The 288,358-nt window shown below is 44.1% G+C and overlaps 1 protein-coding gene and 1 long non-coding RNA gene across 3 annotated transcripts; one reads left to right on the top strand and one right to left on the bottom strand.

Annotated features, from left to right (window-relative positions):
• Nucleotides 1–32,287: 32,287 nt before the first annotated feature.
• On the bottom strand, nucleotides 32,288–171,394 carry RBCK1 (RANBP2-type and C3HC4-type zinc finger containing 1). Of its 2 annotated transcripts, none has more exons than XM_069243322.1 (13): nucleotides 171,268–171,394; nucleotides 170,545–170,603; nucleotides 166,131–166,275; nucleotides 156,989–157,082; nucleotides 156,005–156,203; nucleotides 116,669–116,796; nucleotides 116,197–116,370; nucleotides 64,542–64,702; nucleotides 61,224–61,335; nucleotides 59,156–59,335; nucleotides 56,930–57,028; nucleotides 32,970–33,113; nucleotides 32,288–32,562 (listed from the first exon to the last, which is right to left on the bottom strand). In XM_069243322.1, exons 2-13 carry the CDS (start codon nucleotides 170,564–170,566, stop codon nucleotides 32,482–32,484), a joined length of 1,539 nt encoding a protein of 512 aa, XP_069099423.1. In that variant the 5' UTR covers nucleotides 170,567–170,603; nucleotides 171,268–171,394; the 3' UTR covers nucleotides 32,288–32,481. The 2 variants fall into 2 exon arrangements, with proteins under 2 accessions (XP_069099423.1, XP_069099424.1); XM_069243323.1 differs by lacking the exon at nucleotides 171,268–171,394 and adding an exon at nucleotides 171,130–171,261.
• A 98-nt stretch (nucleotides 171,395–171,492) lies between these two features.
• Nucleotides 171,493–188,557, top strand: LOC138247214 (uncharacterized). Its single transcript, XR_011194367.1, has 4 exons — nucleotides 171,493–171,598; nucleotides 174,989–175,033; nucleotides 187,627–187,745; nucleotides 188,209–188,557. It is a non-coding gene; the product is annotated as an uncharacterized lncRNA (long non-coding RNA).
• The last annotated feature ends 99,801 nt before the right edge of the window (nucleotides 188,558–288,358 follow it).

A 288,358-nucleotide genomic window follows, 5' to 3' on the forward strand; every position in this document is an offset into this window, starting at 1 on the left:
TGACTGTCCCATTGTCTTTGTATGCTGTGATTGTTGAGGTGTGCTCCCCACCCAATCATGGAGGCGTCTTGTGATGGCGTGAGGTACTGGGTCTTGAAAAGGCTGACCTTTGTTTAAATTTACAGGGTTCCACCATTGAAGCGAAGAGTGTGTTTGGCGGTCTATCAACACTAGATCTTGGAGTTGACCCTGTGCCTCCGTCCATTGTTTTGCTAGGCACTGTTGTAAGGGCAGCATGTGTAGCCTTGCGTTTGGGACAATAGCTATGCATGAGGACATCCTGCCTAGTAGTTTCATCACAAACCTGACTGCATTGTTGGTTTGGCTGCATGCTTGATCTTATATTTTGAAACAACTGAACTCTTTGTGGACTTGGCGTGGCAATTGCTCTTTGTGTGTTGAGTGTTGCTCCCAAGTATTGCTGTATTTGGGACGGTTGTAAATGTGATTTTTGGTAATTTATAGAAAACCCTAGTTTGTGTAGAGTATCTATTACATATTGCGTGTGAATTTGACATTGTTGTTGAGTGTTGGCTTTTATTAGCCAATCGTCTAGATACGGGAATACGTGCATGTGATGCCTCCTTATATGAGCTGCTACTACAGCTAGGCATTTTATCAATACCCTGGGGGCCGTTGTTATTCCGAATGGCAACACTTTGAATTGGTTATTTTTGCCTTATATTACAAACCTGAGGTATTTCCTGTGAGATGGATGGATGGGTATGTGAAAATACGCATCTTTTAGATCCAGTGTTGCCATGTATTTCCCTTGTTTTAGTAAGGGGACTACGTCGTGTAGTGTTACCATGTGAAAATGATCTGATTTGATGAAGAGATTCAGTGTTCTGAGATCTAAAATAGGCCTTAACGTTTTGTCTTTCTTTGGGATAAGGATATACAGGGAGTAAATCTGTTCCTTTCTGGTGATAAGGTACTAGTTCTATGGCTTCTTTTGCTAGTAGTGCTTGGACCTCTGTTTGTAATAGGTCCAAGTGTTGTATTGACATTTTGTGAGTTCTTGGGGGAACATCTGGAGGGAATCTTGTGAACTCTATGCAGTAACCATGTTGGATAATTGATAAAACCCATGTGTCCGTGGTAATGTGTGTCCAATTGTGGTGGTATTTTGTTAATTGTCCCCCCCACCTCCCTCCGGTGATGTGTATTGGAAGTGACATTGAAGTCACTGCTTGCTACCAGGGGTTTGCTTGGCAGGCTGGAATTTCCCTCCTCCTCTTGGGAACTGTCCTCTGTAGGAACCACGAAACCCCCCTCTCTGGTACTGAGACTGGTAAGTGGGCTTTGTTACGGAAGTGGATGGTTCTGAGGGTTGCTGTCTAAACCTTCCCCTAAACTGTGGTTTCCTAAATGTTCCCCTGTATTGAGAGGAGTAGAGCGCGCCCATGGCTTTGGCTGTGTCCGTGTCCTTTTTCATTTTTTCTATTGCGGTGTCCATTTCTGGCCCGAATAGCTGCTGCTGAATAAACGGCATATTCAATACCACCTGCTGTATCTCTGGTTTAAACCCAGAACTTCGCAGCCATGCATGCCTTCTAATTGTTACTGCTGTATTTACAGTCTGTGCCGCTGTATCAGCAGAGTCTACTGCAGAGCGGATCTGGTTGTTTGATATGGCCTGTCCTTCAACCACTTGTTGGGCACGTTTTTGATGCTCTTTGGGTAGGTGCTGGATGATGTCTTGCATCTCGTCCCAATGTTCTCTGTCATAGCCGGCAAGGAGGGCTTGTGAGTTGGCAATTCGCCACTGATTGGCTGCTTGTGATGCCACTCTTTTCCCAGCCGCGTCAAATTTACGACTTTCCTTATCAGGGGGTGGCGCATCCCCTGATGACTGCGAATTTGCCCGTTTTCTTGCAGCCCCCACAACCACTGAGTCCGGAGGGAGCTGTTGTGTAATAAACACAGGGTCTGACGGGCGGTTTATATTTTTTCTCGACCCTTGGCATGATGGCTCTCCCTTTTACTGGTTCTTGGAAAACCTGTTGTGCATGTTTAAGAAGGCCTGGTAACATTGGCAGGCTTTGGTACGATGCAGAGTGTTAAACAGGAAGTCATCCTCCACTGGTTCTGAGTGCATTGCTACATTGTGAAATGTAGGACGTTCTGTCCTCTGGCGGTGAAGGTTTTGTTGGATAACACTCTGGACTGTTGTCCGAAACTGGTGGGTCATATAGATCCCAGGGGTCCGCATCGTCTTGCGTCATCCCAGTATGTGTGGGTGACTGCCATTGGTGTACCCACTGGTGACAACTGCGGTGATTGAAGTGGGGACGTTTGTGGTGAGAAATGTGGGGGGTGGTGACTTTTCTTTAACCACTTTTGGCTTTTGGTTGCATATCAGTCTCATGAAAAGCCAGTTTTCTTTTGAACTTGAGCGGAGGGATGGTTTGTATTTTCCTTGTCTTTCTGGATTTGTAGCCTTTGCTGAGTTTGGTCATGCTCTTCCAAATCCAGTTCCTGCTAGAATATGTGCCTTTCTTTGAGCTGTAGAGAGAGCCCCTGCACTTCCGTGTAGGGAGTCTTTTTCGGCTCCGAAGCCGTTTTTTTCAGTACCGAAACCCCAATGTAAATTGTCTGTCTCGGTTCCGATAGGCTTTTTCGTGGTTTGCTCGACTAGATCACTCAATGCCGACTTTTCGGTGCCAGTTTCTCGACCCGAGTCAGAAGTCTTCGGCAATATTTTGGCCTTTTTCGGTGCGGATGTTACTTGGTCACCGTCTTTTCTGTGGGTCGAGCCATGGCCTTCTGGCAGTGGCATCCCCGAGGCCTTTTGTTTTTTGATCTGACCTTGGGTGTGGGACGGGGCAGGTGTACTCACTTTTTGCGCCGCCATCGATGGTCGATCCCCGTCGGATTCATCAGAGTCCGAACCCTGGATGGATATCCGCATTTCTTCTTCGACGTCTATGTTGTGCCGGCTTCGACGCCTTCTGTAACCGTCTTGCGCGTCGATCTCTTAAGGTCCTCTTGGATCGAACCGCTCTACAGGCCTCACAAGTATCCTCTCTGTGTTTGGGCGATAAACACAGGTTACAGACCCGATGCTGGTCTGTATAAGGATACTTGACGTGACACTTCGGACAGAAACTGAAGGGGGTCCGGTCCATGAGTCTTCAGGTGTGGTCGGGCCAGGCCTTGGTTAAGTGCAGAAGCCCCGATGGGCCGCCAAATCGGTCTTGTTGTCGGTGCCGATGTGATACTAAACCGGTCCCGAACGCAAACAATACAGACTAATTTTGATGATTTTTTTAAGTTTTCCCGATTCGAATTACGGAGCGAAGAGGAACACGTCCAAACCTGATGGTGGAAAGAAAACAATCTAAGATGGAGTCGACGCCAATGCGCAATAGAGCCGAAAGGGAGGAGTCACTCGGTCCTGTGACTCGAAAAGACTTCTTCAAAGAAAAACAATTTGTAACACTCCAAGCCCAACACTAGATGGCAGGAACAGTGCACAGCATGTGTATCTGCAGCTACACATGCCATTGAACATTTATATTTATATGATTAAGTACTACAACGACTACAGGCTCCCGGGGAGGAGAGAGGGAGCATGTGAATCTGCAGCACTACATGCCACGAACAGATGAACACTGGGTAAGTGACATTTTCTGTTCGATGGCCTGTGTAGCTGCAGAGACACATGCTGTGCATAGACTGAAAAGCAGTTCTCCCAAGTAAGCGGTGGTTAGCCCGTTGGAGTAGAAGTAGTTTGAAATAGTGTTTTTAGCACTGTTTGACCAACATTCGCTTGTTGCCGAGAACACATCCACACAGTAGTGTTTAGTGAATGTGTGTGATGTAGACCATGTGGCTGCTTTCCATATGTACGTCATTGGTATATTTCCTATGAATGCCATTGAGGCATCCTTTTTTTTTCTAGTGGAATGTGCTTTTGGAGTTACTAATAAATGCCTTCACCTTGAGATAGCAGATTTGAATACATTTTACAATCAAGCTAGCTAATCCTTGTTTTGAAATAGGATTACCTTTGTAAGGTTGTTGGAAAGCAACAAAAAGTTGTTTTGTTTTTCTAAAGTCTTCCGTTCTATCTACGTAATACATTAGAGCTCTTTTTAGATCAGGAGTATGGAGAGCTCTTTCAGCAGCAGAATCTGGCTGTAGAAAGAAGACTGGCAATTTGACTGACTAATTAATATGAAAGGGTGAATCCACTTTAGGTTTAAAAAAAAAATGGATTTGTCTTAAGTACTAGTTTGTGTTGGTTTACTTGGAGGAGGGGTTCTTCTAAAGTAAATGCTTGAATTTCACATACTCTTCTTAAGGAAGTAATTGCTACTAAGAAAGCAACCTTCGATGAGAGAAACTGAATAGTGCATGGGTTCAAATGGTGGACCCATAAGTCTTGTGAGCACAATATTGAGATTCCATACAGGAGCTGGTGGTAGTCTAGGTGGAATAACTTGTTTATGCCATTCCATAAATGCTTTTACGACAGGAATTTTAAACAGAGAGGTATGTTGTCTGTTTTGGAGGTAGGCTTATATTGCTGTTAAATGAATGTTAATAGACGTATAGGCAATATTTGCCTTTTGTAAATAAAGCAAATAACACACAATATCCTGTACTGATGCTCTAATTCATGGGTACTCACAAACATTTTCCCAGGGGCCACAAGGTTTGGTTTGTGATGTGACCGGGGGCCGCATTGATGGTAGGCGGAAAGCGGAGGGTGCAGTATGGTGGGTGAACTGCATAATGTGAAACCAGAAAACCTGGTATGAATCCTGGCTTCCCCACTTTAGCAAAATGGGTGATCCTAGACAATTATTTTATTTCACTTCTGCCCTTTTTCTTCATTAGTGCATATAAGAGAACCTCAAAATACTTGACTTCAGGATGTGCCCTGTGCAAAACCTTCTCCTGTGTTTAATTTAATAAACTATACTGTTCATGTGTAATAAGAACCCAGGCCACCCAAAGAGTGCCCATAACAACTGACGTGCCTATTAGTTCACTATTGGCATAGTTTTCAGGGTGGGGGGGTTGAATGCTTCCGGATTTATGTTTGAAAACCATCACTTAAAAAGCAAATACTTCTCAATGCACTGATATAATCTGATGTACTAAGTTGAAACGACTCTGTTAATGAAATGCAGTTTTGATTTTTGAAGAGACCTTATTATATTTATACAATTTTGCTGCAGTAGGTCTTTAAAAATGAAAGCTTTCCTAAAGGTGCAGGGCAACCTAGTTACTTCCTTTTTTTGCCTCCAATTAACATTTAAATAAGGTGTTTCCTTTAATTTAACATATTTTTAATCATTGTGCAGAGTTGAGTAAACAGCAGCCCAGTCCTGCTGTTAAGCAGAGGGCCGCATGCGGCCCCCGGGCCGTACTTTGAGTATCACTGCTCTAATTGGATCAATAGTTCTAGGTTTGCAGTAATCTATGAAACATTTCCATTTATTTGCGTAGCATTGCCTGGTTGTCAGTTTACGTGCTTGTTTTAGAATGCCCATACATTCTAATTGAAGCTGTAGGTATCCAAATTCTATGATCTCAGGAGCCAAATCGCCAAGTTGAGCACACTGGGATTGGGATGCCTGATTTGACCCCTGTTCTGAGTTAACAGGTCTGGCCTGTTTGGAAGCTTGTGATGTGATACAACCGACAGATCGAGTAGTGTTGTGTACCAGTGTTGATGTGCCCACGTGGGAGCTATGGGTATCATAGTGAGGGAGTGTGACGCATCTTGACTAGAAATGGAATTAACAGGAGAGGGGGGGGGGAAAGCGTAAGCAAATATACCTGACCAGTTGATCCATAGAGCATTGCCCTTGGATTGAGGGTGTGGGTATCTGGATGCGAAGTTTTGGCATTTTGTGTTTTCGCTTTTTGAGATGATCTGTTTGGTTTTCCTGATATCAGAAAGTAATATTGAATTACTTGGGGGTGAATCTCCCATTCGTGTATTTGTTGCTGCATCCTGCTGAGAAGGTCCATTAGCTGGTTGTGTATCCCTGGGATGTTTCTGATAGGTGAATGTGATTGTGAATTGCCCATTTCCATATTTTGTGCTAGAAGGGACAATTGGGATGTCCCCCCGCCCCCAACCTGTTTTTTTTCCAGATAATACACTGTTGTCATGTCTGTCCTTAATAAGACTATTTTGTGTATGATCTGTGGTTGGAGCACTTTGATGGCTAAGAACACTGCTAGTAATTCCAAGTGGTTTATGTGGTAAATTTGCTGGATTGAGTCCCATTCCCCTTGTATTGTCAGATTGTTGAGATGGGCTCCCCAACCCGTCATTGACTCCTCAGTTGTGATTATGGTCTGTGGCACAGGATCCTGAAATGGCTGCCCTTTTACTAAGTTGTTGTGATTCCACCTTTGCAGAGATTTGTAAGTTTGGCGGTCTAACAACACTAGATCCTTTAGTTGACCCTGTGCCTGAGACCATTGTCGTGAGACACACTGTTGCAGTGGTCTTATGTTTAGACGTGTATTTGGCACTGTTGCTATGCATGATGCCATCATTCCTAATAGTTTCATGATAAATCTTACTGTGCAAGTTTGATTGGCCTGTAAATGGGATATGAGGGAGTGAAACGCTTGTATCCGTTGTGGATTTGGGTAGGCTAATGCTGACTGAGTATTCAGAATTGCTCCTAGATAAGGTTGAATTTGTGCTGGCTGAATGTGAGATTTCTGGTAATTGTGAACCCTAATTTGTGTAGGGTATCTGTTGTGTATGGTGTGTGTTGGCAGTTTGGAATAGTGCTGGATTTTATTAACCAGCCTTCTAGATAAGGGAAGAAATGTATGTGTTGCCTTCTGAGGTACGCCTCGACTACAGCTAGACATTTTGTCAACACTCTTGGTGCTGTTACCCAAAAGGGTAGTACCTTGAATTGATAGCGCTTGCCTGCTGTTACGAACCTTAGATACTTGCGGTGAGCTGGGTGTATAGGAATGTGGAAGTAAGCGTCCTTTAGGTCCAATGCTGTCATGTAGTCTTGTTTTTGTAGCTAAGGAATGAAACCCTGTCGATTTAGAGGCCTGAGATCGGGTCTGAGTACCATCCTTTTTTTTGGTATAAGGAAGTATAGGGAATATACTCCTGTTCCTTGCTGTGAGGTGGGAACTATTTCTATTGCCTCCTTGAGCAGTAGAGATTGTACCTCTTTTTTAAGTAGAATAGTGTGTTCTGGATAGTCTGTGAGAACGAGGTGGAATGTGTTATGGAGTAGAGATGAGATCTAGGCAATAACCATTGCGGATAATTGAGAGTACCCATTGATCTGTAGTAATTTTTTGCCAGAGAATGGAATTGTTGTAGTCTTCCTCCCACAGAAGATGTATGGTGCTGTGGAATGTTTGGGAAGTTATTGTTTTGTTGATGTTGAAGCACCCTTTGAGGCTGGGAATTTATCCCTGGATCTGAAATGTTGTCTTCTATAAGAGCTTCTGTGACCCCCTTGCATAATACTACTGGCCTTGCTTTGAATGGGAGGTGGAAGCCTCTGTAGTTTGGGTTTTGAATCCGCCCCTAAATTGTGGTTTTCGAAAGCAAAATGGTGTGATATAAAAGCTCCAATGGCTTTTGCTGTGTCAATCTTTTTTGAGTTTTTCTATGGTTGTGTCCTCCTCTGGTCCAAAAAGCTGTTTATTAAATAGCAATTAAAGGCCCCCCTGCTGTATCTCTGGTTTGAAACAGGAGGACCCCAACCATGCATCTCGCCAAATAGTAATGCTGGTATTAATTCCTCTAGCTGCAATGTCTGCCTCATCTAGGGCAGTCCTAATTTGATTATTTGTGATGGCCTGACCTTCCTATACAATTTGCTGTGCCCTTTTTTGGTGTTCTTTGGGGAGATATTGCAAGAATTCATGCATCTCATCCCAATGTGCCCTGTCGTATCTTGCTTACAGGCCCTGGGAATTGGCAATATGGCATTTGTTGGCTGCCTGTGTTGCCACCCGTTTCCCTGCTGCATCAAATGTACGGCTTTCCTTGTCAGGGGCGAGGGGAGGGGGGTGGCTGCATCCCCAGAACACTGACTATTGGCACACTCCCTGGCTGCACTGACCACCATCGAATCTGGTAGTAATTGCTGTGAGATGTAAGTTGGGTCTGTTGGTGCAGGCTTATATTTTATTGTCAATTCTTGGTGTTAAAATCCTAGCTTTACCTGGTTCTTTGAAACGTTTGTCTGCATGTTTGAGCATACCAGGAAGCATTGGTAGACACTGGTATTGCTTATGAGTTGAGGATAGGGTATTGAAAAGAAAGTCCTCCTTTAAAGGTTCTGCATGGATTTGTACTCAAAGGTTTGCAGCTGCTCTGGAGATAACTTGGTTGTATGCTGGACTATCCTCAGGTGAAGATGGCCTGTTGGGATACAAATCCGGATCTGTTAGATGGGATGGGATAGGATCTGAATCATACATATCCCACGGATCTATGGTGTAACTAGAATCACCCCTTTCTTCTTGTGAGGAAGTGTGAGAGTGTGATGGTGGCAGAGTCCAAGGTTGTGGAGAAAAGGAAATTTGCGGTGAATGTGGTGGAGAAAGCTCAACAGGTTTTGGCTTTTCTTTTTGTTCGTAGATTTTTTGCTGGTGGTGGGGCAGTATCCAGAGTTTCCTGGAATGCTAACTTCATTTTAGTCTGTGTAGGCGGAGAAGTAAGGTTTCCAGTCTCTTTCTGGATATGAATTCTCCTTTGTTAGCTGTCCAAAATGTGTTGAATGTCTGATTCCTCCATTTCATGTTCTGAAGCATGTTTTGTGCTTTTAGGGAAATGTTCGTTAAATGTCTTGGGCACATGCTTCATTCGAGTCAAAAGCTCTTTCTGCTGTGTAATGTAATTTTTTTTCGGCTCCGAAGTTGGACTGAGATGTTTCGGGTCCGAAGCTGGTAGCGGAGGTTTCAGCTCCAAAGCAGAGTGTACTTTGTTCAGATCCAATGGTGTTGGATGGTGACTTGGTTCAGAGGTGGGGGCTTGCATTTTTCGACTCAACACTGAAACAGGCGTGGTAACCAGTTGAGGGAGTGCCCTGGCCTTTTTTGGCATCGAACCCAAGAGTCGGTCGACGATTATTTTTTTTCTGGGTGGAACCATGGCTTAAAAGCAGTGATGCACAAGGCGTTGCCTTTTTTTATTTTTTTATTGGAGTTGGGGCAAGTGTAATCACATACTGCGCCACTAACATTGTCTGGCTGTTGTCCTCTGAATCCTGCTCAGAGTTTGGGATCGAAACTTCCATTTGTGCTTGTTCTTTGCCAAGGATGTCGATGGTGGGCTCTGAGTTTCGACACCATCACCAATCTTCTTGCCCTTCGATTGCGTAACCTTTTCTTCAGTCGAAAAGACCAACATGCCTCACAGCTTTCTTCTCGATGTTCTGGAGAAAGGCAGAGATTACACAGCAAGTGCTGGTTGGTGTATGGAAACTTGGCATGGCACCAAGGACCGAATCGGAATGGAGTCTGACCAATAAGCCTATGTTGCAGTAGGCCAGAAAAGGTCCTAAAAGAGCACGGGCATCAGAAAGGGCGTTTACCTGATCCCGACGGTACTATCGGATTGAGTGCAGAAGGAAACTGCTTTCAAAACAATACTGACGGTATGAGAAGTTTGCAAGAGTATAGAATTTCCGAACCGGAAATCCCAGAGCGAGAGGGAACATGTCCGAACCAGACAGCGGAAAGAAAACAATCTAACAAAGGAGTCGGTCAATATGCACTATCACCGAGAGGAGTCACTCAATCTTGTGACTCGAAAAAAGACTTTGTCGAAGAAAAACAACTTGTAACACTCTGAGCCCTATACTAGATGGCTATATATATATATATATATATATATATATATATATATATATATATATATATATATATATGGAAAATGTCACTTACCCAGTGTACATCTGTTCGTGGCATGAGACGCTGCAGATTCACATGCTGTGCATTATCCTGCCATCTAGTGTTGGGCTCAGAGTGTTATAAGTTATTTTTCTTCAAAGAAGTCTTTTCGAGTCACGAGATCGAGGGACTCCTCCCCTTTCGGCTCCATTGCGCATGGTGGTCGACTCCATCTTAGATTGTTTTCCCCGCAGAGGGTGAGGTAGGAGTTGTGTATATAGTAATAGTGCCCATACAATGGAGTAAGTATGTATGTACATAATGTGTTTAATAGTGATATATATTTACAAACGTACAAGTTTATTTTGATCAACTTATAACTACAGGCTCCCGGGGAGGTGGGAGGGCGCATGTGAATCTGCAGCGTCTCATGCCACGAACAGATGTACACTGCGTAAGTAACATTTTCCGTTCGATGACATGTGTAGCTGCAGATACACATGCTGTGCACAGACTAGTAAGCAGTTATCTCCCCAAAAGCGATGGTTTAGCCTGTAGGAGTTGAAGTTGTTTGAAATAATGTCCGTAATACTGCCTGTCCTACTGTGGCCTGTTGTGTTAACACCTCTACACAGTAATGTTTGGTGAATGTATGAGGTGTAGACCATGTGGCTGCCTTCCAGATTTCTGTCATGGGTATATTTCCTTGAAAGGCCGTTGTGGCGCCTTTCTTTCTAGTGGAGTGTGCCTTTGGTGTAATAGGCAGGTCTCTCTTAGCTTTAACATAGCAGGTTTGAATACACTTAACTATCCATCTGGCAATGCCTTGTTTGGATATTGGATTTCCTGCATGAGGTTTTTGAAAAGCTACAAACAATTGTTTTGTTTTGCGAAATTGTTTGGTTCTATCAATGTAATACATTAGTGCCCTTTTGATGTCTAATGTATGTAATGCTCTTTCAGCTACAGTCTGGTTGTGGAAAAAATACTGGGAGTTCCACAGTTTGATTTAAGTGGAACGGTGATATAACTTTGGGAAAAATTTGGGATTTGTGCGTAGACCCACTTTATGTTTGTGTATTTGTATAAAGGGTTCCTGTATGGTAAATGCTTGTATTTCACTTTCTCTTCTAAGAGATGTGATAGCTATTAGGAAGGCTACTTTCCATGTTAAGTATTGCATTTCACAAGAGTGCATGGGTTCAAATGGTGGACTCATGAGTCATGTTAATACAATATTGAGATTCCATGAAGGAACTGGTGGTGGTCTTGGGGGAATGATTCTTTTTAGCCCCTCCATAAATGCTTTTATGACTGGGACTCTAAAGAGTGATTTTGAATGTGTAATTTGCAGATAGGAAGAAATTGCTGTGAGATGTATTTTAATGGATGAAAAAGCTAGCTTAGATTTTTGTAAGTGTAATAAGTAGCTTACAATGTTTTTTGTTGACGCATGCAGTGGTTGAATTTGATTATTATGACAGTAATAAACACATCTTTTCCATTTATTTGCGTAGCAATGTCTTGTAGTAGGTTTCCTAGCTTGTTTAATGACCTCCATACATTCTTGTGTAAGGTCTAGATGTCCAAATTCTAAGACTTCAGGAGCCAGATTGCTAGATTGAGCGATGCTGGATTCGGGTGTCTGATCTGTTGTCTGTGTTGAGTTAACAGATCTGGTATGTTTGGTAGCTTGATATGAGGTACTACTGACAGGTCTAGTAGTGTTGTGTACCATGGTTGGTGAGCCCAAGTTGGTGCTACTAGTATTAGTTTGAGTTTGTTTTGACTCAATTTGTTTACTAGATACGGAAGGAGTGGGAGAGGGGGAAAAGCGTAAGCAAATATCCCTGACCAACTCATCCATAACGCATTGCCCTTGGAGTGAGGGTGTGGGTACCTGGATGCGAAGTTTTGGCATTTTGCGTTTTCTTTTGTTGCGAATAGGTCTATTTGCGGTGTTCCCCAGTTTTGAAAGTAGGTTTGCAGTATCTGGGGATGAAGTTCCCATTCGTGTATCTGTTGGTGATCTCGACTGAGATTGTCGGCTAACTGGTCTTGAATTCCTGGGATGTATTGTGCTATTAGGCGAATGTGATTGTGCATCACCCAATGCCAAATCTTCTGTGCTAAGAGACACAGCTGTGATGAGTGTGTCCCTCCCTGTTTGTTTAGGTAATACATTGTTGTCATGTTGTCTATTTTGACAACAATGTGTTTGTGGGCTATTAACGGTTGAAATGCTTTCAATGCTAGAAACACTGCTAGTAGTTCTAGTTGATTTATATGAAGTTGTCTTTGTTGAGTGTCCCATTGTCCCTGGATGCTGTGTTGGTTGAGGTGTGCTCCCCACCCTACCATGGAAGCATCTGTTGTGATCACGTATTGAGGCACTGGAACCTGGAAAGGCTGCCCTTGGTTTAAATTTATAGGATTCCACCATTGCAGCGAGGAGTGTGTTTGGCGGTCTATCAACACTAGATCTTGAAGTTGACCCTGTGCTTGTGTCCATTGTGTCGCTAGACACTGTTGCAAGGGCCGCATGTGTAACCTTGCATTTGGGACAATGGCTATGCATGAAGACATCATGCCTAGCAGCTTCATCACAAACCTTACTTAATACTGTTGATTTGGGTGCATGCTTTGTACTACGTTTTGGAATGCTTGTACCCTTTGTGGACTTGGAGTGGCAATCCCTTTTTCTGTGTTGATTGTTGCTCCTAAGTATTGTTGTATTTGACACGGTTGTAAGTGTGATATTAGGTAGTTTATTGAGAACCCTAGCTTGTGAAGGGTTTCTATAACGTATTTTATATGTTGAAGACACTGTTTCTGAGTGCTGGTTTTTATTAACCAATCGTCTAGGTACGGGAATACGTGTATGTGCTGTCTTCTGATATGTGCAGCTACTAATGCAAGGCATTTTGTAAATACCCTTGGTGCTGTTGTTATCCGGAATGGTAACACTTTGAATTGGTAGTGTACTCCTTGGATTACAAACCTTAAGTATTTCCTGTGGGAAGGATGTATGGGTATATGGAAGTAAGCATCCTTGAGGTCTAATGTTGACATGTAGTCTTGTTTGAGCAAGGGAATCACATCTTGAAGTGTCACCATGTGAAAGTGATCTGATTTGATGTAAAGGTTTAGTGTTCTGAGATCTAAGATGGGTCTCAGTGTTTTGTCCTTTTTTGGAATTAGAAAATACAGGGAATAAACACCTGTTCCTTTCTGATGGTTGGGCACTAGTTCTATTGCCTCTTTTTGTAATAACGCTTGGACTTCTAGTTGTAATAGATCCAAGTGCTGTTTGGACATGTTGCGTGGTTTTGGAGGCACATTTGGTGGTAATTGTGGAAATTCTATGCAATAACCATGTTGGATAATGGCTAGGACCCACGAGTCCGTAGTTATGTCTTCCCAATGTTTGTAATAATTTGAGAGTCTCCCCCCCACTGGTGTTGTGTTGGGGATTTGTGACATTGGAGTCACTGTTTAGTTTGTGGGGTTTTTGGGCTTTGAAATTTCCCTCTTGTTTTCAGAAACTGTCCACCCCTATATTGCCCCCGAAAACCTCCTCTTTGGTATTGGCCCTGGTATGTGGGGCTGGTCTGTGAGGTTGAAGGTTCTGTGCTTTGGGCTCAAAACCCCCCTCTAAAGTGTGGCTTCCTAAAGGTGCCTCTGCTCTGTGGGGAATAAAGCGCGCCCATGGCTTTGGCCGTGTCTGTGTCTTTCTTTAGCTTTTCTATAGCTGTAGCCACCTCCAGCCCAAACAACTGTTGTCCATTAAAAGGCATATTAAGCACAGCCTGCTGGAGCTCTGGCTTAAATCCGGAGGTGTGTAGCCAAGCGTGTCTCCGAATAGTGATCGCCGTGTTCACTGTTCTGGCGGCTGTGTCCGCTGCGTCCATTGCCGATTGTATCTGGTTGTTGGGGATACTTTGGCCCTCTTCCACCACTTGTTGTGCACGCTTTTGAAACTCTTTGGGAAGATGTTCAATGAAATGCTGCATTTCATCCCAATGAGCCATGTCATATCTTGCCAATAGAGCTTGGGAATTGGCAATACACCATTGATCGGCTGCTTGTGCTGCAACCCTTTTTCCTGCTGCATCAAACTTTTGACTTTCTTTGTCGGGTGGTGGTGCATCCCCAGAAGTTTGTGAGTTTGCCCTTTTCCGGGCTGCCCCTACTACTGAGTCATGTGTTAGTTGTTGCGTGATGTACACAGGGTCCGTAGGGGGAGGTTTGTATTTCTTCTCCACCCTAGGTGTGATGGCTCTGCCTTTGATGGGTTCTTGAAACACCTGTTTCGCGTGTTTTAACATGCCTGGTAACATAGGCAGACTCTGGTATTGGCTATGTGTTGATGACAGGGTATTGAATAAAAAGTTATCCTCTATAGGTTCTGCATGCAGTGCTACATTGTGAAAAGTAGCTGCTCTGGACACCACCTGCATATAAGCAGTACTGTCTTCAGGTTGTGATGTTCTTGCTGGGTAGCAATCCAGACTATTTTCAGATACTGGTGCATCATATAGATCCCATGCATCTGGGTCATCCTGGCTCATCCCTGTGTGCGTTGGTGATTGCATCATTGGGGGTGTTGCAATTGGTGACAGTTGTGGTGATTGCTGTGGTGAAAAACGTGGTGGAGTTTTTTCTTTAGCCACTTTTGCTTTTGGCTGTTTTTCTGTTTCTTGGAAAGCGAGTTTCCGTTTCATTGTAAATGGGGGAAGAGTTCTTATTTTCCCTGTGTCCTTCTGAATATGGAGCCTTTGTGTATAGTCTGGCTCTCCCATCTCTAATTCTTGTCCAAATTTATGGCCTTGTAGTTGTGATGAAAGGCCTGGTTCTTCTGAGTAGGAGCTCTGTTTCAGCTCCGAGGCTGGATGCTTCGGCACTGAAACCTTTTCAGCAGTCTTTTTCGGCTCCGAAGCCACCTTTTTCGGTTTTGGGGTGCTGATATCTCGGTGCCGAGTTTGCTCGGAGCCAGTATCTCGATGCCGAGTTTGGTCAGAGCCAGTATCTCAGTGCTGAGTATACTCTGTGCCAGTATCTCGACCGGAGTCGGATGTCTTCGACACGTGTGTGCCCTTCTTTGGTGCCGACGGTTGGTCACCGTGCTTACGGGTTAAGCCATGGCCTGCCGGCGGTGGCGTCCCCTGGGCTTTCATTATATTTGTGTGAGTTTTGGCCGGGGCAGTTTTACTCACGGTTTGTTGCCTCGCCGGCTGCTCACTTTCGGCCTCGTCAGAGTCCAGAATGGAGAAAGTCTCCTCTTCTTCGACGTCGTGTTGTCCTGCCGGCGTCGATGCCATTTGAAGCCTTCGAGCTCTCCGGTCCCGTAGCGTCTTCAACCGAAATGCCAGACAGGCCTCGCAGGTATCCTCTTTGTGTTCGGGGGACAAACACAAATTACAGACCAAATGCTGGTCTGTATAAGGATACTTATTGTGGCATTCGGGGCAGAAGCGGAATGGGGTCCGTTCCATGAGCCTTGAAGATGCACGCGGTCGGGCAGACCAGGCCCCGCCGGGGAGTGGAAGCCCCTGAAGGGCTACCGGAGCTCTTCTTTTCGCCGGTGTCTATCTGCTATTACTAACCTGATACCGAACGCAAACATTACCGTCAAATTTTCCTAGATATAACTAACTTTCCGAACCGAAACGCGGAGCAAAGAGGAACATGTCCGAACCTGATGGCGGAAAGAAAACAATTTAAGATGGAGTCGACGCCCATGCGCAATGGAGCCGAAAGGGGAGGAGTCCCTCGATCTTGTGATTCGAAAAGACTTCTTAGAAGAAAAACAACTTGTAACACTCTGAGCCCCACACTAGATGGCAGGATAATGCACAGCATGTGTATCTGCAGCTACACATGCAATTGAACATATATACACACACAATATGTGTAAATTCTGAATCTTCCATCATCAACCAACCAGACCAACTCTTACTTTCCTTCTCTGGTTCCACCACACCTCTCCCATCCTTCTGAAACAAAGCAACTCTCCTCAGATTCCATGTTTCAACACTTTACAACTTCACCCAATATACACTCACTGCCTTCACTCCATAGGGTCTGTGGAACTTGGACAACCCAGCACTGACCCCACCTAGTTTAATCCTTAACCAAATCTCCCACATTAACCTAGCACTCATTATTGAAAAGTTCCACATTTCCACCTGATGATGTTCTGAAGCATTCCTGCTGCAACAATCAAGGAATCAACTTTGTGCCGAGATGCCTACCTCTCATAATTTCAAACAGTATCTTGCTTGTCACCAAATATACCATTGTGCCATATGCCCACAACATGTCATTCACAGCACCCTGAACGTCCAAACCAGATTTACTTGCCAATTCTGTTAACACTATCATATGGTTTATTTCAAAGTTGTTCTGTGCCATTATCGGTAATCAGTTTTGGGAGAGATTTTCAGGAAGGAATGGATACCATTCAGATTGATATGGTCACCCTTGTGTTTATGCTTCTTATAAAAGCCACCTCAAACCATTTTTATTTTGCATCAACGAAAACTGCAGCAAACCTCTCATGCTGGATCTGATACCCAAATCGCCCTATGAAGTCCAAACATACCTTCTTCCAGACACTCTGCTTCAGACACAGGTTGATTTCCTCCTGTCACCCACAAATCCACTTTCAACCTTCTCACTAAATTCTTGCATACTTTTCCACGCAACTCTTCACTTGACCTTCCATGCTAGACAGCCAATATTTTTCTTTAAGTCTCTTGAAAGTGTGTGTTTGACCCAAATGGCCCTTATGTGTCAAGTGCATGGGTTTGGCCTAGAATGCTGCAGGAGGCACAGATTTTTCATTCCTCATAATGAGTTTGTCCCCAACCAGGGACAATTCTACTAGTATTTTATGAAATGGTTTCACGGCATCAGGAAAAGTACTTTCTTGTTTCACCTCACTCTTGAGCATCTCCACTTCTGCCTCAAGTACAAGGCAATTTTCAATGACACAGCTCCACTTCTCTGTAGTCACACGTTCCTGTAGCCCTTCTATCTAATTTTCCACACTGGCCACCACCTCTTCGGTATGTAAATCACAATCCTCTGCTGCTTTGTCTGGCAATCTTGATAGGCAGTCATCCACTTTGTTTCTCCTCCCTGGAAGATATTCCAGCTCATAGTCAGTCTTTGGTGTTTGACTGCCAACCTTGCCAATTACTTGGCTGAATACTTTTTTTGTGGCATTATACCCCCAACACTTTGAGAAGAGGTTTGTGATATGTTCTGATATTTATTTGAACACCCCATATGAAAGTGCGATAGTAGTTTGTTGCCCACACAGCAGCCAATGTCTCTCCCTCAATGACAGAATAATTTTCTGTAGTAGTCAAAGAGCGAGCAGCGAAAGTTGTCTTATCCTTACCATGCCTTTTTGCGAGAACAGCCTCAATTCTATTGGCAACAACTGTGAGAATTGTCTTTAAGCCAAATTGTAATGGGACCAAAATGCCAGAATTAACAATGTCATTCTTAATTTGGTCAAATGCTGTTTGTTGAATCTTATCCCATGCACATTTCTTTCATTTCCTCAATAGTTCTCTTAAGGTGTCTGATTTAAACCAAGTATTGTAGTGTTTGATCATGCAGACACAATTAAGTGGTGTTTCTTTTTAAGTTTACTGGCGTGAATATCCTATGCTTCGTAAGCCAGACACACATCTCATCCCTACTACATAGTCTACATTCCATAGCTACATCACAGAACGTCCTGATCTGATGTATAGACATATCTAAGAAACTTAAATCCACATTGTTAATCTCTAATCCTATTGTTACAAGTAGGTTTTAACCTGATTAATTTAATCTTGTGTAATAACTTGCTACCAAAAGACCTAGATTATTGTCTCCGGAACTAATGTCCAAGTAGACCATTCTTCTCCATAGACACCCATCTTATTTCCACGTGCGACTTGCTTCGGTTCAAAATCTTTCCTTCTGTCTCCTTAGTTGATGGTTCTGTTTCTCGATCACATATTTGTATCTTTGCGTTTGTATCCACTTGTTGGTCTGGGCACCGACTGCGTACCCTCTGGGACAACCTTGCCTGTTTCGGGCCTACTGCACCATGGAGCACTGAGGAGTATGTTGAGCTGATGGAACATATGCAATTTTGTTTCTGTCCTCTGTGCCACTTGAAATTCCCCCACACCGACCAACGTGGTTTGTAACCTGTGCCTCCCCTCCGTCCATCCAAGACACCTACTCTGATGTACAGTTGGATATTGAAATCCTCGAGGTAACATCAGCACATCCTGTGAGTACCGTGGCCCTTCCTGCCAACCCTAAGATTGTTAAAAATCCCCTTGCAGAGGTCACTGGACCACCATGGTCAGGTCTGAAAAACTGCTTTGGCTGCCCCGCCCTCTGGTTCGGCTCCAAAAATAGCCAAGACCAAAATACTGTCTTTGACGGCGAGCAAATTGCACCAACCAAAAACGTTTGTGACAAAAACCACATAGACAAGATCTTTGGAACGGAAAGACTCTAGCCAGTCTTCAGCTACACCTTCACCTTCACCAGTGGAACCCATTTTGGAGACCATGGATGCTCAACAGCACGGCCTCCATATCCAGGAGGGTACAGGGTGCATTATTGCTGTTCCTTTCAAGATTAAATTATCCTTTCAAGAGGCTTTGGACACTTTCCCACCTCCAAAGGTTACCAACGAAAAGGCTTCCTCCACACCTAACAAGCCCTTCTCCATCTGCTTCTCCTCCACCTCTCATCGTTCACCTCCCTCACCTACTGCAGGGGATTTTACTCCTCATGGATCCCCTCTATACACTGGGATCCATGATAGGGATATTTGCTTATGCTTTTCCACCTCTCATTCCATTTCTGGTTCGGAAGATCAGGCAGACATCTCTCACCATTATCCTGGTAGCCCCCACAGGGGCATGTCAACCACAGTTCACCAAACTTCTGGACCTCTCAGTAGTTCCCCACAAGAAGCTCCCCAACACTCAAAATCAAGGACAGATCAGACATCCGGATCCCAAGTCACTCAACCTTAAGATATGACTCCTGAAGCCATAGTTTGGTTAACTAGAATTGTCTGCAGAATGTATGGACATTATCAGGGAAGCTTGTATACCCACAACCAGAGCATGTTATGCTGCACAATGGAGACATTTAGCCCCATATTTATGTGCCACATTTGTGTCATTTTTTTGTACTCAAAAGTGGCGCAAACGTACAAAATATAATTGTATTTTGTAAGTTTGTGCCGCTTTTGTGTAAAAAAAATGACGCAAATGCAGCACAAAAAAAAGTATAAATATGGGCCTTTGTATGCTACTGCTAACCCAAATGTATTAATCCAATTAAAGCTACTGTCCAAGACATTGTTTATCTGCTGCACTTACAGAAAGCACATTTAGCTTACATGTCCATCTGTTTACATCTTGCAGACATAGCTGCATATCTACAGAACAGACAACCTACTTCCTTGTTCAAAATCTCAGCCATTAAAGCTTCAATGTAAGGTGTTAAAAGGATTATTCCACCTACAGTGCCTCCTGCACCATCTTTGAACCTCAATAGTATGCTCACCAGTCTCGTTGGCCTTCCTTTTGAGCCACTTCATTCATGGCGTCTTCAGTATCTTTCTTTGAAAGTAGCCTTCCTAGTCGCTATCACATCACTCAGATGTGTTAATGAGCTCCAGGTCTTACCCTTTGAAGAACTTTTTTTTCCAGATCCATTGAGACAAGGTGGTCCTTCGCACAAACCTGAAGTTGTTTCCTAAAGTGGTTTCCCAATTCCATATCAACTCATCCATTGAACTACCAATCTTCTTTCCACAGCATGACTCGAGTTACAGAAAAAGCTCTTCACACTTTAGATGTTAAAGGAGCAGTCATGTGTTACATTGACAAAACCAAAGATTTTAGGAAAACTAAATAGGTCTTTGTAGCGTTTTCACTTCCTCACAAAGGCAGTTCAATATCCAAAAAACAGCCTAGCTTGATGGATAGTAAAGTGTATATAAATTTGCTTTGCAAAAGCAAAGAGACGGTTACCTGTTAATCTTAGACCAGATTCTATTAGGAAAAAAGGGGTCACTATTGCTTTCCTTGGAAACATACCTATAGCTGACATTTGTAAGGCTACACCACATACATTTTCAAAGCATTACTACGTGGATGTATTAGCAGGCCAACAAGCCAATGTAGGACAAACTGTGCTACGAATACTTTTCCAGTCAACTGCAACTCTCACAGGCTAGCCACCGCTTTTATGGAAGGACTGCTTTACAGGCTAGGCAGAGCATGTGTATCTACAGCCACACATGCCATTGAATGGAAAGGGTTACTTACCCAGTAAGCATCTGTTTGTGGCATGTAGTGCTGTAGATTCACGTGTGCCTCCCTTGCTCCCTGGACACCTGTGATTGTTTCAGCTATGGTATACTTGTATATTCTTGTACATATGTAGTTACATTTGTGTGGACATCTTTTTCTATACACTTCCTCTGCACTCCTTTTCTCACCTGTGGAAAACGGTTCAACAAAGGAGTTGATGTCCATGTACAGTATCCCTTAGAAGGAGGAGTCACTTGATCCTTTGACTCAAAAATGCTTCTCTGAAAAGAAGAAAAAAAAAAGAAAAAAAACTTGCAACAGTATGAACCCAACACTAGATGGCAGGTGTAGGCAGAGTATGTGAAATCTACAGCACTACGTGCCTCAAACCGATTCTTACTGGATAAGTAACATTTTATTTACAAATGAGTAATTTCTCTTTTAGTCCATTTCTGACTGCAACTCAGGTTTTGTGTCTTGCATTTTGTCTCTCCTGAGGTATACCTGGAGAATGTAATCACTGCTATTTCCTCGAAAGCCATTGCTTCGGTAAATGAAATGCGCACAATTCATCCATAATATTTATTTCTAACTGAGATGTTATGTGAATGGCAGGTGATGTCTGTGGAGCTGAGGGCCATATTTATACTTTTTGACGCACAACTGAGCCAACGCTGTTGTTAGTCAAACATTTTACCGCCGGCTAACGCCATTCCAACGTGCCATCCGGGTGCCTCAAAATTTTTGACGCACATTCAGCGCAAGCAGAGTATAAATATGCCCCTAAATGTCTTCCAACCCTTGGCTGTCTTTGTGAGTTTTTTTTTTTTTGTGTTATTGGGAGGCCTTCTGAAAGTGTACTGTATCAGATCCTACATAAAACATGTTCGGAGTTTTAATTCGTATAATAGCAATTGTGGGTCATGTTAATTTCAAAGGAGGAACTTTTTTCACCTTCCAAATTCAACTTCTACAAAGGTGTCCAAGTTTTTTTTTTTTTGGTTGTTTAAAGTCATAGTCTCTGTTTTTGCTTTCTTACCTGATCTGTTCGGGATTACCTTCAAAAGAACGCTGGCTTGGCTCTGCAGGTTTAAATGGTGCAAAAGCTGCAGTGTGATCCTTCATACTTCCATGGACCAATGTGACTGATGGTGCTTGGGTGTGCAACGTGACTCCGACTCGTGATGTGATTGCTTACTGATACTGCGATCTCCACCATCATAAAAAGCTACAAGTGATGGCATGGGACAGTGCAGGCAAGTACCCTCCCTAACCAGATGCTGCCCTCAGTGTTATGGTCTGATTCTCTCCTTCCCTGAGCTGGTCTGACCACTGCATCAGCAATGTAGCCTTCAGCACACCTGCTTTCCTGGAACACAGACCCGTGACAGATAGCATTGCCATGCAAACCAGGAGAGAGTTGGGGAAATAGGACACCACCTTATGCCATGGAATGCAACCCCATTTTAACCTCCAAGCTTGGGCCTGCTGTCACACAATCATATTTGTCTTAGTGCTCTTCTTTTGCAGCCCGTGATGGCTTGAATTCTATTTGCACTTTAGCTGCGTCCCTCATATATATTCTACTGTGAGATGTGCTTCTTTGGTGATTCTTTATTCACTGTCCAGTGGTCCATGGAAGATATTAATATATGTGTAAATATGGCGTGCATTCTTCTGCAATATTCTCAGTTGTTAACGTTGTTCATGTTCCCATTCACAGACATCAGTTGTGAATTAAAAACACAAATTAGTTAACTCTGGGCTTCTACGCAGGGATTTTTATTTTTTTAATTATTATTTAAAGAAGCAGATACTTCTCAATGGATGGGGGTAGATCAGGTACAAACAGATTTTGTATAGGTAGGAGATTCAAACATTGTTGTGAAGAAAGTTTAACTTTGGGGGTGTGTAGCGAGACCGCTACTGATATGTCCATTCCTGCTTCCTAAAGATGTGGATGTCCATACTGCAAGTTCTTGACTTGAGAACATAAAATCCTGGGTCCATGCATGGTCTCAGCATGCACAGGTCCTGTGTGCTTGCTTGCCTGCCTGAAAGCTTCTTCCCATTCCAAGTGCTCTGCTGTTAAGATAAGGGATTTTGTGTTGAGTGAGTGCACCTCCTTTGACTTATTTTACTTGTGTGTTTTCCCTGGTTAAAGACTGTGCTTAAGGACTCGTTGCACATCTTGGGGCTACTGCTTCTCCTCAGCCCAGTAAGGAGTATCTAGGCACAGGTTTGGGTGTTGAGTGCCTGCAAGGGTCTGCAGTTAACCCTCTGAGAAAATGTCATAAATTCCCAGGTGTAAAATGTGGAAGACCATCTATTGTTTTCTGTGAATACTTTCATTATTATTTGACGCATAAAAAAGGTTGGATAATTTTCTTCCATGACGAAGCATGAGAAGTCAGTCAGTACAGCAAAAGGCAGAATCTAATCACTTTCCATTTTTCAAGCCAACAGCAGTGGAAGGTGCACAGGATGATCGGCATTTATAAGTTGCAATCTTTTCATGAGGAGTGGAATAAGAACTCTATGACAGAAGGAGTTAGTTTCCCCTAATGGTGTTTTAATAAGTTCAAAGACAAAAAAGTGAATAGACGAGAAAAAACACAGAAGTAATATATAGATGCACGAAGATCTCCCTGCTTTGTAATTAGTACCTGCCATACAAAAAGCTAATTTTCCAACGCAGACTTTTACGGGGGCAAACACTGAAGCTGAATCACAATCAAGGCAGTTGGTCACAGCTTCATCTCACTTTATATAGACCTCATGTGCTATCAATTAATGCTTATTTGACAAGATCATCATCGACCTTGTCAACAACCCTCTGCCCTGAACATATCCATTTGGCACCTGCCACACAGGAAGCAGGCCTTAATCCCTTCCTACATCAAAACCAGCTCTTCTAAAGCTGCTACAAACATCCTGAATTTGTTGTCATCTTGCTTGCAAGAAGCACACCCACCTGCTTTTAGGAAACTGGACACACTGGAACCCCCTCCCTTAAACAAAGTGATCACCTGGATTTAGCGATCATGCAGTTCCATCATATGCTGAGCAGCATCACTTACCATTGGACTTCCAGTCCGTTTACTTAAAAGAAGACCTATGCCTGCATGTGCTTCTTAGCTGGCAGCTCGTTGAATTCCGTTGGTCCTCAGTCCTAGCTGCACAGTTCAAAATTGGTTCACTTCTTCTAGTGAGGCAGAACATTCATGCATTCTCTGCCAGGACTCCATCCTCTTGGTTTCTGTTTTTTTTGGTACTGCATGCAGACACCCGGAATGGCTTCAACCAATGATTTTTGATTTGCAGACATTTCACAACTCGAGACGATGTCCTCCCTGCGCTAGTGTTTGCCCTGTGCTGAAGAGTTCGTCTGGTGCTTCTTTTTTTTTTGTCCTTATACCACTTTTTGTTTTCTTTGCTGTGCCGCTCTTCTGAGTTTCTTTGTAAGAGTAGCAGCGGCATTAATGCGACTTATCATCCGCTGCATCTAAATGCTGACTGACTCGGTCGGCCATTTTTTCTCTTTAAATGGCTGCAGGCCCCATGCCTTTTTTTCTTTTCTTTTTCTATATGAACTACAAATAAAAAAAAAATCCTTATGGGGTGCCCCTTTGGATCGTCTGCCCATGCCATTTTAGTGCCTGCATATGCTGCGTTGTATATTTAACGCGTGCATTTCAGGCGGCGATATGTCTGGTGGTGCAGAGAACAAGATACAAAGGCTGTTTCCCATAAATTTCAACTTGACACTTGGAACACCTCAGGGTTCTTGCTAACCTGAAAATATCCAAACATTAGAAAACCAACGACCCATAACACTAGCTGAAAGTTTTGTCAGCTGACATCAATCAGTCAGGAGCATGTCTTTCTCCAATAAAGTTCCTGAATTCCAGTGGATACCAACGCCTCAGTTTCCCAGTTCTAATATTAAATCCTAGCCAAAGCCTCAGATCTCTTCGACTGAGCACCAACTCCATGGGTGTCTACCTTGACTCACATCTTGCCTTCAAAGATCGTGTGAGCAAGAAGTCGCAAACAACATGGTACCAAGTGTAGCTGCCCTTGTAGACTAAGTCCTATCTTCTAGCATCAGACTGATGGGCAAGAAACCATGCCCTGGTGCTGTCCCCTACTGCTTTGGAATATGTTCTCCTCGCTGGACTACATGTTATCACAGTGAAGCAGGTCTTGCATATAGATGCCCGCTTGGTCACAAGACATTTGACCACATCACGTTACAATGGGTAAAACCTCAAGTAAGTATTCAAACCAAAACTTGGGCCATTATTTGTAAAATCAGGCAACTCCAAGAAATGTAATTATCTTGACTAAAAACTAACAATCCTGCACCAGGAAAATCTAGGTTTTAAGGAGACTTAAAAGGTGCCACAAAGAAAGAACCAGGAAGCAAGCCTTCTCTGAGTAGACTCTACTGCCGTCTCCTTAGGACTCGTCAGCTCTTTCTACCAGTTCACTAGTCTAATCTAATCCTTGCTGTATCCTCAGTCGGTGGTTCTTAACCTTTTGAGTTCAGAGGGCCCCGTTGAATTGAATCTGGAAGCCAGTGCCACAATTTAAATCCAAAAAATAATACACAAGTAAGTAGAGACCACATGAACTCAGTACATCTACTTTAATCTTTAGCTAAACGTATAAATGAGAGCAACTAGACATCACTTTAAGGCCCAGGTTGTATTCACAAACCAGTAAATCATCCTGTTAAATCCGAGCTGTCAGAGGAAGAGATGGGGCAGAAGTAGGAACTGAATTGACATTAAATAGACACAGGACAGGGCAGCAATTGATAAAAAGTCGGAGACCATTTATGGTCTTTGTGTAAAAGTTAACAAGACCGTGACTGAATAAAAACTACAAGACCACATTCTCATTACAGCAGAGGAAATGCTGCCTATAGGGAAACAGTACTGTGCCTGTGGAAGTTTGTCCGCTCTGCTGGAAGGCGCAGGAATGTCCCTTTCCAACATAAGCGAAGTAGGGGTTTGTAGCCTGGGGCTATGTGAATGGGACAACCTGCAGCTTGGAAGAGCTTTTTTTTGGCAGTTTACCTGTGTGTATATGCATAGATCACTGCGTGGTGAGAAATCTGACTTTCTACATTGGCAAATGCATACGATGTTCTAGAAAATCATAAGAAATTCTAAAGTATTTTTAGTCAGAAGCTGATTGCAGGCTGGAGAGTGTTTGTATGTAAACAGTGACTGCGCATTTACATATGGTCCATCCTGAACTAGTAAAGCGCTTCTGGCTAAAAGCGTTTCTAAAATGCTTATGATTTTTTTTAAATCCTGTTTGTATTGATTTTATTAATACATACATCAAATACATTGCTGAGGCAATACAGCAGACTTCAAGCAATTATTATTGTTACATATAAACTATTAACCTTGTGGGAGGAACAATCATTCAGGTCAAATCACTTACGATTGAAAGAAATGAAAATGTCACTTACCCAGTGTACATCTGTTCGTGGCATCAGTCGCTGTAGATTCACATGTTTTGCAATAGCTCGCCATCTGGTGTTGGGCAGGAGTGTTACAAGTTGTTTTTCTTCGAAGAAGTCTTTCGAGTCATGGGACCGAGCGACTCCTCCTTTTGTGTCCATTGCGCATGGGCGTCGACTCTATCCTCAATTGTTTTTCCCCGCAGAGGGTGAGGTAGGAGTTGTATTGTAGTAATAGTGCCCATGCAATGGAGTGACTAAGTATGTACCTATATAAGGTTGAAATGATATATATACAAATAGTTGAAGGTAACTTCCGAACTGCTACAGGCTCCCGGGGAGGCGGGTGGGCACATGCGAATCTACAGCGACTGACGCCACGAACAGATGTACACTGGGTAAGTGACATTTTCAGTTCGATGGCATCTGTCGCTGTAGATACGCATGTTTTGCATAGACTAGTAAGCAGTTATCTCCCCAAAAGCGGTGGCTCAGCCTGTAGGAGTGGAAGTAGTCTGAAACAATGTTCTTAATACGGCTTGCCCTACTGTGGCTTGTTGTGTGGATAACACGTCTACACAGTAGTGCTTGGTGAATGTGTGAGGCGTAGACCATGTGGCTGCCTTACATATTTCTTGCATTGGGATGTTTCCTAGAAAGGCCGTGGTAGCACCTTTCTTTCTGGTTGAGTGTGCCCTTGGTGTAATGGGCAGCTGTCGTTTAGCTTTAAGGTAGCAGATTTGGATGCATTTAACTATCCATCTGGCTATACCTTGTTTTGATATTGGGTTTCCTGCATGAGGTTTTTGGAATGCAATAAATAGTTGTTTAGTCTTTCTGATGTTTTTAGTTCTGTCAATGTAATACATTAATGCTCTTTTGACATCTAATGTATGTAGTGCCCTCTCAGCTACGGAATCTGGCTGTGGGAAGAACACTGGAAGTTCCACTGTTTGATTTAGATGGAACGGTGAAATAACCTTTGGTAAAAATTTAGGATTACTCCTCAGGACGACCTTATTCTTGTGTAGTTGTATAAAAGGTTCTTGTATTGTAAACGCCTGAATCTCGCTTACTCTTCTTAGGGAAGTAATGGCGATGAGGAATGCAACCTTCCAGGTTAGGAACTGTATTTCGCAGGAGTGCATGGGTTCGAAAGGTGGACCCATAAGTCTAGTTAGGACAACATTTAGGTTCCATGAAGGAACAGGTGGTGTTCTTGGTGGAATAATTCTTTTAAGGCCCTCCATGAATGCTTTAATGACTGGTATCCTATAAAGGGAAGTTGAATAGGTAGTCTGCAGGTATGCAGATATTGCTGCAAGGTGTATTTTAATGGAAGAGAAAGCTAGGTTAGATTTTTGTAAGTGAAGCAAGTAACCCACTACATCTTTTGGAGTTGCGTGTAATGGTTGGATTTGATTAATATGGCAGTAGCAAACAAACCTCTTCCATTTACTTGCATAGCAGTGCCTGGTGGATGGCCTTCCGGCTTGCTTTATGACTTCCATACACTCTTGTGTAAGTTGTAAGTGTCCGAATTCTAGGATTTCAGGAGCCAGATTGCTAGATTCAGCGATGCTGGATCTGGGTGCCTGATCTGTTGGTTGTGTTTAGTTAACAGATCCGGTCTGTTGGGCAGTTTGATGTGTGGTACTACTGATAGGTCTAGCAGCGTTGTGTACCAGGGTTGCCTTGCCCAAGTTGGTGCTATTAATATGAGTTTGAGTTTGTTTTGACTGAGTTTGTTTACCAGATAAGGAAGGAGAGGGAGAGGAGGAAAAGCGTAGGCAAATATCCCTGACCAGTTCATCCATAGGGCATTGCCCTGGGACTGCCTGTGTGGGTATCTGGATGCGAAGTTTTGGCATTTTGCGTTCTCTTTTGTCGCAAACAAGTCTATCTGAGGTGTTCCCCAGATCTTGAAGTAAGTGTTCAGAGTTTGGGGGTGAATTTCCCATTCGTGGACCTGTTGGTGATCTCGAGAGAGATTGTCTGCGAGTTGATTCTGAATCCCTGGGATAAACTGTGCTATTAGGCGAATTTGGTTGTGAATTGCCCAATGCCATATCTTTTGTGCCAACCGGCTCAACTGTGTTGAGTGTGTCCCCCCTTGCTTGTTTAGATAATACATTGTTGTCATGTTGTCTGTTTTGACGAGAATGTATTTGTGAACTATTATTGGTTGGAAAGCCTTTAGTGCTTGAAAAACTGCTAGCAGTTCTAGGTGATTTATATGTAGTTTTGTTTGATGTACGTTCCATTGTCCTTGTATGCTGTGTTGATCGAGGTGTGCTCCCCACCCTGTCATGGAAGCATCTGTTGTTATTACGTATTGTGGCACTGGGTCTTGGAAAGGCCGCCCTTTGTTTAAATTTATATTGTCCCACCAAAGAAGCGAGAGGTAAGTTTGGCGGTCTATTAACACCAGATCTAGAAGGTGACCCTGTGCTTGTGACCATTGTGATGCTAGGCACTGTTGTAAGGGCCTCATGTGCAGTCTTGCGTTTGGGACAATGGCTATGCATGAAGACATCATGCCTAGGAGTTGTAATATCATCTTTGCTTGTATCTTTTGTGTTGGATACATGCGTTGTATGATGTTGTTGAAGTTTTGAATTCTTTGTGGACTTGGAGTGGCTACTCCTTTTGTTGTGTTTATTATGGCTCCTAGGTACTGTTGTACTTTGCACGGCAGGATGTTGGATTTTGCGAAGTTGACGGTGAACCCCAGTCTGTAGAGGGTTTGTATGATTTGATTTGTGTGGTGTGAGCACTTTGATAACGAATGGGTCTTGATTAGCCAGTCGTCTAGATACGGGAATACATGTATTTGCTGCCTTCTGATGTGTGCAGCGACTACTGCTAGACATTTTGTAAAGACTCTTGGTGCTGTTAAACCGAAAGGCAATACTTTGAATTGGTAATGTATTCCTTTGAATACAAACCTTAGGTATTTCCTGTGCGATGGATGTATTGGTATATGGAAATACGCGTCTTTGAGGTCTAAGGTTGTCATGTAGTCGTGTAGTTTGAGCAATGGTAGCACTTCTTGTAGTGTGACCATGTGAAAGTGGTCTGATTTGATGTATGTGTTTACTATCCTGAGGTCTAGGATTGGTCTTAGCGTTTTGTCCTTCTTTGGTATTAAGAAGTACAGTGAATAAACTCCTGTGTTTATTTGTGTGTTTGGTACTAATTCGATTGCATTCTTTTGCAATAGTGCTTGAACTTCTGTCTCCAGGAGCTCGGAATAATGTTGTGATAAATGTTGTGCTCTTGGTGGTATGTTTGGAGGGAATTGTAGAAATTCTATGCAATAACCATGTTGGATAATTGCTAGAACCCAAGTGTCTGTAGTGATTTCCTGCCATGCTTTGTAATAATGACCTATTCTTCCCCCCACTGGTGTTGTGTGGAGGGGATGAGTGACATGTGAGTCACTGCTTAGTTGCAGGGGTTTTGGGGCTTTGAAATTTTCCCCTATTCCTAGGGAATTGCCCTCCTCTGTATTGGCCCCGAAAGCCTCCCCTGTACTGTCCCTGGTAACTGGATGGTGTTGCCTGTGAGGTGCTGGCTTGTGTGGCCTGACTCCGAAACCCCCCTCTAAAGGGTGTCTTGCGGAAGGTGCCGTAGTTTCCTCTGCTCTGCGGGGAGTAGAGTGCGCCCATTGCTTTAGCAGTGTCCGTGTCCTTTTTAAGTTTTTCTATCGCTGTGTCCACTTCTGGACCGAACAGTTCTTTTTCATTGAAAGGCATATTGAGAACTGCCTGCTGTATCTCTGGTTTAAACCCAGACGTTCGTAGCCATGCATGCCTTCTGATGGTCACGAATGTATTAATTGTCCTTGCAGCTGTGTCTGCTGCGTCCATGGAGGAGCGTATCTGGTTGTTTGAAATGTTTTGACCTTCCTCAACCACTTGCTTTGCCCTTTTTTGTAGGTCTTTGGGTAGATGTTCAATGAGGTGTTGCATCTCATCCCAATGGGCTCTGTCATAGCGCGCAAGTAGTGCTTGAGAGTTGGCGATGCGCCACTGGTTTGCAGCTTGTGCTGCGACTCTCTTTCCAGCTGCATCGAACTTGCGGCTTTCTTTATCCGGGGGTGGTGCATCCCCAGATGTGTGGGAGTTGGCCCTTTTCCTAGCTGCTCCTACAACGACGGAATCTGGTGGCAGCTGTGCAGTGATGAAAACAGGGTCTGTAGGGGGCGCCTTATACTTTTTTTTCCACTCTTGGTGTGATTGCCCTACTTTTGACCGGCTCCTTAAAAATTTATTTTGCGTGCCGGAGCATACCAGGGAGCATAGGCAGGCTTTGGTAGGAGCTGTGGGTGGAGGAGAGGGTGTGTAATAAAAAGTCATCCTCGACCTGTTCTGAGTGGAGACTTACATTGTGAAATTGTGCTGCTCTAGCCACCACTTGAGAATACGCAGTGCTGTCTTCTGGTGGAGATGGCTTTGTAGGGTATGCCTCCGGGCTGTTATCTGACACTGGGGCGTCGTATAAGTCCCATGCGTCCTGATCCTGGTCACCCTGGCTCATGGTGGTGTGAGCTGGGGAATGTGATGGAGTTTGTGCTGGTGAGACGTGAATTACGGGTGGAGGAGAGGGTGGTGGAGTAACCTTTTTCACCACCTTTGTTTGTGGTGTTTGTTCAGTTTGGAACTCCAGTCTTCTCTTTCTTCTAATAGGGGGAAGGGTGCTTATTTTCCCTGTTCCCTCCTGTATGAAGATACGCTTTTGCGTATGGTCTACATCGGTAGATTGCAGCTCTTCCTCGAACCTATGCTTTCGCATTTGGGAGGTTAGTGAATGCTCCTCTGTATAAGAGCCTGAAACTGGGTCGGTTGCAGGTTGTTTTGGCGCCGAAACCCTGTCTGCATCTTTTTTCGGCTCCGAGCTGACTTTTCTTTTTTTCGGGGCCGAAACCTCTCGGCGTCGATCTTCGTCGGTGCCGCTGTCTCAGCGTCGAGCCGTGTCTACACCGCTATCTCGGTGTCGATGCTTGTCTCCAGCACTTTCTCGGTCCTGAGAAGGCTGCGTACCGGTGTCTCGACCGGAGTCGGACTGTCTCAGCACTGTTTGGGCCTTTTTCGGTGCCGACGGTCGGTCACCGAATTTCTGGGTCGAGCCATGGCCTGGTGGCAGTGGCGTCCCCTGGGCCTTGTTAATCTTATGTGTTGTTTTCGACGTCTTACTCACGGTTTGTGGGTCATCGAATTCCTCGGAGTCCGATTCGTGGATCGAGAAGGTACCTTCCTCTTCTTGTTCCTCGAACTCTCGGTGGGCTGTCGGCGCGGACGCCATTTGAAGTCTTCTGGCTCGACGGTCTCTGAGTGTTTTTTGGGACCGGAACGCACGACAGGCCTCGCAGGTGTCTTCACTGTGCTCAGGTGACAGGCACAGGTTACAGACCAAGTGTTGGTCTGTATAGGGGTACTTGTTGTGGCATTTGGGACAGAAACGGAACGGGGTCCGTTCCATCGGCGTTCTTCAGCACGCGGTCAGGCCGACCAGGCCCCGACGGGGGATCGAAAAACTACCCCGAAGGGCACCGGAGCTCTTCGATCTTCCATGCGGTGTTGAATCTAACTACGCCGATCCCGAACGCAACAATACCGACGAAAATCTTCCGAATTTAGCTATCTTTCCGTTCCGAAACTCGGAGCGACAGGAACACGTCCGAACCCGATGGCGGAAAAAAAAGAATCGAGGATAGAGTCGACGCCCATGCGCAATGGACACAAAAGGAGGAGTCACTCGGTCCCGTGGCTCGAAAGACTTCTTCGAAGAAAAACAACTTGTAACACTCCGGCCCAACACCAGATGGCGAGCTATTGCAAAACATGCGTATCTACAGCGACAGATGCCATCGAACCAGTGCTTTCACCTTTATTTGAAAAGTTCTATGTGTAATATCTGTGTACAATGATCAGCACTCTGTTGGTCCTTGCAGGCGAGGGTTGTGTTATAAAAACAATCTCATTAAAAATACATACACATTTCTGGTTGGAGGAATGTCTCCTTTTCAGAGATCAGATTCTTAAACTGCCTTGCCTATGTTTAAGTTGCACAGTGCTGTTGCGTTCTGCACTTGGTTCTATCCACCCGTCTCTCTTTAAAAACAGAAGCATGGTGACCCCACCACTCCTGCACTAGCAGAATTAACAGAACATGCAGAAGTAGGGGAAAAACATCTGCATTCCAGGATTCTGGTGTGGGGCTGAAGACAGCCCTAGTTTCATATGGGTTGGACATACGCAAGCAAACAAGTACATATGCCATGCCCCCATTCTAGCAAATGTATCAATCAGTGCACTTCCTGCTCCTCAGTTAAAAAAGAAACATAAATGTGTTTCTTGCAACTGATGGAGAACTATACCAGAAACTTGCTGCTTCCGCAAAAGGGAGTTTAATGGACTTCCTGTCAATCCAGTGGAAGGACCGGCTTGAAAGAAACCCAGATGCCCCGTGGCAGAGATCGTTGGCCTGTTCGTGCCAATTCAGCAATAAAAGCACTTCCGTGTCCATCAGCTTTTATATGGGGGAACTATTCTGGTAGCTGTTCAGCGTGTGCAGCAAATACATGGTCTGTAGACAAGGGTACGTTTCGATTAATGTATTTATTTAAAAAAAAAAAAACACTTTCTGTAGATGGAATGAATGATTAGTATAGACATAACAACTGATTGTCCATCAACTGTGATAATTAAAGATGTTCCCCATTCTGCAAGGATGTACAACTTCAGTACCAGGCAGTGGATTTTGCAGGTTCTGCCCTGGCCTTGAACCAGTAACTCAGTGGCAGTTCTGACAGTTTGGATGGCAGGGAGCGCCAGTGAGTCTGCACTTGCAGCCCCCCGATGTATCTCCAGAGCCCTAGAAGACAAAGCAGAACACAACATGGCTGACATCAGTCTGCATACGGAAACATCCAGAGTGTGTCATCCGCCCCCTCAGAGTTTTATTCGCTTCCTAACAAGCGTCTTCATATATCACAACTGACCTTCCTTTCTACAGGTCTTCTCTTGGACTAGCACCTTTCCAGTCTAGTTTTCCAGGGTCTGGCCTGTTCTAGCCTGTCTTCCTTGGAGTGGCCTTGCTTACAAGCCTTACTTCACTGCAAAACCTCTCACAGCCCCCTTTTCTCCTACTTGCTCCGAACCCCCCACACCTGCTTTCATTGGCCCTTCTTTTTATGGTCAAAAGGACCTCTCATAGGGTTGGGAATGCTCGCATTAGGTCTGAAAAGCCGTCTTACCCAGCAGCTCTATACTTGCACTCACCTTCGGTCCCCAGCGATGCCCCTTCGTCACCCAGCAGATCTCAGTGTGACAGACCGTGCACTTCAACCAGTCACAGCCATCCTTCTTTTGGATAACGATCTGACACTGGGGGCAAAGCATAGCAATGCGTTCCCGCACCATCGCCTGTAAGGAATCAGCAAAACAGACAATGAGCCATACCCAATATAGCTTAAAACACACACACACACAGGTTTTTAGGGCTACTTCGTCCAAAGGCCTGGAACCAGAAACATGCAGATGCAGTCTTTGCGATCAATGTAAGAGCAAACAAGAGTAGCCAGAGTAGACCAGTTAAAAAAGTGCATTTCCACTCTCTCCCCTTCAGGCAATGTAGCAAAACAAATTGACTTGCTGCGCTGCGTGAAAAGTTAATAAATCTGTCTCCTAGTATCATATCTCACATATATGGCATCCTGGAGGCTAATTTAAGATCAAATCGAGCAAAAGGCATGGACATATCAACATGAGGACTACATTCATATAGGACCTGAGTTTTTATGGAAAGACACATTCAACAAGGGGAACCACAAGACACCTATTTGAACTTGGGTATTGCTGTACTGCAAGATCAAGATAGACCCAGAAGTGCACATCCAAACTTGCTGGCCAAGTCCACCCATTAGAACAAACAGGACAAAGGAATGCATATTCTAATAGAGATAAAAGGCTATTGTTTTGTTTGCTCTTGTCTCTTCCTCTTTCTTAATTTATTGGAAATCCTTACATTACAGGCAGGGCCACTCAGCTTCCCAAGAGATACTCTTTTTCAACATTGTGCAACAGGACTCTATGCAAGTACCATCAACTTGTACAGACCCCACTTGCTACCCTTTCTTAAACAAATGTCCAGTTCAGATTTTTTTTTTTTAATATCACATTTTATTGGGTTGAACACAGACGTATGCATTGACAGCAGAACATACTGTTGCATAAGTACATCCTCACTATAGGCCTCCTTTCTCCCCATGACCCAAAACAGCACAATTATAAATGCAAGTTTTCGTGCAATGCTTCCCCCTAGCTCCCTCCTCCCCCCACTTTCCTATGGTGCATACATGTCCCCAAAAGTCTAAATTTCCTTGTCTAGTGGAGGAGCCCAGGCCTCCTACATTTCCAAAGGAATCCCACTGGACCCGGTCCAGTCGTCCCCAGCTCATGAGTTTTAACCTATTGGCAAGACGCGCAATAGCTTCTTCTGATGCTGCACCATTTTTTAGCTGTGTCGCTTTTTGTTGTCTACTTTTGTGAAAGCATGATTTTTTTTAGTTTGTTTTTTCACACCTCTGCATAAATATTTTTCTCTCTCTTCCAATGCATGTCGATGAAGACCAGCCATAAGCTATGCAGACAGTTCTAAGGTTCTTATCTATGGCTGATCCTTGCAAGGTTCTTTGTTTGGGGGACTTTAATCTTGTGAGTTCCAGTCCTCAGTCAGTGTCACAGCTAAGCCCAGTACTACAGCAGGCCATTGATCAAACAGGCTAGATCCTGTCACATGTAGGTAGAAGGATTCAGAAACAGGCACATTACCTGCTTCAGCACTATTAGTGCAAGGGTGGCTATCCTATGGTGGGGCCCTCAACCAAGCGTCTATTCAGGTGGTAAATTCGCCAAGTGTAGACATCTGTGATTACTCCTTGGTGGGAAGCACCCAGTAGCTAGGCTCAGGTTACCAGATGACCTATTCAAACCACAGCAAGTCTTAAGAGGACCAGGGTGAAGCACTCCTGTCTTAAGCAGGTCCTGTGAGCAAACCCTTCAGTAGTCCCTCCTATGTCCCTTTCACTGGAGGTTCTTTCACTTCTGCCAATAACCCAGTACTCAGGTACCAATGCTAGGCTGGATCCTGTGGAGCTGCACACGTTGGCCTGAAAAAACAACAATCATACGAGAGTCAAGGGAAAAGAGCTACCACAATATCATTAATACAGATAAACCTGGCCAAAGTGATGTGCTATTTTAACCTTCTGAACAGGGACAACATTGAAAGATATGTGCCACCTTACACTGCTGCAAAATTCCTTTCCTAGACCACAACAGTTAAAGAAGCCACTTTCCAACATCTACAGATCAGTAAAGACTTGGCAGGTACCTGAGCCACACCAATGCATGGCTTAGGATGCTCTCTGTTCATGGGGACATTAGGGAGAATGACACAGATTTGGCAATCAATGGCACAACTGTATTTGTACCTTGTTCCAATAAAATCCTACAAAAAGGTAAAACGGGGTGGATACACTACATTCCGGGGAACTGCCAATTTGAAGTCAGGGAGAGGACACTCTCTCACAGAAACAAGCACCTGCGATATCGAGGTTTCTGAGGCTGCTAGACTTCATCCTCTCGTGGATCCATGTGGCTCCTCTTGCTCTTCTAAAAGTGAAAGGCTTGTAACTCAATTTGGGCCTTCACTGAGGCCAAAATCAGAAGCTGCATTATAAGACAATTCTCATCTTAAACAAAGCTTTGAACTCCCTTACATAAGGCCTTAAAGGAAGTAAATATCAAAGCAGTGGTGTAGCAAAGGCGTCCTTGGGCCCTAATGCAAGCAGGGAAAACAGAACCCATTCGACATGCAGCTTGATATTAAACATTAGTCATATGTATCCAAATCTGAGGTGCGGTGGGCTTCTTTCACCGCAGGTCGCCGGTACCGCTGCATCTGCTGCTCCTCTCATTCTACCCATCATTCCTCTCTCTTCTCTGTCCCTCTCTACTTCCCTTTTTCCTCTCTCATTTTTTTCATAGCTTCTTCCACCCCTTCTTTCTCTCAGACTCTCACTAGTCTTTATCTCTTTCCTCCCTTTCTTAGCTCTTTTTTCTTTTTTTTTTTGCTCCATTTAGCCCTCACCTCTTTCTCATACTGTTTACTGTCTTGTCTCCTCTAGCTACATTGTACACTATCACAACGTCCCTTTAATATCACTGTCCTCGCTGACATCTTCCCTTCCTCTCTTCCGCTTTCACATTTATAGCTTGTCATCACTCGTCTTTCTTGATGTTGTCTCCAACCTTAGTTCTTCTACTTCAATTTCTCCTCTGTATCCATTTTGCTAGTTATTATTTTCTTTCGCTCTCATTTCCATTTCCTTGAAACGTATGGGTTGGGTTCTCTCCTCTTTCTCGCTCCTCTCCATTGTCTGTTCTTTCTAGCTTGCTTTCAGAACATTCTAATATGCCTCAAGGTTACAAGACAACATTAAGGAGGATATTTGTGTGATGCCAGTGATGTGTTTCAAAGCATGATGAACCTAAAACACTGGTCAAAAGCAGCATCTCGCTTAAAGATGGCTTTACAGGGAGGCTTGCCCAGTCTTTCTAGGTAGCAGCAAATTTTGCAGTCTAAGGCACAAGGTGCCAGTAACTATTGAGAACTAACATAGGTTTACACCGGAGTCAAAAGATCTGTTTAACATGAGTTTAATCCAGATGTAACTGGGCACATGGAGTCCTCTTGCCTGCTCTCCAGTAACTGTCGCCTCAACCTCCAGCATCCCCTCGAACTCTGGTGGTAAGTGTTGCAACACAACACATAACAAATATTTTGGTAAATTGTATTTTTAAAGCAGACTGTAGTACTAGCATAAGCCATGAATGAGTCTAAAAGACTTTAGACGTCATAAGCAGCACTGGCCGCCACATCTGGAGAAAGTAAATGTTCTATGTCAGGGATGGGTAGGGGATGGATGTTTCTGGGACAAGCACTTCAAGGGTTGAGAATGCATTTTAAGATTATCTGGACAGATGCTAGGAGGTCTGCTCCAGATCCTCCTGGATTAAGGGTACAGTACTTTGAGCAGACAAACCTGGGATGCTGTCGGTCCGTGTCATTAAGTGAGCAATCACTACATGCCTCCTTCAGCAATGCTCACATATTTACCCTAAAGGAATGTCTATTTTATAACCGGTGCAAATGGTGTATGATCAAGCATATTATATTACTGAATAAAGCGTAGATTGTATAATTACTAACGTTTAAAAGGAGGATTTATGTGACCTTACCAGAGATACAAAGCTGACAAAATCTAAAAAGGACTTTAAGAAGTTCTGTATAAAGTTAAACATCGTGGTAGGCAAGGATGTGTGCTTTAGACTAATGCCCGCAGATTGGCAGTCCCTTTTCCACCCTACCACATACTTATAAGAGAGACAACGTCCTCATTTGTTTTATTTTATTTGGTTTAAAAAAAAAAAAAAAAAACGAGAATGTGACACAGAGAACTGGACAATTTATTAATTTGCATACCTCTGCATCAGGAGGTGGCAATTAAACTCCTGGCTTTCCTTTTTAATGACATTGCTTGATCCTTGGAAAACCTCCCTGTGCCTCATAAAGCTATTCCTGTTGCAGGTGCACAAATGTGTCCGGGACTGTTTTAACTACACAAGAATATACACAACCTGGCTGGAAAGAGGTTTGGAGTTTGCACACCTGGGTCTTCAAAGTAATGTTTAAGCTTTGGGAATGTCACGTGTTGCTAACGATTTCAAGTGGTTCATCTCTGGAGTGATCGCATTTATGTTTTCATCTCGCTTTGTTTTCAAATAAAATTGTACAGCATTTTTATTGCAGCATGTTGAGTGTTTAATACAGAATTATTCTCCTAGAAGAAAAGCAAACTTATTTTTCAGAAGGGTTTAAAGCAACTCCTTTGATTTTCCATTAGTGTAGTAATATTTAAGTTTGCAATAAAGTATAAAGGTAAAACTATCTTGACGACACTTTTAGAAGTACAAGTTACTTACCTTCGGTAATGAAATATCTGGTAGCGACATATTCTAGTTGCAGATTCCTTACCCTAGAATTACCCCCAAGCGTCAAACTGGTCCAGAGATTTTTCTCCGAGCAATACCCTTGCGAGTCATAGGTGGCGTCGGTCGACTCCGCGGGGTGTCAGTCACCATGATGACATCGGGAGTAGTATATAGATGCCGCATTCGTGTAGTAATGTCAGTTTCTTTTAACGACCTTCCACGCCAAAGCGCAGAGCCGCTAAGAACACTGAGATTGGTGCGCCAGAGCTAAGGAGGATGGGTGGGCGGTAAGGAATCTGCAACTAGAATATGTCTCTACCACATATTTCATTACCGAAGGTAAGTATTTTGTACATCTGATAGAGACTTCTAGTTGCAGAAGTTAAATGAGCACACAAGCTCTCAGGGGTTGCTTCTTGGCCAAAGCGTAGCACATTTTGATGCAAAGAAGCACCCATCGAGAAATGGTATGGTTTTGCACCGCCTTCACTTTTTTCGCACCCACATACCCGACAAAGAGTTGATTGTCCACCAGGAAATCTTTGGTACGATTAAGATAGAACACCAATTCTCTTTTTGGGTCCAGACGGTGGAGTCTCTCCTCCTCATGAGAAGGATGTGGGGTGCGTAAAAAGTAGGCAGGGTGATGGACTGGCTTACATGAAAAGGTGTAACCACCTTTGGAAGGAAGGAAGCCTTAGTGCGCAACACCACTTTGTCAGGGTGCACAGAAAAGTATGGAGGTTTAGACGAAAAGGCTTGAAGCTCACTCACCCTCCGAGCAGAGCAGAGGTGATAGCAACAAGAAAGACAGTTTTGAAGGTGAGGAGTCGCACTGGACAATTGTGCATCGGCTCAAACAAAGTACACATTAAATAAGTAAGAAGAAGACTGAGATCCCACTGAAGCATGATAAATGGGTTGGGAGGAAGTACATGGGTGAGGCCTTTTAGGAATCTACTCACAATAGGAGATTTAAAAAGTGGGGGATGATTAGGTAACCTAAGGAAGGCCGAAATGGCAGATAAATAACCTTTAAGGGTGCCCAAAGCAGAGCCCTGCTGGGCCTAAGAACGAATTAACAAAAGAAACTCGGATGGAGGGGCAGAGTGGGGATCAACAGATTTGTTGGTGCACCATACCACAAATTTATTCCATCAACAGGCGTATACAGGTATACAGTTTTGGTTGAGGGTCGCCTGGCTGCCAAGATAACATCGCAGACTTAGGGTGGAAGATCAAAAGTCGTCAACTGTCGCTGCTCAATCTCCACACATGAAGACAGAGGTTGGACAGGTTCGGGTGAAGAACCGTCCCCTTTTGCTGCAACAGAAGATCCGCCCGAAGAGGCAGTCTGAGTGGAGGATCGATGGACATGCTCAATAGCTGTGGATAACAGAATCTCCGTGCCCAGTCCAGAGCCACCAAGATGACTCGGGCCTGGTTGTTCATGATCTTGAGAAATCTGGGCAGAAATGGTATAGGCGGAAAGGAGGCCGCAGTTCCACTCAAGACGCAAAATAGCTGACATTGCGCATTCTCTGCAGAGGCGAACAGATCTAACCAAGGCTCTTCCCACTGCTGAAAGAGACCTTGCGCCACCTCCGGATGGAGACTCCATTCGTGATCGGTTGTGCATCGACGGCTGAGTTTGTCCACTCTGGCGTTGAGAGAACCTGCCAGATGTAACCACCAGGGTAACGCCCTAATGTTCCAGCCATGTCCAGAGGCGTAGTGCCTTCTGACAAAGGGTCCAGGACCCTACTCCGCCCTGTTTGTTGCAGTACCACATGGCGGTAGTATTGCCTGTGAAGACCTGCACTACTTTCGCTTTAAGAGAGGGAAGAAATGCTTTTAACGCACTCCTGATTGAGCTCCAGAAGATTGATATGGAGCCCAGACTCTGTCGGAAACCAGAGGCCTCTGATCTCTGCCTCTCCCAGGTGGTCAACCCAACCCAGAAGTGACGCATCTGTCACTATAGCTAGATCTGATTGGTGAAAGGTAGAGGGATCTGCCGTGGACCCAATGGGGATTCGAAAGCCACCACTGCAAGTCTTTCGCAGTCCCCTCCGAGATCTGGACCATGTCGGAGAGATTCCCCTGATGTTGCGCCCACTGGAACTTCAAGTCCCACTGCAGAGCCCGCATATGCCATCTGGCATGTGTTACTAGCAGGATGCAGGAGGCCATGAGGCCCAACAGCCTCAGTTAGTCTCACCGAAACCCAAGACCGAGCCTGAAAGATCGGAATCATACCCTGATTGTCTTGGACTCGCTTTTCGGGAGGATAAGCCCGAAACTGCACTGTGTCCAGGACAGCTCCGATGAAGGGGAGGGTCTGAGAGGGAGTCAGGTGTGATTTCGGCACGTTTATAGTGAACCTCAGTGTGTGCAGGAGGTTTGCCGTAGTCTGAAGGTGGGAGACGACTTTATGGGGCGAGTCCACCTTCCACAGCCAGTCGTTGAGGAAGGAGAAGACTGACACCCCTAACCTGCGCACGCAGATGATGAGCTGCAACCACCGCCATCACTTTTGTGAACACCTGAGGGGCGCTGGTAAGACCGAAGGGGAGCACGGTAAACGGAAAGTGCTTGTGACCTACCACGAATCGTAGGTAACGTCTGTGGGCAGGCAGGATGGGGATATGGAAATATGCGTCCGGCAAATACAACGCTACCATCCAGTCTCCTGGGTCCAAGGCAGACAGAACCTGAGCCAGGGTGGGTATTTTGAATTTCTCCTTCTTGAGGAAGTAGTTCAGGTCCCGAAGGTCTAGGATAGGACATAAGCCCTTGTCCTTTTTTCAGCTCCAGAAAGTAGCAGGTATAACAACCACAACGTACTTTGGGCACAGGGACCTTTTCTATAGCTCCCTTGGCCAAGAGAGCTGCGACTTCCTGGTGGAGAAGTGCCAAATGATCCTCTGGAAGGTGACTGAAGGATGGAGGCATGGCTGATGGAGCAGATTTGAAAGGGAGGGAGTAGCCCTTTTGAACGATCTGCAAAACCCACCTGCCCGTAGTGATGGATTCCCAGTGGGGCAGGTGATGGTGAATCCTGCTGCCAACTGGATGACAGTGAGGGGGGTTTGGAGTCTACAGCGGGGGCAGAGGTGGACTGGGCAGACCTCTGGTTCCCAGTCCCAAGCGGGATTCCACGTCTTCGGCCACACAGAGGCAGGACAGCATGGATGGCATGGTGGCTGGGTGGAGGATGCGATAGGGAGCCCCTTCAGTGGCCACGAAAGGGGCAAAATGCGGACTGTAGAGGGCGAGGGGCAGAGGTAAGACCAAGGCACCGAGCCGCAGCCCGGGAATCCTTGAATCTCTCCAAGGCTGAGTCTGCTTTGTCTCCAAAGAGACAGGAGCCATCAAAGGGCATGTCTATGAGTGACTGTTGGACATCCCCAAGAAAAAACAGAAGTACGCAACCAGGCGTGGCGTCTCAAGGCCACTGTCGTAGCAACCGATCTGCCCAGAGAGTCGGTCGTGTCCAGCCCACAACAGATTGTGAACTTTGCCGCATCTCTCCCATTGTTCACAGCTTGGGAGACAATAGCACGGGTCTCCTCAGGTATCTGTGGCAGGACTTGCGCAACCGTATCCCACAAAGAGTGAGTATAGCGGCCCAAAAGACATGCGGTGTTCACAGACCGCAGTGCGAGACTGGAGGAAGAAAACAACTTCTTACCAAATTGTTCCAGCCTTTTTGATTCCCTGTCCGGGGGTGCGGAAGGGAATGCGCCTGAAGAAGAGGAAGCCTGGATGACAAGACTCTCAGGCGTGGGGTGTTGGGACAGGAATTTAGGGTCGTTCGGAGCGGGCCGATGGCGGTGTGCGATAGTCCTATTCACTGGGGCCCCAGTGTTGGGTTTGGACCAAGTACCCAAAAGGACATAGGTGAGGGCTTCATTGAATGGCAAAAGGGGTTCTGAAGTGGAAGCCCCAGGCTGAAGCACCTCTGTCAGGAGATTAGACCTGACCTCTACAGTAGGAAGCTCAAGGACCTTTAGCTGCCCTACTGACCACCATACCACAAGTTGCTCCCTCTGCCCATAGCCATGGTAGGAGGAGATAGCATGCCAGCGACAGGAGAAGTATCCAGACCACTGGCGTCTCCAAATTACTGAGCCCAGTCCAAAGATGGGTCATCCTTGTATTCATAAGGGTCCAGGGAACCCTCCAATCCCTCCCCCAATTCGTACCCATAGGAAAAAGGGTCTGAATCCGACCTGGGGCGAAGAGGCCCCATTGAAGACAAAGGCCCGTCGGCCGATGCTGCTCCGACTCAGAGTCGTCGTGGATAAGGATCGGGTCAACGTCGATAGTGGGCGCTACTCATGTCGGGAGCGTCGACAATCGACCCAGTGCCGGAGAAGGTCTCAAGGGTGCGACCGGTGCTGGAGGGGACCTCAGTGGCTGGAGCCAAAGCCGCTGGCGCGGAACTCGAAGGCCCCTCAACCGAACCCCTTGGGCCCGAAGGCGCCATATGGGGTCAGTCCACCCAAAGATGATGGTCTCATAGAACTCTTTAAGCTGGGTGGGGGTCACTCTGGCTCCGGGAAACTTGGGGAAGCGTGGAATGGACCCAGACGCAGGCTCCGAGGACAGAGGCCTTGAGTGTCGACCCTCTTCCCGCGTCGTGTCAGCCGAGCGACGGGGCGAAGTCGGAGAGTGATGGGACCTCTTCAACTTCTTCTTCTTACCTGCACCCGAAGATTTAGAAGAAGACGAGTGGTGATGGCTCTGTGAACAGTCTTGAGACCTTCCTCTTGATCGAGACTGGGACTTACACGGAGTCGAGTGCCGGGCCGCCATTAGCTTTAGGGACCGCTCCCTCAAAGCCTTCGTGTGCATGACCCAGCACTCGGAGCACGACTTCAGGACATGGTCACGCTTGAGACACCACAGACAAACCCGATGAGGATCCGTCACCGACATCGTGCGGTGACAGTCCTGGCACGGCTTGCAACCGGCCTTCGGGGACATCCTCTCTGCACCAAAAATTCCAACAAAAACTCGAAAAAACGGTTGAAGTCAGTCAAAAAAAAGATCAGGGTAGCTATTCTCCGGATCAGCACGTGGCGTCGAAAGAAAAGAACTGATGTTACTGCGCGAAGGCAGCGTCTATATACTACTCCCGACGTCATCACGGCGACTACGACGCCTGCGGAGTCGACCGATGCCACCTACCGTTGCGCAAGGGTATTGCTCGAAGAAAAATCTCCAGATCCAGTCTGACGCCTGGTGGAAATTCTAAGGTAAGGAAAGGAATCTGCAACTAGAAGTCTCTATCAGTTAACTCCACTCACTCTTAATGCCAAATTTAAAAAATACCCTAATTGGAAGAGCCTGAGGGATTCTGCATTGAGTGGGTCTGCACAGTGTCTGCCCTAGTCCGATACAGCCTCCAAACCTAGTGTGGGGACGCAGAGATGAGCTAGATAGAAAGAGTGCACCGCGCTGAATGGTTTGGTGGCGGTTCCATTGTCATAGGACCACCATGGGCCAAAATGTTTGGTAAAAGAAATGCTCCGCAAAGCATTAGGGGGCGAGCTTCCCGACTGCAGTGAATATTGTAGTATCAGTTCTCCCACTGTGCCTGGAAAGCTGAGTTGAGGATTTCTTTCTGTTTAAAATGCACCAGTTTGTATATTTCTCTACTGCTAAACTTGTACGTAAGTAAAGTGCTACTCCGATAGAGTTGGCGCTAGATGAAACATCAAAATAAAAGATATATTTAAATAAAAAAAGAACCCCCATCCAGCTTGCAGTCTTTGGGCGCAGACACCAAAAAGAAAACAGAAGCATGCCCAAAAACAAGGAAAAGGAAGAAACAGCATATGGACACGGTGCCCGAAGCAGAGAGGCAAACGGAAAAAAAAAAGAAGTATGTCACATTAAGGTATATGGCCGATCGTGCAATAATCCATGTAACAGGGTCAGTCTCCAAGGTGGTAACAAAGCAGTCTCAAGGCGGGACCAATGTAAAGCATTTACTTACAAAATCAAGGGAATTTTGAAAGGCAGGCCAAGGAACAAATGAAAGTGATGGGCGTGGTGAAGGCACACAGAAGTAGATTACTACATGCTGAAGACAGCGCATGTGCGCTGCTAGGCTAGACCTAAAAAAAAAAAAAAAAAAGTTGTACGCAAGGTGACATCTTGATCTGGCAGGCAGTGCCATGCACTCCTCATCTCAAGAATAACCGATGACTCAGTAATCCTTTAGTTTATAATCCGCAACAGGGAGTTTCCCCAGTTCCTTTTGCGCCTCTATGAAAGAAGGAATTCCCTAAAGAGTGCTGTACAACTGTATAGGTCCACTAATTACTCGATGTCTTTCCACTAAACACCAAATCAAAAGATTTTTCTAAAAAGTGAAACATTGCCAACACCCTGGACATAATATGCACTGCATCTTTCTGGCCGTTGCATATTTGATTTTCCAACCTGGTTTTGCTCTCCCACCACAACTTCTGCTTGGAAGTTCTTAAGGTTTCAGATCTTCTAATTCAAGTGGAAGGAAATGATTATTCATATCTGCCAAACTTTGCTAAGCCTATTACTGAAGTAAAAAAAAAAAGCATAAGCACAGCCTGGCTTGTCAGAAGCTAACATTTTCACTGTATGTGCAACCGATTGGAGCAAATGGCCTTTTTTCTGTCACCAACTGGACGGGCATATAGAGATATTAATAAAAAATTAAATTTGTTTTTCACTGCCTAAAAAAAGCATAAACAAGACTGCACGATATTCTAATGCTGCCATATATAGGTCTCCACAGGTCGCTCACTTTAACCCTCAACAACATGACTTGAGTTCAGCTTTAGCCTTTACTTGGTCCAGGCATCTTCGGTTCAACAGAGGTTACGATGTTTGATTGTGAAGCACGCGGTGCCAAACACTATTGTAGTTCCACCCCATGTTCCAAATATCGCCTGCATTGGCATTATGGGGTGAACGCCCCAAATCCCTAACTATTGCTGCATGTCCAGCCTCTTCTTCTGAACTTCCTAGGCCAGGATTTTGCTGTATACTTATCTAGGAATATGCAAAGTATTTTCCCCTGGCAAAGTTTCACTACATTCCCAATTTTCACTCGTAACTTATCTGGCTAGGCTGTAAGGAAAGGAAGTGGATAGTGAGGACTCGGGTAACAATAAGGGACAGGGCGGGGGTATGGCCATACATGCACACAGGCCTCTATTCCTTACCGTGAGGCCGGTGAATTGGTTCCGCTTTAAAACGAAAGGGCTCTCCGTGTGTTTGAAGGAAAGGACGTCAAGGATTCATAGTTACTATGGAGGGTAACATGTCCTTGATTGCATTTCTGTTCAATGAGTAAGCCTGTAATATTTGATTCAGCTGCAGTGTAGCTCTGCTGGCCTAGGGCTCTGGTGTAAAGTTTGGCAGTTAAGGGGGGGTCTAAATCCAGTGGAATTTCCACCACCATAGAGTAAGCATTTACTACAAAAACCATTAGCAGCCAAACCCTATATCAGGCTGTAAATTGGCAAAATCTGTTTAATCCCAGTAATGACTGCTGGGTAAGATCTAAGTATGTGTGACAATTACTGCTGTAAGCCTCCAGCATCCACACAATTGAAGACAAACTTCAGGGTCTTGCATGAGCCTATAAAAAAAACCTGTGGGAAAGCTCTGCTCTCTATTATCTTAGGATAATGACCCAGTGCCACTAAACTTGCTTTTACTCTCCTCCGGGAAAAACTTCATTTGGTCCCAATGATCATGCCAACAGCACTGTCTCAAACTTTCTTAACAGAGCAAAATCCTGGATGAAAACGTCATGGTTGTGTGTAGTTCAACAGATCATGTCATGAATGTCAGCCGAGCTTCAGACAAATATGAGAAAGAGTCCGAAACAACTGAACAAGGACCTGCCAGAAGCCATAATTGTTCCACAGCACATAATGCACTAAACCACCAGGCTGTACTCACACAACTGCAAGATAGCGCACCACAATGTTCAGAATAAAGTCCTTTCTTATGATCTATAGTCAACACAGCCGATATGTACTTGCATGAGCCAAGATCTTTGAGTTGCATAACCTTCACTTGCAGGTCTACACAGGTGACACCCACCCACCTTTGGTTGCAGTGTGAACCTGGAGCATGAAGACAGTATTTGGAGCTTAACCTACTGAATAAGGAAAGCCACTTCTGCAGCAAAATAGCAGATGAAAAACCAGTGAAACTATGAACACCCTTAGCTTCATCTGGTTCAGACAGCTAGGTGACAGTTCAGTGTCTTGTCTGAGTAAGGGCTCTCCTTTGAACATATGTAAACACGGTGGTTGAGGGAGTAAAGCACAAGTAAACAGTGCTAAGGGAGGTCTTTCACTACTCCAGTCAAACATTGAGTAGTGTCACTGAACATCCCTGATCCTCTGAAGGAGCAGCTACTGCAACACTCTGTATGTCAGACGTCCCAAAATGCTCATGCAGAAACTGCAGATTTAAAATATAATTGGTAATTAAAGTAACACTGGGGCACCCTTCACCACCAAAGCAGAGCACAATCTAACCAAAAGTGCGTGGAGGAGGGGGGGTGGATATGGAGCAAAGGCAACCCTCTATTATTGAAGCCACCTGTAAGGAAATGCCTCCTTGGCATGGTTGCCCCCTGACTTTTTGCCTTTGCTGATGCTATGTTTACAATTGAAAGTGTGCTGAGGCCTGCTAACCAGGCCCCAGCACCAGTGTTCTTTCCCTAACCTGTACTTTTGTATCCACAATTGGCAGACCCTGGCATCCAGATAAGTCCCTTGTAACTGGTACTTCTAGTACCAAGGGCCCTGATGCCAAGGAAGGTCTCTAAGGGCTGCAGCATGTCTTATGCCACCCTGGAGACCTCTCACTCAGCACAGACACACTGCTTGCCAGCTTGTGTGTGCTAGTGAGAACAAAACGAGTAAGTCGACATGGCACTCCCCTCAGGGTGCCATGCCAGCCTCTCACTGCCTATGCAAGTATAGGTCAGTCACCCCTCTAGCAGGCCTTACAGCCCTAAGGCAGGGTGCACTATACCATAGGTGAGGGTACCAGTGCATGAGCATGGTACCCCTACAGTGTCTAAACAAAACCTTAGACATTGTAAGTGCAGGGTAGCCATAAGAGTATATGGTCTGGGAGTTTGTCAAACACGAACTCCACAGCACCATAATGGCTACACTGAAAACTGGGAAGTTTGGTATCAAACTTCTCAGCACAATAAATGCACACTGATGCCAGTGTACATTTTATTGCAAAATACACCCCAGAGGGCACCTTAGAGGTGCCCCCTGAAACTTAACCGACTGTCTGTGTAGGCTGACTAGTTCCAGCAGCCTGCCACACTAGAGACATGTTGCTGGCCCCATGGGGAGAGTGCCTTTGTCACTCTGAGGCCAGTAACAAAGCCTGCACTGGGTGGAGATGCTAACACCTCCCCCAGGCAGGAGCTGTAACACCTGGCGGTGAGCCTCAAAGGCTCACCCCTTTGTCACAGCCCAGCAGGGCACTCCAGCTTAGTGGAGTTGCCCGCCCCCTCCGGCCACGGCCCCCACTTTTGGCGGCAAGGTTGGAGGGAACAAAGAAAGCAACAAGGAGGAGTCACTGGCCAGTCAGGACAGCCCCTAAGGTGTCCTGAGCTGAGGTGACTAACTTTTAGAAATCCTCCATCTTGCAGATGGAGGATTCCCCCAATAGGGTTAGGATTGTGACCCCCTCCCCTTGGGAGGAGGCACAAAGAGGGTGTACCCACCCTCAGGGCTAGTAGCCATTGGCTACTAACCCCCCAGAACTAAACACGCCCTTAAATTTAGTATTTAAGGGCTACCCTGAACCCTAGAAAATTAGATTCCTGCAACAACAAGAAGAAGGACTGCCTAGCTGAAAACCCCTGCAGAGGAAGACCAGAAGACAACAACTGCCTTGGCTCCAGAAACTCACCGGCCTGTCTCCTGCCTTCCAAAGAACTCTGCTCCAGCGACGCCTTCCAAAGGGACCAGCGACCTCTGCATCCTCTGAGGACTGCCCTGCTTCGACGACGACAAGAAACTCCCGAGGACAGCGGACCTGCTCCAAAAAGACTGCAACTTTGTTTCAAGAAGCAGCTTTAAAGAACCCTGCAATCTCCCCGCAAGAAGCGTGAGACTTGCAACACTGCACCCGGCGACCCCGACTCGGCTGGTGGAGAACCAACACCTCAGGGAGGACCCCCGGACTACTCTACGACTGTGAGTACCAAAACCTGTCCCCCCTGAGCCCCCACAGCGCCGCCTGCAGAGGGAATCCCGAGGCTTCCCCTGACCGCGACTCTCTGAAACCTAAGTCCCGACGCCTGGAAAAGACCCTGCACCCGCAGCCCCCAGGACCTGAAGGACCGGACTTTCACTGCAGAAGTGACCCCCAGGAGTCCCTCTCCCTTGCCCAAGTGGAGGTTTCCCCGAGGAAGCCCCCCCCTTGCCTGCCTGCAGCGCTGAAGAGATCCCTTGATCTCTCATTGACTTACATTGCGAACCCGACGCTTGTTCTAACACTGCACCCGGCCGCCCCCGCGCCGCTGAGGGTGAAATTTCTGTGTGGGCTTGTGTCCCCCCCCGGTGCCCTACAAAACCCCCCTGGTCTGCCCTCCGAAGACGCGGGTACTTACCTGCAAGCAGACCGGAACCGGGGCACCCCCTTCTCTCCATTGAAGCCTATGCGTTTTGGGCACCACTTTGAACTCTGCACCTGACCGGCCCTGAGCTGCTGGTGTGGTAACTTTGGGGTTGCTCTGAACCCCCAACGGTTGGCTACCTTGGACCAAGAACTGAACCCTGTAAGTGTCTTACTTACCTGGTAAAACTAACAAAAACTTACCTCCCCCAGGAACTGTGAAAATTGCACTGTGTCCACTTTTTAAATAACTATTTGTGAATAACTTGAAAAGTATACATGCAATTGAAATGATTCAAAGTTCCTAATGTACTTACCTGCAATACCTTTCAAACAAGATATTACATGTTAAATTTGAACCTGTGGTTCTTAAAATAAACTAAGAAAATATATTTTTCTATAACAAAACCTATTGGCTGGATTTGTCTCTGAGTGTGTGTACCTCATTTATTGTCTATGTGTATGTACAACAAATGCTTAACACTACTCCTTGGATAAGCCTACTGCTCGACCACACTACCACAAAATAGAGCATTGGTATTATCTCTTTTTACCACTATTTTACCTCTAAGGGGAACCCTTGGACTCTGTGCATGCTATTCCTTACTTTGAAATAGCACATACAGAGCCAACTTCCTACATTGGTGGATCAGCGGTGGGGTACAAGACTTTGCATTTGCTGGACTACTCAGCCAATACCTGATCACACGACAAATTCCAAAATTGTCATTAGAAATTGATTTTTGCAATTTGAAAAGTTTTCTAAATTCTTAAAAGACCTGCTAGGGCCTTGTGTTAGATCCTGTTTAGCATTTCTTTTAGAGTTTAAAAGTTTGTAAAAGTTTGAATTAGATTCTAGAACCAGTTTTAGATTCTTAAAAAGTATTCCAACTTTTAGAAGCAAAATGTCTAGCACAGGTGTGACTGTGGTGGAACTCGACACCACACCTTACCTCCATCTACAGATGAGAGAGCTAAGGTCACTCTGTAAACTAAAGAAAATAGCAATGGGCCCCAAACCTACCAAAGTACAGCTCCAGGAGCTTTTGGCAAAGTTTGAAAAGGCCAACCCCTCTGAGGATGGCAACACAGAGGATGAAGATAGTGACTTGGAGGGAAATTTCCCCCCCTCCAGTCCTACTTAGGGAGAGCAGGGCTTCTCAAGTCCTGACTCCACAAATAATAGTCAGAGATGCTGGTTCCCTCACAGGAAGGACCAACAACTCTGAAATCACTGAGGATAACTCCAGTGAAGAGGACATCCAGTTAGCCAGGATGGCCAAAAGATTGGCTTTGGAAAGACAGATCCTAGCCATAGAGAGGGAAAGACAAGAGATGGGCCTAGGACCCATCAATGGTGGCAGCAACATAACTAGGGTCAGAGATTCTCCTGACATGTTGAAAATCCCTAAAGGGATTGTAACTAAATATGAAGATGGTGATGACATCACCAAATGGTTCACAGCTTTTGAGAGGGCTTGTGTAACCAGAAAAGTGAACAGATCTCACTGGGGTGCTCTCCTTTGGGAAATGTTCACAGGAAAGTGTAGGGATAGACTCCTCACACTCTCTGGAAAAGATGCAGAATCTTATGACCTCATGAAGGGTACCCTGATTGAGGGCTTTGGATTCTCCACTGAGGAGTATAGGATTAGATTCAGGGGGGCTCAAAAATCCTCGAGCCAGACCTGGGTTGACTTTGTAGACTACTCAGTAAAAACACTAGATGGTTGGATTCAAGGCAGTGGTGTAAGTAATTATAATGGGCTGTACAATTTATTTGTGAAAGAACACCTGTTAAGTAATTGTTTGAATGATAAACTGCATCAGCATCTGGTAGACCTAGGACCAATTTCTCCCCAAGAATTGGGAAAGAAGGCGGACCATTGGGTCAAGACTAGGGTGTGCAAAACTTCCACAGGGGGTGACCAAAAGAAAGGGGTCACAAAACCTCCCCAGGGGAAGGGTGGTGAGACAGCCAAAAATAAAAATAGTAAAGAGTCTTCTACAGGCCCCCAAAAACCTGCACAGGAGGGTGGGCCCAGAGCCTCTTCACAAACCAATCCTGGGTACAAGGGTAAAAACTTTGATCCCAAAAAGGCCTGGTGTCGAAACTGTAGTCAGTCTGGACACCAAACTGGAGACAAGGCCTGTCCCAAGAAAAGTTCCACTCCAAACTCCAATCCAGGTAACACTGGAATGGCTAGTCTCCAAGTGGGATCAACAGTGTGCCCAGAGCAAATCAGGGTCCACACTGAAGCTACTCTAGTCTCTGAGGGTGGGGTGGATTTAGCCACACTAGCTGCCTGGCCGCCTAACATGCAAAAATACAGGCAGCAGCTCTTTATTAATGGGACAAGTGTAGAGGGCCTGAGGGATACAGGTGCCAGTGTCACCATGGTGACAGAGAAACTGGTTTCCCCTGGCCAATACCTGACTGGAAAAACTTATACAGTCACCAACGCTGACAATCAGACTAAAGCACATCCCATGGCAATGGTAACTTTAGAATGGGGAGGGGTCAATGGCCTGAAACAGGTGGTGGTCTCCTCAAACATCCCAGTAGACTGTCTGCTTGGAAATGACCTGGAGTCCTCCGCATGGGCTGAGGTAGAACTAAAAACCCATGCAGCCATGCTGGGTATCCCTGAACTGGTGTGTGTAAAAACAAGAGCACAATGCAAGGCACAGGGTGAAAAAGTAGAGCTGGAGTCTGGAAAAATGGCCCAGCCTACCAAGAGAAAAGGAAAGTCAGTTGGGAAACCAACTGCAACACAGTCAGAAAAAGAGAACCTCTCTTCTCAGGAAGAAGTTCTGCCCTCTGAGGGAACTGAGCCTTTGGAGCTTGAACCTTATCAGGTTGAGCTCTTAGGCCCAGGGGGACCCTCAAGGGAGGAGCTGTGTAAGGGACAAGAAACCTGTCCCTCTCTTGAAGGCCTTAGGCAGCAAGCTGCTGAAGAGTCCAAGGGCAAGAAAAATGGAACACATAGGGTCTATTGGGAAGATGGACTCCTGTACACTGAGGCCAGAGACCCCAAACCTGGTGCCACTAGGAGAGTGGTAGTGCCTCAGTCGTTCAGAGAGTTTATTCTGACCTTAGCCCATGATATTCCCCTTGCTGGGCATTTGGGACAAACCAAGACGTGGGAGAGGTTAGTCAACCACTTCTACTGGCCCAATATGTCCCAGAAGGTTAAGGAGTTTTGCCTCTCCTGCCCCACCTGTCAATCCAGTGGTAAGACAGGTGGGCACCCAAAGGCCCCCCTCATTCCACTTCCAGTGGTGGGGTCCCCTTTGAAAGAGTGGGTGTGGACATAGTTGGTCCACTAGAACCTCCCACAGCCTCAGGAAATATGTATATCCTAGTAGTAGTGGATCATGCTACTAGGTATCCTGAAGCTATTCCCCTTAGGTCGACTACTGCCCCTGCAGTAGCCAAGGCCCTCATTGGTATCTTTACCAGAGTGGGTTTCCCTAAGGAGGTGGTGTCTGACAGAGGTACCAACTTCATGTCAGTATACCTAAAACACATGTGGAATGAGTGTGGGGTGACTTACAAATTCACTACACCATACCATCCACAAACTAATGGCTTAGTTGAGAGATTCAACAAGACATTAAAAGGCATGATCATGGGGCTCCCAGAAAAGCTCAAAAGGAGATGGGATGTCCTCTTGCCATGTCTGCTTTTCGCTTACAGAGAGGTGCCACAGAAGGGAGTAGGATTCTCACCCTTTGAACTTCTGTTTGGCCACCCTGTAAGGGGACCACTTGCTCTTGTTAAAGAAGGCTGGGAGAGACCTCTTCATGAGCCTAAACAGGACATAGTGGACTATGTACTTGGCCTTCGCTCTAGAATGGCAGAGTACATGGAAAAGGCAAGCAAAAACCTTGTGGCTAGCCAACAGCTCCAGAAGTTTTGGTATGACCAAAAGGCTGCAATGGTTGAGTTCCAACCAGGGCAGAAAGTCTGGGTTCTGGAGCCTGTGGCTCCCAGGGCACTTCAGGACAAATGGAGTGGCCCTTACCCAGTGCTAGAAAGGAAGAGTCAGGTCACCTACCTGGTGGACCTGGGCACAAGCAGGAGCCCCAAGAGGGTGATCCATGTGAACCGCCTTAAGCTCTTCCATGACAGGGCTGATGTAAATCTGTTGATGGTAACAGATGAGGATCAGGAGGCAGAGAGTGAACCTCTCCCTGATCTTCTGTCATCAGACCCAAAAGATGGCTCAGTGGATGGAGTGATCTACTCAGACACCCTCTCTGGCCAACAGCAAGCTGATTGTAGGAGAGTCCTACAGCAGTTTCCTGAACTCTTCTCCCTAACCCCTGGTCAGACACACCTGTGTACCCATGATGTGGACACAGGAGACAGCATGCCTGTCAAAAACAAAATTTTTAGACAGTCTGACCATGTTAAGGAAAGCATCAAGGTGGAAGTCCACAAGATGCTGGAATTGGGAGTAATTGAGCGCTCTGACAGCCCCTGGGCTAGCCCAGTGGTCTTAGTCCCCAAACCTCACCCCAAAGATGGAAAGAAAGAGATGAGGTTTTGTGTGGACTACAGGGGGCTCAACTCTGTCACCAAGACAGACGCCCATCCAATTCCTAGAGCTGATGAGCTCATAGACAAATTAGGTGCTGCCAAATTCTTAAGTACCTTTGACTTGACAGCAGGGTACTGGCAAATAAAAATGGCACCTGGAGCAAAAGAGAAAACAGCATTCTCCACACCTGATGGGCATTATCAGTTTACTGTTATGCCCTTTGGTTTAAAGAATGCCCCTGCCACCTTCCAAAGGTTGGTGAATCAAGTCCTTGCTGGTTTGGAGTCCTTTAGCACAGCTTATCTTGATGATATTGCTGTCTTTAGCTCCACCTGGCAGGATCACCTGGTCCACCTGAAGAAGGTTTTGAAGGCTCTGCAATCTGCAGGCCTCTCTATCAAGGCATCCAAATGCCAGATAGGGCAGGGAACTGTGGTTTACTTGGGCCACCTTGTAGGTGGAGGCCAAGTTCAGCCACTCCAACCCAAGATCCAGACTATTCTGGACTGGGTAGCTCCAAAAACCCAGACTCAAGTCAGGGCATTCCTTGGCTTGACTGGGTATTACAGGAGGTTTGTGAAGGGATATGGATCCATTGTGACAGCCCTCACTGAACTCACCTCCAAGAAAATGCCCAAGAAAGTGAACTGGACTGTGGAATGCCAACAGGCCTTTGACACCCTGAAACAAGCAATGTGCTCAGCACCAGTTCTAAAAGCTCCAGATTATTCTAAGCAGTTCATTGTGCAGACAGATGCCTCTGAACATGGGATAGGGGCAGTTTTGTCCCAAACAAATGATGATGGCCTTGACCAGCCTGTTGCTTTCATTAGCAGGAGGTTACTCCCCAGGGAGCAGCGTTGGAGTGCCATTGAGAGGGAGGCCTTTGCTGTGGTTTGGTCCCTGAAGAAGCCGAGACCATACCTCTTTGGGACTCACTTCCTAGTTCAAACTGACCACAGACCTCTCAAATGGCTGATGCAAATGAAAGGTGAAAATCCTAAACTGTTGAGGTGGTCCATCTCCCTACAGGGCATGGACTTTATAGTGGAACACAGACCTGGGACTGCCCATGCCAATGCAGATGGCCTTTCCAGGTTCTTCCACTTAGAAAATGAAGACTCTCTTGGGAAAGGTTAGTCTCATCCTCTTTCGTTTGGAGGGGGGGGTTGTGTAAGGAAAGGCCTCCTTGGCATGGTTGCCCCCTGACTTTTTGCCTTTGCTGATGCTATGTTTACAATTGAAAGTGTGCTGAGGCCTGCTAACCAGGCCCCAGCACCAGTGTTCTTTCCCTAACCTGTACTTTTGTATCCACAATTGGCAGACCCTGGCATCCAGATAAGTCCCTTGTAACTGGTACTTCTAGTACCAAGGGCCCTGATGCCAAGGAAGGTCTCTAAGGGCTGCAGCATGTCTTATGCCACCCTGGAGACCTCTCACTCAGCACAGACACACTGCTTGCCAGCTTGTGTGTGCTAGTGAGAACAAAACGAGTAAGTCGACATGGCACTCCCCTCAGGGTGCCATGCCAGCCTCTCACTGCCTATGCAAGTATAGGTCAGTCACCCCTCTAGCAGGCCTTACAGCCCTAAGGCAGGGTGCACTATACCATAGGTGAGGGTACCAGTGCATGAGCATGGTACCCCTACAGTGTCTAAACAAAACCTTAGACATTGTAAGTGCAGGGTAGGCATAAGAGTATATGGTCTGGGAGTTTGTCAAACACGAACTCCACAGCACCATAATGGCTACACTGAAAACTGGGAAGTTTGGTATCAAACTTCTCAGCACAATAAATGCACACTGATGCCAGTGTACATTTTATTGCAAAATACACCCCAGAGGGCACCTTAGAGGTGCCCCCTGAAACTTAACCGACTGTCTGTGTAGGCTGACTAGTTCCAGCAGCCTGCCACACTAGAGACATGTTGCTGGCCCCATGGGGAGAGTGCCTTTGTCACTCTGAGGCCAGTAACAAAGCCTGCACTGGGTGGAGATGCTAACACCTCCCCCAGGCAGGAGCTGTAACACCTGGCGGTGAGCCTCAAAGGCTCACCCCTTTGTCACAGCCCAGCAGGGCACTCCAGCTTAGTGGAGTTGCCCGCCCCCTCCGGCCACGGCCCCCACTTTTGGCGGCAAGGTTGGAGGGAACAAAGAAAGCAACAAGGAGGAGTCACTGGCCAGTCAGGACAGCCCCTAAGGTGTCCTGAGCTGAGGTGACTCTAACTTTTAGAAATCCTCCATCTTGCAGATGGAGGATTCCCCCAATAGGGTTAGGATTGTGACCCCCTCCCCTTGGGAGGAGGCACAAAGAGGGTGTACCCACCCTCAGGGCTAGTAGCCATTGGCTACTAACCCCCCAGACCTAAACACGCCCTTAAATTTAGTATTTAAGGGCTACCCTGAACCCTAGAAAATTAGATTCCTGCAACAACAAGAAGAAGGACTGCCTAGCTGAAAACCCCTGCAGAGGAAGACCAGAAGACAACAACTGCCTTGGCTCCAGAAACTCACCGGCCTGTCTCCTGCCTTCCAAAGAACTCTGCTCCAGCGACGCCTTCCAAAGGGACCAGCGACCTCTGCATCCTCTGAGGACTGCCCTGCTTCGACGACGACAAGAAACTCCTGAGGACAGCGGACCTGCTCCAAAAAGACTGCAACTTTGTTTCAAGAAGCAGCTTTAAAGAACCCTGCAATCTCCCCGCAAGAAGCGTGAGACTTGCAACACTGCACCCGGCGACCCCGACTCGGCTGGTGGAGAACCAACACCTCAGGGAGGACCCCCGGACTACTCTACGACTGTGAGTACCAAAACCTGTCGCCCCTGAGCCCCCACAGCGCCGCCTGCAGAGGGAATCCCGAGGCTTCCCCTGACCGCGACTCTCTGAAACCTAAGTCCCGACGCCTGGAAAAGACCCTGCACCCGCAGCCCCCAGGACCTGAAGGACCGGACTTTCACTGCAGAAGTGACCCCCAGGAGTCCCTCTCCCTTGCCCAAGTGGAGGTTTCCCCGAGGAAGCCCCCCCTTGCCTGCCTGCAGCGCTGAAGAGATCCCTTGATCTCTCATTGACTTACATTGCGAACCCGACGCTTGTTCTAACACTGCACCCGGCCGCCCCCGCACCGCTGAGGGTGAAATTTCTGTGTGGGCTTGTGTCCCCCCCCCCGGTGCCCTACAAAACCCCCCTGGTCTGCCCTCCGAAGACGCGGGTACTTACCTGCAAGCAGACCGGAACCGGGGCACCCCCTTCTCTCCATTGAAGCCTATGCGTTTTGGGCACCACTTTGAACTCTGCACCTGACCGGCCCTGAGCTGCTGGTGTGGTAACTTTGGGGTTGCTCTGAACCCCCAACGGTGGGCTACCTTGGACCAAGAACTGAACCCTGTAAGTGTCTTACTTACCTGGTAAAACTAACAAAAACTTACCTCCCCCAGGAACTGTGAAAATTGCACTGTGTCCACTTTTTAAATAACTATTTGTGAATAACTTGAAAAGTATACATGCAATTGAAATGATTCAAAGTTCCTAATGTACTTACGTGCAATACCTTTCAAACAAGATATTACATGTTAAATTTGAACCTGTGGTTCTTAAAATAAACTAAGAAAAGATATTTTTCTATAACAAAACCTATTGGCTGGATTTGTCTCTGAGTGTGTGTACCTCATTTATTGTCTATGTGTATGTACAACAAATGCTTAACACTACTCCTTGGATAAGCCTACTGCTCGACCACACTACCACAAAATAGAGCATTGGTATTATCTCTTTTTACCACTATTTTACCTCTAAGGGGAACCCTTGGACTCTGTGCATGCTCTTCCTTACTTTGAAATAGCACATACAGAGCCAACTTCCTACACCACCTCTCACTCATCGAATAAGCAAAATGTTCTTATGACGTTCTCGGTAACATTTTTGCCGGATTGTCTCTGTGACACTGACAGACTGAAGGAAATCAAGGACTTACCGCCAGAGCTTCTGTCGTTTTCTTGGCAGCTTCATCATTCTCCGCCCTAAGCTTCAAATCATCTTGATACTCCTTACAGTTCATGTCTTTATGAATAGCCTATGAAAACGCAAACACTAATTGTTATCATCACCTTCATACTTGGTCCAGCCCTAGACCAGGGAATTGGTGGATAACTTGGGCCTGCTAACTGAATCGGACCATAAGTGTGGAGGGTGGTGCAGAACATGGATTTTGTGGCTGGTGCAGAGCATGGTCCTAGCGACTATTACGCTGGCTGAACCCTAGGAATGGGTACACAGACTCTGGCACTTGTAGCTGGTACCCTGTCTTTGGCACTGGGAACTTTTAAATATATTTTGAATGGTTTTGGTAGGCACACTATGGCTCTGGAGATTGATGGAGGCTTGTGAATCTTCTGGTAGGTGCAGGCCCTCCTGGCTTTAGAAGATGAGATGTAATTATTTGTTCACTTTAGCCAGTCCCATTTGCCAGGTGGGAATATAATGCTGGTGAAATAAGGGCGCTGATGTGGAGTGGCAGAGGTAAGATGAGGAGGCTTTGGTGACCTCGGTGAAGAAGGGCATGGTAGGAGTTGGCGAGGGCTGGTGATTGGCAGCATGAGGTGGCAGTGAGGATGGATTGTTATGGAAGGGGGTATTATAGAAGTGGAGGTAAAGGGACCATGGAGGTTAGTTAGGGAGTAGCGGGGGAGGAAACCTTTGTGAAGAGGAGGAGGCTCCCAGGAAAGGAGAATAGGTGCCAGGAATTAGAGGAAGTTTGGCATCAGCTTGGATAATACTGCCTGGATGATAGTTGAAATTTGTGTTATCAAGAAAATGAATGGTTGTTGTGAGGAGGAACGTGATCAGAGCAGCTGAAAACAAGTGGGGATGCTAAGAGTGTGGTTTCAGGTGGCGCAAAAAGAGCAATGGCAAGGACTGGGGTAGCCATGGAAGCATAGGTCTGACGATGATGAGGGGAAAAGAAGAGAATGAGCACGTGCTAGTGGTTTTAAGGGTTGATGAGACTGGTAGCAGCAGAACATCATGGGTACTTTGTGACAACTGTGGCCGCAATAGGTGAGGAGGGTGTGGAGAATTCCACCTTCGTTTCAACAAAGGGGATACCAGCTACGGGCTGCATGCCATTTTGTACATACTTTGATTTGCTTTAAATTCGTGTGACACATTTTTACTTCCATGTGGTGAGTGAGCAAGAAGGATGCTCAGTGTTTCTGCTGCCTACGGGGCAAATGCCAAGAAGTATTACGATGCTAGCTGAGGCTTCTGTAATGTATCTGCATAATAACCCCTGATCGTCTTCTAACCTGTTCATTGATTTATTTCTAAAAGTCACTCTGTGTGTGACATTTACCTCTTTGTTACTATTTTTTAGCATCGCACCCTTAACTCAACAGAGAGCCCTGCCAGCTGTCTGCCATTATCCACACTATAATCTCATTTCTAAAGGTGGCACTAGTGGGCAGTGCTTCTAATGTCCGTATCCTTCTCCCAGTGTGTGGAAGGAGAGATTTGAGTTGCAGACCAGGACAGTCAGTTGGCATAAAACAACCTGCTATCTGTCCACAATGAAATAGGGCCATTTGGGTATGTTAGCAACCAGGATACTCTAGAAAGTGTTTATTTTATATCACATGAAAAGTACCAGGCAAGATGTATGACCTGTCATAGCCAAGTTCTGCAAAGCACTTTTCTGACGGTCCCCAGCATCAAGTTTATCTTGTCCTTTTCACCATGTACTGGACTTTTTTCAACTATACTGAAAGGAGGGTCACTTAACTTTTCATCACCCTCTAAGGAATTAAGCAAAAAGGGTGAGAGGTTTGGTGGAGAATGATGTCTAGTATTTGCAAGTCGACCTCCTTGGACCTTGTGACGTAGTACGAGCTAGGTGGGCAAGGCATCCATCAAAGAGGCATAATGGGGAATCAACAAGGTGGAAGTGCAAGGTGGTGGAGGAGGAGGAGAGGTGATAGGATGAGGATTGCTGTATCAGTTTAGGGGCCTACAAAGATGGTAAGGTAGTCATCCGTGAGAAGATGTGATAGGAAGATTGGATGATGGGAGAAAATGCAGTGACAGATTGTGCTATGCGAAGAACAATATGGTCATAGCTGTTGGAGAGAAAGGGTGAAGCTGAGGAGTATGGCAATTCTAGCAGCTACGGACCATGGTAATAGTAAGTAGGCTGGCAGTGCCTTACCTTGCAGAGTAGGCAGTTGGTGAGCTCACAGAGAGGACACAAGAACTCATTGACATCATCTTCATAGATGCACCAGCCGCGGCAGTCGGTGGTCTTGCAGTGATAGCTGTTCACACTGCGTATTTCTGCTAAGGATACACCAATATCAAGGAAGCGCTGGTATTCTGCAGGGCTGAGCAGCTGCCATGACAACAAAGTGGTATTAGAATCCCAAAAGCACCAAAGAGATCCGTTGTACCACAAACCAGCAACTGGAGATTAGCACAAAGTGCCCAAGTAGGACAAAGGACAGTGACAAGGTACAACAATCACTGTCAATCAGCCCTAAATACTAGGGCTCAAATGTTTTCAGCATGGCTGCTAAGTACAGAAGGCAGAACTCCAAGCCTACTGAGTGCAATGTTATGACGTGAGTCCCCAAAAATCACCAGAAATACCAAAGTAGCCCCTCAATTACATTACTGAGCCCTCATTATTTAAAGGAGAACCCACACTGAGCCCTCCCCTCAGAAAGGTTGTGGAGAAATCCCAAAACAAAAGACTGAGCTCCTAAAGTATGACACCCTTTGTGTTGTTGTCATTTGTATCAGGCACAATCAACCCTTTAGTATAGATTTTTAACTATCGCCTGCTCAGCGTAATTGCAGAATGGCCCACCAAAGCACATACTCTTAATTAGATATGCACCGTGGAGCACCAAAATGTATGAATAAAAATTAACAAGAACAAGTAGGACAACATTGTAACAGTGCTCTTAAATAAATGACACCAAGGCATTGGATTTGATTCTTCGCCCATACTGATGAGTGCACGCTTTTGACCCTATGACTGCATTTACTGGGTGACTGTCCAACATTAGTACCTGCAAAAGAAGATTTCTACCTTATTGGAACAGATAGATGTCCATCTCCCAGCGAGATCTCTGTACTCCTCTCGGAAATAAACTCGAGTCACGAAGCAGAAGCTTTGCAGAAGGAGCACTCAAACTCGATTGAGTGTCACAAGGGCGTCTCTCTTCTAAAGGAGATTATAGACTGTTAAAAGCTTTCCGGGGCTTGGTGTCCAATCCTTCTAAGTGCGTCTAATCGTTGTTCAGAGGTGCACTCTTGACTGTATATGCTGATCCTATCCCTAATCCAGAGCCAGGCACCTGACTTGTGAAAGGTAAGGAGGCCTTAGAGGGGACGGTAAAATACAGCAACATTAAACTCGAACAGTCATCCACAACAAGCCGTCGTGGATGACACTGCATCCTACTGTGAGGTCTCATGCCAAAAGACACTGGGGCACTGGGAACGGTGATGTGAAATGTGTTTTTTCTGCTAGATCTCTCTGAATGATGTCACGTGTGGGCTTATAGGGTGTTCTGTCTTTGGGTTTTACGAAATAGCTTGTTGGTCATCCTTTGAACATACAGAATCTGGCAGGTATGTTTAACCAGATCCACACGTCGAGGACTAGAGGTCAAGTACTGGTCCTTATTTCGAGTAGTGTCTCAAATTTTAAACCACCTGTTTGGATCCTTGAACCACCCCAGCTCTTTGGGTATTTATCAAGACAAGTAACAGTCACCAACCTCTGCCTGTTGTCATACAAAGAGAAGGCAACTGCTCTGTTTTCAGGTAACTGTTGGATTCCCTGCCTCGTTGTACTTCTCCCCCACTCATCATGGGGCATAAGACTCCCATGTGTTCTTTAATTACTTCACTGCAGTCAGGCCAATGGAAGAGTTAGACAGGCCATACATTAACAAGTTTCAATGTTTTTTTCAAACCAGGGTGGTCTTGTGGCTGGGTATGACCTGGACTACGCTTCCAGCCTCTGACTTTTTCGATGTTTGAAATTCTAGTTTTGATTCAGTTCAGTTAAACCTATTATAACAATCACAGGATTGCACTCCCGATTCCAAACATAGCGTCTTTGTGAAAAGGAGCCAAATGTCACCCTACTGAAAGATATCTGCTGGTATGAGACTAACAATAAACTTTGAATAACAACTTTCGCTAGGGGTGGCAGTCGAAAGCAAAGGATGTCATGATATGCAGTGCTTCCGAGTACAAGACTATACCGCTTTGATCTCGCGATCCAGTAGCTTCCCAGTGCAGGAATAGTTATCGTCCATGTAAGGGCAGGGGACCTCAGGCTCCTGGCTGTTAAGTACAGTCCCTTTCAGGCAGTCCCTGGTGAGAAAGAGAGAAGAAGAAAGGGTAAAAGTTATGGATCCAACGTAGATTCCATGTTCAATTTCTTCAGGACGAGCCGAGAGACCACCACAGCAATACTTGGCTAGCAGAGTGGCTGTGTGTGCGTGGCAGATGCAGAGGAAGGGGAGAAAGAAAAAGAGCCAAGAGAACAAGAGAAGTACCACCAAAATAACAGAAAAGTGGAGGAAGGCCTGCAGACAGTGAATGAATTGGATGCCAAGTAAAAAAGATCAAACCAGCTGACATGCTGCTTAGGTATTACAGTTGACTGTTTCAAAGTAAGCAACAGCATGACAGACCGAAAAGGCCTTTGGAGAACTGTAGAAGGTCAGCAAAGAACAGTTAGAGCTGGCTCCTTGACTATCACACATAACAGCAAGACAATTCATCTGAGAGAGTCAAGCCCACTTCAAACAGAGAACAAGTTCACAAACAAACTGTCCTGCACCTGAGCTCACCTACTCATTTCAGCAGCACTGTCCAGTGTACAAATGTTAATCCAACCTATAACTCATCACAACTGACCGCACAACTACAAAAAACGTCCAGAAACCAGATGAAGCCTTTTGTAAAGTCATACTCCAGACTACCAGAAGGCCCTGTGGTGCCATGATATGGCAGACTGCACTATACACATGCTAATTAAAAACTGAAAATAAGTCTTCTCTTGGGAAGTACAGCATTCTGAATGCTTTGTCTACAACCTCACACCACAATGTCTGAGCTTTCCTCCACCTTGTAATGGAGCAGGAGTCAATTACACACTGTATGCAAAATACTGCACAGGGAAGTTGTAGCTTTTGGGTTGCTGCCATCATGAGTCACTGTGCCCACGCATACTGAAGCAAACGTAATTTGTACTGTGTGCATTTTCAAGTTTGTGAAATAAATTGAGACAAGAAAGTCCAGTACTCCATGATTTTATAAACATTTTCGAATGACGACTGCCACCAATTATTCCATTTACACGCAGAAGGTCCTAATCTGAAGTTAATTGATCTGCAGAAGAGAATAAGTTCTGGTCTCCTCAACTGGTTCTTGCTTCAGCTATTTAAATTACTCCTGAGGCGGTCCTATGCACTAGCATTAGGAGACAAAATAATAAGTATGAAAGGAACCTAGCTTGATTGCCATACTCCTTCAGGAGCGGACCTATGTCCCGCAAAGCTTGTTGCCCAGAGTAACCATGCTGCCGTACTCGCAAAGAGTAGACAGACCTACCTGCCTTTGATAAGGAGTTGGATAGCACCAGCCAATTGCTAAACCAGTACAAGAAAGCCTAGGCTTAGCTGACTGGAGGACCCTGCGTGGGGAGTATAACAAAACAGAGACTTCCCAGGAGCCACAAGGTCGCCCACCAGGTGTCCAGGAATAGCAGGACATTAGGGTAAGGGAGCTGTACTACTGTCTTCACAACCAAGAAGAGTGAGCACACGTCTTCCACAGACCTCCTGGTTCCTCTGGAATGCTTCTGTTTAACTGTTTGGTCAGTCTTTGACGTCTGGAGAAAACTGGACTTCGAACCCTGCCCTGGAGTCCAATCCTATGAGATAGAGGAGGTCGTCCTGAGTCTGAAATAATCGGATAAGCTTTCTAGCTGCTTTGCTTCGGGAGAGTCTAGCAAGTCAATGGCATACAGCATGCCAGTGGGCTACTAAACCTTGGACAGCAGTGACTAGTAACATGATCTCTGCTACACCAAGGAGAACAGTCTGAGTAGTGCTTACAAAATAATGTGAAGGCTGGGCATTTGTTTTGGAAGGTGGATTCAATGGACTTGGTTCTGTGGGCTTTGGTCTGTTTACAATCTATGAATTATGCAACTTGAAATCACTACTACAGACACAGAGGGCTACTAAACATGTTATATACTAGATCGATCACTCTCCCACCTCCAACCCACTGACTGTGTCCCAAGCACAGAATGTGCCTCTGAAGACCCAAGCAGACCGGAACATCCTCCCATACAATAACACTAGCCTTTGGCCTCAATATTAGCTGTAGTTCTAGTGTGTGAGGACTACAGACATATTTGTGGTTGGTATCTGTCCTGGAAGGTATGAAGCACTTCTGGGTTTTGTATGTCAAAGTGTTCTATTTTCTTACTCGATATTGAAGCATTTTAATTTATTTAGATGTGAGTCACTGACCAGACATTTAAATGATTAATCTATTATATATAGGTACAATGCATTCTGAGTTTTTGAGTCCCTCCATCTCCTGGACTAAACCTCCCCGTGCTCAGCGAGGCAGATGCTTAAAGGAAGCACTCAGCCATTTCCTTTGGAGTTAAGAGTGACCACTTCACTTCACGTGATCACATTCACTGTATCGAGTTCTGGGCTTTCATGTGGCAACCTCATGCCTTCCTATGCCTCCTCAAGAATGCCACAGGAGATAGCACAGTTCCATAGAGCGCTAGCTGCACTTGGATCAGATCCCACTGAAACACTAAGGAGCACATTCTCACCATGCATAGATCTTCCACAGCAAAAGGTACTCCTCCCAGAGGATGCCATTCTCCAAAAAGATTGGATAATATAAATTCTCGACCGTGTTAGTGGAACCATTGAATGGTGTGTTCAGAGATGTTTCAGCCTTGCAGCATGTGAAGATCTTTAGTACTTGAAACCTACTTGATGGTGGTGCCAACAAAACCCTTGTATCTGGGAAGGAATACACCTACAGATTCTGAGTGTTGTGGTCTGTCTGATTCCACTGAATTACTTAGACTAACACACCAGATAGTATGATTTGTAGGTTTAAGCCAGGAACTCAATGTCGGTGATGACATTGAGTGAGGTGATATCAACTTAATAAGGTCTCCTGTCCCCAAAATACAAACAAGGTATCTCAAAGCTTTACAGATATGATATGTATGTTGAATAAGTAAGCAATTTCTCTTTCAGTGTTATGAATTCCTTTTGATGTAAAATAAAGACCACTACTCCGCCACAGTTTCCCTCAAACACATTTTCAGCATCTGAATGAAGTATGGACATAAGAACGCCGTTATGCTGTCCGCAGTAATGGAAAACCTAGTCTAGGAAAGTCTCACTAAGGTAATCTGGTGCAGTAATATTCAATGAACCCCCTCAAGTCTGTAATTTCGGCTGCATAGTGAGTATACCTTTTTGGATAGTTAGGGCATGTATTCTGTGGTCCATGTTTCAAGATCTTACTTGCAGAAACAATGGAGGCACTCCCGAAGAGTCACGCCTTCGCCAGGCTCCAGGGTTGTGTAGCAAACTGGACAGTCTATAGCCTCATCAGTTGGCACCAGGCTCTGCCCATCCAGCTGCAGCAGGCGCTCGTAGTTCAGTTTCCGCCGCATCTCTTTTTCCTAGAAGAGAAGAAGTGTACTTAGTCTCACTAAGGAAATGACAGAGTCCTGAATAATATTACATTTTCTACTGGCTTCATGTTGTTTCTATGATACTGAGACAGATTCTGCACCAGTAAAAGAACAGACCACAGTTTTCTGGATTAAGGACAGTTTCTGTGGTGGGTGTATCAGGAGCAGACACTGTAACACAGTGAAATCAGATCTGTAGTAACAAAATAGAAGACTCTGTTGTAACTTAGGTGTGAGAACTGTAGTCACTTTGGAGTGGGTTTGTAGATTGTTCGGGGATCCAACACATAGCAGCTCAGGGGTAACTCCTGTGAGTGGTGAGGAGTAGAAGTACAAAAGGATGATGGACGGAGTGCTGAAACCTTTCAGACACTCAACCCCCAGTCACAGATCTGGGTTAAATCCATTGTTCTTTTGCTCACCATGTCACCCCAGTTTGGACCCAGCCATATGCAAATCAGTCTTGACCATGTTCCCCATGGGAACAGTCCAGCCCTAAGTACCAAGCCAGGTCCTCCCTGGACCGGAAACAAGCATCCTGGGACAAGTTTCAGGGTTTCACCCTTCATCAGCCAGGCTAGCTTGACTCCAGTGGCACAGTGAGCAAAGGACCCACGTCTGGGCATATCCTGGTCACTTAGGGCGAACATAGCAACACATCAAGATGATGGACGCAGTGCTGAAACTTTTGGTCAGGAGTAGATCCATGACAGTTTAGGGGAGGCGTCAGTGGTTGCCCAGGGGTGAATTTAATGATAGCTTACTAGTGGAATCTGCAGCAGCTTAGAGGATGATTTTTTAAATAAAATTTTTGGTATGTGGACATAGACTTCATTGTAAAACCCTTCCTCCAGCAGTATTCTTGGACAGGACTAATTGAATTAACAGTTCTGTTTTACTGGATCAGATTGTCACTCTGTTTTTTATAGAATTTTTAGTTGTTTTAGTACTCATTTTTGACTACTCTTGATGTACAGTATTTTCTCCCTCACATGATCTTCCTTAATATTCATAAACACAATACGTTCACCTATATGCTGCATTATGGAACCATTTTCTTAAAATTAAACATCTTTCCAAAAACCAATTATGACTGTATAAAAAAATAGCCTGCTCTAAAACCCTTTACTTCTTCTTGAAAACGCATACTTTGAAAAGAAAATACAATGCACTGAGGCGACAGTTTCAGTTCACTTTCATACCTCTGTGGTACAGACATCCTTTAACATTAGGCAATAAGTCCTAAACCTATTTTTACACTACAAGAAGTATTTTATTTGCTTCGATCTGTATCCATTGACTGTCTTTATTTTGAAGTCTTAACTTTCTAAAGACATTTTTTTTTTTAAAGTTAACTCAAACATTTTTCTCATATGTTCAAATTGTCATTGTAGCAATTTCTTCACCTCAGTACCTACAAGTCATACCGAAAACATCCTGCTTTCTGCATGTGTTGTTTCTTTCTGACATTCAGAATATGAATGCCTAATTCCTTCAAAAATGCTTCTGGCTCATTCCTTGTTGGACCTCTATGTTGATACACCCGGGGTCATTCAGCCAGCCGCCTTCCTCACATCCTCTTGCTGACGTAAAGAGAAAAGTAAGGTTAAGTCTGTATCCACCCCTGGTGGACACAGACGTTGAGAAGGTCTAGACTTCCTCAAGATTTCCACTGGAGATAACAGTTCCACAAAATTCTGATTGCCCTTGAAAGATACCTTATCCTGGAGCAGATCCCACTGAAACAGTAATCAGCACATCCTCACAATGCATAGGTCTTCTACAGGGAAGAGCATAACCCTGTCAGAGGATGCCATTCTTCAAAAAGATTGGATAATAGCCATTCTCACCAGTGTCAGTGGAACCAAGGCTTTTCTCAGCAAGTGAGATACTTAAGCACTTGTCATTCCATTACTGAATGATTTTTCAGAGATGTTTTGTGGCATCTAAAGATCTTTAGTACTTGAAACCCATCTGATGGTGGTGTCAACTAAACCCTTGTATATAGGAAAGAATACACCTACAGATTAAGAAGTCATGTGAATGGTTTGTAGCCTGTATCTTCATCTTTTCAATGTTTTCTTTTGTGTACACGTCAATGAACTGTAAAGAAAGTAAGGAGTCCCTCCAATACAAATACTTAGACAGTAGTCAGTGCCTCGGACTCACTCTCCTTTTAAACTATGCAATGTCTGTAAAGTTCACTGCCCTGCAATTCCTTGGCTTTTTGTTGTTTTTGGATAACTTCACAGGAGGACTGCTGTTTGCATATTATGAGTTTCCCTAAAGATGGGAGGGCCAAAAGGGGGTTGGTTCCTATGACCGTTAACTTAACCCATGTGCGAGGTCCTTGTGCCCAGGATGAAAGCATGTCTTCCTAAAGGTATGGGCTCCGAAAACAGTTTGGTTCTTTCCACTTTCCAATAAACAATGTCAGTTTTCTGCCCCTGTACTACTGCTGTTCACTACTTTTGAGTATTCTCTGTGACAGTCTCTGAAAAGTAGCGCCAGGTCTTGTGACTAACCTAGATCCGTGGGGTTTCTGTTGTGGTTAGCATGCATGAGTTTGTCCCCACTCCCCCAATAACCGGTGTCCATTTGTCCTGTCATTAGCACGTGGCATGAGGTATGCTTGTTGTAGTTTCCCCCAAAAGGAGGTAATCTGAAGGAGGGATGCTGTATCTTCCTCTATGTCCCTACCTGGGTTAGTTAATTGCCTTTCACTATCCTCTTCCTAGTATGCGTTTTGTTGTATGTTGGCTATGGTGTTCTGAGAGGGCATAGGCTTTGTTCGACTTCCGAACGGGCTGTTACTTCCAAGTCCATCAATTTCAGTGTTTGAGTGGTTGTCAGTGCCTTCTTTACTTAATGTGCAAGTCCCTGTCCACTGTGGCTTTCCTGCTGCTTGTGGGACTTTGTAACGAAAGCGATATCATGTCCTTCATGTGAAACCTTTTGTCTGCAATTTTGACAAGTGTCAATATCTATTTGGTGTTTTATGGATCATGTTAGGGGGATGTTGTCTCTTTGGTCATGTTATTCGCCCTGTCATCGGTAGCTGTGCGTGTACCCTACTGTGGACTCCATGGAGGAGAGGCTAGGAGGAAGGGTGACAGACGGACAACGGGGAGTGGTGGGCGGAAGTTCACGGGGAAGATGGTATGGAAGGGGAAAGAAAGAGAGGTTAGAGGAAGAAGTAACAGATGAAGGGATAGGACACCGAGGGAAAAGGTGGAACAGTCGTTATTGGAAGAAAAGAAGACGGAGACCAGGCAGGAGATCAAGAAAGGGCAGGTCGTTGTGGTCTTGTCACTATTACTGGTGCAATGTGTTGCAAGTGTAAACCAATGTCACACTATGTAGTATGCATATCAAGTCTTCCAAGCCCTGGCTTGTGTCAGTATTTTTCTGTCCTAGTGTGTCTCTGTGACTATGTTGTAGATGTACATTGTTCCATTTGAAGGCAATTGTTTTAGCCACACAACATGTACAAACAGGAACCGCTAAGGTGTATGGGTAGATGTTCATGCCTATCAAAGGCTGTGTTGTTTAATGAGAACAATTTTACAGAATGTGAATACTATCCTCGAAGAAAATGTAAAAGACCACCTGGTATATGCAGGGCTTTTCCCAATGTGCTGGTCTTTTGGTGGGATTAAAGTTCTCTGTGTATCTTTTGTCATTTGTGCTACCTTGCCCCTGTGTGTTTTACAGAAAGACTTATTTTTTTTTACATGAAGCACCCCCCTGGAGATGCTCCATATGAGTTTTGATTTTTTGACAACAGAATTACACCACAGAATAACCTAAAATATCCCACAGTTCTGACTGGGAATGGCTACCACGCCCCCAATGGTGCCTTCAAAGGTGTGCAACTTAAGCCCTTCTGCCTTATCCTTGGAGCTACAGTGGTAGGATTGGGCCGAGACGAGCTTCATTTACTTATGCTTGCACACTGGATTTGGACATCAATTTACCAGAAAGGGTAAAGCATGAAGTTGTACAGTTACGTGAGCAGCCTGAGGCGTTAGCCACGACTCAGAGCATAAGTGAGACCTACGCAAAAGCCTCGACTTCTTGTGTTCAATGACATGCACCTTTACATCCATATCTCTGATTGCCTTTAGATACATGAAGGCGTACTTATAATACGACTTAGTCACTTCCCAAACACAGACACCAAAGGCACCTCATCTGGGACCATGACTGAGATCTTCTTCCTGCAGTTGTGGCACAGTTTGAAACCTGTAATTTTCAGTAGGATCATCATTCCCTAGAACACAGTTCATTTTGATGTTTAAAAATAAAAAACAAAAACGGGAGCGAGGTACGGATCTGCATCAAAAAGATGCAGAAAATAAAGAATTGATGTCAGCGTGCAGAAATGGCACTTATATGTGTCTCTTCTCCGTCACTTCCTGGTGATATATAACCACTGTGAAGCCACATGATGCCACCTCAGGGCACGCAGCAGCACTGCTGTGGAAACGTTTCTTGATTGATTCTGGTGGTCAGGGAATATTCTCAGGTGAGAAATCCATCAGAAGTCATTGGATACATTGCAGATTTAGGTTCTCCTTTAATTCTTCATTGTGTAAAATAATCTAGTTATTATACTATAAGTTCATAAATGATATCAAATGTTAATACATGAGATATAGTTTCTTCTAATCATTCCCTCGTCATTTGTCCAAAGACGTGAATACATTGGATTTGATATTGTACAAATAAAAACTAATGTACAAATTCAGTTTGAACAAACGGTACTGGTAAAAAATGATGTATTAAACGAACTTAAAAAAAAGGGCAATATGTAAAAGAAAATGAAGAAACTGAAGACTGGAAAACTCAATAAGATGTAATCAATTATGCAAGCAACAATGTATCATTTAGCATACACGTATGCACACCAGCAAAAGTCACAGAAAAAACGCAACAACTGATTCACATACAAACCTGAGCGAAACAACAGTTTCTACGTAAAGCAAGGGTGCAAGCTTGAGCAAATAGCATTCAAAGAAAGAAAAGAGCTATTTACATGTGATGTGAACAATATTTCACAATGTAAAATATTAGCAGCAATTGAATCAATGTTAATTCAGCAAGGAGATCCTGGAACACCAACAGAATGTTTATTAAAAATTCTTGAGTTTTTGCTTTATCGGAAATCCCACCGGCTCGATTATGCGTTTTATTTACACAACATTATAAATGCAATAGGCAGTAGCAGAGCGCCAGGACGGAGAAACTTTTGTCTGAATTTAAGAGATTTAAAAAAGAATAGCTACATCTCATTTAATAATTGAATTCACAATCTATTTTGAGGAACCAAAGTCTATCATCATAGACGTTAACACATCCACAAAGTGAGAAAGTGTACACACACATCAGTACATTAATCCTATTGATCCAAACAGTTTTGCCAGCATTTATTAATCACACTAAACTGCTAAACCTGAAAAGGAGAATAACTGCTAAAAAAAGAAATCAAAATGCTAAATATATTATCAACAAGGGGGTGTCTGGTAACATTTTTCAAAAAGTTCATCATATTTCTGTTTCACATCAAGAAGCAATACAGGTCAAAGTATTGCACATAAGGATGAAACATGTCCTACAATATTGGCGAACACTGGCATAAATTATCAAGACTTCAGAAGTAAATAATCCAATTAGTGGATACGTCTGCTCACAATGGTGTTTCCATGTATACGACAGCAGAAGGAACCCAAAAAAGCTTATGAAGTTTAAGATGTTAAAAGTACATAATAATTTATTATTTCAAAAATTTTCTTGTTATGTTGCGAGCAATATAGAGCAGTCAAAAGAAATACGATTCATGGCAACCACAGCAGGAGAGGAGATTATAAGTTTAGGATATACCACATGTACAAAAAGGTACCTATCTACTAAAATGCCTTTGCCAATATATACACTGGGTAGGTATCAAGATATATAAGTGAAACGAAATGATAAGTGTTTTCTTTTAAATTTAACAATAAAATGTTTTTCAAAGTTAAAAAAAAAAAAAAAAAAAAAACTTTGGGTTAGTGGTATCCATGTCATAGCATGGTTTATCCAATCTTCCATCCTTTGGTGTCTAAAGCACAAAGTTGTAGGAGTTTGTGAATGCGTTGTTCTACTGTCAAATGCTTGGGCTCAGCTGTACAATGAGTTGTCCTGCATCCCTATTCCCCAAATCGCGCTATTGATGGGCCCTAAAAAGATTTCCTGTAACCTTCTTGATTCTGGTGCTCGCAGCACAGTGAGTTAACATGTTTTTTTATTTACTTATTGTAGCATTGTGCCATTTCCCTTACTGAGATCGATTTACAATCATTCTTCCATAATATACCTGCTAATTAGGAAATGCGTAGAGCAGCAGCCAAACAATTAATTTGCCCTTTTTGGCTAAAGAATGATTGAAGTTACCTTAGAACTTCATTTGTTGAATAACTTAAGAATTTGAACTCCAGAATGGTGACAAAGGTGGGACAGGTGTAAGAACTTGCTCAGAGTTAGAAATAACAGTAGGATTTGGTGAGTCTGGTTGCAGAGGACCTAGGCTCTTCTGCAAGGTAATAGGTGGAAACCTGACAGGAGAGAACCTTCCCAGATGGTCTTTTTACTACTATTGGTATTACAGAACCAGGACTGTAGTGATCCCACATTTTATCCTCTATACTCTTCTTGGACAAACTGGACATTTGTATTTAAACTTGAAAGCAGTTTTTGCTTTACACAGGATCTGAAACTTTCCTGGGAACTGAATAGTCTTGGGTGAAAACTGTCATTGGGGGGTGTGGGGGTGGGGGTGTGGGGGGGAGGAGGGAACTGTGGCCCTGGCAGAAGTGCCTAGACTCAACTGGTGAACTGCAAAGAATCAAAGTCCACCTGTTTGTGGGATTCAGTGCAGACCTCATCAACCTCCAAAATATCTTCACCTTTAGCATGGTTTGTCCAAGCCTGGCAGTCCTTGCTCAGTGAACCTATAACCATACTAGGTAAGAAAAGGGGTTCCATCAGCAATAGACTGTGAACCGTATGCCAAAGTACTTTCCCATTCCTAGTTGCCTGTGAACGCATGAATAGCCTGTGGCGGTTAGGGGGTCTGGAAGAGGGTGGAAATGATCTACACTCTGGTACCAAAGATGCAAAGTAGTTGAAGCTAAAATCTTTCAAAAGAAGAACCTCTCACTGTACGGAAAAAGGAACATAAATTGAAGCCCTCCTGACAAAAAAAGGGGAGACACAGGCAATGATTTATTTGTAGCATGTTCTGATCCAACCTTTAGGCATAAAATTAGGTAATTGAGGGTGACAAAATAGGGGCCCGCCACACTGAGGAGCGAGAACACATGCTGCCCTTCCTTACAGCATTAACAACTTTTCAGAGCAATCCAACTTGCCGGTGGCTATTCCAAGTTGAGCAAGAGGGAGCAGAGGCCAGAGAAAAGTCGATTCATTTTGATGCCCCTAAAATGTAGGAAGCTTGGCTCTGTATATAATATATCAAAGTGAGATATACTGTGCACAAAGTCCTGGGGTTCCCCAGAGGCTTAACAGAGGCTAAAGTAGAAAATACTAATGCTCTCTTTTGTGGTAGTGTGGTCGAGCAGTTAGGCTTATCAGAGGGTAGTACAAAGCATTTGTTGTGTGTGTATACACACACACACACACACACACACACACACACACACACACACACACACACACACACACACACACACACACACACACACACACACACACACACACACACACACACACACACACACACACACACACACACACACACACACACACACACACACACACACACACACACACACACACACACACACACACAATAGAAGAAGCACACATTCAATGACTTAACTCCAGACCAATGTTTTTTTATATAGCAAAAATATATTTTCTTAATTTATTTTTAAAACCACAAGATTCAAGTTGCAGGCAAGTACTTCAATAGCTTCATATTTCACACATGTAGCAACAGTACTTTGTTTGAAATCGATAAGTTATACAGTTTTTGAAATATTGGCAATAATCTATTTTAAAACTTGACACTGCAAATTTCAGAAACAGTTCCTGGCGGGAGGGTGTGGGGGAGAAAAGTTAGATCGATTTGCAGGTAAGTATTCCACTTACAGTTCCAGTCTCCGGGTTTTAGGAAGTCCACCAGTCGGGGTTCAAATTAACCCCATACACCCACTGGGGCCAGTCGGGTGCAGAGGTCAAAGATGAGCAAACTTAACATGGGCTCCTATGAAGACAGGGGGTACTCTTAAGTACCTGTCGCTCGGAGGGCAGACCAGGGGGGATTAGAGGAGCACTGGGGGGGTCCACAAGTAGGCACCAAACACGCACCCTCAGCGGCACAGGGGCAGCCGGGTGCAAACAGGACGTGGGGCTCCCAATGCTGGTCTATGACCAGGGGGTTACTCAGACGGTGCAGGCGAGGTTCAAGGGGTCAGTTGGGACTGACCACCGGCTGGATGAGGAAGGCCACCTGCCAAACGGAACTGCACTGGAGGGCGGATTCTCCCAGGGGCTGCGGGTGCAGTGGTCCTTTTAGGCATCGGATATCTTCAGCTAGGGCGGTCGCGGTCGGGGGTCCTCAGGATTCCCGCTGCAGGTGTCGTCGTGGAGAGCAAGAGAGGTCAACCCAGGGTGGGCACTTGCTCGTAATCGCCTGGGGACTCTCGCTAGCTGGTTGGGCCACCTGGACACAGGCCGGAGGCGTCGGGTGGTCAGGAATCCCAGATCAGGGGAGGCTCTGGAGTCACCTGTGGGGAAAGTTCTTTGTGGACAGTCCCGATTTCCTCGGGAGTTCTCGGTCGTCGGTGATGCAGGACAGTCCTCTGTAGCTTGGCAGAGATCGCTGGTCCCACTGGATGCGTTGCTTTCTTTGTGCAGGTCCTCTGAAGTAACAGACAGGTCAGTAGGACTGGGGCCAAGTCAGTTTGTGTCGCCCTTCTTCTCTGCTGGGGTTTCAGCTATGCAGTCCTTTTTCTTGTGAGGTCGCCAGTTATCTGGTAAGCTGGGTTCAGGGAAGCCCTTAAATACAGAATTTAGGGGCGTTACAGGAGTCAGAGGGCAGTAGCCAATGGCTAAAGTCCCTAAGGGTGATTATACCCTTCCTGTGCCCACTCTCTTGGGAGAGGGGGTCACATTCCTAACCCTATTGGTCCCTGTCTTCCAAACCAAGATGGAGGATTCTGCAGGGAGGGGGTCACTTCAGCTCTGGACACCTTAGGGTTGGTCCCAGCTGAAGTTGTCACGCATCCTTGTTTTTCCTAAGTTTCCCGCCGAACTTGCCACCAAAAGTGGGGCTTTGTCTGGGGGGGGCGGGCATCTACACTAGCTAGAGTGCCCTGGGGCACTGCAACTTGAGGCTCACTGCCAGGTGTTAAAGTTCCTGCAGGGGGGAGGTGTGAAGCACCTCCAACCAGAGCAGGCTCTGTTTATGGCCTCAGAGAGAGGCCCTCACCCCATGGGGTCAGAAACTTGTCTGCTAGTGGTAGGCAGGCACAGACCAGTCAGTCCTTCACTAGAGGATTGGGTAAAATACAGGGAGCATCTCTTAAGATGCCCTCTGTGTGCTTTTTAGAATACATCCAGCACTGGCATCAGTGTGGGTTTATTGTGCTGAGAAGTTGGATACCAAACTTCCCAGTATTCAGTGAAGCCATTATGGAACTGTGGAGTTCGTAATGACAAATATGGCCACACCACACTGTCTAAGAAGGGACTTAGACAATGCAGGGGAAGAGTGCTCAAGCAGCTATACCCTCACCTGTGGTATAGGGCACCCTGGCTTAGGGCTGTAAGGCCTGCTAGAGGGGCGCCACAGGCAGTGTTTTTGTGGTAATGGCACCCTGAGGGTGATGCCATGTCGACTTTGCCTTTTTCTCCCCACCAACACACACAATCTGCAATGGCAGTGTGCATGTGTTTGATGAGGGGTCCCTTAGGGTGGCACAACATGCTGCAGCCCTTAGGGACCTTCCCTGGCCACAATGCACTCGGTACCACTGGTACCTTTTACAAGGGACTTATCTGCGTACCAGAGGTGTGCCAATTGTGGAAACAATGGTACATTTTTAGGGAAGGAACACTGGGGCTGGGGGCAGTTCAAGTCAGCATCAATATCAGGCAAAACGTGGGGGGTAACTGCAACAAGGGCCAGTTTCCTACACTAACCAACTGTACTTTTGATTCTGAATAGGTTTGGAAGGACCAGGCATCCATTTAGTTCACTAATATAATTATTATTCATCATATCCATTATTTAAAGTGTGATTCTAGAGTGTCTGAAACAAGCCGGGTAACCACACTTCTTATAGAAGCTGGGCACGACTGCACAATAAGCTACCAGCTTGCCAATGTCGCTAAAAGAAAAAGTGTTCAGAACATGGATACAGGCTTTATTACAGACCCAGAGAGCTTGCTGTTGACAGTTTAGCTTTCAACTTGGTTGGTTACGGGTGGATTATGTTACTTACCCTGTAAGCATCTGTTCATGACATGTAGTGCTGTAGATTCACATGCTCTGCATACTGCTGCCATCTAGTGTTGGGTATGGATGTGTACAAGTTTCTTCGAAGAAGTCATGAGAGTCACGAGGTAAGGTGACCCCTTCTCTCAGTGATACTGCGCATGAGTGTCAACTCCATGAGTAGATTGTTTTTCCCGCAGTCGGGTGAGAATGGAGTGTAAATGTAGTGTTAGAAGGAGATATTGATGCATTTGAAGTGTCATAAAATACTGCAACGGGAAGGTGGCAGCCGCACGTGAATCTACAGCACTACATGTCATGAACAGATGCTTAAAAGGTAAGTAACAATCTGATTGATGGCATTTGTGACTGTAGATACGCATGCTCTGCATAGACTGTAAAGCAATGCCCTCCCAAAAGCAGTGGCTAACCTGTGGGTGTTGCAGTGTTCTGCAAAAGAGTACGGAGCACAGCTTGTCCAACATTTGCTTGTTGCCGTGCGAAAACATCCACGCCATAATATTTAGTAAATGTGTGTGGATTTGAACATGTGGCTGCTTTGCAGATGTTACCCAAAAAAGCAATAGATGCACCTATTTTACGAGCTGAGTGTGTTCCAGGAGGCATGGTTAGAATTCTTTTAGGTTTAGCATAGCATGTTGGATATATTTAGTTATTCATCTTGATACACCTGCTTTAGATATAGCCTTCCCTGTTTGTGGCGGTGAGAAAGCAATAAAGAGTTGCTTCGTTTTACAAAAGTCTTTGATCCTATCATTAGAGAACATTAATGCTCTTAACATCCAAGGTATGTAGAGCTCTTTCTGCAACTTTATCGGGTTGAGGAAAGAAGACTGGTAACTCCACCGATTAGTTAAGATGAAATGTAGAAACAAACTTCAGAAAACAAAATTGGGTTGGTACAAAGGACTACCCCATCCTTACGTATTTGGAAGAAGGGTTTTTCTAAGGTTAATGCCTGAAGCTCACTCCCATATTCTTAGTAAAGTGATTGCTACCAAAAATGCTACCTTCCAAGAGAGAAAGTGAAGTGGACACTTGTGTAAGGGTTCAAATGGCGGTCCCATAAGTCTGGTAAGTATAATGTTAAGATTCCATATTGGTGCTGGAGGTACCCTAAGTGAAATTACACTTTTAAGTACTTGCATAAATACTTTAGTAATAGGAATTTTGAACAATGTTAAATGTTGTTTGTTTTATAGATATGCTGCTACTACTGCAAGGTGCAGTCGTATTGAATTGTACGCTAACTCACAAGTTTGTAAATGCAGCAAATAGCAAACAATATTTTGAATAACTGTATTACACTGATCAATTTGTTTGTTTTGACAATAAAATACAAACCTTTTCCATTTAGCGGCATACCATGTTCTGGTTGTGGGTTTACATGCTTCCTTATGAAGGGTCATGTATTCTGGAGGCAACTGTAAGTCCTCAGGAGTCAAATCACAAGGTTGAGTCCTTTGGGTTTTTGGTGTCTGATTTCTCCATGGTTCTGCACGAGAAGCTTCTATTGTGGAACTACTGAAAGTTTGAGTAGTGTTGAGAACCATGGTTGTCATGCTGAAGTGGGAGCCACCAAAATGAGTGCGAGAGAGGTCTGCCTGAGCTTCCTCACCACAAAGGGAAGGAGAGGGAGAGGCGGAAAAGAGTAGGCAAATATCCCTGACCAACTCATCCATACAGCATTGCCCTTGGATCAAGGATGTGGGAGTCTGGAGGCGAAGTTTGGGCATTTTGAGTTGTTTGCTGTTGCAAACAAATCTGTTTGTAGAAATCCCCACTGATGGAAGTATGTTTGTAGGACTTGAGGGTGGAGTTCCCATTTGTGGACTTGTTTCCGCATCCTGCTGAGTAAATAGGCAAGGTTGTTGTCAGTCCCCGTGAGGTGTTCCGCTAGCAATTGAATGTGGTGGTGAATTGCCCAATGCCAGGTTGTCTGAGCTAGTCAAGACACCTGTAGACAGTGTGCCCCCCACTCAGTTTCTGCAAATAAAAAATGGCTGTTGTATTGTGCGTCTGGACTAACACAATCTTGCCTTGCAGGTGAACCAGAAAAGCTTTGAGTGCTAGACGAGTGGCTTGAAGCTCCAAGTAATTAATGTGTAAAGCTTGATTTGAAGCTCCAAGTAATTGATGTGTACAGCTTGGTGTCCCACAGACCTTGTATTGAGAGAATGTGTAGATGGGCACCCCAACCTGTGAGAGATGCATCGGCTGTGAGAGTGATCTGGGGAACAGGGTCTAGAAACTGCTCCCCTTTTGTCAGATTTTGTGTTCCACCACTGCAGAGAAGAGTGCATGCGGCTGTCTACTAACACTAGATTGTGTAACTGACCCTGTGCTTGAGACCATTGAGTCGCCAGACACTCCTGCAGCAGACGCATGTGAAGGTGTGCATATGGCACTATTGCAATACAAGATGCCATTGTAGTGTGGTCAGTTTTATGTATCCTTTGCGCGTTAGCTTCAGGCTTTAGGCCTTTGTGCACTTTGCCCTGGATGTATTTTATTCCTTTGCTTGCAGCTTAGAGCCTCTGTGCACTTTGCTCTAAATGCTTTTTATTCTGCTTCGTACTGTTATTTTTCAAATAACCAGTTCTACGGTCTTGTTTTTTTTTTTATATCACACTGTTTAGCCTACTTCAGCACTGGAGTTCTCAATAACACATTCTTGTTCACTCTGTGCTTCAGTCAAGGATACAGTCTGGCACATTGCCGATAGACGTGGTAGGAGTTTAGTCTTTGGCATTCTTGCGTAGGGACATTTTGTGATCACACTGACATGTTAGTTATAAAAACACTTCCTTGTCCTAATACACGCAAGAGGGAGATTCCGACCAGGGAACCACAACTAGACGCTGACTGCCTCGTTGCAGATGCTGAATCAGATCACAGGCCTTTGCTCAGGTATGAGGGTTTCCGGCTTCCCAGGGAATCTGAAAGGCAAGTTAGAAGCTTAACATGCTATGCTCGTAATAGAACTAGCTGAGAGAGAGTAGAAATTATTAACACCATGATAGTGTTATTCTTATGTTTCACTCTCCTCATGACTATTTCAATCCTACTGTGTTGTATGGTTCTGGTTATTGCGGCTCACGCCTTAATATCTAAAATGCAGTCGTTTTATTAAAACAATCTATAAAACTCAAACTGCCTTTGTCATTTGTATATGAGATCACACTGTAAATGAGAGAGCTGGTTTGGATCTGAGTGACCACGACTTCCCTGAGAAGTTCCAAAGATGTCATGCGCTCGGCTGCCCAATCATCCCTTCCCCTTGGGAGAGATGAGGCACTGCTAGTTAGCCGGAGCAAAACCGGATTTAGGGTGACAGAGGTCCTTCCAAGTGGGTCAGACTCAGTCCCCCACACCGTGAACGATCCTGCTACCTAGAAATCCAGTAGTCTCATTTAGGATAATGAGAGCCCACGCGACATGGCGCCGCCAATGATTGGTCTGGCTCTAATTTTCGGGTCCGGCCGACTCTCTCGGTCTCATATATATATTGACTCCTCGGTTCCGTAAACGGAGACGTCCGTGGCGCTGAGGATTTCCGCCACCACGAGATAGGTACAACCTATTACTTAGTGGTCTGTTGTTCAAGCTTGAACTTTGAAAGGAAAACCCCGATATTGGTGTGCCTTCTCTGACCTAGTGTTGTTTTTATGATGGCAAATCCAAATGTAGTGAATATAGCGCTTAATATGCGCCAACCGCTCACAGGACATCTGACAACACATGGTCTCACGAACCAGGGGGGGTCCGGTCACGTTTGTGGTGGACGCCCATGCAGCTTATAGAACAGAGCTTTTTTATTCTTGGGTCGTATTTCCAGCAGTTGATGGGGGTACAAACACTTTTCATGAATACACTATTGCGAATGTCCCTGGACAATACAGGGCATAGGCATACTTAGAGATTCCTTTATCTTATCAAGAACATCATAATTGGCTTGATGGCGCCCTCCCACACACAGTTCCACAAGTTAGGTTAGGTCCACTGAGTAATGATGGTCCTACCTGGCCTTTATTGGCTACATACACACCATATCCTGCGGTTGCTAACTTGGCAGTGGCTGAAGTTCGTCGTTTATATATAGACTTAGCTACTACATACAGAAGACTGGTTCAATTTGTAATGCAGACTTTAAATACTAATGCAGCGCGTGCTGCTCCGGCGCACCCACATGTGGTGGTTCCGGGTATCAATCCGGCCACTGTACACTCAGTTATGGGTAAAGTATCGGCTAAACGTGAGGAAACTCCATTTGGGCTGGCGCAAAAAATTAATACGCTGGAAGCAGTATTTCCCCATACGGGACCTCAGGATAAACATAGAATATTGACGATGTGTTTGCCGTATGGAATGATTCCTACTGTGGATCATTGTAATACTTGGGGCACGGTGTTTGCCGCGCTCTACACTACAGCACACAACATTGGCTAATCTACCGGAAGTGCTAAAACAAATTCAAGATTAATATGGGGCAGCTCCAGCCTTAGATTTGGGGATGCAGCTGATGGGCAATTTTGCCGCAGTTTCTTCTATTGTTTTGAGTAATCTCAAAGGAGAGGCAGTAGCGCTAGCAGTGCGTATGCGTCTTAGAGACGTCCCGCAAATTAATCAAGAGTGGAAGCTGCCGAGAATAATAGCAGAAACATATTCGAGTATCGGTCGTGATAGCCTAGGGGCTAGACCGCAAAAAAACACAGTTACAGGGTAAGAATAGTAAAGATACTACTAAACAACAGCAACCTGAGGGTACTAAAAAGCGTTGGGAGAAAAAACAACGGACACCTAAAAAGGATAGGGGACAATCTACGCAATCGGAGACCCCGTAGAATAGGTATAATCTCAGGAATAGGGATAATTTGAAGACGCCTGATAGATATCAATATACTGATACACGCCAATCTCGTTCCTTTCAGGACTCATCGGAAAAGAAAAATGAGAGAGGTGGGTGGTCAGAGCGGAGAACAGAGTACGTGAAACCGAGACAGGAATCACAACGCTCAACTGAGGTTTCTGTCAAGAAAGAAGAGAAACCGATCCAACAAAAGCAGCAATTTAAAAAGAAAAAGGTAGCGGCAGTCTCAGTTAGACATGCCACTCAAGAAGAGAGTTCTCTTGAAGAACAAGACATGGGCGTTAGCACTGTTAGACAGCGCGGCAGAGGTCACAATAGTTCGCCGGAATCTTCTAGAACATGTGGAGGTGAAAGCAACTGATGACTTCATACAAGTCGAAACAGCAGATATGCGTGTCTCTGATCCAGATAGAGTTTATACAGTAACTTTGCATTTAGAAGGGGACATTGAGCGCACTATAAACGCCATCTTTTGGGACCGTGTGGTCAAATTGTATGACATTCTGCTGACCGAACAGGATTGGCCCCCTGACTTTGTTCGTGACTGTCCAGTTGGGGAGGAGGTTATTACACCTTCATTCTCACCACTTGTTCCAGGAGAACTAGCAGAGTCCTATAGTAAAACATGGGCTCTAGCACATGCTCCTGTCTTATATAGAAATAATGTGGGGTGGGATAGGGATTCATCTTATCATGTAATTCCTATAAAGGGCGAACCTCAGCCACAACCACAATATCCTATAAAATTTGAAGCGAGGGCATTGGTAAGGAAAATACTAACACAATTGGAGTAACAGGGGGTAATTGAACCCTGTGTCTCGCCGATGAATAATCCCTTATTTCCAGTAGCTAAACCGGACCATTCTTATAGGATAGTGGTGGATTACAGACATTTAAATGGACATACACGCACATATGCAATACAAAATTCACACAGCGCAGCGCTCATGAATAATATTGTGCGTAAGAAATACAAAACAACATTAGATATCTTGAATGGATTCTTCTGCCAAAATATAGCGCCCGAAAGCAGGGACTATACGAGCTTTAGTGCGTTTGGCTCTCAAAAAAAGTTTTGTCGTCTGCCTCAGGGCTATAAGAATAGCCCAGGACTATTTTCGGCTCATGTAACTGAAATTTTGCACGAGTTGGACCCTGAAGCTTTGTCATATGTTGATGATATCTATCTGACAGACGATGAGTTACTGCAACATTTAAGACGGGTAGCGCGCATTGTTGTGGGATTTGCTGAAATTGGCTACAAATTTAATTTAAAAAAAATCAAAGATTGCCTTCCTCAGTGTCATTTTCCTGGGATATGAGTTGTCGGATGAGGGCAAGAGCTTAGCGCCACACTTTTTGGAAAAATGTGCTCAGTTTCAACCTCCTAATACGATTCGGAAACTACAGTCGTTATTGGGGTTTCTAAATTTTGGCAGAACTTACATTCCTGATTACGCTACACGTATAAAACCATTATACAAGTTGATTCGCCCAAATTTTTCAAGTAGATTTTGGACGAATGAGCATACACATATTCTTCGAGATTTGCAAACTGATCTCTTAGCAGTAAAGCATTTACACACTCTGGACAATAAAACGCATCTGGTCATCAGGGTTATACCTGGGGCCGTTGGGTTTACATATGTCACCTTTAATGAGGGTGAGACAGTCCCGATAGCATACAAGTCCCACTTGTATTCGGCTGCAGAACAACGTTTTGCACAGACTGAGAAAATTCTCACTGCTGTACAGATGGCTGTTATTAAAGAACGACCTCTTGCCCAGGGCCAACGCATCATTGTAGTTTCCCCGATTCCGGCCCTAGAGGCTGTTACTAAAGCGAGTGTTCCTAATTCGAAAGCTTTACACCCGCGATGGATACAATGGGCAACGTCTTTGACAGCCACTGATGTAGATTACATATTTGACCCTAAACTGCAGACTCAAGAATTTCTTCAATATGAAATGGAGTACCCAGTTCCCGCTGGTACATCGCCTATTGACCAATATCAGGTGGTCATGTATACCGATGGCTCTGCTCAACCAGCGGTTGGGACTAAACAACAGTATTCTGCTGCATGTGCGGTGGTGAGCGGCTATATGGAGGGGGAAGTGTTCTGCCCCCAACATACTTATACACAGACCTTGGAAGATTGTACGGCACAGTTGGCTGAGCTGAAAGCTCTATTGTAAGCCTTGGAACATGCGGATCCAGCAATATTTACATTGCTGGTTTGTGATTCCTATTACTGTGTTCAGTCTTTCAATTAATATTTACACTACTGGAGGTTGAATGGGTTCAGAGATTCAAAAGGTAACACCATTAAACACAAATTGCTGTGGGGGAAGGTTGCGGATCTGAAGGAAACGCTTCCTAAAGTCCATGTTGTGCATACACGTGGACACCAGCGCGTTGGAATACACGTTGCTGGGAATACATTGGCTGATGAAGCCGCGAAATCGGCAGTGGCAGTTGCCACTGTGGCCGCAGTAACTCGTTCGAGTTCCAAACCAGACACAGAGATTTTGGCTGCCATAAAGGCTACGGCTGATGGCACGCCATTTCCTAAAGGATTCCCTTCTAAATATAGTTACTGCATGGGTGGTATGCTAAACGCTGTAGTTAAAATCCCAGGCGTTGGTGTACGTGAAATGCCCAATAAAATTGAGCGACCTCGATTGATTACTGCAGCACATGAGGGGGCGGCATCTGCACATGCCGGCGTGGCTGCCACCATTTCTCTCTTACAGGCTCGTTCTGGTGGCCTGGTCTCTATAAGGAGACAAAGCAGTATGTCCTTTGTTGTGATATCTGCCAACAAATTAAAGTTTCCACGGCTAGACGCCCGCAGCAGACGCTCCTTCTGATATCAAATAAACCTTTACAGTGTGTGTACTTGGATCATTGTGGTCCGCTGACACCAGATAGTGCATACAAATATATATTGGTTGCTGTAGATTCGTGCTCCAGATTTGTGTGGGTCTGGCCACAGCGCTCGGCTGACGCTCGAACTGTTATTAAAGATTTGCGCATCTTTGTCGATACATATGCAGTTGAGGCTTTTCATTCGGACCAGGGCCCTGCTTTTGCCTCTAAAGCATTCAGGGACACTATGGCTTTGTTGGAGGTCCAGCTCCCGTCTCCATTTCATCCCGAGGGAAATTCTGTTGTGGAGCGCTTAAATCGCGATTTAAAGCAATCCTTAACGGCCAGAGTTATAGGTATGGTTCGTAGTTGGCAAGCCCACCTGTATGGAGTACAGAGAGCACTTAATAACTTGCCTAGAAGGTCCCTGGGGGGGTCGTACTTCATATGAGTGCCTGTTTGGAACACGAATGTATGTTCCTGATCTAGATGGTCCTGGTGTGGAGACGGCAGATACGCCCTTTGACATAAATTATCGTGTCACTGTTTTGCAGGATTTACAACAATTCCGTGAAGATAACTCTTCTGCCAGTGCTGCCTCCACAGCAATTAAGGATGAACCAGTAACGCCTACTGGTTGGATTCCCAGGATTGGGGATCTTGTGCGTGAAAAGGTCACAGTGAAAAAAGAATTTGGTTCTTCCTATCGGGTGCCTGTCCCTGGGCTAGGGATCCACGGCACAAGAACTGTAATTTTGCCACCGTTGCAAGGGGCCAAAGGCAATCGCTTTGTTTCCATTGATAATGTCAAGTTACAACATGTGGCCGATTCTGCACAGCAGACCAAGAGGGACACCCAGTAGTTCCGGAATCCCTCTCACTACTGGGGAAGAAGTTCAGCTGCAGGTGATTTGCACCGACGCTATTTCCTCTACGAGCTTGGGGAGGGTGGAAGATGATCTTGCGATTGTTCCACTGACGGTGAATAATTTGGAATCTTTTGATCAAGTTGCTGTAAGTTCTACTGATATTGCTGAACATGTGGTTTATAGCTTGCCAAGGCGAGAGCCACCATCTGCTTCTTTGTTTACGGTTGCACCTTTTGCGAGAACTGCCTCGGGCTGCTTCAACACCACTGATGATACTGTGTCGGACTCCTCGTCCTCTTCAACACCAGCCCTGGGTCCACGTAAGCTGCTGTGTTGGCTCAAACATACATATTTTGTTGTTCCTTGGAACTATCTGTGGCTTTTTAGGACTGTGGTGACTCTTTTCCCATGGCTGGGGTTTGTAGTTACCTTTTTTCTGGTGATACATAGTCATTTTCTTCCTGAACGATCTGACATTGAGCACGTGGAGACGGTGTTAAAACCACATTTTTCGTCACATATGGTTCGAAGAGACTTGTCCTTTGTGAACATTTCTGCTGTACCAATTCCAGATGGTATTGTGTGGGATAGAGTGATGTTTGATATATATGGTCCCACTGAGATAATTCAGATACCGTATGTTCTCAAATTGTCAATGAATGATATTGTTATACCAGGCATTGTTTCTGATGATTGGGACGTGAAGACAGTTGATTCAATGTTGACAGAATTGCAGTATTATACTGTCTATGAAAATGAAGATGCTTACCAGTTTATAGATAATTATGGTGACATGTTTTGTTACAATTATTATGGACACCACTTTATTCATAAAGCCAGTAGCCCTAAATCAATATTTGAGTATACGCAATGGGAACATTGCCCGACTCCTCCACAGGGGAGTTCTAAAACTTTTTCTGACAAATTTGCGTATTTTTCCGGGCATCATCAACAAAGTGCTAAGTCGTATTATTTTAGAGTTACTCCGCATGCTAATAAGCAAATGTTATTGACTGATACTAAATTACTGTATTCAAATTTGTTTGTATCCAAACTATCTGTTGAGGGGTATGAATACTGGTCTAAAACTGTTGATTTGAAGAGTGTTTGGGGAACAAAGAATTGGCAAATGCGGGGTAGGGATACATTGTTTAGGGCATGTATTATTCCTGTCCAAATGATTTTCTTAAATGACACTGTACAACAGACTAGCTGTTTGGGCTTAGCAACAATTAGGGAATTGAATATGCCTGGCATCCCTGTCCCTTCTAAAATGAAAAATTGGCAGCAATATATTAATGCCACGTTTAGTGAGCTTACAGACTGGGTCCAGAATGGTACGCTTAACACTTGTTATTGTGGCCAATAGACACTAATAGGCGTCATCAACGTTTTGTCACCTCTTCGGGGGGGTTCAGGACTAGTAGGGCAGATCCTCACTACATATCACCAGAACATGCTGATATCATTACTACATACAGCTTGGGGAAACTTTGTCAACAATGGTTGAAGTCATCCACGCTGGATGCAGTTAAGACACATCTCACGTTACTGTCTAATGATATTGACTTGCAAGATTTTTTGTCAGGACCAAGAGTACCATGGAAGAAACGTTTTTTGTATGAAGTATATAACGAGATTTGGAAGCTTTCACAACAAGAGGCAGCGGCCCGGTTGAGGCAAATTGATCAGGAAAATTTGATACAAGCTTTGTCTGTTGTGGATAATGGGATGCATACCCTTTCAGACCGTGTATATACAATTGACAACATTGTTTCCTCTGCTATATTAAATCTGATATGTCTTCTTTATATCATGGGCAGAGTCAAACGCGGTCCATCATGCAGTTGGGTTGGACTCTACAGACATTGAAGGCAGGTCGCGTTTCGTGGCAGCACATTCGTGCCAGGGAGATATTTATTTCCTTTAATTTGACACGTCAACAACAGCTGATGGCTAAGAAGGAAGCAACGTATGTTATGTTAAATATTGAAAAGTTGGAGAAGTTGCCTTTTACTGTGGCTGAGATTCCGTCAGCTGAGTGGTTGATTCACGGGGTTATTAATTTGCCTATCTCCACTCTGCAATTTACTTCTTGTTTAAAGCACATTCCGGTGGGTAGATATGAACAGTTGGGAGACAGTTACATACATGAGGTGTGGGAGCTTCCCTTTCTATACAGATGTCTTAATGGTATGAGGGAGGTTTTTCTTAGCGGTAGCGAATGCGAAACGTCTGTCAGCCATTCGATGGTTTGTAAACAGCTGTCTTTGCACGGGCGTGTAATGCCTCAATTGCTAACTTAGCTTGTTATCTTAAGAGAGTTCCAGTCCTGGTAATTAAAAACACTTTCCGGGTGCTTTCAAATGGCAGTTACGTCCTTCTTAACAGTGAACCCTGTTGTGGCATGCGTGCCAGAATAGTTTACGTAGTCATTGTCACCAAGGCCGTTACGTGCTGCGGGAATGTGTTGTTTCCCCCCCACTCAAATTAGGGAGGTAGCAGACATCTGGCCTCATATTGCTACTTCCAAGGTGAATTTCGACAAGTTGAGTCGACTGAAAGCTCTATTGTTTCAAAAGCATGTGGCCCTTACATCTGCAAGCGAGACCTACGCACTTCAGGTGGCAAGGTCATCAGCGGAAATACAGTCCCTATTAAATACTACTTTCCGAGCCACTTTGGTGAACTCGTGGGACGTATATTTAATGCTGGAATTGCACATTTTTTCAAAGCCGTTGGTGTTGGTTTTGCTCATACCTTCTCTTCCATATTCGGTTTAATACCTTCAGCTATTCATTCTATTTTCGGAAGCATTTTTGGGGGATTTCCGATTACTTTGGCTTGGTTGGCTGGTGTTTTGGTGTTGCTGTTGTTCTTCCACAATGGCTGTCCCACCGCGACGAGATCCCATATTGGCGCTTCCGTCAGCGCAGCTGTGTCGTGAACGCATGATGCAGCATTTTGGGGCAACACTCCTGGGACAGTTGGAGTGTGACTGGTCTCTGTCGTTCCGACCGGTTTTGGATTGTGTGCAACCCGTGTTTCGGTGCCTTGGCTGCTCGTTTGAACATGCACTGGCTCTCTGTCTCTCACTGCAGCGCCCCCCAGTGGTCGATACTGATCTGTTGATGTTCCCGATTAGGGATCATTCCCAGACTTGTGCACTACGGTTGCGTTCGCTTCGTGAGGCAGTTTATGAGATTCCCTTCCTGGAGGAAGATGGTATTGTCTCATTCATAGGCCCTGCACGGTGTGCCGCCCTGGATGGTTCTGGGGCTTTGGAACACACCTGCTCCATGATAGTTTTTGGCGTGGATTTTCCGATATTGACATCTGTCGAAGTGGAGGATCTCCTGCTTTCCGTGGCTTCCGTCTAGGAATTGTATTTTTAAAAAAAATTATTTTATTGACATTGTATCAAATTTGGCTTTAACGTCACATGCTTCCCAATTTAAATTAGTTTTCTGCTTTGCTGTCCTCTGGACTTGTCGAAATATATATTTGGTGTATTTTTTGTATCTGGGGCATATTTTTATATTATTAGAACCACTTGCTACCGACAAGGGGAGGGTGTAGTGTGGTCAGTTTTATGTATCCTTTGCGCGTAAGCTTCAGGCTTTAGGCCTTTGTGCACTTTGCCCTGGATGTATTTTATTCCTTTGCTCGCAGCTTAGAGCCTCTGTGCACTTTGCTCTAAATGCTTTTTATTCTGCTTCGTACTGTTATTTTTCAAATAACCAGTTCTACGGTCTTGTTTTTTTTTTATATCACACTGTTTAGCCTACTTCAGCACTGGAGTTCTCAATAACACATTCTTGTTCACTCTGTGCTTCAGTCAAGGATACAGTCTGGTACATTGCCGATAGACGTGGTAGGAGTTTAGTCTTTGGCATTCTTGCGTAGGGACATTTTGTGATCACACTGACATGTTAGTTATAAAAACACTTCCTTGTCCTAATACACGCAAGAGGGAGATTCTGACCAGGGAACCACAACTAGACGCTGACTGCCTCGTTGCAGATGCTGAACCAGATCACAGGCCTTTGCTCAGGTATGAGGGTTTACGGCTTCCCAGGGAATCTGAAAGGCAAGTTAGAAGCTTAACATGCTGTGCTCGTAATAGAACTAGCTGAGAGAGAGTAGAAATTATTAACACCATGATAGCGTTATTCTTATGTTTCACTCTCTTCGTGACTATTTCAATCCTACTGTGTTGTATGGTTCTGGTTATTGCGGCTCACGCCTTAATATCTAAAATGCAGTCGTTTTATTAAAACAATCTATAAAACTCAAACTGCCTTTGTCATTTGTATATGAGATCACACTGTAAATGAGAGAGCTTGTTTGGATCTGAGTGACCACGACTTCCCTGAGAAGTTCCAAAGATGTAATGCGCTCAGCTGCCCAATCATCCCTTCCCCTTGGGAGAGATGAGGCACTGCTAGTTAGCCGGAGCAAAACCGGATTTAGGGTGACAGAGGTCCTTCCAAGTGGGTCAGACTCAGTCCCCCACACCGTGAACGATCCTGCTACCTAGAAATCCAGTAGTCTCATTTAGGATAATGAGAGCGCATGCGACACCATCATCCGTATAGTTCTCTGAACTGTTCGTACCAGAATCTGCCGGTTGGGGGGTATTTGACTCAAGAGGTGATATATTGTGAATCTTGAGCGCACAGGAGTAGGCTAACCCTAATTGAGTGTTTAGACCAGCTCTTATATAGGGCTGTATTTGAGATGGTTGGAGGTGAGAATTTTGTATGTTGATGGTAAACCCTAAGTGGTGAACGAGATGAATGGTTGTCTGTGCATGGTGAGGACACTGCTGCGGGTGAAATGGACTTGATTAGCCATTCGTCCAGATATGGGAAAACATGAATACTGTGTCTGTGTAGAAGAACTGCAAGGTATTTTGTGAAAACATGAGGGAGTACCTTGAACTGGTAAAGCCTGCCTTGTATGACAAATCTTAGATATTTCCTGTGTGCTGGATGTATTGGGATGTGAAAATAAGTATCCTTTAGATCTAGAGCAGACATGAAGTCTCCTTGTTGTAATAGTGGTATTACATCTTGGAGAGTGACCATATGAAAGTGTGCTGACGGAACGTAATGGTTTAGTGGTATGAGATCCAAAATTGGTCAAAGAGAGCCAAGCTTTTTGTGAATAAGAAAGTATAGGAACTATACCCTTGTTCATTTTTGATGAATGGGAACTAACTCTATTGCTCCTTTACAAAGGAGATTTTGTACTTCTTGATTTTGAGCTTTTTGGGTGATATGTTTGGAGGTGTGTTAATGAGCTCAAGGCAATAACCATATTGGATAATATCTAATACCCACTGGTGTTGTTCTATTTTGCTAGTTGGGAAAAAATTGATGTAGGGGTCTCCGATAGGTGTTGCGTGATCGAGGGAATGAGAAGAGAGTCATTGCTTTGAAGTGGAAGTAGAGGTATGTGTGGAGACAACCTCTTCCTCGACTCTTGAAGTTGTGTCCCTAATACAAGCCTCTATAAAATCCTCTAGAAGGGGATGCAAAGTGTTGTTTCCTGAAAGAGGTAGAGGAGTCTGATGTTGTCTGTTTATTGCTTGGTTTGAGGGAAGATTTGCAAAAGGAGCCTCAATTACCAGGAGTTTGAAGGGCTCCCATATACTTTGCAACATCAGGGTCCTTTTTTTTCATTTTCTCTAAAGCTTGGTCCACCTCTGGACCAAAAAGGTGTTTCTGATTAAAAGGGAAATTAAGAAGCATATGTTGAACATCAGGTTTAAAACCTGATATACGCAACCAGGCGTGTCACTAGTGTTTATACCCCTTGCAGCTGTATCTGCCGCGTCAAGAGCACATCTAATAAGAGTTATTGGATATTAACTTGCCCTCTGGTACAAGCTGGTGCCCTTTCTTTTTAAACTCTTCTGGAGATGTTGAATACGATCTTCCATCTCATCCCAGTGTACTTTCTCGTATCTTGCCAACAGTCCTTGGGTGTTGGTAATTCTCCAGTGGTTGGCTACTTGAACCCCCACCCTTTTGCCTGAGGCATCAATAAGTTTTGACTCTGTCTGGAGGAGGTACATCCCTAGAAGTTTGGGAATGAGCTTGTTTAAGAGCATTTGAAACTACCAAGGAGTCTGGAAGAATGTATCTTCTAATAGAAGCAGAAGCTGACGGGGCTGCCTTGTATTTTTTGATGAATTCTAGTCATGATTATTCGCGCACAGACAGTGTCCTTAAAAAGTTCAGCCGCATGCTGTGTAATACCCTTTAATATGGACCAATATTGAGATGCCCTAGTGGTGGAGGAAAGGGTTTCGAATAAGAAATCATCTTCTATAGGTCCTTGTGTAATGGGACCTGATGATATGCAGCCGCTCTAGCTACCAATTCATTGAAGGATGTGGTGTCATCTGGTAGAGATGGTTTAGCTGGGGATAAATCTGGATCTGTAACCCCTGGTGGGTCAATATCATATGTCCAAAGGGTCTAATGGTGGCTGCTGTGTATCATGATCCACCCTCCCCCCCAAATCTTCTACATAGGATTTGGAGACCCTAGTGGACTTCCCCCCTAATAGATCTTCAGCCGCAGAATGTGAATGATGTGGTGAAGAAGGTGGAGGGGAGGGTGGTAAAGGTGGAGATATTAGACTTGTGGCCATGTCCTTTTTCTTTATCTTCTGAGGAGATGTCTGTACATCAATAGCCTCCTCAAATGAAGTCTGACGTTTCAAATGAGATGGCTTTGCAAGGATCCTACTAATATTTGCTTGAATATGGATTGCCTTTTTTTTTTTCAAGCAAAACCTGCGGAGTTAGTTTACGGGCAGAGGCTTTAGGCTTGGCCTTCAGTGTGGAGCCGGAAGGCGGGCATCCTTGGCAATTGTCCAGTGCCGACCATGGCCCGATGGTGGTGGCCCAGTAGCCTTATGCTCAGTCAAATTCTAATGCTTTTTGGCAGGTGTAATATGGGCTATTGTACTCACTGCGTGCTGCACCGATGGAACATCTTGTGCCTTCACACTGGTTTCATTCTCAGAGTTGGATTCGGAGTCTGGAATCAATAAGGCCTCCTCTTCTGCCGAAGAAACCATGAAATTCTTTCTGCAGTTCGATGTTTTGGAGACTCAAGGTGTCCGGTGTCTCTTTTAGTTCTTTTCGCTGCAATTCTTTCTGACGCACCAGACGATCCTGCAACATTTTCTTCGATCAAAGTGATCGACAGGCCTCACAATTTTCCATGTTGTGATCAGGCGATAAGCAGATGTTGCAAACGGAGTGGAGGTCTGCGTGGGGATATTTGGCGTGACACCTGGAACAAAATCAAAAAGGTTTTGTTCCATCAGCAGCACATTTCTTATGCGTACCGAGCTATGAAATAATGGAGTCCCGACCAGGCAAGGCCCGAAGACCGGGAATGAGTCGTCGACCCGAAGGAATTTGCTTCCTGTGTTCACTGAATGTGAATGGGACGCAAACGAAAATACCAAAGAGTATAGGATTATAAGTTGTTCCGAACGGAGCCCGAAAACTGTCTCAGGCGGGAGCACTGAACACCACGTCCGAACCCAAAGGCGGAAAGAAAACAATCTACCAATGGGGTTGATGCCCAGGCACAGCATTACCAAGAGGAAGGGTCACTTTACCTTGTAATCCTCATGACTACTTCTAATGTGTACAACTTATACACATCCAGACCCAACACTAGATAGCAGAAGTATGCACTGCATGTTTATCTACCACCACACATGCCACTGAACACAGTGTTACTAGAAAGTTTCAGCAACCTTTCCCGAGTCCTAAACTGAGGTGTTTTGGCAACACTTGTTCTCTTTGTTAGGAGGTAGGGCACCTCCAAACAAGAATCTTTGCTGATTAATAGATATCTGGAAAGAAGACTACATGAACAAACTGGCTCTTCTGAATCAGCTGGGGGGAATTCTGTCTGGTATAGAGCTTCAAAATCCACCCAGTTACTGGTCCCATTCAACCTATGTCTAGCCCAGCATTCCAGTTTTCAAGCACTGCATCTTAAACACAATGTTGACTATGAAGTGAGACACTTGCTGGCTCACATGTCCATCCCAGCTCGAATTGGAAAATATTTAAATGAGGTTCCCGGTAAGCTGATCCATTAACATAACCGATTTTCAGCGCTACTTCTGAGGCCATAGAATATTGTGAACAAAACAAGCCAGGTTTCCCAGATGACAAGGGTAAAAAGGGATCTCATGCCATGTCTGACAATAATGAAAGTAATAAGGCAACTCATGTAGTCACTCGATTTCATAGAGAACAAGAATGACAGTGGATTCTTTGGTCACAGTTGAGGGAGTGTTTATCAAATTAATGCAGTGTTGTTCCAAAGTGTGCACTTCTCCTTATATGTCAGCAATGCTGTTCCAAGTCATTCATCAGCTACCTTGAACATGTGCTTTATTATCTACTGTACTGGATCTAGGGAGTGAATGGTTTGGTACAAAGAAGACCTCTCTAACCTTTTGTATGAAGAAAACTGCTTTCGAGAAAGGAATCATTCGGAGCTGTGCATTGATATTGTAACTGTTCCAATATTGACCCCTTGCAATAAAATTCAAAGTTTATTCACTCAAGTAGGATTACTTTGCAATTGAGCTATTCTCCTTTACCTTTTGCAATAATTCTTTCCTACCCTAGTGTTTAATGACACAGTGGGACAGACAGACCAGGGCTTGAAGCATGACCAGTATCTAAGCAACTTCGCTAGCTTGACAGTGCAGATAGGTGGTGATGTTGCAGGCCCTCCTACCGCTCGGATTGTCCGTGTGCGTTGTTCTGTTAGTACTGGACTCCGCCATTAATTTGTCTGAGTGGAACTCCAACGGTCTGAAAATGAGCATTGCTAACTCCTTCAATGTGCCAAAAACCTCAACATGACCTACTGCTCTGGGCTTCACTTCCACAGGCTACTTCCAGGGAGTCTGTGAGCTACCTGTGGCACCCAAACTACTTGCTAGAGAACCCGGGTATAATGTGTTGAAGTTGTTACACTCGTGATTCAGCAAAAGGTGCAACCTAATTCACTTCTAAACATCATTAACCAGGAACCACGATACCGAAAATGCTAATATTTCGAAATCTAGCAAAGAGGCAGAAACTGGGCAATAAAGTAACACACAATTAGTACCCCCATTCTAACCACTGTCAGCTTGACTGGGGTGGTACAGTCGGAAAACAGACACAGATTATGTCAAATACCCGGGGGTATGCTTTCTCTTGAACTTCCACTCTCCCTGAGCCTTGAGCTCACTTATGAAGTTCACTGTGTGAATTCTAAATAACCAGCAATGCAACTCCCACAGGAGTATAATAATTGATCCATTTTGTATAAAATGATAGCCCTGCAAAAAACATAATTAATACTTTCTCAGGCTAACATATGATTCAACATCTTTACAATATCATATTTTTGTTAAATGTGCTAAAGATATTTTTATGGCATATGATGTAAAAGTTTTAGAACAGCTGCTGCCAGGGGTTCAGGTCATGAAAACCTTGTATGTGAAAAGATGCAGCAGTGTTCTGCACTAAGAAAATCCACCAATTTAAGATGGATATTCAATTCAGTGATAAACCAAGCAATCTAGGAAGCAACATGAGTTTGCATGTCAGAGCATTGGTGCACCATGCTCACACCAGTCTTCACTGCAGTACAAGACACCATGGTGGACACACTATTTTGAAGAGGCTTAGAAAATTAAGCAACACCCTGCCCCAGTCCTGTAAAACAAATGCAATAGCTTATCGCTACTGGCACTACTTTGCACAAAACAAGCGGCTTCACACTACAGTCAAGGCTGTTATAACAGAATTGAAACATCTTAGGGCAGCATAAGCACTGTACAATTAGCCGCAAATATGATTTAGCATTCATGTCGCTAGTGTCTGACTCTGACTTTCTCTCTATGCTTCAGAACACACAGTCTAGTTTCAATTGATCGACACCCGCCATCAATCTGCGTAACTTCAGACTGCTGCCTTTTCCCAGGAAATGTAACGAGGAACCAGGTAAGCTTAATCAATACAATCATTACGTATTGTCATGATTTAAGGGATTGCATACATTTCCAAAGCACCGGCCTATTTATAGGTAGTGCAACAGTTTGTTTTTCAACGGTGGTTTGCACGTTGACAAGTGATGTGCTACCTGTTGTGTAAATTCTGGGCTATCCCTTCTTGGGCATCCAATTCTTGAGTTCATCTTTAAGACTTACAAAGGCAGTGATCCTGCAGGAAACAAATATTTAAATATTTCCTTATATTATGGCTTCCCTTTATAAAATAAAGAATAGGTTAAACTGGAGGTCCTCAGATCAGATGCCTCATTGATAATTTAAACAGGGTACACCAAAATCTGAACACTCCCTTGGCCAATAAGTAACAGGTTATTTTCTTCAAAACTATTAGGGTATTGGTTTGGAGGTAGGTATGAAATTAGTCAAGTTGAGAACAGTGCTTGTTTTTATGCTTATGTAATGGCATTTCTATTGTATTTATGTCAAGAGTAATAAAGATTATGTTTTGTGGGTTATCAATAACTGGCAGTTTTTAAAACTGCTGCAAGTTATTTTTTGGAGAACTAGCAAGGTTTCTAAGACTGCTTAATGCAATAGTGAATATGTAGAAAACTTTCCCTAGACCCGCTCCAATTTTGTAGACCTTTCCTGTCCATAGCTACAGTAGAAAGGTAAAGACTCGTGTATTTCGCAGAATTATACATCTAATACTTGTAGGGTGAAAGTGGTTCCGAAATGCATCTGGAATAACCCCCCAAAAAGTATGTTTATTGGTGTACACAAACTTAGGTTTTTAAGTGTGCCCTTCTCACCCCTGTTGAAATCTTTTTTAAGCATCTACGACTACATTTTGCAAATGTGGGTGTGCACTTGTAAATATAAAAAGGCTATTTACATGTGTAAGCTAAATGTACAGGTGCAATGAGCTTTGGAACTAGAGCCCTTCAAATATAATCACGTGGGTGAATTCCACGAATGGATTAAGGTGATCCGTGAATGGATTTACTATCTGTGAAAGGCATGAGGTAATAGCATAGAAACCTCTTGCCTACCAGAGAAGTGTCCACTTTTCACACTGCCAACAGTGCCGGGTTCCCATACTGCCCACTATGGCCCACATCGATCATTGCCCACCAGTGAAAACTTCTTGTGCTGGTGTTGTGTAAGGATTCATCTCTGGAATTACAGAATATATGTATGAATTGCAGAAGCCACCCCTCTTCACCATATCTTTATAAACTCCCAAAATCAGTGGCATTGAAAGATGTTTTGACAGAAGCATTAGTCATCATCTTGCACACTGGTGTTGTGCACATGCTCTACTGGGGAGCGCTGTAAAATGTATTCAGTATCTTCTCACTGCTGGTGGCTATATCAATACAAGAGAGTTGTTGAATTGTCAGTAAGTAATGTAAAAGCTGTCCCATTCTCCATCCTTTTCCCTACTTTTCTGTCAGTCAGAGGCCCATGTAGTGCCCTGGGATTGACTGATCTGAATCTGGTCAGGTTGGGATTTAGTAGTTGTTACTTCCTCTGTTGCAAAGATTGTAGGCTCTATTTCTTGTGTTATTGATTTAAAAGTAACAAATGGAGCAAATCATTTCTCTGCCTCTATTCCTGAGAGGACCATTCTCACAACAGGCAGGAGTGTCTCAAGGTTCATTGATCGACCATCCTCTGTTTAATTTGTACTTGTTCTCACTCCCTGAGCTTATAAACTTTAAGGTTATCTCTTACAACTACACTGATGATAACCAGTTTATTCTTAAACTGAAGAAATCATCAGACCTTGAGACATCAGGCTTTTCGATTGTCTGCAAGCAAAACCTGCAGGCACTGGGAAAATTATGACGCAACCACATCATGGCCAGAGGCACGTTTCCACCCCGCAAAATAAAAATAAAAAATAAATATATCCAAGAACTCTGCTGTGATTACACTACAACTGATATTTCCCTAGCTGAGCTGCCCTCAAATGGCCCAGGCCTCAACCACTCTTGTGTTATTACATCAAGACTTCTCAAATGGAGTTTACATGAGGTTTACAAAGCATTAAACCAACACAATTAAAATTGAAAATGTATCAGTCATGCTATTAGTCACATCATGTGATCTCATGCCCTCAAGGGCCTGAACTGACTTTGTGTTGCAAGACTAATTTGTTTCAAAGGTTTCTGCGGCGCCCACTGGACTATTCATAGGAATGGCTGAATAGTTCTTCAATCTAAATTTAAGTTCTAGATTCAAAGGTGGGTCCTTTGATCAAGATTGGCACTGCTCTTAATAATCCCATCATGTTAGAAGAACCCTCCTGTACTGGTAGAAGGGCCATCGTGGCACAAACATGCAAACTATGGTGCACCTTCTGAAAGAAAATAAGAACAATCAGCAACCAAACACACTGAAAAATTGGATTATTAATAATGGTGGGCGACTGCTTACCTCAAGGGATAATCACAACTCTGGTCACGGTGAGCCTTTAAAATCACTTAATTTACCTGCGGTCAATCACCTAGTCGCTATTGCATAGAGTAGGCAGGCTTAACTGAGGGGAATCTGTAAAGTATTTATGCAGTACCAAAACCGCAACAAAGTCAAAAGCACCAAAGAGAAGAGGTAATTTCAATATACAAAATGGCACCAAAACAACAAATATTAAATAGGTGGAACCGGAGATATGAATTTTTAAAAGTAGGAATAGTGTCAAGAAGTACAAAGTCAAAGGACAAGTTGCTCCTGGTCAGGTTGGCACTCTTGGGAAACAACCTCTTACAGCTTGCGGTGTCTCTGTAGCCACACAGCCAACTGATCCTTTGTGCTGGGTACAAGTGGGAGCAGATCCAGTCCTTCAGGGCTCCCCTCAGGTCACAGACACTAGGTCCAGCCCTCTTGTGTCCTTCCGCAAGTCCAGGAAGTGTTCTGATCAGGTGGCTTGTGGTGCCACATTTATGCCTGACAATAGCTAGTGGGTTGGGTAACTCCTGTGTATTGCCTAATCAACAGGGGGTAAAAATGCTTAACCAAAAGAGGTAAATGTTCCCGGGCAATCCTACCCACTGTTTTAGTAGTTATTGTTTGCCTTACTGCAGACGCAAAATGGCATGTGTTAGGGCATTTTCAAGATGGAGGCATTCTTCACCTCACTAAACCTGGGCTCTGAGGGTTGTGTGTGTGTGTAGGGGAGTGCTCTATGATAGGCACTAGTAGCCTACATCACAACAGTAAAGTCCAGTTTTAAGCTGGTCCTGTAACAGTATTACATGTGGCTCAACAGTCCTGTCAGGCAGGAATTGACACTGTGGTCAACAGATCGCCCATAGCCCTCACTCTGCATATTCAATTGAGTTTAGAGATATCATCTCTGCCCATCCAGGTCAGCTAATTGTGAAGCACGTCCTTCACTCCTTGTACAAGGCTGAATACAGACTGGAAGTTTGGAAATGCTAATTAGCGTTCTGAAAGCTCAGTCTGGTAAAGGGTAACTGTCCAAAAGGTTAATTTCCCTTAATATTAATTAAAAATCAGCTTCACCACTGAATTGGATTCTAAATAACTAGTTATGTAATTGTTTTTACTTTCCTGAGCTAGCTGTATTAATCTTATAATCCACACTCTCATTTTCCTTCATAGAACACCTCGGCCTGCCACACTGAAAATGGCTTATTGAGCTTCGTCAATGTAGGGATGTGTTAATATTCATTTCCTACCTCTCCCATTGTTAAATGCCAGGCATCCTGCCTTGTGGGCTGCAAGACATACATAGTGGTAACTTACTTATATTTAAAAGGGAGTTCTTTACCAGTCAAAAAGGGTTGCTTTGATAGGTCGCACTGCAGGTTTTACGCTCCAGAAAGCAGGCTACACCTGTAGGCATGTAGCCATGCTTGCACTGCCACTGTCGGCAATGGCACAACAGGTGCTGTAGTCCATAGGTGGCATTTACCTTTTCATGCTAGGGGTGTATTTTCGCACCCTATATTATGGCCTTATACAAAAGATAATTGCGCCAATACGGGTTAAGGCTATTCAACATGTTTAAATGTGGAGCACAGGCATGTTACTCCTGTTTAGCAGGGATAATTTGTATTTCAAAAGCCAGCGAATATAACAGTCCTAAAAAAATAAAATCAAAGAATTTGGGGTGACCACTCAGAAAATGCAGATTTCCTACACATACCACTCAGAAAAGCTATAAAAACAGGATTTGTTCTCAAAATATTACTCAATATACTCACCATCCTGTAAGGCAGGGAACAGAATAAAGTTGGTTCTGGCTGGTAAGTGAGTCTCAGCAAATTCCAAATAGACAGATTTCAAATAACACTTCCCAGCACCCTAGAAGTTCATTCTTTTCAGCTATGCATTGCCTTTTTGTGGCAAGTGCATCAAAATACCACAAATGGTTATCAACGTCCAAGCTGCATAATCCTCAATCTGAAATTAATGGAGAGATCTCGTATACTACCTCCCAAAAAAAAAAAAAAAAAAGATCAGTGTAAATCCTGAGTAAGATTCTGGAAACATTCCCTTCAGTGTCTCATTGTTCTGCACCGAAGTCAGTGGTCAGGTTGTGTGTCAGTGTTTCAGTAAACTGGCTACAACTTGGTAACAGTACCAATGCCCATGAGTTTTTCTATTTTCACACTTGCAACATCTTAGGTAAAGAGCACCAATAAGCCTGGCACAGAGAGTTGTGCAGACATGGATTACAAGGCCCGTGGAGTTCTATCCATGGCAACCTTCTAGTGGCACTGAGCAAAATTTAAAAAACTTTTTATTCTTAACAAACCTCAAAAAAGCAGAGAATCTATAAATTCGGTAAATTTGGTCATTCTCAAATGACCTGTTTTAACAAATCCTAAATTCAAAAAGAGCTCTCAACTGTTTCAGTCCCAAAACAATTTGCATCCTCTGTGGTTGTTCAATACACCACTCATGCTTCTGAGCCACATGGCAGTAAAAATAATAATCTGAAGTTGTAAGCAGGTGTGAAGCAATGGGGTGTTGCAAAATGAAACTATCCAGCAATGCCCAAGTTTGATGTCCACAGTTTTAAGATTTATTTAAAATACATGCCCAGCCGCTAGATGTCAGCATTATGTATAGAATGTGAATCTATAATAGTTTAAAGCACCAGACCAAGGAAAGCCTTTCTCAACACCTAGCCCTGTGCAGGACCAATGAGAATCCAAAGAAACAGTTTGGAACTAGCTGCCAAAGAGCAGCTACTAATGCTAAAGGAAGGAGGACGGGAACATTTACTTTGATTAAATTAGAGTTCAAGTTTTTATTGCATTTGTTGATTTAAGTTTTAGGATTTTTCTGTGCATATTACTAGGTGTGTTCTGGAAACGCACAGAAAGCTCATACAATAAACGCTATGAATACATTTTAGGTGTTGTATGTAGGTGTGTGTTATTTGCAGCCAAACTACATTTGCAAAGCACTGAGTTATGTATTTATTTTTTGAAGTGTTTAATGATGTATCTCATGCAAGAACCTGGTGGGAAGGTTCCAGTGCTGCTCCATTTGTGTCATCTGGTCTGTGAGCAAAGGAAACTTGAACTGTTGCTAGTGCTGAATCTGTACTATGTGTGAGGAACAAGTGTACACTACTGCTGGCCGTTCCTATTCACCTATAACAGGGAAACTGGCACTTCTTGATCTTCTTGCTATAACTGATGTGTGCAAGTTAGGTTTTCACCTCTGCTGCTTGTGTTGTGTATACTTGTTAAGTGTGCATGAGAAGAGTCCGCTGCTGTTGCAGGATTTCAATGTGTGTGACAGCAGCATGCATGAATGGAAGCTTGCACAGACTGTGTGTCTTTGTGAGTGATAGTTAAAGCCCCAGAATCACTCACTTGTGTACATGTTCATGACTGAGTAAATCAGTGCGTACATTCCAAGTAAAGGATGATTGTATGCACTGATTCACTCAACCTGTAACCTCATATCTCACCTTGAGGGAACATCAGTATTTGGTTGTTCTGCAGTGACAGAAAATAAAGTTTGGAGAAGTTTGAATCTAGTCCCCTATACCACATTCCTTAGTTGGCACCACAGGTCACAGATGTTGGACTGAAGGCCAGCTGTGTTTCCAGAGACTGCAGAATTTAGATTGCTGGGTTCTACCTCTGGGTTTTGGACATTAGATTCGCAAGATCCGACATGACTTATGTTATTGAGACTTGAAGGTTCAGATGTGAGTTTGCAGAGCGAAGGATCAGGGCTGGAGTTTGCTGTGGCTTCAAATGCAACATGTTCACAGAGCCTTTGGACCCTTATGATAGAATGTGTGACCCAAGTCATTGTTCTGTTCAATAGGAGCTATTTTTATAGTTCCATTCACAAAAGGTTGTTTTTCAGATTCTGAACAATAAAGGTTTTTACCCCACTCAACAGTACTCACTTTATTGAATTTTGTAGAATGAATAACTTTTTGATTATCCACTGAAAAATTATACACCAGTCTCTTCAGCAAAAGCACAATCTACACTCATTCATTTAATGGATTGTTTATCACTACACAAGTCAAGAAGGTTACGTAAACATGAAGTATACATCAAGTAAAAAGTTATGTATTTATTAATGGCAAGTGTTTAAATCACAACCTCTCCTGCATTACAAAACATAAAATTATCATTTTATTCTTAGTGGCAGATAATATTTGTTAATCCTGGTATGTGTCCTTCTTGTGTAGCACCAGATTTTAAAAAACAATGAAGAAACCTCTGCCACCTTATCGGACCATTTTTTAAGTCACATAAGGAGCAGAAACAGGACGTGGAGTCATTCTGAACCATAAAAAATAAAATATTGATTCAAGTTGTTTTTTGGGGAAAGAAAAATACTTCTTCTTGGACCATGCCCTGGGCCCTGGTAGCCAAAACACTACCATCCCCTTTCATGACATCCGTGGCATTTGCAATGCATGCTAAAGTTAAAGGCTGAAGCCAAGGCTGGTATTTCTGGTGCAGTGCTCACTGGTACAGCAGCCAAGAGTGGTGTGTATAACAAGCTATAGTGCAGGAGGTAGACAGCATCTTGAGAAATATTCATCAACACTTGTTGAATGTAGGAAGACTGAAGGCAAGTCATGTTGTAAAGTCTAAATTAGAAGTGCAGCTGCCCACACTGCACAAATCAGTGAGTATAAATTCCCCATATTGCACAACCTCAGAGGTGAAAAACATCATGGTTTGCACTATTCTAGGGGTATGGAACCACAAAGTGTCCAGCTGTAAGGGTGAAGAAACGCGCAGTACAAAACAACAGTGACATAGGCACAAACAGCGGGTGCAGAACACAGCACTTCCATAAAGTACACTGACCCACAGTTTGGAACACCCTGGTGCCACACCACACACATGTAGGTACCCATGGCGACATAACTTGAAAGACACAGGAACACACACTCACAAGGCAATAGGAATCCTAAATGCACATTTGGAGTGTAGAAATGGACAGTGCAGACCCAGAACGCCGTAGAAAGCTAGAGTGTACACCCCAGTGTGTGTAATAAGCATCAGTGTGTGTAATAAACACAACTAGGATGTAGACATTCACAGTACATATCCACAGGGAGGTAGAAAAGTACAATATACAACTCAAAGGTGTGGAACTTCACAGTACACATGTCTAAGAGTCCTCTGCTTGTTAGGTTACAGTTTTCACAGTCATAAATTTGTAATGGGGGTGGGATAATCCTATTGAATGATCCCAAAATGATTAAAAAACCTGGCACAGGCAGTGCTATCAGTCAGGTTGCAGGGAGACAGCCAGTGGAGAACAAGGCACCTGGTGAAGATTAAGTATATGATGCAGATATAGGATGGAGAGGTACACATACAGATATGGCGTACATGCAGCGATTAACTATGGAAAGTGTGTATAATATCCTCCCCAAGAATTACACATACATCCTTAAAAAGTTATATATTCTGGGGTAAGGCATTTCTTTGAATGAGACCCAAAGCATAAGAGAAGTGCACAAGAGGGTACTCAAATAAAAAAATAAGTAGTTCTACAAAAAGAGGCTGCGGCACAAAGCCAGAGGAGATGGAAAACACAAGGATTTATCACATAAGTAAAAAAAGGTGGGTGGGGGAGCAGGTAATAACACCAACCCACCTACAGTCAGCATCAACATTTCAAAACAACAAATATTTACAGCTTCAGAGTCCCCATAGAGGTCCGAGCAATGGAGTAGAATAACTTCTACAGACAATGATTCCAACACCCCTTCTTGTATAGGATATTGAAGCAACTGTCACTAGCTTCACAGACAAATTTAGCAAATGTCAGTGCCAGTACCGGCGTGCAAAGAAACAATAGTTGTGTGCAGCCTAACATGGCAGAGGTCATGTCTTGTATTGTAGGTGTGTCTGGCTGTGCAGAATAATGGAGCAGCAGTCGTGGCCTATATGGACAACAGCGCAGAGTTCACTGTTGTGCAGACTAACAGGGAAGATGCCACTTGCTGTACAGACTAACAGAGCAGGGGTGTCTGCCCAGTGCAGTCTAACTGAGCAGTAGTCACTGCCTTCCAAAAAAAAAGTAGTAAAGCTGAGGTCAATTCAATTCATGTTCAGACTGGTGGGGTGGAGCATAAGGCAGATGATACCACCCCTTCTCAGTCTTACAGACCACAATCTACCCGACTTAACTGAGCAGAGGTTTGCCTCTGTAGACAAGTGGAGCAGCAGCCAAATCCTATGCAGTTGTAAAGACTAACAGAGGAGAGACCACTTGATTAAGTGAGACCACTTGCACAGTCTTAACACCACAGAGGCCACGACCTTTGCAACCCCAAATGTTTCTTCTTGCACAAACTACCAGAGAAGGAGGGCACTTCCTGTCCAGACTTAAGGAGTAGAGATCATTGCTTATTTGCACCGAAGTAGCCTAAAGCAATTCCTTATAAAGCTCAAAAAGCAGAAATCGATGCCTGTACATGGTGTGACTTCTTGTTGAAGGACAAAAGGCGATCCAAAAAAAGAACTCATTTAGGTTAACTGTAACAATTAAATTGTGGATTGTTTGAGATTTGTTTTTGATTACGAAATTAGCATTTTGTAATGGTCGTGCGTGAAAACCTCATCTGGAGCCCTGCTGCAAGGACATACGCTGACTGTACCAATTCTGCAGCTCGATTCGGCCAAGAGTCCATTAACAAGGAAGTAGTTCTCCTGGGCGAGGGCTCAGGGGTGTTTTTGGCAAATGGTTATTCATTGTCCCCATCCTGTGCCAAAGCCTCTGTGGGTGCAGCCTCTCCCAAAACACCAGCCACAGGAGCGTCCGTCTCCAAGAGTGACAGCTCCTGCAATAAAAGGGCCTGGAGCATGTCTTCTGTTCTTTCTCTCGCCTGCTGTTTAAAGAGAAAGAAGAGAAGAAAAGGGGGGTTACTCTTGCGACCCCTGGAGCAATACCCAATATTCCCCCAAAAAGGCACCCTGGAGGGCAGTGTGCTTCAAGAACTGCACTCCTAGGAAACTACAATCCAACAGAACTTCCAAAACCTGGAGAGGCTGGTCCAGTCTCCACATCTTATATCCCTCCACTTCTCCCTCAGAGCGATTTTCAACTCACCACCAGCAACATACTAAGGGGGTTATTCTAACTTTGGAGGAGGTGTTAATCCGTCCCAAAAGTGACGGAAAAGTGACGGAAAAGTGACGGATTTACCACCAGCCGTATTACGAGTCCATTATATCCTATGGAACTCGTAATACGGCTGGTGGTATATCCGTCACTTTACCGTCACTTTTGGGACGGATTAACACTCCTCCAAAGTTAGAATAACCCCCTAAGTGATTAACATTGTTGCCACAATGCAGACTCTTCACATTTCAACATTACAGAAATTCTACTTCATCAGAAGAAGCCAATCTACTATTAGTCAGCACACTCACTACATCAGCCTGTAAAGCGGCATGTGAAATATCTTAAATTTAGCAGAAGCAACCTCACATTATATTCATATCGAAAACAGCCTACTATCAATCCACCCACACTACTGGCACTTCTACTCCAAAAACCATCCCCACCACCTCTAACCAAAGCAGCTCATTCTAGAGGCCATATCATCCCCAAATGTTCAACCACATGCACAAACTCAGACAGGAGGGTCCAAATACCTTTTCAATTGCTCCTCTCCCAGCTCCAGCTCAACCTCCAACAATCAACCACAAAGAATCCCACTCTGGTCTCTCACAACAACCATATTTAATTTACACTACTAACCTCAACTGCCTCTTTCTCCTCATGTATTTAGAGCAAGCAAGGCAGGACATGTGCTGATATGCCTATGCTCTAGCCAGAAGACCTTGATGCTACGACATCGCGCCTTTTGTTCCTCTATTTATGTGACCCAAGGACTTGCACATGAAAGCAACCATTTGAGCCTCACCTACCAAAGCTGAGCTTTGTTCCTACTTCTTTATGTTAGAATGGGCACTTGAACGGAAATTGGTAAATTTCACAGTCATCATGCTTAAATTAAATTCATGGGGAGCAACTAACTAGCTAGCTGAAAACATGATGAATGTCCCTTGCTGAAAGAGTGCTCTTTAGTTCCACTGACCATGTCCAGCTGCTGATCCATGGTGGAGGAGGCTCATAGATTCCTCTCTATCCCCTGGAAACCTATCTAACAACTGGAGGGGAGGTAGGTCACCCCTCTAATTAACAGACTCCAGTGATCTTTCTGATGTTAACAGCTACTGCACCATGACCGGCCTCAACGTCTTTGTAAAAATTAAAGAGAGCCAAGAAAGTTCTGCTGCAATGAAGCTCAACAATCATCGCCAAAAATGATTTGTTATGGAAGTTCTGATTAGACTTCAGCATAGAAACACCCTTATATGGCACTCAATTTCCTTGGGAAAGGAACGGGAATTTTTTAAAAAATATTTCTGTACCTCGAAGGGTTGATATTTTAACAGTTGAAAATCCTCACTCAGCATGCACATAAACTGAAAAGAGGCACAGAGTTAGCCAGCCAGACATAGAAGGACAATATCTGGCTAAAAATTATGGTCATAGTGAAACAAGTTCTCTTCCTTCAGCTAAAGCTTAGGTTGAATCCAGAACTTGATGTCATCACATCTTGAAATCTAGCCTCAGTCAAACGACAGAGTTCCTCCTGCTCTTTTCCTTGCTTTTCAGTGTTTCAATTGTGAATTATTTGTTGGCTCTTAAAGGTCTGGGATTCCCGCCAACCCTAGAAGCCATCATGATATTGAATGGTTGTGCTCTTAGAGTAACCTGTTTGATGAAGGTCACATCTTCAATGGGGAAAACGTGAATGTCTCATAGAAATGGGGAACGTTAATCCCCCCCCCCTCCCCCCCCCCCCCTCCCCCCCCCCCCCCCCAACTATCCACTATGAAGAGTGGCCCCTGCACCTGCTGGCTAAGGATGGTAGTGGCTTATTAACATGCAGCGTGCACATGCATTTCTACTTGTTATCCCTAGGAGAGGGGTTTCAAGATTCTCTCATGGAAAATCCATACAGTTCCACCTATCTTGGGTCCTTCACTTATCTCAGTTAAGTGGTGCTTGTATGTGCTACATATGATGTGAATGGAGTCGGTGTGAAGGATGAACTCCTATGCAGCAAAGAATGCTGTGAGGCCTTTTCTTTGAGAATCAGGGCAATCAGAGGAAACTGGGCAGCACTAGTTAGTGTTGTCCTGGGTTCACAATACTGTTGCACCTAAACTGTATGACCCAGTTATCCCCAGACGATCGAAGGACAACAGGTTCATGCAGTCAGGGATTACTCCAGGTGGTGGGTTGGGTCTAGAAACTGAGAAAAAAAAAATACACTTTGGATAGCACTTAAATGGAATGTTCAAGTGCTTCATTACATCAAAAAAACTATATATCAATTAAGTAAAATATTCTACAAGTCCCAACACTCTCTGAAAACCTGGAGTGCTTAGCACCTTCTTGGCACAGGCTACCTCCACCAGTGATCATGGACTCACTGAAGGCACATAGGATTTGTGAGCGAATTCAGGTGTATTCGCCATCCATTGGTCCTTTACTGTTAGTGAACAGGCAGAAGAATCAGTCAGAAATGTAGAATCGTACAACGTTTGTAAGTGAATGTCTGGACTTCTGGGTAAAATGGAGAAGCTGCAGATAATGGCCCACTGAGGAACGTGTTGAATGTGCTGTCCTTTTTGGAAACACACAGTTGGAAATGGACAGGATCCCACCCGTGCAGAAATCCCTTCACAAGTTGCTTGCAGGTGATCTGCTGGATGGGGTGGGGCAGGTCTGGTCTCAGGTGGAAGGGCATAAGTATGGTTTTCAGAAGTTTGGCTTCTACTGGACTGTAAGGTGCGGACCCTGGCTGATTAGTAGGTCAGTTATTGTTGAATCCCTTTGGTGGTACTTTGAAAGTAGATGGTCAGTAAGTATGGATCCATTGGTCAGGATCAATATTTTCCAGGGTTAGGGTTACTATCAAGGGAACCAGGAAGAATGTTAGCCCATTTGTCACTGGTTACTTGCCAGTGCCATTGACAGTGGCTTCCACTGGTTATATCTCAGAAACTAGAGCAGCTATAACACAGATTTCAATGGCTGTATAATCAGGGCAACCTCCACCAGCAGCCAATATGGGCCATAGGCAGAAGTTGAATATCAGACCCCTTGAAGTGGCAAGGAAGGTAATTACAGACACTCACAGGATGAGGAGAGCTGAACTCTCTGCAGGCCCACCCTTCTCAGCTGTGGAGGTAACAAATCTGCTTCCTCAAACCGATGACAATATGCTTGTTCTGAGGAAGCCGAGATGCTCCTGTGGTTTATGGGCAGTCTCAGTCCATTTAAATGTTCTCTAAGTTGCTTCTTCAAGTCAGCAGGGTGCTGGCTCCCCACTGCAGTTCACATTACACTTCTTGCTATACACTATCCACTACTCTCACAGGCAGGAAGGTCTTCTTGCTCTGCAGTAAGGCGGTTACTTGGGCTTTCCAGACTTACACCCAGTCTGAAGAGAGGATTACACCAAGCTCGGGTTCCGCTTCTGGATTCTCAGTCTCTTCTCCCCTATTTCTAGCCACAGGACCTTGGTGATGGGTAGAATCTTTGAACCCCCTTACAGTCTGCAGGCTCGTGCCCATCTTCCTATGGTGGCCGTGTGTGGCCAACCAGAGGATAGAGCACTTTCCAATCCTTTAGGGAGCACCGTCTCTGCTCTCAGCTACACGGACTCTGTGCCCTACTGTTCTACTTGAGATAGGTTTCGCCTTTTTTATGCAGCTATGCGCCAGCTCTGTCTGGAGAATAATTTCACAGTGAGACATTAATCACATACAGGAAAAGGGCAGAGGAAACTCTTCTACATTAATGGCATGGTCATCTTACATAAGCAGGAAATGCAGGCTGCACATCCACAAAAAACACTGGGAGTTTGGGGGGGGGGGGGGGGGCAATTTGCTTTGCGCAACAGGTAGGTGTATGAATGAGATCATTTCAGTGACACTTTTTCAGTATCTCGTAAGCCATACTAATTTGTAAGACCTCAATGAGAAAAAGCATTAAAAAACCTGAATTAGATAAAAAACATGCTCCCATATTTTAGGGTCTTGTGAACCCCTCACTCCTGCACCTTTTGCACTCATGATAGCCTGCCACTCAGGGCTGCAGCTATCCCCTCTGACTCTTTCACCCCTTTCCCACCAAGCCTGGTCCCATCATTCGGATCTTGAAGCAGACTGTACTTTTCAGAAAAAAACGAGCTCTTGTCTGTTGCTTGCTTCTTTGCAACAAGGTGCTCCAAGCCCTATAGCTATCCACCATGCCTCAATAGTAAAGTAAGACATTCATATCTAAGGTGATGTGGGCCCTTCACACTCCTGTGCCCCACTGCCATCGCCCCACCTCACTAATGAGAGCTAATGCCTTGTGAAGCAGGCGGTCTCTTCTGCTCCTTGTTAAACCATTCTTATCCTCCCTTCCGTCATCTCTCTGAGGCTCAAGGTAAGGTGTCTCCTCTGAGTCATTGTTCTCCTTTATGGTGATCATTAGTTTAATGTCCAAAGCAACACTGGTGCACCAAGGATGCACTGATTCCTAAAACCATCAAGGAATGATGTTAAAACAGCCATGATAGGGGTTCAGTTGAGCTCTCACATCCCTCACATCCCTGGGGCCCAGTGCCACTGAATCTGCAGCAGCAATAATACTTACTCCTCTGCCCGCACTACTGGGACAACACACCCAGGCCTGTGGTCCAAAGCAGGCTATCTGCTCCTTTGTGTAAAAAAAATGGAAAAATGCCCCTTTTGCTCTGGAACTGTACCCTGTCCAGCAAGGGGGACCTGGGCATCAATGCTACTAAGGAAAATGGCTCTCCATCCCCTTTTTACTAGAAACATTTCGATAATTGTGGTGCAGTGGTCCCTCACACCATTGCCAAAGCACTTTCTGCACAAAATAGTCTGCATTTCTCAACACCTACCTTAGGGCATCTCTTTGACACATAGCTACCCCTTTCACTAGGCCACCTCTCTGGCGTTATCCATGGACTGTGCCATGTTCTGCTTTCTCATGGGCATTACTCTGAGGCCCCAAGGGTCAGGGAGATAGAGGCTCTGAATATGATCATTCTGCCCCCTCCCTGACACCACTGCATTTCACCTGAGAGGACCTGTGTATGTAAACAGAAGTTGATGCTGTCCAACTGTATGGGGACCAGGGTGTTTTTAATTTTACAATAATAGTTCTCATACATTTTGTTAAAAACAACCATCCTTGAACTCCTAATGGGGGACCTTGAGTACTTGGAAGGTGCTGAAAGGGAGGGGACTCAAAAGCGCTTTAATACAATGGATTACTGGAAGTATCATGATGAGAAACATTTTTTTTTCTGAGATAATATAAGGATGCTGGGGTTTAGAAATTGTCCTTTTAACAGACATATAAAAATGTCTGCACTAGGTACAGTCTAGTTAGGTATTATGTATATGTGTTCTTGGAAAGCACTTGTTTTGTCATATATTCTCCAAATCATTGTGTAGCAGTCTATCTTATAATGTGTGTGTAATACAATTTTAAAATAATGACTTAAATATTCAGTGCTTTCAGTTACTTGCTGAGACCTTATGGCACTGTAAGCACACAAGTCACAATTCTGCACTGTAGCAAGCAGGATTCAATTCTGCGACTCTCTGGTCTCATAAACAGACATCTGCTGTGACCGCATTAACCAAATAATGTTTCATAATGTAAACAATTGCATTTCCCACCAAATATTTTCATTTTAATTTATTTTTCATTTAAGGTATTTCATATGCAGTTGCTGCGAAAGTAAAAAGAAAAACAAAAAAAAAGATACTTATAGAATATTATTTGCTTTTAGCTATATCTTTGACCACACCATCACAGGGCTCAGGATCACACTTGCTGGCATGATTGGCGTTTTATTGTCTGGTATAAAAATTGGAAGGTCCCCAAAAACAGAATACGTAGGAACAAAACACTTTAAAACGTGCTCTACAGCTGCCCTAGTGACCCTTGACTGATAATTAAACAAAGACAGAAAAGCCATGTTAAGAATGTATACAGACAAGTTCATATAAAGTTCTTCTTAACCAGGTCTGGGTCTTCGCAGAATCTTAAATAAAGCATGAACAGATAGCTGGCATTTTCACCTGTGGAAGGTGGCAACTCCAACTTCAATTGCTTCATGTGACTAAAGATGGCCTGGAAAAAAGGCATTTGCAATGCAATTGGTCTCGCATTTGCTCCAGTTAGAGCTATTGGCGTTGTAAATTCCTGGACTTTCCTTGCCACAAATTGAAAATGAAAAATAAGACATTAGTTGACAAAAGCGAGCCAATTTAAAGCACCATAGCTGCCATGAGCATGAGAGTGCAGGAGACACACAAAGGGAAAAGAAGTTTGCTCACAATCAAACATATCAACAATCGTGGATTTATCCATGTAACAGGGTCAGTCAACAAAACCTCCTCAAGGAGGGATGAACGTAAAGCATTTACCAATGATAACAAAGGAGTTTTGAAAGGCAAGACCATTAACAAGTGAAAGTGATGGGCGTGACGTGGGTGTGGTTAAAAGCCCACAATACCGACAACAGGTCAAAGCATTTGCACGCTCGACCTAAAAATAAACAAAGTTGCGCTTCCAGGCCATCTTCATTTAAAACTGTTTACTGAGGAATTTGTGGCGCGCGGAGAATGTTGCCACGGACCCCCGGAGGGCACTCCCTGTTCCAAGACATCTACACTAAACACACACTGAGGAACATGAAGGCAAAAACCCTCAGTTTGTAAGACTGATGACACATTTTACACTAAGATCCATTTAGGAGTCACCCCTACAGGGGTATAGGTAAAAAGGACATTAGACACTCGTCCTACATGTAAGTGGGATAAAACCAAAAACTGGCTTGAATATGCTAATGCATGTAAACAGGGACGTGCACAAATGCTGTTTCTCACATTAAACCAAACTTATGAGCATTGATGGGGAAAAGAGGTTAAATATATCGTCACACATACCAATGGAAGTACTTCCTCAAAATGTGGCTACGCTGTTGATACAGACCTAAAACAGAGGTGGACTTTGGCTGCCTTGTACCATCACCAACTATCTCAGAGATAGTAAGGTGGGTTGCAGGACTTGGAAGGTTTCATGCAGGAGTATACATTCAGGCCAAGAACTGCACAAGAAGAGCACATGAAAAGCCCCGTTCCACTAGTCAACAACCTGCAGCCAGTAGGATAAACTTCCCTACAAACAGCCGCTTTTGATACAGAGGCCCTGGAAGTTCTGCTGTCAACGTTGACGGCCACAGATTGTGCTATCCCTCAACAGCAGCTGTTTTGAGTCAACTGAAGCCCCTTTAAGTTCCTTGGGTGTCATAAAAAACCAGACATCAAGCAGCTCAACTGCAGTAGATGTCACCAAATACGACAGAGTGACTGTTGCCAGTCAGTGCACTCCCTTTTTGGATTGGGTCTCAGCTAAAGCTTGGTTGGTGAGGTTTGGATTAGTGGTGTTTTGGAACCCTTCTGGAGGGGAGATAAACTACTGGGATTTTGCTGCAACCCCGTTGCCAACCACAGGAACTACCAGAAAGGTAAGATGAATGACAATACATAGAAGGTCGGTGGAATGTTTTCTGGTGCTGCTGGAGTCCAAGAACAACCAAGTTGACTAGAAGGAAAGCACTACGAGCACCAACCAAAAACTACAATTTAACATGGAGTTGATGCCCATGTTTATTGCCAGCTAAGGGAGAAGTCACTCTGCCTTGTGACTCAGAAGACTTCAAAGAAAAACAACTTGCAAACATCCAAGACTAGATGGCAAGAGTATGCAAAACGGGTGTATCTACAGCAAAACATGCTACAAACATAAGACTTACACCTCCCTGATGCTACAATCATAAGATTTACACCTCCCTGATGCTACAATCATAAAACATACACATCCCTGAGATCTGTGAACTGCATTCAAAGCAATCACAGCCTATGACCTTAGCATACCATAATACTACATTATGTTTTATGGGCCTTGTTTGTAATATCTTTGCAACAGACATGTTAGTCTTGAAAATGTGTAATGCACTATGCCCTCTAGGAGCTAAATATATGTTTACACTACATTACTTTCACCTGCTTTTTTCATGGGGTTATGCCCTTCACGGGCTAACAACATGGTTAAATGGCCCCGTTTCTTATAAATTATATTTTTGTTATGGTGGTTTGAGCATTACAGTCTAATGCCACAAGTTCATTTCTGACAAAGGTTTATAGGATTATTGTATGCTTTAATAATTTCTCCCTATTACAATTATGACCATGATTCAGGCCAACTTAACATCCTTATTACACTAAGACTGTTTAAACACTCTTGATATGTTTGGGCTACCATTCTAGTTTATTTGCCCTCTGTGGCTGTCTTGTGTCTTTTTTTGGGGAATTGTGTTAGCCAGCCAGCAACTCTGATGTGGTTGTGAAAGTGGTATTCTATTTGAATTAGCTTGGCAGATTTAAATTAGGATGCTAAAGAGCAACATTTCTATTTTTTGCTGCAGATGGACAAAGAAGGTTAAATGGAAGCGCTTTAGTTATATGCGGAGCCACTGGAATTACATGGCAGGAAAAGACGAAATTATAAGGCTGGGTTGATCAATTTATGTGGCAAGAAAAGTTCTGAATTTACAATGCCAATAGCTGTAACTCAAGAAAATGCAAGACCTATTGCATTTCCAATGCTTCTTTTTTTTTTTATAGCTGCACCACAATGATAGCAAACTCCCTTTCCATTGAGCTTGAGGCTCAACTGGTAGTAATTACCCTCCGGAATGATCAAAGGGTTGGGAACTCTTCGGTGCCAATCCTTTGTCCCCTCTATGTAGCTGATATTCTATTTTTTCTGTATTTATTTCGTTACAACAATAGAGTATTCCAAAGGAAAGCATTACCTACAGGTACCGATATCAACGCTTTAAAGAATACTGCCGGGTGGACTAAATCCTGCTGCATAATTTTGCCGTCTCCTTTCGAATAATTCCAGTGGCCCTGCTGATAACGGATAATTTGGGAAAGGGGGGCATCTAGTGACTATATAAATCTTTAGTCACAAACACAGCAGCACACCCATGACGAATTTGAGAGTAAGGTGAGAGGCGGACGAGGATGCTCTTGATGAGGAGTGGACCAAAGCGAAAATGGCTCCTAGACTGTTAGCTATCGCCACGAGCTTGGCCTCATACAATTTAAGTACTTACATCGGATTTACTACTCCCTGACCCGGTTATTGTGTTTGGGGCCTGCCATGGGACCAGAGTGCCTACGGTGGCACCTCTCCCCAGGCTCATTCTATTATGTGATCTGGGAATGGGCAGAAGGGCAAACTTACTGTAAAGGGATCAACAAAATTGTTGAACTTATGCTAGGGAGATCAACGGCCCGCGACCGAAAAATTACACTGCTATGAATCATGGATACACTAGGGGTGTCCTGTGCTGCACGCTCATTCATCACTACGGCCTTCTTCATGGCCAAGAAAAATAGCAGGACTGGATTAGAGGCATGGATCAGTGTTCAGCAATGGAAAAACTGGTGTACAAAGCCTGCAGGTTGCCAAAAAAAAAACATAAATGGATATGGTTCTCCTGGCCTCAATACAACAGATCCCTGCATTAACAGTGACTTTACTTAAAGAAGAGGGACACAAACTTAAAATACCTGCTCAAATCGTAAGGCGATTGCATCTTGTGTACTGATTGGCACAGAAATGTAAAGCCCATGAGGCCAGAGTTGTGTTTAGTATGGCTCACATTTATATGCAAAACTTATAAAAATGTTTTATAAAAAAAACACTGCATCAATACGCAGTAATAGCTTGCTTCGAGACTCTGAACCAAGTTACCCCTCTATCGCTTGTTGACTGTATCTTTACCTGTTACCCTAAACAGCGCCCCACTGATTTTCAGCTAGGTTCTACTATAAAATTCCATATCTATACAAACAGACTGTGCGCTTGCTGGTGGCTTAGTTACTAATGTATCCCCTCCGAGAAGGGGGGATAGCCACTCTACCATCCCACCCGCCCCATGGCTCTAGTGGCATGGTGTTACTACATCCTACTAGAAAAAGCAGATGTAACGCCCCTAATCTGAAGTTAATGTGTGAAATGAACACTTGCTGAAAAATGTCTGCAGGTAATTCTGTGCTACAGCTACGATAGATATCCAAGTCTGCATTCCCTTCCTAGTTTTCGATCAGATATCGTCACTTATGCCTCTTGTTTTCAGCTGTCGGGCATCGGTCTGGTCTGCACTACATAAAGACTATCAAAATACTTGAAAAAGATGCTATCACTCAATTCAAACTCTATATTCAACCAATCAACAATATCAGATAAAGGAACCTGTCAGATAGCCAACTGAAACATCAGGTTCAAAATGTTAGCTAACTTCTCACCCTAATTCACAGGGCTACTCTGCCCTTGTTTACATACCTGTAGTTTTAGTCAAATGACGTTGGAATCAGGAGATGCTAGGACATGGAACAAGTTTTCTTGTCAGCAACAACATATAGCCATATATTTTCACTGAGCAGCACAAGTATTCAAGAACCTGTCTTATGCAGTCTGCCCCAGGAACAGGATACCAGCAACTCATTTCAACATGTGTGAATTCCTCCACAACTAACCGACTGAGTCCAGAGTTAACTGATGTTCCATTGCCACCTTCTACTATGATGCAGGTACTACTGGTCTAATAAATCACTGATACTCTATGCACATGCACAGAGTTATAGCACATCTATTGTGAATAACACTAGCAAGCACAATTTCTTCTTCAGCTTTTCCACCACACCAAGCACCATCTGAGATACAATGTCAAGGCAAAAGACTGGAAGCAATAATTGACTCCTCCTTGACAACAGACCAAAAGTAGACTTCACTGTCAAATCGGGTATCGGATGCTAGACTTTATAGACCATACACCATTTCTCTACATCAACATACAGTGTCTAAAGCAGGAGAGGCCATAAGTGCGAAATCAGAATGTTACAGCATGCCCCCCCCTTTCCCTAGGCCTGTTCAAATATGTAGTAACATCCTAGCTAAGTATACAACTGCTACACCTTGAACAAACAAACAAACCTGTAAGCCCACACCATGCTACAATAGAGGACAGCACACTAACATTTGATCAGTGTCAATTCACCTTACAGATCCTTGTATATAGATAGGTCTAGAGCACTGCCATCAAGGACAAAAATCACTCTGTGTTCAAACAGCCAGTGATCCACCTTCTGATGTACTCCGAGCATGACCCTCTGTCATACCCATCACCAGGCACTCTTGCTGGCTGAACTGCACTCCAACAGTCATGTGCTGAAAGCAATATCTCCTACTCGCCACTTGAAAACAATTAATCAATGTTCTCTCATCATACACCAGTGGCGTGAGTCCAAACCTTAACGTTCCAAGCATTTGGTTATTCTATTCCAAACTACACCTCCATCAAAATTATACTAAACTGTCAAGTAACAGTACCTACACACTGTATTACACCTTCAAACAGAAAAGTATACTGCTAAACTACACGCAAATGCTGCCCTTCAACATATATGCATTATGCCCTGTGTCCCAAAACAGAATGCGGTGCTGCCCAAACTACATCCCATCAAACTGAAATGATGTACAAACTGTCCTGAGCAGAACAGCACACACTAAAGTTATCTTTAACAGATCTGCATGATTGCCAATACTGCCCTCCAACTGAAACTCACCATCAAAGTACACCCAGCAGAACTTCCCATTGATCTAACTACAGCACAATGATGGAACTGCTCTTCTGTCAGACCTGCATGCTGTCAACACTGCCTGCCAACAGAGGTGAACCTTGTCCATACTACACAACGCAAAACAACCCAACAGAACTCTCTTCCCAATAGTAAAAACACATGGCTAAAATAAGCCCCTAAATAACCACGCACTGTCCAAATCACTGAGTTGTATAGTTCCCAAACAGCCACCAACAGACTCGAAACCCTAATAAAAGTGCCTCACCAAGACTGCATCCTGCCTAAACTGACACCCAGTTGTTAGTATTGACATTTACGTAGTGCAACATCCTGCCAATGCAGTGCCTTCAGAGTCTGGGAAGGACTTTCCTAAAATGTTACTTCTCTCCCAAAAGGGTATCTTATTCAGTTTAAGTCCTTAGGGTGGTTGAGTAATGTGCACCTCTTAGGTGAATGGGTTAGACTTAGCGAGCAGAGGGATTGAAAGGAGAGACCGGAGAGTTGTACCAGGATAGTACCTATTCCTGTGTCTGGTGGAACTAGCCATGACTCAGAAAATAATGTCCACTCTGCTCAAAATGCCCTCAACAGAACCACACGTCACAGAAGATGGACCGCATTAAATATGTATGCTGCCCAAAATACCTCCTACAGAACTGCACCTTCTAGCAGAACACCCCCTCAAACAACTGCACGTCAAAAGACTTCTTGAAGTGACATCCAACTGTGGGAAGGTGCACCTGAGAGAAGTGGTACTTTTGCATCAAGTGCAACGTGGGCATAAAGTTCACACTGAAACCTAGATAAATTAGCATAGTGATATAATGGTGTTATAGGATGATCACAGATGCACAGCGGAAAACAATCATTTCCATAGTGTGACATATTGGTCATGCTTGGCACGTGTGACAATACCCAGCAACTCTCACCTCCCCTCAGCACACAGCACCAGCACTCTGCATATTTTACAGCATACAGCTCCACTCACCTCTTCATAAAGCATCATCGCCAACTCCTCATTCTGTATTCTTTGACGCTCCTCCTCATCAGGCTGGTAGACGTCTGGCACGACATAACCTTCAGGTCGATCGGTGGAGCAGATCATACAGCCCGGGCGCGTGGGCTTGTTAATAAAGGTGCAACTGGGGCATGCCCACCCCTCCTGAACAAGACAGAAAAAAAGAGCTGTCACAAGCAAGAAACAGCAAGAGTTTCTTCTTAGCACATACTCCACTTTGCTAACCTTATTTAATGGGCTCTTGTTTAAATGGCAGCACTCCAGGGTCATACCCTTGTTAGAAGAGGTGCTTGAACACCTGGAAACAAACCATAGCTTGTCCTCTACATGCCAACCCATCCTGGAATTTTGGTTCTTTTGTCTTCTTACAGAACCATGTATCCCTCACCACCTTCCTCAGTCGCTTTCCTTGTTGGTGCCTTCTGTGTCTACATAACCTTACCTCAGGAGGTTTAGGGGGTTCCGGTATCTCTATTCTGGCAGCAGGCTCAATTTCCTCCCATTGGTTAACGTTTGGTTTTATTTCATTATCCACTAGGTCCCCAGTCCCACGTGCTTCCAAGATGACGTCTATAGAGAAGATAAGAAGATCGGGTCAGATCAATGGTCAAGGCACTTTAAAATATTGTGCTTATAACAGATCACTGAGAGAAGTTGAAAGCCAGGGGCGGGGGGTCACAGAGGAAACTACCATCAGAGAGAGAGCTAAAAAGTTACACCATTTATTGCACCTGTCGGGGAATCAAAGGATGAGAGAATGACAGAAGAGGGTGGATTTAACAAGAAGACATTGTGTTTGCAAACAACTATGAGAGGCAGGTGGACTTAAAACAAGTATTAATAAATTAGTCTATCAGAGTACTAAAATGAACATGTTGTGAAAACATACACTCTTGATTTCTGAAAAAACATGCAGTGCTACATGTTTCAAAGACACTATGTTGGCAGCCAGTAATCTGTGATAGCATTCTAAAATTGTGTGCTATACATAATCAGCATTAGGATATAACATAAGAAGCACAAAGGAAAAGTAAAAGAAACTAGCTCAAAATCAAGAATATGGCATATGAATAGTAAATCTTCAAACCCTTCCAAATTTCACGCCATTTTTGCAGCTGTTCTAAGAGATATTTAACTAGAACATTAACTTCATTCCTCTGCTTTTCTATGCGTCTCCAAGGCCCTGCTTTTAGCAGTTAAAAGTGACATGTGTGACTCCACTGGCTACTTGGGAACCCAGCAGGTACCCAGGACTGCCAGCACATATCTTTAGGCAGCCATGGAAGGGCCGGAAGAGGATTAACTTGTGGCTGTTGGCTTTCCCCTTTAAGTATGCTGAGAAATGCATGTTTTTACATCCCGAACATTACTTTTGACAAAGGACCTGATTCTACAAAGTCCTATAAATCAGATGGCATCTTCAGATTGTACTATTCACAGACATCATATGAAGTGTGCGGTACCAAGAAGAGCACTGACCACATTTTCAATAGTGATCTTGTTTGCTACTCCTCCCTCATCACTGGAGTGGCATGGGGGTGGGTAGTCTTTGAATTTATTATTTCAAGCACCAAAACTACTATTATATAGGAGTATGTTGTTTTGTTGCATGAAACTTATAGATCAACGTGTTGTGCACTGATTCAACAGAAATATTTCACCATTTTGGAGGGAATTGTGACACTGGAGTAGTGGTGAACAGGTTTCCTAGTGATCTGTGCAATACTGATGCTTCTCATCTGAGTGTCACACAATAATGCCTAGCAACTAATGTTCCATTTAGTTGTTTGCATGTATATGGAGTTTCCTGGGACACGCTCGCAAACCCTGTTGTGCAAGCACCGTGTACAGATCCAGCTATTTCGTTCTGCTTACATAAAGACATAGGATGCAGAGGACACATAGGAGATGGAGCCACGATTGTTACTCGATCGTCGCGTTGTTTGGCACCGAATGAGGAATGATCTAGAAAAATGCTGAACAGCGACCCACTGCTCATGCTGCTGGTGGAAGTATAGCAGAGTCAAGCCAGGGTCAAGAGGTCAAGCTCGCAGGCCGGTGAGTTGTGGAAAGCCCACCTAAGCAGAAAGCTCATTCCAGCACCCCCACACAGCAGGCCAAGGAGAGCCGTGTGGAGAACAGTGGTCCGGAGTGTAGTTGCGAGAACACGCAAGCTGCTGGTGGCTATTGGTGGTCTTAAGTGCCGGCAGGTGTGTGGTCGAGGTGTGCCTAGGGCTAGGCCGCCAGAACCCCGAAGGGCTATGTTCACCCATTCACATTCTGGAACGTGTAACACATTTTGGTCCTCATCTCGCTCTACAAGACAGGGCTGTATGATGGGACTGTTGTAGCCGGCCCTAAGCTGTTTAGGGTTTTTTCCTGAGACTTTGGGATCGTCATGTAGTGCTGAAACTTGACCAGTTAAGCTTGGATCTAGCTTTTGTTGGACTAACTGCTTCAGCCGGCCGCAGCCTGGACAGGCTATTTACCCAACGAATGGGGCACATCCGACGGCACATTAGGTGGCGTTGGTGATAGTGGGGGTGGGGGGTGGGGTGGTCAGCTAGGTGTGGAGGCGGTTGGCCAAGGAGCCAGTGAAGATTGTGCCACAGTGTTGTTCCCTCTTCTAGCTGGCCAACTGTACAACAACACCTCAATACTCTAACACTCCAACGCTTCACTTTACATTAACGCCTTAACATTCTGACTGACAGACTGTGCCTCCTGACACTGCTAATGAGAGCCAGGAAACCCAGGCCAGCAGTACCCACAGAGGTAACGAAACAAACAAAAAAGAAATAGAGGCCTGGTCAAACTTCCTAAGTCAAACCAAACAACCACAAGGTGACAAGAGCCCTTCAATCTGTGGGAGACGCTGGATGGTGAAGGAGAAGTCTTTATATGTGATCATGGGAGCATGGAGAAAATGAGTTGAATTAATCTATGAGCAAGTCGATTGTTGAATGGAAGAAAAGTACCCATAGGACCATATGGAAGGGAGAATTCTGAGTTTTCTTATCATGGCTGTTTTTAAATTTGTTTTGGACATCTGGTTAATCCGTCTCCTGCTGACTTCAAGCATAAAACACAAGGATCTTGTGGGCAGCAGCCTGGATATAATAGCGATATGATACAGACTTTGCTGTACAAATTAGTCTGAAAAGTGACATAAGTCTTGAAGCACGTATTGGCTGTTCCTATTTTGAAGAAATAAACAACAAATGACTATTTACACTTAAGAAACAGAATATGGATATTGAACTGAGATGATGATATTTTCTTTGTATATTTCACCAATTAGTTGATTTTCTTTATATTGGAGTTACATATGAGGAATGTGTATAATTGCGTTCGAGGATTGCATTATGAATATTCACACTACATTCTTTTTTCTATACTCTCATAATTTTTCTGATTGACAAATTATTCATATGACAAATACATTGTTTAAATTTGGACTCAAAAGCAATTGTATTCTGGGATCTATTATAGAATTTTGTTTTTGGGGTGCTCCTACATTTTTATTTTTTGCTTTTGAATTGCTGACGGTAATGGGCAATTACCACTTGAGATGCACTCTGCGCCCTTTCCTTTCCCCTACCTCCTTTTTGTATAGAATATAGCGGGGTTTTCAGTAGGACAGACTTCAAAGGAATGAAAATAACTGACCGAAGGGAATTGTGCAGTCAGTCTGGTAAATATAATGTAATAATGAGAACCCCAAGCCCATCAAGGACTCCTCATTTATAAGCTGTGTTAATCAATACAATGTTCTGCAGTTCAGAAAAAAAAAATCCAGCCCCGGATTGGCCCCAATACCGAACAACACACACCAACCAGTAAAAACTGTAAAATAGGCCCCCTGATACATTATCTGCATTACTTATGGAAAACCAAAACAATATATCAAGACAATTAGATGACAAACAAAATCTCTTCCTAAATGGCTCAGCTTTAATGACGCTTAAAAAAGGCTCCCTCAAGTCCTAAATGAGTCCTGTAGTGGCGCAATAAGAAACTAGGAAATTACAAAAGATGAAGAAAGCAGTCAAGAGAGCTGGGCAGCTTTATTAGACAATTTACAGGCACTAGTTAAAGCACTGAATTATCACTCAGATAAATTGAATCTATAGGTGAGCTACGAAGACTATGGCAGTCTTCGTCTCAGGAACAGACACCAAACTTGAAAATCTGAACAGTCTAATTGTTAGAGCACAAAGAAACAGTGATGACTGATATACCCTTAGTCACTGCTTCCTTGTAGTTGACAAACTGAGCACACTTCATCCGTTACATAACAACCATGTAGAAGAAATAAAAAGCAGCTAGACACAAATAAACCAAAGAGATAGGGACACCAACAGTGACGTCTCAGTACTCATGCCAACAGCGCCATCACAAGAAAATGTGCGGAAGATCACTAGCACTAAGGTATCCTTTCTGTAAATAATTAAGTTATGACGAAGTGTTATCTAGCAGAGACTGCACCACTCTAAACTCAAAAGTTTCAGATAACTTGAGGAATAATCACTTCCTACTAAGAGCAACAGCAGATGTACAACCAGAATTGTTTTACCATTCGTCCATAAACCAAGGAAACCATCAGAATGGTATGTTTAATATCCACACTTCTCTCTCAGGACACCACAAGAATCAACGAGGATACTTTCCTCTACAAGATATCACTAACGAAACAGCAGACAGCCTCTCAAATGTAAACAGGATATGTAACAGACTTTCATGTACCCAAGGTAATACAGTAAACAAAATCAGAGGATAATGTAAATAGAAAGAACCAGTGTGTCTCAAGACAGAAAGCCAGTAGAGAGCTTAAAAAACTCTATAACAGACGTAAATTATAATTTAGATCTGCTGTCCTGGCAGACAGGGAAGCAAATAAAAGGATATTTCCCATCTTTAATAAAAAAAATTAATCAATTGTGTTGGATGGAAGGGGACCAATAGAATAAATTACCCAGCAAGGCAATATGAAAGTAGAAAAAGAAGAAATTGGGGCCCAAGCCACAGATAACACAAACTTGGACACTGCCAGATCCCCATGCAGAATAACACAGGGACACAACTAAAGTAACAAGAACAGTGGAAACAGTCAAGCATAGTATGGCTGACACTAAATTAACTCAAACCAAGCCTCTGTTTCTTAAGCAAGAGAATAATGAAAAGCAGTATCTGGGTACAAGTAGCAGGTCATAGGTGCTTTTAAGTCCCTTTAAACCAAGGGCACAGCTGAAAAAAACATATAGGGACTCCATCCAAGGTAAATGAGAGGTGCACTATCAAACTATTATTTTTGTCACAGTATCAGTCTAAGTAGCCTCATGACACATTAAATCTTTGGAACCTGATAACACTATTGAAAAGTGATACCAATTGTAAAGACAGATTCATTGGATCTACTTTCTATTGCATTTTTGAAGCCAAGGAGGGCTCAGATGTCAGAACCATCACTGGTCACCTTTGCAACTCTAGAACTGGCCACTTTAGTCTTAAGTGCAAGAACAACATTTCTGGGTGAGGAATAAAGATCATGACTGAGTGAGAAAATCCATAATGATAGTAAACAGAGCTGTAAAAGAAAAGTCTGATATAATGTGCAACAAAGATTTTTCCGATTAGCACCCATCCCTGCTGTATCAACTAATATGGTGGACAAAGTATTTCAGAGAACTCAAAGTACCATTAATCAGAAACTGACTATACATATCCAGCAATCCATTTCAACTAAACAAACATCCTTCTCTATTTTAAGAAACCCCAGTAGGAAAGGAAATCATGTGTCAAAGAAAGCCCAAAAGGAACAAACCAATTAAGGACATTCTGTGCTTGGAAGGCACTCAGAACAACCTGCCCAGATACAAACTAGGAACTCTGGACTGGACTTGGCTTCTCATGACTCTAGCTGGTGGTGAGACATCATGAAGTGAGGACTTTACTCCGAAAGCAATACACATAACCTATTCTAAAGCCAATAAACAAACCTCAGCCATTCTGAATATTTGTTCAATGAATATATCTGGAATCCAGCACAAGATAACAGACATAGAAGTTGTCCAGTGTTTGAGTAAATTTCAAATTATCATTCTTCAAGAGACTTGGTCCAAGCAATTGGTCCCTGTGTTGGGCTACTTGGATTATAACAATGCTTTGAAGTCTAGCCCCATTGGGCTGCTCCAGGGGGCTTGCAATATACACCCTAGCGAACATGAATGTGACGGTTGAAACAAACATTGCAGAGAAATGGATTCACATTATAAAAACAGAAGACTGAGCTCAAGGTAGAAAAAAAATCATTTATATCATTAAACATATACAGTCTGCTTACAGGGAAAAGTGGAGGTAGAAAAAAACTGGAGCCAAATATTATGGACCTTAAAAATGTTTTTAAAAAAACAAAACTAAACCTTTTCTATCATCAAGCTCATTGTAAACAGTCCCCACAGTATAGACACTCAGGAGAGGTAAATTTGGGTTTTTGAGGTAAGTATTTATTAGTAATTTGAAATAAGAATTGATGAAAAGTCAGTACGACGTTTAGCGCCAGTTTCTTCTCTGGAGTGGTGAATATCTTCCTTCTAATCTGTGTCCCTTTTCTTCCTTTTCTCTAGGTGGCGTACCGGATCGTCCTCGTCAGGTCCCGGATGTGACATATAAGAAAAAGGGAACACATACCGCTGGTGAGTGGAACGGACGCCTTATACCACGTCTTCTACTTATATGTTTTGCTGGGAAAAGGTTTAAGGAGGGGGGGGGGTTTTATGTGTGATATAGGTGCCAGTGAGGACTTCAGGGCTTGTGTATATTCCGTACTTTACCCTTTTGTGCTCTCCCGGTGCTCTCTAAAGTGCCCTTCTCTCCTCCCTCCCCTCACCCTGCCTTCCTCCCTTCCCCAGCGTTTCTCCCCTTTTATTGTGCCCCTCGGTTTGTCCAGAAGGACCGTACCTTGTAGAGCCACGACCCTCCAGGGTCGTGGCTGGCTCTGTGGAGGTCCTCTCGTCGGTCTGGGCTGGTCTCCCCTGCTTCCGGTCGGGCGCTGTTCCTCTGGGTTCGGGTTCCGCCGCTTCCAGGCCACTGGGGTCCTCCTCCGATGTCCTTGTCGCCGTCTCTCTCTTCCTCCTTCGGTTCGCCGCTGCCGCCGCCGTTCTCCTTCCTCTCTCCCTTCCCGGCTCTCTCCCTCTCGACCGGAGCTTCCGTCTTTTGGCCGCCTGGTGGCCAATCCGGAGCCTCCTCGTCACCGGAGGTTGCCGAGGCAACGTCAGGACGCTGGCCTCGTTGCGGACGCGTTTCCAGGGGAACCTGGGAACGCGGCCGTAGCGGTTCCGTTTCTGCCGGTTCCCCGCTGTTGCCCGGGGCGGCCCGGTCACACACCCTTCCCCAAGAACTGTCCTGTTCCAGGACAGGCGAAGACAGAGGAAATCGGGACAGATAATCAGCGGGGGCCTGGTGAGATCCAGGGACGTGCCGAACCTGAAAGGAGAATGGTTGCAGTTCAAGGAACCATCGCAGTATCCTGGAGTTAGAATCTTTATGCGCAGCCAGCCATGTAAGAGGAGCGTGATCCGTGAATAGTATAAACGGCCGCCCTAGGAGATAGTACTGCAAACAGTCAATGGCCCACTTGATAGCCAAGCACTCTCTCTCTATAATTGGATAGTTACGTTCCCGGGAAACCAGTTTTCTACTGATGTAGACCACCGGATGGTCAAGCCCCTCGCTATCTGGCTGAGTCAGAACCCCTCCAAGCCCAACATCCGATGCGTCAGTGTAGAGGTGAAACGGCTTCGTAAAATCTGGGCAGTGCAGGATGGGATCGGAGGTTAAGGAACCTCTCAACTGTTCAAAACTCGCGTTTTGCGTCTCCGAAAAAGGCAAAAGTCGATTGGGATATCGTTTAGTGAGTAGGTCCGTAAGAGGTGCTGCTAAGGTGGAGTAATGTGGAATGAAGCGCCGATAATAGCCCACTAATCCTAAAAAGGAGCGTAATTCCTTTTTCGTGTGTGGAAGAGGGGCATGTAAAATGGCATCCACCTTCCCATTTTGAGGTTGTAGTGTACCCTGATTAATCCGATATCCCAAATAGGAGATGTCGGTTTTACCTATCACACATTTCTTGGGATTGGCCGTCAAACCAGCAGTTTGAAGGGCTTGGAATATTCTCTGTAGGTGTATTAAGTGGTCCTCCCATGTTTCACTAAATACGACTACATCATCTAGATACGCAGCGGAGAATGCAGGATAGGGTTTTAGAATCCTATCCATCAACCTCTGAAAGGTTGCAGGGGCTCCATGAAGCCCAAAAGGCAGTACTGTAAATTGATATAACCCGGACTGGGTAGAAAAAGCTGTTTTTTCTCTATCTGGAGGAGCTAAGGGAATCTGCCAATACCCTTTAGTTAGGTCGATAGTAGACATGTATTTCGCTTTCCCTAGTTTTTCGAGAACATCGTCCACCCTAGGGATGGGATAGGTGTCGAATAGGGAGTTTGAGTTCAGTTTGCGGAAATCTATGCAAAACCTGACGCTACCATCAGGCTTCGGTACTAGGACAACCGGTGAACACCAGGGACTAGTGGACGGTTCGATGACCCCTAGGGATAACATTGTTTTGATTTCTTCTTCGATTATGTGTTTTCTAGCTTCTGGAATACGATACGGGCGTTCTCTGGTGATCTGCCCTGAGCTTGTGCGTATATTATGGTGAATTAAAAACGTCTTTCCTGGTTTCTCTGAAAAGAGTGGTTGCCATTGCTTTAAAACCTTAAGGGCTTGTTGCTTTTGCCCTTCAGGTAAAATATCGTCTACTATGGGTAGGGTACTTTCAGTATCGGGGTTGGTAGGGTAGAACTCGATATCTAGGGTCTTGTCGGGACACACAAACTGACCCATTTCTACGGAACGTTCAGGTTGTGCGGGGGTCTCCCATTTTTTTAGCAGGTTTACATGATATATTTGTGTTTTTATTGGACGGGAGGATATTTCGATAAGGTAGGTGACAGGGGAAACTGCTTTGATTACTCGATATGGGCCCTGCCATTTGGCCAGGAGTTTATGGTCGGAGGTGGGTCTCATTATTAGGACCTGGTCCTCGGGTTGTAAAACCCGTAGTTTACTTCCTTTGTCATAATAGGACTTTTGTGTTTGTTGGGCCTGTTCCAGGTTTGCGTGTACGTCGGTCCATAAGCTGTGTAGGTGGTTCCTCAATTTTTCCGCATATTCTAACAAAGGAGTCCCTGCTTCCTCAGCCTCGGCCTCCCAGGATTCTACCGCCATGTCTAAAAGGGACCGAGGTTGGCGTCCGAAGACCAACTCAAAGGGGCTATGCCCCGTGGATGCTTGCTCATGTGTCCGTATGGCGTACAACACTAGGGGTAACTTTTGATCCCAATCCTTCCCTGTCTCATTGATAGTCTTTCTCAGCAGGGTTTTAATGGTTCGATTATATCTTTCGACTAATCCGTCCGTTTGAGGATGGTAAACGGAGGTTCTGATCTGAGCTATCCCCAATGTTTTACACACTTGTTTCATTAAGGTGGACATAAAAGGGGTCCCCTGGTCCGTGAGGATTTCATGTGGAAACCCAAGACGAGAAAATACGTTAATCATAGCTTGGGCCACTGTCTTGGTTGTCATACTAGTCAGGGGAATGGCCTCTGGGTATCGTGTAGCATAATCTACAATGACTAAGATGTAGGTGTGTCCTTTTGACGAAGGAATCAAAGGTCCCACTAGATCCATCCCTATTCTTTTGAACGGGATATCGATGATGGGAAGGGGTAGGAGAGGCGCCTTCCTAGGCCGACTAGGTTCGGTTAACTGACAACGGGGACATTGGGCGCAATACCTACGTATGTGGGCGTACACTCCAGGCCAATAAAACCTTCTGAGTAAATATTCCTCGGTGTTTTCTCTCCCAAAGTGTCCTCCCCCTGGGTGATTATGAGCTAGTGTAAGAACATGTTCCCGATAGTGGGTAGGTACCAGAAGTTGGCGTTTACGTTCTCCCCGTCGGGTGGTAGTAACCCGATATAATAAGTTTTTTTGCACTATAAAGTAGGGACCCACCTCTTCTGTCTCCTCTGTTACTGCCGACCTCCAGGCATTGTTAAGGGAGGGGTCCTCTCTCTGTTGTTGGGAAAAAGTACTAGGAACTTCATGAATTTCTGCCACTATCTCTCCATAGGTGTTGTCACCTTTCGTCTTCCGATAGTCCCCTTTTCCCTGTCGTTTCTCTCTTCGTGACAACTTTCTACGATATAGCGGACACTCAATATCACTCTCTGAAAAAGGTGCCTCTCCCCACCAATCCTTAGTTTGTTTGCTATCTCTGACGTAGTCTAATAGTTCTTGGAAGTGGATGTAGTCTGTCCCAATGATGCATTCCTCGATTAACCGGGGCATTATCCCCACTGGGAGGAAGTCCTGATAGGGTCCCCACCTGATCTGGAGTACCTGTATAGGATACTGGGCCTTGTCCCCGTGTATGCAACATATAGATACCCATTGTTTCTCTTCTATATCATTATTTATCAAGTCTTTCCTAATTACTGACTGGCTGCAGCCGGAGTCAACCAGGGCATATACACTTTTCCCGTCCACTTGTATCATCATTTTAAATTTTAGGGCGCCCTTCCCAGTACATAACACCCTTCGCCTTGTCATCCCTATCTCCATGGGTTCTCCCATTTCTTGTTTCTGGGGACACATACGTGCGATGTGTCCCCATTCACCACAACTATAACATTGGGGTCCCATGGTAGGCGGGCCTTCAGGAATCCTACGTGGTACTAGATAGTTGGGTGGACTTTTTACAAATGTCTTTGGGGACGGTAGAACTGGTTTAATGATACTTCGCGTGGGACAGTTTCTGACATCGGTGGATCGATGAAAAGCACAGGCCAGATCGATGGCCGTCTCAGTATCCACTTTTGGGTGTTGTCTTATCCAGTGTTTTGTGGATGGATGTAGACCATCGAGATATTGTTCCAGTATAATGGTTTTGATGACTTCCTCCCGACTATCTCCAATATGGCCTAACCATTTTAATGCTAGATCCTTCACACGAAAATAAAAGGTTCTAGGGTCTTCGTTGGTGCCCCATTTGGCTTTACGAAATCTCATCCTGTAATATTCTGTGTCGTGACCCACCCTTTCTAGTATACTTGTTTTTATGTCTTGATAGGGGTTGACACCACCTGGGTTAGCGGCTTGATATGCTGATTGTAAGAGACCGGTGAGCAGGGGGGCCACATATTGTCCCCATTTATCTTCTGGCCATAGGGCGGAGGAGGCTACCCGTTCAAAGTTGGTGAAAAAGGATTCCGGATCCTCTCCCTCCTGATACTTCTGTAGTACGGAACTAGGTACATTCGGATGTACCTTACTAGCGGCGATAGTCTCCGTTAGTTTTTTCATCGCACTTTCATGGACTAACTGGTTGTTCGCCAGTATGGTCGCCTGGCTCTTCAGTGCAGATTGTAAGGTTTCTCGGTCTTCTTTGGCCTCTCTCTGTTGGGCCTCCCATACTAGTTGTAAGTGTCTTTGCCCTTCCGCTAGTTGCTTAATCACGGTCTCTAACGATGGACTCTCACTCATTGTGTATACTGTCTGGACTGTTTTATGGAGAGGGATTAGAAACAAGATCCCACTTGTGACACCACTGTAAACAGTCCCCACAGTATAGACACTCAGGAGAGGTAAATTTGGGTTTTTGAGGTAAGTATTTATTAGTAATTTGAAATAAGAATTGATGAAAAGTCAGTACGACGTTTAGCGCCAGTTTCTTCTCTGGAGTGGTGAATATCTTCCTTCTAATCTGTGTCCCTTTTCTTCCTTTTCTCTAGGTGGCGTACCGGATCGTCCTCGTCAGGTCCCGGATGTGACATATAAGAAAAAGGGAACACATACCGCTGGTGAGTGGAACGGACGCCTTATACCACGTCTTCTACTTATATGTTTTGCTGGGAAAAGGTTTAAGGAGGGGGGGGGGTTTTATGTGTGATATAGGTGCCAGTGAGGACTTCAGGGCTTGTGTATATTCCGTACTTTACCCTTTTGTGCTCTCCCGGTGCTCTCTAAAGTGCCCTTCTCTCCTCCCTCCCCTCACCCTGCCTTCCTCCCTTCCCCAGCGTTTCTCCCCTTTTATTGTGCCCCTCGGTTTGTCCAGAAGGACCGTACCTTGTAGAGCCACGACCCTCCAGGGTCGTGGCTGGCTCTGTGGAGGTCCTCTCGTCGGTCTGGGCTGGTCTCCCCTGCTTCCGGTCGGGCGCTGTTCCTCTGGGTTCGGGTTCCGCCGCTTCCAGGCCACTGGGGTCCTCCTCCGATGTCCTTGTCGCCGTCTCTCTCTTCCTCCTTCGGTTCGCCGCTGCCGCCGCCGTTCTCCTTCCTCTCTCCCTTCCCGGCTCTCTCCCTCTCGACCGGAGCTTCCGTCTTTTGGCCGCCTGGTGGCCAATCCGGAGCCTCCTCGTCACCGGAGGTTGCCGAGGCAACGTCAGGACGCTGGCCTCGTTGCGGACGCGTTTCCAGGGGAACCTGGGAACGCGGCCGTAGCGGTTCCGTTTCTGCCGGTTCCCCGCTGTTGCCCGGGGCGGCCCGGTCACACTCATGAAGACAATATTATTTCACAAGATCTAGTATGGAACATACCTGTACAGATACATCCTAAGGTGAGACAAAGGACATAGATTGGCACCCTTTATTGCAACCTCAGGTCGCTTCAAGGGTACTAATCTACCGGCGTGGACTCATTTGACTTTGAAATCCACTACAAGATTAGATTTCTCAATAGCTCCCCTTGCTCTCTTTAACTATACTGCAATTTTCAGAACAGAATATCACAAACCAAACGATCATAGCTCAAACGTTTCGGTATTGAGATCTAATGTGCAATCACACACAACTTCAAGCACCTTCATTTCAGATGCAACCTCAGATACCCTAAAATGTTAAGATGACAAGAACGGATACATGATGAAATATTAAAATGTATGAACCGGTTGAAAGGAAAAACACTCAATTCGCATAGCACTATAACAATGTGGGAATGGTTTGTGAGAGATTGCTCACCACTTATATGAGAAATAACTTTTATACTCAACAAATGACGGAGATTAAGAAACCTCACTGGATGACAAAATATCCCAACACCCACAAGAGGGGCCTAAGCAGAGAATATCAGCAATCAAAAATTAACTATAATCACAAGGAGCAACAGACTAGGGTCAGTGAAATGCAGCAGGTTTACAAGATAGTAGTCTGGAAGGCCAAAAAAGATCACAATGACCAGTACTCAGCAAACATTCTTCACTCCAGTAAACAAAAATACTCAAAACATTTCAGAAGGTGATCAGTGAGATAGCAAGGGTCACATTAAAGTACTTAATGCAAATATAAACAAAGAAACTAGGGCAAACCACTTGCGAAAAACGTCATTTCATCAGACTGCCACCAGAGGAGCACTGTACATTGAACAATACTGACGCGTTCTGTCCCTCGTTCACCAGCCACAATCTGAGGGACAAAAGCATTTGTCAGTAGCTGACACCAATGAAGGTGGCCCCGTGACAAGTTCTGTCACACAAGGTCAAGAAAATAGGCCACGACAAGCAGCATGAGAACAGCAGCACATCAAGACCCTGGCCCTAGACCACAATGGGCTTCTTAAAAGCACTGATGACCAAAAGGAAAATAAACTATGAGTAATAATGCAGAAAACCAGATCTGAAAGGGCACCAGGGCCAAAAGGTCAGCTAAAAGCACTTTTTTTTTTTTTTAAATTAGTCCTGCATTTTGGGCAAAGAAATCTACCGAAGCAGTACAATTCAGTTGGGGCAGTACAAGATGTACCAGATTCATGAACAGGATCAATAATATCTCCCACCTTTAAGGGTGGTCCCTGAAGTTACCCGGCCAGAAACCAACTGATAGCCCTCCTGGTCATGGAGGCCAGGTATTATGCTAGCCTCATCCTGTAATCAGTTCCCTGGAATCAGACACGGTTCTATCAATGCTCAAATACCCTTTTAAATTTCGAAAACTCTTTATGCATGGAAAACTCCTTATGTGCAAAAATGACATTGTTTACTTGCTTTGTCGATTTTAAGGTGTCATTCAACTGTGTACCTCATAAAGCTCTGTGGCAGAAATTAACCACCTATGGAACACCAATGGAACTACTCAAGAGCTATGCAGTTTTATGAGTAGAAATAGGAGATGCATTAAGCTCTTGCGTAAAATGTACACATCTTCAGGTCTGAAGCAAGGGCGCGTTCTTGCCATCTTGCTTTTCAACCTATACATTTTCAGACATGTCAAACTAGTTATTCACCTACACTCAGGGTTTTTCTTTTTAACAAACATACTATATGCTGATGTGTGATAATTGATTCCAGGGACTTTTGTTCCCCATACAGAGGCGATTAAATAGAAGGCAGCCTCCTTGACATCAGGATTTCCTAGCCTTATGGGGACAAATACTTGGACCCTCTATTGAAAGTTATGAAGGCAAAACTACTCCCGACCATCATGTACGGCTCTGGGATAACAAGAGGAAAGGTAGCTAAGTTTTTGGATACATTAACTGCAATGGCCTACAGAACAGAATTCAAGTTACCAAACTATACCTCTCAGGGCCAAATGTGACTTGAGTTTGGTTTAACAAAAGAAATCTGGCCCACAAAGTGCTCCGTCTAAACATGTGCCCCAGATTCATATTGGCTCAATTAAATTCTCTAGCTTCTCGCACTTGGCTAGAAATTAGCTCTCAGTGTGCTGAGTCACCCTTCAGGCGTTCTCTGGATGAAGCTCTACAGTCACTTCAACTTGGTAGCCTATGGACAACCTCAACATCTGCTATCGATTTCAAAGGCTTGTAAACAAGACAGCTAGAAACATGTCCGTGTTGAAAGACAAAGTGACCACTGCTGAGCATGCCCGCGCCAGGCAACTTATGAACACTTATACAAGTTTAAAACTTCACTCCTTCTCGGATACATGTTGCACAATCTACATTAAACACAAGTTTGTGTGTTACCGTCATGGAGTTCAACAAATGCTGGGCAAACACCTAATGGCTAAAAACTTCAATAGCCATGTGTGCAGAATGTGTGATTCTGCAAAATAGGCTGATATAAACACTTTGTGTCTGTCCGGTCATGTTAATAACACACAAAACTATGCTACAGAAGTCATTAATTCAAGCAACTGTCCAAACCTGTCTGCAAACCCTTATTACAGCACTAACCTTAGAAAACACTTGTTTAAATATAAGGTTTGTGAAGTTTCTGGCCATCTTTGAAACTAGAATAAAGAATGTATGTTTTTCTATGTAGTAATCACTGGTAGAATGGAAGAACTATGAACAACTGGAATGAGTTTGTCTGTTATATGAATAAGGTTGCATAATTGTTGCAACACTGTTCTTGGTACTCTATCACCCACAATGCACTTTACCAATATCTGCACTTTATTACTTCAAACTGGCTTTGGAGGATGATAGTATGTTAATGTTAAATAAGATTTAGGCATACTCTAAGTGTAATAAACAGAATTAATGTGTAAAAAAAAAAAACTTTTTTTTTTTTAAACATGTACTGCATGTCTAATATATTATTCTATGGGTGTAAAGGTTTTAATTAACTAAATGTAATTTATTTAAAGACAATAATTCCTACTGAAGATGTATACTGTCAACCATGTTGCCGCCTTCGATTTACCTAACAAAGCCATGTTTCCACTGAAAGTTAGCGTTGCAGCTTTCTGATATGTCAAATGTACTCCGTCTCGCTTGTAGTATTCTGTAGCATAATAAATAAAATAAATGTATACATCTCCCACTCCATAATGCAATACTTGAAACGGAGCAAATAATGCAGTGCATCAACAAACCCTGGCATGATAATTCGCATAAGGCGGCTCCATGCCAGGTAGCCCTTCATTCCTAATGCTGTCAGCAAACCTATGTGGTATTCCAGGTGATATCCAGAATAGCCCCTAAGAATCGAAGAATTACTACGGGAGCCTTTCACTACACTCAGTATCTCAGCAATCTCTATTTTTCATCTGAATTGTTTGGAGGGAGGTAGTACAATGGGAATGCAGTTTTACCACAAGAGCTGGAATCCAGATTCGATTCACATCAGGACCACATCAAAACATAACCGCTACCTGATGCTCAGCAATGGACAACTGAAGCCCAGTGAAAGCAAATCAAACTGCAACGTCTTTCGAAGCAAACTTATCCTTGCACATAATGTCCTACACAGATCCAGAACAGAGTTGAACAATCCAATATCATCCATACCTAACAATGCACTTAGCTATCCTAATCTTACAGGCCACTTTCCAATATAATTAACTGTGAACAATATGAAGTTCAACAAAATAGTGTTAACAGACAACGTTTCCATTGATCGATGAGTACCTGAACTGTCAAAAGGCATCAAGATACTTTGGGACCAATAACATTATGATAATCGCTATACAACTACACATACAAAACAAGTGAAGCAGTGTTCCTAAAAGTCTTCGCCTTTTCAATGTAATACAGAACGTCCCTCCTGACACTCGATGTCAACAAGGATATATATGGTACCAGTTTTGGACAGTTTGATTTACACGGAATACAGGCACGACATCAGGGATACATTTGGGATGTGTTCTCAACAAGACCATATCTTTATTTTGTATGAAGAAGTCTCAAAATCACTAATGCTTGCATTTTGTTTACCAGAAGCAATGATGCAATTGGAATTAACCTCTTAGCTGCTGGGCCTCCCGCCTCCCCCCCCCCTTTCCAGTGCGGAGCCCTTTTTTGGCTATTTGGGGTAGTTTGCGCTTAGGCCTTCATAACTTTTTGTCCACATAAGCTATCCACGCCAAATTTGCGTCCTTTTTTTCCAACATCCTAGGGATTCTAATGGTACCCAGAGTTTGTGGTTTCCCCTGGAGGAGACCAAGAAATTAGCCAAAATACATTGAAAATTTCGTTTTTTTCAAAACAATGGGAAAAAAGGGCTGCCGAAGAAGGCTTGTGTTTTTTTCCCTGAAAATGGCATCAAAAAAGGGTTTCTGGTGCTAGAATCACTATCTTCCCACCTTTCAGGAACGGGCAGACTTGAATCAGAAAACCAAATTTTTCAACACAATTTTGGCATTTTACTGGGACATACCCCATTTTTACTATTTTTGGTGCTTTCAGCCTCCTTCCAGTTAGTGACAGGAATGAGTGTGAAACCAATGCTGGATCCCGGAATGCTAAACATTTCTGAAAAGTAGACAAAATTCTGAATTCAGCAAGGGGTCATTTGTGTAGATCCTACAAGGTTTTCCTACAGATAATAACAGCTGAAATAAAAAAATATTGAAAGTGAGCTGAAAAAAACAGCCATTTTTCTCCACATTTTACTCTGTAACTTTTTCCTGCAATGCCAGATTTTTTGAAGCGATATACCGTTACGTGTGCTGGACTCTTCCGGTTGCGAGGATATATAGGGCTTGTAGGTTCATCAAGATCCCTAGGTACCCAGAGCCAGTAAATGAGGTGCACCTTGCAATGGGTTTTCATTCTATACCGGGTATACAGCAATTCATTTGCTGAAATTTAAAGAGTGAAAAATAGGTATCAAGAAAACCTTTGTATTTCCAAAATGGGCATAAGATAAGGTGTTGAGAAGCAGTGGTTATTTGCACATCTCTGAATTCCGGGGTGCCCATACTAGCATGTGAATTACAGGCCATTTCTCACATAGACGTCTTTTTTTTACATACTGTCTTACATTTGGAAGGAAAAAATGTAGAGAAAGACATGAGGCAACAACACTTGTTTTGCTATTCTGTGTTCCCCCAAGTCTCCCGATAAAAATGGTACCTCACTTGCGTGGGTAGGCCTAATGCTCGCGACAGGAAACGCAACATGGACACATCACATTTTACATTGAAATCGGACGTGTTTTTTGCAAAGTGCCTAGCTGTAGATTTTGGCCTCTAGCTCAGCCGGCACCTAGGGAAACCTAGCAAACCTTGGCATTTTTTAATACTAGACACCTAGAGGAATCCAAGATGGGGTGACTTGTGGGGCTCTGACCAGGTTCTGTTACCCAGAATCCTTTGCAAACCTCCAAATTTGGCTAAAAAAAAAAAAACTAATTTTCCTCACATTTCGGTGACAGAAAGTTCTGGAATCTGAGAGGAGTCACAACTTTCCTTCCACCCAGCGTTCCCCCAAGTCTCCAGATAAAATTGATACCTCACTTGTGTGGGTAGGCCTAGTGCCCACGACAGGAAATTCCCCAGAACACAACATGGACACATCCCATTTTTTGACAGAAAACAGAGGTGTTTTTTGCAGAGTGCCTACCTGTAGATTTTGACCTCTAGCTCAGCCGGCACCTAGGGAAACCTACCAAACCTGTGCATTTTTGAAAACTAGAGACCTAGGGGAATCCAAGATGGGGTGACTTGTGGGGCTCTGACCAGGTTCTGTTACCCAGAATCCTTTGCAAACTTCAACATTTGGCTAAAAAAAACACATTTTCCTCACATTTCGGTGACCGAAAGTTCTGGAATCTGAGAGGAGCCACACATTTCCTTCCACCCAGCGTTACCCCCAAGTCTCCCAATAAAATTGATACCTCACTTGTGTGGGTAGGCCTAGCGCCCGCGACAGGAAACGCCCCAAAACACAACGTGGACACATCCCATTTTTTGACAGAAAACAGAGGTGTTTTTTGCAGAGTGCCTACCTGTAGATTTTGACCTCTAGCTCAGCCGGCACCTAGGGAAATCTACCAAACCTGTGCATTTTTGAAAACTAGAGACCTAGGGGAATCTAAGATGGGGTGACTTGTGGGGCTCTGACTAGGTTCTGTTACCTGGAATCCTTTGCAAACCTCAAAATTTGGCTAAAAAAAAAGAAAAAAAAACTTTTTCCTCACATTTCGGTGACAGAAAGTTCTAGAATCTGAGAGGAGCCACAAATTTCCTTCCACCCAGCGTTCCCCCAAGTCTCCCAATAAAAATGGTACCTCACTTGTGTGGGTAGGCCTGGTGCCCGCGACAGGAATAGATCACACAAGGGTCAATGTTGGTCCTTACATGAGGCAGCTGTTGACCCTGGGGTGATCCATTCCTGACGCAGGCACTAGGTGTAGGCACTCAAGTGGGGTAGTGTTTTTATCAGAACAGGTGAGGAATCACTGGGTGGTAGGAATTTTGTGGATTCCAGCATATTCCTGTAGTTTGTGTGACAGAAATGCGAGCAAATGAAAATGTCACTTACCCAGTGTACATCTGTTCGTGGCATCAGTCGCTGAAGATTCACATGTTGTGCATAGCCCGCCATCTGGTGTTGGGTCGGAGTGTTACAAGTTGTTTTTCTTCGAAGAGGTCTTTCGAGTCACGGGACCGAGGGACTCCTCCTCTTTGTCTCCATTGCGCATGGGCGTCGACTCCATCTTCGATTGTTTTCCCCGCAGAGGGTGAGGTAGGAGTTGTTTGTTAGTAATAGTGCCCATGCAATGGAGTGAATAAGTATGTACCTATTTAAGATTTAATATATTTACAAATGTACAAAGTTGAAGCTAACTTCCAAACGGCTACAGGCTCCCGGGGAGGTGGGTGGGCACATGTGAATCTTCAGCGACTGATGCCACGAACAGATGTACACTGGGTAAGTGACATTTTCAATTCGATGGCATCTGTCGCTGTAGATACACATGTTGTGCATAGACTAGTAAGCAGTTATCTCCCCAAAAGCGGTGGCTCAGCCTGTAGGAGTGGAAGTAGTCTGAAATAAGGTTCTTAGTACGGCTTGACCTACTGTGGCTTGTTGTGCGGATAGCACGTCTACACAGTAGTGCTTGGTAAATGTGTGAGGCGTAGACCATGTGGCTGCCTTACATATTTCGTGCATTGGAATATTCCCTAGGAAGGCCATGGTAGCGCCTTTCTTTCTGGTTGAGTGTGCCCTTGGTGTAATGGGCAGTTGTCTTTTTGCTTTAAGGTAGCAGATTTGGATGCACTTAACTATCCATCTGGCTATACCCTGTTTCGATATTGGGTTTCCTGCGTGAGGTTTTTGAAATGCAATAAACAGTTTAGTTTTTCTGATGTTTTTAGTTCTGTCGATGTAGTACATTAGTGCCCTTTTGACGTCTAATGTATGTAGTGCCCTTTCAGCTATGGAATCTGGCTGTGGGAAGAACACTGGTAGCTCTACCGTTTGATTTAGGTGGAACGGTGAAATAACCTTTGGCAAAAATTTAGGATTGGTCCTTAGGACTACTTTATTTTTGTGTAGTTGGATAAAAGGTTCTTGTATTGTAAACGCCTGAATTTCACTTACTCTTCTTAGAGATGTGATGGCGATGAGAAATGCAACTTTCCAGGTTAGGAATTGTATTTCGCAAGAATGCATAGGTTCAAAGGGTGGACCCATGAGTCTTGTTAAGACGATGTTGAGGTTCCATGAAGGAACGGGTGGTGTCCTTGGTGGTATAATTCTTTTGAGGCCTTCCATAAACGCTTTAATGACAGGTATCCTAAATAGTGAAGTTGAATGGGTAATCTGCAGGTATGCAGATATTGCTGCGAGGTGTATTTTAATGGAAGAGAAGGCCAGGTTCGATTTTTGTAAGTGTAGTAAGTAACCCACTACATCCTTTGGAGATGCGTGTAATGGTTGAATTTGATTATGATGGCAGTAGCAAACAAACCTTTTCCATTTGCTTGCATAGCAGTGTCTAGTGGATGGTCTTCTAGCTTGCTTTATGACTTCCATACATTCTTGTGTGAGGTTTAAGTGTCCGAATTCTAGGATTTCAGGAGCCAGATTGCTAGATTCAGCGATGCTGGGTTTGGATGCCTGATCTGTTGTTTGTGTTGTGTTAACAGATCTGGCCTGTTGGGCAACTTGACGTGGGGTACTACTGATAGGTCTAGCAGTGTTGTGTACCATGGTTGCCTTGCCCATGTTGGTGCTATCAGTATGAGTTTGAGTTTGTTTTGACTCAATTTGTTTACTAGATATGGAAGGAGAGGGAGAAAAGCGTACGCAAATATCCCTGACCAGTTCATCCATAGGGCATTGCCTTGAGACTGCCTGTGTGGGTATCTGGATGCGAAGTTTTGGCATTTTGCGTTCTCCTTTGTTGCAAATAAGTCTATTTGAGGTGTTCCCCAACGTTTGAAGTAAGTGTTTAGAATTTGGGGGTGAATTTCCCATTCGTGGACCTGTTGGTGATCTCGAGAGAGATTGTCTGCAAGTTGATTCTGGATCCCTGGAATAAACTGTGCTATTAGGCGAATGTGGTTGTGAATTGCCCATTGCCATATTTTTTGTGCCAGAAGGCACAGCTGTGTCGAGTGTCCCCCCCCCTGTTTGTTTAGATAATACATTGTTGTCATGTTGTCCGTTTTGACAAGAATGTATTTGTGAGTTATGATTGGTTGAAATGCTTTTAATGCTTGGAAAACTGCTAGTAGTTCGAGGTGATTTATATGCAGCTTTCTTTGATGTACATCCCATTGTCCTTGTATGCTGTGTTGATTGAGGTGTGCTCCCCACCCTGTCATGGAAGCATCTGTTGTTATCACGTATTGTGGCACAGGGTCTTGGAAAGGCCGCCCCTTGTTTAAATTTATATTGTTCCACCATAGAAGCGAGAGGTATGTTAGGCGGTCTATTAACACCAGATCTAGAAGGCGACCCTGTGCTTGTGACCATTGTGATGCTAGGCACTGTTGTAAGGGCCTCATGTGTAGTCTTGCGTTCGGGACAATGGCTATGCATGATGACATCATGCCTAGGAGTTGTAATATCATCTTCGCCTGTATTTTTTGTGTTGGATACATGCGTTGTATAATCTTCTGGAAATTTTGAACCCTTTGTGGACTTGGAGTGGCTATTCCCCTCGTTGTGTCTATTGTCGCTCCTAGGTATTGTTGTACTTTGCACGGCAGAATGTGTGATTTCGCATAGTTGATGGTGAAACCGAGTTTGTAGAGGGTTTGTATGACCTGATCTGTGTGGTATGAGCACCTTGTCAGTGAGTCGGTCTTGATTAGCCAGTCGTCTAGATATGGGAATACGTGTATTTGCTGCCTTCTGATGTGTGCAGCCACTACTGCTAGGCATTTTGTGAAGACTCTTGGTGCAGTTGTTAAACCGAACGGCAATACTTTGAATTGGTAATGTATTCCTTTGAAAACGAACCTTAGGTATTTTCTGTGCGACGGATGTATTGGTATGTGGAAATACGCGTCTTTGAGATCTAAGGTTGTCATGTAATCTTGTTGCTTTAGCAATGGTAACACTTCCTGTAGCGTGACCATGTGAAAGTGTTCTGATTTGATGTATGTGTTTAGTGTTCTGAGGTCTAGGATTGGTCTCAGTGTTTTGTCCTTCTTTGGTATTAGAAAGTACAGTGAGTAAACCCCTGTATTTGTTTGTGTATCTGGTACCAGTTCTATTGCGTTCTTTTGCAGTAATGCTTGAACTTCTATTTCTAGGAGGTCCGAATGTTGTTTTGATATATTCTGTGATTTTGGTGGTATGTTTGGAGGGATTTGTAGAAATTCTATGCAATAACCATGTTGGATAATTGCTAAGACCCAAGTGTCTGTTGTTATTTTCTCCCACGCTTGGTAATACTGACTTATTCTTCCCCCCACTGGTGTTGTGTGGAGGGGATGAGTGACGTGTGAGTCACTGTTTGGTTGTAGGTGTTTTGGGGCTTTGAAATTTTCCCCTGCTTCTAGGGAATTGTCCTCCTCTGTATTGGCCCCGAAAGCCTCCCCTTCGGTACTGTCCCTGGTAGGTGGACGGTGTTGAATGTGAGGTACTGGCTTGTGTGGTTTGACCCCGAAACCCCCCTCTAAAGGTTGTCTTGCGGAAGGTGTTGAAAGTGCCTCTGCTCTGCGGGGAGTAGAGCGCACCCATGGCTTTTGCAGTGTCAGTGTCCTTTTTTAGCTTCTCAATTGCCGTGTCCACTTCAGGTCCGAACAATTGTTGCTCATTGAATGGCATATTGAGCACCGCCTGCTGTATCTCTGGTTTAAAACCAGATGTTCGTAGCCACGCGTGCCTTCGTATGGTTACTGCCGTGTTAATTGTTCTTGCTGCTGTGTCCGCTGCGTCCATAGAGGAGCGTATCTGGTTATTGGAGATGTTTTGGCCCTCCTCAACCACTTGTTTCGCCCTCTTTTGTAGTTCTGTGGGTAGATGCTCAATGAGGTGTTGCATCTCGTCCCAGTGGGCTCTGTCATATCGCGCTAGGAGCGCTTGAGAGTTAGCGAGAGTTGCGCCACTGGTTTGCAGCCTGTACTGCGACCCTTTTACCGGCTGCATCGAACTTGCGGCTCTCCTTATCTGGGGGTGGTGCATCGCCCGATGTGTGAGAGTTTGCTCTCTTGCGAGCTGCCCCTACCACAACCGAATCTGGTGGCAGTTGTGAGGTGATGAAAGCTGGGTCTGTGGGAGGTGCTTTATATTTCTTTTCCACCCTCGGTGTTATTGCCCTACTCTTGACAGGCTCTTTGAATATGTCCTTTGCGTGCCTTAGCATTCCTGGGAGCATAGGCAGGCTTTGGTAGGTGCTATGTGTGGAAAAGAGGGTGTTGAAGAGGAAGTCATCCTCGACAGGCTCCGAGTGTAGAGACACGTTGTGGAACTCTGCTGCTCTAGCCACCACTTGTGAGTATGCTGTGCTGTCTTCTGGTGGTGAGGGCTTTGTAGGATACGCCTCTGGACTGTTGTCCGACACTGGGGCGTCGTATAAGTCCCAAGCATCTTGGTCCTGGTCACCTTGGCTTAAGGTGGTGTGAGCCGGTGAATGTGACGGAGTCTGTGCCGGTGAAATGTGAGCTACAGGTGGAGGAGAGGGTGGCGGAGTTACCTTCTTCACCAGTTTTGTTTGTGGAGCTTGTTCTTGTTGGAATTCAAGTCTCCTCTTCCTCCTAATAGGGGGAAGGGTGCTTATTTTCCCTGTTGCACTCTGTATAAAAATCCGTTTTTGAGTGTGGTCCACCTCGGTGGATTGTAATTCCTCCTCGAATCTATGCTTTCGCATTTGAGAGGACAGTGATTGTTCCTCTGAATAGGAACCGGTAGTTGGCTCGGTTGCGGGTCGTTTTGGCACCGAAACTACATCCACGCTCTTTTTCGGCTCCGATGCGACTTTTCTCTTTTTCGGAGTCGAACCCTCTCGGCGTCGATCCTCCTCAGTGCCGCTGTCTCTGCGTCGAGCAGCTTCGGTTCCGCTATCTCGGCGTCGATCTTTGTCAGCAGCACTATCTCGGTCCCGAGATGGCTGGGTGCCTGTGTCTCGACCTGAGTCGGACGATCTCGGCACTATTTCGGCCTTCTTCGGTGCCGATGGTCGGTCACCGATTTTATGGGTTGAGCCATGGCCTGATGGCAGTGGCGTCCCCTGGGCCTTGTCAGTTTTCTTATGTGCTATCTTCGACGTCTTACTCACTGTTTCATGGTCGTCGAATTCGTCCGAGTCCGATTCATGGATCGAGAAGGCTTCTACTTCTTCTTGTTCCTCGAATTCTCGGTGTCCTGTCGGCGTGGACGCCATTTGCAGTCTTCTGGCTCGGCGGTCACGGAGCGTTTTTCGGGACCGGAACGCACGACAGGCCTCACAAGTTTCTTCCCTGTGCTCGGGCGACAGGCACAGGTTACAGACCGAATGTTGGTCTGTATATGGGTATTTGTTGTGGCATTTAGGACAGAATCGGAACGGGGTCCATTCCATCAGCGTCGATGTCACACGCGGTCGGGCCGACCAGGCCCCGACGGGGGATCGAAAACTACCCCGAAGGGCAACGGAGATGTTATCGTATCGATTCGATGTCGATGCTATCTAATCCGATCCCGAACGCAACAATACCGACGTAATTTTCCGATTTTAAGCTAACTTTCCGTTCCGAAACCCGGAGCGAAAGGAACACGTCCGAACCCGATGGCAGAAAGAAAACAATCGAAGATGGAGTCGACGCCCATGCGCAATGGAGACAAAGAGGAGGAGTCCCTCGGTCCCGTGACTCGAAAGACTTCTTCGAAGAAAAACAACTTGTAACACTCCAACCCAACACCAGATGGCGGGCTATGCACAACATGTGTATCTACAGCGACAGATGCCATAGAACATATAGTTTTTATTCAACATTTCAGCTTTGCAGGGTATTCTGTGTAAGAAAACTTTGGGGAATCCACACAAGTCACACCTCTGTGGACTCCCCCGAATGTCTAGTTTTCAGAAATGTTTGGGTTTAGTGTGTTTCTCTATATGGCCGCCGAACCCAGGACCAAAAACACAGGTGCCTACCTTACAAACCAGTTTGTTTTGTGATAGATAATTTTGATTTCTCCACAATACGATTTGGGCGGTGGAATTTGGGGTTGAACTAAATTGGGGAGCTCCCAAGAGAGCACTCTCTCTCTCTGCTTGCCGCTGCATTCACCTGCTCTCTGAGTTGGGCTAACCCACTATTACCCCGTTGCACAGCCTGTGCTTGCGAAGGGACAGCAGCACTGTCCTCATCACCTCCCGCATAATTTACTGGAAGAGGAGTTATCGTACGGGACTCCTCCGACTGAAAAATCAGTCCCAAAGTCTGCGCCATTGTCCTATCCCTCAGATGCTGTCTCAGTATCTGATGTCTCGGTCTCTGATCCTATGTCAGAGCTGTCCTCTATAACCCGAGTGACGGCAGCAGTCATCCATCAAGATGCCATCTCTGCTATTGACTAAACTTGCTCTAAACCACTAGCCTACGTAGACAGTCACAAAATCGATGGTGTGTGTGAGATACGTGCAACAGTAGAGGCCACCTTACCTGCGCTTCTTCCCTCAACCAGCACGTTCTTTCAAGACAGTCAAAAAACACCTTGTCACATACCATTCGTCACAGTCTTTAGCACCTCCTGCGCCCAGTCCAACAATCATTATTGGTGCTCCCACTCCCTCCTCCTCGGATTCCCTCATTACCACCCAGCAAAAGTGCCCTTCATCTCTCCATAGCCGCCCTCCACCCTGCACATACATTTCATTTTTATTATAGCGCAGGTAATGGCTGACTTTACTAATGTACTCAGCTATTTACATAAAATACAGATTTGCTCTTTGCAGTAGGCATATAAACCTTCTGCGCTTCTTTATGGCACTAAAACTGCCACTAGAAAAAAGTCTGACCCTTTTGTAGCAGAAACATAATCACAATACTTGACTTTTTTTATTGCTGCCTAAAAGCTACAGTTGAAGTATGTGCATTGCTTTGAAGACACAAGCTGCAACTGCAAGACAACTGGTGGCAGATATATATTATATATATATATATATATATATATATATATATATATATATATATATAGAGAGAGAGATAGATATTTCACTTTTATATGTGGGTCTGGGTTTCCTGGGGGGGACGATTGCAGCCCCCAGGGAAACCACACGTGTTGACAAAAGTGATATATATATATATATATATATATATAGATAGATAGATAGATAGATATATATATCCATGTAGATAGATATATCTACATAGATCTATATATATATGGAAAATGTCACTTATCCAGTGTACATCTGTTCGTGGCATGAGACGCTGCAGATTCACATGATGTGCACATCCCGCCATCTAGTGTTGGGCTCGGAGTGTTACAAGTTGTTTTTCTTCGAAGAAGTCTTTTTCGAGTCACGAGATCGAGGGACTCCTCCCCTTTCGGCTCCATTGCTCATGGGCGTCAACTCCATCTTAGATTGTTTTCCCCACAGAGGGTGAGGTAGGAGTTGTGTATATAGTGATAGTGCCCATGCAATGGAGTAAATATGTATGTACATAATGTGTTTAAAAGTAATATATTTACAAATTTACAAATGTACAAGTCTAGTTTTTTCTCAACTTAAAACGGCTACATGCTCCCGGGGAGGTGGGAGGGCGCATGTGAATCTGCAGCGTCTCATGCCACGAACAGATGTACACTGGGTAAGTGGCATTTTCCGTTTGATGGCATGTGTAGCTGCAGATACACATGCTGTGCATAGACTAGTAAGCAGTTATGTCCCCAAAAGCGGTGGTTCAGCCTGTAGGAGTTGAAGTTGTTTGAAATAAAGTCTGTAATACTGCTTGTCCTACTGTGGCTTGCTGTGTTGTTAACACATCCACGCAGTAATGTTTGGTAAATGTATGAGGCGTAGACCATGTGGCTGCCTTACATATTCCAGTCATTGGTATGTTTCTGAGAAAGGCCATGGTAGCACCTTTCTTTCTAGTTGAGTGTGCCTTTGGTGTAATAGGCAGTTCTCTTTTTGCTTTTATATAACAGGTTTGAATACATTTAACTATCCATCTGGCAATGCCTTGTTTGGATATTGGATTCCCTGTATGAGGTTTTTGGAATGCAACGAACAATTGTTTTGTTTTGCAAATTTGTTTCGTTCTATCTATGTAGTACATTAGTGCCCTTTTAATGTCTAATGTATGTAATGCTCTCTCAGCTACCGAATCTGGTTCTGGAAAGAATACTGGGAGTTCCACTGTTTGATTTAAGTGGAACGGTGATATGACTTTAGGTAAGAATTTAGGATTTGTTTGTAGAACTAATTTATGCTCATGTATCAGAATAAAGGGTTCTTGTATAGTAAATGCTTGTATTTCACTTCCTCTTCTGAGAGATGTGATAGCTATCAGAAAAGCTACTTTCCATGTTAAGTACTGTATGTCACATGAGTGCATGGGTTCAAAAGGTGGACCCATAAGTCGTGTTAAGACAATGTTGAGATTCCACGAAGGAACTGGTGGTGTTCTTGGTGGGATAATTATTTTCAGACCCTCCATAAATGCTTTTATGACTGGGACCCTGAATAATGAAGTTGAGTGCGTTATTTGCAGATAAGCTGAAATTGCGGTGAGATGTATTTTAATGGATGAAAAAGCTAACTTTGACTTTTGTAAGTGCAGTAGGTAGCTGACGATGTCTTTAGCAGATGCGTGTAATGGTTGAATTTGATTATTATGGCAGTAATAAACTAATCTTTTCCACTTATTTGCATAGCAATGTCTTGTGGTTGGTTTCCTAGCTTGTTTTATGACCTCCATACATTCTTGTGTAAGGTCTAGGTGCCTGAATTCTAAGACTTCAGGAGCCAAATTGCTAGATTCAGCGATGCTGGATTTGGGTGTCTGATCTGTTGTTTGTGTTGAGTTAACAGATCTGGTCTGTTTGGTAGTTTGATATGGGGCACTACTGAGAGGTCTAGTAGTGTTGTGTACCAAGGTTGCCTTGCCCAAGTTGGTGCTATTAGTATGAGTTTGAGTTTGTTTTGACTCAATTTGTTTACTAGATATGGAATGAGTGGGAGAGGGGGAAAAGCGTATGCAAATATCCCTGACCAACTCATCCGTAACGCATTGCCCTGAAAGGGAGCCTGTGGGTACCTGGATGCGAAGTTTTGGCATTTTGCGTTTTCTTTTGTTGCAAATAGGTCTATTTGCGGTGTTCCCCACCTTTGGAAGTAAGTTTTTAGTATTTGGGGATGAATTTCCCATTCGTGGATCTGTTGGTGATCCCGAGAGAGATTGTCTGCTAACTGGTTTTGAATTCCAGGTATGAACTGTGCTATTAGGTGAATGTGGTTGTGAATCGCCCAATGCCATATTTTCTGTGCCAGGAGACACAACTGTGTTGAGTGTGTTCCTCCCTGTTTGTTCAGATAATACATCGTTGTCATGTTGTCTGTTTTGACAAGAATGTGTTTGTGGGTTATTAAAGGTTGAAATGCTTTCAGCGCTAGAAATACTGCTAGTAGTTCTAAGTGATTTATGTGAATCTGTCTCTGCTGAGTGTCCCAATTTCCTTGGATGCTGTGTTGGTTGAGGTGTGCTCCCCACCCTATCATGGAGGCATCTGTTGTTATTACGTATCGAGGCACTGGGTTTTTAAAAGGCTGCCCTTTGTTTAAATTTATAGTGTTCCACCATTGAAGCGAGGTGTATGTTTGGCGGTCTATCAACACTAGATCTTGAAGTTGACCCTGTGCCTGTGACCACTGTGATGCTAGGCACTGTTGTAAGGGCCGCATGTGCAATCTTGCGTTTGGGACAATGGCTATGCAGGAGGACATCATGCCTAGTAGTTTCATCACTAATTTTACCTGTATCTTTTGTTTTGGGTGCATGGCTTGTATTACGTTTTGAAATGCCTGTACCCTTTGTGGACTTGGAGTGGCAATCCCTTTTGATGTGTTGATTGTTGCTCCTAAGTATTGTATTTGACACGGTTGTAGGTGTGACTTGTTGTAGTTGAGTGAGAAACCTAGTTTGTGAAGGGTTTCTATGACATACTTTGTGTGTTGTGAACACCGTTGTTGCGTATTGGTTTTGATTAACCAATCGTCTAGGTTCGGGAACACATGTATTTGCTGCCTTCTGATATGAGCAGCCACTACTGCCAGGCATTTTGTAAAAACTATTGGCGCTGTTGTTATCCCGAATGGCAACACTTTGAACTGGTAATGTACTCCTTGGAATACAAACCTTAAGTACTTTCTGTGGGAAGGATGTATAGGTATATGGAAATATGCATCCTTTAGGTCTAGTGTTGTCATGTAGTCTTGTTTGAGCAGTGGGATTACGTCTTGTAATGTCACCATGTGAAAGTGATCTGATTTGATGTAGATGTTTAGTGTTCTGAGATCTAATATAGGGCTTAGTACCAATTCATCAAAGAGGAACAGGAGTTTACTCCCTGTACTTTCTCATACCCAAAAAAGACAAAACTATCTGTATAGCATCTTTTTGCAGTAACGCTTGGACCTCCAGTTGTAAGAGTTCCATGTGTTGTTTGGACATGTTGTGTGTTTTCAGTGGGACATTTGGAGGGAATTGTAGAAATTCTATGCAATAACCATGCTGGATAATGGCTAGGACCCACGTGTCTGTTGTTATTTCTTCCCAGTGTTTGTAGAACTTGGTTAGTCTCCCCCCCACTGGTGTTATGTGTTGGGGATTTGTGACGTTGAAGTCACTGTTTATTTTGTGGAGTTTTGGGACTCTGGAACTTCCCTCTACTCTTTGGGAACTTTCCCCCCTCTATATTGTCCCCGAAAACTTCCCCGCTGATATTGACTCTGATCAGTGGGCCTTGTTTGTGAGGTTGAGGGTTCTGTGCTCTGTCCCCGAAACCCCTCGCGAAACTGTGATTTCCGAAAAGTGCCTCTGCTCTGTGGGGAGTAGAGTGCGCCCATGGCTTTGGCCGTATCTGTGTCTTTTTTGAGTTTTTCGATAGCAGTGTCCACCTCTGGCCCAAACAACTGCTGTCCGCTAAATGGCATATTCAGCACAGCTTGTTGTATTTCCGGCTTGAATCCTGATGTACGCAATCATGCTTGTCTCCGTATGGTCACTGCTGTATTTACAGTCCTAGCAGCTGTGTCCGCTGCATCCATTGCTGAGCGTATCTGATTGTTCGAGATACTCTGTCCTTCCTCCACCACTTGTTGTGCTCTCTTTTGGAACTCTTTGGGCAGGTGTTCTATGAAATGTTGCATTTCATCCCAATGAGCCCTCCCTATCATATCTAGCCAGCAAGGCCTGTGAGTTGGCAATGCGCCATTGGTTGGCTGCTTGTGCCGCAACCCTTTTCCCCGCAGCGTCGAACTTGCGACTCTCCTTGTCTGGAGGTGGTGCATCTCCTGAGGTGTGTGAGTTCGCTCTCTTGCGAGCTGCCCCTACTACCACTGAGTCTGGTGTTAATTGCTGCGTGATGTACACAGGGTCTGTTGGTGGCGGTTTGTACTTCTTCTCCACCCTTGAAGTAATGGCCCTGCCCTTCACAGGCTCCTGAAACACCTGTTTGGAGTGTTTCAGCATTCCCAGTAGAATAGGGAGACTCTGGTACTGGCTATGTGTGGACGATAGTGTGTTAAATAAAAAGTAATCCTCGATAGGTTCTGCATGCAGGGTGACATTATGAAACGCCGCTGATCTTGACACCACCTGTGTGTAGGCTGTACTGTCCTCAGGTGGTGACGGTCTCGCTGGATAACAGTCGGGACTGTTATCTGATACCGGCGCATCATAAAGATCCCATGCGTCGGGATCATCCTGACTCATTCCAGTATGAGTTGGGGACTGCATCATTGGTGGAGTGGCTACCGGTGATGGTTGTGGTGAGCGCTGTGGAGATGGTGGCGGGGTTACTTGTCTTGCCACCTTTGCCTGTGTAAGTTTTCTTTTCATTCGAATTGGGGGAAGAGTACTGATCTTCCCTGTGTCTTTTTGAATGTGGAGCCTTCTTTGAGTGTAATCTGGCTCTATTGTCTCTAGTTCCTGTCCGAATCTGTGTCCTTGCATTTGTGAGGACAGGCCCTGTTCCTGTGTGTAGGAACTTGATTTCAGTTCAGAGGCCGGATGTTTCGGTATGAAAACTTTTTCGGCTGTCTTTTTCGGTTCCGACGACACTTTTTTGATCTTCGGCGTACTGATCTCTCGGTGCAGACTCGTTTCGGTGCCGCCCTCTCGGTGCGGAGATTGCTCTGACCCGGTGTCTCTGGGTCGAGTCCGCTCTGTGCCGGTATCTCGACCGGAGTCGAGTCGGATGACTTCGACACATGCGTGCCCTTTTTCGGTGCCGATGGTCGGTCACCTATTTTTCGGTTTAAGCCATGGCCTGCTGGCGGTGGCGTCCCCTGGGCTTTAGTGGTTTTTCTGTGAGTTTTGTGTATTGACGTCTTACTCACGGTTTTCGGCGTCTGTTCGGGATCGACCTCGTCCGAGTCCGAATCCTCAATGGAGAAGGTTTCTTCTTCCTCTTCCAAGTGTCCTGTCGGCGCCGAAGCCATTAGTAGTCTTCTTGCTCTTCGGTCTCTTAACGTCTTCCTCGACTGAAACGCTCGACAGGCCTCACAGGTATCCTCTTTGTGTTCTGGAGACAAACACAAATTACAGACCAGATGCTGATCTGTATAAGGATACTAGTTGTGACATTCGGGGCAGAAGCTGAATGGGGTCCGTTCCATTAGCCTTGAAGACGCACGTGGTCGGGCCGACCAGGCCCCGCGGGGAATCGAAAACCCCGAGGGGCCACCGGAGCTCTTCAAAATTCGGTGTCGATTTGTTGTAACTAACCCGATACCGAACACAAACAATACAGTCGAATTTTCCGAGATTTTCACTAACTTTCCGAACAGAAACGCAGAGCGAAAAGGAACACGTCCGAACCCGATGGCGGAAAGAAAACAATCTAAGATGGAGTCGACGCCGATGCGCAATGGAGCCGAAAGGGGAGGAGTCCCTCGATCTCGTGACTCAAAAAAGACTTCTTCGAAGAAAAACAACTTGTAACACTCCGAGCCCAACACTAGATGGCGGGATGTGCACAGCATGTGTATCTGCAGCTACACATGCCATCAAAAATATATATATATATATTTAATAATAATAATAATAATAATAATATATAGAGAGAGAGAGAGATCTATATTTTTTTTTTAGTAGTTGTATGGTTTCCTTGGGGGCAAAATGGCCCCCAGGGAAACCCTACAACAACAAAAAAAAAAATTGCCCCCACAGGGGGTCACCCTGCCCACGGGCGCCCCCCTGTCCATGTATTTTTTTTTTTTTAATAAAATATTTAGCCCCTGATCGCGGCCCGCCCGCACACAATGGGTTAAAAATACTTCCATGGGTGTTAAAATGTTTCAATGTGCACTTATGTATTACCTGCAGTGATGTTAATGTTAACCTACATAGCACTTGATTTAGATACCATGCAAGTGTTGAAGTCCTGTGCGAGGGAATGGTGTCTTATCTGACTGAACACAACACAGAAAAAAACATTTCCATCAACCAGAGTACCACCTTCCCTTTACCACTTCATTAACCTCTTGCATTTTTCCTTACATCTGTGTTGGCGACCCAAGTCTCTAAATTCTAAGACTGAATCAAGAACCAGACTTAGCCGTACCTCAACTTTTTTAATTTTTAGTTTGTTTGGGGAAGCATTAAAGAAGAATTACATATGGATTTATAACATAGGTAATGTTCACATCATATCAAAGAGTATTATAAATAGACAAGGACTCCAAGTGTTCAATATTTAGACATACTTATAAACAGGTAATAATAAATATTAAAAAGGTATAATTAATCACTCACATCTATTCTATAAGGTCCCAAGAGGTCCTGAAATCTGTTTCAGCCTGTGTCAGATAGCCACACTTCTTTAATTAAACACCTCCATGACACAAACTACCATAAAACTATTCGACCAAAGCAGATAATGGGGAGGATCGTAGCCCAGCTTCCTCTTTACAATATATAAGCAAGGCATAAGCATGGTATTTAAAAAACAAACAAAAAACAAAAAACCTCAATTAGTCTCAAGAGGGTAGGTCCTCGGAAAGACTCCATTAAATGAAGGAGTGTGAAAGAATAAGCTGGATTCAAGTAAAAACGTTATTCTCCTGAAATATGCATTTCAATAATGCATTGAACATTTGGTAGACGACAAACAGACATTTCCATACCAGAAGTAGGACACCGGGAGTTCGAGTAACAGCCCCGTAAAAATAATCTTTTAGGCATATACTAAATATTATGAAGCAATTTGTAATGGTATTGAAGCATGTAGTACATGCCATTCAATGACCCACCCTACTTCCACTGTCTTTCAACACTTCTTACATGATAGAAGCACATAGCCAGTCAATCCAATGACTGTGGAGTACTCAAAGCCATCCTCTATGTTATTACAAACCTAGGACGGTGGTTCTTAATCATCTGACTTCTGAGGACTCCCTCTTAATTGTTACTAAAATTCAGGGACCAGACTCAATAATTAATGGAATTTGCAACCCCCACTGGGTCATTCCAAGAAGTAGGGGACCCCGGCCTAAGCAATTTCGATGATTTAAACATCAAAACAATACACAAATTATGAAATATTTTATTTAATTCACAAAATTAAAAAAAAGCAATTTTAATGGTAAGTTTGGAGCTTTCCTAAATTCAGTTAAGGCAACACATCGTCCAAGTTATATTCTTTATGATGCATTTACACTGTCCCACAAATCAATTTAAGGATATCAACTTGGGGCCTGATTTATGAAAAGTTAGCGCCGCATTTGCATCATTTTTTTGCGCAAAAGCAGCACAAACTTACATTTTGTACGATTGTGCCCGCTTTTACATTAAAAAATGACGCAAATGTGGTGCTAACTTTTCATAAATCAAGCCCTTAATTTTTGGCCTCTAATTTCATCACATTTACAAAACCATTTAAAATTTTCAATTTTACTCATTTAGTTGTATACACTTTGGTAATCTGTTAATATTTAATTTTCTAAGCATTGGTGGACCTCCTGCAAAACCCCAGGGGTCCACGGACCACAGGTTAAGAACCACTGTAGTACATATAGAGTTAATCCTGTCGTTCGGACAAAGCAGTGCCTTCTACATATTTCTTATGGTAAGACAGTATGATGATAAATGGTGCAAACCTGGAGTGCATTGTTCTGTTTGGTTTGTATTGTTTGAATTTAATATTTAGGTATCGCAGTACTTTCCTTTTGAGTCTTTGTGTACCATGCAGTGCCCTGAACAATGCCCTTCCAGCTACAGTAACTGTGGCTATGCATTCTCTTGGGTGAATGCAGAGAAGAAACATAGCAGAAGCATTTTGGATGAGGTATAATTTGAGTATAATCCAATGCAGGAGCGCCCGAGATCCCAAGCCACAATTAAGTACCAATTACTGGATAAGTCCACACCATGAAGATAGCAGCCTTCGTCGCAACAGGACAAGAAGCCAGATCTAAAACCCACATGACAAAATTGTGAAAGCCCAGCTCTATTTCCAAGTGATAGCTTCAGCTTTTCACAAGGATGCACCTGCACTTCTAAACTGAGATACTTGTTTCTATGCCAACACAAAGGCAGCTTTAAAACCCGCTCATACACTTCTTTAATGTGCAAAACTAAATTATTACTACCCAATTCTGTTCACAGGATTTTACCAAACTTTAATGAGACAAATCTTATGGCAGAGGTAACAATAACTTAAGGCTCTTGCTTCAGTAGTGTAGCTCCTGATTTGTGGAAGTTAGTGGAAATGCACAGCTGTTCAGCAGTTTTAAATAAATATTACAAGTTTGCTCTTTAAACTTGTGGTTGTTTCTGTTGCTTACCGGTGCAAATAACCTTGGGAATCATTTACAGTCACAAGGCATTTTTATTGCATGAACAGTTACACAACACCCATTTCAGTCTACCATGCACCATGCCCAAACAATGAACAGCAACTCTTTAGGGTGGCAAAAGCACTAAGAAGAGCCTACAATACATATTCAATGGACCTTAGGGCAACATCCAAGCTCATCACGACAGCATATAGTTGTTTGTTTGTGCATGAAAAGCAATTATTATTAACTGTTCGAGACAAGTGGGAAAATCATTACAGGAAAGTACAAGTGACCAATGAATGTGGCCCTTCAAACAAAAAGGAATATTGTCTCCACCGTTTGAGCATCTCTAAATGTAAACCTATTAGGTATTCCAATAGGTTTTCCTAGAAAAGTTACACAAATAGAATTGCCAATGTAAGTTTTGAAAATTAAAAAACATAAAAATAATATATAAAAATATAAAACAAATTACAATTTTGCTTCATAAGTTTCATTTTTGCCTCGACCACAGAGGATCCCACCATGCTGGTGTAGGGCATGGCAGCATGGCACGCCCCTACACTTTTCCTAGCCTGCTCAATGTTTTTCCTTAATTGAAATGAATGACATACAAGCACACTTGAGGTGCATCACGTTTCTTTGTCTGTGAATTGTCAGCTGACATAAGGATGCCCAACACGAACGCCCAATCTGAGTGACAGCAGCGCCTACCCCAACCCCAAACTATGAGGAGCTCAACAACGGCAGCAACATGATTCTAATCCAGAGGCATGAGGCTTTGTGCCTGTATCTCTCTGAAGAGGCTGCCAACCAGCTATCCTTAGTAAAGTTCCATCCAGGTAGGCCCACTTAAATGGCTCTTTTTCCTACCTTGTTTGTGAGATAGTGTATGTATGTTGTGAGTGATTTTCATAGTAACAAGAGTGAATAGTGGTGTCCACTGGGATACAGTGCACATGGATGTAGAAAATGGTGATCTGTAGGCCATGCTTTACCCATCCAGAACACAACAGCCGAAACATCATTGTGCTCCACAAATTTAATCTCATCCTTTGATGTACAGGAGGATTCCAAGTCCCTTTTCTTGGCTTTCTCTAAAGGAGCATTTGCCCCACTTTAGTGAAACTCTCCCTTTTCCCACACTCCATCTGAGGGCAGTCCTCATTTGCACACTAACCAGTCCAAAATGGTTTGACCTAGGAGTTTCTGTTCTTGAAGCTTGTGAAAAACAAGAGACAACGAGGAAAATATATATCTCCTGAACTAGAGAAAGACAAACTTTTTGAAACGGTTCCTGCTCCAGGTACCAATGCAGGATAAATACTGATCACCTTGAGCTTATTTTGTACATTGTTTGTACATCCAAAGGACTCTGTGCCCCAGACAAGTGCAAATGCCCAATCAGGAACTGATCATCAGCCGGGCCGCAGTTCTCCTAGCTACGTCTTTTATGAAAGCTTGTTGCTTGGCACAACTAGGGAGTTTTGGATTACATCTGCAAACAGAAGAGCCGCCTAGATCCTAGGAAGAGCTTCACATGGCCCATCTGCCTGTATAATCAGCTTGGAAGATGCCTCAAGGAACTAATACCTGGGTGGTGAAAATTGTGGGTGGCCTGGAGAAGCAAAGAGGTACTGTCCAAAGTATTCTTTTAATGAAGTGAACTGATCAACCTTCACTATCCTTGGCCTTCCTCTTACCTTTGCGATGCCTCACATTGCTCCCTTTTTCTAGTTTTACAGAGACCAAGAGGTCTGAACTAAACACCCCCTTATAGGGTCCAGCTCTTTTTGCTGGGGAAGCCGTCCTGATTCCAAATCACTTGCATCATCTCTGACTCTTATGGTTCCCAAGATATTATTGTAGTCACAGTCCATCCTCAAACCTAATGTTCAGATCTCAGTGGACCAGATGAAGCATTGGGATCCAGGAAGGGCCCCTGCTCCCTGGAAAACTTCTACTACAACGAGTGGTTTCACAGATATGCCCCAATAAATTAGGTACATAAAGGACTTCAAAAGCGATCCACTCACTTCCACTCCCACCATAACAGATGAACACTGGCTTGAATAAAGACTGTGTAGGAACCCAGAACTGCCCCACTTACCACATTTGGTAGGAATATTGTTTGGCTGTTTGGAATTTCATTTGAGGAATTTCTCAGTATGTTTGCTGCAAGAAACTCAACAGTTAGGGTGCCAATCCAGTCCAGTCTTGCAGCCAGGCCTGAGCCAATGGCATTGAAACCGAGGACTACACATAAAGCAAGGTTGCTACAGTGTACCATTTCTGTCAGTTAACTTGTCCCATTAACTTGAAATGGAGTGTCAAAGGGAACTTGTAAACAATGTTACAAAACAGACAATAAATCTCTAATTTGCCCAGTGACAACTCAAGAGCGGGCAGAAAGGGCAACATTGTTTAAGAAGAAAAAAAAAAAAAAAAAACATAGCCCGGAGGCTTACGCGCTACAAAAAGGTTTTTGTTAAGACCCTGGCCCTAAAAGCTTACAGTGCATTCTGTTTTTGTGCATCATATTTAACTGCCTGTTTTACGTGGGAGGGAATACAAATCCTACTCATATGTAGATTAGTATTAGCTGGTGAATGAGTTTAAAAAGTCTACTTCACTGTGTCAGGTTGTATCTGAATTTTCAACACCTACCGCCTACAAGTAAGCTTTGACTGCTCAAATTCTTGAACACTGACTAGCCAAATGCCAAAAGCAGGAAACCAATGACACCCTACAGAAGAAATACTCTCCACTGACAGAAGCAGATAAGACATGTTCCCTGATAATAACAGACATACAACACAGGAAGTGTAAAATAAATGTCCAAATGTAGCTGAACAAATCAATTGCTGTTACATGGTGCTTGCCACTAGCTTTGTCATTTTGCGGCACTGTAACTAACAGGCTTTATTATTGCCTAACTCAACTGTGTGAATTACTGACCTTAGGTGGAGGATAACACAAGCCTGTTCCAATGAGATTCAAAAGTGCAATATGCCGACAAACACGAAAATACACTGCACAAGACTGTAGCCTGTAGAGTAAATTGACAGACTTGCATGCTAGCAATTGAAAAACCTTTACATACAACCAAAGAATAAAACAAAAGCAGCACAAGTGGCTTAAAAAAGCAAAACAAACCAACAAAAAAGCACAACAATAAAAATGTTAAAAATTAAAGTTTTACACACACCAATCAATAAATGATACAGACAGTGCTAAAGTTCAAAATGAAACTAAACGTACGTGTGTCAAACTGCCTGCAACAGTTTTCTGGAGTCAGAAGATGGTGTGAAAGGGTCTATCACTTTAAAGCTTTATCACTTTCCTGAACATTGTGGTCACAACTTCCTCTTATGAAGCTGTTGCACAATATCCTCTGTGCCGCCTCTCAGTGAGAAAGGCAGGGCATAAAATAGTTCTACACAGAAATCTGTAAATCCTCCTTCAGTTGTGATAGCACAATTTTATTTGAGGATAGATCCTTTGTTTTAAAATAGAAACAGGTTCTCCAAACGACACCAATAAAGCAGTGATGGAGCAACAGCGAGTACGACTTTTGTAGCACTTCCTGTGCTGTCATGCTGGGGTGCTGGTATGTCTGGGAAAGCTTGTTTTGCCAACTTAGGTTCCCTTCTAGCTGACTGTGCTATTATTGCTAGTATTTGGTTGATTTCTTCCTTAATCAACCAACTAATTAGATCATCTATCACAATTCACCACAACTAATTAAGGACTAAAACCTAACTTTTATAGGAGATCTGTGTCTGAAACACAATCGTGTGTCACCATCTAACCACAGGAACCCAAATGGGGAAATGTGGTTACATATTTCCGGGCCAGAAGCAAAGCCAGACCATCTCGCAGGACGTTATTTATCAGGCACAAAAAAATCCTCGGCACACTGCAGATTTTTGGTAGAACTTGTTTGGTTTACTCTTGTGACGAGAGAGCGAGAAGGAATGTGAGACTGCAGTTCATCTACAGAAGTTAAACTCATTGGCTGTAACGTTGTAGCTCCCGCAGAGCTCTGCCTTCTTGTAGGGCTCACAACAAACAGACCCACTCTGCTATGTCTGTAGCCTCCAAGATCTTGCCAGACTCCATAGTCAACTGCTTGCTGGCTTTTATGAAGTGAACATGCTGAACATTTCCAGTAATAAACAAAAGTGAATCTAAAGTTAATATGGGTTCAATGCTCCTCACCTTTCTCTTTCCATGCCTCTTTCAGCCTCTAACAACCTCATATGGTGCTCACATTTATCCTAAACATCTGTAAGCATTTTTCTCAGGCCTTCTGAACATGATATCGATATGATCAACACATTATTTTCATAATAAACTTCCTATCTCCTTTTTACCCCCAAAGCACGTAAGCACTCCCTGGGTTGTCGCAGTGCTGGACACAGTCCTCTGGTTTAGGTGGAGTGGGATGGAAAATGACAAGTACAGGATAGTGGCAAAAATGGCTTCTAGAAGACGAATCCTGTGTTCACTCCATATTTCAGATTTCCCTTATCACCAGTCATGCTGCTTTCCCCTATACTAGTATGGTCGCTCACCTTCCAAGATGATCTGGCGCTGTGCTTTCTCCAGACGCGCAGGGCTAAGCTTAGCTTGCTTGGCAGATCGGATATACAGGAAGGCTGTGTCGCCGTCCCTGCGGATACCATGGTAGTGCAGGGTCTCCTGGTCGTGTGGGAGCCTCTGTCCAATCACCCACTGTTGCACACTTGGGTGAAAGTTGTACTCCTTAAACACCTGGATCATAAATGAGGGAGAGACAGAAATAGAACGCGGTAAGCATTGCTATTATTTAATATGCAGCATGTACTGGTGGTCGCCGGGGGGCCTAGGGGTCTGCAAAACCTATGATGTCTGATGTGCCCATTTTCATCACAGATGTCACAGAGTAAAGCATGTGCAAAGAACAAAGTTGCACAGCCTATCCTTGTGAACCGAGCTGGGCTAGGCTGATGATTTTCACCCTCTGGCCCACACCTTTACGTAGTCCCCACCTCTTCCAACATTAATCCCACAATGACAACTATTTCTACACTTTCCGGGACTGACACCAACAATAAAACCACATGCCATCAATTACTCACCCAGTGTCAACCCTGGTCTCCCATGCCAATAGCATCCTCCCATCGTACCTGCTCCTTCTAAAATGAACACTTCAGCAACCTCTCACTCCACATTCCAATGTGGCATGCTTCCCATCATTTAGCCCTCCTGCCAACAATCTCCCACCAAATGCCATCATTGAAACATCCAGACTCATGTGGTCTTCTATGTAAGCCAATTCTGGTATGATATGCTATACATTACCAATCCCTCACCATACCCCTTCATTTACATAACCGGGCCCATGCCTGGACCACCTCACCTATGGCAGAACCTCTGCAAACATCAACACTGGCTCCCAAACATTACAATATTTATCAACAAAGCACACAACTGCCAGAGATGAGGCCTCTTTGCGTTTATCTATCCATTGCTCTGTTCTCGATGGGCCAACTTTGTGCCAGTTCCTATTCTCTTACCAGTTCCTTCAGCGAAGACACAGTCATGTCAGAGCTGACCTTCAGTGTGATGGGCGCAGTCAAGGATCCTGCATCTTCAACACTGACCCGCAGTCTGAAAAAAGCAGGAGTAGGAGTAGAAGGAGAAGCAGGTATTATCATAAGAACCCATATATTCATTTAAGAGTGAAGTCTTGACTGATTGTAGACACGGTCCTCCTCCTGTGCAACAAACCAAACTCAAGGTCAGGCAACTCGTACTATATGCCCAGGAGCGTAATCTGCTACATACGGATGAGAGATGCATCTATTGCTAGAAAATTCACCCCAATCTTAGCCAATACAGAAACTACTACATATAAAGTCCAAATCCACAAGGTGACGCACATATACAAAGCCTCGTCAGCCAATGGAGTTCCTAGATGAGGCAGCAAAAAAGGGGGAAAAAAAAAAAGAAGAAAAAAAAAGCTCAGCTCCCATTTAGTCTTCATACAATGGGTGGTAGATAGATATGCATCCTAGAGGACAACTGATGGAACAATCTTCTGACAACCAGTGTGAGGTACTCGAGATGACTTATCAGTTGTTGCTTAAACAGAACCACTAGGCTCGCCTTTCTAGTTTTCACTCTTTCTGAACTGTAAACATGTTTTAGAGGTAAAATGCAGCTTGTGAGAAGGAACGAGTCTCAAATATTTTGACCATAAAGTGGGAGCCAAAAAAGTAGTAACATGCACCTTTGAAAGAGATCATTTTCAAAAAACGTTCGACCTCATATTATTAAGAAATGTTTTACCACCATTACTTGGTGGGAAACATTTAGAAGGGTAAAATCCTTGGTAGTACCTGTAGAAACAAACAAAAGGCTTTCATAACACCAGCTGCTTGACCAAGATCAAGAAAGGTCAGCATCAGTTACTACTTCTAAATCTCTCAAAGCTTTAAATGGCAAAGGCCCACAGATGTCCGGCCAGGTACTAGTTTTTAGTAAGAAGGTTCTCTGACTTCTATACATTAACCTTTAGATAGTATGAGCTCATCAACTAACGCATGAGCGCCAATGTTGTGGGGAGTCGTCAGATACCCATTTCTCCTCACTTTTTTTTTTTTAAACACTAACTTTATTGCATGTTAAATATGTGTACATATCATGTTACATCAGCAGATGGTCAACATTGAGAGTCACAGTAATTATTACATTACATTCGTAGGATCTAAAATCATACAGTGGCTTCCCTGTATGTTACTGTGTTTTCTAACTGATTCTTGCAATTTTGAACATTCCCACTTTCACCCTATCAACTATCTGTCATCTTCGAATGTAAGAGTGTGGGGTATCAATCATAACGATTCTTAAGTGGCAATGTGGAATTGTAAGAGGACTGCTATATCCTATTGGAATAGATACTCATTCTGATGCTGAGACTAATAACTGAACTCGCCTAGGCGGAAGTTGGGCATGAGACATATTGAGAAAGGAGAAGTAGAGGTCAAGGTGTCTGGCTGTAATATATCCAAGACCTGTGGTCGTCGTTGATCAGTTAGCATTCACCCTCATCCTCTCCATCTTGCGCACAGAATGTCTCCAGCAAAGCATCTAATTCCATCGATATTGGCTTCCTACGTAACCTTCTATACTCCTCACGTTTGATGGCTGCGCTCTCCGCCAAGCCCCAATGTGCCACCTTTTTTGTGCCAAGGGGCAACTGGGGGGACCTGTGTAGATTTCCAATGTCTAGTGAGTAGTTGTTTCGCTAACAGTAGTGCTAGGTCCACAAAACGTGAAGTCTTTTCAGAGCTTTAAGGTCTGGGGTATAAGCCTAACATACATTGTTCTGGTGTGTGCCATTTGTCTCTACCGGTCAGCTCTGATAGTGTTGCCCTAATGCTCGCCCAATAATCTGCGAGTAATGGACAAGCCCACAACCTATGCATAAGATCTACATCTGAAGTGTGGCATCAGGGCAACACGAAGAGGAGGCAGGGAAACATCGCATTGAGTGTATGTGGTGTGAGGTATGCACTGTGGAATATTGAAAATTGTATAAATTTGAGTCAAGAGTTACAGGATACCTTTTTAGAATATTGTCAAAGAAAGGTCCATTCTTTATCAGTGATCTCCCTGTTGAGATCCATTTCTCAACTCATTTTGAGAGGTTCTATTGGTATTTTAAGATAAGCCCAGAGCCCCCGATATAGCCATCAGATAAGATGTCGACCATGGCCCACAGTATGGAAAGCTTGTATCAATTTGTGCGTTTCTGGTTCTGTCCCATCTGGCATCCAGTACCTGTGGACGTAGCCAAATACTCTAGCATGTGTCAAGAACAATGTTTTCAGCAGCCCACGGGCGCACACAGTCAGAGTGCAGCATTAATATGCCACCCTTGAATAAATCGCCCAGGGACCCTACTCCTTCTTGCTCCCAGTGGAGTATCATCCCTCATTTAGTGACCAACCCCCTACATTAAATGCGCACAATAAATAACGGAAGGGGAGTGTTTGAACCTCTGAAGCAATTTTTCAAAGTAGGGCATCAGGGAGGCTGTATATCCCAAGGCGATTTTCCAATAAGCTAGGCTGTGCATAGTAATAGTGAAAATCCTGCGGTGGGTAGAGCAGACCAGAACACAGCACTCTATGTAGCAGTCCTGGCGGAGCATTCAGGTGGGGTAACTAATTTCTCCCAGGCCATGACTGGCCAGCCTGTATGCCAACCACTGTAACTGTCCTGCTACGCAGTAGGCCTTAATATCTGGAGCGCCCATGCCCCCTTCATCTGTTGGTAATTGCAGCTTTGTGAGGCTAATTCCATGGCGACTGCTACCCCAGATCAGATCTGTTAACATGGAGTTCAATATATGAAACACATGGACCGGCATTAGCATCGGTAGGTTAATAAAATAGTATAGTAAGAGGAGTAATACCACCATTTTCGCCAAAGCTAAACGGTCGGCCACTGATAGGGGCAGCATGGACCAGAAGACCACTTATGACCAGAGCACTGTGATAACCTGCATAAGGTTACCCTCTAGTATGTCTGTCTGTTCACGGCACACTTGGATGCCGAGATAATGAAAGTAGCATAGTGCTACTTGGATATTCAGGGGCCTGAACTGGACCGAAGATTCCCTGTAGGTGCCATTAAAGGAAAATGCATACAAATTATCTGCAGTGATCCTGAGACCAGATAGGTCGCCAAACTTGGACAGCAGCTGAGCCTCGCTTCTCAGGTCGCCCAGTAGGTCACTATAATAAAGGATCATATTGTCTGCGTAGAGCGATACCAAGTCAACTGTTCCAGCTATTGAGATTCCCCATCCATCGGCCTCCTGACTAATATGTTGTGCAAGTGGTTCCACTACTAAAACAAACAAAAGTGGAGACAGGGGGCATTCCTGTCACATCCCACGTGATACCTGGTAAGGGGTTGATATGTATGGTCCTGGAGTGGGTTCTGTATATAACAACTGTACCCAGCAAACATATTCTATGGGTATGTCAAATGAGGTGAGGGCCACCAGCGTATAGTCCCAGTCTAGGGGAGAGGCATCCAGCAAAGGGGTAGTGTTTTTTAGCTGCAACTATTATATGGAATAGACAGCTATGTTTAAAGAGGTATTGTGGGGAAAGGGGGGGGGGGAGAAAAGAGCCCACATTGGTCCATATGTAGTAAATGAGGGAGTAGGGTGAAGCAGTCTGCACGTCACACCCTTTCTAAGGATCTTGAATGCTGTATTTAATAATGACAAGGGTCTATAAGAGGACATGTCAATGAGTGATTTGCTGAGTTTAAGGAGGGAGGTCACCAGTGCTTCAGGAGTTGAAGCACGAAGTGTCCCTTTTTCCAAAGAGGCACTGTATAGCTTCTCGAGGTGAAGGATCGGTTGTGCAGTATGAGTTGTATAACATACCACTGGTAGCACATCGGAGCCTGCGGTTTAGTTACCTGCATGTTTCTTGATGGCCCCACGCATCTCACTCTCAGAGATAGGAGCCTTTAGGATCTCCCTGTCAGTTGCAGACACCTTCTGTGTGATCTAGCTTAAGAGCGAAGTTACGTCCATTGGTCAGAGGGAGGTGGTGTGGTATATAAATCAGAATAATAGTCCCAAAATGCAGTATTGATTTCAGTTTGTGTCTCAACTGTACTGAGGTGCAGGCTTGTATCAAAAGGATGGGTGTAGGTGACTGTTCTGGCTTGATCAATCTGGCGAGCAGTGTACCCGATTTATCTGCTTCGGAGTCCATTCTTTGGGTATAAGCTGTATAGTCTATGATCCTGAGGCGTTTCGAGAAGTGTAGCGTAGACTATCCGAGTGTTTTGCAGGTGGGATGCACTGTCCACATTTTGTGTCGCTATTTGTTCTAAGCTGTTTTCTACCTGTGTAAGTTCCTTCAACACCTCCCCACGTTTGCCCACCAGCTTGGCAATAGATGTACCGTGCATCACCACGTCGAAGGCCTCCCATTCAATTAATGCGGAGGAGCTGTCCCACTGTTTTTCACAAAAGTACGTGTCGGTGGTTGCAGCAATTGTCTCTCAAAACATTGTGTCCTCCAGGAGCAAAGGTTAGAGGCGCCAGGTGGTGATCGGGGATGGTATTCAGCCCTGTGAAAGCGTAAATTCTACTGGGTTATGGTCTGATAGTGTCTTATACAGGTACATAGCATGGGTGATTTGTGGTTGTAGATGGGAAGTGCAGAGGAATCTATCCAGCCAGGAGTCTAGTGCATGCTGGGGAGAATAGAATGTATATTCCCTCAAATTTATAAGCTGCTACGCCAGACATCTGGGAGTTTCCCAAGCCGCCACTCATTATTTCAGCACCTTGGCCTGCAGTGCTGTAGCGGCATTCTTTGGGGGGGGGGGGGGGGGGTGCAAACCATCTATATGAAAGTCTAAAACGCCATTGCAATCCCCTCTCAGAAACCGTGAGAAAGGCGTCCAATCTGACAATACTGTAGACAGGTGGGAGAGAAACCTCTTGCTCTTGATTCAGTGAATAAATACATCCGAGCACAATCGGTGCTCCATCCAGGCTACCGCGCAGCAGTACATAATACCCCTGTGTGTTGATTTTTGATTCTTGGACCAGGAAGGTCTGCACCTTCCTGGTCCTGCACCGTCCACACCCAGATTGCAGGTCCCCAGGCAAAGGCAGAGTAGGAGATATGGAAGAGCTGACCCCCTCCATCTCTTGCACCATTTCTGGGCTTCTGCAAAGATGAGGTGCATTTCCTGCAAGTGTGTTATATGCACTCGGTGAATCTGTAATTGTGCTGGCACACTGTACAGTCTGCGCAACGAGCCCAGTCCCCAAACATTCCAGGCGAGTATGTTATAAGAATTAGGGTTAGTGGCTGTAACGTTGATAGTGCTTCCAGTAAGGCGGAGTGCCCACCTTTTGATACTTTGTACCCCTCATACTAATTCTTGGTGACTGAGTCAAGATCTCAAACAAATATCCCAAATACTCAGTCCAGCAAGAAATCTTTGTTCGACCAAACAACCATGAATAACATAAGAATCAGAGAAAACCAAATGCCTACTCTTTTGGGGTACACTGTCCAATATCCAGAAGCGATCAGCACTAGTGTAGCTACTGCAGTTGTAACCAACAGAGAGTCCAGACCCAGGGTCCTTATGATGTCAGTACTCTATCGCGACATCACTAGTAAGAGGAATGTTATGAATCTGGGCCTTCCATATATTAATCGTCAGAGTTGATGGTAAAGAGATGTGAACAAGTGGCATATGCTCCCCGGGGGAATTACAGGAGTGATTTAGAACAGTAATTGTGAAGGAGCATTAGATCCTTCATGGGCCTACAACTGTGAGCCCTTTATAGGATGGGCAATGTTATTGCATACCCACAACCTTAAACCCAGCAGGCCATTAGCCGTCTGTTGTGTTATCGCTGGAAATAAGGCTATGCTGCCTTCTGTGTCGGAGCCCTAGGCACTACCCTAGGAAGAGGTGGAGCGTCAGTCAGGGGCTCGCAGAGCAGACACTGAACATACAGCAGCCCACTGGCCCTACAGGGCCTGTTGTGGAGACAATGCCATATTCCTGCGTCTTTGGTGGTGAAGCCACATTGTCATCTGGAAGGTCACTGGGACACTGGATGCAGGGATTGCTGTGGGCTGTATCCTTGAGTGTCAGGGAAGTGGTGGTCTAGTCATTCTTTGACCACCTCAAGGGAGCTGAAGAAATGAGAGAGCTATTCGTGGATGATCTTGAGTTTAGCTAGAGGTAAGACAAATTGTGCGCAAATGGTGTTTCACTGCTATGACCTCTGTCGCTGAACAGCCAGGGAATAATTGGAGAAAAACAAGACTCTTACTCCCTCAACAGTAAGTGATGCATTTTCCCGGGACACTCAGAGCAGCAAGTCTCGGTCTCTAAAATTAAGTATCCTCGCTACAATAGGCCTCAGGCCGTACACGGATAGGCCTCAGGCCGTACACGGAATAGTTATCCTCATCAGCACAAAGTGCGTCCTTTCAGTGGTGAAGAGAACTGGCAAGCCCATTGGGGCTACCTTTGGCTGGAGCCAAGTCTCAAGGAATTCAGTGGCTTATGGGCCTTCTGGCATACTTATTATGCGGACATTGTTTCTACAGGCCTTCCCTTTTGCATCTTCAGTGAGGTCCTGGAGTTGATCTTCCTGCTGACGCAATTGTGCTACCAGAGAGACCTGTTCTGCATGGTTTAGCATTAGTGTGGGCAGAGCCCGCTTGGTGGTTTTGAATGTCAGCTAGTTTTTGGTGATTATTTTTAAGCAGGCTAATATGCGTGGTAATGACACCATGTTGTTGTTCCACAGCGGCTCCGGAATCTCGTATCTCCTGTAGTATAAAGTTTAGTTTGTTCACAGGGGGTATACAGTCAGCATGTAATCAAGGTTGACAAGCTTTTGGGGGTGGAAATCAGGAGTGAAAGCGCACATCCATCTTAGGAGGTTTGGGCTTGTTGCGCCCTATTTCCAGACTCCGGGACTCTGCCTGGCACCTCCAGGATCACCGGTCTTCGGCTGCGATTAGGACGAGCACGGGGTTGCAGCTATCCTATCTTAACAGCCCACTCAAAACCACTCTACTAGGGCTCACAAGTGTTTGGGAGCCATGTGGGGAACTCCTCACATTTTCATGAGCCAGGATTCAAACCTCTTTGCTGTAGGTATTGGGTGGCGGGTCTTAGGAGCAGTGGGCCATGTATTGGGGGTTGTCCATCAGTCTCCTGCATAAATTATAGTTCTCAAACTCACTTGCAGTTAATTCAATGAAGCTCCCGTCGTCTGCCCTTCCACTGGCACTGCAAGTTGTCCACCAACTGGGAGTCCAGGCTGGTCAGGCTGCGTAGGGCCACACCATGCCGTGCCAGCCGGTCCATATGGTGCCGTCCGGGTGGCGCAGCAGAGTCTCAGGGGGCTTCTCAAATCCTTTCAGGCTTCCTAGTCATTGCACTCATCTCTCTGGGGCATCTATGGGCAGCAGAGTTTATCCCATGGAGCTATCAGCCAAACGGACAGCAGACTGGCTGCGGCGAAGTAGTCGGATATTTGGACTGCCTCCATCACCCCACTGCACATACACAGCTGTACAGTCTGCACGCTTTATAGCGCAATGGCCCGCCCAACCAACGCCGCACCCGCCCAGGCTGAGTAATGCAGTCAGCAACCACATCACGCAGTGGGCAAGAGGGAACCCCAGTGTTTGGGGGGTTCACAAGTCACTGCTTGAGGCTACTATTCAGCAGATTGCTTGGCCCAGGACCGGGATCACACGTCCGCCATATTGGGCGGTTGGACACCAACCCTTCCAATTTCTCCTCAACTTCAATGAATTTGAGCTGGGTATCATCTGAATACATGAAGAACATGAAATCGATACCATGCAGCCAATACACCACCAGCACAAGGTTGGAACTGAATAATAATGAGAGTGAGGAGACCTGAGGGATGTACCTGAAGGATGTACCAGAGTCCTGGTTTATCTGCTGAGGAGTTAGTAACAAAAAACAGTCAAGCCTCAGATAAGGCTTCCTTTGAGAGACACTTTTACAAATCAGTAATACAGAGAGGTTTGGAAAGTGTTTCTCCTCAATGGGGTCTGAAACAGATTGAACTTTGCCGGAAAAGAAGGTTGACAAGGGAGTCTACCAAAATTTGAAATGTTAAATTCCCTTTGTCAAGGGTGCTGCATGGCCAGTGTCCAAAGAGTTTTAAAGCTGAACATTATTATAAGAAATAAATGTGGGCGGGAAGGTGAGTTTCTTTTTGATTATGAGATTACATTTCTACCAAGAAAATACATACATTTTCACCCTCAGGTATCAATTTCAGTCATTGCAGCCTTTCACTATGAAGAGCCACCTTAAAAACAACATCACTCTTAAGTAGCAAATTCTTACTCGCAGACATGGAGTGACAACCTGAAGCGGCACACTGGCACAAACAGTGCCATGCACAGACATACGCACGCAACATGCTTTCATTGTCTCCCATACTGAACTTACACACATAACACTCCTAAAGTTAGGTAGCTGGCTTACATAAACAGTGTAAGCGTCTGAAGTAACCCAATACAAATACTGGTACCCTAAAGTACACAGTAGTGCTAACCTCAAAAACATGGCATCATCGTCAGACAGTTAACTCACACAAAGACTGATCTGAGCCACTGAGCTTATAAACAGTCTGGCAGCTCAAATTAAAGAACTTGCACGAAAAGGTCTACTTCAAGCCAGATCGCTCACAATCTGTGGTGCTCAGTTCTCATACACCAGGCTTGCTTATAATGTGGTGCTAAGACACTAATCAAAACTCATGTAGTATGAAGACACCAGGCTCTCACTTTCTCTCATTCTTTCTCCTCACTGATTAGACCCCAGACTAACTCAGAGTGCATTGCCAAGATGCCATACACAATGTCGTTGTACACATCAGGCTTAGTCGCAGACGTCTAGTATACAGACACTAGGCTTACTCAGCCCTTGGTGCACACATACCATGCAGTGTGTTGAGGTCGGATACTTGGCTCACAAAAAGCAGTCTCCAGACATGATCATTCAAGCACAGTGGAGCTATTAGACACTTAGCACACACAGTGAGGAGGCAGTCAGACATCCGGCTGACACATAGACACTTCTATTGCTCACCTGATTCCCTCCGTGGGGTAGGCCTCTTGCTTTAATTGCACGGTCACTCGCGCATAGAGTTCTGCCAGGTGCCCGGCACATTCAATGGAGGTCTTTTTATCACCTAACTCGATTGCCTTTGCCAGCTTCAGGGCGAGCTCTTCCGCTGTGGAGACAAACAGGCTCTGCTGAGGCGGGATATTTTAGGAGACATAGCAAGCTGTGCCTGTACCAAGCCTTGTAGCACAAGTTTGTGCTAAGCCATATGCTGTCACCACACGTCTATAATGGAGCTTGTGGTACCAGCCACATCTGACCTGTATTAAATATTATTGCACTGTCATGCCTGCCTTGTTTAAGCCATACTGTGATTGGCATGTGCCCACCTATTCAGTCTTACTGTTAGCTTCTACTAGGCCTTGTTCTGCTTCTACCACACTCCTTGATTAGCCATATTGTGTTGCCAGATACCCCATTAACCCTTGCTGAGGTGCCACACTGACCGCTTCCACACTTTGCTGTGTTAGGTAAATTGCCTGCATTAGCCCTCCTGTATAAACATGTCACTCTCACAAAATATGGAGGATTTCCAAACACACAAGTAAATCTATAGGAGCAGAGACCTTTACCTCAAATACCCCTGGGTCTAGTGTCAATCTTATGGTCCTTAAGTTCTAAGGATCACTTTCAGCATAGGCCACCTAACCTTTGGGTTGACCATCTGGCTGCGAGAGCCTGTGCAGGCAGCGCTGGGTTGCCCATTTATTCCATTGGGCATTTCCCTTTTGGGCTGGAGCCTTTGGAGCCGTTTTTTAAAGGCAGACAGCTGCTGCAGGGACTTCAGCTATTTTCCCCAGCTCCCCCTGGTTAACTGTAGCTTGCACAGCAGCTGCTTTAAGCGTGAGAGAGGAAAAAAGGAGGAAAAACAAAAGCAGAGGACGGAAGTAAGGTTGTTTGATATTTGCAAGGGCTGCTTTTGGTTTGCAGTCAAGCCTTGCATGCAGGGTCTGGCTGCTCCATATCGATTAAATTGCTGGTTCCACACACAAATGTGAATTATGCCTATCACACAATATGCACCACTACACAGTTCCACAGTCAGGGTGTGGGAAAGGAAAGCACTGCGTTTTTAACTAAAGTAACTGGAAAACCACACCATGGCAAGGCGCACATCAAAGAGACAAGACTCCACAGAAGTGTCTCAGCAGGTTACAGAAGTAATCACAGAAAGTGAAGTGCCTTTTGGAATCTGGGCTGTTACCTACAGGAAGGATGATCCTTCACTCATAAAAGGAAGTGTGAGACAACGCTGTCACCCACATGCCACTACACCAGGCAGCTAGCACTCAGGAAGTGTACGTATCATTGGCCAGACTGTTCAACGTCAGAGAAGCCTAAACCTACTTTTACAATCTATCATTGATCTGAGGTGTGCAGTTCGGTTGAGAGTGCATTGTTCACAACCTCGGTTCACTCAGAACCAAAGAGTCAAGAAACACTCAAAACTAAGCTTTACCTTGCTGGGGCTGCCAGGGATCGAAGAAACATAATATTGTCCAGTATGCACCAAGCCTTGAAGATAGGGACAGGCGATTAATCAGGTTCACAAGGAGGGCCGCATTACAGATCATTCTAAACACAAGTGTGCCCTTTGTGCTCCCAGCCAGCCTCAGAGGAAAAGCAAACCACAAAGAAAAAAACAATAACAGAATTCCCATCCCTGCTGGCAGAACTGGTTTACTCCTTTGAATGTACATGGATATAACGGTATCCATAACATGTAAAAGGGATCCCATTCTGGGTGGACAAGAGTCCTATTTGTATTCTCGCCTCTTCATTGACATTACCTTTAAACAGACGTACAACTACTCACTGGTGTGTTTGTCCCATTCTGCAAAAGACAGGCCATGGGAGCCCTACGGGGAGTGGCAGTGCAGATTTGAAGTACTCCCACCCATCCACATGGCTAATCACTCTCCTCTACTGAAAGTGAGACTCCAGCCCATGCTCATGCTCACCTTTCTCTTGCTAAAAGATACGTCTCCTGGTATCCCCCCCCCCTTGGGCCATGTGCAGCTGCTCTGCCACCACCTAGAGGGCTGTCTGAGAACATGTGCACACCCGCCTTCATAATGTCACAAAGCACCTGTTGCCTAAAAACAACCTGCATTAATAATACGGAGCCCCAACACTGGCATTACCTGACTGATGATATGCTTCAATGGCACACCTTTGCCTTATGGGCCACCCACTTGTATCCTAGTTCCCCCAGTAGGTGGCCACACTGACTACCATGCATAGGGGCTCTTAGGAAAGGCAGGTACAAGCAGCACATTCGAGCGACTCTTACAGTATTGTTATCTACAATAGCTGTTCTGTATCCTCTCACACCACTGGCTGTTCTCTACCCTCCGACACTGCTGACTATCCCCCAAGCCCTCACCAAGCATACAATCAGGGGTGGAAGTTGGTCAGTAAGATTGGGGGGGGGGGGGGGGTGAGCTTCAGATTTCCCAACAATCACGCTGGCATATGATCCTAAAATATATTACATGCAGAATTCGAAGTGCATTAAAAAAAGGGAAATGTAATGCTGCATGCAGAGGGGGCGTGGCCAGTTGGCGTGGTGGCCGGGTCAAGTGTGAGACTAAAAAAAATCAAATGTTCTGTATTTTTTTTTTTTTTGCTCTTTCATCTTCAGGTAGTTACATATAAAATAACATGCAACTTACATGAAAAATAAATAACAAAATTTTATTACTCTATGGAAAAGGCACTATAAAACATTATTAAACCTCTATTAGTTAATGTACTACAGAGGTCTGTGTGTAACCAGAAAGCCACAAAATGAAGTCTTGGTTGATGCAGTGGACAAAAGTGATGTGTATTTTTAGTGCTATGAGTTCACAGCCCGGGACAGAAAGCCTGTGAATATGCAATTTATTATTTTAAACTTGCATTACACAAGACATGAGACAGACTGCTACAAAATGCTTAAGATAAAATGGTCCAAAATATAGATTTTAGTAATATCCAAAGTCTACGTAATGCATTTTTTTTTCAACATTCCTGTCCCTTCAACATTTAATGATGTAGTAAGTGTGATATAAATACATTTACAATTAGAAGCATACACTTCACAGCATGGTTGTTAACTCTTTGCACTAACACTCAAAAAGAATAAATCTGTGCAATCACAAAGCTCTGAGTAATTAGGCCAGTTAAAGCTAGTACTGGCTCCAAAGCATCCTTTACATTTGCAGATTAACTCATAGCCTACATTTGCATTTCTATCAGGCAAGCAGGCACCCTGGCAGACAATTCAACTGAGGCATTTAAACTGTCAGAATTAAGGGTCCCGGGGTGATTATCTTTTTACAAAAAGTAGAGAAACACTGTTTCATAATCACAAAAGTATGGGCATGTCCTGCCCAGGGTCAGATTGGTAAGGCAGGCAGTGCCTAAAGGTGACATATGGGCTGTTTTTTAGGGCCTTCGTTAACAAGCCCATGGCATGCCTTTTTCCACGTCCCCCCCCTGCCAGGCCATTGCCCTGAGGCTATAATGGGTGGGGGATGCGTTGAGTCTACAGCTTTGCCCTGCAGAGTCTGGCCCTTCCTCACCTCTGTCCCTGTGGGGCCAGACATGCCCAGAAGCAGTGTCTTTTCCCTCCTAGCCCCCTACCTGCTGGACCATTACATTCAGGGCATGGTGGGTGAGGAGAGTCTAAGTATGTAGGACCTCACGGGGTAGGGGGAGAATGGAGTTAAGGTCAGCACTGCTGACTTTAAAACTGGGAACTGTGTTCAATGACTCTCGAACTCGGCTCAACCTTCTGCGATTATGGGCAAACCACTCTAAGAGTAAAATATATATTTTTTTTGTTATTGATCTTGTATAATGTAACCAATCAATTGCTCAGGTGCCCTTGGACTGCATTCATGCCATATAAAACTACAAAAAATATATAAACTGCTAATTTACCATATTTTAATATTCTGTAAAGGCCACAGCAAGATAACTAAAGAGGGCTCTTTTTATGCCACCCAGAAATGTGGAACACTTTATTGCCACTTCCCAGGCCTAATTATGATCCCAATCTGACCCTGGCCGTGCCCCTCCGATCCCACCCACTGTTTATATGACAAGCACAGTGCATGAGATGAGATTAAAGGGCAGTGACATGGGAAAGGAATGCGGATTGGTAGGGGTACTAAATGACAGAAACACAATATTTTGTAAAACAGTGAACATTTTTGGGGCCAGTATGTATGCATAATGCCAGGTGAATCCGATAGACATCTCACCAAACCTGACTGGAAGCACCTGTACCCAACTATTCTTCAAAAAATAAATTTATTAGAGGGGTGTAACATCCAAATGATGCTACTACGTTCCTGCTTACAATTGAACACACAGCGTCGACTGCTCTTACCCTTTGTCGTTGGGTCCCCCATGAGTCCTGCCCATCACAGCATCATCAGCAACCACAATCTGTGGGAAAGGACAAGAAAGACATGACATGAGAATTAGGCCGGAACCCTCACTCGCTCAAGGGGCCTGCTTGCCCATCTCTGTAATGAGCTAAATCCCAGTCAATGGGCCGGGAGGGGCCTTCACTCTACTGCGCAATGAAGCACCTTGCAACGAGGAAGAGTCCTGCATACGCCCAGATAACACCTTATGACACAGACACGTCTGCCGCAAAAAAACAAACTCTGCTTTAACTGTTTACTTGGGTCCCAAACCAGTCTGTACAAAGACCCGTCTTATCGTCGCTGTAAGAACCAAAGCACTCCTTCTGTCCGTCGACTAAAACCCTTTGGTTGCCCTTTTACATGCGACTGGTTGTATTGATCCCGTATTGATTTGTTTTTGATACTTCATATTACAGTTGTGCCGTCTTGTTTCTTCAGTTAATTCACATCGCGGGATAAGGTCAATAAAGAACTCTGTGAAACCAGATTAAATTAAAAACACCTGGGAGACGACCCGTCAAACACTTCCCACAAGCACCCACCTTATCCAGACCCCTCCCCAGCCAACACTGCCTGCGGGCAAGCAGAGTTTGAACATCCCCCCGCAGGATGTAGATTCAAGAGACCACGCGACGGGCAGACTCCTTTAAGCTCCAGTTCGCGCAGGTTTGCTATTTTACCCTCAGTTCTCCGGCCAGCATTGGGCCATATCTGCTGGTGGTCGGTTGCGCTGGGCCAAGTCTAACCCTACCCGGAACAGCGGGAAAGGAAACTGAAAGCAACTGCACCAGGAAGTGAGCGGTGGGCGTGCCGGAGGTGAGGGGCGGGGCCAGGAGTAGGATAAGGGCAGGGATAGGTGGATCGCCCGGTGATGGGGCGGTACTGAGCGGCGGAAGGGAGCGGAATGGGAGGGGCCAGCTAAGTTTCAGGCTCTCCCTGGCAGCCAGTGCTATGTGGGAGGTGACCGGCGGGTGGAAGAGGCGCGGCCTAGAGGTGGCCACACTCAAGGAGGTGAGTTGGTCGAGTGAAAAATATTCTAGCTTTCGCAACAAGCCGGAGGCTAGGATTATACGTCTCTTTCTCTGCTTTTACTTTAGCAGCCAATAAGATTGACGTTTTTATAGTACTACATTTGCCATCAAAACATAGTAACCACATGACTAACTCTGGAGCATAGCCCAGAAAAACCTGAGTAAGTTAAAAAGACTTCCTCTTTTTTTGCATCTCAGACACAGTTAATTCACTGGATCCAGTCCAAACAAGAATAAAGAACCTTAGTCTCAAGAAAATACACTCTCAGGAATCCAAGGACTCCTGACATCAAATCAACTATGCCGACCTGGAACATAGCTGAAGATTCTATGTCAGGACTGGAGGCTTCATATTATACTTTCTCTTCCTTTACTGTCAACACACAGCAGCCAATAGGAAACAGTAAGACAACACTACATTTCCTAAGAGTCTCACAGTCTCGTTATGAACCCCAATCGGGGCCTGCCATCTACCATATAGATCCCAGTCTCTATAGTCCATTCAATCTTTCTTTGCTGCTTCACGTGGTGATAAGTACTGTTATTTTATTTCTGCTATTGTGGTTAATTATGGTGCAGCTCTTTGTCTCCAGGTGTCTTTTTCATTTCCGCTTTGCAGCGCGACCCGCACCTTTTCCCTTTATTGTGATTGGCATTGATTTTGGCAGAGTTTCACATTGCTAGTGAGGAGCTCAGGGGATGCCACTCTACATTTGGGAGCAATCCTCTTTCTGATGTGGTGATCTCGCATGCACACTGCCCGATTTCGAGTCCTGTGAGCGCGCGTTGCACCAGCAGAGAGAAGATGTGCCTTAATTTCCCTTCGCCCCGCCGTCGTAGCCAGAGGGTGCTGTAATAAATCATCCGAGCCTAGCTCTAGAGGACTGGTGCTGAACTACTCCACGTTCAACAAGGAAAATAACTTTGTATACCGGCAAGGGCCTGTTGGGACCCTTTTAGCACTTGGGTGTCCCCTCCACACAAACAAGTGCACTGCAATAATGGGGCCTCTACACTTTAATTATTTGCACTTCAGAATATGGCCCAATATGCAGAAGATGACCAACATGAGGAATATGCTGGACATTACGATCAGCATATGGAAGAGCGCCTTGTGGTAGCTCTTGACTTTCACGTGCAGGACTCAGTAAATAAGGCATTAGTGAAGGCCTTACGTCCTTTTGTGCAGCCTATATTGAATTTTGGGATAATACGTTTTGGCGCAGGCTGGGGAACCTTACCCCAGTAGAGGTCAATACAAATGAGCCTGGCTGGTCAACTTTTGAACCCTTTGAGCAAACCAATAACTCAGTACTGAATGATCATGAGTGTGGTGCCTTTCAGAGTCAGAGCACTGCTCCTTTCTTGCAGACAACTCATAATACAACCGATGAGTCCTTGGATTCTGAGGAGAATTCAGCTTCTGAAAACAAAAAGGAAAGCGTAAGCGCAAAGCGCAACACAAAGAAAAGTCATCCTGTCCTCCTCCTAGTAAGAACCTTCTTTTTGATCCGGATAATATTGTGCACCCCAGGTCCTCAGAGTGGACACCTTGTTGGGAGGTAGCAACATACATTCAGTCACGAGTTAGAAAGAGCTTCGAGAAAGATATTCGTAGTACATTGCGATCAGAATGCCCTCGCCCTGCGCTCGCATGATAAGTAGCAGAGACCCCAGAACTAGGCTTGCACAAGGTTACCTTCCTTAAAGAATATGCAAAGGATCCAAAAAAAGGCTTTGACAGAGCCTGGCAAGGATGCCAGGACAAATTATTGGACATTTCAGGTCCCCTTACCAAAATCCTTGAGCTGGCTGTGCAAGCCAAAAACACACAGGAGCCTATAGATCCTGATGTACTATTGGAATGGACCCAACGAGCCATATGTCTTTTAGGGAACGCTAATTGTTCTATCTCCACAGAGCGACGGAAATCGCTTCTGTTATATATTGACCTGAAATTAGCAGAATTAGCCCCTTCAGATGCTGGCCAAGCAGCTAAGGTTCTTTTGTTTGGGGATACGTTTGTCAAAGACCTAGCGAAGTACGTAGCCAAGTTCTCTGCTTTTGATAAGGCACAGACATCAAGTTTTAACAGTGGCCTTTTTCACCGGGCTGGGCATTTCAGGATTCGAGCATCTGTCGGGTTCGTATCCCAGACCTCTCGTCCATACCAAAGAGGCAGAGTTAGACTCCTGTTATCAAACTGGCACCAACTTCTATCCAGCTAGAGGCCACGTCTACAGAGGACGCAACCCCAGAGGACCTCACAAAGGGGGATACTGCAACCAAAGCTCCTCTCAAACAGGTAACATTTGTTCCTTCCTGAGAAGTTATTTTGGGGGGAAGGGTCAGTCTGTTTGCTCAAAATTGGCCTCTGATTACGCAAGATGCATAGGTCCTAGACACAATAGCAGGTTATTGTCTAGAACTATATTCAACTCCCCACCAAATAGAGATTCCCCCTCCTCTCAGCTTTTCCCATCAAGACAGTGTTTTTATAGATCAAGAAATAGAAGCCCTTCTTCAAAAAGGCGCTGTTGTCCTTTCTCAACCCCATCCCAGAGGGTTTCTCTGTACGATCTTTCTGGTACAGAAGAAGGGAGGAGGCTCCCGCTTGGTACTCAATCTGCCATGAGGAACAGGGTCAAGACTGATTTGCATATGGCTGGGTCCAACTTGGGGTGGTGTGGTGAGCAAAAACACGATGGATTAAACTCAGATCTTTGTGACTGGGTTGAATGTTTAATTTGCTTTGCATTCTATCCATCATCTGTTCTCTTTGCATTTGCCGCCCCAAGTGGGAAGGGTATGCCCAGACCTGGGTCCCATGCTCACTGCGCCACTGGATTCAAGCTAGCCTAGCTGATGAAGGGTGATACCCTGAAACCGGTCCTAGGATGCTTGTTTCCAGTCCAGGGAGGACCTGGCTTGGCAGTTCGGGCTGGACTGTTCCCATGAGGAACAGGGTCAAGGCTGATTTGCATATGGCTGGGTCCAACCTGGGGTGGCGTGGTGAGCAAAAAACAATGGATTAAACCCATATCTCTGTGACTGGGGTGAATGTTTGATTTGCTTTGCATTCCGTCCATCATCTGTTCTCTTTGCATTTGTCGCCCCAAGTGAGAAGGGTATGCCCAGACGTGGGTCCTGTGCTCATTGCGCCACTGGAGCCTACCTGATGAAGGCCACTGGAGCCTAGCTGGATACCCTGAAACCGGTCTGTGACAGGTTGGTGCAATGAGGACAAGCAGTCAGTGGCAGATGTGTTGTTGAGTTTTATTAGGGTTTTAGATTTGTCTCATACAGTTCAGGTTTTTTCATATGGATGATGAATGTCTCTTTGATTCTTCCCTTCGTCTTCTCATTACAGGGCTCCGGGGAGGTGCATGTTGGAACAAGAATGAGAGAAATACAGGTAAGTGATTGGTCCTTTGCTATGTTTCTATTCTTTCCCTATGGTTATTCTTTTTTCTCTCTTTCTTTTCTTCTGTCTCTTTCCGTCCTTTTCGGTATCTCTGTCTGTCTCTTCTTCTCCTTCCCTGTGACCTGCTCTATTGGCCTCCTCCTTTTTTTATCTCTCTTCGTTCGTTATTTCTTTTTTGGGTGCGCTTTGGGTTTTCCTTTCTAGAGCTGTACCCGGTATTTTCCTCAGTTCATGCCTGTTTACTCGCTTCTCTTAGGGTTTCTGTCTGGGCCCGTATTTCTTCCTTCGTTCCTTTTACCCCGAGCGCCCCCCCCCTTTATTGTTTATGTTTATGCGTTACAATGTTGGGACCCTAGGCCGTCGTATGTACTGTTCTCCCTTTTCTTTGCCTCTTTGCCCTGTCCCCTGGATTGTCTGGTGTGCCCTGATATACTCCTCCTGTATTAATTGCCTGTCAATATCAAGCAACCATGTAATGTGTCCCCTCCTGTTTTGATCGGCCCGACCCCTTTCCTAACCAAATTACAAAAAAGTGAAAAGAGACAAAAAAAAACCCCCCAAAACATTTACCAGGTTCTTCCTTATTCCCGTGCTATCTTCGCATTCCCTTCCCCCCTCCCAGTTTAGTATATCCACGCACCTGAGGTGGCCACGCTTTCTCTCAAGCGTGGCCGGAGTTTGCGCTGGCCGCCTCCCGCGCCACGAACTCTTTGGACAGGTCTTCGGATTTGCGGTCAGCCTCCTCTTCCTCGATCGTCGTCGGTAATTCTTCTAGTCTCCTTCTCTTCGCCTGGTTCTCCACCGACTCTCCCATCCTTTGCAGTGTCCTCCTTTTCACGGCTGAGAAAGGCGCGCATCGGCTTCCCCTGCCCTTCTGCACCCGGAAGTGCAAGGGGATTGGGCATCACTTCCTGCTCTTCCAGGTCAGAAGAGGCAGTGCCAGTTTTCTCCTCTCGGCAAGACGGGTCCGCTTGCTGTAGCAGCGGTCCGTCACACGGTCCTAGGATGCTTGTTTCCTGTCCAGGCAGGACCTGGCTTGGCAGTTCGGGCTGGACTGTTCCCATGAGGAACAGGGTCAAGACTGATTTGCGTATGGCTGGGTCCAACCTAGGGTGGCATGGTGAGCAAAAAAACGATGGATTAAACCCAGATTTTTGTGACTGGGGGTGAATGTTTGATTTGCTCTGCATTCCGTCCCTCAAAAACAATTCTCTTTGCATTGGTTCTGAATCTGCGGCATTTCAACTATTGGATTGTTTACCAGCATTTCAAAATGGAAGGCATTCACCTTCTCTGAGACCTCTTGCTAGAAAGGGACTGGTTGGTCGCTTGGACCTCAAAGATGTGTATCCGACCATTCCTATTTTTGCCCCTCATCGCCGATTCCTTCAGTTCTTTTGGGGAAACCAATGTTACGAGTTCTCAGCCTTCCCATTTGGTCTAACCTCCGCCCCTTGGTGTTTTACCAAGGGCATGCGCCCAGTTATGCAGTGTCTCAAAGACAAGGATGTACGTCTGATAGTTTATCTCGTCAATATTCTCATCATGGTGCAAGAGGAGTGTCTGGTTCACCTACATCTTTCCTGGATAGTTCAACTCCTCGAGGATATGGGGTTCATTATCAACATGGAAAATCCCAGTTGGAACCGGTTCAGAATATAGGCCCTCATTACAACCCTGGTGGTAAATCCCGCTTACCGCCATGCAGAAGACCGCCAACATACTGCTGCGGCTGTGGAATTCCGATACAAGTATTACGACCCACAGCCCGGAATCCGCCACAATACAGACACCCACAAAAGTCCGCCACACCAAAGGTCAGTGATAAACTGGCGATACCAAAACCAACACCGTCACACCAACAAGAATACGCCCACACTATCACGACCCATGAATCAACGCACATCTACAAAACACGACCACATTGGACAATTCGAAATACACACACCTGATACACATACACATACACACACCACACCCACACACCCAATCCAATATAAAGCACACACCCACAAACCCTTACTACCAGAAATTTGAAAGCAGGCCAGAGAGAGACCCTACCTAAAACAACACCAGCATCCACAGACACACAACATCACTTACACAACATCCACGCACCTCAAACAACACACACCAACACATCTCCTCACATATCACAACAGACACCACCTCACACATCACCCACACCATATCATGGCACCCCAAAGACACCCCAGGTTCTCTGAGGAGGAGCTCAGGGTCATGGTGGAGGAAATCGTCCGGGTAGAGCCACAGCTACTTGAATCACAGGTGCAGCAGACATCCATTGCAAGGAAGATGGAGCTATGGCGCAGAATTGTCGACAGGGTAAACGCAGTGGGACAGCATCCAAGAACACAGGATGACATCAGGAAGAGGTGGAACAACCTACGGGGGAAGGTGCGTTCCGTGGTCTCCAGACACCAGATTGCTGTACAGAGGACTGGCGGAGGACCCCCACAACTAACAACATGGGAGGAGCAGGTCTTGGCAATTATGCATCCTGAGGGCCTCGCAGGAGTAGCAGGACGACTGGACTCTGGTAAGACATATCTTTACTACTTTATCCCCCCACCCCACCTGCATGCCATCACATACTCCCACCCTTACCATCACATCCATCACCCCAACAACCCACAGATACCCCACCAACACAACCCACACATACCAAAAGCAATCCCTGCATGTAACACCAATGCATGGACACCCATCACCCAAGCATGTCCACTACAGAGACTCACCCAGGCCCCAAAATTTACAATCACACAAGGGCAAAGACAATAATGCAAGCACAGGAGTAGAGGGTCACTCATCCATTGCACACAATGGCTCACACAGATACAATAACTATGCATTTACCCCCCAACAGGACCCCTACCCAACGTCACTGGACAGGAGGTGCCAGACGTATCCAGTCCCCCCACAGAAGAGGCCCACAGTGATGACAGCAGCTCTGCACGCCTGGATCAAGATGACCAGCCCGGCCCAACCGGGACCTCAGGACAGTCGGTTCCCCTGCCACTGTCACAAGCCACCACAGAGCCTCCCCCCTCAGGAAACACCAGCACAGCACCCATCCAGCGGGCCGATTCCTCTGTCCCCAGGACACGTCAATCAGCAGTGTGTCCACCACTACAGGGAACCCAGGCAACCCCACTAACACATGACGATCAGGGACCTGGGGGCAGTGGGCACACGGTTCAGGGGACAGAGGCACAGGATAACAGGGAAACTGGGAGGACTGCTGTGCAACAGGGGGAGGACAGGCCCAGGGAACCGACACTCCACAAGGCACTCTCCAACATCATGGGAGCTTACCATCATTCCCAGGAGACCATGGCAACAGTACTGGCCAAGTTTCAGGAGACCCAGCGGCTACAGGAGGAACACTACCTTGGGATCAGGGAGGACTTGAAGTCCAATAACACCACCCTGGTCACCATTGCAGGGGTGCTGGCAGACCTTCTCAACAACAGGAGGGACACAGTGGCACAACAAGGGGCCCCTGACACTAGCATGGATGATGAACAGCTCTCCACCTCCGCCGGCGCTAGTGGACAGGAGGCACCGCCTCTGGGACAACAGGACACCAGCACCCCACCCCCTGCAGATGGATAACCACCCCGCAGACGGTCCCTGAGATCCAGGAACAAGACAGAGAACATTGCCAAGACCCCCGCCAGGAAATAATACCCCCCTGAATGTCACCCTTCTGTCCCACTATGTCACCCTGTCCATCCTTAAACTGCCATTGCTCTACTTCCTATGCCCCTTTAGACAATGCACCTGTGAAACAAAAAGACTGGACTCTGCCATGTACATTCCTCCACCATCACCCCAGCCCATTTTAAAACCCCCTCCACTTTTTTGCACAGGAATAAACACACTTCAATCGCAAAACAATCTGGAGTCAGTCTGTGTTTTCACAAATGTGTAATTGCAATAACTATGGAATATAGCAGTGTCAATTTACTTGTTCACATACCAATGTAACACAGCTGTAGGCCAGGAGTAAACATAGCAGAGGGCACAAAGTGGGACCCAGATCTGTGAAATTGAAAGTCGAAGTGACAAGTCAGGGTCAATACACTGAATGAAAATGACAGACTTATTCTAGCTCCAACAATAGTATGAGATGTGGGAAGCAGTGACACCTTCTTACCTGTGTCTCACTGGAAGTATTGCGTGATGATATTGTTTCAGTTGTCGATATCTTCATATCTTCTTCTTCTGCGTCCTCTTCTTCACTGTCCACAGGCTCCACAGCTGCCACAAGACCACCATCTGGCCCATCCTCCTGCAGAAAAGGCACCTGGTGTCGCAAAGCCAGGTTGTGCAGCATACAGCAGGCCACGATTATCTGGCACACCTTCTTTGGTGAGTAGTATAGGGAACCACCTGTCATATGGAGGCACTGGAATCTGGCCTTCAGGAGGCCAAAGGTGCATTCGATCACCCTCCTAGTTCTCCCATGTGCCTCATTGTAGCATTCCTCTGCCCTTGTCCTGGGATTCCTCACTTGGGTCAGTAGCCATGACAGGCTGGGGTAACCAGAGTCACCTTTAAATGTCAAGGGACAACTGTTAGACACACACTAACCCTTAGGGACAGCCCCAGACACCTATGTCAACTGTATTGGGATCTTGGCCTCACCTATTAGCCACACACGGTGCTTCTGGAGTTGGCCCATTACATAAGGGATGCTGCTATTCCTCAAAAAGTAAGGGTCATGCACAGAGCCAGGATACTTGGCATTGACATGGGAGATGCACTGGTCTGCCCAAACACACCATCTGCACATTCATCGAATGGTAGCTCTTCCGGTTTCTATACACCTGTTCATTCCTGCGGGGGGGGGTACAAATGCCACATGTGTCCCATCAATGGCACCTATGATGTTGGGGATATGTCCCAGGGCATAGATATCACCTTTCACTGTGTGCAAATCCTCCACCTGAGGGAACACGATGTAGCTGCACATGTGTTTCAGCATGGCAGACAACACTCTGGACAACACGTTAGAGAACATTTGCTGGGACATCCCTGATGTCATGGCCACTGTTGTTTGAAAAGACCCACTGGGCAGGAAATGGAGTACAGACAGGACCTGCACTAGAGGGGGGATTCCTGTGGGATGGCGGATAGCTGACATCAGGTCTGGCTCCAACTGGGCACACAGTTCCTGGATTGTTGCACGATCAAGTCTGTATGTGACTGTGATGTGTCTCTCTTCCATTGTCGACAGGTCCACCAGGGGTCTGTACACCGGAGGATGCCGCCATCTCATCACCTCATCACAGCGGACATGCCCTATGGAGGAGAACAGCGAGCAGAGAGTCATCCAACACTGAGATATCACAATATGTTATTTGCAGAAACGTCATTAAGCCGCAATGTGCCAGTATCTGTCTATATTCCCGGCCTAGATAGGTGTGACGCAGTTAACATCCATCCCATGTGGCCTCCTGAAATGGCGGCAGCCTGACCTGTAAGGTGGGACAAGGGGATATGAGGTAACTGCGCTGGCGTTGTACACCATTGCAGTGGGCGGTCGAAGAACGCGACTCAATTCTGCATTGGGTAACATCGGGCCCTATGGGTCCCAGGAGCCAATGATGATGTACGCCGGCGGTGACGGTACGCACCGCCGTGGACGTGACCTCCATTTTCTGTATGTTCACTCACTTCATACCTGACCTTCAACAGGAGAGGACCTACACTGCAAGTGCTGCTGTGACCTGTGTCTGGAAGTGACGATGGCTCATGTGTCTGGGGAAAGGGCCCCTGCCTTCACTTCGGAGGAGTTGGAGAAACTTGTGGATGGGGTCCTCCCCCAGTACACGCAACTGTACGGTCCTCCAGACAAACAGGTGAGTACACAGTGAGCATGCTGCATGGGCAATGCCTGTTTTGAGTGGTGTGGATTGAAGATACATGGGGGGGCTGAGGCCTGCATGTGCAGATGGGGAGTGTATGTGCGTCAGGGCATGGGTGGGAACTGGGTGGCAATGAGTATGACGGTCCAGACGGGTAAGTAATTTCCTTTCCCCCTGTACCATTCCTCTAGGGCAGCGCCCACCAGAAGAAGGGTATTTGGCGTGCCATCGCCAAGGACGTCTGGACCATGGGGGCCACCACAGACGGAGCACCCACTGCCGTAAAAGATGGGAGGACCTGCGCTGCTGGAGCAAGAAGACGATGGAGGCCCAGCTGGGGATGGCCTCCCAGTGTGGGAGGGGTGCCCGTCGCACCATGACCCCCCTGATGTACCAGATCCTGGCAGTGGCGTATCCGGATTTGGATGGGCGCTTGAGGGCATCACAGCAGCCACAAGGGGGTGAGTACACTCTCATTCAGCTGACTCTGCGAGCATAACGAGGTGTCTGGGTGGGGGAGGTGGGCAGTGGGTTCCCCTAGGCCAGGGCGAAGTTGGTAGGCAAGGTCCCTTGTGAGGCAGGCTATGTGGCACCCCAACCCCACCAGTGGTAAGAGCCATCTACACCTAGTCAGGCTCCTGTGACTTCCAGGTGTGAGGCAATTGGTCTTAGGCCTCGTACCACATGGTCAGCTGAAATTCCTAGGAACTGTCAGTGCATGGCGTAGTGCAGAGGGCTGCTCCCTGTGTTTTGTGTCCACCAACGGTAGTGGTGTTGCATGCACTGAACATGTCTTTCTTCTGTCCCTCCCCCCCCACCCTTTTTGTGGTCTCCCTGTTCTTGTGTGCAATAGCATCATCAGGCGGAGGAGCATTGGCACTGGAGCAGGAGGGAGCTGCAACCCACTTGGCCCTGGAGGGTGAAGCAATGGAGTCTGAAGCCACCAGTGGGATGGAGGGCGAGGGTAGCTCCACGGCAGGGACAGGAGCAGACAGCAGGGACAGCGTCTCCTCCAATGGGAGCTCCCTTGCGGTGGCGGGCACCTCTGTGCCCACCGCATCAACAGGTGCTGCCGCCACCCCCTCCTACCAGCACCACCCTCCCAGCAGCCCCTCAGCGTGTGTCCCGTGCCCGCTCACACAGGAGGGTGGGCATCTCCTTTGCCCCCAGGCACCTCAGGCCCTGCCCCAGTCAGCCCTGCTGCCCTAAGTGAGGAGGCTATTGACCTCCTGAGATCCCTCACTGTTGGGCAATCTACCATTGTGAATGCCATCCAGGGTGTAGAGAGGCATTTGTAACAAACAAATGCATACCTTAAGGGCATTCATTCTGGGCAGGCAGCCCAACAGAGAGCATTTCAGGCTCTGGCCTCAGCACTGATGGCAGCCATTGTCCCTGTGTCCAGCCTCCCCCCTCCAACTTCCTCCACCCAGACCCATTCCCCTGTACCTCAGCCTATCCCAAACACACCATCAGACCAGCATGCACACTCATCAACACACATGAGTGGACATGGCAAACATAAGCACCACACATCCCACAGGCAGTAACACAAGCACCATCCCCATGCAGACACAGCAATATCCACTGCCTCCACTGTTTCCCCCTCCTCCACTTCCTCCTCCTCCCTCCCTGTCTTGTCTCCACTCACACCTGCATGCACTACATCCTCAGCCACTACCTCCATCACCAGCACGCCCATCACCACACACCGCTCACGTGCAATCACCACCCCACTACCATTCACACATCCCCAGCGTCATCTCCCAGTGTGTCTGTGAGCCCTCCTCCCAAAGTACACAAACGCAGGCACACACCCACCCAACAGCCATCCACCTCACAACAGCCTCCGGCCCATACACCTTCACCCAAATTCAGCCGACGTACACCTGCTACAACCATTACCTCTACCTCCACTGCCAAACCCCCTCCATCTTCCTGTCCCAGTGTGTCTAAAAAACTATTCCTGGCTAACAATGACCTCTTCCCTACACCCCCCCCCGTCCGTCACCTAGGGCCTGGCTTTCCAGGTCCCAGCCCAGCACCTCAGCCACCACATCCCCAGGCACAGTGGTGCCAGCACCTGTGGGGTCATGAAGTGCACCACCCATCAGGGCTGCCAGTGTGCCACGTAGTGAGGGCAAGGACATTCCGGCACCTGCCAAGGTGAAGAAGGTGCCCACATCCCAGAGGGAGAAGCCGAAACTACCAGCCACCAGGGGCTCAGCAAAAACCAAAGGGGATAGTGGCAAGACAACTGCAGCACCATCAAAGCTGGGGAAGGGCCAAAAGCTGAAGAAGAGCAGGTCAGGAGAGGGCATGGTGGCACCTAATGAGGGACCAGTGTCACACTTTAAGTCCACGACCACGCCAACCTGTATGGCGGCCAACACCGCTAGCTGCCCCGCCACCACAACCGCCACCTGCACCGCCCCTGGCGCATCTACAGCCTCAACGACAGTCCTCAGCCTCTTCCCCAGTGGGCAGCTGTCCGAGGCTGGAGGAGACGTCCTGCTTTGTCCCTCAGCAGGTGCTGACCCATGCACCGCCGCCAGCACCGCCGCCACAGCCACCGCCGCCACAGCCACCGCCGCAAGTACCGCCACAGGCCCCGCGGCGTCCTCGGACACTGGCACCACCGCTGACATGGCTACCATCCCCAGTGGTCAGTCGTCTGAGGCCGGAGGAGAGTTCCTGGACCCTGGGCAGCTTCCATGAGGCATGACTTCCATCACCGTTTGCATCTGCAGGTGGAAGGCGAAGCCGCAGCAGTGTGGGGTATGTCGCTGCCTCCATGGCGTATCATGCTACCTGAACCTCGCCAATCTCGTGGCACGCACATCCATGTGAGGGAATTGTACCGACCACACTGCACGTGGAGCACTCTGGGCACCATGCCCCCTCCAGAACCAGTGGAGTATCACATCCATTACCTCAGTCCTTGGCAGGATGAAGCACTCTGGGCACCATGCCCCCTCCAGAACCAGTGGAGTATCACATCCGCTACCTCAGTCCTTGGCAGGATGAAGCATTCCTGTCACCAGGCCCCCTCCAGAACCAGTGGAGAAAAACATCCACTACCTCAGTCCTTGGCAGTATGAAGCGCTCTGGGCACCAGGCCCCCTCCAGAACCAGTGGAGAAAGACATCCACTACCTCAGTCCTTGGCAGGATGAAGCACTCTGGGCACCATGCCCCCTCCAGAACCAGTGGAGTATCACATCCACTACCTCAGTCCTTGGCAGGATGAAGCACTCTGGGCACCATGCCCCCTCCAGAACCAGTGGAGAGAGACATCCACTACCTCAGTCCATGGCAGGATGAAGCACTCTGGGCACTGTTATCCACTTGAGAGACTGTGGCTTTGCACTCCCCAGGATAAAGCAGTGGGCAAACCACCTACTGGAAAGACTTGTGAGATTGTGGCTTTGCACTCCCCAGGATAAAGCAGTGGGCAAACCACCCACTGGAAAGACTTGTGAGACTGTGGCTTTGCACTCCCCAGGATACAGCAATGGGCATGGAGCCCCCTCGTGCAGCAGTGGCATTGTGCGTTCATCAGGCTGAGGTGCCCCCCACCTCCCCCTGAGGTGCCTGTGTATTTTCGATCTGATGCCCAAGCAGTGTTCTCTCTGTTTCGAGTCAGGTATCATGTGTGGGCTTGGCCCATGCATTTTGGGCCCAATGGTCCACGTACAATGATTGGTACACTATCCGGACTTGTGTAGTTGGTGTATATATTTGTATTTACTGAATTTGGTGTTTTGACTAATGGATTTTTAATGATTACAATCGTTACAATAATTTCCTTTTGCCCTTGCATTCTTCCAGGGGGAGGGGAGGTGTATATGTAATGTTGCTGCATTTATTTGTGTGTATGTTGGTGAGGGTGAGGGTGGAAGTGTTACGTGTGTGTGTCACTCTCTTTCCTCCCTCCTCCCCTGTGTTGTAGGTGCAGTACTCACCGTAGTCGCTGCCGTTCGTACTCCTGATAGAAGAGGAGGTAAACCAACATAGGTAACACCTGAAGTTCGGGCTCCATGGCGTCCTGGTTCCTCGTTGGGTGTCAAGAGGTTAGTGGTTTCCCATCTGTGTACTGTTTCCACCGTGCTTTTGATAGCGTTGGTTCCGCCCCGGAAAAGGTGGCGGATAGGCCTCTTGTAATACAGTGGGTGGTACATTGTCTTCCGCCTCTCTGTTGGCAGTTACCACCGCGGTGTTTGTTTCTACTGCCCTTGGCGGTTGGAGTGTTAAAGTGGCTGTCTATTTTGGCGGTTTCTGCCACGGTCGTAATCCCAATTTTTGTTTTCCGCCGGCCTGTTTGCGGTATTACCGCCGCTTTAAGACCGACCGACCGCCAGGGTTGTAACGAGGGCCATAGTCTTCCTGGGCTTCAGGATAGATTGCTTATTGACTCAATTAAAGCTCCCTTTAAGCAAGAGACTAGCTATCAAGAAAGAATTTAAGAGAGCTTTATCCATTCCTTCGATTTCCTTGAGGTACTTGCCCGATTGTTAGGCCTACTAGCATCGTCTGTTCAGGCTGTTTTCCCAGGTCCATTACATTATCGAGCTCTACAGAGGTTGAAAATTCTTCACCTTCGCAGAGGTCTGACTTATTCAAAATTGATTGTTCTATCACCGATGGCTTGGACAGAGCTTCAATGATGGCTGACCCACATGGATGCATGGAATGGCAAGGTGATCTTCGCCTCAGTTCCGGAATTAGTCATAGAGTCAGATGCCAGCAGATGGGGCTGGGGAGCTATATGCGAACAGATGGAGACAGGGGGACAGTGGTCCCTGGACAAACATCAACTACACATCAATTGTTTGGAGTTTCTGGCGGGCTCCTTTGCAGTGAAGACCTTGTCCCCATACAAAACAAAATGTTGTATCCTTTTGAAGATGGACAACATATAAGAGGTAAGGTACATCAACAAGTTGGGGGGGACGCGGTTTCGGATGCTAGCGGAAATTGCAAAAGATTTTTGGCATTTCTGTCTGGAACATCAGATTTCTGTAATAGTGGAATATATCCCAGGCAGAGTAAATGTAGTGGCAGATTGGAATTCAAGTTATCCCAGGGATGCCAGCGATTGGTGTCTTCACCCAGAGTATTTCAGTTCCTGAATCTTCTTTCAGGCCCGTGCACAGTAGATCTGATTGCGTCTCGCCTGAATGTACAACTTCCACACTTCTACCGTTGGAGACTGGATCCGAGTGCTCTCAGTTCAGATGCGTTTCTCCAATCCTGGGCGGGAGAATTGAGCTATGCTTTCCCCCTTTCTCCATGATTCATCGAGTTCTCTCCCAGGCTCTTCGTCAGAAGGCAGAGTGGGTTCTGGTGACCCAGTGCTGGAGAGCTCAGTCATGGTTTCCGGTGGCATTCGCTCTATGCTGTGCCGCCCCATGTACGAATCCTCCTGTTGGAGTATCTCTTGACCCGATGGGGCGTCCACATCCGCTGATTTTGGAGGAGCAATTGTCGCTCATGGCGTGGAGAATTTCAGAGCATCAGAACAAAGCAAGGGGATTTTGGAGGACACTAGATTCATCCTCTCACAATCCTTGGTGCCTAGTACACATAAGAGATATGCCTCCGCCTCGAGGCGATGGTTGGATTGGTGCAGTCAGAGGGGTGTGGATCTCTTGGAGGCCTCAGTGCAGATGATCGTAATTTTTTTAGCCCATTTAGCATCACAAGTTTTAACTTACAGAACGATTAACGACTTTCGGTCAGCTATTTCAGCCAAACATCCTCAAATTGATGGTAAGTCAGTGGGAGAACACTTGTTATTTTGCAAACTCCTGCATGGTGTTCGTATGCTTCGACCACCCCTACCAAAATATTAATCTCTTTGGGATGTCAATATAAGTTAAACATTTTTGGTGGCCTGGCCGTGCAATGAAGGTCTGTCAAGAAAGCAATTATCAGCAAAATTAAGCAATTTACTTTGTTTGGTATCATGCCGGAGAGTCTCTGACGTCAAGGTTTTGGACATTGCAGGTAGAGTTTTTACTCCTACGGGAGTCTCCTTTCATATTTCTAAACGCACAAAATCAAATTCTAAATATATTAGTTATCCAAGTTTTAGAGACAATTCCAAATTGTGTGTGGTAAATTGCTTAAAAGTATATGAAGATATTACTCACGAACTACGTAGATATCAATCTGGACAGTTGTTGATTTCCTTGCAAAAACCGTTTGGTCCTGGTTCATCAGCGACTCTGGCAAGATGGGTCAGATGGTTGTTGCAAGAAGAGGGCAAAGATATTTCCATTTTTGGAGCTCACTTGGTAAGGGGAGCTATGGCTTCCAAAGCATTTAATTCAGGGTCAAGGTTGGAAGATATCCTGACAGCGGCAGACTGGTCATCAGACTGTACTTTTAAATTATTTTATCACAAACCAATTGTACATGTTGCTTCTGGAGTTATCGCTCAATTTTAAACTAGCATAATCTGAAGCCTCCGGTTCTGACATAGAATCAAAACTTTTCTAGCTTTCGCGATAAGAATTTTCAATTCTATTAAGCACACGGTGCTGAGGATTATCCTGCCCTAGGTTTCAGGTAATATAATATAATACTTTTGTCAATATCATATGGTTATAATGAATGTTTTACCCACCCGTTGTTTTCAAGTATGACGTACTGGTTTAGAATGTTACTGCTTTCTTATCTTTTGCAGATGAGAAAACCACTTGAAAGAATAACAGATGATGCCGTCTCCAAACACAGAGGATGAAGAATCGAGTCTAATTGCACCGGTTGTGCTGATTCAGCTCCGTTTTGTCTCGAAATACCATGGTTTGGTTCTGGATTACATTGAACATTGCGATTGGTTCATTAATAAGTTATCTTTGACATAAATGTGCAAAGAAAGAGGACGGACTATAGAGACTGGGATCTATATAGTAGATGGCAGGCCCTGATTGGGGATCATAACGAGGCGGTGAGACTCTTGGGAAATGTAGTGTTGTTTTACTGTTTTTACTGTTTCCTATTGGCTGCTGTGTGTTGACAGTAAAGGAAGGGAAAGCATAATCTTCGCCTCCGTGTCCTTAACAGAATTAAAAATTCTTGTTGCAAAAGCTACACATTTTTTAATTGTATTAAGGACATGGAGGCGAGCATAATCCCACCATAGGTATGAGTAATATAAAATAATACTTTGTCAGTATCATATGGTTATAATTAATGTTTTACCCACCTGTTGTTTTCAAGTATGATGAACAGGTTTACAATGTTACCGCTTTCTTATCTTTTGCAGGTGAGAAAACCACTTGAAAGAATAACATGATGCATTCTCCAAACATAAAGGATGAAGAATCAAGTCTAATTGCACCGGTTATGCTGGTTCAGCTCCTTTTCGTCTCGAAAGAACATGGTTTAGTTCTGGATTACATTGAACATTGCGATTGGTTAGTTAATAAGTTATCCTTGGCATAAATGTGCAAAGAAGGAGGACAGACTGTAGAGACTGGGATCCATATAGTAGATGGCAGGCCCTGATTGGTGGTCATAACGAGGCTGTGAGACTCTTGGGAAATGTAGTGTTGTTTTACTGTTTTTACTGTTTCCTATTGGCTGCTGTGTGTTGACAGTAAAGGAAGAGAAAGCATAATCCTCGCCTCCGTGTCCTTAATAGAATTGAAAATTCTTATTGCGAAAGCTAGAAAATGTTTGATTCCCACAAAAGTGGATCACATAACGAAGAACGGATGGAAGATGATCATTTGTCCTGTTGACCTATGAAAAAACAATGGAGAAGGACAAGCCATAAACTCTGTCTCCAGTAACAGAGAAGATAATCATAAAACTAGTTGTCAGTAAAAGGAAAAATTCAAATTGAACAACAATATGTATAGGTAAAACATATGACTACATAACATTAATACTATTGAATGACATCACAGGGTGGGATAATCTTCGCCTCTGTGTCCTTAATAGAATAGAAAATTCTTGTCGCGAATGCTAGAAAATTGTACATTCTATGTCAGGACCAGAGACTCCGAATAGGCTTGTTTAAAGCTGTGCCATCACTAATGAAGATACATTTATAATAGGTTTGTAATAAAAAGTCTTAAAAGTAGATTCCAATGACTAATCAGCTGCCCTTACAATAGCCTCCAAAAGTGTCCCCAAAGAAAAAGATTTTGACGCCATTGCTCCTCTGGCCGAATGAGCTCCAAATTTAGACACATCTACTCCCACTTCTGACGGGAGCCATCTCATCTATCTTGCCAAAGTAGCAGATGAAACAGGACAAAATGGCTTCTGTAAGGCTATCAAAAGCTGACTCAGAATGTCTGTCAGAAATTCGGCTGTTCTTACCTCATAATCCTTCAAACATTGCACCACGCACAGTTTGGGGTTATCCGGAAAAGCGGGATAAGATACCAACTGTGAGAAAGTAGCCTCTTTCTAGCCTTGTTATCCCCACTTTTGGCCTGTTTGTGAGTATATATCAGGGTGTTTTCACTGTATCACTTGGATCCTGCTAGCCAGGGCCCAGTGCTCATAGTGAAGACCCTATGTTGTCAGTATGTTTGTTATGTGTCACTGGGACCCTGCTAGCCAGGACCCCAGTGCTCATAAGTTTGTGGCCTATGGGGGTGATTCTGACCCTGGCGGTAATTACCGCCATGGCGGAGGTTGGCGGTAGCACCGCCAACAGGCTGGCGGTGCACCGCCGGGCATTCTGACCGCGGCGGTACAGCCGCGGCCAGAAGCGGAAAGCCGGCGGTGTACCACCGACTTTCCGCTGCCCATGGGAATCCGCCATGGGGATTCTGACACCGCTTACCGCCATCCTGTTCCTGGCGGTTCGCCCGCCATGAACAGGATGGCGGTATGGGGTGCCGTGGGGCCCCTGGGGGCCCCTGCAGTGCCCATGCCAATGGCATGGGCACTGCAGGGGCCCCCGTAAGAGGGCCCCACAAAGAATTTCAGTGTCTGCTCTGCAGACACTGAAATTCGCGACGGGTGCAACTGCACCCGTCGCACCTTCCCACTCCGCCGGCTCCATTCTGAGCCGGCGTCCTCGTGGGAAGGCTGTTTCCCGCTGGGCTGGCGGGCGGACTTTCGGCGGTCGCCCGCCAGCCCAGTGGGAAACCCAGAATGACCGCCGCGATCTTTCGACCGCGGTACGGTCTTCTGGCGGTTCCCGCTTGGCGGGCGGCGACCGCCGCGGTCAGAATGACCGCCTATATGTGTTCCCTGTGTGATGCCTAACTGTCTCACTGAGGCTCTGCTAACCAGAACCTCAGTGGTTATGCTCTCTCTTTACTTTAAAATTTGTCACTAACAGGCTAGTGACTAAATTTACAAGTTCACATTGGCATACTGGTACACCCATATAATTCCCTAGTATATGGTACTGAGGTACCCTGGGTATTGGGGTTCCAGGAGATCCCTATGGGCTGCAGCATTTATTTTGCCACCCATAGGGAGCTCTGACAATTCTTACACAGGCCTGTCACTGCAGCCTGCGTGAAATAATGTCCACGTTATTTCACAGCCATTTGCCACTGCACTTAAGTAACTTATAAGTCACCCATATGTCTAACCTTCACCTGGTGAAGGTTGGGTGCAAAGTTACTTAGTGTGTGGATACCCTGGCACTAGCCAAGGTGCCCCCACATCGTTCAGGGCAATTTCCCTGGACTTTGTGATCGCGGGGACACCATTACACGCATGCACTATACATAGGTCACTACCTATGTATAGTTTCACAATGGTAACTCCGAACATGGCCATGTAACATGTCTAAGATCATGGAATTGTGACCCCAATACAATTCCATGATCCCCCGGGTCTCCAGCACAGTACCCGGGTACTGCCAAACTGCCTTTCCGGGGTCTACACTGCAGCTGCTGCTGCTGCCAACCCCTCAGACAGGTTTCTGCCCTCCTGGGGTCCAGGCAGCCCTGGCCCAGGAAGGCAGAACAAAGGATTTCCTCTGAGAGAGGGTGTTACACCCTCTCCCTTTGGAAATAGGTGAGAAGGCTGGGGAGGAGTAGCCCCCCCCAGCCTCTGGAAATGCTTTGATGGGCACAGATGGTGCCCATCTCTGCATAAGCCAGTCTACACCGGTTTAGGGATCCCCCAGCCCTGCTCTGGCGCGAAACTGGACAAAGGAAAGGGGAGTGACCACTCCCCTGACCTGCACCACCCAGGGGAGGTGCCCAGAGCTCCTCCAGTGTGTCCCAGACCTCTGCCATCTTGGAAACAGAGGTGTTGGAGGCACACTGGACTGCTCTGAGTGGCCAGTGTCAGCATGTGACGTCAGAGGCTCCTTCTGATAGGCTCTTACCTCTCTTGGTAGCCAATCCTCCTAACCTGGTAGCCAAACCTCCTTTTCTGGCTATTTAGGGTCTCTGCTTTGGGGATTTCTTCAGATAACGAATGCAAGAGCTCATCAGAGTTCCTCTGCATCTCCCTCTTCACCTTCTACCAAAGGATCGACGGCTGACTGCTCAGGACGCCTGCAAAACCGCAACAAAGTAGCAGGACGACTACTAGCAACCTTGTAGCGCCTCATCCTGCTGGCTTTCTCAACTGTTTCCAGGTGGTGCATGCTCTGGGGGTAGCCTGCCTTAACGCAGGCACCAAAAGACTGCAACACTGGTCCTCTGGGTCCCTTCTCATCCTGAGGAGCGTGGTCCCAGGAACTCAGCAACTCTGTCCAAGTGACTCCCATAGGCCAGTGACTCTTCAGTCCAAGTTTGATGGAGATAAGTCCTTGCCTCCTCACGCTAGACTGCATTGCTGGGAACCGCGTGATTTGCAGCTGCTCCAGCTCCTGTGCACTCTTCCAGGATTTCCTTCGTACACAGCCAAGCCGGGTCCCAACACTCTTTCCTGCAGTGCACAACCTTCCGAGTTGTCCTCTGGTGTCGTGGGACTCCCTTTTGTGACTTCACGTGGACTCCGGTTCACTCTTCTTCCAAGTGCCTGTTCAGTTACTTCTGCGGGTGCTGCCTGCTTCTGTGAGGGCTCCCAGAGTTGCTGGGCGCCCCCTCTGTCTCCTCCGCCAAGTGTCGACATCCTGGTCCCTCCTGGGCCACAGCAGCACCCAAAAACCTCTACTGCGACCCTTGCAGCTAGCAAGGCTTGTTTGCGGTCTTTCTGATTGGGAACACCTCTACAAGCTTCATTTGTGACGTGGGACATCCGTCTTCCAAAGGAGAAGTCCCTAGCTCTCTTCTTTCTTGCAGAACTCCAAGCTTCTTCCAGCCGGTGGCAGAGTCCTTGCACCCTCAGCTGGCATTTCCTGGGCTCCTGCCCACTCTCGACACTGTCGCGACTATTGGACTTGGGAAATCCACTGTTGTTGCATTGCTGGTGTTTGGTCTTCCTGCTGAGTCCCCCTATCACGACTTCTGTGCTCTCTGGGGTTAGTAGGTGCACTTTACATCTACCTTTCAGGGTCTTGGGGTGGGCTATTTTTCTAACCCTCACTGTTTGCTTACAGTCCCAGCGACCCTCTACAAGCTCACATAGGTTTGGGGTCCATTCGTGGTTCGCATTCCACTTTTGGAGTATATGGTTTGTGTTGCCCCTATACCTATGTGCTCCTATTGCAATCTATTGTAATTCTACACTGTTTGCATTACTTTTCTTGCTATTACGTACCTAATTTTGGTTTGTGTACATATATCTTGTGTATATATCTTATCCTCATACTGAGGGTACTCACTGATATACTTTTGGCATATTGTCATAAAAATAAAGTACATTATTTTTAGTAACTCTGTGTATTGTGTTTCCTTATGATATTGTGCATATGACACCAGTGGTATAGTAGGAGCTTTACATGTCTCCTAGTTCAGCCTAAGCTGCTTTGCCATAGCTACCTTCTATCAGCCTAGGCTGCTAGAAACACCTCTTCTACACTAATAAGGGATTACTGGACCTTGCACAAGGTGTAAGTACCTCTGGTACCCACTACAAGCCAGGCCAGCCTCCTACACCAACCTCATATTACATTTCAACCTTTTGGAGATAACAAATGATACTCCCTCTGGTGAAAAAGGTTGACCTGCCAAGTCTAAAGCTCTCACCTTTGAGACTCTTTTACATGAAATAAGACGTAATAACATAGTCAATTTAGCTGACAACTGCTTCCTGGACAAATACTTGTTGCTTGGCCAACCGTCTGAAAACCTAAGGACCACATTGAAATCTCACAGTTCTGAATACTTGGGAAGAGGGGAATTTAACATCCTAATGCCCTTTACAAATTTGCTTAAAATGGGTAATTGGACCACAGGCTTTCCCTTAATAAATGCATGGCTAGAGAAATTGCTGAAAGGAAATTGTTGATGGAAGTATACGCTGCCAGAGAGGAAAGAAAATTCAGTATCATGGTGCAATCTGTGTTAAAGGAATCTGCACCCTGAAATTGCACCAACAACACCAGAGTCTCCAAGCAGAGGTGCATCGTTTGTGGATACTAGATGCCCATGCTTGATTAATGTAGTCTTGAGCCTCTCTCGAGACTCCTGGGAGACTCCACATTTGCCTGAAAGATGCCAGGCTACCAGTGACAGTTGACCTTTTTGAATCATTAGATGTGGATGACCCACTAGTTCTAGAAACAGATTCCAATACCAGGCTATCAGGACGGGAGGGGCACAGGCTAACTCCAGTACATTTGGAAACCACGCTTGAGCCCTCCGAGATGGAGTGATCAACACCATTTCTGCTTCCTGTCATCACAATTGCGCTAGTACTCTGGGGATCATCACAAACTAGGGAAAGGCATAGGAGTGGAAGAGACTCCAATCCTGTAGAAATGCATCCGTCGCCCTTGCCTCCACATCTAGATGCCAGCTGTAATCCATCAGAAGTCTGTTTAAACGTGACGTGAACAGGCCGATATTGCAGGGACCCCATTTGGGCATTAGAGATCTGAGGATCTTTGGATGAAGTCTCCAATCACTGGCATTTATCAGATGTTGAGAATGCGTATCTGCCACCACTTTGCGTTGACCTGGAAGATATTCCACTGTCACTGAAACGTGGCCCTGGAGGCAAAAATGCCAGAAATCTTTGGCAATCTCCGTCAGGAGCTTGGATCAGGTCCTGCAGAGCTTGTTCACATATCGCACCACCAATATGTTGTCCATGTGAAGGAGGATGCAGCACCTTGCTTTGCCTACTGCAATGAACTGCGAAAGAACCCACCAGTTCCAGGCAATTGATATGTAGAGATAATTCTCTTAGTGACCACTGAACTCCCGTTGACATCTGCCTACAACGGGCTCCCCAGCCCCAAAGGCTGACATCTGACTCTATAGTCATCTTTAGCGTTGAGGGAAAAATGATCCTGCCATTTTATACTTCCACGCGGCCCAACCACCAGGAGATCTCCATTGTTGCGTCCTCTGAAAGAAGGACATGTTGAGAATATGACAGACCCTTATTCAGATGTTGGCTCTTCAAGCATTGAAGGGCCCTATAATGAAGAGGACCTGAAAAATCGGTTGGATGGAGGAAGCAAGAAGGGATACAGTCCTCTTGGACAATGTTAACCTGAACTCCCTCTTGATGTTCTTCACCTTGTGAGAATCGAGAATTAGTTGAGCTGACTGGGCATTTACCTGAAAACCCAGAAATTCTATGGATTGAGTTGGCACAAGAATAGATTTTTGGACATTGATAACGAATCCCAGCTCCTGGAGATGAAGAGTGGCCATCTGTGGACATTGGGACATAATGATTATGTTGTCCAGCTATATAATGAGGCGAACGCCTCAGGATCTCAGGGATTCTACTACAGGCTTCATTATCTACGTGAAGCTCCATGGTGCTGACAATAGGCCGAAGGGGAGAACCTTGAATTCATAATATTTGCCCTTCCACTGAAATTGACGGAAGCATCTGTGAGGTGGAAATATCGGGATGGACAAATAAACATCTGTTAGAAATGGGGTCTTTGGTTGGCAGTCAGGTTACCCCCTGTCCAAGCCAGGACCCTCACTCTAGTCAGGGTAAGTCACACACAATCCAAATTATCCTGTGCCCACCCTCTGGTAGCTTTTCACTGAGCAGTCAGGCTTAACTTTGAAAGCAATGTGTACAGTATTTGTGCAATAAGTCATGCAATAATGCAGTATAAACATCACCAAAGTACACCACACAGGTTTAGAAAAATATAGAATATTTATCCAGGTCAAAACGATCAAGATTGGATAAGTAAACGTTGAAATATCACTTTGGTAATAATAAAAAGAGTCTTAAGTTGTTAAAAGCAATGTGTCTATTGCAAGCACAAAGTATGTGGTTTGCGTCTAAATTATCCGCAAGGGACCACAGAGGAGGCGATGCGTAGATAACTGGCAGGTGTGTGTTGGTTTCTCCGGGGACACGCAGACGATGCGTCGATATTTTCCACGCAGCAAAGGCCTTGCGTCGATTTCTGGCGTGCGGACTTGGATCCTATTCGGGTTGCGAGGTATTTCGACGCCCTGGGACGAGGCAGAGGAATCCTGGTCGTGCGGAATGAAGTCACAGGATCTGCGTCGATCTGGCGGGTGATGCCCTGCGTCGATTCTTCTTGCAGGAAGTTGGGCTGCATTGTTCCGGCACGGCTATGCGTTGATCTAGTGGCCTGTGTGTTGAAGTTCTGGTCGCAATGCTGCCGCTGCGTCAATCTCCACTCTGCGAGCCAGGCTTCGACGTTCCGGTTCGGCGTGAGGTGATTTTCTCACCGCGATGCAGGCTGTGCATCGATTGTAGCAGGCTATGTGTCGATTTTTCACCGCACAAGGAGTTCTTTGCCCAGATGAAGTCTTTTTGGCCCTGAGACTTCAGAAAACAGGAGGCAGGCTCAAGAGCACGTCTCAGCAGAGCCAGAGAGCAAAAAGATAGTAGGGCAACAGCAAGGCAGCAGTCCTTTTCAGCAAAGCAGTCCGGTAAGTCCTTTGGGCAGCTAGGCGGCTTCTCTTGGCAGGTTTGCAGGTTCTGGTTCAGAGTTTTTTCCCCAGTAGGTATCTTGTCCAGAAGTGTCTGAGTTGGTGGGGTCAGAGGCCCTCTCTAAGTACCCAAATGGGTCTCTGAAGTGGGGGAGACTTCAAAGAGTGGCTTAGAAGTGCTCAAGGTCCCCTTTCAGTTCCATCCTGTCTGCCAGGGCCCCAGTAGGGGATTTGACAGTCCATTGTGTGAGGGCAGGCCACTGTCCTTTGACATGTAAGTGTCAGGCCCTCCACCCTCCCAGCCCAGGAAGACCCATTCAGTATGCAGATGTGACTGAGCATCCTGTGTTTGGGGTTGTCTGAGTGAAATGCACAAGGGTGCTGTCAACTAACCCAGCCAGACATGGATTGTAAGGCACAGAAGGATTTAAGTGCAGAGAAATGCTCACTTTCTAAAAGTGGCATTTCTAAAATAGTAATATTAAATCCAACTTCACCAGTTAGCAGGATTTCGTATTACCATTCTGGCCATACTAAATATGACCTTGTTACTCCTTTCAGATCAGAATCTACCACTCAAACAGTATATGAGGGTAGCCCTAATGTTAGCCTATGAAAGGAGCAGGCCTTACAGCAGTGTAAAACGAATTTAGGAGTTTTTTAGACTACCAGGACATATAAACTACACAGGTACATGTACTGTCTTTTCCCTACATAGCAACCTGCCCTATGAGGTACCTAGGGCCTACCTTAGGGGTGACTTATATGTAGAAAAAGGGGAGTTTATGGCTTGGCAAGTACTTTCAATTGGCAGTAGAACTGCACAAACAGGCTTTGCAATGGAAGGCCTGAGACATGGTTAGGGGGCTACCTATGTGGGTGGCACAGTCAGTGCTGCAGGCCCACTAGTAGCTTTAAATCTACAGGCCCTGGGCATATGTAGTGCACTTTTACTAGGGATTTACAAGTAAATTAAATAAGCCAATTGGCTATGAGCCAATGTCACCATGTTTTAAGGGAGAGAGCATATGCACTTTAGCACTGGTTAGCAATGGTAAAGTGCGCAGAGTCCTAAAACCAGTGAAAACAGTGTCAGAAAGTGGAGGGAGGCAGGCAAAAAGTTGAGGGTGACCACCCTCAGGCTGTCAGGTCTAACAGCATCCTTTAAATATAAATGCACCATCCAATCCCCTACTTGAAGAATGTCCTGCAACAAATGGATCCCTTCCATCTTGGAATGATGGTAGAGAATCCATTGCATGAACTCTCGAAGATTGAGAACTACTCTTGAGCCGCCTCTTTTCTTTTCGGCCAGAACATTTTTACTTAGGAGGCCCCGGAGATGTTGATCCGACTCCTCTATCGCATGTTTTAAGAGGAGCGTTTGAATTTCGGAATGAATGAAAGTCTGATCTAGTTGGGAAAAACCCAGCAGGTGCGGTAGAACTGACTGTAAGGTGGTTTTGAAAAACTCTAGTCTGAAACCTTGGACAATCTCGATGATCCCTGGATCGTGAAAGATCTTTTGCCGATTGTGTAAATAGAACTGTGTCCGTCCCCCTAAAGACACTTCTGCCCATGGACTAATTCTTACCTGAGGGGTTAGAGTCCTGGATGGAATTTGAGGAGCCTCTGTATCTTCCTTTCCCGAAACGTCCTCTGAATGTACTCCTTGTGGGATAGAAGGTGGAGCCTTGTTCCTGATAGCCACCTCTACCACTTTGGAAATTATCTCATGGTAAGCTTTGGTATCCATTGCCGAAAGCCCTCGCAAAAAGTGGTCTAAAATCCCTCTTAATTGAACACTGGGCATTGTCTAGGTTGAAATAGGTAGTAACAAACTTGGATAGTTCTTTTAAGAAGGAGGCATCAAATAGTAAGCCTTGTGCCGCTGGTTTGGCTTCTGAAGAGGCAAGGTCCACCAGTTTAGGGTCTAATTTCATAAGGCTCAAGCAGTATTGCTCATTAGAAATTGCACAATTGGTATTGCCTAATAGGAAAATGGCCCATTGGGCCCAACCCACCAGGACCTCGATCATCAAGAGGGACATTAGACTCCTTAGACTGATAGGCCAATTCAGGAATCATAGTTAAAGCTCCCGTCATGTCTAATAATTGATCCTGGCATGCTTTCCATGCCATATATAGACCTTTCTTCGGGTCTTTAGTATACTTTCTGAGATTTATCACCGTGGTGGGATCCACTTCTGGGTTCTCCGCCACCTTGACAGGCAACTTGGGCCTGGGGCATTCAGAGCGCAGACGAGCCCGTACAGCTTTGTCAAATTCTTGTCTTATATGGACCTTGACATAGTCCACCACTTCCTGAGGGGGCATCCATGTCGCCGATCTGGGGTGGGTGGTGTCTGCTGGTTCAAAAGTCAGGACCTTTGGGTGTTTGCTCGGACTGGTATGATGGGTTTTAGCTTTACACTTGCGAGGGCTTGACCTTCTTCGAGAGAAGAGTTCTGAGAAGACACAGAATCTGAGTCATCTGCAATAGCGTCAGCTTGGGAACTAGAAAGGATTCTATAATGATGCTCATTAGCAAGGGATGCTGCCATCCTTTCAAATACCTCTGTGTGAGGTCCCTTATTTTGTTTGGCCTTAGGCTTGTCTTTGCCACCATCAATCATGCCTGTTGGGGGAGGTAGCCAGCCTTGCTGATGGGCAAAGCCGTAGAGGCGATGTTTCAGTGGCGCAATAGCGTTTATTAAGGCATCATTGATGGTCTGGCGCACCCCGTGTCCAAAGCCTGGACCAGATTATGTTCAAATGAACTAGATTGCCCATCACCATAATAGTAACTCTCCTCACCTTCCTGGTATTCTTCATACATTATGTCTATCCCGATTTCAATTTCCCAAAAAAACAAATATAAATGGTCCAACAATGGGCCAACTACCAGAGTAAGAGAGCCCCAAGGGGAAATCAAGTGGGAGCAGTCACACTAGGGTGTCACCTGGAGTTGCACTGTCTTGAGGGACCTGAAACGCTGCATACTTGACTCGACGAGCAAAGGAAAAAGCCAGTGAGGCACTCTGGTCGCGAATGCGTGCTGCGTCGCGTTCCAACAGTGGTAATAGAAAGAGAACTGCGTGGCCAAAGGCCTCGCAATCCGCGCTCCTACACTCCCACTCCACAAAATCACTGAAATGGCATGCCGCTCTGATAAGGGGGATGAGAAAAACCTGTTGAACAGAGATTAAGAGCGTGCAAAAATGTTCACATTAAAAGAAATTAGCGTTCATTCACACAGTAAGAAAGCAATACAGTTTGTAGTAAAATATTGCTACAGCAAATTTGCGCTACATAGATTAAAATGATGGAGGATGTACTTAACTGGCTGCAGAGCAGCAGAGAAAGAGAAAGTGGTTTTGACATTCTCAGGTTTTATAGGGCGGTGCTTTATGGTTATTGATGTGGTTACTTTGGTTTGATGGGAGATGTAGTATTTATAAAAACTTCAATCTTATTAGCTGCTGAAAATAAAAGCATAGAAAGAGAAGCATAATTGTCCCTCCAGTCCTGACATAGAATTGGTTAAGGTTGGAGTGCCCTTTTACCGAGGTTGTAAACAACGTGGGAAAAAAGGCTCCCAGGCCGAGTTTCTACAGGAAGCAAACTCTAGGCATTTTGGCCGGGAGGCTGCAGGATAGCCCTTCCTTGGTGAATTAGTGTTTTGAGCGAAATTATTGGCAAAGTGCATGCAAGGTGATGTGAGTTCTGGATGATAAAAGCCTATTGCGGCTCCCCACAGGCCTGATATCTAATGAAAAGTATCCAACACTGCTAAAAGTCCCTGAAACCAGACATTGGGAAAGACTGAACACTCCACAAACTACCTTGATCATCAAAAGTGTATCAAAAAGCCTTCATTAATGCAGGTGCTCATTACAAACAACAGAACCTATGGCACATAGCTGTACATACTAAAAACAAGCACTATACACCAATGAAACCTGTGCCCTCACTTACCCTCACCCGTAACCCAATGTTATATTGATTTGTTTAGCGCACTAAACACCCTAGAGAGTAACTCTATTCCTGTGTTGTGTAGGGCTTTGTGTGTGTGCGTTTGAATTGGCTGCGCTTGTGAATGGGGAGCCGGTGAAGCTTCCTGAGGTGTGGTGTGACATGGGTGCAGTGTGGGAGATCGAGTATGAGTTGTGCAGCAATGTTCTAGATGGTCTAGAGTCTGTGCAGGAGTTGCTTGGAGATTCCAGTGTAAAGAGTATTGCCGCAGTCCAGCCTGCTGGTGATGAGTGCTTGTGTGATGGTCCGTCTGGTGTTCTGAGGCAACCATTTGAAGATCTTTTGCAGCATGCATATGATGTGGAAGCAGGAGATGTGCACTGCTTTGACTTTAGTCATAATGTTCAGCTTGTTGTCTAGGATGGGTGTTGGTCCTAGCACCTACGGCCACCAGGGGAAGTCCCATGGGGAGGTCTTGTTGCAGAAGACCAGTACTTCTGTCTTGTCGGAGTTGTACTACAGGCATTTGATTTGCATCTAGTCTGCTACCACGGTCATGCAATTGGTGAAGTTGGTTCTGGTGGTGGTTGTCTTGTCTGATAGAGAAAGGGTAAGTTGGATGTCATCGGAATAGCAGACAACAGTGATTTCTTGTGAATGGATGATGTTGGTGAGTGGCGTCATGAAGATGTTGAAAAGGGTGGGGCTGAGGGACAATCCCTGTGGGGCGCATATCAGTTTCCTGGTCTCTTATGTGCAGAGTGGGAGCCTGACCCTTTGGCATCTTCCCATGAGGAAGGAACAGATCTATTTGAGAGCGGATCTTTGTATGCCAATCTTGTGGAGTCTTCTGATGAGAGTGTAATGGGAGAAAGTGGTGTAGGTCGAACAGGATGAGGGTCATTGTTTCTCCTTGGTTCAGGAAAATTCGAATGTCATCTGTGGCTGCAATGAGTGCTGTTTCGGTACTATGGTTCCTTCTGAATCTTGATTGAATGTTGTCTAGAAGACGTTGAAGCTCGTGGTAGGTTGTGAGTTGCTTGTTGATGGCCTTCTCAATCACTTTGGCTTCCATTGATATCCTTTTTTGTAGTAAACATATCATCTACCAATACTTATTGGTTTACCAGGATGGGAAAAGGTTTCCATGCCATAAGACCATTGTACTTTATCTTTATAAAACCTCATACAACACCTGTTTTTCCTTTTAGGACTTATTACTTTACAAGCACCCTTTCCGAATATAACCTTAAGTGATCGTGGACCATTTGTACTTTCTAACGGCTTATACTGGATACCCAACCTTCCAGTTTCGTCATGACAACCACACAGTATTCATGCCCTTCACGATCCGTTTCCACTAGCATATAATTTTATTTACGTCTTTAGTAATCACAACTTTGACCAGATATTTTATTTTGTATCTTGTGTTCTGTTTACGTTTTTTTTAGATTGAAGCTTACCAAGGTCTCCAACAGTCTTTCCACAAGACTTGACTGTTACTCTTTGTATATGCTCTAGCTATTTCTTTACCAAATAGGGGTGGTCTATTTTGTAGACAATTTTTCTTACTTACACTTTACTTTCTGTCTAGGCGGGGGCATTACCAAGTTCCTACCCTTTTCTAGCTCAAGCAATATGTCCTGGATTATAGAAGTTGTCATACAATCCTTGGGTAAGAGACTTCACGTTATGTCTTGACTTTACGGTTGTATATTATGTATTCAGCAGTTCTAATGGTAGTACCTCAGATTTCTAGCATACAGTCGCCAGTTTATTTTTCATTTGTGACACCCTTTATTATGATCATCAACAGTTTTTCGCCACTCCACCTGTTGGATTGACCACTGTATAGAATTACAATTTCAGTGGGATCCACTAATATGACATGTCTTATTAATGGGTCCAGTGATATCTCTCCATATTTATAACAAGTTTATTTATACATTTCCCCAAAGAGGCAGTTCGTTTGGAAGCATCACTGTTTAATTCAGCTCTTCTTCATGTAACAGAGGTGTCTTTCCAACTTGAAGACGTGGGGTAGGTTTTTGTCCTTCTTCCTTCTCTTTCTTTTTCACTATACAATTCTACTGTATTACTATACAACAATAACTTCATTTGTATCCAGCTGAAGGGTTAATTTTGGTTTCTGCTAATTTGGACACAGGCTTTTATCAGGAGCGTTGTTACCCCACATATCAAGTGTCATCTTCCTTCTTTACTATGTGTAAGCTCAATCATCTGTATAGCCATTTATTCAAACACTATACTTAAGAACCTGTTCTTACCTCAAAAATATCTTGGTTGTATTTCAATTAACTATTTTGGGACACTGTAATGCATAAAATATAACAGCGGCATTTCCATACGTGCTTCATCTTGAATACAGGACCTTTCCATACCACAGCCTATATTCGAGCCCTCTATATACAGCCTTATTTCGCACAATTTTGGGTCAGTCTATATTTTTTGATTTCTTATACTTATCACAAAAATGTATCTCTCAAAAAGGTGGTTTTGGAGCACTTCAATTAATGTGAAATAATCACACCTTTTTCCGGGCGCTTTTCTCCTCACAATTTCCTATCTCCTTCTGATCTTGCTTGCGGTGTAACCTTATGTACTTTGTTGATCTACTTGGAAATATTCTATTCATCACTTACGATCTCTGACTGTGAATGATCACAACAGTAGTTTGCCACCCTTTCAGGTGTATTGTTAACACAATCTTTGTTTTTCATCACATGTCTAATATTATTTATATGGCCGTCTACAGTTTATTTTTACAAAGTTAGTCCCTGACTGTTATTTGTACTTGATTTCACAGCAATAAAAAGTCACTGTGTGACTAAACATGTGTCGGCTGTTAATCTACTATGAAAAAACTGAAGATTGCAGAACTTGTCTTCAATAAACCATACTATTGAAACGTCAATATAAATCCTGACTCTGTGGACTTTTAACATTTTTCTGGACTTCTATTTGAGTGCTGAGGTATCATTGTTTGCATTCAAATGCAACTATTTCAGGTGACCGTCAGCAATGTATAAATTGCAACCAGTATTTGGTGACCGGTAAGTTATACAAGTGGCCCTTAAGGCTCACATTCAATGCATCTAGCCCTGTGTTCTGGTTCACACTGAGTGCTATTAGTATTGGTTTAGTGTTCACACTGAAAACTACCAGGCTTTGTTTAGTGTTCAAGTGTAAGCTTACTAGTCTTCATTTAGTGCTCACAGTGTTGATAACTAGCCTTCAATTAGTCTTTGCAGTGAATAATACTGGTCTTCAGTTGTGTTGTAAATGAGTATTACTGGTCTTCTTGTAATGTTCAAAAGAAATAGTATTGAACATCCTCCTTCATTTTTTAATGCTACTTCAGTAGATGTAGTATTTCCTAATTTGAATATTTCATCCAGTGGGCATACAATGTAGTCTTCATGTATACTAAACAAATACAATTTTTGAACATTAAATGGGGAATACAAAGAAAACAAAAGCATTACAAGAAGATGTTCCATTTTGGTGAGGGAATGTGTTCCTGAAGTGGTCACTTGTAAAATACTTCTAGTTTTGTTAGTGTAATAGTCCAGCTATTAAATTAAATAACAAACAAAACAAAAAATGTAGTAGGGCATACCAAGAAATTTGATTTCTTTTTACCAAAAAAACTTTTTTACTTTTTTCAACAAATTTGTAACAAAACACATTAAATAACACCACTGGCCCATACTGAACAAACAAATGAATTTTTGTATTTAAAATAGCAGGGAAAAGTATATCCACCTAACAAAACAAGCATTTTCAATCAAAAAGTTCAATGTTGAAAAATGCAGACAGCTGAATGAAGTTTTAACTGATTGATGTTAGAGAGGATAATATGCCAACGCCTCGGTCTCCACAGGCAAATCAATCCATGAGACCATCATCAGGATTCAGTGATGTAAAGAGAGCCAAACTGGGCAGTGCCCTGAAATCAGTGGCTGCTGCCGCAAATCTCGAATTGGGCGGGTGGGGGGCTGGAGAGTAGGGGGGGAAATAAAATAATAATGAAAAAAAACCGTACTGTTCTGATGACTATGACACTGCCTGCCGCCTCGCTCCTCTGCTCTCTTGGCACAGGCTCCCCATGCAATCCTGGCACTGCTCTCATGCTATGTGTAGCATGAGAGCAGCACCGGGATTGGTCTGAATGGCTTGGTCTGCTGCTCAGACAGTGCACTGGGGTCTGTGCAGTTTCTTCAACCCACCTGTTCAACACAGCTGGGCTGGAGAAACCTAAGTGCGCATGTCAGTTTGACCAGCCTAAGACGGCCAGCCAACCTGACATGCGCACTTAGTGCACTCTACTCCTCCTCCCCCCTCCTAGCCCCGACCCTCCGTGCACATGTTGGCTGAGCCAGCAGCTGAAAAATAAAACAACAGTAAAATATGGTTTTATTTTTCAGCTGCTGGCTCAGAAGGTGGGGCGACGCTCCTTCGCCATTGTGGGTGACAACAAGATTAAAAGCATATTATAACTGACTCCTCAGGGACACATTGTTACATAAGAGAATCACTCGTCCGATGCAGAAGGCCCAATCTTCCTGTACATTTGTCTACAGCCAGGAATGAAAACCTCCTGGGAAAGGTGGCCCCAACGACACTTGGCATGTTTTCCAGACATAAGCTGGCCATGGGCTGTGGAGGTTACAGGCTGCAGTTATCAGGGTTTGGGTATGCAACTCTCTCTTTTGCTTCTTACAGTAGCAGAACTAAGTGTAATCTTTGCTACTATTTTACTGTATATGTTCTGTACTTGGTCAGATTACAATAAACACCAGTAGTATATGAACTATCTGTCTCTTGTGTGTGGGGCAGTTAAGGGTCTGCACCTTAGCTTAAAAATGAAGTTGCAGGCACCTCGCAGGACTGATAGTCCCTCTCGAAAATGGTCCTTTCTCAAATATAATGTAAGGGAAGGATTAATGGGACGCTTGTCTGTTACATCCATATACATGACTGGGGTCTACCTTCGAGGTTCTGGGGCCAAGAAAAACCTACTGGGTCTCTCCGGTAACATGTCCCACATAGGCCACAATACGCGCAGGCACTTTTCTATCCATCTATACACTTGCACCAAATGCTTAGTTGCCTTTTCTATCCCTTTCCTCTCAAATTCATGCACATTGGCAGCAACAAAGCACAATTAGAGCACAACTCTGACTCTCCCACAATATTCCATCCGCATGTAGTCCTTATGATTGACACACGCTCTTTCTCCAACATCACTCCCATGAGCATGTTTACCCATCCATATATGGGCCTCTGCGCCTCAACAGGACTACGAAGTGCTTTATAACTGCAGCTAGACTACAGGACACTTTAAAGTACCTTTTTGGCTTTAACTCACCTTGCTGCAAGGGCACCTGGCCTATGCCCTAACCAAAGGCAGATTTAGGCTGAGTCCTCCAGCAAGAACTGGTGGATGGGATAGTGAGTAGATGCAGGGTTTAGGGCAGACAAAACTTTAAACTGTCATGGTGCTATAGCAGCACACTATAGGTAAATGTTACCAGAAAAATGTTCTTCTTTTACTAGTTGAACTTTGCTGATATAAAGCTGATGTCATGCACTGCTGGGAGGGAACGTCTTCACCAAGGGGCAATCTGCTGTTACCCTCGACTTGTACAACTCTTTGCTGTGGATGGAATAAGTCCTCAGTCTTTCTCCCCAGGACTGGAACTAGTAATTTACTGGCTACACACTAATCTCTGCAGTGGTGACACCAGCCGCATAAAACCCGTTGGGATTATAATAATGTGACATGCCAGTTACACTCAGACACAGATCTCTTAAATAGGTATGTTAATACACTGATCTGTCTCGCCCGGTTTGGAACTAGTGCACTGCAAAATGCACGCACTTCCCTGTGATTAATACTGGTGATGTGTAGATTGCATAGGTCTGTGCTGTTGATACATTAACCCAATGTAGTATTTAACTTGTCTTAGCTTGTAATGATTCATAGTCTGTTTCTATTACATTTTTTTCTTTTCGTTCCTTTTCATTTTCTCTTCTATTTTTTTTTCTTATCAGTCTCTGGCCTCTAGTTGTCTGCAGGTCCCCCTTTCATCTCTACCGTTTTTTTTTATTTTTTCTGCTGATAATCCTTTCCACTTTATTTTTGTATTTCTCTTGAACACCCGCACCTTTAATCTTCGTTGTCTATGTCCTTTAGACTTACTCCTAACATTTTTTACTGCCTTTGTTTTTTTATTCTTTTTCACATTTTTATCCCTCTTTTTGTACCTTTATCTTTTTTCAGAGTATATTTTTATTTTTTCTGCTGCATTTTTAATGTTCCAAAGCTGTTTTATCTTTTGTTCACTTCTCTCCTTAGTCTTTCTGACATTTCCTCTACCCCTTTTAGGGTCGAGCGCGCATAAGCGCTCTGGCCCATGTTGTAATCGCTCTGTGGGCTTTTAACCATGCCCATCAGTTTGTTTGGTTCGTGGCTTTGCCTTTTAAAATTCACTTGATTTCATTAGTGAAAGGCATGCATACCTCATGCCTTTTCTGGTGTTTAGCTCTCCTCAAATGCACCGGTAAACTACTGGAAACATACAAGGCTCCAGGTTTTCCTAATGGCTTCTGCACTATTGCTTTTTATTTCCTGCGCAGCGCGATCTCCCTGGTCAATAGTCAAGCGCTTTGCATGACATCGACCCTGTTACATGGATAATTCAACTTTGGCTGGTTAGATGGTTAATTCTACTTTTGCCGGTTACATGGATAATTGCACTTTTGCAGATATGTTTCACTGCAAGCAAACTTCTGTTTCCTTTCCTGTGTCTCCTTCACACTCATGGCACCATCAGCTCGCATATGTAAAACTGTTTTACTTTGCATTATCAGTTCATATGGCAAGAAAAGTCTGGTTAGGAATTTACAATGCTAATAGCTTTAACTCAAGCAAATGCGAGACCCATTGCATTGTAAATGCTTGTTTTCATTGCTAATGCTCAGCAAACATCGCTACTCCAGTTCTCCAGACCACCTGACCTCTGTGTACCATGCTTAAACTGATATTCCCTACATGCCATTCTTGGTTTTCTCCTCACCTAAAGTGGACTGTATTGATACATATACATTTCTAGACTGTTACTAGTGAAGCAGATTACTATGCTGAATTTGCTCATGTAATTGCTTCAGCAGATGTGACATTATTATTAAACTTTCATATTTTACTTAGACATGCCATGCACATTCAGTGCATTTTTATCTATTGTAATACAACTCGCACTTCCACAATTTCCCTGGAAACTGCCCTTTGCTCAGGCAAGCTACCAAATGTGAGTCACGGTTACACTCATTGAAAACTGATTAACCAGCCCACCAGCCCTTCAGAGGCCCACCAATCCTTTAGAGATCCCCAACCATCCCAAGGCCAATGAATATCTGTGGGACCACCCATCATTTTCTGCAGGGGCGCTGCTGCCTCTCTGTGCAGTGTGTTAGCAAGTACATAGGTGCTGGAATTACTTATGCTGGGTGTGCTGCAGCACCATCAAAATAAGCATACTGGAGTTCAAAAGGTGACTGAGCAAAAGAGAAGCCTTTAAATTTTGTTTTTATCTGATAACCCTGTTCTGCAAAATGAGAATTCAAATGTCATGCAATATAATCTGGCCAGTGGCTGTTTATTCATACCTTTGTGATGAGGCCCGTGTGTGGGGTTGGGGGCTACAGCAGTAGTGTGATGGGCTTGAGTCCAATACATGTTGTCCACATATTGATCTGTCTTAGCCTGGCCCTTCGCCCATGAACTGGAGATCAGGGTTCTGGGGCCTGAGTGAGGGGGACATCCTCGTAGAGTTGTGGAATAATGGGCACCTGAGCACTGTGGGGCCTTGTTCTGCTAGAATCAGCCTTTCCATTTGACTGCTCAGAATCTGAAGCAAGTGGAGCTGTGTTATTTGATAACCCCACTGTTGAAACATCTGTTTACAAGTCTTAGCAATCTCAGTGACCTTGTGCGGGTGCCCGGGTAAGGCATAGGGCTGGTGGATGGCTTTATAGTTTTGAGCATGGGACTGGGCACTCTAATGATCCTTATTATTGTTTGAACACAGTGGCAGAGGGGAAATCTGATCCCAGACAAGGTCAACTGTAATTTGATAAATGTCAGAGCAACCCCAGTGGTGCATAGCAATCATGAGAAGGTAAGGCTGGAGGCGACTGTGAAGTGGCAGCATTACTTAAGAAAGCGGTAAGCAAGTCTATCAACAATAGCAGGGAAAACAGACTTTTTGACTAACCAGCTTGATCAACTTAATTACAAGATGCATAAGCATACAATGTGCATGGCCTGCACTGAAATCAGGATACATTGAGGATGCAACAACATTTGCAGCTGATTAAATTGCCAATTTGTTCAAAGAAATAGATAGCATCAGGCAAAAAAGAGCACTTGGATGAGTGATCTTGTCAAAATAATATTAGTATTCTGCGGTTTGCTAAATCACCCTCCCCAAACAACAAGGATCAGTTTGTTGAGCAAATGTTGGTGCACCTGTTTGCTTGTGATGCTCTATCACCAGCAGCCATTGTTGAGAGCTCAAAGATCCTGGGGTCCTCAACCCAAACCTAGTCAGTCTTGATGTCCCATCATGGCATGACTTTTAAATTACAGGGACCAAGATACAATGCTACATCTCAGCCAGTTAAAGTCTGAAACCCAAAATGAAAAGTCTGTAATTTCCTCCTTTACCATTTTTACAGCAGCTATAAAGGGCACCAAGAAGACTTACATGGAAGTAAAGATGCTCTACAGAAAGGAAAACATCAAATATTCTATGATTTACCCAGCCAAGCTGCATTTGGAATATAAAGGAAGGCAACTTTGTATCCAATGTCTGGTCCAGCTAATTACTTCATTGAAATGAACGTTAAGACTCACGGGGATGCGGGGGTAGGTTCTCAATATCCTAGGTCAGGGAAGCCTAAATCTTCCTGCATCTGTAACCTGAGTGACAACGAATAAAGTCCCTTGTTGGATGGTTGACAAAGTTATATTTGCATGTATACCTCTTATGGGTGATTGATCCATAAAAATGTACTAAGATAGGCACACTGGAACTTATTCAGAAAGGTAAATTACATTTTTGTGTAAGTTTACAGTTTTGAGTATGTTTGCCACGTTTCACAAACTCTGAGTGTAAGTCACTACTTAACATCTAGTATTTCAATACCCACCACAGCAAAAAATTTAAGTAGGAACTTAAAATAAAACCCAATATGAAATTATTTTAAATTAAAATAAATTATTTAAAGTAGTTAAAAATATAAACAAACATAAATGAATGTAAAAAATATATTACAGTACATACTTATGGTTTAATTATAAAATATTTTAATAAACTATTTTGAATATTAGAAAATAATTTAGTAATACATGGTATTAAAAATAATTATATACATTGTATTTAATTTTATAGATCACTTTTAATAATTATTAATGCATATTACAATAATATTTTTCCTCTTTAGGTGGAATATTAGGGACTGATTTAGAGTTTGGCTGAAAGGGTACTACGTCAGAATGGTAACAAAGTGACCTGTCTACGAAACTGAATGTCTTCCTGTCTGATTTATAGATTGGTAGACCTTATGTATGTCAGTGGCGGCCCCTACTCTGGCTCTGTTACTGACTTATTCCTTTGACAGCAAGATGGATTAAAGGTGGTAAGAGGTTTGGCAATTTGACCCCTCCCCCCACCTACCCATTTAGGGTGAGTGGTCAAATTACTAGTTTTTCCTCTTCCTTACCGCCATGAAAAATATGGGGTAAGGGACAGTAAAAAACACTTAAATTACCTCCACACCATGGGAGAAGATTCTCATGGTGTAGGGGTAATTCATTTTTGTTTTCTAAAAAAAAAAAAATCCTGCTTTTTAGATTCTGTTTTTGAAAAAACAAAAACCTGTTAAAAGTTTGACGGATGTTACTGTTACTTTGACGGTGCCATCAGTCAAACCTTTAATACAAGCATAGCAGACAGTGATTTGCATGACGGGGCTGACAGTGTGGGGGCCCTCCTGGGGCCTCGCCACCCCGTCTCCGCCAGCCTTCACATGGCGGTTAAAACCACCATGTAAACCCTGGTGGTGAGAGGGGCCGTAATCCCCAAGGCAGTGCTGCTTGCAGCTCTGCCCTGGCGGATTGGGACCGGCGGCACCACCAAGCCGTCCGGCGGTCGAAAAGTGGTGGTGCCGGAAGTCCTACACCATAGTCGTAAGGTTGGACCGTCAGGGTCATAATGAGGGCCTAGATATCATAATGTAATGAATTTGAGGAAAAGTAAAGTGAATAATGTTACAATCTTGCCTAGGAAAGGATATAGGATGTCATTTGTATAACACAACAAAATGTAAATACCTGTAAAAAAAATGTACACATTCAGCAGTTGGGAAAGGAAAATTGAATCACATATTTTGTAGTTTTAAAGTGTGATGGAAGCAAATATTTTTACATGATCAAAACAAGGCACTGTATTTGTGATGCACAAATGATAAATATTCACTGAAACCTGGTTTCAACACATTATCATGTGGGGTGCAAAATAGTTTTATGAGTAAAACTGTATGTATGTGCAAATTTAGAGCCTCTTATATTGCAAAATTAACTGTGTGTAAATGACAGTGCAATACCACACGATGCTTTAGTTGCATTAAAAAAGATCGCCTTCTTCATGTCCATTAAAGCTTGGTGGGTTGCACAAGAGTGTAATTCTAAAAAGTGGGCTGGATAGATATGTTGTTGTAACAGGTGTGTGTGTGTGTATATATTATATATATATCATATATATACACACACAAATCCTAAGCATATTCAATTAATTCCTGTAATTTGTATTCTTGGAGTGCTGCAACATATGTTACAAGTGTTTTGGAGCTGTTTCTGGCATCTTAGCCCATGGGGTAACACTGCTCATTAGCACCGCCCGCAATCAGGAGTCCACAGGCAGTACACTGAGAGTATGTATATATATATATATATATATATATATATTACCCTGGCAGTCAGCAGTAGGTGGTTATAGGTAGGTTCTAGTTTCCATAGAAAAAGCATTTTTTGTTTTGCCAATAAATTTGAGATTGTTTGACGAATCTTCAACCATTTTTTCAAAACTAGTACAACAGTCATTTCAGCTGCTTGTGTTGAAAGTTTCAGGTTGATTAGTCAAGCGGGCCCGAGAAAAAAGGGGGATCCAAAACATTTTTTCTCCTTGCTATTTCCTATAGGGATTTTGAACATGACTACAGCCTGAACCACTGGGCGGAATCACACCAAATTTGACTTAAAGGTAGCTCTTGGTCCAGAAAGAGCCCATTTTGTTATTCAGTGTAAATATGTTCAGTAGTTTTTGAGATATTAGAGGAAAAATAAATTAGTATATCTGGACAGTTGATGTTCGGATTTGCTCTGATTGCCAATTTAAAGTAGACTTGTCAATTTTGAATGGTTGTCGACAACCTGAGCAACATGTTTTAGCAGTTGTTACAAGACTCAGGGACTTGTTCCCTGTGTCCTTAAAATTAATTAAAAATTAACCCTGTAAGTGGGCAGGGTGAGCATTCCCAGACCCCAAAGGGCAGATATAGAATTCCCAAATGTACCCACTCCCCCTTTATTGTCTGGCCACAACATGTTGTGCCAGCACTTACAGGACTCTGAGGCATGGTCCCCTTTGAAATGCATTTAAATGAATGGCAGATTTTGAGGGTATTGCAGGTGAGTAGAGCAAGTAAATGTGAAGTTATAAGATCTTTTTTAGCGATATATGTGGTGTCGATAGTAGCAATGCCAAGGGATTATCTTATTGGTTAATGTTTACTTTTCCAAAACATGAAGGCAGACATGTTGGTTTTTACAGCACTTTGCCTATGTTTGTGTTAGACCTTAAGAATAACTTTAAAAATAAGTTCTCTGTTGTACTTTTAATTAGTAATAGCTTACTATGGTGGTGATATGTATGAAATAATATGTGCAAATTAATGTTTTTTTTTAAATATTGAGTACTGTGGCACTTTCGCGAAGGTTTGTAGAGAGCTCCACGATACCATAAAACTATTTTTAAAAAAGAAGTCATATATAATGACCTTTACTCGTCTTGCTATTAGGTTGGCTCTTAAAAGATCTTCAATTCAAGAGAGACCGTCCATACTCTTTGTGCTAGCCCTCCAAAAGATAGAAAGAAATCTATAGATTTTCTTTCATAACACCCATCCAGATTTTTGATTCATAGGTCCTCCGGAGGCAAAGCAAGCCTTACTTCAAGGCATCCCCTTGGCCAAATAACTTAAGGAACAGCACTGGGGTATGAATATTCAGGCAAAAGTATTGCCTTATTTTTGTTTCCAAGCAGTAACACCAAGTATATGCTAAAATACTTTTTATATTACCATGCAGATTGTTTGAAGTCACTTTGCGCCAGTATTACTTTAGGATGTAATTAGGGAGTTAGATCCTTGGTCCTGAAGAAAAGTCATTGTGATTGGCTTGAAACATGTAAACCTATCGAAAGGAAGGTACACTGCAGCCTCCACTTTTTATTTTCAATCCCCACTTTTTAACTATACCGCCTAGAGGATGGATTAAAGTATCACCTACCAGGCAGGTATTTTTAAACCTCCCACAATACCCCTCCCACTCCTATTCATTTTTAACGTTTAGAGCATACTACTTAGTGTTCCTGTGTAACTCGCAGCTCGTACCACTCTCTGTTCCGCAGTGGAATGGGAGGAACCCTGTGATGAAGCATGCCACCAAGGGGCAATCCTGGTGGGTAAGGTGGGCAAGGGTTATATAGGAAAATCTATAGTTTTCTTTCTATCTTGTGAAGGGTTAGCACGCAGAGTTCGGACACGCTCTCTTGTTTTGAAGATACGAAAGTAGGAGGACAAGCCCCTCTGGGATATTTCTTTCATCTCCCCTTTTCTGTTGCAATTGCACTTAAAAGAGCCTTTGGTTATAGGTGTTTAGTTTGGATTTCTATATGCTTAACCAGCAGTTGGTGGATGTTATTAATAAACACATTGGGCCTCATTACGAACCTGGCAGTCACTAGACCGCCAGGTTCACAGGTGGCAGTTTGACCACCACATTTCAACCCGGTCAGGCCACCAAGAAACCGCCAGCTCCGCCAGGATAGAGATCCTGGCGGTCTGGAGGTGGTGGCAGTCCTAATCTGCCAGACAGTACTGCCCTGGGAATTAGGACTACTTCTCTGCCAGCGATTTCATGGTGGTACCACTGCCATGAAATTGCTGGCAGAGAACAGGTGCAGGTGCCCCCCGGCCAGCACCCTCGCAATGTTCACGTTATGCACATTTCTCATACTTTCCCACATTTGCTAATGAGTACTTCCATTTTACCCTTTAGCAAATATTTTAAAACAAAACGAGGAAATATGGTCATTAAAGATTTAAAAGTAACTTTCATCTCAATTTCAATTTGAACTCCATTGAAGTGACCTATATCATTGCCTCCACAATTAATAATTATAAAATGGGGATCCACACAAGTGTTAAAAGATTAAACGACAGAAAGGATGTTATTCCACCTAAAACCTGTTTGAGCCACCCATATTATTTCATCGTTTGCCGAACCTAAATTATGATCAATTCATTGCTTCTTGGCATACTCTCAACCTCAAAATATATAACTAGGTAAAATTATCCACACAGTGACTATCTTGTTTGAGGACTTGCCAAAAGGTTCAAGTAACACTGATTGAATCTAGGAAAGGAAAACATGTAGATGGTGGTCTACTATGCTGTCCAATCAAATACTTTTTAACATGATATACTTATGAAAGAAACAGTGTGACTGGTTATATGTAAGATTGGTCTATTAACATAGCCAAACACTACTAAAGAAGCCCATAGAATGTCAAATAGACTAGACTGTATTTAGAGTATACCTACAACTATTTTAGTGATATTGAAGGCCATATGATCATGTCAACCAAAAGATTACAGGATTAGAAGGGATAGCCATCATTTATGATAATTGTTTGGTGATTGAGTGAATATGTGTGAAAAAGGGACTAACCTTAATCACATGATAAAATGAACTAATAGTATGCTATGTAACAAATACAATTGAGCTGTAACAGATTGCTATTGGATTATGTTTTCCATTAGGCTTGAAACCTAGCCCAATAATACTAGACTTACGCAAACACTATTAACATTAGGTGAACTGCTACACTACAACTGAAGTTTAACTAAAGCTTGGAGACACATGTATGTATTTAATTTAACAGTGTGAAATTAATAAGAAGAGAATCACATCATTTACTTGTATTGAAGGTAAATAGAAATAAAGTTGCATTATATTTCAGTAACAAAACCTGTTATATCTATAGGTAATATACTATAATTACTGGAATCATCACTAATAGTACTGTTGCTTTATTTTATATTTTCATATACATAGAGAAACTTACCAACAGTTTCTAAAAGACAAAGTGGACATTCCCCCCCAAAACAAATCGTAAGGTTATTACTGCATCTTTGAAAACTGAGAAAACACTTTGGGCCTGATTACAACCTTGGGAGAGGGGATTACTCCATCACGAATGTGACAGATATCTTGTCAGACGTGTTACAAGTTCCATAGAATAAAATGGAACTTGTAATGTGGTGGGAAGATATCCGTCACATTTGGGACGGAGTAATCCCCTCTGCCAAGGTCGTAATCAGACCCTTTGTGCTGATTATAAAGTTATACATCCTAGAAAGCTTTCTTCAACTGCTGATATGTGTAGAAAACAAACCTACAAAAACAAAGAGGAGAATTGTTCTCTGTTGTACAGTTATACAAGAAGGGAGAGCATTAGAAATATTATATGTAAACAGTTTAAAAATAGAGTGCTTGGGAATTTACTACAGAATTATCACACCTGCAAAAACTATACAGCAAAAGTGAAACATAAACAAAATGTCCAACTGACTAGAAAAAGCATTTGCTTTCAAAAGAAAATTATTTGTTTTAACTATGAATTGCACGAAAACACTAACACATTTAATTTTAATATAAAATTGATATGTGGCAAAAAAAGCTTGAATTGGTTCAACTTTTCAAATATATTTGGAGAGTGTTGGAGACGCACAACCAGCACTGAACCATACTTTCAGGAAGAAGTTTACCATACATACACTAATTGGGCCCTATCTATAAACAATGAAAGACGTTGCTATAGAGCAATGCATGGCTTTGTGGTAGGGTTTGATAAAAAAATTTGAAAAATATAAGGAGCACTCACAACAGAATTTTGAGAAGAAGCTGATAAACATCCTGTTTACCAATGGAATTGCTCTTCCATATGCAAGATTCAGATTAAATGTATTGAAAACCTACAAAAGAAAGATTTAGCAAAGCAAAATAAAGATTTTACAAATGTTTGGACAACTGCCCATTTAGAAATATTACACAGCTACTAGGCCATGCCTTAGACTGCCTTCAGAATGATATGTGTAATTCAACTTTTCATTACTTTAAAATGCTAAAACTGAAGTTTCTGCCGTCAGCCTAGCGGGAAATAGGGTGGCAGCATTGTCTCTGACTCGTAATCGAGCCGGCGGCTATGCTGTCGCCTGCAGGGTGCACCAGCACCCTCGCAATGTTTACTGTCTACACAGCAGACAGTGAACATAGTGAGGATGCTGGCCAGGAGGACCCCTGCACTGCCCATGCCAAGTGCATGGGGAGTGCAGGGACCCCCTGTGGCCCTCATGCACCAGTTCCCTGCCAGCCTTGCTGGCAGAGAATGAGGTTATAATCCGCAGGGCAGCACTACCCTGGTGGATTATGATCTCTGCCGGTCGTCAACCTGTCAGGATCACCGATCCCAGCGGAGACGGCAGAACCCTGGTGGCCTGACCACCATGGTCTTTATGTGGCAGTCAGACCGCCACATCAACGGCAGTCCTGACTGCCACCGCGAGGCTGGTGCTCTGAAGGCCGCCAGCCTCGTAATGAGGCCCTAAATGTTGTTTTTGGGCTTCAAGACCAATTTTAAATAAAGGAAGAGTCAGCAATCTCATGTCTTCTGTTAGGCATGTTGCTAAAGGAAAGTCCCATAAGAGCACAGATAATTTAAAAAGAGGACACGCATCACAGTGGATAACTGACTACAGCCCTTTAATACTGCATATATGGAATGCTAATATCGATATTCAATTTGTTGCTGACAATTCAACTGCTGTCCCCTGTTATGTGACTTCATATATTACTAAAGCTGAGAAAACTGATATGAAGGATGTATGGGAAGAAATATCTGCTGAGCAATCTTTAACTAAAGGCTGTATCGATTTAGCGTACAAATGCTATCTCTCAAAGGTTAGCAATTATGAGGTGTGACCATTTAGGCTCTGCAAGTTTATTGCCAGATCTCGGACCATAACATGGCTTAGTTTAGAATTAGCATCCTCTGAAGAAAAGTTTTAAACAGGCTACCAGAAATTGAATATCTTGCTAACTGTGAACACGAAAACAAAAGCATTGTGAAAACAAATTTGTTAGAGATTTACTACCCTAACAGAAACCCTTTATTGGAACAGTTATCCCTATTTGAAGTAGCTTTTTTATATACTTACAGAAATAATGTTGTTGATGATGTTAATAGTGGAAACATCCATTACATGGAATGGATGGCTACTTAATATATCATTCCAAACCTACACCAATTTCCATTTTTGGAAGCACCTTTACTTGTCCTGCAATTAGTTTCCATCATGGACAATATACTATTTCAGAATATTACACAAAATATTTAAAGAGCATACAGGAGAGACTGCATGTGACAACAGTAAGTTAACCTTAAAACCCAGATTGCCCAAAACATTTGCCAACTGCTACCTTCTCATTCTAACTCCTCAATTTTAATTTTAGGTTCACATCTACATGTGTGAAATAAGGACTAAATATACTACATAATCCCAACAGGAGATATATCATCATGAGCCTAGCATGGTTGACTTTTGAAGAAATCTCCTGCTTTACGTAGGAAATGTAGTTAGTTACTATGAATTGCTTTTATTCTACAGCTCACAGTAGAACAAGCACAGCATTGAAACAAGTTTTTCGCAATCCATTTGATTTGAGGTTTCCCCCAGTGTTTGATGATTTACAAAATGTAATGCTTATCTGTACCCTCTTAGGTGATAAATGATATCATATATTAATTACTTCATTTTTACTACCATCTGAACAACACTAAATAAAAAATAAGCATTTATTACATATGTATGTAAACAAACGTAAATTGTATTTATTTCTAATTATTTTCACTCAACTAAAAATATGACACTTGCAAAATATAAAATAAAACCAATATTCCTTTACTATAAGTAGCTACATAGCATAGCTAACCCTTCACTTATCTTCTCTTTTGGTCTTTAAGTATATAACTATATACTAATGACTGCATCTGTATGGAAAAACTTGTAATAATAACCAGATCTTTATTTGAATGAAAATAGTTCACAAAATAACTTTTTTTCTCTTTTCTTTTTTTCAACTATAAGTCAACCAGACCAACAATTAAAAAAACAATGCACTTAACAGGCCACAACAGAAGACGGGGCCAATAAAGAAAACCTAAGGGTTTTGTTCCTGCATGAGGATCAATGATATTGCAGTGTTTCCTCAGGTGGCTGACAGCGACTGAGAGCCTGAAAGGGAAGGTTCAGCAGTTCCATCATCGACCTGCGCCACATCCAACTTCCTTCTCGGTTCAGCCAGAGCTAAACGGGTGGCATGCATGGCGTCAAGGTGTTCGCACATTTTGTGGTCCCCAAGGAGTGCTGCTAGGTAGTTCCCTCTTAGATCACTTTGTGACATAGGGTGCATGTTATATGCTGGGTGTTGACTTTTTTCTCCCCCTCTGGAATAGAACAAAACTGCACTGCTAGTGCAGTTAACCCACCATAAAAAGGCTGTCCGAGAACATGGTTCTGATCAGCACAGTGGCGCTAACTTCAGAGCCACCCGTATGACGTCCGCCGTCATACAGATGGGATCAAAGATCCTGGTGGAGACAGCGGTCCTTTGGGGGGCCAACCACCAGGGTCCTAATTTGACAGTCAGACCGCCACAGCCGCGGCGGTTCGACTGCCACCGCGAGTCTGGCGGTCTTGAAACTGCCAGACTTGTAACAGGGCCCAAAGTGTTACACATATGTGCATATGTGTGTGTATGTATATATATATTTTTTTTTTTTTGATGGGTGACAGTGTTTTTCTTTTCTTTTATAACACATTTATAATAAAGCAGAGGAATTCTATGGAAAGATTTATCCTTTTTTAATACGTTGGTCGATGGTACATTGAGATACAGTGCAGCTGGTTTGGTGAGCGGACTTTACCTTTTTGAAGCATATATATATATATATATATATATATATATGTATTTATATATATATGTGTGTGTGTGCGTGTGTTTGTGTGCGTGTGTATACACACACACAATCCATTAGGCTACAAACGTGATGCCAAAATAAAACACACTCTCTTCATAGTATTTAAAATTATATATTTAACACCAAGTTATAACATGAAAACATTTTTTCAAAATGTACTATTTCTAAAAACCCATGCAATTCACAAAAAACAAAGGTTACAAGTAAGTTATAGTTAGGAGTTTTTATAATATTACTCAATTGTACAGCACATTTGAGTGTATGAGAGATGTACAGATTCAATGTTACAATGTGGCCCAAAGTATACGGTGAACAAATAATGTAATTAAAGACAGGAAAACAAACAATAACTATTGTATTTCTAATGTTTGTGTAGGTTGAATGTGCTGCATAATTGTGTAATAATATAATGACCTCTGACTATAACTTACTTGTAACCTTTGTATTTTTGTGACTATATATATATATAAATATATATATATATATATATATATATATATATATATATATATATATATATATATATATATATTGCCACCAGCTGGAAATCTTATTGATCTGTTTCAAGAATTAGTGGTTGAACAACTTAATATTCTTAGGAAAGAATGGCACAATGGGGAAGGAAAGAGTAATTTCTCGAACAAGGATTGGAAAGATATTCTCGAATTAAGGAACAACCCTTCCCTTATCATCAAACCCTCTGACAAAGGGGGTAACATTGTACTGATGGACCTAAGTTCATGTCAATTGGAAGTAAGGAGACAGTTGGGCAATACCACGCATTATGGCAGTCTTCCTGGAAACCCTATTAAACAAATGGAAGAGGAACATCATGCAAAATTAAAGTCTTGGTTTGATAATGAACTATTAGATTGGGAGGAGTATCAGTATCTAAAAGTAGAGCATGCAACCATGGCAACTATCTACTTTCTCCCAAAAATTCATAAGAATAAGTAATTCCCCCTGGTAGGCCAATTGTAAGCTCTATAGGTTCTTTGTTGGAAAACACATTGAGGTATTTAGATATGTTTTTACAGGAGTATGTTGTTAATCTTCCCTCAAATTTAAAAGACTCCACAGAGTTTTTGAAAAGAATTGGATGCCATATCATGGAAGAGGAGTACAGCACAGTAACACTTGTTGTGACATCACTGTATACATCTATAGATCATAATCAGGGGATGCAAGCGTGTGAATATTTCTTGAGAGATAAACCCATGGAGTTGTTTGAACACACACATATGTTGATGGATTAGGTTTGGTATTGCCTCATACACAATGTATTTCCCTTCGATAAGAAATATTATTTATAGGAATAGGAAACGGCGATGGGTACCTCCTTCACCCCCACCTACGCGAACTTGTTCATGGGGTGGTGGGAGAAGGAGGAGATGGCCTGGATTGAAGAGAATGAGAAATTTAACTAGAAGGTTGCAATATGGGTATGATTTATTAATGACCTCTTTATACTTTGGGAAGGTGATGAAGTGGAATTGTGCTCCTCTATTGAACAGTTGAATCGAAATTAGAATAATTTACAATTCACAAGCTCATATAGTAAAACACATTGTGAATTCTTGGAAATTGAAATGTTGGTTCTTAACAATCAATTGGTGACCAAAATATATAGGAAACCAACTGCCACTAATGCACTGTTGCATGCCAATATTGGGCATCCTGGTGCTTTGAAGTAGAGCATTCTATATGGTCAACCATTGAGGGCTACGAGAGTATGCTCTACTAATGATGAATATAATAAGGAAGCATCAGATAGGATAAACAGATTTTACAGCAAGGGTACCCTTTGAGTGTACTTAATGATGCAAAACAAAGAGTGGATATGTAATTAAGATAACAGGTATTATATCCACAAGAAGGAAATTCAGGTAAACATAAAGGCAAATTGAAAAGACTGTTCCTCAAATATGATTTAGCACAATCTAGTGTCAAGAGAATACTACATAAGAACTGGCATGTATGGAATAGAGATGAACATCTAAAAACAATAGTACAAGCTGGACCGCAGATAACTTTTAAGAAGGCTAAATCTTTGGGTGATATTTTAACATCAACCTTCTTAGATACAAACATGAGGGGTGAAAACTGGTTAACCAAAAACTCTGGGTTTTTATAGATGACTCTCTTGTAAAGCCTGTCAATATGGCTTAAATTGTAAAAGTTATCATACTTTTGAGGAACGGAATGTGTTAATTCAGGAGAAGATCACTTGTAGTACATGTCACCTGGTCGATGCTTTAAAGAGTGGTTGTGATAAACTCTGTGTAAGGAGCACCAGTAAAAAGTTAAAGCTCGGGATTCTCCAACATATAAAAGCCATTATGAATGGTGATAAAAGCTACCCTTTCTCATTTTGAGAAATATCATGCTCGATCTCTGATAACCTTTGAGTACTTTGGTATAGAGCATGTTAGGATTCATCCAAGAGGAGGTGAGAGGGAGAAAGTTTTGCGAAGGGAGCATCCAAGATTGATATTAATATTGGGGACTGGACCTCCTTATGGTCACCATTTGGATGCTGAACTACATGTACTTCTGTAATGATGTATATTATCACATTTTATTGCTTAATTTGCACTATCTAGAGCGCGTTAATGCTTATGCACCTGATTTTGGGCACAAATAGTATATACTCTTTAGATATGATTGATACAAGTGATGAACACTTTTTTGCGTTAAGATATTCTGGGTACGCAGCATATTGTTTTCTGGAATATTTATATATTGATTCGCAATTCCTGAATATGGAGTTGCATTTGAACATATCAATCAGTACACAAAATATATGGACATTCGTTTTGATATACAATATAGATGTGCCTTGAGTGATGAGAAAATGTATTCATGTATTGGATTGAGATACCCTATAGTAGGCAGAATAAAATCTCAAGGAGTAGTACTATAATCGTTTTTACTCATATCTTTTAATGATTAACAATATGGTGCCAGCAGGTAATTGTATGTGGAATTTATATTTTACACATTAACTATTTAACCTTTGTACATTAGCACTTTATTTTGCTACTATATTGGGTGAGGTTAGTTTGCAATCCTAGGGCAGCAGTGTACTTAGAAACCCTTGAAGAAGTCACTGCGAGTGGTGGACCAGGAGGACACTCATGTGGAACTCATGTCAAAGGCACCCTAGGTAACCTCCGGTTTGAGGCTCTCTGGGAGGATCCGGGTGGAGTTAATCAGGACACTGCGGGTAAGATAAAAGAGCGATATTGGGAATTTAATAAGAGGAGGATATGTCAGGAACTTAGGCCCAATTCAATCACAAGTTATTACTTTATCAATGTCTAGGAGCCGGCACCTACAGATTACTTGGATCTGCTGTTTACTGAATTAAAGCGGTCTCTTTACATTAAATATAGACTGGGTGTGCCGCCCCTAATAGGTTACTTGGTCGCACAAGTAGGCTGGCAGCTGGACTCGAGTACTGTGACTGCTCTCCTGGGGAGGTAGACAATGTGGTCCACTTCACCCTGTTTTGTAAGACATTTGAGGTGGCAAGGCGTAGGTAACTCCACCCTCTTTTAAGTCTAACGGAGCAAATTGCACTAAAACTACACTAGCACTTTGTACAAGACCAGATAATATTAATGAACATAACTTGATAACCTCATACATATGGAACACTTGGCCCCGGTTGAGGGAGCTAACAACTAAACTAGGGCTAATTTAACCAATAGATCCATAAGATCTGTAAGGCCATAGTCACCGTTGTGAGATACATGGTCCTCCGCTACATAAATGAGGTACATCCATCACCTTCTTTTTTTTTTAATACCTTTTTAATACCACAACGTAACAAAATCACTGCTGCTAATACTAATCACTACAAGCACTTGCACTTTTCTCCTGAGGCCCCTTTGTATAGGTCGGTATTGACAAGAAATGTTCCATCCCCCAGATATATAAGGAGGGTTGTAACTGTAAATTATTCAACTGTACGTGTGTATGTGGTTCCTTTATAGGGATTGGACATGTCTGGATGAAGCTGATCCCTGTTTTCAAATTCTTAAGCTTTTAAGGAATGAATAATGATTTTATGTAATCAAGTTTTATTGCTGTTTGCATTGTTTTTTTTATATATTGTAAGGCTTGAGGCTGAAACAATTAAATTAATAAAGTAGCATGTAACATTTTTTTAAAAGGATAATATTTTGCTTTTGTAACATAAGCATTTTATTCCATGTTTGTAAACAGTATAATCTCATACACATTGATATATGGGTGCTGCAGCTTGAATCTCTAATGACATTATTGTGTACTCATACTTTGTATAGTTCTATATAATGTTTGGAACCTTAGAATATGGCATATAGGTACTTCATTTTGGGTTCCTAGTGACATTAATTGTGGAATTGCATTTGGAGTCTTATATAGTAAAGTTTGATGTTTAGGAAACCATATTAATGAGAGCTCTTAGGGAATGGTAGACAAGTAGATAAATATGTATTAACTTAACAAATGAGTCCTTTATTTAGTATTTTTATGAATGGTAAGGCACATAAGCACTTTAACTTTGATTCTACTACTCATGAATATGTTGAACATTTTTATTTTTATCTATCATTTGGGGTCTATTGCACTTCTAATGTCAACATAATTATTGAAATCTGAATTAATGTTCCAAGGCTTTGTAACGGTGTTAGTTTTTCTTTAAATTATATTCATTAAATGAGTATTAATAGAGAAATTAATGATGATAAAAGTTGTAATATTGCTTTAAATTTTATTTATTAACAAAAAGAAAGAAAATAATGATGATAATAGTGACTGTCTAATGCCCTACTATGAATACTCGTTACCTGTATCAAATCTCTGACAGTCACTGAGCCTATACTAGGAAATGAAGGGGATATGAGTAGAAAAGTGGGTACTGTTAACAGTATTTACTCTGTGGAGAGAGTTTACTCTGTACCACACTTTTTGCAGACAGTGAAACTCTCATGAGTAATAACCACAAAGTATAAAAAAGTATCTACTAAGCACAGATTACACTTTCTCCAAAACTTGTCCAAAGAGCGACTACTCACTTAAAATAACCTAAGTACGAAGGGGTAAGAATCATATTACCTGCAAAATTCATACTGTGGTGAAAACTTTACATACAGTCCATCTTCTGAAGCAAAACAAGCACACGTTTATAGGTTAGTGCCTGGTGCACACACTCTTCTATGTTAAGTAGAAATTGTCATGCTGACACGATTCTCTCTAATAACTCAAGACTGCTTACAAAAGTTAGTATCTACTATGTAGAATCTTTCTCCCGTTGGAAACCTTTTCTGCAAAACCAAAAAGTGTATGTGGAACATAATAAACACAAGCCAACTGCTACTTGCACACAGAGTTGCTCTGGAATATAAAGATTTATAATGTGTTCCATACCTCTGTACAGCTATGGTGCATTAGGATCACATGCGTTTGTAAACACTTACACCCATTAGCTGGACCGAAGCGGTACAAAATTAGGTAGAAAAGTAATATGGTAGTTACCCGCACTACATAAACTATAAAACAAACTGACACCCTCATTGGGTGATGTCATAAGTGATGTCATCAATTATGTCATTTGAGATGTCATCAGTGATGTATTGAATGATGTCATAAACCATGTCATGAGTGATGTCATGTGTGAGGTCACAAGCAGTGCATGGGAGTGGTGCAGATTATAATTAAGGCTTCAAGTTTTCCGTTTTTATTGAGTTTTTCAGATAAGTACAGACAGAAAACTGTGAGTATCCTGTCTACATTTATTTTTAAAAATGGAAGATACAGAACATTGGGCTTCTTTTGAGTCATTTTTCATACTGTTGTTCATCAATTCCAGACTAACAGCTGAGCAGTTAGATGTTGTGAGGAGTTGAAAAAAAACAGGGTGAGAATTCCTTAAATAACAACCTGTCAAAATCCATTTAGAGTTTGTTAATATTTACCGGTGGGTATATTGTTATATTTGGCTGCTTAATTTGCTAAAACTGACTAGACTTCGAAGTAGGAGTGCACATTTATTTGTTTTAAATTAATGTGGAAATATACCATTTTACAACTTCATTTACTAACAGACCACAAAATAAATATGGATAAATACTGATAAGATAGCGAAAAAATAAATATGGATAAATACAGATGGAAATGGTAAAGAAATGAATACCATAAAACAGGAGGTCCTAATTATAATTAGTGGTGCTAGCTATAACGGCTACATTTCTGTGTTTTTTGTTGTTGTTCAAGACATTAATGTTGTCACAGAGAAATTAACCTAACTATAACGTTATTTTAACCTTTGTTTTTTTCAGTGAATTTCGAAGTTTTTTTTTTCAACAAAACCAGATTTTTTTTATAAAACCTTACTATAACTTTAATTTAAACTTTGTTTTTTTTCAGTGAATTTGTAGGTTTTTAAAAAAAACTAAATGATGACAGGTGTGCGAAGTAGGGTGTGTGGATGGACTGGCCTCTCCTTTGAACCTCTCTCTTAGATGATGGGTGTCGGTTGTAGAGTGCATAGGAAGGGGCTGACCTCTTCTTATCTCTCAGATGACGGGTGTGTGTAATAGGTTGTGTGGATGTACTGGCTTCTCCTTTCAGATCTTTTTCTCACATGATGACAGTACCTAATAGGGTGTGTGGGTGAATTAACCTCTTCTGCAAGACCTTTCTCTCTGAGATGACAGGTGTGAGTAGTACGGTGTATGGAGAGCACCTGGCCTGTTTTTTTAAACCTCTCATTCAGATGACAGGTATGCGTAGTAGGGAGTGAGGAGTGACAGGCCTTTTTTCCAATCCTCTCTCTCTGATGATAGGTGTAAGTAGATGGGTGTATTGATCTCTCTTTCAGATTTTCAGATGACAGGTTTGTGTTTTAGGGTGTGGGGAGTGACAGGCCTCTCCTTTCAGACTTCTCTCTCAGAAGACAGGTCTACATAGTAGTGAGTGGGGAGGAATGGCCTCTCCTTTCAGACCTCTCTGTCAGATGATGGGTGTCCATGGTACGGTGCATAAGGGGACTGGCCTCTCCTTTCAGATCTCCCTCTAAGATAACGGGTTTGCATAGTGGAGTGTATGGCGAGTTACTGCTCTCTCCTTTGAGACCTCTCTCTTTCAGGTGACGGGTGTTTCGTAGTAGGGGGTGGAGAGTAACAGGGCCTCTCCGATCAGACCTCCCTCTCAGATGCCTCTCCTCCTCTCATGTCTCTGCCTCAACCTTTCTCTTTTTGTTTCCTTGTCTTTCTTCCCCATTCCCTCCTCTGCTATCTGTAGTGCTCCCATTTTCTTCAGTTTCTCCACTGTCTCTGTATCTCATCATCTTTGCTTTTTAATCTCGATCATTTCCAGGGACCAACTGAGCCTTTAGTGCACTAAGGTGTAGCATCTGCACAATCTCTGCTATATGCACCAGACCTTCTACTGTTGCAACACTTTATGTTATGTAAAGTGTATTTCTACAGTGCTGCATTTGCCAATTCCAGGGTATTTTGCTGCAGTGGGGAATCTGTTCTAATCTCCACCAAAACTATATCAGCTATGGCACTGTTACCATTAGCTGCATTGGCCCTTATGTCCTTTAAAGCTAAATAAAAAAAGCAATTGTATGTTAGAGTAACATAGTGCAGAGATTGTGGATCTTCTGTTTCTTATCTGTAGTGTATTGCCTCTGATGTATGTTCTAAAAGAAAAATGCCTTCCTGGGTTTCTGTTCCCCACTCCCCCTGGAGTTTGAACAGCTGTGTCCCTGCCCTGCACTGCTTCTTGTGTTTCCTGGTGATGTAGTCTGGTGTCTCCCTGCTCTAAGGCACTTAGGGCCTGATTTATGAAAAGCTAGCACGCCTTTGCGTCATTTTTTGACGCAGAATATATTTTGTAAGTTTGCGTTGCTTTTGCTTCAAAAAATGACACAAAGGCGCCGCTAACTTTTCATAAATCAGGCCCTAAGTTGTGAGAATATCTCTGTTCCTATGTTCTTGTTTCCCTCTGTCCCTCTGTTTTTCTTGTTCTAACGGAGTTATCTTTGAGCCCTGCTTTCCCAGAGCCCCCATATCCAGGCTCTGTGTCTCTGAATACCTTGCCACTCAATACTAGGTTCCCTAGGAGGGTGGATGGACAGATTTATGGATGAATGTAAAACGAAGAAACAGATAGTCAGATATACAGGTCTGGACCAAGCATGGGGTAGCTCAGTCCTGAAAGGCACAGCTCTCCAATCTGCAGCAAGAGAGGGATAGCTCTGCTGTATGCCCTGAACAAGAGATCAGTCAGTTCAGTGAGTGATTACAATGCCAAGTAAGAGGAAAACCTCTGCTGCAAGTTAGGGTTAGTTCTGCTGTCTGACAGGTGAGAAATAATTCTGTTGTACTGTGTGGAACCTGTACCCCCATCAGCTTACATCCCATTCTAACATCCACTCCACCTCAGTGCCAACCACCACCATTCCTTGTAGTAGCATACACTACACCTCTACAGGAAAAGGACAAAGTGGTTCTCCCACTGAAATGTGGCCAAATGAAAACTGTTGTAGGAATAAAGATTTCAGGGGGAAATGTTAGTGGGAAGGTGGTAGAATAAATCCATCCAACTGAAACGTCACTTGAGTGGCCATATCACCTCTCTCTCTCTCCATCTCTCTCTCTCTCTCTCTCTCTCGCTCCCCTTCTCCCTCTGTCATCTAATGTAGAGGACAAATTGTTCTCTTTACCCAGTCCTTCATCTCTAACAATCTTTAGCAATGGGCATTCTAGAAAGTTGCTTTGAAGATGTCGGCTGGAGTTTGTAATCTATTGTGACATCATTCACCAGATGGTCTTTGAAGTCCATGGCACCATGCCGATGCTTCTCCACACCTGCTTCGCTCCTCAATGTCTTCCTTACAAAGTGCCTTTAGGTATGATATTAAAGAATGCAGTACTTTATAAATGTCAATCAGTAAATAAATACTACCAATCTTGTGGTATTTTCCTAGCAGTTAAGCAGTGCCAGTTCAGCAGCATTTAGTAATGGGCTTCCTTTTTTTTTTTTTATTATATTTTTATTAACAGTTCGCTGTTTTACATTTCACAGGAACATTAATTGGAACATCTAATTCTTGTCATACACAATGTTCAAAAGGATACATCTCTCTACATGAGTTCACATATATCTTGTGTCATGGTTTAACGTACATCTTGACCTTTATCTAAATTCTGTTATCTGTTAGCACTAGGATTCTAGTGTTGCTTTCCTTGGAGGTCTTACTCATTGTCGTTCTATGTTACCCATTCATTTTATATGCTCTCACAACAGCTTTAACTTAAAATTAAACTATGTACACACTTGGTGGCTTTTTGTGGGTGGTTTTGGTGTTGGGTAGCAGGGGTCATTCCCTGTGGGCGCCATAATTGGGGGGATAGCTATCCAACCACATATATTTTCCTACTGCTTTTTGCGAGAGAGTGTGACCAACTCCGCACTAGCCCCTGTGGCTTATTGTGAGCTGTCGGCGTTCTCGTCTAACTGTTTCATTTATGTTTTTCTCTCCCCCACAGGTGATATTGTTGGGTGTACCCCTTATCACATTTCTATACTCACTCAGGGCTCTGTTTCTGTTGGTGCTGTATTGGGAGTTAATGGTCCTTTCCTGGACATCTCCTGGACACGTTTCGGGGCACATGTAGTTTGGCAGCATGGGGAATACAAATGTTTTGCCTCGGTTAAGGCGAAGTCCTGACAGTTCTCCGAAATCCTCTAGAATCTTTAGAACCCACGGGAGACCATTGGTTCCATCTCTTAGGTACACCAGAATATCGTCCGTGTATAGGGAAATAACATGCTTGTTTAGACCCCAATTAATTCCTTTACCGACTCCCTCTTGTCGTATCTGGGCCGCTAGAGGCTCAATTGCCAGGGCAAATAGCAGCGGGGATAGGGGACATCCCTGCCTGGTTCCTCGATATACCGGGTATGTATTAGAGATCGTTCTGACCGTCTTCACCCTAGCTAGCGGGGAGGAATACAGTAGGTCCACCCATTTCACCCAGCTTTCACCTAATCCCATCTTTAGCATCACAGGCCTAAGGTAGTCCCATCTAATCGAGTCGAAGGCCTTTTCGAAGTCCACTGCTAACAAGACCCCGTAGGAGGTTTCTCTACTACTGGCATGTGTAAGATAGCAAAAATCCACCTTAAATTCAGCGATGTGCTGCGGCCAGGGACGAAACCATTCTGGTCTGCATGCACCAGTGTGGCCTTTAGGGGGAGCAGCCTGTTAGCCATGATCTTACTGAGGATCTTAAAGTCGCTGTTCAGCATTGATAAAGGAAGGAAGTCGGACACTGGTGTTTCCCTGTTTTTTGTTTTAGGTAGTGGCACCACCAAAGCCTCGCACAATGTGCCTGGTAGCTCTCCTCGGCGCAATGCCTCCGCATATACCTCAGCCAGTTGGGGTACCAACAATGTCCTATATTTATTGTAAAAGTCCATTGGGAGGCCATCGGTACCGGGAGTCTTTCCGGGAGCTAACTGCGATATGGCCTCGCTTATCTCCTCCGCTGACACGGGACCCCCTAGGCTATCCCTCCCTTCTGGGTTCAAAGCCAGGAGGGTGATTCGCTGCAGGAAGTTCCGAAAGGCCTCCACCCCCAGGTCGCTGGGGTTCCTGTACAGGTGCATGTAATATTCCTTAAACGCTTCATTAATTGGGCCTGGGATTCGCCTGCAAAGTCCCTCTTTGTCTTGTATACTTGTGATGGGCTCTCCCCCCCCCCCGTCTGGGCGCACCAGCCAAGCCAGCAGTCTACCTGACCTACCCTCCTCTGATTGTACTGATGCCAAGTATTTTTGTGTGTTGTGACACCTGAGCTGTGCCTCGATCCGGGAATGTTCTCTTCGGGCTTGTTTATATTCCTCGTTCTCTTGGGCTCCAGAATCCTGTCTTACTTCCCCCTCGTGTATTTTCTTCTCTAAGGAGGACAATTCCATTTCAAGTGTGCGTTTCACCCCCACCGATTGACCCGGGCAGAAGCCCCTCGTTACCACCTAAAGTGTTTCCCATTCTGTGGCTCTAGACGTTGTGGATCTACTATTAATCTTGATATGTTCTGTCAGGTGGCAACGAAGGTCCTCTCTATACGTCTGATCCTCCAACGCAGCGGGGGACAGTCTCCATGATGGAATTGGGGGTCTGTCCTCTAAAATACTTAGTGTCAACAGCAAGGGATTATGGTCTGACAGTGTGCGGCCAAGATACTCTGAGTGGGTCACATAACGCGCAAGGCCCGCCGTGCATGTCATTCTATCAATTCTAGTGTGCAGCCGGTGGAGGCCTGAGTAATACGAGTAGTCACTGTCTTTTGGGTGTTGTTTCCGACAGATATCCACAAGCCCCCAGGTGTCCAGCCATTCACAGAGCTTTTTGGCTATTCTAGTGGACACTGCGCCCTGCAGCGGCGGGGTCGACCTGTCCATGTTAATGTCTAATATTGCATTGAAGTCCCCCCCCACTAGCAATTCTCCTGTGCATTGGCGGGTAAGGTGGCTCGATAACTTAGTCAGGAAGGGGACTTGGTCCTGATTGGGAGCATAAATGCAACTCATGACAATTGAAATACCATGCAGTCTCCCCTCCAACACCACAAACCTGCCCTCCCGATCTATGTCAGATGAATCTATTATCAGTGGGACCCCGGCCCCGACCCATATCAATGCTCCCCTCGCATAAGCTGAGTACTCTGTGGCAAACACCTGTCCCCTCCATCTGCGTCTCAGTTTCTCCACCTCCCCGGCTATTAAGTGGGTCTCTTGCAGCATTGCCACCTGCACCCCTCTTCTCTTCAAGTAGTAGAGGATTCTGTGTCTTTTGGCCGGAGTGCCCATCCCCCTGACATTCCATGTTAAGAGATTGTAGTCTGCCATATTAATATAGTAATTTGATAATAGCGCCCCTGGTGAACCCAGATTTCCGGTCTACCCCTACCCATGTTCAAACCTTTACTACCATGGTACATCGCCACCCACTTAGCCAAGTTAACTGATAACTGTAAACCCCAACTCCCCCACCCCAGGGCGCCTACCAACCTGCAGGTAGCCCAGAAAATCACGCAACAGTGCAACTTGTTCAAACATATAGCTACAGTTCTCGCCAGGCTAGCTAGACCAACGAGGTACTGGTTCGAGGGGCGGCCAAGTCCGGAGGGGCCTCACGTTCTCCTGTTGTGCTGTATCGCCAGGTCCTCTCGTGCCAGGTTTATCCAAGCTCATCGGCAGTTTGTGGCGTCACCCTGGGAGCACGTGTCGAGCAGCCTGAGTCCCCAGCCGAGGACACCACTGTATCATCTGAGTCCTCTCCCGAGCCCTCTGGGGGGGACGCTCCACCACCTAGTAATGGGCTTCCTTCTGGCGGTTTGCCAGTTAAGCCCTCATTCTAAATTCTCCTAGTAATCATGATGGGCGTGGTTTCACAAACAACCACTTTTGTAGGGATTACCAGGTGGTGTTTCACACTCAGAGGCTTTGACTGTTGAAAGCAGCCAATGTTAACGGGTGGAAAACCTGGGAAGATATGCACTAGTTGAAGAGAACACCAATTCCCTCAAGTTTTTCCCCAAAACCTCTTAAAATGGAGGACGTTTGCCCTGCTAGAGTTACTGAATTCCCCGGTCTTGGTAACTCATCGGTGAAGAGGGCAAATTTCGGGCAAAATGGGGCCATTAGTGGCACTTCCTTGATTCCTCCTCCAGAGGAACATCTAGATATCATCTGTTCACACTCACACGCCAATTGTTGAGGCCAGTGTTTGAGGCCTTCCGGTATACATGCCAAAAGGGCAAAGTAATTATTGAAAAGAATTGAGGAGAGGATTTTAGTACGTAAAGATATAAAGCCCTTGAGAAATTAATAATGAAAGTAATGGTGAATAATTGGGTATCGTCGTCATAGTACACTTATCATTATCATTAGCATTAGGTAAGCAGAGTAGGTCTCAACAGCAGCTTTAACATTATATGTAGTCACATCCATATATGTAAAAAAAACAAATAATACATAAGCTCTCAGGACACTCCCACCATGGATCCCAGGTCCTTTTGTTACTGAGGGCATCCATGATCTTGAAACAGGGGTTCTTCAAGGTGCTAGCAAACTAACTGTGCCCTAAAGCATCCTTGATGGTACAGGAGTCCTATGTATTTCTGAGCCAGGATTAAGCCAAATATATCAGGGCCTTGATTTGTATATTTGCTTCTGTCCCTTTGAGGATGTTCAGGTGGGTGAGCTTGGGGGAAGACTAAATGGTTCATCCTAGAACTCAGGAGGGAGAATCAAGAACTCTTCCTCAGTATCCTTAGATGCCCTCCCACACTGTATGCGCTAGTCTGGATGTTCCACATATGGCATGTTGGAGAACAATCACTCCCCATATGCCAGAGTCTATTGCTGGAGTGCTAAGTCTCGTTGAGGTATTTCAGTAGAATGAGTCAGTAGCTGGAGGATATGACATGAGTATGATGCACCAGTCTTAATGCATTCACAGCCCAATGTCACCTTTGCAAGCCTTTCTCAAGTCTGGAAAAATGTCAGGAGAGTTCATAACCAAGAAGCAGTACATCTGTGAGATCTTCCTGCTAGTGGGAGGGCCCATGGGCAATTCTGCTTCCAGTGGTCAACGTTTTGAATGATACTTGAAACTCTGAGGTGAGGGTTGATGATGTGCTATAGTAGTAGGCATCTGATTGCAATCTATAAATGTCATATTCATTTTACAGGTTTCAAAAGGACCAGAGAAGTGATTGTAAGGTTATGTCTGTTGTAAGGTTTGTCCCGATCCCTCCAAGGTGTTAACATCTCCCAGCCTTCATCCAGACCATAATGAAGTTTCACCTGTCGGTCTGTTTGCCAGCCTAGAGCCAGTAAGAAGTTGTGCCATGCTAACCACCTGAGGGGTATTTGGTGTTGCTGGAGGAAACCGGCTGCCATACAAATAGTGCAGAGCGTACTAGTGCTCATCGCTGCGTGGCATAGCCGAGCCATTCTTTTAATGGGGATTGAGTGACAAGTTCTCTGATGTCTATCATTCCAAGTCCACCTTCGTAGAGACGGCTGACTCATGAAGGACTCGACTGCCTGCTGTAGTTATGTGTAGTGACCTGGAAAATATCGACCTATGACAATATGGAGGCCAAAATATCAACTACTAAAATATCAACTACAATAATACAGTGTTTGGAAAAAACAAACCATGTAGATGCAGCAATAATATTGACTATCAGGATATTCTGCATCAATATTTTGATAACAAAAGCGCTTTGATTTTCGGACCGTGGAGAGCCTCACATTACAACCCTCAGTCATCACCGCGCCAGGACGGCTGCCAAGTCACCAAAAGCGCGAGCAGCAAGTTGGGCCCGCTGTGCGGGACGTGCCCGGGCGCGCGCCGGACGAAGAGCGGGCCTGTCTGCGGCCGGTCAGGGCTGGGCCACCCCCTTGGCTGCACCTGCTGGCTACGGAGAGGTACTGATTCACTTTGATTTATTTATCCTTTTTTCGTACTGCACATTCTTGGTGTTATTAAATGATTGCAATTATAACATCCCCAAGGCTCAATCAGGAAAGCCTGCCCTGGTGCCACGTCAGGCTCTCAGAAAACGAGTATGGACATTTTTTTTTTGCGAGCGATTGGCATTATTATTTAGGAAATTGAATTGTCGGAACGCCACCTTTCAGTCTAATCTCAACTTTCTTCCCCTCTGAGGCTTGTAGAGGATGCGCCATCTAGCCCGTATAAGGAAGTGGATCTCTTGCATGTCTCTCGCCCACTGGAGCCCCCTCCCCCACGAAGCGCCAGGCCAGCAGTATTCCAACGGAGTTAACTCTGTTCCCACACAGGGTGCTCAACCCCCTGCCCGCTTGGAGCCCGGAATTCTGATAGTTAACCCTATGAGTGGAGAAGAGCTTGTGGGGGAAAGAGACAGAAGCCTGTAAAATCTTCTAAGCGCCAAAGGGTTAATACTACCCAGACCTCAAAACAGAAGGCTCTTCTAATGGGAAATGAGCAAGTGCCGCATATTTCACAGGACACTCTGAAGGGTAAATTCTGCCTTAGACTCCAAGTGAAGGTCACTTGTAGAGCACCTGGGAATAACTGAATTAAAACTCAAGAAATTCTGTACCCTGAGGCATGGTTTGGGGGAGGGCATGCAAGCTGGCTGTGTTTCACTACTTCCGGTGCCATGTCTACCCGGCCGCATCTAGTGCAGGAATTAGTTACTGAGGCCCCGCCAGCTTCCCAGGGTGGTACCACATATCAGCCTTTTGGGTGCACTCAGTTGGAAGCGGTATTGAAACCTATGTTGGCTCCACTGGGCAGGCAATAAATGAACCATTAACTTCAGCATCTGTCGCTAGGCCAGAGGGCCCAAGGCTATTTAATAAGGCTTCAGTGAATAAGGGTACAGGCCCAGAGCAGTGGTTCCCAACCTTTAGACATCTGTGGACCCCCACTTTATCATTACTGGAGCCCGGCGACCCCCACTAAATCTTTATTGGTACCTGGAGACCCCCCCACCGAGTCATTACAGAAAGCTGGGTACTTAATCTGTAAACATTACTTAATTTTCTAAGCAGCTGCAGACCCCCTGAGGAGGCTTCGCGGACCCCCAGGGGTCCCGGGACCACAGGTTGGGAACCACTGACCTAGAGAACTTGGCCCCTAGATTGGAGCAAATAGATATTAGGCCCCATATTCCGCCAGAGTGTATTCCTTACATCACTGTTTAAGAAAATGGTTCTCCTTTACCCATGGCCACTCCCGAATCGCATGTATCCCTTTTTAATAAGGTTTTACGTTGGCTACGGAAGTACTGTGGATAGGGTTATGACTTGTCCAAATATATTATCTCCGTTCGAAGGGTCTCTTGGATTGGTCCAACACGGAAAACCTCACAGGGTGACTGTATAGTTGTGAATTTTAAAATGCCACGTTTGCTCTGGTCCTCGCTATACTGTCAGCCTTGCTCTGATAGGGGGTGTCAGAGCACTCTCTTTTGATTTCTTTTACTCCCCCTTAACACTGAGACCAGACCCCTGCTGCTAATAAAATTGCTCACCAGGAACCAGCGAGGAAGTGGCAGGCAATTGTCTGAAAATTGTGGTTCCTACTTTTAATCTATTCTCAGCCTTGGTCTCTCTAGAGCAGTTGGATTGACTACCTCACTCGGCGGGACAGCAAGGCACTTTAGATAGTTATTCTATTTTTTCAGTCAAATAGCAGGCAGCAATTGCAGCAATTGTAGGACCCTGTTTGCTATCAACAGAAGATCTGTCGCGAGAGAGGGCCGTTGAATTAATTTCCTGGCATGTTACATGCCTGCGTATGAAATTAGACTCCCGATTGGTTAAATCTAGTGAACCATTATCGAGTAATTTGTTGTCACCCCATTTTTGGACGGTTTTATTACCTACCATGTGGCGGCCACTCCATCTACCTCATGTCGTGCTAAGAGTGGTTTGGAGACATTGGTCGCCATAGCTACGGCAGAGTATAAGGTATTAGAACTGTTCACCTCCCTACATTATCACTTACTTTTGTTTTCATTTAACAAATCCTTTGATTTGCTATTGGTCAATTACCATCACAACATATTTGAACCCGCAGTAACAATGATTGTTGACGGGTTGTAGGATGCCTTACACAGGAGTCTGAACAACATAAGGAAGGAGGTCCTAATGATGTGGGTGGGTGATTTTAATATTAGAGCTTGTGGTAACTACTCCTCCACAGAATGCAGTATTTGTGACAAATTTGAAAACCTGCTCACACATTTTAATCATACCCAATATAGTGATGCACTAAACAGACTACTCCTTGCAAATGACTTGGTATTTGCTCAAGAATATGCGACTTGGGGGGGGGGGGGGCAACTCAGATTCCCTCATTTACTATCTTTCGGGCAGGTTCCTTTGTAGACCATATTTTGATCTCTGAAGAGTTGCTACTGGTCCTGGGAGAGTGTAAAACGTCAGCCTCATGTATAAGCAACCACAACCCTTTATTGCTGGGGTTCAAAAATGTATTTTTACCCAATGTTGCCAGGAAATCCAGCAATTTGCAATTCATTTCAACAGGAACAGGGTATGAGTATTTGTTGGGGGCAAAGGAGATAAGTAGTTTTTTTACAATTATCTATTTGCACACAAACAAGAAGAGATCAATTGGATCCTTCAGAAGAACTCCCACCCCCATGACGATATAAAGGCTTTTACTTTCCTTCAAGGATATATGTCAGATAAATTGACTAGATTACCCAGAAGTGAAAGGACCAGCCCTACGTGGTTTGATGTTGCCTGCAGCAAGGCCCTTAAAGCATTAAAGCTGTCTTTAAAGAAACACCCTCAAGATAGGCATGGTATGGTCGAGGCCAGAAACACTTACAAGGAAGTTACCCTAAGAAGGAAAGCTGAGATAAAAGAAAAGGCCTGGGAGAACCTAAGACTTGCCAGTGAGTGCAAGGACTCACGTGTGTTCTGGCAAATCGTGCACTTCAGAATTCTTTTGGGAGATTTAAATCCCAAAGTAGAGTGTCTGCTCTCTATAGAGGACTGGGTGACCCATTTTTCAATGATCTTTGGACCTAAGGTGCAATCTGGCATTTCCACCGACAAGACTCTAGGTGTCACGGACCATTCTGCCATCATTGATTCAGGTAGCTCAATTAGGGCAGCTGATGTTATTCTCCCGATCGACAGCTGCCCTGCCGTGAAGGCCCCAGGTCCGGACCGAATCCCCGTGGATGTTTTTAAATCTAATCTACAGTTTTGGGGACCCTTGGTTACTAATGTGCTGAGAAGCGCTATTTGTGGCCCCTTACTCCAAACGTGGGCGGAAGCTACGATTGTGGCCATTTTTAAAAATGGAGACAAAACGCTACCTCAGTGTTATCAGACAATTTTGCTTTTGGATAGCACGGTCAAGAACATGGCAAGGGTCTTATTGGTGAAGTTGTAAAGTTGGGTGGTAGAGAACTGTGGGCTTTCAGACCTTCAATTTGTATTTCCCTCAGGTCTCGGCACAGTCGAACAGACCTTAAATTTGTCCCTAATATTCCAAAAGTACACCAAGGTCAAAAAAGGTAGTGTGCCCTTCTCTTTTATGGACTTGACCTGTCCATTTGACTCAGTAGATCGTACCAAGTTATGGGGTATAATGTCACAAGTGGGCATAGATAGTGCAAATATTTCCCTTCTCCAAAGACTGCATGCAAATACTACAGCTGGAGTGCACTGTACAAGGCAGGGAGACCTTACCGAAGATGTTCCAGCAGTTACAGGGGTGTGTCCTGACACCATTTCTTTTTTTGATCTATACTAATGGCCTTGGGGATTACTTGATAGGGGCTGGGGAAGTTGTCCCCAAACTTAGCACCCGGGAAATATTAGTCTTACTTAATGCGGATGATGCTGTCCTTTATAGCTCAGACAGCTAATGGTCTCCAGTCCTTGTTGAATGCTTTTCACTCTTTTATGGGCAATCAAGGCCTAATAGTCACCCGCTTTTAGGGGGTCATATGAGTGTGGCAGTCTTATGACCGCCACACTAACAGTGGTGGGCTGGACTGCCACATTACAACCCTGACGGTTGGACCACCAGCTCCGCCAGGTCCCAAGATCTGGAGGTGGCAGAGATCCTAATTCACCAGGGAAGTGCTGCAAGCAGCGCTGGCTGGCAGATTACGACCTCGTTCTCTGTCAGCCTTTTCATGGTGGTAATACCGCCATGAAAAGGCTGGCGGACAGCAGGCGCAGGGGGCCACAGGAGGACCATTGCACTGCTCATGCACTTGGCATGGGCATTGGAGGGCCCCCCCTGCCCAGCACCATCGCAGTGTTCTCTGTCTGCTTTGCAGACAGTGAGCATTACAAGAGTGCTGGTGCACCCTGCGAGCTACAGCATTGCCGCCAGCTCGATTACGAGCCGGAGACAATGCTGTTGCCTGTTTCTCGCTAGGCTGGCGGGTGGAAACCAGGGTTTCCGCCCACCAGCCAAGCGGGAAACTCTTAATGGGGCTGGCAAGGAGGTAGCGTGTGTGGCGGCAACATCCCTGTTGGAAGTTTGGCAGAGGGTGAAAACTGTCCGCCGAACTAGTAGTAACCCCCTAAGTCCTTTACAATGAAATGTGGACCCAAACTGACTAAGACAAGAACATTTTTACTTGGAGGGGAAGAAAGTATAAAAAAAAACCTGATTTTACTTATTTAGGCATTCCGTTTGATATTGATCTTAACTGGATGTTTTTATTGAAAGTAATGGTAATGCAGTTTCAAAAGTCTATAGAAGCTGTTTTTAGGTTTTCGAAAAGGTTGGGCCATAAACCTGTAAGAGAACTGCTGTGTATATATATATATATATAAGAGCAAATGTGTGTCTGTTGCTTCATTTGGAGCAGGTATCTGGGGTTGCATTTATTGTACTTCTTTGCAGACTGCACAGAATAAGTTTATACGAAGGGAAGGGGAGGCTCAACTGGGACTTTGTATGCATGTCCAGCACTTTACCTGCAAATTTTTGAAAATTAAAGGCATACGTTTTTATTGACGAGATTTGGGCTCAACACATTACACTTTTTATTGGCTTTCCCCAGTAGAGGGACGTGGCTTTTAAATTTGCCACCTTGTCATTGTGAAGCTCCAGCTGAGCAATCTACACTTCTTCTCACTTTATTTTGCACATCTTACTCATGTGAGAGAAGGCATTTTTTTTGCCCACAATTGCGTTAGGCCAATTTTAGATCTCATACAGCTGCTTTTGCTTACCTGCAGGGATTGGGCAATGAAGATGTGATTGTGGCTGTTTTGAATTTTATTTTAAGTACCTTAAGCATACGCTGTATTTCTTAACAACCTTGTATCATGTAAGTATATTTGAAGTTTTTTTAATCGTTTTAGTGTTTGGCTGCTGTCTTGTTTTGATTTAACTTTTATGGCTGACTATAGCCAAATAACGTATTGTTACTGCCAGACTATTTAATCAAAATTAATTAAGCGTCTTACAATTTTTTTAATACTTTTTGAAAATATATTTGAAATATTTTACATTAATTTTCTGTTCATAAGTAACATATGTATACATTTAAGAAAGAATCAAAAACTAAAAGACATGTTTTTACATTGACAGAAAATAAATCAAAAATATTTTAATTATAAAACTTATTTCCTGAAAAACGTCATTAATCAAAAAATCTACACATCATTCAATATCTCATAGCAAATGACATTTTCTTCTATTAAAAAATGAAGTATTTAAAAAAAAAATCAGTCGAATAAAATATAATAGTTAAATAAATATTAGATATTGCAAACACATTCTCTAAATTTACAAAACCAAAACAAATATATTTATTAATAATGTACAGTCATTCATAAATGTCATGAACATTAATAAACTTTTGTGAATATCAAACAACAAAGAAAAACAAAATAAGCGCAAGACATTACACATAGGACAAAATCCTAAACATATTTAAAAAATGTAATCTTTGATGTGGACGTTTTTATTATTTTATCTCCTATCTTAAAGGCATTGGGATAAGTGCACATATTTGGGGTGTGGTGCATATTTAGTATTATACCTCCAGCTCTACAAAAACAATGGAGAAAGTGCCCTTAAGTTTGGGGCATAGGTATTTAAACTTAAACTCCAGTCTCACAAACATTGGGGTACATGCACATATATAATTGGAGGGTGGCAGACTTACTATTCTAACTCCAGTCCTAAACATTCGAGCAAGTGCAGTGATTGGGCGTACGCATATTTACTGCTAGGCCAACAAATATTGAAGTACGTGTATAAAATTGAAAGGGAGGTGTACACATTTAGAGCCTGATTTATGAAAAGTTATCACTGCCTTTGCGTCATTTTTTGACGCAAAAGCGGTGTAAACTTTCAAAATATAATTATATTTTGTAAGTTTGCGCTGCTTTTGTGTCAAAAAATGATGCAAAGGAAGTGCTAAATTTTCATAAATCAGACCTTTACTATTTTATCTCTGGTCCAACAAACTTTAGGGATAAGTGAAGATATTTGAGGGGGTGGGGCAGTTTCTGTTCTAATGCCAGTCCAACTAACATGAAGTAAGTGCATATAATTTGGGGGCACATTTACTATTCTAAAGCCAAGCCAGAAACATTAGGTTAACTGCATATAATTTGTAATGAGGGCAGGGGGGTAGGTGGGTTTACATTTACTATTCCTACTCTAGTCCAGCAGACATAGGGATAACCGCTTATACATGTGGTTGTAAGAATGGATAGTAAACTAGATTCCCCAAAACACTATTAATTTGACAAAGAAAACACATTTACATTAAAAATTCAAGAGCCAATCTATTTTTTTTTATAAATTCTAAGTAATTTGAAATTATAATCTGTTTGTTTAAAAACATCCTATATTTACTTAAACATATTTTATATACCTTTAATATTTTTGAAAATATATTTGAAATTAAATTAAGTTGCGCTACTAATCCTGAACATCACGCATGTTAATTATTTATTAATTAATTAGTAATATTTCTGAAAATATACATAGTAAAATATTTGAATATAGTATGTATTTAAAATCAATACAACTAAATATATTTAACATATTCTAATCTACACATCTAATAGTTTGCTAACACTTTACTAATATTCCATTTTTAAACAATACTACCCATTCTATTCACCAATAAACCCCATGACCCCATAAATAAATCAATAAATAAAAATTAATATAACATTAACTATGTTACTAAATAAATAATATTTACAATGCACACTAAATTAAAACATCAATAAACATACAAAATAAGATGTTTTCAAAATACAACTTTGCCCACTCAATACCAATCAAACACAATAAAGCAAACAACAATTAAAAGTTAAATTGTCAATATTTATTTTATATTATTACTACAAATAAATATTTAACAAAAAAACTAAATACAAACAAAATTTACTTAAATGCTACAGTAGCTTAGTAATCAGTATTTTAAATTTCAATATTGTAAAAAATAAGACATATATACGCTTGATATTCCCAATAATGGTATTTATGTAGTCACATCCAATATTCTAGGAATGCTAATCATTATCTTCATCTCTACAGCTGATGGTGTGTATTCTACATAGGAAGGACCCTGGTTTGATCTTCAGGGTGTGACCGAGCAACATGTTACTTGTTGCTACAGTAGAATCGCTGTACTCTCTTGGCCTTGGGATTGACAGCTAAGCAGTTCTTCCCTACTATTTAGTAACTCAGTAATCAATCAGAAAGTTGTTTGCCTACAGGTAGATCCAGAATTGTTTACCTGTTGCAGTGTAAAGTCTCTGATATTCGTCAACCAAAATTAATCTATGCATGGCTTTAGGGTCATTATTTGTTTTTGCTCACTATTGTATGTTTGAGTTTGTGGGGTACATTCACAAGTACAACACGGTGCATATCTGGGCTGCATCACTTAGAATTGTGATGTTTGTGATTAGTGGAGATGGTGAAAGGGTCACAAATTGCAGAGACACTTGTGATGGAGGATATAGAATTTAACTGCATCTTTGTTGGTGTTGCCTATACTCAGAGAGAATCTGGGAGTGATTAGAGTGACTGGCTGGTTAGCCAAGGTCTAACACATACTTACCTTCTAACACCTATATTTGTGGAAGGAGCTTACTATTCTTTTGATGAGCTGTTGATGTTCTGATGGCTATCCCCCCTTGGTCTGTTGAAGTTGTACAATACTGGGAAAGACCATGGAACTTTAAACTCTACATAGTACCTCTATAGGTACTGCTTAAGGTCGGCATGATTGACTGACGACTACCAGTTTACTGGGTCCTTTCTATCAGTGCCTTGTATGTTCACACCAACCTCCTGATCAAATACATGTGCATACATCTCTGGGTCATAGTGCCTGAACTGTTTAATATGTTTTGGTGTTTTATATCACAGTAGTAATCTGAGCCACAAAGTCCATGGTTCCCACTACCAGCCACTCTGACATTCTGGTGCCATCTTTGTTGAGCTTACTTGAAAGACTTATTTTCCGTGTAAACAGGTGCTCACCCAGGGGGCTGTAGTTTCTTCTCTAAAGATTTTGTGTGAAATGTGTTTGAAAATGCTGCCTTTTAAGGTGCATCAGACCATATTGAAACATAAAATGTGGCAATTTGAGTGAACTTCTTAAGAATATTGGGCGAACTGACCTCCCTTTGCTGTAATGCAAAAAACAACCTCCCTTTTATCTGATGCAATAACCAACCTTCTTTTGCTCTGATGCAATAACCAACCTCCCTCCATGTTCTCTAATGCATTAACCTCCCTCTCAGTGCTCTGATCCAATAACCAGCCCCCTTTGCTCTAATGCAATAACCAACCTCCCTTTGCTCTTATTCAATATCTGATCTCCCCTTTCCTCTAATGCACCAACCAACCTCCCTTTCCTCTAATGCAATAACCAACCACCCTTTGCTCTGATGCAATAAGCAACCCTCTCCTTTCCTCTAATGCAATAGCCAACTTACCCTTCCTCTAACGCAATAATCATCTTTCCTTTGCTCTGATGCAGTTACCAACCTTACTTTCCTCTAATGCCGTAACCAACCTCCATTTGCTATGAAGCAAAATCCAACCTCCCTTTTCTCTAATGCAATTACAGACCTTCCTTTCCTCTTAGGCAATAACCAACCCCCCTCTCCTCATAGGCAGTAACCAACCTCTGTTTGTTCTGATGCAATAACCAACATCCCTTTACTCTAATGCAATAACCAACCTCCCTTTGGTCTGATGCAGTTATGAACTTCCCTTTTGTTCTGATGCAACAACCAACCTCCCTTTCATCTAATGCAATAACCAACATCCCTTTCCTCTAATGCAGGGGTCTTCAAACTGGGGGACGGGCCCCCTTAGGTGGGGCCTCAAGAAGTCCTGGGGGTGAGGGGGGGGGGGGGGCACCAGGTTCTGGCCAAAAGAGGAATTATGCAGATAACACTGCTTTTTTAAAGCAGAAAAACATTTATTGCATTTTAAAAAAGGTAACAGAACTTAACTGCAATGTTTAAATAAGTCTAGACATACTTAAACATTGCCAACTTAATAGAATAATTCTGAAAAATTCTGAGGGGGGCACAATGATTTTATTTTCCCCACGTGAGGGGGGGATGGCATTAAAAAGTTTGAGAACCACTGCTCTAATGCAATAACCAACTTATTTTTGCTCTAATGCAATTACTAACCATCCTTTCCTCTAATACAATAACCAACCTTCCTTTGCTCAGATGCTATTACCAACCTCCCTTTGCTCTAATGCAATAACCCACCTCCCTTTGCTCTAAAGCAATAACCAACCTCCCTTTCCTCTAATGCAATATCTAACCTCCCTTTGCTCAGATGCAATTACCTACCTCCCATTTCTTAGATGCTATAACCAACCTCCCTTTGCTTTGATGCAGCTATTAACCTCCCTTTGCTCTAATGCAATAGCCAACCTCCCTTTGTTCTAATGCAATAATCAGCCTTCCTTTCCTCTTATGCAATAATCAACCTCCCTTTGCTCTGATGCAATATCCAACCTCTCCCACCCCTTAATGCAACATCCAACCTTCCTTTGTTCTGATGCAATAACCAACCTCCCTTTCCTATAATGCAATGACCCACCTCTCTTTGTTCTGATGCAATTACATACCTCCCATTTGCTCTGCTGCAATAACCAGCTTCCCTTTCCTCTAATGCAGTAACCAACCTTTCTTTCCTCTAATGCAATGACCAACTTCTGTTGCTCTGACACAATTACAAACCTCCCCTTTCCATTAATGCAATGAGCAACCTCACTTTGCTCACATGCAATTACCTACCCCCCTTTTCTCCATTGCAATAATCCACCACCCTTTGCTATGATGCAATAACCAACCTCCCTTTGCTCTGATGCATTTACCAACCTCCCCTTGCTCGAATGCAATATCAAACTTTCCTGTGCTCTAATGCAACAACCAACATCCATTTTCTCAGATGCAATTACCTACCTCCCTTTTCTCTAATGCAATAACCCACCTGCCTTTGCTCTGATGCAGTTACCAACCTCCCTTTGCTCTGATGCAGTTACCAACCTCCCTTTGCTCTAAGGCAATAACCAACATTCCTTTCCTCTAATGCAATAACCAACCTCAGTTTACTATGATGCAATATACAACCTCCCCCTCCATCTAGTGCAACAACCAACCTTGTTTTGCTCTGATGCAATAGCTGACCCCTTTTCTCTAATGAATTAACCAACCTCCCTTTGACTGATGCAATTACCAACCTCCCTTTTGCCCTGATGCAATATCCAACCTCCCTTTCCTCTAAAGCAATAACCAACTTCTCTTTGCACTAACGCCAATGCTAACCTCCCCTTTCTTCCAATGCAGTAACTAATCTCCCTTTGGTCAGATGCAATTACCTACCTCCCTTTTCTCTAATGCATTAACCACCTCCCTTTTCTCTGGTGCAATAACCAACGTTCCTTTGCTCGGATGCAGTTTCGAACCTCCCTTTGCTCTAATGCAAAAACCAACCTCCCTTTGCTTTAATACAATAACCAACCTCCATTTCTTCTAACGCAATAACCAACCTCCTTTTGCACCGATGCAATATCCAACCTCCCCTTTCCTCTGATGCAACAACCAACCTTCCCTTGCTCTGATGCAGTTAACAACCTCCCTTTGCTCGAATGCAGTAACCAACCCTTCTTCCTTTTATGCACTAAGCAACCCTCCTTTGCGCTGATGCAATACCCAACCACCCCTTCCTCTAATGCAATAACCAACCTCCCGTTGTTCTGATGCAATTACCAACTTCCCTTTTGTTCTGATGCACTAACCAACCTCCCTTGCTTTGGTGCAGTTTGATGCAGTAACCAACCTCGCTTTGCTCTGATGCAACAACCAACCCCCGTTCCTCTAATGCAGTAAGCAACCTGCCTTTGCTCTGATGCAATATCTAGCCTCCATTTCCTCTAATGCAACAACCAACCTCCCTTTGCTCTGATGCAATAAGCAGCGCACCTTGCCTTGATTCAGTTACCAACCTCCTTTTGCTCCAATGCACTATTCAACCTCTTTCCTCTAATGAAATAGTCACCCTCCCTTTGCTCTGATGCAATATCAAACTTCCCTTTCCTCTTATGCAACTAACAACCTCACTTTTCTCTGATGCAGTAACCAGCCCCCCTTTGCTTGGATGCAATAACCAACCTCCCTTTCCTCTCATGCAGTAACCAACCTCCCTTTCCTCTGATGCAATAACCAACCTCCCTTTCCTCTGATGCAATAACCAACCTCCCTTTCCTCTGACGCAATAACCAACTGCACATTTTGTCGAAGTGCTTTTGACAGAGCTCGTCCTTCGATCAGATATCCTGCCTAGCCCTAATTTGGGGGTGCAAATGCACTTCTGTGCCCCGGCATAGATAGAGTGCCCGAAATCTTGCCTCATCAAACTGTTCCGAGCCACCTTCTTTCTTATTTCTGCCATGTTGTTGATTATATCTAGAACAATGTCACATATCAAAGCCGGCTGGTATATCTATATATCTATATCTATATATATATATCTCTATAAATCTTGGATACGGGTGTTGACTTCCGGTTTTTTAGCACATCTTTAAGATGAGTAGAGACCAGCCTGAAGGCCTTCTGGAGTTACTGCAGCTTTCTAAAAAGACTTACATTTGGCACAGCGGTGTCTCTAGCCACTTGCATAAGTAGAGAATCTCATCAGTTCTACCTCCTTCTCTCCCAAATGATTGAAAAGTCTCATACTGAGTCAGGCAGGTGGATGCAACGTTCCAAAATGCTGCTGTAAATGTTCATATTCCTGTGTGTGCCTTTGTGTGCATTGCTTTGTTTCTACGTCACCAACATCCACAACCTTTTACCACTTGTACATATTACACGTGAAAGTGATGAACAGGGGCGCTTCCCTGCTTTACTTATGTCTGTTCCTTTGCTGTAAACCGTCCAATCTTGCCGTTTTGTCTGTTGATTAAGTTGCATATTCAAACTGGCAGCACTGGTGGTGTCAGTGCTCAATGTGTGCAAGTGGTTACAGGTGGTGGGCACCAGGACTTATTTTTGGAGGCAGGACTTATTTTTCATCAACTCTGACTTAGACAATAGAGAGAGAAAGGAAGAAGAGGGAAAAATAAAGACTATTATAAAACGTCAAAGAGTGGTGAGTCAGGGAACTGAAAATGCACATAACAGAGTCTTGTGCTTCGATGCAGATCCTTTTGATCCCTTTGAAGAAGCCTAGATCCAGGTCCCAAAGAAGGGAAACAACAAGATCTGCTGGTTGGAGAAGCTGGGCGGTTCCTGGTTCTCTGGATGAATAGCATCATATGTGAAATAAGGTTTGTAAAACGCAGGCACTCATCATGACCCTGGTGGTCTCTAGACCCCCAGAGTCACAGTCATGGTTGGACCACCGCCAAAGCGGCAGTCCGACTGCGACATTACAACCGTGGTGTTACTGCCATGGCCGGACTGCCGGCACTACCACTTTTTAGCTGCCTGAAGGCCTGGCGGCGCCAGCGGTCCCAATCCGCCAGGACAGCGCTGGAAGCAGTGCTGCCCTGGGGATTACAACTGCTCTCTCCGTCGGAATTTACATGGCAGTTTCACCGCCATGTAAAGGCTGGTAGAGACGGGGTGCCGGGGGCTCCAGGAGGGCCCCGGCACTGCCCAGGCACTTGGCATGGGCAGTGCGGGGGCCCACTGGCCAGTCCTGTTGTGAAAATCAATGTCTGCTTTGCAGACAGTGATTTGCGTGACGGGTGCTGGTGCACCCAACGCACAACAGCATTGCCGCCGGCTCCATTATGAGCCATCGTCAATGTTGTTGTGCATTTCTCACTGGGCCAGGGGGCAGAATCTGTGTTTTCCGCTTGCTGACCCAGCGGGAAACTCATAATAGGGCCGGCGGGAAGGAGACTGCACTGGCGGTCTCCTGACTGCAGGAGTTTGGCGGGCGGCCTTTTCCACCCACCAAACTCGTAGTTACGGCCTCGGTCTCCTTCCTAGAAAGCCTGTAAGTTACTATACACAGACCATAATATGATGCAGTTAGTCACATGGACCCTTTCTGCTACCCTTAACATTCAAATATGTAGGGTTTCACTCCTACCTTCAACTTGGCATTAGAAATGGGATTCTGTACGCCAACATTCATAGCAAGGGCATTGTTAGGCTGGGGGTAAATGCATGCAGGGGCATCACTTCTCAACTTTATGACAAAGATCAAGTGTATTTTCCGCCAATGTTCACCCCCAACCCCAGAAAATCGGTGGGACACAATATTGTAAACAAAATATTTAAAAAGTATTGAAAGGTACGTCTTGATTTTTTTTTTGCTTAAGTCCATATATATGTGCCTCGCAATACATGTTTCTTCAAGGTACATAGATGGGGAGTTAAAAACAGTAAATAAATATTTCCCTATATGTGCTTCTATTTTTTGTCCCTCCATATTCTGGCCTCGATATTCTTGTATCACAATATCCTGGGCGTCAATATTGAGCAGTGCATTTTTTTCTGACTTTCTAGTTCTGTATATTCAATTCACTTTCCTGCTTGCGGGCAAAAAATTCTGCCAGGTAAAAACTTGCAATTACAGAGAGATGAGCGGATTTGCTGTCTTGATGCTAAGCTTACCTACACAAATATACACATATATTGTTCCATGCTTGCATTGTAGCTTCCCTGTGTACGGTCTGTGCCAGGTTACCGCTTGCACAGATGAAGAGTGCCCATAGACAGCGCAAAGTTTGGGACATTTCTCTGTGACTAAGGAATGCCCCTGGAAGCACTACCAACATACCAGCCCACCACCAGGTGAACATTTTTCATGCAGCTTGTCTGCGTATACAAGGAGAATTTGCACATATGTGGCGCTTTTCGTGCAGACATGTTCAATATTTTGTGAATGTAGCTATGCACACAAGTCCCCAGTTTTTCCAAGCTGTGAATGCACAGATCAGGGTCTAAGGGCCTCATCCAGGAGGGCCAATAATCCTAAATTAGACGCAGATACGGGCGTAGCTTCGGGAAAGGGGGGAGGGACGGGGGTAGGTGTGGTACACCCCCCCCCAATACATGTATTTTTTGATAAATAGTTGGATGCAAGTGCTTTCGGTTGGGTATAGTGAGGTGTCTGTCGATTTTCACCGCAACATTTTACACCACAGACAAAAATGCATACACACTCTCTCTCTCTCTGTTTTACATTTCTTTAAAAGGTTGGCCATTTTACAAAATATTATGATTTCTCTCACTTCGTACCCTACCAATCCGCATTCCTCTCACGTGTCATTGCCCCTTAAGCCCGTCTCATGTGCCCTGCTTATGGTACACAGCGATATTCTGAGTTTCACAGCTCAGAACATGGGAAATGCATGGTATTAAAAAAAATACATTATCTCTCATTCCGAAGTGTGGATCTCAGAATGGAAGGTAATACTACACATAACAAATACCTCACCTGCAGTGCTCTGTCCGAACTTGCTGACCCTATCTCAATAGATCCCGACTAAATTGTAGCCGAAGCATGAATGAGGCACAAGTGCAGACTGTGTTCCTTACAACTTCAAATTTGCAACCAGTTTGGTGCCTTGCTTACCGCTGGTGTTGTAAGGGATATGAGACCAGTCCCATGTACTCACGCTCAGCTCTACACTGCAGTGGCTGGTTCGCAACCAAAGGCATGGACTTTGCAGTCTTTGCATGATGTTCTGGTGCCAGTCATAGGGGTGGCTTGGCACAGCCCACGTCTCCTGTGTGCACAACCTCTCAGAGGTGAGAATAGTAACTGCTCGGCACTTCCAGAGTGCTGAAACATGGCAACCCACTTTTGGGTCAGCAGTGATGAATGCACAGCATAGTAGATGCAGGCTACCACGGTGCAGGAATCAAATAGTACGACAGGTGCATACTAGCATGAATCGGTCCTCAACGGCAACTGTGGAGATAGACCGGGAAACCCAATGCAGCCTGAGTTGCTTCTGGATTCGCTCTGTCAAGCAGTGTGCCTTCACTGGGTGTTCCTCAAACAGAAACACTCTGAGATTCTCCTTTTGGACAGTCTCTCCGCCTGCAAGGCCAGGCACTCTTCCCTTTCTCACCAGGTAGTGTAAGGCTGTATGCAACCTGTCAGCTCTTCCAGAAGAAAATGTAGACTTCTGGTGATGACTCCTCACCTCTGGCCTGTTGGCTGTTAGGTGGGCAACAGTCCTTGCCACACTGAAGTCCCTGGGAAATTCTGCAGAGAAGTGACTTTCTTACCCATGAATGGCTTGGCATTGGAACAAAGTGGGGTGATTTGGGTCCCACTTTCAAACACACTTTCTAGACAGGGGATCTGTTTCTGCTGCCTCAAACTTCAGAACCAGTTGAAGTGATTCTCCTTCAAGTGTCCTTCTCAGGCTTCCCTCTAGGCACAGTCTTTGTGTAAAGTGATTCTTCTCACAGCAGGCAACGCTGGGGCTATGTCCAAGTTTGAGCGCCCACAACATGGGCTCAATGAAGTGTGAGGTTTTTACACCTGGATGTCATCAGTCTTCTTGAACAGCAAGCAGGGACAGACAAAAGGTCAGGCTTGACCCAGACACTTCCTTACCTCGAACAAGAAAAAACCTCTTACCTCTACCTTCAACCATATTGCTGTGCTCAGGAGGAAGCAGTCACTTGCAAACAAAGTCTGCATGGAATTTCTAAAGGTAGCCCTGTCTCCACATTTCCCACACCATATACAGATGGTCACTCTTCAGACACAGGAATTGTAATGGTAATCGTATTTATATAGTGCTTACTACCCATGATGAGGTGTCGAGGTGCTTTTCGGCGAGCAGCACGCTACTCTGAAACCCAAAAGGATTAGTGGAATGAATGCAATACACTTCCATTATCTGGAAGGCTGTCCTTATCCTCCATACTGTGCCATGCCAATGCATGGGATCCAAAACAGATCCCACTGGCTTCAGTATTCAGTACTCAGACACACACAGCCATGCACACACACACTAAGACACACTTATCGACATACACCTACCACCATGCATGTATCTCAGGCACATGATACACGGACACTCACTAATTACTTCTCTCCTGGACACAAATTTACAACTAATGGTGGGGTACACTTGGGTGTGGGGTACATGTTGGAAGTTGTCTCTGACTTCATAAACTTATAAGATGTGGTTCTCCCATTCCCCAAGAATGAATGGACCATTCTTTTGTCTATCATATTTTTTGCTGAGGTTTTCTAAATCCTGCAATGGGTCGAGTGAAATCATATCTTACTGATCACGCTCAACCTGTCTTTCTGCCTTCGTTTCAATCTGAATTTAAATCTGTTTCACATCAGGTCCGTCAGTGCTCATCCCTAAGCCCTATTCTTTTTTAATCTTTATGTGTCTCGACATAATTCAATTGATCATTGACATTGCATCCTATTACTTATGCAGATGACATACAAATCTTTTATCTTTTGATGAGTATGCCCAACATAGATCCTCTAATTATAAGGACTACATGACCCAGGTGGTAGACTGGATGTCACATAACTTATTAGAACTCACATAGACAAGACAGAGATTTTGCCCATTCTTGACTAGAGCTTATCTTGTCATCACCTTTTGGCCATCCCATTTGGGCTCAGCACACACCCGGCTCTCCTTAGTATGTAGTTTGAGATTCATTTTGATCAAGGTCACTCCTTAACAGTTCAGGTTAACAAGTTAGCAGCTGCCTGCTTCTTCAAGGTTCACCTCTTGTGAAAAATTCTACTTTATTTCCCTCATTCATCTCTGTGAGTTGTAGTCCAGGCCTCCATCAAGTAATCTGGACTACTGCAATGTTCTATGTCTGGGCGCACCTGAATATATCCTTCCATGCCTGTAGCACCTCCAGAATGTAGCTGCTCTACTCGCCCTAAATCTTCCCCCACGATCTTCTGCCAGTAAGGTGCTGGAAGCTTCAAACTGGTTGCTTGTCTCTCAAAGATATGCATTTAAATTCCTTTGCATGGCTTTTAAAGCTATCCATGCTCGGGGTCCAAGGTACCATCACAAGGAATTCAGGGTATATACACCTCCCCAGGCTCTTAGGTCCTCGGTGGCCAGATTGCTCATCATTCCTAGACTTCGCTGGACCATGCTATGGGAAGAGTTTTTTCTCATTGACGAAGAAGAATAAAATCTAGCAAGTGCCTTAGCAAATGTTTGCTTACCCTGTGACACAGCTGTTGAGCCACATCAGATGAATTTCCAAATGTATGTACATGTCACCTGTCTGGATGGAAAATCCCCTGCATGCCCCTGGGATGTGCCTCCCACCATTCTCTAAGCTGTTTTCCCAGTAGGTTTAATTTTTACCTTAGTGAGCAAGACAATCATGCATTTTCTCAAAAGATCTCCCTGTTACATGACTTGAAGCTACAAGCGTGAGGTTGAGGGGCAGGCAAAGTGCTGGACCTTTCTTTTCCATAGAGTGGCTACTGCCCTCTCTACTCTAGCTGCGGCAGACTGACAGTGATGGCAGCTTTAACCTATAGTCAGGGGTGCTGGCCTTTTTACCTCTACACCTAGGGAGGGATCAAGTACTGGCTCCCTCCATGAAGTCTATTCAATCTCCAATAACTGGGGACTTTTAACTCCGATTTAGTATCTGTCCTTCTGGGCATTACAGCTTGCCCGCATCGCGGCATGGGCCAGATTTACAAACATTTTTCGCTGTGTTTGTCACAAAGTGACTCAAACCAGCACAAAATGTTTTTTTGTTATTTTCTTTCCAATGCAAAACTTGTTTTTTGTTTGACCCAAAACTTTATCTACCAAAAATTTGAGACAGTGTTGTTCTTAAAAAATTAACGCCACTTGAAAGTAGGCATTAAAAGGAGAAATGTTTTAATTTCTCCTTTCTTTTTCAACTTTGCATGTGAACTGCACCATTCAGCACACATAAAAGTAGGAAAAGTTTTGAAATGTGTCTAGGCATAGTATTTTGTACTGGAAGGGAACCCTTCCAGTATAAAACCTAGGCTAGACGAATGCACACATCCTTATGCTACGGCGCAAAGGTGTGTGCATGGCACTCGGCAGCAAAATTCTGTGCCGGCGTTAGGAAGAGGGGAGAAGAGAGTCATATCTCTGTAGATAGGGTGCTTTCCTGCTCTCTCCTTCTCAAGCAACACAGCACAGCATTTTTGGCTGCTGCTCTGCGTTGAGTGAAAATTTGGTAAATTTGGCCCCATATTTCCGTAGAAGCATTGTGCAGGAACAAGCCCTTCTCTTTGTTTAGCTACAGTTTCTCTCATGCTGTGACACTCCTCCCACTTTTTGGTTTCAGGTGGTGTTAAACTCCCATGGCCAGCTCGTAAGATATTTATTAACATTCCTCTCGAGTCACTTGGGATGGTGGAACCAAGACAGATAGGAGAAAAGCGGCAGACTATCCTGTATGACGTGATCATGCAGTGAATATAGAGGGAAGAGGGCGGGAGAGCCTACAAATTCAAAATTAGCAAACCCCGGATTGGATGATTATCCTGTCAAACAGGGGTCGATAAAAGTTTGTACTCACCGGCTAGTGGGTGGCGTCATCTTTCATTCTAACAAGTAGAGTAGTCAGTGAATGAGGAAATAGAGATTGGTGAGTGGGATCCCTCAGAATTGCCTCCCTCCTTCCAAACCAAGGTGCAAGTCTGTGCTTCTCTGGAAGGCCACTTTGGTGACCAACCTACTCGTGGAGAGAGTTCTGGTTGCTGCTGGAAGGAGTGGGGCAGCGGCAGCTCCTCCGCTAAGGAGCTTTGCCCCTCTGCATTCGGTACAAGGAAAAATGAAATGATAATAACAGCGTTATCATTTTAGGCTACTGGAGAAAAGGCCCAATAAACCTACAGTGTCTGACCCACCGTTACTTAGCAACCCAAAATATTCACGCTGACTGTCAATCTCATCACCTAGTGACCTTTCAAACTGCTTATATAAAGAGGCAGATCCTTATGCATCCAGGGGAATAGTCTATAGTGTTTCCAAAAAGTACTGAGAACCCAACTTTTCAAACTTGTCCTCACCTGATTCCTTGTAAGACAGGGGTCGCCATAAAAACAAATGAGCAAATGTGATCTCACCAGTCGCCCTTAAATGACCTCTCCCCAGAACAATGTCAAAAAACAAATGTTTTCTCATGTGTAATGGAATTTAGCAATGTTTTCCAGAAGCCTGCTTGGAAAACTATGACTCGCAAAGGTATCCAGTGTACCTTGGAATTCTTTTTTTTGTGAATTGATGAAATTCTCAAACCTGCATATGTGCGAGTGCAAATCTCATACTTTCTGCAAGATTCAGGACCTCCTTATCTGGCATCTATCTTTCTCAGTAGGTGTGACTTTCTGAGCTTTGAGCAAACTGGCATGTAAACAACATTTTGCTCTATTTTGAATGAAATGATGTAATTTTGAAAACAGCGTCCATTGCAGGATCCCATTTCAGAAATAAAATAGGTTTAATCTATTACGCTGAATGTGTGGTTTCCAGGCTTGCCACCTTTTCAGAAGGAAAATACCAGCCGTTTGTTATTTTTAAGAGTCTGCAAAGGCCAGGGCATGAAATTAAGTAGGACGCAAAACAAAATCGTATATATTCTATTGTACCATAACCTTTTTTTTTTACCATTGTTTACTTCAATTATTGGTCAAGCGCTCTGGAGCATATTAAACATGTATTTCTATTTATATTTGTTGCTTGAAGCATGAACAGTTAAGGGCTACAAATACAGGCGTTCAGTGTTTTTGCTTATTTTTGTACCTCCCGGGACATAAAAATCCCGGTGGTGCAGGTATAAAACTGGCCAGGTGGCATCCCTAGTTGTTTCCCAGTTCTGGTTTCCCATGTGGATTGCACAAGTTCCTTTTTGAGTTGAGGTAATGCACTGAAGACGAGAAGTCAACCAAAGTGGCTTAGAGGACAACCTCATCTGTCACTCTCAGTGGCACACGCCTTGCTTACAGCCATGGCCACCCTTTTCAAGTCAAACAAAATGTAGTGAAAAAGCATCAAAGTTGTATTTACATCAGTGTGTGTCTTTTAAAAATGACTCGTTGAAGAAGCCATCAAGATTATTTTATTTTAATATTAAAACTTGCTCCTAAACATTTATGAAATAGAGGGCTATTTTATCATTCAACCAGGCATTTGTTTCCATATTTCTTAGTCCAATAACCTGATTTATAGAAAATACATAACATAGTGTTAAAAGTGGGCAGTGATTAGGGGTAGCGTGTGCTGTTAGAATGGCACCAGTAGTAGATATATTTACACACAGGATGTAATGGAAACCTGTGCATACCGTTTTCTAATGTGGCCCTACCCAGTGTACATTAACTGAATGTCCGTGGTCTGTGGCAAGCAAGCTCGGCCTACTTCTGCTAAAATACTGAATGAAAACAAATGTATTAAACTTGGAAATAGTGCCCTATGTCTTTATCTCTGTTCAGTGGCAATACATATATAAGGCATACTCCTCTGCACAATTATTATTGATATGTCTTTTAGAATTATACATAAAACATAGACCAGGATTAGGCTTCCGAGACTTCTAGCAAAGTGCAGACTCAATACCTATTTACCAACTAGAGACAGGAAACCTGAGGACTGTAACCCACGAGACGCCTGTGTTTTATATAAGGATGGTGAGTTCCAAATACCTTTCACAATTGATAGACATACACACGTGTCCACTCTGTGAATATATTTTAGGTCTTTATTAGAATTAACGTCCTACCCTAGCGCAGATAATGTGTATGAATACAACTACGAAAATAAACAAAATAATGCCATTAAACCAGAATATTAGCATGAATTGTACCATTGTGACTTTGTTTCATAAGTTAACTGTTGTGAATGATGGAACCCGTCTTTGTGTCACCGGTTCCTCCCTTCTGGCCCCTGGATGTCTGTGTTTCTTGAGGTGGTCCTCTGCCCGCATACTTTATCCGAACAACAGGCCTATTGTTCAGTACTTCGAGAAGGTCGTTCTCTTCCTGCGTCTCACTTATGGTGTTCCCAAGTGAGCTGATGAGACCGGGCTAGTTTCAAGAAGCTGTTGGCCTTGGTTGGGGTTGTTTACAGCTAAAGCTTTTACAAGACACCCAAGAAGTCAACGATTTCACTCCAACTAACATTTATCTGTACCAACTTCAAATATACTTTTCCGTATATTTTGAAAAGGGCAGGTCTCAAAATGAATTATGTCAAATTCAAGAATTAACACATTCATATTGTCGTACCTTCACTTAATTCTATAATACATTGTAAATTGTAAAATGTTGTATATGTGTAAACAGTACTAAGGGGGTCATTCCGACCCCGGCGGGCGCCGCCACCTGTTAGGGGGCCCCTGCACTGACCATGCCTGTGGCATGGGCAGTGCAGGGGCCCCCAGGGGCCCCACGACACCTGTTCCCGCCATCCTGTTCCTGGCGGTTTTTACCGCCAGGACCAGGATGGCGGGAAGGGGGTCGGAATCCCCATGGCGGTGCTGTGAGCAGCGCCGCCATGGAGGATTCTTTGGGGCAGGGGTAAACCGGCGGGAAACCGCCGGTTGCCCTTTTGAAAGCCGCGGTCAGAATTGCCCATGAAGCACCGCCAGCCTGTTGGCGGTGCTTCCGCGGCACTCTGCCCTGGCGGTTTTCAGCCGCCAGGGTCAGAATGACCGCCTAAATGTAGAATGCATTAATAAATGAAAATATCCACACAAATAAATGAATGTATGATATATGGAATGCAACGAGTTGTCCATTAGCAGAAAACACAAAGATTATCTCAAGATCTACCAGGCACTGATTGTGAATCACTTCTTAAAATGCATGCATCCAACTATGCTTTCAATCCACGTAATCTTTTCATCCTTGTAACTATGTACACTTTGAGAATAAAGCTCACATGGAGATACCCATACGTTTTAGGATCTTATATCGGAGCCCAAAATCCACTATAAAAATTAACAAGTATTGACAATGGTGTAATAAATGTCAAATAGTTCTAGTAATCACTTTTCACTTCAGCAGCCTTATGTTACCGCTACAGGCTGGTGGAATGTGGGGCAGAGGCACAAAACTTTTTCACAGAAGGCTTGGTGTGTGAACACTCGCTCCATCCAGGCTTCCTTTATCCAGTTGGAGACTTTCAGCTTTCTTGGTCCTGTCTTTACAGATGTTGTGAGACTATCTCTCGTGAGGTATAGGTACAACATACATTTAAAGATTCATGCATGGCTTGGTACATGCTCTACTTCCAGGAGTATCCACGCTGAGCGTAGGATGCAGGCTCTTCTGTTGCGTTCTTCCAACAGTCAGTAGCGGAGGCTCCTGAAGTGGGTCCTTCAAGTGGGAGAGCCAAAATGTGTGCATATGGTATGTGCTGTCTGATGTCTTCTGAAAATATTAGTTTGGATAAAGATTGACTGTACTCACTGTGAAATGTGACAAGCTGGTTCCAAAAAATGTTTGAGATGATTTCTGTTTATGATGCCTATCTCTGTGCCTGTTAATCTGTGAAAAAACATAAGCGCCGGAGCCATTGTCAGGAGTCCGCTGCAGCTTGCACCACCCGTAGCCCCTGTCAGCACTGACAATGCCAGTGCTAACAAAACTACTAACCATCACACGCATACAAGTGTGACAATTCAGATTTTTCCAGGCTACCTAATACTATAACAATTGCTTGAGTGACAGGTTATAGTCATTTTTAGGTTTCACCTGAACAGTGCATGCAGCACACGTTGTCCTTGTGAAACCTCCTTTAAACAAAGCAAAAGTTTGAAAGGCGCTTAGAACCTGCCCCTTACTTACAATTGGTTGGCTTGCATGATGCTATTGTCTCCTTGTTTCTTATTAGTCAGCAGCTTTCTGGTCTTCCTACTTCTCCTGGGCTTCAAGTTTCTGTCCCTCCTGTGGAACAAAGACCGACTACAGTTTTCTGTCTGTGGCCAGAGTCCTTCCACTGGCCACAGGCTCCTGTAAGTACTTTTTATTTTTGGATATTAACTCTCGAAAAAGTGTATGTCTTTGCAGTGGTATCCTGCCCTCCTCCCGCTTCCTTATGTAGCTTACCCCCCACCCGCTACCAGTACTTGGTGCTCCCTCCTCTCCCGCACCTATCTCCTGTGGCTTATTTTATTGGACAGCCTTGAGCCATTGTTTAAACCTTGATTTAAGAAAACGGGGCACTCAAGCCATTGGATGTGGATAAGTCCCTTGCAGAGGAGACAAAAGCAGACAGAGAGTGTTCCATGCTTCCCCCTCAAAAGTTAGTGTGTATCACTCATGCTGTGTTTCTACTTCTGCTGGTGGTGGCACAATGGACTTTGTTGCTGAGTGCACCACAGTTTGTCACCCAATAAAGTACTAGGCGCTGGCTTGCTCTGTTTTTTTGGTTTATTAATTACTGTTAAAACAAGCATTTGCAATGCAATGGGTCTCGCGTTTGCTCAAGTTAGAGCTATTAGCGTCGTAAATTCCTAACTGGACTTTGCTTGCCACATAAATTGAAATTGAAAAGTAAAACAGTTGACATAAGCGAGCTGATTCAAGCACCATGGCAGCCATGAGCATGAGAGCGCGAAGGAGAGACACAAAAGGAAAAAGAAGTTCTCTTGCAGTCAAACCTATCGGCAAATGTGCAATTGTCCATCTAACAGGGTCAATGGCCAAGGCTCGACCTTAAAACTGAGTTATTCAGGTGTGACAGGTTTGTGGCAGAGTACCCTGTCTGCTACACTGAGGGTTCAGTTGCTGTATTTAGGATCTGTCTGACTATCATGTATTTGCTACCATATACTTTACACTGACGGCCTAGCGGACTGGGGCCTGTCGGTGTCCATATAATAGACGCCCGACCCCTGATTTAGAGCAGCCGGTCTGATGTATGTTTCTTTCTGTTTGGGACCGCCAGGGAACACCATGCAGTCCCAAACAGAAAAAAAATACTGCACATATCGCAATTATCGGTTTTGTGATAAATATCAGCTGGTCTCAGTTTGTGATATTTATCTGTGGGAAAATGCCCTGTATTTACCGGAACATGTGGATTTTTGTGCGGTAAACACCAAAATCCACATGTTGTAATCATTGCATATGTTATACAGTCATCGTTTACAGTTTTCTAGTGGTTTTTTGCCGAATTTTATAACTAACTTATGGACTAGTACAGAACGTACATTGGGTATTTTTGGCATTTTGTGTTGTGCTTTTGCAACACAAGATTCTTGCATCTTGAAGGACCCAGTAAGTTGTGTGATATGATGGAAGGAGCAAATGCGTTTGGTGGTAGAAGCTCAGGGCCATATTGAACAACAAATCTGTAATAAAAAAAGATATGGAATGAGGTGCCTTGACTGGTGTTATGTTTTGTTTTCTAAGATCATGATACAGTTTGTATAATTAAGCAGGTGCTTTAGCTTGGGATATTTTCTCAGAGCCCTTGTCCCAGCTCTTATTGGCAGTTCTGGGAAGACCACAATAAATCCTTTAATTTTAGTTTATTTCTAGGTTTTTTAGGTTTGTGACGACCATGTTAGCTTATCTATTAAACTGCACAGAGGAGAGCATCGAACGAAGAATGGTTAGCAACATCTGCTTTTGGAAAGAGGTGAAGATTCAGTTCTGAGGGCAAGAAGTCCCATTCAGTAGACATACAGAGTCAGGAACAACCCAAGCAAAGTCAATGTGAAATTTAGTGCAAACCCAAGCAGGTCAGAAAAAAGGGAACAAACTAAAATGGCAATAACCCAAGGCAGAAATAAGAAGTATATCAGAAATAGACCAGCCACAGAGAAACTACAGTGTTTAAATCTCAAGCATAGGTACATCAAAGACAGGCAAGGCCATTGAAGGACAGCAGTTTCAGGACCAGACATGGCATCACAGCCTAGCAGATGAGGTGAAGCCTGAGTATTAAGTATCAGCACCTACTTAGTTTAGAAACTGTACAGACCCTTTCTCACCAGCACTGCCAACCTCCCCCAAATTTCTTAGATTTAAAGTTGTTTGCAGCCTGCCATTTTGATTTCCACCCAGGCATAAGTGTCTGAATCTGGCAGGGATTGCTCTGGACTTGGCAACTTTTTCTTAGTCCTCTGCCCATCAACGGCTTACTTGTGGACAGACAAATGGAAAACCATGAGCAGCACACCCACCTCCAATGCACAGTATGTATGCATGCATATGGTATTTCTATAGCAAGAACCTAGCCAAAAGGCAGTCGAGCAATGTATGGGGTCAAAGACAAGCATAACATCAATGAGTGACAAGAGAGGTAGCTGGGCCAGTTCGACCACTGTAATGTAGAATTATTTAAAGAGTTGATTCTTCAAATCTTGCCTTGATTGGCGCGGTGTTGAGGCGGTCCGGATGGATACGGATATACTGTTCCAGATTCTATTGCATAGATGAAAAAGGACTTTTTAGTCTGCAGTGTGATGGTGTCCTGGCTGCAGGTCTTTTAATAACCACGAGATATGATGAGCTGATCTGCAAGATAAGCGGTGGTGCTGGTAGGGATGCTTTGTAAATGAAGCAGATGGTTTGTAGATTGTGCAAACCTGCAAGGGGAAGAAATTGAGTTTCATCATGCTGGGGGAGATGTAATCATATTTGTTCAGGCCCTGGATGAGATGTGCTTCACACTGGTGCCCTTGAGCGGTGCCAGTTTGAAGTGTCAGAGGCCATGGAGAAGGGCACCGCCACCATCCAATGAGAGAGTATGAGGTCTTGAACAGCAATTCTGAAGTCACTTACTGGAATTGTTTGGCTTTGCTTCTGTGCAACGGATTAACTATCGCTGTAGCAGGTCTGCAAAATAGCCTGCTGTGCCACTTTCTATCTCTCTCTCTATATTTATATATGTATTCTGACACACATGGATTACTTCAGAAATTACATAGATTACAGTCCTGCTAATTGTAATTATCGCATTACTATTGACTAGTGCCATAAAAGGAACCCCAAGCCAATCCTACTTAACATGTTTTGTTGACTGTAGAAATATGGTCTGGTTTCTATATGTACATAAGGTTACAACATCTTTATATTGAATTGGTATTGTAGTATTACATTGAAAGTTAATGTCTCGGATTAGATAATGTGTATTGCTAGTGAGGGAATAAGCATCATATATATATATATATATATATATATATATATATATATATATATATATATATATATATTAATTATCATCTGGCAGTCACCAGTAGGTAGTTATAGTTAGGACCTAGTTCACTGAAAAAATCAAACGCTACAGGGACGTTATACTTAGGAAAAAGAAATTCACTTAAAAAACAAAGGTTACATGTACGTTATAGCTAGGCTCACATCCTAAACGTACCACACAATAGAAATTTACCTGTTATAGTTTTTTGAAGTAACTATAACTCTTGGCCTAAGGTGACTATAACATCCCTGTAACCTTTGTTTTTTTAAGTGAATTTCAATTTTTTTTAAATAATATTTCCTAACTATAACATCCCTGTACCCTGTGTTTTTTCAGTGAATATATATATATATTTTAATTATTATTATTATTATACATAACCGACTTACGGTCGCCAGTAGCAGTAGGTAGTTATAGTTAGGACCAAGTTTCCATAGAAAAAGCATTTTTTGACTTGCCTATATCTATTATTATTTGAAAGTACATCTGTTTTGCTGACAGACGTGCACCACTCTTAAATCTGCATTTAATAGCCAGTCCCTGCACCTGGAGCATGCTGCCTGTTGCCACTTGAAGTGCCTAATGGAGTTTTGGGTCAGGCACTGAAAATTCACTGGGTTAAAACCAAGGCTTTGCTCAGAGGATATGGGGACATGAGTGCTTAGTGCATGACATTGCCAAATGCTGAGATCAGTGGTCGCTAGGGTTAAAGAGGACTGAACTGCTTCGACGATGTCCTTGATGATATCAGAGGCGAGGGGATATATGATACATACGTGATGCTGCAAGTGATATTGTTGGTTGCGTCATTGGTAACATGATGTTTCAGCTGATGAGTGGTGTATTGCTGGGAGGTCGAATCTGGTTAAGGGGCACAGATCTGTGGCTTTTAGGTTTAGCTTAGGAACCATAATTAGGGCTCTAGTTTTTATGGGAGTTATTCTTTTAACTTTCCTATTTGTATTATTACAGAATTACAGCCTATGTTATTGGTATATTTCCATATTTATTTTGTGTTGCATAAGAAGTAAAGTTTCAGCTAATATGTTTTCAATTTTGTTTACTAATCTACATCCTCACTGGGATGCTCGTTTGATTTCAGCACTAGAACTACCCAATTATAACACAACAATACACTCCTCTGTAATCATTAGAATTATAATAAAAAATATATGAACTTCTGAAGCTATCTAAACAAGGTAATCCCAATTTTGGGGTCTGGTGTAGAGACAGGTTTAGCAGTCTCACCAGGCTCATGCTTTCCTAAAATTCTTAATAAAAAATACTTACACATATTCATACATACATCCAGGGAGTGTCATCTATTGGTATTTTCAAATGTCATTCACGTTTTGCTTCTGCCCACCAACGCATACAGCAATGGGCAGTATGTCAGCCCTCTTCATTCGCTGGCTGTCTTGCGCTGTAAGTGACGGCATTTTGCCTGATCAGATGTACAAAGCCACCCCAAAAGGAGTGCTCTTCAAAGCCAGGGCTGCCTCCAAAGGGGTTCACTTCAGTGCTAGCGTTGCGAATTGCATATTGGAAAAAGAAATTAAAAACAATACATTCTTGCCAAGGCCAAACCTATTGACTTTGCCAAAACTCACAGGTATGAAACTAGCCCACCCTTTTGTAATTTTACATTTTTAAAATTAATACAAATAGGGAACCACATTGTTTTCAGTCTATATTTTTGTGTAAAAATCAATATAAAGAAAAACTGGGAAGCTTAACCATAATGTCTCTTCAATTGAGGTTTTGTTTTTTGGGATGCATCTCTCTCCCATTTCTTTCTTTTTTCCCTCTTCCTCTCCAGCTTTCTAGTTCATTATCTGTCTATATATCTCTCACATCCTCTCTCTTCCCTTCACTTTCTCCCTCTCACACACTCTTTCTCCTCACGACCACACCTTTCTTGCTCTCTTTCTCCCACTGTCCCTTTTCCACTGTATCACCCTCTCCATGTCTCTCCTATCCTCTTACCCCAGTCCTTCCCCTCTCTTTCTCTTCTGTCTCTCTTCCTCTCCCTTTTTTGAGGTATCTCTCTCCTGCTTACTTCCTCCAGCTTGCTTCATCTGTCTCTGTCCCAGCCTCTCCTTCCCTTCCTTTCCTTTCCCCCTTTTTCCTTTTGCCTTTTCTTCTTAATCCAGGCCCCATTTATGGTTAGCATGACAACTGCTTATTTAGTTGGGTAATATGAGATTCAGACCCCCTGAATCTCACTGCCTAAGCTACGCCCCTGAAAATTACCAGTGAAATTAATTCTGTTGATATGGTTTTGATTTGTGGCTTTGTTTGCCACTGTATTGTGGGCAGAATTGGGAAGAAGAGTGTAGACAAGGGTAACAAGGGAACAGCTACTTCATCTCTAACTGGAATCTAACCATCACCCTTGATCCAGAAGAAGGCGAATGAGAAGTCCATTAACTTTGGATCAAATTAACAAGTTGTACCTTCCCAGCACTATGGGGAGATGTAAGGGGGAAGCTTTTATGCATAGGTACTCACAAACATTTTCTCAAGGGCCAAAAGGTTTGGTCTGTGGGTTGTCCGAGGGCCACACTAAAGCCAGCCGGGTGGTGATTGAGCCAGGGAGAGAGAGTGGAGTGGGTGGTGTAACATGGGTTTACAGGAAGCAAGGCATGTACATCTTGCGTCTGAAATGCACAATGTTAAACCAGAAAAGCTGGGTTCAATCCTTGGTTCCCCACCTGACCAATCTGTGTAAGCCTAGGCAAGAGTTTTATTTCACTTTTCCTCCTTTATCTTCATTATCACACGTAAAAAGGACCTTGAGATAAATGACTCCACGATGTGCGATGTACAAAACCTTCTCCTGTGTTGGAGTTCATAAACTATAATGCTGTTCATTTACAATAGGAACCCAGGTACCCACAAACCTGACTTGCCTCTTAGTTCACCATCAGCATTGGTTTCAAGGTGGGGGGATGAATCAATGTTCCTAAATTCATGTTTGAAAACTATCATCTTTAAAAAAAACACATACTTCCCAGTGCACTGATATAATCTGATGTAATAAGGTGAAATGGTTCTGCATGTTAATGTAATAGACTTTTTTGAATTTTGGACCAGGGGTCCGCATGTAAAAGTCAGAAGGGTTGCATGTCGTCCCCCGGCTGTACTTTGAGTATCACTGCTTTAAGGTGTTGAGTGGTGACATCAAGATACTGGAAAAGTGCAGAAAACAACGGCTTTTCATGTATGGAGATGGTTCTGGAGCAAAAAGTACTGTTTTGTCAGGAGCACTCGAAATGCTGATTTTCCTAGCCTGAGTAATGAAGGAAAGTCAAGGGAGGTGGATAGTGTTCTTTGTGGTCTTGCCACTTTCAATCAAGTAGCCACACAAAACAAAGAACTATATGGGCCATATGTATGAACACAGTTCCCCATAGACACAGAATGGGTAAAATCCTTTGATACATCTGGCCCGTGACATCTCAGGAAACTATGGGGTTTGAAACTACCGAATTAAGCGGAAAAAAAGTAGCAATTTTACATTACTCTTGTTATGTGAAAATCCTGAAATTACTTTATTACATCACGTGATGTAATTATGTGCCGGTCGCTCTAAAGATTTACCGTTCCCCGTGCTTGTGTTTTTTGCACTATTTTTTTAGCACAGAATGGATACTAGAGGGCATTTCACAATAAAATGTAGCATCAAATGTCAGTCTCACATTTCACCGAATTTGTCTGAAATTCCACTTCATTGCACAGATGCAAATTATGCAAATTTCACACATCCCTAGAAAAAATGTGCTTTAAGCAGCTGTATGATGGAGAGATAATATTCTCGTCTGTCTTTAGTAAAATCAAAACTTTGCATTGGAAATCTGCATTATGATAAGACTGGAAACGTACATGATCGTTGTTTAAAGCATTTCCGCTACTGCCAAAAAGGCATGAGCCATTGTTTCGCAATAAAACATTAAGAATGTAGACTCTCTCAAAATATTTGCTGATCTAAGAATGTCCTCCAACCTTGCACCCACCCAAAATGCGCTGGAAGACATTGCCCCTTTTGTAGAAAAAGCTGTTATCTGTTTAACCCATCCAAGATTAGGAGAGAAACATGAGGTTTCGTAAATTAAATTAGCATTTGGGGTAGGAAATACCTTATATCTGCTGTTTTCATCTCCTGTTCTTTGAGACAGCAAACCACAAACAACTTTGGATGCAAAATGGGATACTCAACGCAAGTGTGCAAGCACTCTTTGTACATTTGATTTTTAGCCATTGATGGCCCAAAATGCTGTGACTTAGATGACTAAACAAGCTAGAAAATTTAGAACTGCAGTAACATTAACTAAAATGGGACCCAGACCCCTTACCATGTACTTACATCCCAAAGTTGCCAAGCTGACTTGTAAGCTCTGGTAGTTTTCTAGGCCTCAGGGATTGTCTGAGGCCACCAGCTAAAGACGAAAGGCCAAGCGGAGACCAGGAGGATCTGAATATATCCAAACCATCAGTTGAAACATGCCTGATAATATTAGCTTTTATAGTACTTGCTATCACGTTTCTTCAATACTTGGTTGTGAAACAGAAGTAATGTTGAACTGCCCATGGTGAGTTCCAACAGTGATGGAAGCCATTCCTGAGTTCTCCAGAAAGTCAAAGGAGGTCCACTGAGGCCTTTTGTCTGCAACTCTGAGCAAGACACCTGGAAATTATTACAACCAGAGGAAAGGCTAGGAGTACAGAAGTTGACATATGCTGCAAAAATGCATCTGTGATTAGTACAAGTGAATCCTTCCTCCAACTGAAAAAGTGGGTTAACTAGGCATTTAGATAGAATGCAAATACATCTATAGACAGTGGTCCCCACTCTAGGCTCAATGGTGGTAAAACTAGAGCATGCAACTTCCTCTGCCTGAGTTTGTTAGATTTACGGAGTGCTAAACAACCACCTTACTTTGTGTATTAGAAAGACTTGTGGCCCACACCAAGATTTTATGATGGAGAGAGAAACCCAAAATCACCTTTGCCAGTTCTGCAAAAGGTTAGGACTTGGTGCCATCCAGATGGTTTATGTACCTCAATGAGACAATGTCCATTCACAAAAGGGCTGCACACTTCACCATGTCTTTTGTGAAATTGCAAATAGCAAAGGAACCCGCCTGCAAGAAGCTCCAAATAGTTTACCTGCATTGTCGAGAATTGGCCACACATAGTACCTCCATCTTCACTGAGAGGCATCTGAATTTAATACAAGATCTGAGTATGTAGTAAAAATAGTCCGATCACTCTTAATTATTGACATGAACTATCAACTGTGTTAGTTCTCCCTAAGTATCATCATCTAACTTGACAAGATCTCCATATGAGAAACCATTCCTCGAAATATCTAATCTTGAGACACCGGTGGGCATGCGGATCTGGAAATACTGCCCCCAAGAAGGAATAAAGCAGCCATATCATTCTGATAGTCTCAAGTGGGGATGTATGCAAGAGGGATATCAGTCTCAGCTCTGTTTTTGATCATTGTTATCTTGACTTGAGGAGGTTTTAATTAAAAATCTCTTGTTTGGAATGTATATTGAGCCTGTGAAATTCCATTTGTTGGGAGGGAATTACAAATGACTTCTTACAAACGAGTACAGATCCCAAGTTCTGAATGAGTTGAATGGTACACTGTAGCTGTTTCGCTAACGTAAGTTAAGTTCTTATTAACCTAGAAAGAGCATGTTTTTTGGCTAAGTCATCATTGATAGTCTGTGTGCTTAAACGGTAGCCACCAGAAAGTTCAGGAGCTTGGTGAAGCACTACGGACTAATAGACCAAAAGGACGAAAGTTAAACTTGTAAGTTTCAAATCCCAGTTGAAATTGAAGAAACCTCCTGTGTACTGAATAAGTTGGGACCAAACGATATGCAGCCTCTAAATCACACTGAACCATCCAGTCTATGGTAAGAGTTCATGATTGAGGAAGGTAAATGCCTCCAACTTAAATTGATGGTACTGTACAAATGCATTGAATTCTGTCAGTTTTATGACAAGGCAAAACATTTTGTTTTTCTTTCTATGAGAAATAAATTGCTTATGAAAGCCTGCTTGTATGGAGGGCACTCCTCTATGGAGCTCTGACACCTCTTGTGATTCAAGATCAGATTCTTTTGTAGAAAAGTGGTCTCAGGAAAATCATCAAAAGGAGTGTGGAAAACTCTGTTAAACCCCTATACAGTCTGAAGAGTCACAGGATCCTTTGGCAAATTGACTAGAAACTAAGCAATTCTACAGTTGGTTATAAGTGGGGAGGAAGGAGGGAGAACACCACCTTGGATAACATTGGACCTGCCTTGCTCCATGTTATGAGGAAAAGACAGTCTCTTCTCAATTGGTGAAAGAATGTTGAGTGGGGACTTGATAGGTCTAGCCTTCATGGGCCGTACGATGGAACCAGTTGTTGAATTGGAAAAAGCTAGCAGAAGGGTTCCTGTATCTACTGGCCCTGTGGAAACATGTCTCCAAACACTTTTGCCAGGGAGACTGTGTTTATCTAAAGAGGGGAATGCATAGACATATTTTCCAGTCTCCTTAATGAAATCATCACCAAACAGAAAACCCTATGCGTTGGGTCTTATTTTGGACTAGCTGTTTCATCTAGCTTATAGTCAATCATTAGCAGCCTTCCTTTGTGTCTTTCTAATGAATGGGTGATATTTGTGTTCGCAATAAAACAGAAGTTATTAAGTCCAGTTAGTCAGGATTTTGGGATCTATTACTGACTAGATTCCTTGCCTTTTTCTACCAATTATAGGATGTTAGTCAAAATGCCCACCACCTCCAAGAACTTTTCTTTACAAGACACCCAGTCTCTCTCATACCTTCCCGCAGTTTCAGTTCTCAATCAAATTGAGAGAAAAGGGTAACCTTTCCTGGACTCAGAACATCAAACTTATCTAGTATTATAATTCTGGAACATTTGGCTCTTAATTTAGAATAGATGGGCTTGTCCATGGGCCGCATATGCTTCTCTTTTTTATAATCAGTCACATGATCTGTGGGAGCCCAACCAGAAGAGCTAGGGTGTTGTGCTTAAGACTAACGGAAAATAGGTTTAACAGTGGCATCGAAAACAACAAAATGTATATCAGGTGTATTCTCTCTGGGTTAATGGGTATTTCTTCCCTTTTGAGCCTCAGCGCTAAACCAGAACTTAATTTTATTAGAGTCTAAGGTATTATAGGCATCCTCACAATTATCTCGGTCATCATCAAGAACGACCCGGGTCTTCTCATCAAGTTTTTTGTCTCCTGATATGAGGGTATAATCAGTGATGGTTGGTCAATATATCTCAATGATTGGGAATGGCTGATCAAATCCCAACTGAGACAGAAAACCATTGCACATAAGAACAAGAAGCACATGTTATAGGTTGACCACATTTAACTTATATGGAAAACTTTCTTCCTCTGGATAAGATCTCAGATTCTCTGTGTATGGAGCCAGACTCCTCAGAGCAAGGTTCCCCATCTGCCAGTAGTAGATGTGACCTACCAGTAGCTTGTGCATAGTGTTTCTGAATAGCTTTACGCAGAGAAGAGCCAATCTCTGGTGCAAACCTTTTAAATGAGGATGCCATAGCCTTGTTAACAGGTTTTGAGGCCCAATTATCCAGAAAAGGGTGTACATTTATTTTAACCAATCCCTCATCTTCAAATTCATAATCATGAGTGTTAGCATCAATCATCAGACACAGTACTATTCATTGTGCCAATAACTTTCTTAGCTATCACAAAAGTAGCGCAACCTGCAAATATACCCAGAAATGTCAGCAAGTGGAGCCCTAAACTCATGAAAAATGTACAACAATCACTCAACAGAATCACAAAAGCAATTATTCATAATAAGAAAGAGGGGCAAGAGGAGCGGTTGCCCCACCCACCCCAAAAAAAAACTCATTGAGCAAAGGCTATGAGGAGTGTTACCACCACCCGCACTGATGGGGAGTGCTGCACACCACAGCCATGCAAGCTGTTGATTTAGGCCAGTGGTTCTCAACCTGTGGTCTGGGGACCCCTGGGGGTCCATGAGGCCTCCTCATGGTGTCTGCGACTGCTTAGAAAATTAAATGATATAACAGATTAGGTCCCCAGCTTTCAGTAATGACTTAGTCATCCAGGATCCCTGGATTCCAAGAATGGTTCTGTGTATGATGATTAAGTGGGGGTCCACAGAAGTCAAAAGGTTGGGTACCACTAATTTAGGCAGTGGACCATATTGCAGTCTAAGTAATGAAATTAAGGAAAGGAAAATCCCACTCACGATATGCCCGCACCAAACAAAATCACACACAATAATAGCTTCTGAATTTGCAAGATTCCTTAACTTGCATCAGGATGTAGCAGCTAAAAAGGGGCATTGCTTTAGAAGTGCTCCTACTAATGGGTTGAGGGTAGACATAATTGCATAATTTATTCAGGCAAAATTCATAAAAATGTAATGACATTGCGCTTTTAAGGTAAACTGCGGTTTGCCGGTATCTCTTGTGCCTTTTTTTCAAGTGAGTGCGCACTTCGAGTTAAAAGTTTGACGTGATACTGGTAGGAGACTGTTTGAGCAAAAAAGTTCTCTTCACAAAATATTTTCTGTGCGAACAAGATTCTTGCATGCAAAAAAATACACTAAATTGCATAATGTGAAATTTCAAGTAATTTCAGTTATTTTGTGGAATGCAAAATTCGGAAATGATGCAAATGTCACCAAAATAATTAAAATGTCTCTCTGCCATAGTTATTGCAGTCACTGACTGGTGTTCTGTTTTAGCTCCATTCTGTAGTTTCAAAACCTACGGCTATCTAAAGAAGTAATTCTTTGTTTTTTATTGTTGCTAGAATATAAGGTGTCAAAATCAGAAAGCATAGTTTGAGCCCTCAACCTTACTATAAAATGTTTGTACTCTTTGTGCATCGTATTCGTCCATAAGACAGCAGAGAACGTAGTGTCCTTTCACATCGATACTATGTATGAATGAGACAGCAGCAAATCAGTTCTGAATTGTGTTCTTCATTTGTTAAATTGAGGTTTTACCCATTGGACACCTAAGGTCTCATTACAAACAGAGCCCTGGGGGGGTTGAGTGTACAAAGGACGTGTGCACCTGTTTTCTGTGTCCTCAGGGTCAGTGCTTAATTTGAGCCATGGATTTCCAGTGCTTAGCACTGGCACTTAATTGTCAACACCAGAACGTATGGCAGTTTGCCTCATAGCGGCGCTGTTTGTCTAATTTAAAGATGATTGAAACAATAGCTGTTTATTATTCAATATACTTAAAAAATGACTAATACTTGCAGCCAAAACCATTCGTCTAGCTTTGGGGGCCTGGAATAGTCTAAATTGTCACTGTCAATTGTCATTGGCAGCGCAGGCAGGGGCGATGAGTGGTGCAAGCTGCAGTGGCCTCCTGACGAGGGCCTCGGCACTTATGTTTTTTTAAATTAAGCTCTGCCCAGGGCACTGTTGTATTACAGAAGGATCTACAGATGGTTGTGTGGCACCTTCTGTAATACGGATAGCGCTCGGCCACATATATTGCAGGTGTTAGCTTAAGATGGTGCTCTTTCATTTGCATGTGGGCTTGGCCCCATACAAATGAGCAAAGCACTATGCCTCTGAAAGCATGCCATATTATGGATGCGGGCGCAAAGGGAAATAGGCCATCTGAAGGTGTACTGATTCTGCACCACAGAGAGGTGCCACACAGTCAGATCACCACCTAAAGGTATCCCTCAGGAGAGGGTACCATGGATACCCTCCAGACATCTGCCTGCAGGCTGGTGCAATCACTTACTGCACCTGCCTGCAGAGGAGACTCTGCCCCCCCCCCCCTTAAAGTGCAGGCCGGCGCCACATGCATTGAGAAAGACAGACTGGCATCCTTCCCTTTCACTGATGTTCAGTCCCCAATGCAGCGTAACTTTGTATTGCCATTTATGTGCAGAAAGGTGTACTGTCACTGTTTGCTCCTGGAGCACTTTGTTAAAGTTGCGCCATAGCACAAACAGGGACACTGTACCCTGTCTTTGATTCAAGTCCTAACATCCATCCTCTGAATCTTGAATTTGAGGTGAAGTTTGAAATACAAAATAACAACACTCACAAATAATTGTTGTGCCATGGGCTCAATCTGCTCTGCAGGCAGAAGTTCCCTGATCCACAGATACAGAATCACAGACATTTCCCCTAGCATGTGAACTTACTCCTGCAGACAGTCTGCACTTTAAATTGTCCGCAGGAGTACATTTAGCTGGTCTCTGAAAAGGTACTCCTAAGAACAGCAAGTGTGTTTCCACGTAGGAAATGGTTGTTGAGGGAAAGGGGTCCTCACTGTGGAAAATGATTCTGGGTTAAAGATAAAAAGTAAAAGAAATTTCAGTTTTTATGCTTTACCATGTTTGTGCCACTAGAGCAGTCTGTTCCAATCTGTGTAATGGACCACTACAATGCATGGCCATCTAAGATTTGAATGGATCTTCATGGCCTACTCATTGGATCCTGTGAAACTCTGTGATGGGAAAGTTTGTAAATCTGACCCATAGTAGCAATAAACTTTGGGAAGCACTGCAGTGTATTACCAATAGATGATTATGTACTGTGTTAATGCCAAATAACAGTGAGACTTTTTGTCCTACAGTTTATTTCCATAGAGCTCAAAATACCTGTCATCCTTACATGCAGCCTGGTTAATTACTGCACACTTCATAATTAAGAGTTTTACCATGAATATCGGCAGGTGAAACCTTCCCAGGGAAAAATCCTGTTATTTATCGAAACATGCAGATTTTGTTGTGGGAAGCACTAAAATCTGTATATTGATCCTCGCAAAAACTCAAAATTGGTTGGTACATACAGCACCCAATCAATTCCGACTCAGCGCCGCAGGCCACTCGTAATAAGGGTCTAAGGGAGCCCAGGAGCAAAGCTGGGTCTTGGTGAGTCACTTAAGCCCACTTTTGGAATGCAGCAGCGTGGCCAGGGACTGGGGGAGGATTGCTCTAACCAAGCGCCGCCAACGCCATGCTGTGCTTCTGAGGCGTCTGTTGAGGCCCTGGCTCTCGCATGGTAAGGGTGTCATAGATGTGCAATCCTCTGAGGTGACGTGTAGGTGCGAGCCCGGGCGCCATTTTCTCCACAGAAGCCCAGAGAATATCAGTATTTTCTTCTGGCCGGTTCGCTCTGACTGTCCCCAAAGTGTGGGATGACCTTGGAAGAGAGGGCTGCAGCATATATCACAGACCATCTTGTTGTGTGAAAAAGGCTGTCTTATTGAAACAAATGCACATCACAAACTTTTCCTGGCAAACCACCTTACAAAACTAAACCTCACTAAACATCAAATATAACTAACCAATGTCTGCCACCCCGACCGCTACTGCCCTTCTCCACAAACCCACGCCACAGCTATCTCATTTTACTGTAGTGCATTTCAACATTTTAAACTTTACATTTCCCCTACAGCCTATGGCTATGAGTATGAACCCCTAAACAACCAAATGTCCTAAAATTAACCTTTGGACCTGTTCACCAACTGGCAATGCCAACCAAACGTCTGACAAGTCCTGCAAAACTTTTGAGAACCCTGCCCCCCTGAAAAAGAGAGCCTGCTAGCTTTTTCTGCCCCTCCCTTTTCAGACCCTTTTGTAAACTGTTTCATCTCCTGAGATTCAAAGTTCTAGACAAGACCTCTCCCACTTCCAACAAGTGCAGGTTTATGCCAAGGTGCGACAGAAGAACCCCGTCACTGTGAAAAAACGTGTTTTCTTCAGATTTTATATCAGAGTGATAAATTCTACTGAAACCAACTTCCCTGCAAAAATGGGCCATTTTCCGATCAACGTTTCTGCATGCTCTGTCGTAGGCAACAGGCTTGAACACCCCCCCCCCCCAAGACCTCTTGGGATAAACTCCATCCATAAGACAAAGCAGGCGGCCCAATTTGCTTTGACTTTAAGCAGATCTTTTTTCATAGCCCTCAATAAAACAATGCCCTTCTCCTTTACAAGATTGTTCTCTCCTGAGTGAATAATTAGCACATCTGGACATCTGCCTCTTATCAACATAGCATTTAAGCACTGAACTAAGTCCCTGCAAAGCATTCCCTCTTTTCCTTTCCAGGTAATAGGAAACACATTTTTACTCAGACCATAATTTTCCCCAAATTCCCTCTGATGAGTCTGGACTTCTGCCAGCTTGATGAACGAATGGCCCACCACCCAAATTGCTACCTCTTCCACCGCTGGATCTGCCACGGAACTTGGAAAGAAACAAAACAGCAGTAAGGGCTTCAAGAATACTGACCTCCTGCCCGGTTCCTCCACCAGTACGCTCACATAGCGCCTATAGCAATCAAAAGATCAGTGCCCGACGCGTATAATATCTTCTCACAACCAGCCTAATCCACCTGCTTCTGAAGCCACGCCACTGTGGAACAAATGCGTTCCAAAATCCGCTGGGTGCAAACTTAGACGGGCAAGAGCCTTTCATAATACTGCTAGCGACTGAAAAGTGAACACCCTCATTCCAGAACTGTGTTTGAAAATCACACCAGTGCTAGATTCACTGCATGAGGCCCAAAGCATCCTCCAAACTACCGGGCATTGCCCTGGGTAACCTATTTTGTGCAAAATGACGTGCCTAACCTGAGCTTTTTGGTCTGTTTTGGAGCTCCAAAGCCAGACCTCCCAGCTATCTGTTTGCAAGAGATATCCTCCCAAAGCCCTCCCTTGAGTCCTGCTTCCCAGCAGTTCCGAAACCCAGAAAGCACCAAAGAACGTTGAGGGCATAAGAGCCGAAAAGAAGCAACATTCTGACTCCCCCTACAGACCCTCAGCAACTGTCATCAGCTGCTGTATAATAACTGCCACGTTATACGTTTTCTGGACCCCCTCTGCTCCCCAGCTCACCTGCAGAAGGGGTGTAGTCCCACAACAATGTTCCCATGAACACCAGTCCCGCTAATTTTCCTGTAATTGTGAACCTAGATAAATCCTTATCAATTTAATCCCATTTAAACTGAATGAAGTCTCCGCTCGCAACCACCCTTCCACCCTATCTCATCCCCGCATGCTCTCCGTGTGGATTCTGAAAGGGACCCTATTACCAGTCGCACCATCCTGTATTGCCTCCAAACCATAACTTCTCTGGCATGGGTTTCGGAAGTCTGTCGGCATCCATGGCCAACCCACGGAATCTCCCTCACTGTGAATGAGACAAAGCATCAACACTGTCATTATCCACACCCAGCACGTGCTGCATTTGAAAATAAATATCATGGCGCAAGCAATTTTAGAACCTGTCTATCCCTGGCAGACTGCCTGTTAACCACTTCCACTACAGACATATTTTCAATTCCGCATAGCACCTTCATGTGTGCCAACTCTGCACCCCACAAGGTCACTGACTAGGGGGAACAACTCCAAAAAGGCAAATGATCCTGCCCCTGCTGGCCCACTGCTCCGCCCATGACTCTGCACACCACCTCCCATGCCAGGAAAGGCCCACACCCAGTCCCCCTGCTGCACCAGGAAAGGCCGAAACCCAGCCCCCCGCCTCGTCGAAAAATGTCTGTACATCCCAGTGCAAATCATTCTGGCGCCCCAGTGGGATCCCTTTAAAGGAATGCAAGAACAAACACCACATCCAAAGGTCCTCCTTGGCCCATGCTGAGCGGCGTATATATGATGGTAAGGTAATGAGAGGCCCAATCGGGCCAACCTCAGCCTCCTGTAAAAGGTCCTGCCAGCCCTGCCCCAAAAGTTCAGATTACCTAACAGTACTTGTACCTCCCATACTTTCACCTTCTCTCGTGCGAGCATGCATTACAAAAGTCTCAACATCTTTTCTTTTTTCTCCTGTGGCATCCTTGCCTCCATACAACCAGAGTCAATTTAAATGCCCAGAAAGGATAGAACTGATTGTAGACCCAGTGTTTTTTCTGCACCAAAGGCACTCTCAGGTCGCCCACAAGCTCTTGGATCTTTGCCAATGATGATTGGCAGTCCAACGTGCCAGGTGCCCTCAAAAAAAAGAAATCATACAAGTAGTGGGTTACCAACTGATGGCCCGTCTGCCATGTAAAGAGACACTGCAAAAAGGGACTGAAGTATTCAAACAAAGCGCATGATATAGAGCAACCCATAAGTAATTCCTTATTTACATACTAGCACCCTTCAAATTGTATACCCAGAATTTGAAAAGTCATCTGAATGCACTGGAAGTAGCTGAAAAGCTGACTTCACATCACACTTTGCTATCAGTGCCCCTGGGCCCGCCGTCACTACCAGTGACATAGCCACATCAATGGAAGAATATGATACTGAGGCCACCTCTTCTGCAATAAAATCATTCACAGACCCCTCTTCTGGGCATGACAAGTGTTGAATCAAGCAAAAACGACTGCTCCTTTTTGGGCACCACCGCGATTAGGGAAACAATCAATTCCTCCATCTGCCAATTTTGAAAGGGGACAGCCGTCCTAACCTCGGCAATTTCCTTCCCCGATCGTTTTCAAAACTCATCGTATTGTACCCATGCATAGCTCTCCCCCGTTAGTTAGGCCTTCCAAATAACATCCATGTATTTAAACATGAGTACACAGTGCTCTGAATATTTTTCACAGCACTGGCATAGATTCGGAATGACGTGTTCCTGTTTTTTATTGTTAGCAGTACTTTTGGCAACTTTGCCAGCTCGAACTCCTCCTCTTTTGAACCCTCTTTTGAGTGCACTTCTCAATGTAATAGCTTGAGCATTTCAATGCACTCTCCTTTCCATACCTGCTCCTTTGGAGCTAGCATTAACTGTGCCCCCAACGGCTTCATGACCTCTGTGTAGGGTTCCAACACTTTTTTCTTGTCTCCTTCTATAGTGACTCCGCCCCACTACCTGTCCCTGCACTGCTGCCTACCTCTTTTTCCCTCTCTCCACTTGTGTCTTTGCGGCTGCTTACGTGAGTTCCCTCTATTCCCACAGCTACATCGATGACACAGTTTCCTTTCTGCAACCACACCCCTTCTCCTTCCAGGAACCTCCCACATCTACGCCTTTGGACACTACTGCCGGACCCACTGTCGCAGCCTGGGCTTTACCTGGCTCCAAGGACGGTGCCCTTAGTGTCGCTTGCTGCCTCGCCAGTGGCCTGTGCGCCATGCTTTCCCGCTCTGCGCTTGCCTGTAATACAATGAACTGAACATTAGTTGGACCCCCCACCATTTTCTGGCTCCTCATCCTGCACCTGGCCTTCCTTCAGGCTTGCCTCAACATAGTCTAACACCTTGATGCCCAGCGAGCACCTCACACCGCCCCAACTGGGGAACGCACCTGTATCCTGCCTGGAAAACGCTTTTTGTTTGTAAGCGGTAGGCCAACATGCGGCGCCCAGGGGTCCGAATTAACCCCACTATGCCGCTCCGCCAACCCCATCGGTTTGCCCGCCAAACTGAAAGTACTCAAGCCCATCTGAAACGTACAAGTCGGTGGGGCAGACGAGGTTGTAGTGGAATTTCAATGGTCTGCCTCAGAGAGATCCCATGATGATGTCAGGATGATGTCAGGTGAACCACTCGGGGGCTCTGCCCTTCCTTCTCTTCATTTACAAGCTGCTCACAGCTCTACCACGTCCAGAAATCTGCACCACTCCTGTGCCTGTAATACAGAAAACAGGACTGGTGTGCTGTGCCCATGCCCCTGCCAGATATATGCTTCCACCCTCTGTAAACCCACACTAGCCGATTTACTGCTGAAGACAGTCTGCAGTATGAATTTTATGGCAAGACCGGACGCTCCTATTATGCAGTAGTCTTTTCTTTATTTTTAATAGCAGCTCCAGTCAAGATCAACTACAAATCCCATAAGGCAAACGACAAGTAGCCAATGGGAAAACAACTGTAGTTCAAAACAATGCACCAATCACCATCGTATCCATGGAATAATACTGATCCTGACTGAAAACAGCCCTCTTTTCTTGCTGCTCTTCAGTCAAGATAAGTATTATTCGATTTTGTCTGCCTTTTAGTGTGTGGCCGCATTATCGGTGCACGTTGGTTTAAGATAATTCTTTGTTTATTTTGTAGGCTAGATCGGCTTGTCAGCCGCATATTATCAGCGTTTCGGTTTTCCTTGGTGCGCGGTGTTTAACGGTCTTTGGGACCGTTAGGAGCGCTTCAGCGCGCGCTGGCATATTTCAGCCTGCGCGCGTTGAAGGAGCATAACCCTTACCTCGGTCGGGGGCTGCGCGTCGTGACGGCTTTGTTTTCCTCGGTGGAGATCGGTTTTCTTCTGGCTGACTCGGTCAGCTCCCGGCTCATTTTTCCTCCTATTAACCCCGCCTGTGGGCGGAGCCGGGTATTTTTCTTCTCCTCTCTTGGAGAGGAGTTAACCCTTGCCTGACTCTCAGTTAGGGGCTGATTTTTGTCATTACCATGGACAGTGCTCAGGCACAGATTCCTCAGGAGGAGGAGGAGGACGTTTTAAAAGAGCATTTGAATGACTTTATTCAAACTTCGGTGGACCAGGCTATGATTGCCTCTTGGCAAAAGCTTTCAAAAAATTTAGAAAACTCCGTGGTTAATATTGTGTCCAAGACCATGCTGGCCCATTCTGCGGGGGAATGCAGAAAGCGTCAAATTTCATCTAAAATTGTAAAAGTGACGCAAACTGGAAGTGACAGTGTTTCACACAAGGCGGAGGACGTGGTTCCTCATGGGCCTCCTAATAAGGAGGGGTTAATAGCTAAATCTGTGAAAAAATGCATGGCGAAATCAAAACACATATCAGAACCTATTAAAATAACAAAAATTTTGGACACGGATGATGAAGGGAACAGTCCTGGTTCGGATGCGGATAGTTCCGAGGAGGACGTTGGGGAGTTGCTCTTTTCTCCTGCACTCAAAAAAGCCAAACATACTTCAGGGTCCACCGTTATTCTGGATGCAGAAGGGGTACCCATGTTTGATCCGGGAGATATTCAACACCCAAATTCCACGGAGTGGCTTCCCGCCGAGCATGTGGCGGACTACGTCACTGCCAGACTTCGTACTCCTCTGGATAAACAGGCCCGGGAGAAGTTAAGATCGGAGTGTCCTCGCCCGGCTCTGTCTTCTAAAATCACAGCGACTCCGGCTATTGACTCTTCTTTATTGACGTTCTTCACCAGATACGGAAAAGACCCCCGTAAAGGGGTAGATAAGGCTTGGTCCACGTGCCAAGATAAACTGTTGGACATTGTGGGTCCCTTGACTCGCATATTTGATATGGCGGAATCAGCTCGGCTGGATCAAGTGGCCATTGATGCAGAAGAACTCTCTTTATGGGCTCAACGAGCTGTATGCCTGTTGGGAAATGCTAATTCCTCTATTACTCACGAACAGAGGAAGGGTCTCCTTCTTAAGTTGGACCCAAAGTTGGTTAATTTAGCTGGTTCGGATCCGGGGGTAAAAGCAGAAGGCTTGCTATTTGGTGATTCGTTCATCAAAGAACTAAGCAAGTATGTGACCACTTTTTCCTCGATTGACAAGGCACAGCAATCCTTGAAAAAGATGTTTGCCTCTCGGGTTTTCACCAGGGCCGGCAGAGGTAGGAACCGCTTTGCCGGCCGAACCTACGCCAACCAAGGTTCCCGCGGTCCCTATCAGAACACCTATCAAGATTACAGGCCCCAATTCTACCCCCAAAGAAGCATGGGCTTCAGAGCTAAGGGAGGCCGTAACACCAGAAACGCGGCACAGCTCGGTAAGTCAGAATTCCTTTACTCCTGTAGTGGGGGGTCGCATTGCGCTATGTCTGTCAAAATGGGAGGAGCTTACAAAAGATCCTTGGGTTTTAAACACAGTGCGAGGTTATGTTATAGAACTATTTTCAGAACCTTTTCAGGAGGTTTTTCCTTCCCCTCCTCAATTTTCAAGTCAAATGACAGATCTAATCTCGTTAGAAATTCAATCTCTATTGCAAAAACAGGGTATTACTCCTTGTTCTCTAGATTCTTCAGGTTTCCTCAGTTCCGTTTTCTTAGTTCAGAAAAAGAACAAGAAAATGCGTCCTGTCATCAATCTGAAACAGTTCAATCAGTTTGTCCTTTATCGACATTTCAAGATGGAGACTATTCTTCATCTCAGAGATACTCTTCTCCAAGGCGACTGGTTAGTAAGATTGGATCTTCGGGATGCTTATCTATCAGTTCCCATTCATCCCGTTTCGCAGAAGTTTCTCCAATTTTACTGGGCAGGTCAGTACTATCGTTTCACTTCTCTTCCCTTTGGCCTTTCCTCCGCCCCTTGGTGCTTCACAAAATTATTGAGGCCAGTGGCGGCTTTTCTCAGAGCTCGAGGCATTCGTCTGGTGATCTACTTGGACGACATTTTAATCATGAGCCAGAGTCAAACCTTGTTACTGTCGCAAGTTCGTCTTGTTTGCGTGCTGTTAGAGGATCTGTATCGTAAATTACGAGAAATCTTCTTTAGATCCAGTTCAACAAATAGAGTTTCTAGGCTTTTTGGTAGATTCAGTATCTGCTACGCTCCTTCTACCGTCATCAAAGATCGAATCCATAAAATCTGAGATTCTCCTGATTCTTCGCAGTTCTTATATTTCCCTCAGATCTCTGGCAAGAGTTGTAGGTCGGCTCTCGTCCTCGATTCAAGCGATTTTTCCAGGGCCTCTACATTATCGGGCTTTACAAAGATTAAAGATTCAACATATTCAAAAAGGTCTAGCTTATTCAGACGTTATAGCTCTAGATCAAGATTCACGGGCAGAACTCCAGTGGTGGATAGACCATTTAGATGCCTGGAACGGCAGAACTATCTTTGCATCAGCCCCAGATCTTGTATTAGAGTCAGGTGCAAGTCTGTCGGGTTGGGGAGCCCGGTGTGGTGCAATCTCGACTGGAGGTTCATGGTCTCTAGAGGAGTCAAAATTGCACATAAACTGTTTAGAGATGCTTGCAGGATCCTTTGCAATCAGGAGTCTCGCAAGAGACAGGGTTTCTTGTTCAGTTCTGCTCATAATGGACAACATTTCGGCGGTGCGCTACATCAATCGGCTAGGAGGCACAAAATCCAAACCTTTAGCGGAATTAGCGAAAGGGTTTTGGGAGTTCTGTCTTCAAAACAAAATCTCGGTTCAGGCCGAATATCTGCCAGGCAATCTCAATCTGGTGGCGGACTGGTACTCCCGTTTCTTTCGGGATTCCAGTGATTGGATGCTCAACTTACAGGTGTTCAACGCCCTAGTTCTCAAATGGGGTCCCTTCCACATAGATCTCTTTGCTTCACGGTTAAACGCTCAACTTCCTCGATTTTTCAGTTGGCTTCCAGACCCTCTAGCTCTAGCCTTCGATGCGTTTACTCAGGATTGGTCGTCCTCCCTCAATTACGCCTTTCCTCCTTTTATCTTGATTCCCAGAGTTCTGGCTCAAGTCAGACGTCAACAAGCCTCGTTAGTCCTCATAGTTCCCTATTGGCACTCCCAGGTTTGGTTTCCCTCCCTCCTGGAACTGTCAATCGAATCTCCGTTGTTGATACCCTCCATCCCGGACCTCCTGACCAATCATCAAGGCCTCCGTCACAGTCTAGTGCTTCAAGAGTCCCTGACCTTATCAACTTGGAAAATTTCAGGGAATCTCGATCTAGCGTTTCAATTTCGGCAGAAGCTGCAGCCTTCATTGACCGGGCTACAGCTCCTGGGACAAAGAAAGCTTATAGATCAGCTTGGTCTCTCTGGTGTTGCTGGTGTTTGGGAAGACAAGTTGATCCCACTACAGCGGATGTATCTCTGGTAGTCAATTTTCTGGCGTCGGAAGCCAGTAAAGGTAAGTGCTTTCGTACTATTAATTTATATAGGTCTGCGATTTCTTCGGCTCATGATTACTTTCAAGGAAAGCCTATTGGTGAACACCCGTTGGTTTGTCGTCTGTTAAAGGGAGTAAAGTTTTCTAATCCTCCGAAACCTAAATACAGTTTTTTATGGGATGTCAATACAGTACTTAGATTGTTCGTATCTTGGCCTGACAATCCTATGTTATCTTTAAAACAGTTGTCGGCTAAGTTAACTATGCTTTTATGTTTGGTTTCTTTTAAACGGTTATCTGATGTTAGAGCTCTCGATGTTACTGCTCGCTATTTTACTCCCTCCGGTGTTCTGTTTAATGTGGCGAGACGTACCAAAACTAACCTTTCTTCAGTTTTTTATCCCTTTTTTCCTGATCACCCTAAGCTCTGTGTGGGTCAATGTTTAAAAGTTTATGAGCAACGGACAGCCGATCTGAGGAATTCCTCTTCTACACAGTTACTGATCTCTTTTAGGAAACCTTACAATCCTGTGTCCTCTCCTACTTTGGCCCGTTGGGTCCGTTGGGTTATGTCATTAGCTGGTATTGATACCTCTGCTTTTGGAGCGCACTCAGCTAGAGGAGCCATGGCATCCAAAGCTTTTTGGGCCGGTTCTCGTTTAGAGGATATTCTCAGGTCGGCTGACTGGTCTAACGATAATGTATTCAAGGTATTTTATTGTAAACCAATTCAACATGCTTCTTTAAATGTGATTGAATCGCTTTAAAATTGCATAATAGGAGCCTCCGGTCTTGCCATAAAATGTAGATTTTCCTAGTATGTTACGAAGGAAAGTCTTAATTTTATTAAAGACTCGGAGGCGAGTATTATCCCGCTGCTACAGTTTCTAATTTTGTGTTTTGTTACCCTCCCTTTTTAGCTTCTACTCCAACACAGCAAACCTCGTAGTGGAGACTCTTTTGGTGCGGTGTCTACTTCGTTGTCGCCTTTCAAGGATTATCAAGAGACGGATCGTCAGAACCTGCCGGTTTTCCTTCAGAGACTTTTGTTCTATCTTCAAGAAGTTTTCTCGCTTTGTTTGGCGTTTTTCATTTGTTGTCTTATCATACCTTTGTTTACTTCTCATTGAGTATCGCACAAGAAAAGAGGGCTGTTTTCAGTCAGGATCGGTATTATTCCATGGATACGATGGTGACTGGTGCATTGTTTTGAACTACAGTTGTTTTCCCATTGGCTACTTGTCGTTTGCCTTATGGGATTTGTAGTTGATCTTGACTGGAGCTGCTATTAAAAATAAAGAAAAGACTACTGCATAATACTCGCCTCCGAGTCTTTAATAAAATTAAGACTTTCCTTCGTAACATACTAGGAAAATCTACATTGTCCACCAAAGTAAAGTTTGCAGATCTTTGAAACGTTACTCCTGTGAAGAGCAAATGCGTTTCCTAGGACGGTCCGGAATGGGTTGTTTAGGGGATGGGTTTCTCTCTGTTACTGAGGAAAAAAGTTTTTAAAACATTTTTTTGCACTTTTCCACTGTGTTTGTACCAACGGATTTTCCGCCATGTGAACAGCTGCTAGAATATGTGTAACGTACCACGAATAAACATAACATTTCTATTTGGACTTTCATGGCGTTCTCATTAGGATCTTGCGGATCCCAGAAAACGTCTAAATGTGTGCAAATCATGGGCAAAAATCTGCAGTGAGAAAACTTGTAAACCTGACCCATAGTACCACAAAACTTTGGAAGGCACTCCAAGGTGCTACCATCAATGACTATCTAAAGCCAAATACCAGCAAACACGGTTTTCTATAGTTTATTCCCTAAACAACAGCGCTTGTAATTTCCAGTAAGCGCTGTTCAGTCGCAGGAGCTGAGCTGGGACCTGCAGAGTCACCTCACGCTTGGAATGCGGTGGCGAGGCCAGGGAATGGGGAGGACGTCTCCAAGCAAGCACCGCCGACGTCATGCTCTACTGCTGAGGCGTCTGAGCAGAGTCTGACTCCCTCCTGGTAAGTGCGTCATAGATGTGCAATCCTCTGAGGTGAAGTGCAGGTGCGAACCCGGGCGCCATTTTCTCCGCGGAAGGCCCGGATGTCTGTATTTTCTTCTGGCCGGCTTGCTCTGACCGGCACTGACTGAAGTGTGGGGTGACCTTGTGCCACTGAAGATTAAAATACTTAACACGCTCATGAATGTCAGGCGGTGTGGATCGGGTTGTGCTGCTTGCCATCTTGAAGTGCACAAGTTCACGTTCTGACAGAACCATCAGTTCACCAGTGGACACGCTGCACTGACAGGCAATATTTTTGATGGCCGCGCTAAACATCAGTGTCAACAGTTACGTGGGCAGTGTGTCACGGGGCCTAGTGCAAGGGAGGAATGCCCCTCCCCCCACCCCACCCCACCCCTCCCCCAGGCAAGCGAAAATCAGGATTCAGCGGGCCCAGCAGGCCTTTGGGCCTCTGTGCCGCTGCACCTGCAACACAAATGGAAGCTAAGCCCTATTGTCAACTTCGAAATCAGTGGGAATTTTAATACGCTCGTTTACAACAACGGCCCCAGTATGCAAAGGACACATTGCCCACTAAAGGCCATTCGGGCCTCTGTCACTGACTGGGCACATTTTTAGGGTCGAGCCTGCGTTGCATGCGCTCACGCATGTGTATCGCAGCGAGACGCTTTAGTGTTTAGAAAAGGGCTCTGAGCCCTGTCGACATCACGTCAGTGTTTTTCATTGGTTCGTGGGCTTGCCTATTAAAAGCTGCTTGCTTTCATTAGTCGAAGGCATGCATACGTCATGCCTTTTCCGGTGGCTAGCCCTCCTTGAGCGCATCGACCAAGTACAGAAAACATGCGAGGCTCGCTGTTTTCTGTCCGGCTCGTGGACTACTTTTTCTCTAATTTACTAGCGCGATTTCGCTTGGCAGAACTCAAGCGCTTTACACAGTTAATTGCACTTTTTCGGGTTACGTACATAAATGCACTTTTGCCGATAGGTGAAAAGCCGGGTTAGGAGTTTACAACGCTATCAGCTTTAACATGAGCAAACGCGAGACCCGTTGCATTGCAAATGCTTGTTATTTTATATTTTGTCAGGTCTCAAATGCACATGCAGAACTGTAAAATAAAGGGCCCTTAGATCAGATCTGATACTGTAAAGTGCCCCCCAATTTCACATCAATGCAAAGGTCTCCCTGATAGATTTGTCTACATTCCAATTGCAGGTGTTCCTCAGGCAAATGCCCACAACACATACAATAACATTAAATGAAATGTATACTGCAAAAGATAATATAAACAAACTATTCCCAGCAGAACAAAGTGCAAGGTGAATAAATACTTCCAACCAGCTTTTATTTGAAGCAGCAGGCACCTATATATATAGTGTATATAGTGGTGGTTGCCACTAGGAAAATTATATTTAGGACCTAGTTTCTATAGAAAAAGCGTTTATTACTAGCCTATATCTTTGGCGCCGGTTGACAAATCTTCACAAAATTTTCCCCAAAAATTTTCAAGCCACATCAGCTGCTGTCTGGAAAGTCTTGGGGTGATCTGTCAAGCGGGAGCCGAGAAAAAGGGGGAAGGGTCCCAAAACACTTTTTCTCCATTCATTTTGTCCATAGGGATTTTGAACAGCGATAGCGCCAAAACTACTGGACGGAATTACACCAAATTAGGCAGAATGGCAGGTCCTGGTCCAGAAAGCAACATTTTTGTGATTTGGTGTAAATCCATTCAGTCAATTTCTTGTAATTAACTGAAAAACAAAGTTGTATATTTAGGGATGTGGATCCTCCTCCTATCAGGAGGAAAAGCAAGGGCTTGATTGGCTGGCTGTAACCTGAAAGAAAAGTTGTGGGCTCCATTTTGTTTCTCGCGTTGCCTGGTTGGGGGAAAAAAACTTGTGCCTTACGGTAAATATAACTTGGGCCCTTGCCGTGCACTGCTAATTACCCCAAATTACTCCAAATAATTGAAGGAAAAACTGTGTATGGCAGGGGTGCAAGTTATAGTTACCTTAGGGCGTGAATTATAGTTACTTGAAAGAACTCTATTTATAACTCCTGAATCTCTATGCTTTTGTACAAGTAAATTCAGAACCTATCTATAATGTCCCACATGGCTTTATCCAACACTAAAAGGGTGTGGCTGCCTCATGCCATTTTTTTATACAGCACCTCAAAAAATGTTACGGTAGGAAATTATCTCTAACCAGACAAAATCTTAGTTTTTCTGTTTCATGGGCTTCCTGGGCCTTGAATTCTAGTGTGCCATGTGGCCTACTAACACCATTGTATAAGTATTGCCTAAAATGACAGTTTCCTGCAATTTTAGAGTAGCACTGCTACTGTGAGACTGACCTAACCTGAATCAGGACACTAGGAAGGCACTGAAATTGTGAATGATTGTGATCTCACTACAGACAGCTCCAGTTGTCTGTCGGAGACATCATCAGATACATTACTCCACAGAGCCATTCCTTGCTCAATATTGGATGGTTATCATGTTAATCTCAGTTGCCGTGCTCTTATTTGTTACTTTCTCCCCCTTCTGTGTTTGACTTGCCCTCAGTAGCTTTTTGGTTTTGCCCTAGTTAGATTCATCGTTCGACTGCTTGAATAGAGGCAGGTGAGCTCTCGCTGTCAGAGCACCTGCATGAGCCAAGCCCTGAAAATATTTGGCATGTAAATCATGCAAAGAACATCATGTTTAAGTATAGTAAGATGTCTTTAAAATAAAAATAAAACATCAGGCTCTATCTCCATTGAGAAGTATTTATTAAAAGTGATATATTATAAACAGAAACTGAGCAACATTCCTGCCATGATGAAATGACAATGCCATAAGTCAACTAAGTGGCACCCTATATGTGGCCTAGATTCTTATCATTCCCAGATTAACATTATAGTGTATTATAAATAAAACACAAGAGTTTTTTGTACAATGTGCATGCAGAAGTCACTTATTCGAAGGTGCTCCGATTTGTGATAATGAACAAAAAGGAGACTCTGTGACAAACTATTTGCATAGGATCACACAATTTGGTCAAGCAGAGACACTGGAATCAACCGCATATTTTCCACTTTCATACTGTGCAAATCAGTCTAGTTTCACACTGTTACAATTCAGCTACTAGATGGGTATTTCTTCTGACATCAAAGGGGAATGCTTTATCCTTAATTCTTGGAAGAGAAGATTACAGCGCAGATGACAGGCAGAATCCACATTTTATTTTTGGCAGTTTTATATAGTGCAATTGTTGCCCACAGATGGAGTACTTCACAACAGACACAAACTATGATACATTTTTTTTATGACACAGATTTGCCAATATTCACAGAATACACAGCCAAAGTTGGGATTCGAACCTGGCTCCTTATGTAACATGGTCAGCATTTGTAGCTACTAAGTCACATGGCCTCTAGTAATAGCTTGGCTTGCTTTGGGATCGAGGTTCCAAGAGGACTTCAAGCTGAGCCGGTAACAAGAATTGGGCTTGACAACCTCTAGCTGCGAATGCAGCATTCAATCAAAGAAAACAGCCATGTTTAAACAATGTCAGTTTTCTGGATTCCAGTGCTTCCTAGTGTCCACTAGAAAAACTGCAGCAGAAATGTGGAGGATACAACATCGTGCTTGACAAACATTGCAGACTACTATAAACAAGCATTGGTAATGCCAATTTGTCTTGGGTGTACGTAAAGGTAAACAAGACTGATTGGCACTGCCAGCGCTCCCCAGTAACTAGAATTTTATAACAACCTTTACAAGGATAGAGGTTACAATTATGCTACAGTATGAGTCCCTGAAGCAGGATGTGTTATTTCCATGGTCCTGGTATCTGTTTATTTGACTGAAGGCCATCCGAAGCTACACCCCATTAATGCATAACTGCCAAGTTTCCAGGGTCCATGTGTGATGTGATGCTCCAGTCCAGGTTCCTTCTTTTGAATTCGGGGACATGTAGTCCTGTTTTTTAATGGTTTAAACAAGTCTACAAGCCCCAGAATCAAAGAAAAATCCTGGACTGGAGCACTACATCATGGACAGACTTGGGAAACTTGGCAGGGCTGTTACTGTGCATAATAAACTCTACTGGACTGACAGAGAAAATCAAGTTAACCAGTTCGTGTAGCCGTGCTGGGAGCTTGATCACTCCTTACTCTGTGAAGGCTTAGCTGGCCAAGCAACAGGATGATGGGGCAAAGCTATTAGAGATTACTTACATTTCTGACTGGGCCTAGGGTTTGTTTTTTTTATATTGAAAATCCTCTTCAAACCGGCTGCCTGCATATATCTGCTTGAGGCTTACCTGCTGTTTTCACCGCAGCTGAGGTGTGCCCTTCTTATTTTGCTGGCTTGTTTAGGTTCAGTAAGAGGTGTGAAAGTCCATTTACGTTTCGAGGAGAGACCTTTTTTCACTGTGTGAAATCCTTTATAAGACATACTTGACCGTAAGGTGCAAGCCTCCTCTGACCTCACATTGTAGTGAAAGTGGGAAAAGTGAGTGAGGGGCTTCTTTAGGCCAAGAGCAATTGGCCAGATGTGTACAAGGATTTTACCCATTGTGTGTCTATGGGAAAATGTGTTTTTACATATGGCCCAATGTCCTCTTCGAATGCACAGTAGTATATTACATCATTTCTCCTGCTGAACATGTTTTAGAAAAAGGAGAAAGTCTGAAATGGAAGAAGCTCAGAATATATTCCAGTTGCTTCTTTATAGGAAATAGCTTGGAGGTTGCCTGAACCCGAAACTGTGTTTCTCCTGCTGAAAAGGGCTTGCTCCAGGCATGTAACCAGTCAATTTATTTGTTTGCTTCCAAGAACAGAAATGAATGATTCTGCTAGGAACTGCTGTTTGACATTTTTGAGGACTTTGGTTGCTGTAGCCATCTTGCTTTAGATCGTATTGTAATCCAGAGAGAGCTGCTGGTCTGTATAGGATTCACAGTCTACAGAAAGTACTAAAATCCTCATTGGAATAGAACCAGAGAGTTGAGGGACTTTGAAGCTGGAAGAGACAAGATCCGGGGTCATAGGAGCCCTGTGGATGAGGTTCGTGTAAATCAAAACCCCAACATCTTTTCTTTTAAGAGAACTAAGTCACCTGAAACCTGCCCTGTAGATTGTCCTCAGTTTCTGGTAAAGCAAACACTGCCTTAATCATTTTTCAGTTTTGAACCATTACCTCCAGGTTCGAACTTGGAGGTGGCTCAACTCTAAAGCCGCTGAGCCTGCTTTGAACCAAGGTCACATGATGTGGTTTGGGATACTTGTACCTTTAAGCCTGTGAGAAAGATTTGGAGATGCTGAATGGAAGATATGAGGCTTGAGTCTTCTTTCTTTTAAGTGCTTCTAACCTCTAAAAAACTTTGTCTTTAAGCATCTGTCTGCACTTATACCTTTTCTTATTAGATCTCTGTGTCATTCCGAGGGCTTCTGCAAAACATGTCTAGCCACTGAGTCCAGAGAAAGTTTCCAGGAAGTTGCTTTAAGAAAAATTGTCAATGTCTGAGGGTACAATCCTTCACCAGACCCGTTTGCTTGTCAGCTGACTGCAGTTTTCATCTTTACCCTGGTCAACTGTTTTGGCCTCTCTTAGTTTACCAACATTTTCAGTTTTTTTAAATTTTTTAATTTTTATTGGAAGTTTTTAACATCGGTTTCTACGGGTAACATTTTTAGTTTTTAATAACTTTCCTCATGTTTGTCTTATATATCAATGTGATGTGGACATTGAAGTTATTGATTTCTATTTGTATTGGTTTGTTCAACTATTCAATAAATATTCACTTGATCGGAGTGATGCCTTAATGCTCAGGCACTTTAGTCTGTGTGTGTGTTCCTGGGTGCATGTATTCAAATGTGTGTGTTTGTGTGTGTGTGCGTGTGTGTTCGCAAACCGAATTCCTGGGTTGCTGAATACAATTGCTACCTGGCCCTTTTTCATAATTATTTTTTTATTGATTTTGCAGTTGTAACAAAGCACAAACCAGAGTTGTACGAAACCACTTTACACATGAATCAATTTTCACATGTGATTGCTGCCTGGTCTTGATTCCGCCTCATGCCTCTTTCTTCCTGTCTCTTTATGTCACTAATGCAAGTTTTTTCTTCCATAATTTCTCTATTTTTCACTGTTTTCCTCTTTCACTGACGACTTATTTCTTCCTTTTCTCTCTTTCTTACTCGAATTTATCACTGCATGATTGCACTTAAGATTTTCTCAGGTTTCTACTCTGGCTGATGAATGTGCTCCCTGTTTTCATCTATACCTTGAATGATTAAAACCGGAAGACAGCTTTCTCAGAGTCCGAGACAATAGCAAGTGTTCCACTGTCCCGAGTAGGGGTAGTAAGTTCTATATACATTTGGAGTAGATTACACTAAAGAGAGGTACGCTATTTTCCAGAGATAAAGGCTTTATAAACAGTGTGTGCTGCCCTTTGCCTCTTTAATCTACCTGGTGCCACCACTTTACAGATGAAATATTTTGGGATTGGTCAGCTTATTTTCTATGTGTCTCCCTCAAAGAAATCTTGACCCATTCTACCTCTTATTCCACCTCCATGCAGGTTGGGAATGGAGAGAAAAAACAAGCATTGGCAAATCCAATTGGTTGCGCCTACAGGAGATACTGATTTTGTCATAGTTTATAGCCATGTTCCACGGCAGCACCGCTGCTGTTCAGCATTGTTGAAAGTATTTTAAAAAAGCCCTGTCATGATCAGCACTGGTTGTCATATTGTGTTTTTTATTGCTGGCAGCACAAGAGTGAAGGTTCGGTAGGAGGCAAGACTGAGTGAGGGAGGAAGGTCACAAGTACTTTGGTCATGGACCAGAGAACAGTCATACACAAGAAGAGGATATGAAGGCTGCATACATTACCAAATGAGAAGCGAGTAAATGAGTGTGACAATGAAGCCAACCAATGGTAAGCAGAGGGCGGGCTCTAAGCCCACTGTA

Source organism: Pleurodeles waltl, chromosome 7, assembly GCF_031143425.1.
Source record: "Pleurodeles waltl isolate 20211129_DDA chromosome 7, aPleWal1.hap1.20221129, whole genome shotgun sequence".
NCBI lineage: Eukaryota > Metazoa > Chordata > Amphibia > Caudata > Salamandridae > Pleurodeles > Pleurodeles waltl.

Coding starts and splice junctions, on each gene's coding strand:
- RBCK1 (XM_069243322.1), bottom strand. CDS start 170,566: ATGGGGGACCCAACGACAAAGG. Junction 57,029..59,155: donor CCAACTGCCTACTCTGCAAG/GTAAGGCACTGC, acceptor GCGTTTTCATAG/GCTATTCATAAAGACATGAA. Junction 32,563..32,969: donor GGCATCGCTGGGGACCGAAG/GTGAGTGCAAGT, acceptor TTTGTCTTCTAG/GGCTCTGGAGATACATCGGG.